The sequence below is a fragment of the Scyliorhinus torazame genome, chromosome 13 (assembly GCF_047496885.1).
Source record: "Scyliorhinus torazame isolate Kashiwa2021f chromosome 13, sScyTor2.1, whole genome shotgun sequence".
Lineage (NCBI taxonomy): Eukaryota > Metazoa > Chordata > Chondrichthyes > Carcharhiniformes > Scyliorhinidae > Scyliorhinus > Scyliorhinus torazame.
The window spans coordinates 227,032,374-227,320,731 of record NC_092719.1 but is presented as its reverse complement, the minus strand read 5'-3'; the positions used below and the strand labels follow the sequence as shown (position 1 = coordinate 227,320,731).

At 48.6% G+C, this 288,358-nt stretch overlaps 3 protein-coding genes and 1 long non-coding RNA gene across 9 annotated transcripts in view; all 4 read right to left on the bottom strand.

Moving 5' to 3' along the window:
- Window positions 1-6,230: 6,230 nt before the first annotated feature.
- Window positions 6,231-96,561, bottom strand: LOC140388652 (transcriptional regulator QRICH1-like). 3 transcript variants are annotated; one of them, XM_072473125.1, is made up of 11 exons: window positions 96,169-96,235; window positions 79,634-79,681; window positions 72,303-72,611; window positions 55,201-56,160; window positions 44,909-45,080; window positions 29,987-30,141; window positions 26,911-27,025; window positions 26,245-26,353; window positions 23,615-23,766; window positions 10,669-10,759; window positions 6,231-9,039 (listed from the first exon to the last, which is right to left on the bottom strand). In XM_072473125.1, the coding sequence occupies exons 3-11, from the start codon at window positions 72,588-72,590 to the stop codon at window positions 8,850-8,852; spliced, it is 2,232 nt and encodes a 743-aa protein (XP_072329226.1). In that variant the 5' UTR covers window positions 72,591-72,611; window positions 79,634-79,681; window positions 96,169-96,235; the 3' UTR covers window positions 6,231-8,849. The 3 variants fall into 3 exon arrangements, with proteins under 3 accessions (XP_072329226.1, XP_072329227.1, XP_072329225.1); XM_072473126.1 differs by lacking the exons at window positions 79,634-79,681; window positions 96,169-96,235 and adding an exon at window positions 96,373-96,561; XM_072473124.1 differs by lacking the exon at window positions 79,634-79,681 and having other exon boundaries at window positions 96,169-96,292.
- A 40,562-nt stretch (window positions 96,562-137,123) lies between these two features.
- On the bottom strand, window positions 137,124-141,360 carry LOC140388651 (uncharacterized). The gene is made up of 2 exons (XR_011934237.1): window positions 137,532-141,360; window positions 137,124-137,471 (listed from the first exon to the last, which is right to left on the bottom strand). It is a non-coding gene; the product is annotated as an uncharacterized lncRNA (long non-coding RNA).
- A 1,419-nt stretch (window positions 141,361-142,779) lies between these two features.
- Window positions 142,780-263,220, bottom strand: qars1 (glutaminyl-tRNA synthetase 1). 4 transcript variants are annotated; one of them, XM_072473119.1, is made up of 24 exons: window positions 263,089-263,220; window positions 259,379-259,526; window positions 256,863-256,972; window positions 253,805-253,880; window positions 252,871-252,935; window positions 251,923-251,976; window positions 233,844-233,904; window positions 217,785-217,856; window positions 213,964-214,049; window positions 212,080-212,166; window positions 208,635-208,734; window positions 191,445-191,523; window positions 189,985-190,093; window positions 186,809-186,939; window positions 185,116-185,208; window positions 181,848-181,985; window positions 175,424-175,511; window positions 165,066-165,209; window positions 162,726-162,830; window positions 162,075-162,167; window positions 161,561-161,688; window positions 151,171-151,237; window positions 144,640-144,765; window positions 142,780-143,157 (listed from the first exon to the last, which is right to left on the bottom strand). In XM_072473119.1, the coding sequence occupies exons 1-24, from the start codon at window positions 263,194-263,196 to the stop codon at window positions 143,107-143,109; spliced, it is 2,319 nt and encodes a 772-aa protein (XP_072329220.1). In that variant the 5' UTR covers window positions 263,197-263,220; the 3' UTR covers window positions 142,780-143,106. The 4 variants fall into 4 exon arrangements, with proteins under 4 accessions (XP_072329220.1, XP_072329222.1, XP_072329221.1 ...); XM_072473121.1 differs by lacking the exon at window positions 263,089-263,220 and adding an exon at window positions 262,003-262,190; XM_072473120.1 differs by lacking the exon at window positions 263,089-263,220 and adding an exon at window positions 261,039-261,985.
- Window positions 263,221-288,244: 25,024 nt separating this feature from the next.
- The window catches only part of LOC140388649 (serine/threonine-protein kinase pim-3-like), an 8,939-nt gene continuing 8,825 nt past the window's right edge, over window positions 288,245-288,358 (bottom strand). The window contains exon 7 of the transcript XR_011934236.1: window positions 288,245-288,358. This exon is cut by the window's right edge and continues 975 nt beyond it. The gene's annotated coding sequence lies outside the window, so the exon portion shown is untranslated.

Sequence of the window (288,358 nt, the reverse complement as noted above, 5' to 3'; positions counted from 1 at the left end):
ACTCCCTCCACCACCGACGCACAGTGGCAGCCGTGTGTACCATCCACAAGATGCACTGCAGTAACTCACTAAGGCTCCTTAGACAGCACCTACCAAACTCCCGACCGTTACCACTCAGGTCAAAGGGCGGCAGGTACGTAGGAACACCCGGCAAGTTTGCCTCCAAGTCACTCACCGTCCTTGGAACTACATGCTGTTTCTTCACTGTCGCAGGATAGAGATCCTGGAACTCCATGCCTAACAGCACTGTGGGTCTACCTACGCCAAATGGGCTGCAGCCATTCAAAAAAGGCGGATCACCACTGCCTTTGGGAGCATTCAGGGTCAATGGCTGGCATTGCCAGCGATTCTAGGAGGGGTGAAGAGAAAAAGCTAAAAACAGGACAACTGGAGCAATGGGTTCAGAACCAGAGCTGCAGCCAAAATGTGCACTTGGACGCAGAGGAATGATCCAGGGCTGGTTGGGTAAAGTTTAGATTATTGCCTGGTTTGGAAAAAAAAGAAAAGAGACAAGAACCAACAGTTGTGAGTTGGGATTTAGAATAGGAAGCCCCACCATGAGTTTTTAAAATTGATTTAAGTACCATGAACTAATCTTCATTTATATCAATGACTTGGATAAAGGGCTGAATGTAGTCACTCAATTTGTTGATGACACAAAGATAGGTAGGAGAAAAAGTTATGAATTGGGCATAAAGAGTTTGCAAAGGGATACAAACAGGTTAGGTGAGTGGGAACAAATTTGGCAGGTGGAGAAAATGTAAACGTGCCCATTTTGGCAGGAAAAATCGAAAGGATGTAGTTTAGGTGGATTGGCCATGCTAAATTGCCCTTTAGTGTCCAAAGATGTGACAGTCAGGTGGAGTTATGAGGATAGGGTGGGGGAGTGGACCTGGGAAGGGTGCTCTTTCAGAGAGTTTGTGCAGATTAGATGGGCCAAATGGCCTCCTTCTGCACTGGAGGAATTCTATAAAATTGTACTCAAAGCAGCAATTATCTAAATGGAGAGAAGTTGCAGTGAGTTACAGAGGGATCTGGGCGTCCTGGTACATGAATCACAAAATATTTATATGCAGGTACAGCAAATGATTAAGTCAAATGGAGTGTTATATTTTACTGTGAGGGAATGGATGGGATGTTTTGCTCGTTGTAGCTGAGGCCACATCTAGAATACAGTACAGTTCCAGTCTCAAAGAAATGATAGCATTGCAGTGGAGAGGTTAACTCAACTGGTATCTGGGATGGGAAGTTATTTCACGAGGGAAGGTTGGAGACTGGGCCACTATATGAAACATAAGATTTCCGGCTCGGAGTGAATCCGGATTTCTGGCTCGGAGAGAATCCGGATTTCAGCCTCGGAGTGAATCCGGATTTCCAGCTCGGAGTGAATCCGGATTTCCAGCTCGGAGTGAATCCGGATTTCCAGCTCGGAGTGAATCCGGATTTCCAGCTCGGAGTGAATCCGGATTTCAGCCTCGGAGTGAATCCGGATTTCAGCCTCGGAGTGAATCCGGATTTCAGTCTCGGAGTGAATCCGGATTTCAGTCTCGGAGTGAATCCGGATTTCAGTCTCGGAGTGAATCCGGATTTCCAGCTCGGAGTGAATCCGGATTTCCAGCTCGGAGTGAATCCGGATTTCCAGCTCGTGGTGAATCCGGATTTCCAGCTCGGAGTGAATCCGGATTTCAGTCTCGGAGTGAATCTGGATTTCAGCCTCGGAGTGAATCCGGGTTTCAGTCTCGGAGTGAATCTGGATTTCCAGCTCGGAGTGAATCCGGATTTCAGTCTCGGAGTGAATCTGGATTTCAGCCTCGGAGTGAATCCGGGTTTCAGTCTCGGAGTGAATCTGGATTTCCAGCTCGGAGTGAATCCGGATTTCAGTCTCGGAGTGAATCCGGATTTCAGCCTCGGAGTGAATCCGGATTTCAGCCTCGGAGTGAATCCGGATTTCAGCCTCGGAGTGAATCTGCAGCCAGGAATCAGGCAGCAATTGAAAAGTATTGTCACAGGCTCAGCAGTTACCTGCAGCAGTGGATGATGGGCCGGAAGCTGCAGTAAGTTATTTACCTTTAAGTGAGGTCCCAGTGGAGAAGCACAGCCTTGGATTCCAGAAATTTGGAAGCCAAATTTAAACAAAGATCCAGTGCTTAGAGGAAATCCAGGGCCCGGTTATGTATTTTCTTTTCTTCCCATGTACTTAATGATCTGTTGAACTGCTCGCAGAAAAATACTTTTCACTGTACCTTGGTACACGTGACAATAAACAAATCCAATCCAAAACAGGAGGCATGATCTTTTTTTTTAAAAAAAATTCTAATTAAGGGGCAATTTAGCGTGGCCAATCCACCTAACCTGCACATCTTTCGATTGTGGGTGCGAAACCCACGCAGACACGGAGAGGAGGCATGATCAAGCATAATTAGTGAGCCCAACTAATTTTAGACCAGCAGTTAACTTATAGTAGGCACTAAAAACTAATCCATTATTTGGGTCAGGAATCTTAGTGGAAGGATACAGGTGGGAAAGGATGCAAGATAGCTAAGGATTAGGATTCAATTCTATAACATTTTAAATAGTCAGGTGGGGGGCAAGAGAAAATAAACATAGGGACATCATCACCAATGAATGAGGCAGATATACTGGATGATGATTATTTTTTATTCCTTCATGGGTGCAGACATCACTGCTGGACCAACATTTCTTGCCCATGAGAAGGTGGTGGTGACCTGCCTTCTTGAACCTCAGCAGTCCATGTGGTGTAGGCACACCCACAGTGCTGAGTTCCAGGATTTTGACCCAGCGACAGTGAAGGAGCATTGAGTCAGGGCGGTGAGTGGGTTGGATAGGAGCCTCCAGGTGATGGGGCTCTCACCATTAGGCAAATGCACTGCCTGAAAATGTGCCGGAAGCGGTTTCCGTAGACTGACAGATGTTATATTAATAAAAGTTATTTCTGTGCATATTGCCACCGCATGGGCCCCACACTATAGTCCACGTCCTTCTCTCGGTGAAGAATGTTTCATAGAATCCCAGTGAAGGAGGCCATTCATCCCATCAAGTCTGCACCGACCCTCGGAAAGAGCACGCTACCCAGGTCCACTTCCTAGTCCACCTGGCTCTATCCACAAAATCTAATCTGCAAATCCCTGGACAAAGGGGCAATTGATCATGGCCAATCCACCTAACCTGCACAGCTTTGGACTGTGGGAGGAAACCGGAGCATCAGGAGGAAACCCATGCAGACACGGGGAGAACTTGCAAACTTCACACAGTCACCCAAAGCTGGAATCGAACCCGGGTCCCCGGAGCTGCGAGGCAGCAGTGCTAACCACTGTGCCACCTTATCGCCCTTCTACTGGTCAGTTGAATTGGCAGTTCACAGGCAGGCTACAACTTTGCCACAATGCTGATGATGGGGAATTATGGACATGACTTTATTTACCAGAGCTGGAGACAGATCCCAAACTATATCGACCCTTAAGAGTTGCAATGGATGGTGATGAACATGGACAACAGGCTAGGTTTCTGCAGTCTGAAATGGGGGGGGGGGGGGGGTGGAGACTAGATTAATAATTTGGGTTGATAAATCTTGGAGACAGTATACTGGTAAGTTTTACCCTAATTCAACATAAATTGGACATTAGCTTTATCAGTAGAAACTATAAAATCTCCCAAAGGTATCCCTCAAATTCCAACAAGTAATTCAACAGGATTATAAACTAATTTGGAATCAGTGGCAGCTGTCATGGGATGTCTCTTTAAGAAAGGTTTTTGTCTTATCACATGGTTTCAGTGGTGTCATTGTGTGTGTGGAGCTGGGCAATGCCTGTGAGTTCTACTTTCGCTTTGAGATTTTGGACTGGTTTGAACTGCACAGGGTGAAAGAAGTGTCTCTCTATCTTCTTTTTAAAAAAAGAAAGGGGACAGAGTATCAATAACAAGTCTTATACCAGTGAGAATGCCGTGTGCTGGGCCACGCCTTTGAAAAGGGGTTTCTGGTTTTATTTGGATTTTGTTATTGAATTGGAACAGTTAAGGGGGAATTCATTAAGGGCTACACATAGATCACTGTAGGTGTGTGGGGTCTTTATGTTCGTAACTGATAAAAATTCTTGCTGTGTGTTTATACAAATGTTAACTAAATTCTTCGAATAAAGCTTGTTTTTTTGATTAAAAGCGCCCAAGAAGTCTGTTGAATAACACCTGACAGGCAGGCTCTTGTGCTCATCCCAGCCAAATTCAACACAAAAAGTTATAGGTCAGGTGGACTTCATAATATACTTTGGAGTTTTTAAACCCTGGTCCATAACACAGCTTGGCCACCGAATCCAGAGAAATTGATGGAAAATAGGATTTTATACAGTTTAATTAAAAGTAGGCGGGGCAGGTGAGTAGGTGGGGCAGGTAGATTTAAATTGACACCAAAAACAGACAATGACAAAGGTTAAATGATGCAACATGGTCTGGAGTCTATTCTAGAGATTTTCTGGGAGAAATACTAACGTACATATAACTTCCTACAAATTTATTGCTTTTTTTTTTAAAAAGCATTTAATCTCATTTAACTTTATTTAAAATGCTTGAAACTGTATCACAAGAGTATAATAAGCAAAAGAACATTGTACAAGTATTAACTTCCCTTTTAGATTTAAAAAATAAACCCATAGAAACCACCTCTACCTGCACCCTTGTCAAGCTAGCTGAAAGACGGTGACACGTTTCCAGAACGAGGGGGGCCTGGGAAAGAGGAATGAGGATGCATATTGGAGAATTAGTCCGAGAAGCAGTGTTCAAGGGACACACAAGTCTGCTTACTGGGGATCCTAATTTGATTGTGTATTCATGGATTTTTTGTTGCAGAAATTAATCATACCACATGGCTTTTGACTGAAAGGACTGAAGCTGTCAAGATCAGCTCACTGGAATCTGGAGGCTTCCTGTTACAAAGAAAGGCGACGGTGGGGGTTGAGCCAAGGGACGGGACAGGGAATAGCCCCAGCGGATTGGCAGAACTTCCCAGAAACTGTTCGGGTGTGGCGGGAGAAGTAGGAGATGGTCCACATGCTTGGATAGGGGTAGTACACGGTCAGCGGGGGAACACCAATCTTCTCAGACATTCTTGAATTTTTACATGTTTCTGACCAGCAATGAAAACACCTCACATCTTGAGAAAAGATAGAAACACCAAAAGGTCAAGAGATATTCTCTCAGTCAGTAATGTATGTAGTGATTTGGTGTGTTTCATAAACTTAGCTATTGTTTTAAAAATTCAACCTTTTTTTTATTGCAACTTTTCTTTCACCCAAAGAGAGGGGTATGAGATTGGGAAAGTGATGGAAATGAGTCTCATTTCTGGTTCTGTGCCCTATGCCAGTCCTCAAGCAGGGTCACTGTCCAAGGTGTTAAGCATGCGGTCTTGTTCCTGACACTCAGTGACACTGCCTCAATTTGTATTATTCGCTCTTGGCGCAGTGTGAGATTTTATTACCGTTGGCACGTGAATCAAAACGAATCCAGTCAGAGAAGGAAAATTATGCTGCAGCCTTTAGAAAGCTCTGATCAATGCCACCTGGAGGATGTTCGGTTCTAGCAATCGCGACACATGGAAGATATATTGTCCTTGGAAAGGGCGCAATGTAGTTCACCAGAATTATACTGGGGCTGAAAAGGGTAAAATTACAAGGACAGGTTGTATAGACTAGGATGATACTCCCTTAACTAGAGAAGATTAGGGGATGGTGTTGATACCTTCAATTTACCTACTCTTTTAAGAGGGATGCCCAAAACAAGGAGGAGGAGGGGGGGGGGGGGGGGGGGGAAAGAGAGAGATTACATTAAAATTAGAGCCAGGCCATTCAGGAGCGATGATAGATACCACTTTGTCACACTGTGAATATCTAAAACTCTCTTTCCCCTACCCCCAAATGATGTGGATGTGCATGCTGGACACCACAGCAATGCAGGAGAATTTCTAAGGAATGTGAAGCAAATACTGTCCAGGTTAACAGCAACTCCATCATGCAAATGTTTTAACTACTTTGTGTAGTTTATGAATTTGGAAAACTTTCAAAAATAATTATCCCAAGAACATTTTGATTCAAACATGCAAAGTTGTGAATACAATGCAAGTATTGAGCACCTGACTTCACAGATCGATAGGCAGAAACTGGGCTTTAAAATATTGAACCTCAAGACTGTTCTCACCGAATACAACACAAATAGCTAAAAACTGAAGAAAAAAAGCCATTTTAGATAAAGTCAGAAAGTTCTTTAGGATCACTATTCTTTTAAATAGACAAGATTAACAACCCGAATATAAGATTACATAGGAGCTGCGAGCATGGCTGGAGCTACTCCAACAAGATGAACAATGTCAATCAGTTGTAGGTCCTGACACTGAACTAATTGAAATATACAGTGGATGTTTCAATTACTGGGCCTCAACATTAAGTACAAACAGAAGATGTATTGAATAAATTGATCAAGTTGCTAATCGACATTAGTATACAACATTCCGAATAATGTGACAATAGAACTGATTGTCGCTGTCTCATTTCCTCGATTCCAAATCCACTTTCATTACAACTGATGTCACTAACTTTAACTCAACCCTTTTAATATCGCACACATCACAATCTCGACAGTGCTATACTTTCCATACAAAGCTGAATAAATTCAGAATAAGAAATTACCTGCAATGCAAACATTTATACAGAAAAGAGTCAGATATATGCAGCCATGCTTTGTTCCTGGTAAGGGCTGATTACTCAGGGAATGTGTTGTCACAGAGCAGTTCCTTTAGTTCCTTTATCAAAAAAACCTCCATTTAAAAATAATTTGAGACGGTTTTCTGTTAACCTCCGGAATCCAGTATGCAAAACCATCATTCTTTTTAAAGCCAAAAGCACCATTTTATAAAAAAAACTTAGATTTGATTTAAAGACTCACTTTCACAACTATGAAAGTTTTACATTGCTGTGAATTAACAGCAATAATTCAGTCAGTGGGGGAGGGGGGGGAAGAAGGAGAGGCAGTTAAAGAAACACAGCTTACATTGAAATAGGTTCCACAGATCACAGCAGGGTGCCAGTCACACCTCTGTGTTCTACCGGGGCAATGTTCACTCTCCTGGTGGCAAGTACACTAGGCTTGTCAATCTCATCACCCACCAGTCTATAATATAGATGCTAAATGTGGGAAGGCACTCAGTTTGCCCCTTTGAGGATGGACCAGCAGGGACACCCAATCTCTGCCCAACCTGATGCGCATACCCAAATTAATTAATAGGTCGAGCTGCTGGACAGGTATTAACTGTGGACGACCAAACTTTATGTTTAAATCTTAACAAGTTCAACAAATTCTCTGCGCTCCCCCCCCCCGTCTAACTAAACAAACCCACTGTCTGCCAGAATCCGAGCATGCAATCAAACCAAGAACAAAACACAACCAAGAGAAACAGATTTCCGCTCTGTACCAAAGCATTCAGTCTAAAGTGTGTTGTTCAGAACACCAACTGTAACATGGACCTTTGAGCATTCTGCCTAAAACTAGATCAGCTAAGCCATGTGTTAATTCAAACCGCTACAGAACATTATGATAGGTTCCTACATTATGTGTTATGTGCATCAAGATCAGTTTCACAGTACTGGCAGCTATAGTTGTGATTTAACTTCTATAACCCTGTACAGAATTGGGAAATACTGCAAACTTTTGGACCATATCACACTCCAAATATTGCAATATAGTAATAACAAATATCATTTCCTAGCAAAAAAAGTATAAAATCAATTTTTTCCCCCAAAATAAAGTTACTGTATCTTTATACCATGACTGTGATATTTAAATATCACAATAAATACAGTACTAGGATTAATGCCAAATTACTAATTTATAATGTTGCAACATCTTCAGATATCAATATAGCCTCAGCATAGCCACGGCAGAAATGGAGGGAAGCAACCTGGGGACTGAAATTGACGATTGGAAAGTAATGGAAATGATTTGACCTGATGGGCAACTTCATTTCAGTTTAAGAGTTTTATCGATTAACATAGGTATTCTAGTGGCATACCACCAGCAACGAGGTGTAAGATGGCCCTTCCCTCTTCACCGAGGTGTATTCTTCAACTTGTCACACAATGAAATCTCTTTGCATAATCCTAGACCGAAAGAGTTGCTTGCTGTGTTGTACAGACTATTAGAACAGAAATACAGAGAAACAGAAAGGTCTCTTTATAATGGTACATGAGTATATTACAATAATTTCTCCGTGCACTTTGCCTGGAGTAGAGTTCACCGGGCAAGGCCGGATGTGTGAAGTCTGCACTTCTAGTCACTGTCTAAAAACATCTTTTTTTTTATTTTTTAAAGTACTGTAAAACTTTTAAATTTTATAAACCTTCATCAGCTTTTCGTTCTCCCTTTCATGTCAAATTTTCTTCAGTGGAGGCCCGGTTTAAGCCAGCAATTGGCAGAAAGGTTACTACAACTCTGTCTCACACCAATCACATGATGAGTTCACCCTGAGGGTTTTGGCAGTCCTTGTGTCGGGAGTTCATAACAGGGGTTTTCAAACGTCAACAGGACTTTCTGCTCCAAAATAAATGCTGCTACAGGTTCAAAACAGAAAATAAAAATCAAATCGCCCACTTGAGAAAAGTAGTTGCCAGACTTCCTGTACCTGGTAGCGAAACCAGATTATACTATATTATCCACAGATATACATCTGATGACACTTTCCTGAAACCTCCAAAGACTTGTTGAAGCTGCACTGATATGTGGCTGAGCAATCTTTGCATTCCGCGTAGTGCACAAGGTGCAAGCCTTTCCCCTGTGTTTCCAGCCGGGCTTTAATGCAGGTTCGCAGCACCTACGGCAAAAGCTTCCTCGATCTCTTGCACTGTCAGGATCCGAGTCAACATTTGTTCCATGTGCTCTTTGCTGATTGGCTGAGTGGAATACCAGATCGGGCTGTTTGGTGCCACCACGGGCTCAGGTGTCAGGTAAAAGGTGTCGTTCCTGCCCTTCACGCTCTGGGGACTAAGCAAATTATTATTGCAGGTTATTTGAGAATAGCAAAGTTCTTCCCTCGTCCTTCAACACACATTCTCCTCACAGGTTTCTGTATCACTGCATTTAATGCAATAGTTTGACCACATGTGAATGGCTATGTGCTCAGAAAATAAAACTACGAATGTCTGGTTTCCAGAATGGGGTGAACATTGTTGCCCCACCCCCTCAAACGGCGTGGGGTATCTTATTCAGTTTGCCAGCAGGCCTCATAATAACTGGCATTAAATTAGTGCCAGGCTGACTAGGACAGTGGAAACCGGGGAGTGGGAAGATTAAGCTGACTGTTTGGTCTCCATATTATTAAAAAAAGGACATAAGCACTAGAGAGTTCAAAACAGAATTACAAATGATACAGGAAAGGTTGAACAGATTGGGGCATCTTTAATTAGAAAAGGAAGACTTAGTAGGTCTTTAAAATAATGAATGTGTTGGACAGGGTAGGTGCGGAGAGAATGTTTCCATTTGTGGGAGAACCCAAAACTAGGCACCATAAATACAAGGCATGTTATTAACAAATCAAATAGGCAAATTACAACTTTCTTCACCAAGTGGTTGGAATGGGCAACTCACGACCGGGAACGCTCAAAGCAAATAGCTTAGAAGCTCTCTAAAGTACATAAGAAAGCGGAATAGTAAAGAAATGCTGGAAGGCTGAGATGGGCTAACTGTCAGAGACACATGGGAGGGTAAACTCCAGTCGACAAGTTGGGTTGAGTTGTCTGTTTCTGTGCTGCATATGGAGATGCCGGCGTTGGACTGGGGTGAGCACAGTAAGAAGTCTTACAACACCAGGTTAAAGTCCAACAGGTTTGTTTAGAATCACTAGCTTTCGGAGCGCTGCTCCTTCCTCAGGTTCCAGAAACATTGACTTTGTCTATATACAGGTTTCTGGAACCTACCTCTTCATTCACCCGAGGAAGGAGCAGTGCTCCAAAAGCTAGTGATTTGAAGCAAACCTGTTGGACTTTAACCTGGTGTTGTTAGACTTCTTACTGTGCTGTATGTTCAATGTAATTTCAGGATATAGTCAGTGGTCACCTTTCTCCCAGTTGGCATGAAGTCAGATGCTAGCAGAGATACAAAACGTAGTGAGAGATTCATTGGGAACATTTTACACACTAGGTGAACAACCATGTTACAAAATCAAGATCATTTTGGGGATTAGGATGGAAGAAACAAATGTTTCAAGTGAGGTTTGCATTAATAAAATCAAACCCCTGCACTTTAAATGAAAAATGTGTCTTTTGCTTCATCACCTGAGCCAATCAGAATCTGGTCACATGGCAGTACTCAACATATTCCAGTAAAATCCAGCAGCAAATGTACCCCCCCCTTGTTCAATGCATGGGTCTCACTACACTTACTCCAGATGTTGGATAGGTGAACGAGCACCTCATAAGGGATAACAGGTTTAAGGAGTGACTAATGATGTTGAACAAGGAAAATCTCTAATGCAAAAGCAAGAAGCATAAAAGGAGATGTTAATAAAGCTGACCTAGTTCAAAGTCACAAGAGGCAATAAGTACTGGACTGTGGCAGCTAACTCCTTACAAACAGGCAGATTTAAAAAGTTACCAAGAATGCAAATATTCTTACCATTTAAAGAGGTAGAAATCATAGAGTTTGATGGGACATCGCAGTGGGTTCTCTGGGTTCTCAGACTGCTCCGCATACATATCATCTGTGACTGTATTCAAAATAAGAGGTTTCAGGTGAAAAATTATGATGGATCATAGAATAGTGCTGCACAGGAAGCCACAGCGACCTCGAACCAGTGCCAGCTCTGTCCAGTAGTCCCACACCCCTGCTCTTTCCCCACATCTCCAGTGTTTTCCTGCAAGTACTGATCCAATTGCTTTGAAGCTACTATTTAAGCTGCCCGCCACCACAGGTAGTATCTAGGCCCTCACCACATAACAAGAAAAGCTTTTACTCGTGTTGCCTCGTGCTCTTTTACAGATTACCCTAAATACCTGTCCCCTGGTTATCAACCCTACAGCCAGTGTTGCAGTTTATTGCAAGGGGGTTGGAATATAAAAATTGGGAAGTTTTACTCCATCTGTAATGGACAAGCTGCCCATCTCACGGATAAGCTGGGCCAAAGGGCCTGTTTCCATGCTGTAAACATCTATGACTCTGTACAGGGTCTTAGTGAGACCACATCTGGAATCCAGTGTTGGTGTCCTTATTTGTAAAAGGACTAACTGCTTAACAGGCCATCAGACATAGGAGCAGAAAAAGGCCACTCGGCCCATCGAGTCTGCTCCGCCATTCAATCAGACCATGACTGATCTGCTAATCCACAACTCCACTTTCCCACCTTATCCCCATAACCCTTGATTCCCATACTGATTAAAACTCTGTCTCCCTCAGCCTTGAACATACTTAATGACCCAGCGTCTACAGCTCTCCGCGGTAACATTTCCACAGATTCACTACCCTCAGGAGAAATTATTCCTCCTCATCGCTGTCTGAAATGGGTGACTCCTTTACTCTGAGATTGTGCCCTCTGGTCCTAGACTCTCCCACAAGTGGAAACATCCTCTCAGCATCGACCCTGTCAAGCCCCCTGAGAATCCAATACGTCTAAACAAGGTCAACTCTCATTCTTCTAAACTCCAATGAGGACAGGCCCAACCTACTCAACTTCTCCTCATAAGAAAATCCCTCCATACCCAGGATAAGCCGAGTGAACCTTCTCTGGACTGCCCCCAATGCCAGTATATCTTTCCTTAGATAAGGGAACCAAAACTGTTCACAGTATTCCAGATGTGGATGACTAGTGCCTTGCAAGGTTTTAGCTATTTTTACACTCCATTCCCTTTGAAGTAAAGGCCAACGTTCCATTTGCCTTTGCAATGACCAACATCACTTCAAAGACAAGGAAGCGAGATATCATCTGTGCGGACAGCACAGGAGTCCCAGGGACCTTGAGATGAGAAATGTCCATGTTGTCTTCACTGCTTCTTGTTCAGTGTATGTAAAATCTTTTTTGAGTAAAATTTCACTTTATTCATAACTACTAGTTTCGTACTCTATCGGTCAAGCGCAACGGAGGACCCTAGCATTAGAAATAAAAAATTCAGACCATAGTTTTGTTTCAAAAAAGTAAATAAATTTTAGAGTACCCAATTCATTTCTTCCAATTAAGGGGCAATTTAGCGTGGCCAATCCACCTACCCTGCACATCTTGGGTTGTGGGGGTGAGACCCACACAAACACCTGAGAATGTGCAAACTCCACACGGACAGTGACCCAGAGCCGGGATCGGACCTGGGACCTTGGCACCGTGAGACCTCAGCGCCGTGGGACCTCAGCGCCGTGGGACAGCTGTGCTAACCACTGTGCCATCGTGCTGCCCTCAACCATAGTTTTTTTTAAATTAGAAGAGTTTTTATACCTCAGAACTCGAAACACTGCACCCGCACAAGTGTCCACCCAATTTCTTTTTGAAATCTTTCATCATGTCCATTTCCAACACCCTCTGACCCAGTGAGAACCAGCAACAGAAAAATATCAAGGGCAGCACGGTGGCGCAGTGGTTAGCACTGCAGTCTCACGGCGCCGAGGTCCCAGGTCCGATCCCGGCTCTGGGTCACTGTCCGTGTGGAGTTTGCACATTCTCCCTGTGTTGCGTGGGTCTCGCCCCCACAACCTAAAGATGTGCAGGGTAGGTGGATTGGCCACGCTAAATTGCCCCTTAATTGGAAAAAAATGAATTGGGTACTCTAAATTTATTTTAGAAAACAGAAAAATATCACAACAAGCACTCGGTGTTCGAACAGGTGGTCAAAGAGGTGGGTTTTAAGGAGTCCCTTAAAGAAGGCCTTGGAGGAAATTCCGTAACCTGTGGCCCAGGCAACTGAAGGCATGGCTGTTTATGGTGGAATTGTTCAATTTGGGAACGACCATGGCGAGAAATGGAGCAGCAGAGAGATCTGGGAGCGTTGGAAAGTTGGAGAAAATTACCGAGGAAAAAAAGAGGGTGGGAATTTTAAAATTAAGACTTAAAGTACTGGAAAGTATGCAAATCAGTACGAATTGAGGGGGGGTTGGGTACAGTATAGGAAGTTGGGAGGCCATTCAGATCATTATGCTAGCTCTTTTAAAGAACACGTTTTGCCATTTCAATTATTTATTAATCTAATTTCCTTTCACAAGTTACTGTTGAACCTGCTTCCACCACTCTTTCAGGGAGCACATTTACACATTCACCACAATGACCACCTCTCCTAGCTCCAACATCCCCCCTCTGCTCCTGAAATCCTAATCCATGACTCTTGATATTCCAGACTTGGCAAATCTGATGTTTCTCTGGCCAACCTCCTGTGGTTCTGGGGAAACTGATGAAAGATCTGAAGGTGGATAAATCACCTGGACCGGATGGACTGCACCCCAGGGTTCTAAAAGAGATAGCTGCGGAAATTGTGGAGGCGTTAGTGAGGATCTTTCAGGACTTCCGGGTGCGGCGATGACCAGCTGAGTCGCACGTTTCGGCAGCTCCCTGTGAAACGGACTTTTGGGCTCTTGATAGGAGCCCCAACGGCAATTTTGACGGCTAAAAACACTGTGCGGTAAACCAGAAGGGAATCCCCCCTGGATACGGATGGAAAAAGGAGGAGAGAGTGGCCAGATTGCAGTGGATCCTTTAGAACAGCGGCAAGGAAGGCAAGCAAAAACCAAGATGGCGTCGGAAGGTGGCAGTTTAACATGGGGCCCTGAACAACAAGAGTTCTTGAAATGCTGTGTGGAAGAGATCAAAAAGGAAATGAAGAAAGAGCTGTTGGCCCCGATACTACAGGCGATCGAAGGGCTAAAGGAGGAACAAAAGACCCAGGAGCGGGAGCTTCGGGTCGTGAAGGCAAAGGCAGCCGAGAATGAGGACGATATACAGGGCCTGGTGGTGAAGACGGAGACGCAGGAGGCACATCAGAAACGATGTGTGGAAAGGTTGGAGGCACTGGAAAACAACGCAAGGAGGAACAACCTGAGGTTTCTTGGTCTTCCTGAAGGTGTGGAGGGAGCGGACGTCGGGGCATATGTGAGCACGATGCTGCACTCGTTAATGGGAGCGGAGGCCCCGGCGGGTCCGTTGGAGGTGGAGGGAGCATACCGAGTGATGGCGCAAGGACCGAGAGCAGGAGAAATTCCCAGAGCCATAGTGGTGAGATTCCTCCGTTTTAAGGATAGAGAAATGGTCCTTAGATGGGCGAAGAAAACTCGGAGCAGTAAATGGGAGAACGCGGTGATCCGCGTTTATCAAGACTGGAGTGCGGAGGTGGCGAGAAGGAGGGCGAGGTTTAATCGGGCCAAGGCGGTGCTTCATAAAAAGAAGATAAAATTTGGAATGCTGCAACCGGCAAGACTGTGGGTCACATATCGAGGGAGGTACCACTACTTTGAGACGGCGGATGAAGCGTGGACTTTTATTGTGGAAGAAAAACTGGAATGAGCGGGTTATTAAAAAGAACGTTCGAACAAAGTGGTGGGGCGAATGTGGGGGGCAAAGAGGGGTTTTATGTACTAATCCTGCGATGTGGTAACTTTTCTCTCTCCCACAGGTGGTGATGGGGGGAGGAGGGGAGGTGGAGGAGATGGGGCGTTGGCCATTGGGGGCGGGGCCAAGGGAGAAACGCGGGCTTGGTTCCCGCGCTATGATAATCATGGCGGGAATAGAGAAGCAGGAAGGAGGGGGCGTCGCACGGTGCGAGCCGAGGTCACCGGGGGAAGCCGAGGTCAGCCAGAGTTTGCTGACTTCTGGGAGCAATATGGGGGGAGTAATTACGCTAGCGGGGATCTAGCGGGGGGGGGTGGGAGGGGGGAATTACTGGGTTGCTGCTGCTGGGGAGAGGGGGGAGCTGGTATGGGAGAGGATGGGCGGGGGGGCACCGCCTGGGGGAGATACAGCTGCGTGGGAACCGGGTGAGGAGCTGGAAAAAGGTGATGGCTAATCGACAAGGGGGGGGGGGGTAGGAAGCCCCACAACTCGGCTGATCACGTGGAACGTGAGAGGGCTGAACGGGCCGATAAAGAGGGCACGGGTACTCGCACACCTTAAGAAACTTAAGGCAGATGTGGTTATGTTACAGGAAACGCACCTGAAACTGATAGACCAGGTTAGGCTACGCAAAGGATGGGTGGGGCAGGTGTTCCATTCGGGGCTAGATGCGAAAAACAGGGGGGTGGCTATATTAGTGGGGAAGCGGGTAATGTTCGAGGCAAAGACTATAGTGGCGGATAACGGGGGCAGATACGTGATGGTGAGTGGCAAACTACAGGGGGAGACGGTGGTTTTGGTAAACGTATATGCCCCGAACTGGGATGATGCCAATTTTATGAGGCGGATGCTAGGACGCATTCCGGACCTAGAGATGGGAAAGCTGATAATGGGGGGAGATTTTAATACGGTGTTGGAACCAGGGCTGGATAGGTCGAAGTCCAGGACTGGAAGGAGGCCGGCAGCAGCCAAGGTACTTAAAGATTTTATGGAGCAGATGGGAGGTGTAGACCCGTGGAGATTTAGCAGACCTAGGAGTAAGGAGTTCTCGTTTTTCTCCTATGTCCATAAAGTCTACTCGCGAATAGACTTTTTTGTGCTGGGTAGGGCATTGATCCCGAAGGTGAGGGGAACGGAGTATACGGCTATAGCCATTTCGGATCACGCTCCACACTGGGTGGACTTGGAGATAGGGGAGGAAACAGGAGGGCGCCCACCCTGGAGAATGGACATGGGACTAATGGCAGATGAGGGGGTGTGTCTAAGGGTGAGGGGGTGCATTGAAAAGTACTTGGAACTCAATGATAATGGGGAGGTCCAGGTGGGAGTGGTCTGGGAGGCGTTGAAGGCGGTGGTTAGAGGGGAGCTGATATCAATAAGGGCACATAAAGGGAAGCAGGAGAGTAAGGAACGGGAGCGGTTGCTGCAAGAACTTTTGAGGGTGGACAGACAATATGCGGAAGCACCGGAGGAGGGACTGTACAGGGAAAGGCAAAGGCTACATGTAGAATTTGACTTGCTGACTACAGACACTGCAGAGGCACAATGGAGGAAGGCACAGGGTGTACAGTACGAATATGGGGAGAAGGCGAGCAGGTTGCTGGCACACCAATTGAGGAAAAGGGGAGCACCGAGGGAAATAGGGGGAGTGAGGGATGAGGAAGGAGAGATGGAGCGGGGAGCGGAGAGAGTGAATGGAGTGTTCAAGACATTTTATAAAAAATTATATGAAGCTCAACCCCCGGATGGGAGGGAGAGAATGATGGGCTTCTTGGATCGGCTGGAATTTCCCAAGGTGGAAGAGCAGGAAAGGGTGGGACTGGGAGCACAGATCGAGGTAGAAGAAGTGGTGAAAGGAATTAGGAGCATGCAGGCGGGAAAGGCCCCGGGACCGGATGGATTCCCAGTCGAATTCTATAGAAAATATGTGGACTTGCTCGCCCCGGTACTGACGAGGACCTTTAATGAGGCAAAGGAAAGGGGACAACTGCCCCCAACTATGTCTGAAGCAACGATATCGCTTCTCTTAAAGAAGGAAAAGGACCCGCTACAATGCGGGTCCTATAGACCTATTTCCCTCCTAAATGTAGATGCCAAGGTCCTGGCCAAGGTAATGGCAATGAGAATAGAGGAATGTGTCCCGGGGGTGGTCCACGAGGACCAAACTGGGTTTGTGAAGGGGAGACAGCTGAACACGAATATACGGAGGTTGTTAGGGGTAATGATGATGGCCCCACCAGAGGGAGAAACGGAGATAGTAGTGGCGATGGATGCCGAGAAAGCATTTGATAGAGTGGAGTGGGATTATCTGTGGGAGGTGTTGAGGAGATTTGGTTTTGGAGAGGGGTATGTTAGATGGGTGCAGCTGTTGTATAGGGCCCCAGTGGCGAGCGTGGTCACGAATGGACGGGGATCTGCATATTTTCGGCTCCATAGAGGGACAAGGCAGGGATGCCCTCTGTCCCCATTATTGTTTGCACTGGCGATTGAGCCCCTGGCGATAGCGTTGAGGGGTTCCAAGAAGTGGAGGGGAGTACTTAGGGGAGGAGAAGAGCACCGGGTATCTTTGTATGCGGACGATTTGCTACTATACGTGGCGGACCCGGCGGAGGGGATGCCAGAAATAATGCGGATACTTGGGGAGTTTGGGGATTTTTCAGGGTATAAATTGAACATGGGGAAAAGTGAGTTGTTTGTGGTGCATCCAGGGGAGCAGAGTAGAGAAATAGAGGACCTACCGTTGAGGAAGGTAACAAGGGACTTTCGTTACCTGGGGATCCAGATAGCTAAGAATTGGGGCACATTGCATAGGTTAAATTTAACGCGGTTGGTGGAACAGATGGAGGAGGATTTCAAGAGATGGGATATGGTATCCCTGTCAATGGCAGGGAGGGTGCAGGCGGTTAAGACGGTGGTCCTCCCGAGATTCCTCTTTGTGTTTCAGTGCCTCCCGGTGGTGATCACGAAGGCTTTTTTAAAAAAAAAGGATTGAAAAGAGCATCATGGGTTTTGTGTGGGCCGGGAAGACCCCGAGAGTGAGGAAGGGATTCTTACAGCGTAGCAGGGGTAGGGGGGGGGCTGGCACTACCGAGCCTAAGTGAGTATTATTGGGCCGCTAATATTTCAATGGTGAGTAAGTGGATGGGAGAGGAGGAGGGAGCGGCGTGGAAGAGATTAGAGAGGGCGTCCTGTAGGGGGACTAGCCTACAGGCTATGGTGACAGCGCCATTGCCGTTCTCACCGAGGAACTACACCACAAGCCCGGTGGTGGTGGCTACACTGAAGATTTGGGGACAGTGGAGACGGCATAGGGGAAAGACTGGAGCCTTGGGGGGGGTCCCCGATAAGAAACAACCATAGGTTTGCCCCGGGGGGAATGGATGGGGGATATGGAATGTGGCAAAGAGCAGGAATAACGCAACTGAAAGATCTGTTTGTGGATGGGAAGTTCGCGAGTCTGGGAGCGCTGACCGAGAAATATGGGTTGCCCCAAGGGAATGCATTCAGGTATATGCAACTGAGGGCTTTTGCGAGGCAACAGGTGAGGGAATTCCCGCAGCTCCCGACACAAGAGGTGCAGGACAGAGTGATCTCAAAGACATGGGTGGGGGGTGGTAAGGTGTCAGATATATATAGGGAAATGAGGGACGAAGGGGAGACTATGGTAGATGAACTAAAAGGGAAATGGGAAGAAGAGCTGGGGGAGGAGATCGAGGAGGGGCTGTGGGCAGATGCCCTAAGCAGGGTAAACTCGTCGTCCTCGTGTGCCAGGCTAAGCCTGATTCAGTTTAAGGTATTACACAGGGCACATATGACTGGAGCACGGCTCAGTAAATTTTTTGGGGTGGAGGATAGGTGTGCGAGGTGCTCGAGAAGCCCAGCGAATCATACCCATATGTTTTGGTCATGCCCGGCACTACAGGGGTTTTGGATGGGGGTGACAAAGGTGCTTTCAAAAGTAGTAGGAGTCCGGGTCGAACCAAGCTGGGGGTTGGCTATATTTGGGGTTGCACAAGAGCCGGGAGTGCAGGAGGCGAGAGAGGCCAATGTTTTGGCCTTTGTGTCCCTAGTAGCCCGGCGCAGGATATTGCTAATGTGGAAAGAAGCCAAGCCACCGGGGGTGGAGACCTGGATAAATGACATGGCGGGGTTTATAAAGCTAGAGCGGATTAAGTTCGTCCTAAGGGGGTCGGCTCAAGGGTTCACCAGGCGGTGGCAACCGTTCGTCGAATACCTCGCAGAAAGATAGACGGAATGGGAAAAAGAAGGCAGCAGCAGCAGCCCAGGATCGGGGGGGGGGGGGGGGGGGGGGGGGGGGGAGAGGAACCAGAAGGACTCTCAGGGTTGTTAATATATACTGTATAGTATGTATAGGTCGTTGCTACAGATAATTATATATTGGACTGTTAAATTATATTTTTGGAGAGTGTTACTTGTGACAAGGCAGTTGCCAATTAGGGCTAGTTTTCATTTTTGTTATTTATTATTTATTCATTTTTTGTTTAGAAAATAGGTCATTGTTATTTGTGTTGTTATAATATTGTGTAAAGGATGCACAATGTACTGTGTTGGTTGACCAAAAATTTTCAATAAAATATTTAATTTTAAAAAAAGTGATGATCTTTCAGGAATCACTGGAGGCAGGAAGGGTCCTCGAGGACTGGAAGGTGGCTAATGTAACACTGCTGTTTAAAAAGGGAGGGAGGCAGAAGATGGGAAATTATAGGCCGGTTAGCCTGACTTCAGTCATTGGTAAGATTTTAGAGTCTATAATTAAAGAGATCGTGGAGTACTTGCAAGTGCATGGTAAAATAGGACTGAGTCAGCAATGCTTTGTCAAAGGGAGGTTGTGTCTGACAAATCTGTTAGAGTTCTTTGAGGAGGTAACAAGGGAGTTAGACAAAGGAGAACCAATGGACGTTATTTATTTAGATTTCCAGAAGGCCTTTGGCAAGGTGCCGCATAGGAGACTGTTAAATAAGTTAAAAGCCCATGGTGTTCAGGGTAAGATCCTGGCATGGATAGAAGAATGGCTGACTAGCAGAAGGTAGAGAGTGGGGATAAAGGCGTCTTTTTCAGGGTGGCAGCTGGTGACTAGTGGTGTGCCTCAGGGGTCTGTGCTGGGACCACAACGTTTCACAATATACATTAACGATTTGGAAGAAGGAATTGAAGGCACTGTTGCTAAGTTTGCAGATGATACAAAGATATGCGGAGCGACAGGTAGTATTGAGGAAGCAGGAGGGCTGCAGAAGGACTTGGACAGGCTAGGAGAGTGGGCAAAGTGGCAAATGAAATACAATGTGGAAAGTGTGAGGTTATGCACTTTGGAAGGAGGAATGGAGGCATAGACTGTTTTCTAAATGGGGAGATGCTTAGGAAATCAGAAGCACAAAGGGACTTGGGAGTCCTTGTTCACGATTCTCTTAAGGTTAACGTGTAGGTTCAGTCGGCAGTTAGGAAGGAAAATGCAATGTTAGCATTCATGTCAAGAGGGCTAGAATACAAGACCAGGGATGTACTTCTGAGGCTGTATAAGGATCTGGTCAGACCCCATTTGGAGTATTGTGAACAGTTTTGGGTCTCGTATCTAAGGAAGGATGTGCTGGCCTTGCAAAGAGTCCAGAGGAGATTCACAAGAATGATCCCTGGAATGAAGAGCTTGTCATATGAGGAACGGTTGAGGACGCTGGGTCTGTACTCGTTCGAGTTTAGAAGGATGAGGGGGGGGATCTTATTGAAACTTACAGGATACTGCGCGTCCTGGATAGAGTGAACGTGGAAAGGATGTTTCCAGTTGTAGGAAAAACTAGAAGCAGAGGACACAATCTCAGACTAAAGGGATGATCCTTTATGAGGAGGAATTTCTTCAGCCAGAGGGTGTTGAATCTGTGGAACTCTTTACCGCAGAAGGGTGTGGAGGCCAAATCACGGAGTGTCTTTAAGACAGAGATAGATAGGTTTTTGACCAATAAGGGGATCAGGGGTTATGGGGAGAAGGCAGGAGAGTGGGGATGAGAAAAATATCAGCCATGATTGAATGGTGGAGCAGACACAAAGGACCGAGTGGCCTAATTCTGTTCCTATGTCTTATGACCTGAAGTTCAATTAGCCCCAAAACTGGTTCCGACTCAATCTCCCTTCAGTACTTACACTTCAGGTAAAAACCTGTTTAGTCAGCCAGTTTGCATGCCTGAACATCGTGAATATGCATGAGGCTGTCCTGGAAAGAAACTTGTCATATTTTTATACTTTAATACAATGTTGCAATGTCTTCAAACCAACTGAGTTGGTGCATATTCATCGAGCATTCAAGATCTAGCCTTGAGCCTTCAAACACACTCTAAAAGGGTGGCGCGGTAGCACAGTGGTTAGCACTGTTGATTCACAGTGCCAGGGTCCCAGGTTCGATTCCCGGCTTGGGTCACTGTCTGTGCGGAGTCTGCACGTTCTCCCCGTGTCTGCGTGGGTTTCCTCCGGGTGCTCCGGTTTCCTCCCACAAGTCGCGAAACATGTGCCGGTTAGGTGAATTGGACAATCCGAATTCTCCCTCCGTGTACCCGAACAGGTGCCGGAATGCTAGGGGACTTTCACAGTCACCTCATTGCACGGTTAATGTCAGCCTACCTTGACATTAATAAAGATTATTATAAAACAGGGGCAGCAGACGTATTTCATGAGATGGAAGGACTTGGACACTTTCCTTTCCAATGTAGTGTAGTAAAACATTTTCAGTCTATGATGCAAAGCACAGAAAAATGTTCTCGTTGAATTTCTTCTCAAATATGAATTGATCACGGCTTGTCCCAGTTCTGTAGCACTCTTAGTAAAACAGGATCCCAGTAACCATGAACATTGCTAAGAATATCAGAGTACTTCCTCCAAATCTAGTATTTTAAAAAAAATATTTTTTTATTCAAACATAATTTTCGTTATAACAAACACCCCAACCCTATCGGATTTCCAGAATGCACCCACCCAGTCCCCTCCATAAACAACACAAAACCTTAAACCCTAAACCCAACTAAAAAGATGACCCCTCTCTCCCCAAACAGCTGATGGTAACCAGTTCGCTGAAAAAGATGAAAAGCTGCCAGCAGGTAGAACCCTTCCACCAGCCTCCTGGATCTTTACTAGTTTTCAGGTCCCCCAACCAGGAACCTCCACCCAAGCAGAACTTGCCTCCGGACTATTGGAGAGGCGAAGGCCAAGACATGCACCTTCGACCCCGCCTGCAGTACCGGCGCGTCCGCTACTCCAAAAATAGCCACCAATGGGCAGAGCTCCAGCTGAACCCTCAAAATCCCCAAGATTGTATCAAAAAAGGGGACCCGGAAACTAAGGAGCTTGGGGCAAGAGCAAAACATGAGTGTGTGATTTGCCAATCCCCTAGAGCACCGCTCACACCTTTCCTCCATCCCCCGAAGAACCCACTCATACGCACCCTAGTCAGGTGTGCTCCGTGCATTACCTTGAACAGGATCAGGCTTAACCTCACACGAGGGAGGATGTGAAGTTGAGTCTGAAGAGCCTCACTCCATACGTCCCTTCAAAGACCAAACGCAGCTCATCCTCCCACTTCCTCTGTACCTCCTCCAACGACCTCTGCTCCGTCGCTAACTATTACCCATAAAACTCCGAAATCTTACCCTTCCTCAACTCAACCTTTGCATAAGTGAAGGAGATGGCACCAGAGGAAATGAAGGTATTTCCTTATGGAAAAAATTGCGTGCCTGAAAGTACCTGATACATGCCCCCTTGGGAGCTTGAACACCTCTAAGAATCCGCCCAGGCCCGTTAAACTATCCCCCCAGAAACATTTCTCTAAACCTCTCCACCCACTCCCTCTCCCATGCCCTGAACAATGCATCTAAGCAGATGGCACAAACCTGTGCTTTCTGCACATTGGAGCCAACAGAGACATGGGGCCCAGCTTAAAATGCTGCCTAAACGGTTTCCAAATCATCAAAGTGTCCCTCACCACTGGATTAGAAGAGAATCTAGCAGAGGAGTGGCACTGTAACCAGGGCGCTCAGATTCGAACCCATGCACGAAACATTCTCCATCCACCTCCATAGGGAGACCATGGGCAGCACGGTAGCACAAGTGGATAGCACTGTGGCTTCACAGCGCCAGGGTCCCAGGTTCGATTCCCCGCTGGGTCACTGTCTGTGCGGAGTCTGCACGTTCTCCCCGTGTCTGCGTGGGTTTCCTCCGGGTGCTCCGGTTTCCTCCCACAGTCCAAAGACGTGCAGGTTAGGTGGATTGGCCATGCTAAAAATTGCCCGTAGTGTCCATAAGGGTTGGGAGGGGTTATTGGGTTGCGGGGATAGGGTGGAAGTGAGGGATTAATGTGGGTCGGTGCAGACTCGATGGGCCGAATGGCCTCCTTCTGCACTGTATGTTCTATGTAATCTATGTAATCCTTGAACCAGCCCCGCACCTCATCAATATTTGTCGCTCAGTAATAGCAAAAAAAAAATAATTGGGAGTATGCTAACCCCCTTCCCCCATATGTCTATCCCTCAGCAAAAACGTCCCACGGACCCGAGAAGTCTTACCAGCCCAAATAAAGTAGAAATCAATTTGTTAACCCAACAAAAGAGAGCCTTGGAAAGAAATACTGGGAGACACTAAAACGAAAACAAAAATCTCAGGAGAATTTTCCATCTTCACCAGCTGTACCCTTCCAACTGGGATCGGAGGAAGAAATCTTTCATATTATGGCAGCAAATAATCTATGATCCTGTGGTAAATGCCTCAGGTAGAGATTGTTTTACAATCCATTTCATGCCAGCAATAAAATTTCTGGAACTGAACAATTTAAAGAAAGGGCAGGTTAATGTTTTGCCAAGAAGGGGTTCATCTGAAATATTCATCTACCTTTCTCAGTGCTGACATACCAAATTGTATGTTCACAAATCAGACCTCCAATATTTAGCCTCTATTTTGATAGAGTAGAGCCAGTCGGGGAAGTACAGGTCTGTTCTTCAATCCACTTTGTTAACTACACATTGCAGCAGTTAAAACTCAAAATACACCAACCTTTCTGTCCTGTTTGATGCAGGCCTAATGCCTTCAGATAGCGAATACTTGTGCTTTTATCCTTGGGGTTTACAGGGCTTTTCTTTGTCTGTCGAACCACTTTCGAAAATGCCAGTTTCATGTGTTGTTCTACACTCTTCAATAGGAAGTACCTGGAGTGGAAAGAAAAGCAATCACAGTGGTGAAGATTTCCTGCCTCAAACAGGCTTGCTGTGCAAGAAACAGACCAGTTTGCTTCCCAATCAAAAGTTTATTATGTTAAATGCTATGGGAGTGTCCCTTTAAGAAAAGTTTTAGTCTTATCACATGGCTTCAGTGATATAGTTTTGTGGGTGGAGCTGGGCTGCGGCTGTGTGAGCTGTTTTTGGTTTCGCTTTCATTTTTGGCTGCTGTGTACTCACACAGAGAACTGTGTTTTGGCCTGTCTTTCTCTATTTTCATTTTATAACTGTTCCAGTAAAAAAACATTGATTATAGCTACCTGCTGTTTAGGTAACTTAAAAGATATAGTTTGCTTTCCCGAAGGGTTTACTCCTGCTGGTGAGACGGGGTCAGATTCTCAGGGAAAGCCAGTCTTATTCAAGTGAGAATGCAGAGTACTGGGCCACGCCCTTAAATAGGGGCTTTTGCTTTATGGGATTTTGTTTTTGAATTAGAACAGTTAAGGGGGAAAGTGTTATACATGGATTACTGTAGCTGGCGGTGTCTTTATGTTTGTAATTGATAAAAATTCTTGTGTGTTTATATAAATGTTAACTAAGTTCTTAGAATAAGGCTTATTTTGATTAGTGTCTAGGAAGACTGTTGAATCACACCTGAAGGGAAGGCTCTTGTGCTCAACCAGCCAAATTTTACATAAAAGATTGTAGGTCAGGTGGACTTCATAATACACTTGAGTTTCTAAACCTTGGCCCATAACAGAAGTCAAGGTTCACTGGCTTCATAGCTACCTGAAGGGGTAGAAAGATATCTACTCAGACTCTGCTGCATTCTGTGCTAAAATTGAGGATGAACGCTTTCAGCTAGTTCAATCCATGCCATCTCATCGTGTGTATGGCACAGAAAACAGGTGTCCACACTTCCTGATTTTAGACATATGTTCCTCAGTTCTAAGCACCAACACTGATTTCAGAAGCCAGGTTTTCTGGTTCACAAGTTGCTATTCTTGCAGTAAGTGTACCTATAAGTGATCGCTGGTTTCACAGTTGGCTGGACAGTTGGTTTGTGATGCAGAGCGAGGCCATTAGCGTGGGTTAATTTCCCATACCGGCTGAGGTTATTCATGAAGGCAAAGAGAAAATGCTGGAAAATCTCAGCAGGTCTGGCTGGCAGTGTCTGTAGGGAGAGTAAAGAGCTAATGTTTCGAATCCAGATGACCCTTTGAAGTCATCGGACTCGATACGTTCGTTCTTTTCTCTCCCTACAGTTGCTGCCGGACCTGCTGAGATTTTCCAGCATTTTCTCTTTTGTTTCAGATTCCAGCATCCGCAGTAATTGCTTTTATCCAGTTATTCATGAAGGCCCCGCCTTCTCAACCTTCCCCCTCACCTGAGGTGTGGTGACCCTCAGGTTAAATCACCACCAGTCAGCTCTCCCTCTCAAAGGGGGACGCAGCCTACGGTCATCTGGGACTGTGGCGACTTTACTATACCCAACTGATCGCCAGCTTGTTCACAACTTTTCAGGAACCTATTACACTGGCAATTCATTTAGAATTCCTCCAACTGGTGATGGTACTCTATGGGATGCAACCTCAAGTTTGTACAATAAGACTTAGTAAGCCCTTCAAAACATCAGTGCATTCTGGTGAAGTTTAAGAGAAATGCACACAAGTCAGAGATAAAGGCTTCATGCTTATGTAAAACATTTGGAACCGTCAAATGACTATACACGCTCAAATCTTTATTTAAATATCAGGAAAGTAGTGTTAACACAGATTAGCCAAAGATTCTATTTGGAGGAGCAGGAATATGTGGACAATGGGGAAAGCATCCAGTTTAAAATTACAGTAAATATTGAACACCCAGGGTAACCGTTGTAATTTAAAAAAAACATAATTTTTAAAATTAAGGACAAGTTTAATCAGGATTGTTTTAGCAAGGGGCGACACAGTGGTTAGCACTGCAGTCTCACGGCGCCCAGGTCCCAGGTTCAATCCCGGCTCTGGACCACTGTCTGTGTGGAGTTTGCACATTCTCCCCGTGTCTGCGTGGGTTTTGCCCCACAACCCAAAGATGTGCAGGGTAGGTGGATTGGCCACACGAAATTGCCCCTTAATTGGAAAAAATTAATTGGGTACTCTTAAAATTTATTTTAAGAAAGAATTGTTGCAGCAACTTTCTGCAGTTGTAAAGACGGAGCCAATATCAGGTGGAAGACGTAGAAAATATCGCACTTCACTTCTGGTGTTCTTTAAAAATAATTCGGATGAAGGTAGAACAGCAAACAGGAAATCTTCAGACACTGCATGTTACTTTGGAATAAAAACGGAACACTAAATCCACTCAAACGTTCATAGCCCTTGAAAGAGAAAAACTGGGAAATGTTTCACATGGCTTCCTTGCACCCAGAATAAGCAAGTATTCAAGCATTAAGAATTTCAGGTTCAAGTAACTTAAAGGGAAACTCACTTGGTGTTGAAGAACATGAGTGTTGTAAGGAGGGTGGAAGGAGAGTGGGCACCGAGTTGTTTACATTCCCACAGCATCTCCTCGGTGATGTGGCTGGGGATTATGTAACCTATTAAACCAAACAGTGCTAGATTTACTTTCAGCCTTGACATTAACTATTTTGCAGGCAGTGCTATATCTTTAATTGGCAAGAAGCCAAGTAGGAGCCTACATGCACATTGAGAATAGCATAATCAATGCAAACTCAATCCCGCAATCTGTGGTGCAGAAATATTCTTACTTGGGTGATAGCATTTGAAAATCTGACAAAGCCCTACAGACAGGTGCACAAGTCTTTTGGTGTCATTGATTTAGCACTAAGCACTGCACTACAACACAAACGTCACTTATAAACCCCATACCCCGGGCAGCACGGTGGCGCAGTGGTTAGCACCGCTGCCTACGGTGCTGAGGACCCAGGTTCGATCCTGGCCCCCGGTCACTGTCTGTGTGAAGTTTGCACATTCTCCCCGTGTCTGTGTGGGTTTTACCCTCACAACCCAAAAGATGTGCAGCTTTAGGTGGATTGGCCGCGCTAAATTACCCCTTAATAAAAATAAATAAATAAACCCCACACCCATCCCATGTGTTACCTGTAGGAAGACACTGACTTAAACATTCACTTACCCAGAGAACTGATCTGAGGTTGCCAATCCTTCAACACCTCCTGTAATCTCTCAGTGAACTTTGTATAGTAGATATCTGAAAATATATCATCTACCCTGCCATTTTCAAATAGGTACTGAAAAATAAAAGAGTTTTCAAAATAAAAAACAAAATATTCTGTAAAATGAAATAAACACAGCAATTAACACCTGTACAATTGGTGTGTGGGCCTGGTTCATACGGAAACCAGCCACGTGTAAAACCTGCGCTGTGCTTCAGATACATGGAGCAGAGTAAACTGATGGAGTGGAAGCAGTTTATGAAACACTACATTGTTATCAGTCAGTTATTTAGAGAGAGTTTGGTTCCATTGCTCTTACACAAGGCTATTGCAAGCAATTTTGTAAATAAATCATTCCTGCTGACAGCAGTTTATGAAGGAGTTCTAAACATTCATGATGATGATTCCATGTGTGAAGAGTCCAAAACGAGGAGCCATAAAATAATTTAGTGACTAATAAATCCAAAAGGAATTCAAGAGGAACTTCTTTACGGAAAGGAGTGATGAGAATGTGGAACTTCTTAATAGAGTGGCTGAGGTAAATAGCGTAAATACATTTCAAATCTTAGAATGATAAAGCACAGGAGGTTATTTTGACTGATTGCACTTCTGCTAGGAAACTGTATAAATGCACGAATGAGAAAGAATTAGAATTATGCGGAAAGGGCAGGTTCAAGTCAATAGTGGTGAAGACTCATTTGGAGCATGAACATGACACAGACCAGTTACTCTGACCCGTTAGCGTGTTGTACGTTGCATGTATCCCTGTTACAACACAAGAGCATAAGAACTAGGAGCAGGAGTCGGCAATTCAGCTCCTTGAGCCTGCTCCACCATTCAATACCATCATGGCTGATCTCATCTCGGCCTCAACGCCACCTTCCTGCCCGTTCTCCGTAACCCTTCAGACTATTACTAATTAAAAATCTGTCTATCTGCTCTTTAAAGGTACTCACTGTTCCAGCATCCCCCGCACTCTGGGATAGCGAATTCCACAGATTCACGACCCTTTGGAGAAGTGGTTTCTCTTCCTCTCTGTTTTAAAGTTGCTGCCACGTATCCTGAGACTGTGACCTCTTGTTCTCAAATCCCCCACAAGAGGAAACACCTGCTGACTATTTTGTCAATACCTTTCATCACCTTGTATACCTCAAATTGATCTTCACTCATTCTTCTAAACTCTAGAGAGTAGAGGCCTAAATGGCTCAACCTCTCTTCAGAAGACAAACCGCACATCTCTGGAATCTCCTCTGAACTGTCTCTAATGCAACTACATCTTTCCTCAAATAAGGGGGCCAAAACTGTGCACAATACTCCAGGTGCAGTCTCACCAATGCATTGTACAGTTGCAGCAACACTACCGTACCATTCTACGCTGTTCCTTTAGCTATAAAATGCCAAAATTCAATTTGCCTTCTATGCTAGTTTTCTGCGATGCATGCACGAGGACGCCCAGATCCCTCTGCACTGAAGCACTCTGAAATCTCTCCATTGAGATAATAAGTTGCCTTTCCATTTTTCCACCCAAAATGGACAACCTCACTTATCCACATTAAATTACATCTGCCACATTTTGGCTCACTCTCCTAACCTATCTGTATCCATTTGTAAGGTTCTTATTTTCTCATTGCAACTTACTGTCCCACCTATTTTAGTGTCTTCTGCAAATCTGCCTGTAGAACCATCTATCCCAGTATCCAAGTCATTAATATACATTGTAAATAATTTGGGCCCCGAGGACCACACCCTGTGGCATCTTGTCAATCAGAAAAAGACCCATTTATCCCGACTCTGCCATATCACCCCAATCTCTAACACATTCAATGAAGTCTCCCTCGAACTTACCCATGCCAATTTGATTAATCCAGTCTATGTGCATATTAAAATCACCCATGATTATTGCCGTACCTTTCTTACAAGCCCCCAGTGTTTCCTGGTTTACACTGTGCCCGCTGTGGAACTACTGTTTGGGGACCGAGAGATTACTCCTACCAGGGATTTCTTCCCTTTGCTATTTCTTATTTCTACCCAGACGGATTCCACATCTCAATCTTCAGTGCTTATATAATTTCTCAATACGACACTTCACCAGCAAAGCTACACCACCTCCTTTTCCTTTCAGTCCATCTTTCCGAAATACTGCGTACCCTTGAATATTCAATTCCCAGACCTGGTCTCCTTGTAACCATGTCTCAGTAATCGCCACAAAATCATATCTTTTGGCCCTATTTGCGCCGTTAACTTCTTAATTTTGTTCCAAAGCTTCGCACATTCAGACACAAAGCCTTTGAAAGTTTGTTCTATTATCAAATTTCCCTCCTCTGGTCTGATTCCTTGGTGCAATATCATGTTCACGCGTTCTGCCCCTTCCTTTTATTTTCTGGTAACAATCTGTCTCATTGCTGATCTGCATTCTTATCTTTTCCTTTAACTTTTGATTTTCTAATTTTCCATGCAAATGAACCCTTCCAATATTTAGTTGAAAGCTCCACTGTCAGCCCAGTTGGCCGTTTAAAAGTTGTCTCAAGAGGGCAGATGGAAGGCAAAGCAGAAAAGACCATTTTGCTTTGCCATTCAGCAACACTTACAGCTGCAGTAACCTGGGCATATCCCTGACGGCAGGGCAAAGTCTCATGTCTGCCAGAGAAATGGATATGCAAAAGAGATGTTTAAAACCAAAATATCTGAATACATATCCAGATCTCTGTCAGGGGGGAGACTGGTGTCCAGAGTATAATACTTTTCAGTAATCTTTTTCTCTTCATGAATATTGACTGGTCTGCTGGGCATATTTACCAATTTGCCATTGATTACTGATTCCTAGCATTAGCATTTTTCTTTACTTTAAAAAGGGAACATTAGTTATGTGAAAATTGCCACTGCAACCTGATAAAGGAAGAAAAGACGTCCATCTTCTTTCTCACTCAAAATATACACGTACCAACTCTCCATTTTGACAATCCATTCCTATCATTGAATGAGGAGTTGTTTGAAAATTCAAGATTGCTCTGGGTATATTTAATCAACAGGTTGTACCTTTTGTATACAGAGACATACATAGTACACCATGTCCGGGCTGTACGCTTCACCCTCTGAATTACGAGCTTCTTTTAGCATGAGACACAGTCCGTAATTTAGTTCTGCCACTGCTGACGATAGGAGGTCTTCCTGGAAGCGCAATGGTTGACGCCCTTAGAGGGGAAGAAAACACCACCATTACCTAGCGTATCTATTAAGCTGCATGTTATAGTCAATATACAAGATTGCTGAAATCACATCTTACAGGAAACTGGAAAAGATTAGCAGGATTTGTTTCTTGAAACAAATTAATAGCAAACAAATGCATTAATCAATTATTTTTTGGATGAGTCAATTTCTCATATCAAATGCTGGGTCAGCTTAATGGAGAAGTGGAACTTACAGCAGATAATGAAGCCAAATTTACAATACAGTATACAATTTTGGTCCTTTTATTTAAGATTTAGCTCAGTTGGTTGGACAGCTGGTCGCTGATGCAGAGCGAGGCCAGCAGTGTGGGTTCAACACAGTAGCATTGTGGATAGCACAATTGCTTCACAGCTCCAGGGTCCCAGGTTCGATTCTGGCTTGGGTCACTGTCTGTGCGGAGTCTGCACATCCTCCCCGTGTGTGCGTGGGTTTCCTCCGGGTGCTCCGGTTTCCTCCCACAGTCCAAAGATGTGCAGGTTAGGTGGATTGGCCATGATAAATTGCCCTTAGTGTCCAAAATTGCCCTTCGTGTTTGGGGGGGGGGGGGTTATTGGGTTATGGGGACAGGGTGGAGGTGTTGACCTTGGGTAGGGTGCTCTTTCCAGGAGCCAGTGCAGACTCGATGGGCCGAATGGCCTCCTTCTGCACTGTAAATTCTATGATAATCTATGAATTCCCGTACCGGCTGAGGTTATTCATGAAGGCCCCGCCTCCTCAACCGTGCCCCTCGCCTGAGGTGTGGTGATTCTCAGGTTAAATCACCAACAGTCAGCTCTCTCCCTCAGAGTGGAATGCAGGCTCTAGTCATTTGAGACTATGGAAACTTTACCGTACCTTTATTTAAGGAACGATAGATCATTGGAGGCAGTACAGAGGAGGTTAAACCAGGATGATCCCAGGTACGGAGGGACTGCCATATGAAGAAAGATTAAATATGTTGGGTCTGTATTCCTTGGAGTTGAGAAGAATGAGTGGTGAATGAGTGGTGATTGATTGAAACATAAGGAACGGGATTCTTCCCCCGGCCATCCGGCCACTGGGGTTTCCCATTTTGTGCACCACCACGCCGTCGGGAAATCTGCGGGCCAGCGAAGCGGAAGAGCCCACCGATGGAGAATCCAGCCCAGGATTCTTGGCAGGTTAGACAGGGTAAATGTTGGGAGAGTGTAGGACCAGAAGCCATAGTTGCAGAAGGGGGAGCTCGCTGAAGATGGATTTAAGGAAGAATTTCTTCTCTCAAAACATGGTGAATCTTTGGAGCCCTTTACCCCAGGAAGCTGTAGAGGCTGGGTTTGAGGGTTACAGAGAAAAGGCAGGAATGTGAACTTAGTGGAGTGTTCGATCAGCCATGATGTTGTTAAATGGAGGAGCAGACTTGAAGGGCTGAATGGCCTCCTCCTGTTCCTATTTATTCTGGTCTGAAGAGAGAAAATAACAGGTCAATGTTTTGACAGGAGGTCTTTCTCCAAAAGTGGTTGCAAAGAAATGGCCCATAGGCACTTCACCTGCATGCTAGCCCTTTCTCCTTGCTGCGTTAGCCCTGTAGAATGAGCCCCCCCCCCCTCCATCTCTATTGATTCCAGTAAAGGTAACAAACACAAGTTGAAGGAACAAAAGTGTTTGTGCAAGTGTCAGTACACACTGGGCAAAACATTGAAAGAGAGTTGGAAGGGCCATCAGGTTTGTAGTTCAGTACTGTACCCAATGTGAGCCTGTAGAAAATTATACTGTTATTCAGAGATGGTGGGGGATAAAAGAGCAGGCCAGTGGATTCCCCAGATAAGTCAGCTCTTCTTTCCCACCCGACTCAGAAAAATGGCTGACTTACAAGCAGCAGTAGACCATTCAGCCCTTCAATCCTGCTCCACCATTCAATAAGATCATGGTTCCCCCCACCCCCTCTCAAACCTGTCGAACTCAGCCTGGGATAAATTCAGTGATCCAGCAGCCTCCGCTGCTCTCTGGGGAAGAGTGTTCCCCAGGCTCACCACCCTCCGAGAAAGAAATTCTCATCATCTCCGTCTTAAAAGGTAGGCCTCTTATTCTTAAATCATGTCCCCTGCTGCTAGTCTTTCCCACAAGTGCAAACATACTCCCAGTATCTATCCAATCAAGTCCCCTCAGGATCTTGAATGCCCTTCAATTGTGCTGCTATAACCTCAATGCTATAACCTCCAGCAAATTCCCTATGACAGATGTTAGGCTAATTGGCCTGTAGTTTCCTGCTTTCGGTCTCCCTCCTTTCTTGAATAAAGGTGTTACATTAGCTATTTTCCAATCCACTGGGACCCTCCCAGAATCTAAGGAATTATGGAAGATTATACCCAATGTATCTATTGTCTCTGCAGCCATTCAATTTAAGACCCTACGATGTAGGCCATCCGGTCCTGGGGATTTGTCAGCCTTTAGGTCTAAAGGTTTTCCCAGCAACAGTTCCTTCGTGACGATGGTGAATTGTTTTAAATTTCTCCCTCCTATTCTCCTTTTGGCTTTCATGTAACATTGGAAAGCTTTCCAGGTCTTTGACGCAAAGACGGACATAAAATACCTGCTGGAAGCCTCTGCCATTTCCTGCTTTTCCATTTTTAATTCCACAAACTCACTCTCTCAAGAAAGTGGGGTTTGAGGCCTGTGGAAGATCAGGCACAATCATATGGAATGGCGGAGTGGAATAGAGGGGCTGAATTTCATAGATTTCATAGAATTTACAGTGCAGAAGGAGGCCATTCGGCCCATCGAGTCTGCACCGGCTCTTGGAAAGAGCGCCCTACCCAAGGTCAACACCTCCACCCTATCCCCATAACCCAGTAACCCCACCCAACACTAAGGGAAATTTTGGACACTAAGGGCAATTTACCATGGCCAATCCACCTAACCTGCACATCTTTGGACTGTGGGAGGAAACCGGAGCACCCGGAGGAAACCCACGCACACACGGGGAGGATGTGCAGACTCCGCACAGACAGAGACCCAAGCCGGAATCGAACTTGGGACCCTGGCGCTGTGAAGCAATTGTGCTATCCACAATGCTACCGTGCTGCCAGCTTCTAGTTCTTAGGTTCAAGGACCAACCCTCGCTTTAATTATTCTTTTCCTATTTAAAAAAGTGAAGTCCTATCTGCTTTATATTACTAGCTTTCTCTCCTTTCTCGTCATTCTTGATGGTCCTTGAAATTTGACCAATCTTCTGACCTACCAGTAATCTTTGCAGATTTGTACAATGTTTCTTTCCATGTGATACCATCCTTAACTTCCTTATTTAGCCATGGATAATACATCCTTTTCAGAGTCTCTCTTGCTCACTCGGATAAATCTTTGCTGCTCCTGCACCTCAACTCTCCCATATCTTAGCCTAGTTCCCCAATTCACTCGAGCTACATCTGCTTTCATGCCCTTATAATTATCTTTATTCAGGTTTAAAACATTTGTCTTACGCCCAACGTTTCCCCTTCAAACTAAATATGAAATCCTATCAGGTTATGAACTCTGTCTAAATTAATTAATCCTGTCTCAATGTTCTTCATCAGGTCCAGAATATCCTGTTACCTGGTTGGCTCCAGAACGTACAGGTGTAAGAAATTGCCCCATAAATTCTATTAACCAATTTTCAAAATAAAATGGATGAATTAGTTGCACAATAGATGTAAAGGGGTATGATACAGTTGGGATTACGGAGACATGGCTTCAAGGTGACCAAGGGTGGAAGCTAACCATTGAGGCTATTCCGAGTTTAGAAAGGACAGACAGAAAGGTAAAGGTGGTGGAGTTGCACTGTTGATTAAAGATGATATTGGTACGATAATGTGGAATCTGTCTGGGTTGAGTTCAGAAACACTAAGGGGCAAAAAGCATTCGTAGGGGTGGTGTGCAGACCACCAAACTGCATTGGTAATGGTGGGAATAGCATTAGACAGGAAGTCAGAGATTCATGTGATAAAGGAACACCTGTGATTATGGGTGACTTTATTCTGCGTATAGATTGTGAGAGTCAAATTAGTCACAGTGCAATAGAGGAGGAATTTCTGGAGTGTGTACAGGATGGTTTTCATATCATAGAATTTACAGTGCAGGAGGCCATTCAGCCCATCGAATCTGTACCAGCCCCTGGAAAGAGCATCCTACCTAAGCCCAGACCTTCCACCCTATCTCCATAACCCCACCTAACCTTTTTGGACACAAAGGCAATTTATCATGGCCAATCCACCTAACCTGTACATCTTTCGACTGTGGGGGGAAACCGGAGCACCCGGAGGAAACCCACGCAGACACGGAGAGAACGTGCAGACTCCGCACAGACAGTGACCCAAGCAGCGAATCGAACCTGGGACCTTGGAGCTATGAAGCAACTGTGCTAACCACTGTGCTACCATGCTGCCCACGTTGCTCCCCACGGTTCTGGACAGTATACTGAGGAGCCAACAAGGGAACAGACCATCTTGGATTGGAACAGACCATCTTGGATTGGGTGGTGTGCAATGAGGAAGGATTAGTTGGCAATCTAGTTGTGAGTGAACCCTTAGGGATGAGTGAGCATCCAAGGAACGAGAGGGTGAACTCCAAAAGTTGTTTATTCCTATTTGGTGCAAGAGTAGAAAGGGAACGGTGAACAAACTATGGCTTACAGGGAAATTAGAGATAGTATTAGATTCAAAGAAGAGGCATTCAAATTAGCAAGAAAAAGCAATCGACCTGAGGATTGCAAACAGTTTAAAATTCAGCAAAGGCAGACCAAGGGATTGATTAAGAAGGGGAAAATACAATTTGAAAGTAAACTAGCGGGGAACATAAAAACTGACTGCAAACATTTCTACAAGTATATAAACAGAAAAAGTTTGATAAAAACTAATGTAGACCCCTCACAGTCAGAAACGGGGAATTCATAACTGGGAACAAAGAAATGGCTGAGGAACTAAATTCTTACTTTGCTTCTGTCTTCACAAAGGAAGACATGAATAATGTACCGGAAGTTCTGGGAAACACAAGTTTCAGTGAGGAGCTGAAGGAAATTAGTATTCGTCGAGGTGGTTTAGGGGCTGGTTTAGCACAGCAGGCTAAGCAGCTGGCTTGTAATGCAGAACAATGCCAGCAGTGCAAGTTCAATTCACGTACCGGCCTCCCCCAACAGGCGCCGGAATGTGGCGACGAGGGGCCTTTCACAGTAACTTCATTGAAGCCTACTTGTGACAATAAGCGATCATTATTATTATTTTACTGGGCTGATTCCTGGGGTGGCGGGACTGTCATATGAGGAGGGACTAAGTCGGTTAGGATTATATTCATTGGAGTTTAGAAGAGTGAGAGGGGATCTCATAGTAACTTTAAAAATTCTAACAGGATTAGACAGGGTAGATTCAGAAAGAATGTTCCCGATGGTGGGCGTGCCCAGAACTAGAGGTCATAGTTTGAGGATACGGGGTAAATCTTTTAGGACTGAGGTGAGGAGAAATTTCTTCACCCAGAGAGTTGTGAATCTGTGGAATTCACTACCACAGAAAGTAGTTGAGGTGAAAACGCTGTGTAATTTAAAGGAGGAATTATATATAGCTTTTGGGGATAAAGTATCAACAGATATGGGGAGAGGCGGGATCAGGATATTGAACTTGATGATCAGCCATGATCATAATGAATGGTGGAGCAGGCTTGAAGGGCCGAATGGCCTCTTCCTGTCTCTATTTACTATGTTTCCAGGCGACCGTTCCAGTCTAATTCTCCTAATCTACATGCATATTAAAGTCACCATGATTACTGCAATATCTTTCTTACATCCACCATTTATTTCTTCCTGTATACTCTGCCTACCCCACGACTACTGTTAGGGAGCCCATAAACGACTCCCACCAGTTATCTCTTACCATTACTATTTCTTCTCTTTCCCAAACAGATTCTACATTTTGCTCTTTCGAGCCAAGGTCACCTCTCACTATTGTACTAATGACACCCTTAATTAACATAGCTAGCCCACCACCTTTTCCAAGTTCCTATCTTTTTACAATGTCAAATACTCTTCAGTATTCAGGTCCAAGCCTTGGTCACCCTGCAACCATGTCACTGTGATGGTTATCAGGTCATATATATTTATTTCTGTGCTAGGTTTGGGGACACAAGGTAGAAGTGGAGGAATCTCCATTTCATTACGGGGACAGGGTGGAGGTGTGGGTTTGAGTAGGGTGCTCTTTCAAGGGCTGGTGTAGACTCGATGGGCCGAATGGCCTCCTTCTGCACTGCAAATTCTATGATCTATGATTATAATATAATAATCGCTTATTGTCACAAGTAAACTTCAATGAAATTACTGTGAAAAGCCCCATGTCGTCACATTCCGGCACCTGTTCGGGGAGGCCAGTACGGGAATTGAACCCGCGCTGCTGGCCTTGTCCTGCATTGCAAACCAGCTATTTAGCCCACATTTCTGGCCTTATCTGCTGGTGCACTCTTGTGTTCTCCGTCCCTTCCTGCCACACTCTGGTTATCTACCGTGCTCTCCGTCCCTTCCTGCCAAACTCTGGTCATCGTTACCCAAACCGTCTGCTCTATTGCCTCATTATTTCCTTTTGATTTATTGCACCTCTTCTCAGTGATCCCTTCCCCCCACTATTTCGTTTAAAGCTCTCTCTATCACCCTAGTTTCTAGCTTGCCAGAACACTGGCCCCAATAGTACAGCTCCCACTTTCTCCAGTACTGGTGCCAGGAATCAAATCCATTTCTCTATGACACTAAACTTTGAGCCATACATCTCTCGAAAACCTATCTGCCCAATGCTAATATGAGCATGGCTCTGATAACAACCCATACAAGACCTGCTTTTAAATTTGGCTCCTAGCCGCTCGTAATCCCCAAGCTGAATCTCTTTCAGTCCTATCTATGTCATTGGTACCCATGTGGACCATGACAATCAGATCCCCCCGCCCGATGTCCTGAACCCTGGCACTGGGCAGGCAGTACAACTGCCTGGACTCACCATCTAGGTTGCAAAGAACAGTGTTTATTGCTTTACCTTTACTGTTCCTGCTACCACAACATTCTTATTAACACCCTACTTGAATGATGTCTTATTAACACCCTACGTGAAAGATGCCACGGATGGTTTGCTCACCCATCTTCAGCTCTCACTTTCATCCAGACTTGTTGGACAATTGCAAGGGTTGAGATTTCTCCACTTCTACCTTGTGTCCCCAAACCTGCTTCACTTGCAATCACACCCTCCTGTCCCTGACCAAATCAGAAGACCCTATTTGAATGGGTGTGACCACCGGCTGGAATGAAATGTCCAGATAACTTTCCCCCTCCCTGTTGCATCATAGTGTCTGCAGCTCATCCTCCAGTTCAATAACTCTGAGCTGAAGCTCCTCAAGCCACAGACACTCACTGCAGACGTGTTTTACTTGGATGATAATAGAAGGATATAATGTTGGAATAGTATAAATTGGAAACCACTGCTCACCAGTGTTCCTCCGGGTGGAGGGAACTGGAGTTGTGTGTGCAGTTCTGGCACCATATTACAGGAAGGACGCAATTGCTCTGGAGAGAGTGCAGAGGAGTTAACAAGAATGTAGCCAAGGCTGGAAGCGTGTAGCTACGAGGAGAGATTGGATATGTTGGGGTTATTCTCTTTGGAACAAAAAGGCAGAGGGGTGACTTGATAAGAGGTTTACAAAATTATATGGGGAAGAGATAGAGTGGACAGGATAAATTGGTTTCCCTTGGCAGAGAATTCTAGAACCAGGAGGCATCATAGAATCCAGACAGGGCAGGAAGCCATTCAGCCCATCAAGTGGAGGGCCGAAGGGCCTGTTCCTGTGCTCTACTTTTCTTTGTTCTTTTTGTTCTTATGTCTGCACTAACCCTCTGAAAGAGCACCCTAGATAGGCTTAATCTCCCCACCCTATCCTCATTACCCCACGTACTCTTTGGGCACTAAGGGGAATTTAGCATGGACAATTCCCTAACCTGCTCATTTTTAGATTGTGGGAGGAACCTGGAGCACCCGGAGGAAACCCACACAGACACTGAGAGAATGTGCAAACTCCACACAGACAGTGACCTGGGGCCGGGAATCAAACCTGGGACCTCGGCACCGTGAGGCACCAATGCCACCATGCTGCCCGTTACCAATTCTAAAGGGCATGAGAGACTCCTTGGATATTAAGGATAATAGTGTCACCATGGAGATCGTGGGAATCTTGAATAAACATTAGTTGTTAGGGAAGGGCTAGGCTACAGAATATTGGGATGAGCAAGGAGTGATAAAACTATCTAAACATTTATACAACCTGTGCTCTTGCGTCTGTAAGCCGAGATAAGTTCTGTCTGACTTTTTGCCTGAAGATTAAGGCAGACCAGCTCCACCAGCCTTTCTACCACCTTCAATAATCGTATCAACCAAATTCAAAACTTGATCCTGGTCTACATTTTTGAGTCTAACAGCAAAATACTCACCAACCAATCACTTGTTTCTTTGTACGGTCATACTTTGTTTGGTCCATAGACTTGACCCAGTCTCTATTTTAACTATTGTCATTCTCTCCCTCTTCAGCCTCACTGCTCTCTCCTCTCTTACAAAACCTAACCTAGGATTGAACTGGAGAACTTCTGGAGAACTTAGCAGAAAGCTGAAGTTTTGCTTGCTCTCGCTATAGATTCAATATTGAAGTAACTTTAAAAAACTGAGACAGGGACTTCCGGGTGCGGCGATGACCAGCTGAGTCGCACGTTTCGGCAGCTCCCGGTGAAACGGACTTTTGGGCTCTTGATAAGAGCCCCAACGGCAATTTTGACGGCTAAAAACACTGTGCGGTAAACCAGAAGGGAATACCCCCTGGATACGGATGAAAAAAGGAGGAGAAAGTGGCCGGATTGCAGTGGATCCTTTAGAACAGCGGCAAGGAAGGCAAGCAAAAACCAAGATGGCGTCGGAAGGTGGCAGTTTAACATGGGGCCCTGAACAACAAGAGTTCTTGAAATGCTGTGTGGAAGAGCTCAAAAAGGAAATGAAGAAAGAGCTGTTGGCCCCGATACTACAGGCGATCGAAGGGCTAAAGGAGGAACAAAAGACCCAGGAGCGGGTCGTGAAGGCAAAGGCAGCCGAGAATGAGGACGACATACAGGGCCTGGTGGTGAAGACGGAGATGCAGGAGGCACATCAGAAACGATGTGTGGAAAGGTTGGAGGCACTGGAGAACAACGCAAGGAGGAACAACCTGAGGATTCTTGGTCTTCCTGAAGGTGCGGAGGGAGCGGACGTCGGGGCATATGTGAGCACGATGCTGCACTCGTTAATGGGAGCGGAGACCCCGGCGGGTCCGTTGGAGGTGGAGGGAGCATACCGAGTGATGGCGCGAGGACTGAGAGCAGGAGAAATTCCCAGAGCCATAGTGGTGAGATTCCTCCGTTTTAAGGTTAGAGAAATGGTCCTTAGATGGGCAAAGAAAACTCGGAGCAGTAAATGGGAGAACGCGGTGATCCGCGTTTATCAAGACTGGAGTGCGGAGGTGGCGAGAAGGAGGGCGAGCTTTAATCGGGCCAAGGCGGTGCTTCATAAAAAGAAGATAAAATTTGGAATGCTGCAACCGGCAAGACTGTGGGTCACATATCGAGGGAGGCACCACTACTTTGAGACGGCGGATGAAGCGTGGACTTTTATCGTGGAAGAAAAACTGGAATGAGCCGGTTATTAAAAAGAACGTTTGAACAAAGTGGTGGGGCGAATGTGGGGGGCGAAGAGGGGGGTTTAAAAGGGGGGGGGAAAGAGGAGTTTTATGTACTAATCCTGCGATGTGGTAACTTTTCTCTCTTCCACAGGTGGTGATGGGGGGAGGAGGGGAGGTGGAGGAGATGGGGCGTTGGCCATTGGGGGCGGGGCCAAGGGAGAAGCGCGGGCTTGGTTCCCGCGCTATGATAATCATGGCGGGAATAGAGAAGCAGGAAGGAGGGGGCGTCGCACGGTGCGAGCCGAGGTCACGGGGGGAAGCCGAGGTCGGCCAGAGTTTGCTGACTTCTGGGAGCAACATGGGGGGAGTAATTACGCTAGCGGGGGATCTAGCGGGGGGGGGGGGGGGGGGGGGGAATTACTGGGTTGCTGCTGCTGTGGAGAGGGGGGAGCTGGTATGGGAGGGGATGGGCGGGGGGGGGGGGGCACCGCCTGGGGGAGATACAGCTGCGTGGGAACCGGGTGAGGAGCTGGAAAAAGGTGATGGCTAATCGACAAGGGGGGGGGGGGGGTAGGAAGCCCCCAACCCGGCTGATCACGTGGAACGTGAGAGGGCTGAACGGGCCGATAAAGAGGGCACGGGTACTCGCACACCTTAAGAAACTTAAGGCAGATGTGGTTATGTTACAGGAAACGCACCTGAAACTGATAGACCAGGTTAGGCTACGCAAAGGATGGGTGGGGCAGGTGTTCCATTCGGGGCTAGATGCGAAAAACAGGGGGGTGGCTATATTAGTGGGGAAGCGGGTAATGTTCGAGGCAAAGACTATAGTGGCGGATAACGGGGGCAGATACGTGATGGTGAGTGGCAAACTACAGGGGGAGACGGTGGTTTTGGTAAACGTATATGCCCCGAACTGGGATGATGCCAATTTTATGAGGCGGATGCTAGGACGCATTCCGGACCTAGAGATGGGAAAGCTGATAATGGGGGGAGATTTTAATACGGTGTTGGAACCAGGGCTGGATAGGTCGAAGTCCAGGACTGGAAGGAGGCCGGCAGCAGCCAAGGTACTTAAAGATTTTATGGAGCAGATGGGAGGTGTAGACCCGTGGAGATTTAGCAGACCTAGGAGTAAGGAGTTCTCGTTTTTCTCCTATGTCCATAAAGTCTACTCGCGAATAGACTTTTTTGTGCTGGGAAGGGCGTTGATCCCGAAGGTGAGGGGAACGGAGTATACGGCTATAGCCATTTCGGATCACGCTCCACACTGGGTAGACTTGGAGATAGGGGAGGAAACAGGAGGGCGCCCACCCTGGAGAATGGACATGGGACTAATGGCAGATGAGGGGGTGTGTCTAAGGGTGAGGGGGTGCATTGAAAAGTATGTGGAACTCAATGATAATGGGGAGGTCCAGGTGGGAGTGGTCTGGGAGGCGTTGAAGGCGGTGGTTAGAGGGGAGCTGATATCAATAAGGGCACATAAAGGGAAGCAGGAGAGTAAGGAACGGGAGCGGTTGCTGCAAGAACTTTTGAGGGTGGACAGACAATATGCGGAAGCACCGGAGGAGGGACTGTACAGGGAAAGGCAAAGGCTACATGTAGAATTTGACTTGCTGACTACGGGCACTGCAGAGGTACAATGGAGGAAGGCACAGGGTGTACAGTACGAATATGGGGAGAAGGCGAGCAGGTTGCTGGCACACCAATTGAGGAAAAGGGGAGCAGCGAGGGAAATAGGGGGAGTGAGGGATGAGGAAGGAGAGATGGAGCGGGGAGCGGAGAGAGTGAATGGAGTGTTCAAGACATTTTATAAAAAATTATATGAAGCTCAACCCCCGGATGGGAGGGAGAGAATGACGGGCTTCTTGGATCGGCTGGAATTTCCCAAGGTGGAAGAGCAGGAAAGGGTGGGACTGGGAGCACAGATCGAGGTAGAAGAAGTGGTGAAAGGAATTAGGAGCATGCAGGCGGGAAAGACCCCGGGACCGGATGGATTCCCAGTCGAATTCTATAGAAAATATGTGGACTTGCTCGCCCCGGTATTGACGAGGACCTTTAATGAGGCAAAGGAAAGGGGACAACTGCCCCCGACTATGTCTGAAGCAACGATATCGCTTCTCTTAAAGAAGGAAAAGGACCCGCTACAATGCGGGTCCTATAGACCTATTTCCCTCCTAAATGTAGATGCCAAGATCCTGGCCAAGGTAATGGCAATGAGAATAGAGGAATGTGTCCCGGGGGTGGTCCACGAGGACCAAACTGGGTTTGTGAAGGGGAGACAGCTGAACACGAATATACGGAGGCTGTTAGGGGTAATGATGATGCCCCCACCAGAGGGGGAAACGGAGATAGTAGTGGCGATGGATGCCGAGAAAGCATTTGATAGAGTGGAGTGGGATTATTTGTGGGAGGTGTTGAGGAGATTTGGTTTTGGAGAGGGGTATGTTAGATGGGTGCAGCTGTTGTATAGGGCCCCGATGGCGAGCGTGGTCACGAATGGACGGGGATCTGCATATTTTCGGCTCCATAGAGGGACAAGGCAGGGATGCCCTCTGTCCCCATTATTGTTTGCACTGGCGATTGAGCCCCTGGCGATAGCGTTGAGGGGTTCCAAGAAGTGGAGGGGAGTACTTAGAGGAGGAGAACAACACCGGGTATCTTTGTATGCGGACGATTTGTTACTATATGTGGCAGACCCGGCGGAGGGGATGCCAGAAATAGTGCGGATACTTGGGGAGTTTTCAGGGTATAAATTGAACATGGGGAAAAGTGAGTTGTTTGTGGTGCATCCAGGGGAGCAGAGTAGAGAAATAGAGGACCTACCGTTGAGGAAGGTAACGAGGGACTTTCGTTACCTGGGGATCCAGATAGCCAAGAATTGGGGCACATTGCATAGGTTAAATTTAACGCGGTTGGTGGAACAAATGGAGGAGGATTTCAAGAGATGGGATATGGTATCCCTGTCACTGGCAGGGAGGGTGCAGGCGGTTAAGATGGTGGTCCTCCCGAGATTCCTCTTTGTGTTTCAGTGCCTCCCGGTGGTGATCACGAAGGCTTTTTTTTTTTTAAAAGGATTGAAAAGAGCATCATGGGTTTTGTGTGGGCCGGGAAGACCCTGAGAGTGAGGAAGGGATTCTTACAGCGTAGCAGGGATAGGGGGGGCTGGCACTACCGAGCCTAAGTGAGTATTATTGGGCCGCTAATATTTCAATGGTGAGTAAGTGGATGGGAGAGGAGGAGGGAGCGGCGTGGAAGAGATTAGAGAGGGCGTCCTGTAGGGGGACTAGCCTACAGGCTATGGTGACAGCCCCATTGCCGTTCTCACCGAGGAACTACACCACAAGCCCGGTGGTGGTGGCTACACTGAAGATTTGGGGACAGTGGAGACAGCATAGGGGAAAGACTGGAGCCTTGGGGGGGTCCCCGATAAGAAACAACCATAGGTTTGCCCCGGGGGGAATGGATGGGGGATATGGAATGTGGCAAAGAGCAGAAATAACGCAACTGAAAGATCTGTTTGTGGATGGGAAGTTCGCGAGTCTGGGAGCGCTGACCGAGAAATATGGGTTGCCCCAAGGGAATGCATTCAGGTATATGCAACTGAGGGCTTTTGCGAGGCAACAGGTGAGGGAATTCCCGCAGCTCCCGATACAAACAAGAGGTGCAGGACAGAGTGATCTCAAAGACATGGGTGGGGGATGGTAAGGTGTCAGATATATATAGGGAAATGAGGGACGAAGGGGAGACTATGGTAGTTGAACTAAAAGGGAAATGGGAAGAAGAGCTGGGGGAGGAGATCGAGGAGGGGCTGTGGGCAGATGCCCTAAGCAGGGTAAACTCGTTGTCCTCGTGTGCCAGGCTAAGCCTGATTCAGTTTAAGGTATTACACAGGGCGCATATGACTGGAGCACGGCTCAGTAAATTTTTTGGGGTGGAGGATAGGTGTGCGAGGTGCTCGAGAAGCCCAGCGAATCATACCCATATGTTTTGGTCATGCCCGGCACTACAGGGGTTTTGGAGGGGGGTGACAAAGGTGCTTTCAAAAGTAGTGGGGGTCCGGGTCGAACCAAGCTGGGGGTTGGCTATATTTGGGGTTGCACAAGAGCCGGGAGTGCAGGAGGCGAGAGAGGCCGATGTTTTGGCCTTTGCGTCCCTAGTAGCCCGGCGCAGGATATTGCTAATGTGGAAAGAAGCCAAGCCCCCGGGGGTGGAGACCTGGATAAACGACATGGCAGGGTTTATAAAGCTAGAGCGGATTAAGTTCGTTCTAAGGGGGTCGGCTCAAGGGTTCACCAGGCGGTGGCAACCGTTCGTCGAATACCTCGCAGAAAGATAGATGGAATGGAAAAAGAAGGCAGCAGCAGCAGCCCAGGATCGGGGGGGGGGGGGGGGGAATTTTCAATAAAATATATTTTTTTAAAAACTGAGACAGCATTATTTTGAAGATGAATAGTTTCCCTAATTGATTATCAACTCCTTTGAAGAAATACCTTCAAAACTGAGCTCTTGAATAACAGCTGCTACAGCTCTGGAAATACACGACCAAATCAAACACTGACTGATACATCCAATCTTTTATTTGTCTCTTTGAGAGATGTCTTCTAGATATTCTGCTCTGATGTAAAATCCCTTATTGATTTCAGAGAATATGCACCCCATCTGTTAGTCCAGTGAACAAATCCAACATTCTCAACAGTGTACCCCAGAGGCAGATAGTCTTCTGACAGGCAGAAAATTAATGTATCTGGGTGCATTCACCAATGTTCAAGTAAAAACTCAATCATCTACTCTCAGCCACATGGTTATCCCATGAGGATTGGCCGGGAAGGGGGGGGGGGCTTGGAGTTGACGCAGCTTGACTGATAGAGGCAGGCAAGATCCTTTACAGTTAGCTACCAGACCACAGCTGGCTCAAACGCAGTGCACAACTGCAACTCTGGTCCAAGTTTCACCGTTTCCCCCTCTTGGGATATTTAGTTCCAAATGTCCGAGGTCACACTCCTCCAGCCCCAAACACTGCTGCATTTAACTGTAGATCAACAACCGTTGGCATCTTACTTCAGCTGTGATAATACTTACGACCAATTGGAGCTGGCCTGTTCTCAGAATCCTTCTCAAACTCTGCATTCTTGGTCTCTGCCCAACTTTTCCAGACACCGAGGCCGTCCTCTGGTTTCAAGGTGTTTGGCAAAAGCACCTCTGGAGGTGGTGGAGGCTGAGATTCCACTTCAGCTACCTGCACAGATTGCGCCTGGAGATGAGAAAGGGACATGTTTTCAGGATGGTTACAATACTGTCAGAAGTTCAGAAAACATTTACTCGCTTTGCACAATACCAATAAAAACAGCACAAAACTGAAAGACTAATCAAATACAGGCTGCCCATTTCAAGCTGCTTACTTTGCTCTGTTAGAATTTGAGGTTTTACATAGAAAATAGGAGTAGGCCATTCGGCCCTCCGAGCCTGTTCCACCATTTAATATGGTCATGGCTGATTCTCCATCTCAACACAATACTCCCACGTTCTCCCCCTGACACCTTTAGTGTCTAGAAATCTATCAATTTCCCGCTTAAATATATTCAGTGATATATTCAGCGTTCGGTGTTGAGAATTTCACAGGTTCACCACCCTCTGAGTGAAGATGTTTCTCCTCAGCTCAGTTCTAAGTGGCCCACCCTGTATTCGGAGACTGTGACCCGTTGCTCTAGACCCCGCAATCAAAGGAAACAACTTCCCTGCACCCATATTTCCAGCTGTGTCAGAATTTTATACCTTTCAATTAGATCCCCATACGTTTCAATCAGAGAAGCTTTTTCTCTCAAGCCTTTATGGAAACAGACCTTCGGCGGGATGCTCTGTCCGCCACACCCCGCCGGCGGGATGCTCCGTTACGCTGGCAGGTCAATGGGGTTTCCCATTGTCGGGCAGCCCCACACCGTCGGGTAAGCCCCGGGCTGCCGGCAAAACAGAGCATCCCGCCGACGGAGAATCCTGTCCCTTATTGATGTAAACGGCCCTTGTGGAGTTGAGAGATCTGGGGTTTAACAGTTAGCTTATTAACACTAAGTGAATGAAATAGTTTCATACTATGCATTACTGTTCAGATTGAAAGGCATTATAATCGTGCCATTAAAATCCACAATTAGAAAGATGAAAAATTATTTGGCAAAATGTCAATATATAGAATCCTTACAATGCATTCGGCCCACGGAATGAGCACTCTATCTGACCCACTCCCGTAACCTCACCTACACAGCTTTGGATTGTGGGAGGAAACTCACGCAGACACTGGAGAATGTGCATGTGCAAATTCCAAACAGTCACCCAAGATCGGAGTTGAACCCTGGTCAATGGCAGTGAGGCAGTAGTCCTAACCACTGTGTTTGTTGCCTATTCATTCATGGGATGTGGAAACAAATAAGAAATGTGTTAATTATATGGAAGATTTGTTTTTGAATACAAGGAATCTTTTTTCCCCAAAAGGATCAAGTTGTTGGCAAGGCTGAGGTCAGAATGTGTGGAAAGCATAGTGCACAGGAAAATCCTGCAAGGGAATGACAAATCAATGGGACATATTTAAAACCTTGTACCTAAATGCCCGCAGTATTGGGAATCAGGTCAATGAGCGGACGGGACAAAGAGACAAATGGGTATGATTTGGTGGGGATTATTGAAACATGGTTGTAGGAGACGGGATGGGACAGGAGGCGGAGTTGCTTTATTGGTTAAAGATGACATTAAGGCTGTATTAAGAAATGACATTGGCACCAAGGACCAAGATGTTGATTCGATCTGGGAGGAAATTAAAAACGTGGGGAAAACTCCTTGGTGGGAATAATTTACAGGCCCCTGAGCAATACTTCCAAAGTGGGGCATAGAAATAATGAGGGCTTGTGAGAAGGGCACAACGGTAATCATGGGTGATTTTTAGGTACATATTTACTGGATTAATCAAATTGACAAAGGTAGCTTCGAGGGAGATTTCATAGAGGGCGTGAGGGATTGTTTCTTAGTTCAAAACATTATGGAGCCAACCAGCGAGCAGGCTATTTTAGATTTAATCTTACGTAATAAAGAAGGGTTTAAATAGTCCTATGATTAAGGATCCCCTTGGAAGGAGTGATCACAGCATGCTAGAATTTCAAATTCAGATTGAGCGAGAGAGGGCAGAGTGCCATATTGGAGTTTTAGCTTGGGCAGAGGTAATTATATAGGCTTGAGGAAAGAGTTGGCCCAAGTAGACTGGGCACAAATCATTGAGGTTAGGACAGTTGAGGAACAATGGCGGATGTCCAGGGAGATATTAAATACCTCTCAATTAAAGTATATTCCTGAGAGGAATTGTAAAAGGGAGAAAAACATTCCATGGCTAAACAAGGAAGTCAAGGAACACATAAAGGCAGAAACTAGGGCATACCATACTGCAAAAGCTAGTGGTAAGTTGGAGGATTGGGAGAGCTTAAGTTCAGCAAAAGGCTACTAAAAATATAATCAAAAGAGCCAAGATAAACTATGACAGGAAACTAGCAGAAAACATAAACACTGATACCAAAAGCTTCTATAAGTATATAAAGAGGATGAAAATATTTAAAGTAAATTTTGGCCTTTTAGAGGACGATACTGGTGAGGTAATAATGGGGAACAGATTGGAGGCACTGAACCAATATTTTGCCTCTGTCTTCAGCTAGAGGATAAAAAGTGCAGTTAGTGCCGAGGAACTTGGTACAATAACCATCACCAGCGAGACGGTATCGAATAAACTGATGGGATTAAAGGCAGATAAGTCTCCGGGACCCGATGGCCTGCATCCTAGGGTATTAAAGGAGGTGACAGCAGAGATAGTGGATGGATTGGTTCTGATATTTCAGAATTCCTTGGATTCTGGAAAGGTTCCGGTGGATTGGAAACACGCTAATGTGACGCCCCATTCAAAAAGGGAGAGGCAGAAAGTAGGAAACTATAGGCTGGTTAGCTTGACCTCTGTGGTGGGGATGTTGCTGGAATCAATCATTAAGGAGGAGTTGACTGAACATTTGGAAAGACAAAGCTCAATCCACCATTGTCAGCATGGTTATATGAAGCGTAAGTCACGCTTGACAAACTTGCTGGAGTTCTATTCAGACGTAACTAGAAAGGTGGATAATGGGGAACGTGCGGATGCGGTATATCTAGACTTCCAGAAGACATTTGACAAGGTGCCGCATAAAAGACTGATCCAGAAGGCGAGATCGCAGGATATTGGGGGTAGAGTACTAGAGTGGATTGAGGATTGGCTGACTGGCAGAAACCAGAGGGTCGGGATAAATGGGTCCTACTCTGGCTGGCGAACTGCAACTAGGGGGTGCCGCGTCAGTCCTCGGACCTCAACGTTCACTATCTTTATAAATGATCTGCAACCCCCACATACCCAAAGATGTGCTGCAGGGTCATGCTAAATTGCCCCTTAATTGGAAAAAATGAATTGGGTACTCTAAATTTTTTTTTCCAAAAATGGTCTGCAAGCAGGAACAGAGTGTAACACAGCAAGATTTGTGGATGATACTAAAATAGGTGGGAAAACAGGCAGTGAAGAGGAGATAAAGATTTTACAGACAGATATAGATAGATAGGCTAGGAAATTGGGCCAAAATTTGTTTAATGTAGATAAGTAAACATAGAAAGGTAAATTATGTAAATGGAAAACAGATTCAAAATGTGTCTGCGCAGAGGGATCTGGGTGTCAGTGTTCATGAATCGCAGAAAGTCAGTTTGCAGGCACAGCGTGTAATTAAAAAGGCCAATGGAATGTTAGCGTTTATTGCAAAAGGACTGGAGTATAAAAGTAGAGAAGTGTTGTTGCAATTTTATAGGGTGTTGGTGAGATCACATCTGGAGTATTGTGTCCAGTTTTGGTCTCCTTATTTGAGGAAGGATGTGGTGGCATTGGAGGCAGTTCAGAGGAGGGTCACCAAATTGATCCTGGGGATGAAAGGGTTGACGGATGAGGAGAGATTAAACAGTTTGAGTTTACACTCGCTGGAGTTTAGAAGGACGAGGGGATCTGATTGAGGTGTATAAAATACTAAAAGGGATTGATAAAGTAAATATAGACCAAATGTTCCCCCTTTTGGGGCATAGATAAGGTAGATAGTCAACATCTTTTCCCAAAGGTAGGAGAGTCTAAAAACAGAGGGCATAGGTTTAAAGTGAGAGGAGAAAGATACAAAAGGTTCAGAGAGGCAATTATTTCACACAGAGGGTGGTGAGTGTCTGGAACGAGCTTCCAGAGGCAGTAGTAGAGGCAGGTACAATTTTGTCTTTTAAAAAGCATTTAGACAGCTATAGAACATAGAACAATACAGCGCAGTACAGGCCCTTCGGCCCACGATGGTGCACCGAAACAAAAGCCATCTAACCTACACTATGCCATTATCATCCATATGTTTATCCAATAAACTTTTAAATGCCCTCAATGTTGGCGAGTTCACCACTGTAGCAGGTAGGGCATTCCACGGCCTCACTACTCTTTGCGTAAAGAACCTACCTCTGACCTCTGTCCTATATCTATTACCCCTCAGTTTAAAGTTATGTCCCCTCGTGCCAGCCATATCCATCCGAGGGAGAAGGCTCTCACTGTCCACCCTATCCAACCCCCTGATCATTTTGTATGCCTCTATTAAGTCTCCTCTTAACCTTCTTCTCTCCAACGAAAACAACCTCAAGTCCATCAGCCTTTCCTCATAAGATTTTCCCTCCATACCAGGCAACATCCTGGTAAATCTCCTCTGCACCCGCTCCAAAGCCTCCACGTCCTTCCTATAATGCGGTGACCAGAACTGTACGCAATACTCCAAATGCGGCCGTACCAGAGTTCTGTACAGCTGCAACATGACCTCCCGACTCCGGAACTCAATCCCTCTACCAATAAAGGCCAACACTCCATAGGCCTTCTTCACAACCCTATCAACCTGGGTGGCAACTTTCAGGGATCTATGTACATGGACACCTAGATCCCTCTGCTCATCCACACTTTCAAGAACTTTACCATTAGCCAAATATTCCGCATTCCTGTTATTCCTTCCAAAGTGAATCACCTCACACTTCTCTACATTAAACTCCATTTGCCACCTCTCAGCCCAGCTCTGCAGCTTATCTATATCCCTCTGTAACCTGCTACATCCTTCCACACTATCGACAACACCACCGACTTTAGTATCGTCTGCAAATTTACTCACCCACCCTTCTGCGCCTTCCTCTAGGTCATTGATAAAAATGACAAACAGCAACGGCCCCAGAACAGATCCTTGTGGTACACAGTCTGAACATTTCCCATCAACCACCACCCTCTGTCTTCTTTCAGCTAGCCAATTTCTGATCCACATCTCTAAATCACCCTCAATCCCCAGCCTCCGTATTTTTTGCAATAGCCTACCGTGGGGAACCTTATCAAACGCTTTGCTGAAATCCATATACACCACATCAACTGCTCTACCCTCGTCTACCTGTTCAGTCACCTTCTCAAAGAACTCAATAAGGTTTGTGAGGCATGACCTACCCTTCACAAAGCCATGCTGACTATCCCTGATCATATTATTCCTATCTAGATGATTATAAATCTTGTCTCTTATAATCCCCTCCAAGACTTTACCCACTACAGACGTGAGGCTCACCGGTCTATAGTTGCCGGGGTTGTCTCGGCTCCCCTTTTTGAACAAAGGGACCACATTTGCTGTCCTCCAGTCCTCTGGCACTATTCCTGTAGCCAATGATGACATAAAAATCAAAGCCAAAGGTCCAGCAATCTCTTTCCTGGCCTCCCAGAGAATCCTAGGATAAATCCCATCAGGTCCCGGGGACTTATCTATTTTCAGCCTGTCCAGAATTGCCAACACCTCTTCCCTATATATGGGTTATATGGGAAAGATGGGTATAGAGGGATATGGGCCAAATGTGGACAATTGGGACAAGCTGGGCGGCATGGACAAGTTGGGCCGAACGGCCTGTTTCCATGCTGTAAACCTCTCTCTATAGGTTGAGAGACGGTAGATTTAGAACTGACGTGAAGAGGAACTACTTCTCGCAGAGGGTGGTGCATTTGCGGAACGTGCTGCCCCACAGCGCGGAGTCTGAATTGTTAAATGTTTTCAAGAAGGAGATAGATGGGGCAGCACGGTGGCACAGTGGGTTAGCCCTGTTGCCTCACGGCGCCGAGGTCCCAGGTTCGAACCCGGCTCTGGGTCACTGTCGGTATAGAGTTTGCACATTCTCCCCGTGTTTGTGCGGGTTTCACCCCCCCCCCCCCCCCCCCCCCCAACACAAAGATGTGCAAGGTCGGTGGATTGAACATGGTAAATTGCCCCTCAATTGGAAAAAAATTAATTGGGTACGCTAAATTTTTAAAAAAAGGAAATAGATATATTTCTGATATAACGGGTTAACGTGGCATGGGGAACAGGTAGGGGGATGGATTTGAGATCAGCCATGATCTGATTGAATGGCGGAGCGGGCTCAAAGGGCTGATTATCGACTTTGGCTCCTAATGCCTATAGTCAGTACTGTTTTCTCTCTCGCTCTCAAACCACTCAATTTCCCTTGTGTTTAGGAATCTAAGTTTCTGATCTACAGGATTTGATGAGTATATTTTCCTCGATGCCCTGGTTTCAAACTTTTGGTTCTACTCTATTACTTTTCAAAAATAGGAAAGCCACAAAAAACAAATCTCATATTTTTGTTATTCACAGGAATACTTGATTCAATAATCTCGGGGAGTGATTGAGTGAGTGAGAGACTGGAAAGTTTCATGATGCACCCAACTCAACAAATCATTAGCTCAAATTCATAGCATCTCACGATTGCCTTCAGCCTGTACAAATTAAAACAAAGTATAGAAGCGCAGGAATTAAACGCTTCAGTTTTGTCTTCATAGAACATGGAACATAGAACAATACAGCGCAGTACAGGCCCTTCGGCCCACGATGTTGCACCGAAACAAAAGCCATCCAACCTACACTTCATCAACAAACAAAATTCATCAAATTGATTATGAAATCTACACAATCCACATACTGGTAACGGATTCTTACATAAAAATGGAGAGGAATTTGTTAGGAACTATTTTAATAGCCACATGCTATTGAGGTAGAATGGGCAAGAATGAGAGGCCATCTTATTGAGGCATACAAGATTCTCAGGGGGCTTGACAGGGTCGATGCGGAGAGGATGTTTCCTCTTGTGGGAGAGTCCAGGACCAGAGGGCAGAATCTCAGAGTGAGGAGTCGCTCATTTAGAACAGAGATGAGGAGGACTTTCTTCTCTCAGAGGGTAGTGACTCAGTGGAAGTCTTTACTGCATAGAGCTGTGGAGGCTGGGCCGTTAACTATGTTCAAGGTGTGGTTAGCACTGCTGCCTCACGGCGCTGAGGTCCCAGGTTTGATCCCGGCTCTGGGTCACTGTCCGTGTGGAGTTTGCACATTCTCCCCGTGTCTGCGTGGGTTTCACCCCCACAACCCAAAGATGTGCAGGCTAGGTGGGTTGGCCACAATAAACTGCCCCTTAATTGGAAAAACAAATGATTGGGTACTTCAAATTTATATTTTGAAAAAGTATCTAGACAGATTTTTTAATCAGTAAGGGAATCAAGGGTGATGGAGATGAGGCAGGAAAGTGGAGTTGAGAATTATCACATCAGATCCACCAGGATCTCACGGAATAGCAGAGCAGACTTGATGGGCCGAATGGCCTACTTCTGCTCCTATGTCTCATACGTACAGAGGCACGGTGTTATATTTATTTCTCTCCATTTTTAAGTTTTGAATTCTTAACAAAACTCCGCTTGAAGGTCATTGTTTAGATTTGAATTCAAGGGGTGGCATGGTGGCGCAGTGGTTAGCACTGCTGTCTCACGGCGCCGAGGTCCCGGCCCCGGGTCACTGTCCGTGTGGAGATTGCACATTTTCCCCATGTCTGCGCCAGTCTTGCCCCCACAACCCAACAAGGTGTCTGCGGGGTAGGCGAATTGGCCACGCTCAATTGCCCCTTAGTTGGAAAAAGAAAAGAATTGGGTACTCTTGATTTATTTTTAAAAATAGATTTGAATTCAATCAATTCTGGAATCTCAAGCTCTACAACTACCATAAAAATGTATTATACAAACTCAACTCTTTAGATGTGGCAGAAACCAGACAAAAGCATTTCCACTGCAGCTCTATATTGGGAGAATGAATATCTGACAGCTCATTGGTTTCAGGATGGTTTGAAATTCGCCGCCTAAACAGTCTCAGAGTTTGAATATATTTTAGGGTTGTGTTTACGTGGTTACCATTCAGACTGTGACAATCAGAGGGTTTTGAGTCATTAATGAATGTACATTCAGTATAACCAATGATCACCTACACTCCATCGGAGAGGAATAAGAAATCAAGTTCCTTATCCATGAGTGTTTAGAAAAAGCAATTTGAGTTTTTAAAACTATACAACGTCATTTCCTACTCCTGTAAAATGTTTTCTAGATATTCATAACAAGTTATAGAACAATTACACTTGTGGATAGCACCTATTGCTATATCGGAGGAATTGGGGAAAAAGAGAGAGGAAGTGATTAGTTGGACACTAAGCTTGTGGTTAAAGTTTTGGATTGTTGAATGTGGGGGGTGGGGGTAAAGAGTAAAAGCAGCCGATTTGCAGGGAGAGGACAGAAGCGACAGAATGTTATACAGAGGAGCTCAGGAGATACAATATAGAGGGCTACAGGAGCAGCCCTAACTGCAGGAGCTTCAGCAAGAGGGAGAAATTATTTTGGAGGTTTATTGAAATAAGATAAAGACAAGGGGCGTCATTCTCCGACCCCCCCCGCCGGGTTGGAGAATCGCCGGGGGCTGCCGTGAATCCTGCCCCCGCCGGTTGCCGAAGTCTCCGGTACCGGATATTCGGCGGGGGCGGGAATCGGGCTGCGCCGGTTGGCGGGCCCCCCCGCTGGATTCTCCGGCCCGGATGGGCCGAAGTCCCGCCGATAAATTGCTTGTCCCGCCGGCGTGGATTAAACCACCTTTTGAACGGCGGGACAAGGCGGCGTGGGCGGGCTCCGGGGTCCTGGGGGGGGGGGGGTGGGGGCGCGCAGGGCGATTTGGCCCAGGGGGGTGCCCCCACGGTGGCCTGGCCTGCGATCGGGGCCCACCGATCCGCGGGCGGGCCTGTGCCGTGGGGGCACTCTTTCCCTTCCGCCTCCGCCACGGTCTCCACCATGGCGGAGGCGGAAGAGACTCCCTCCACTGCGCATGCGCGGGAAACTGTCAGCGGCTGCTGACGCTCCCGCGCATTCGCCGCCCCGACATGTCATCTCCGCGCCAGCTGGCGGGGCAACAAAGGCCGTTTCCGCCAGCTGGCGGGGCGGAAATCCCTCCGGCGTCAGCCTAGCCCCTCAATGTTGGGGCTCGGCCCCCAAAGATGCGGAGGCCCGGGGCGGGGGTGCGGAGGCCCGGTGCTGGGGGGGGGGGGGGGGGGGGGGGGTGCGGAGTCCTGGGGTGGGGGGGGGGGGTGCGGAGGCCTGGGGCAGGGTGGGCGAGGTCCGGGGTGGGGTGGGGGGGGGGGGGGGGGGGCGGCGAGGTCCGGGGCCGGGGGGGAGGTCCGGGGCGGGCGAGATCCGGGGCCCGGGGGGGCAAGGTCCGGGGCGGGGTGGGCTAGATTGCCAGTTATCATAAATCTCATCTCTGCTTACGGGTCCCTGCTGTGCCCGTGGAGATAGTTTCTCCATAGCTCCTCTAACAAAACCCCTCAATTTGCAACATCGATTAAATGAGGGCACAATAGGATCATTGATGTTACCCAGAGGCACAAGTTCAAAACCCACACACAGGATTCGGCCCATCGCTAAAGTACAGGGCAGAAGGAGCCCATTCGGCCCATCGAGTCTTCACCGGCCCTTGCAAAGAGCATCCTACCTAAGGCCACACCTCCGCCCTATCCTGTAACCCAGTAAACCCCCCTAACCTTTTGGACATTATGCGGCAATTTATCATGGTCAATCCACCTAACCTACACTTCTTTGGACTGTGTGAGGAAACCGGAGCACCGGAGGAAACCCATGCACACACGGGGAGAACGTGCAGACTCTGCAGACAGTCAACCGAGGCCGGAATCGAACCCGATCCCTGGAGCTGTGAGGCAGCAGTGCTAATCACTGTGCTACCATGTTGATTACTTGTTCGTAATCAACCGGAGACTGATTTTATTTCTCCCATGCTCTTTAATCCAGGACACATTTAATCGTGGTCTGACCCAGCTGGCTGAGCTCAGCGCAGATTGGAAGCTAGGACTGTCCTCAGTGATGACATAATGCTTGCGGATTATGCTTCTGTGCTTTTCCAAAATTTACATTCTAACTGCTTCTTGCTTACCTGTAGCTGTTGGGGTTGATGCTGCTGCTGGGCATCCCACAGCTGCACCGACTGTGCTTGAGCCTGGTAAGGGCCTCCCACTGCTTGTACTGCCACTGGAATATGGATGTTGCCATTCATGAACTGTGCTGGAAAGATGGTATTGGCTAGCGTATGAACCACCTCCTCATGAGAGTTTTTCATCACAGATCCAGAGGTCACCAATTTATCTTTCTCGTCCTCCAACTTGACAGCTGCCACAGCAGTGGGTGAACCACCGACTTGCACAACATTGTAGGCATCCTGAGGGATGGTGACGTGTGTGGCAGTCTGTTGTTGCATATCAGTACGAGGCTGTGTGGAGTACACAGGGATGGCCCATGTCTCCCCACCTGGGCTGGTGATTGTGCCAGCTGCTGTTGTATAGAGGTGAGCACTGTCCACTGTCAAAAGGTCAGGTCTTAGAGACACGTACCCTTGTTGCTGCCCCTGTGGAATCGCCAGCACTGTAGCTACAGGCTGCCCAGTAATAGTGTATGAAACAGTGATGGGCATGTCCACCTTGCGTTTCTTGACTGGTTGGAGTACATTTGAAGTACTGGATCGCCGTTCCCCTTCACGGGGAGACCCCTGTTGTTGAGTGGGAGAGAGGGTGCTCACTGTTTGAATCTGAATCTGCTGAGTTTGGCCAGAGACGAGCTGAGCTTGGATGTGTTGCTGCTGAATGTGTTCATCGGAGAGTTCTGACGTTTGCATTTGCTGGGAAGGCTGGATGTGTTGCACAGAGATCGGAGTGCCCTGAAGCTGCTGAGCTGTGGCAGGACTGTGCATGGCCTGAATTTGCTGTGAAGACTGTTGTTGCTGGGCAGTAACCGGCTGTGACTGCACCTGTACCTGAATCTGATCAGGTGAGGGATGGAGTTGGGGAGACAGCTGCTGTGTGGAGATGTGCTGTGGAGATTGCTGTACCTGAACCTGAACCTGGAAGAAACGAGAAACATTCATTTTGAAAAATGTACAGAATTATATTCTTTTAACATCCTAGCCATATATCTGTAGCCATTTAAAAACATTAAACAAATGGCGGTGGAGGGGCAATAGTCTAATGCACAGTAAACCTTTACTTAAATGTGGATTTTATAACAACTGTGGGTGACCTTGGAAGCTTTTGTGCAATGGTTGGCTTGTTTGGGTGACTTACATCAATTTTAAAAATTGACAAGTTAATGCATTGCACAAATGATTACAGGAAAATACAAGAATATAATCCTAACCAATCGAACAGCTCAGCTGAACCGGACAAGTATACTCGAAACATCAGCTCCCTTCTCTCCCTCAACGACTATCGTCAGGTGGCCCTGACATCGATCACTATGAAGTGCTTTGCGAGGTTGGTCATGAAGCGCATCACCTCCATACTCCCAGAACGCCTTGATCCATTGCAATTCGCATGCTGCCACAACCGGTCCACAGCAGACGCCATCTCCCTGGTCCTACACTCACCCCTGAAACATCTCGACAACAAAGACTCCTACGTCAGATGCCTATTGGTAGTAAAGTCCAATCCTGCTCTCACCTATAGCCCACAGAAGTGAGCTTCCAGCATACATGCAAAATCGATCGCCCAGTGGGATTGCTGGGTCATTCTGACTAAACACTGCCTATTCCTCCATCAGGGAAATTCCTGGGTAAGAAAAAAAAACTATGGCCGTTAACCAGAAAAGGTATCAGGAAAATTCCTGTCCAAACCGGAGGATTGAAACTTGTCCATGATATACACAGACAAACTGTTGTACGTGAAACCACATAGCCTCACTTGAAGCAATCTGTCCAGCAACCTCCTGAAGGTATGCCAGAGGCTCATTCTCTGGGATAGAACAGTTGAATAATTAATCCATTGCCACTTTTTCGTAAACATATGAAATGAAATGAAAATCGCTTATTGTCACAAGTAGGCTTCAAATGAAGTTACTGTGAAAAGCCCCTAGTCGCCACATTCCAGCGCCTGTTCAGGGAGGCTGGTACGGGAATTGAACCGTGCTGCTGGCCTGCCTTGACCTGCTTTCAAAGACAGCGATTTAGCCCTGTGCTGAACAGCCCCTCCCCAACTTTCTGTTGCCTGGTATGGCAATCTGTTTTTCCCCAACTTAATTTAAAGACTGCATCTAGGTTCCACAACTCCTCCACGAGAATCCTCAATATCGGGGCCCCGCAAGGCTGCGCGCTTGGCCCCCTACTATACTCCCTGTAAACACACGACTGTATAGATAAATTAGGCTCCAGCTCCATCTACAATTTTGGTGATGATACGACCATAGTGCGCCAGATCTCGAATAACGACGAGTCAGAATACAGGAGGGAGATAGAGAACCCAGTGGGATGGTGTAACAACAATAATCTCTCCCTCAATGTCAGCAAAACTAAAGAGCTGATCATTGACTTCAGGAAGCAAAGTATTGTACACACCCGTCAGCATCAACGGGGCGGAGGTGAAGATCATAGAATTTACAGTGCAGGAGGCCATTCGGCCCATCGAGTCTGCACCGGCTCTTGGAAAGAGCACCCTACCCAAGATCCACACCTCCACCCTATCCCCATAACCCAGTAACCCCACCCTACACAAAGGGCAATTTTGGACACTATGGGCAATTTAGCATGGCCAATCCACCTAACCCGCACATCTTTGGACTGTGGGAGGAAACCGGAGCACCCGGAGGAAACCCACGCACACACGGGGAGGATGTGCAGACTCCGCACAGACAGTGACCCAAGCCGGAATCGAACCTGGGACCCTGGAGCTGTGAAGCATTTGTGCTATCCACAATGCTACCGTGCTGCCCTGCATAGTTGACAGCTTCAAATTCCTAGGTGTGCACATCACCAGCAATCTGTCCTGGTCCCCCCAAGTCAACGACACGACCAAGAAAGCACAACAGTGCCTATACTTTCTCAGGAAACTAAGGAAATTCGGCATGTCCATATTGATTCTTACCACCGCACCATAGAAAGCATCCTATCTGGCTGCATCACAGCCTGGTATGGCAACTGCTCGGCCCAAGACCGTAAGAAACTACAGAGAGTCGTGAACACAGCCCAGTCCATCACATGAACCTGCCTCCCATCCATTGGCTCTGTCTACACCCTCTGCTGACTTGGGAAAGTGGGCAGCATAATCAAAGACCCCTCTCACCCAGGTTATTTTCTCTTCCAACCTCTTTCATCAGGCAGTGGATACAAAAGTCTGAGAACATGCACTAATAGATTCAAAAACATCTTCTTCCCTGCTGTTACGACTCCTAAACGACCCTCTTATCAACTGATCTGATCTCTTCACAAATGTTCTGTACTGAGTAGTACTACACTCCTGTATGCTTCACCCGATGTCTATGTATTTACATTGTGTATCTATTGTATGTCCTGGTTTTTTTCATGTATAGAATGATCTGCCTGGACTGTACTGTCATGTGAGAGTACCTTTAAGAAATGGGTGTTTAAGAAATGTACCTTTAAGAAATGGGTGTTTATCAGTGATGTCAGAGTGTGGGTGGAGCTGGGCTGTCTGTCAGCTTTTTACTTTTGTTTTAGGCTGTTTGCTGCAGGGTGTGTTTTAGTTTCGTTTTCAGTGTTGGAGCTGAAGCCAGACAAAGCAGGTGTACTGTTGATCTCTCTGCCATGAAAAGACTATCTCTTGATCATTTGGTGAATTCAGAATTATAAATGTTTTCAGTAGTGACTTTAACCTGATGTGCTTCTGTTAAAGGTTTTGTTTTTAAGTCGTATGGATGTTAAAAGGAAAGCTTGAAGGATTACTTAGTGTTGTAGTCTTTGGGGGTTGTATTTGAATTAATGGTTGCTAAGATGTTCACTGTATGTTTTAAAAGGTTAACTTGAGGTCATAGAGTAAACATTGTTTTGCTTTAAAAAATACCTTTCCATTTCTGCTGTTCCACACCTGTAGAGTGGGCAGTGTGCTCCCCGTACCACAATCTATTAAAAGTTGTGGGTCAGATGAACTGCATGATACACTTTGGCCCATAACAAATTGGGGGCTCGTCCAGGATAAAAGTCGATCCATTGGATTGGCTTAGTGGACTTAAAGAGAGTGAGGGTTGAGCATATTGTGGTTGCTTTTCAGGTGTGGTATTTTAGTTTATGTAGGGAGTGTGTTATGAACAATGGCTCTTTCAGAGGCTCTGAATGTTTTGGGGGTGGATACAGTCACATGCAGTACCTTACAGACAGAAAGTATAAGCAGACTGTTAGATTTGACAAAAACATTGCCGTTAACATTACCTGACAAAATGCGAAAAGACGAGGTAATTATGGCGGTGGCTAAGCATTTAAAGTTTCCGGAGATACAGTTTGACTCATTGGAAATGGCAAAAATTCAGTTGCAACTTAAACAAATGGAACATGAGAAAGAATTAAAGCGGCTTGAATACGAAAGAGATAGAGAGGAAAAAGAAAGAGAGCGAGAAGAAAAAGAATAGCCCTAGCAGAACAAAAAGAGAAAGGGAGATGCAGATCAGGGAAAAAGATAAAGAAAGAGAGTTTGAACTTCAGAAAATGGCCATGAAACATGACAGTCAACTGAAATTGGCAGATGTAAAGGGAAAAGTAAAGTTGGATGATAGTGATGAGGACAGTGAGAAAGAGGGTCATAGTCGAAGGCTTGGTGGGGATCGATTTAAATATGTCCAAGCATTGCCAAGGTTTGATGAGAAGGAGGTAGAAGCCTTTTTCATTTCATTTGAGAAGGTAGCTAAACAAATGAAATGGCCACAGGACATGTGGGTATTACTGATTCAAACAAAGCTGATAAGTAGAGCTAGTGAAGTGTTTGCATCACTACCGGAGGAGGTATCTGGGACGTAAGAGGTGGTGAAAAAATCCATCTTAGGTGCATATGAACTGGTGCCGGAAGCCTACAGACAAAGGTTTAGAAATTTAAGGAAAGAATTTGGTCAAACATACATGGAGTTTGAAAGGCTCAAACAGAGTAATTTTGATAGGTGGATAAGGGCTTTGAAAATAAACCAAACGTATGAAGCTCTCAGAAAAATTATACTTTTGGAGGAGTTTAAAAATTCAATTCCTGATGTAGTGAGAACTCATGTGGCAGAGCAGAGGGTTAAAACTGCGAGATTAGCAGCAGAAATGGCAGATGATTATGAATTAGCTCATAAATCAAAGCTTGGTTTCCGACATCAGTTTCAGCCGGTGAGGGATAGAAACTGGGGCCATGAGAAATACTCAAGTGGTAAAGGTGATCTGATGGGAGATAATAAGGAGAGTGCACCTCAGACTATAAAAGAAATCTAGGAGGGTGGAAGAGACATGAAAAGTTTCAAATGTTTTCACTGTAATAAACTAGGCCATGTAAAGTCACAGTGTTGGTGGTTGAAGAAAAGCACTGGGAAGGCTGATGTGGTAAAACAGGATAAGACAGTGGGGTTTGTTAAAGTGGTAAAGGAAAGCCCAAGTGAAGTGAAGGAGGTACAAAACATTGTACAGCCTAATCAAGAGGTGATTGATAAGAAGGTGCCTCTTTAAAGAATTTACTTGTGTGGGTAAAGTTTACTCATGTGTATCAGGAGGAGCAGGTAAAGAAGTCACAATTTTAAGAGATATGGGAGCTAGTCAATCTTTAATTGTAAGAGATGAGGAGTTATGCAGTTTGGGAAGGATGTTGCCAGAAAAGGTGGTAATATGTGGAATCCAGGGTGAGAGGAGTAGTGTTCAATTATATAAAGTAAGGTTGGAAATTCCAGTGAAGAGTGATGAAGTGGTAGTAGGAGTAATAGAGAAACTATCTTGTCCAGGAATACAGTTTATCTTGGGTAATGATATAACTGGATCGCAGGTGGGAGTGATGCCTATTGTGGTTGATAAGCCAGTGGAAAATCAGACAACTGAAGTGTTAAAGGACGAATATCCTGGGATTTTTCCGGATTATGTAGTAACAAGGTCGCAAAGTCACAGGTTAAGACAAGAGGAGAAATCAAAGAGTGAAGATGAAGTTGAAGTGCAATTATCAGAAACGATTTTTGATCAGATGGTTGAAAAAGAACAAGAACAGGTGGAGGATGAGGCGGATATTTTTAGTTCAGGAAAATTGGCGAGTTACAACAGAGAGATATAGAAATAAAACGGATGTATCAGAAAGCATATACGGAAGAGGAATCGGAGTGTATACCAGAGTGTTATTACCGTAAAAGTAATGTCTTGATGAGAAAATGGAGACCTTTACATATGTAGGCGGATGAAAAGTGGGCAGAAGTTCATCAAGTAGTATTGCCGGTAGGGTATAGAAAGGAGATGTTGCAAGTTGAGGTGCCAGTGGGAGGTCATTTGGGAATGATTGCGTAGGACCGCTTCCTAAAATTAAAAGTGGGAATAAATATCTTTTGACGATAATGGATGTGTCTACTAGGTTTCCAGAGGCCATACCAGTATGTAATATTACAGCTAAAAAGATTGTGGACGAATTACTTAAATTCTTTACTAGATATGGACTACCCACAGAAATACAATCGGAACAAGGAACAAGTTGTACCTCAAGGTTATTCAAAGAAGTTATGGATAGCTTAGGAATAAAACAATTTAAATCAACTGCATACCATCCAGAATCACAGAGAGCGTTAGAAAGTTTGGCATCAGACATTAAAGACAATGTTGAGGGCGTATTGTCAAGATTATCCAGGGGATTGGGATAAAGGAATTCCATTTGTACTGTTTGCAATGAGGGATGCACCGAATGAGTCAACCAAATTCAGTCCTTTTGAACTAATTTTTGGTCAGGAGGTAAGAGGACCACTTAAATTGATTCAGGAAAAATTAGTGAGTGAGAAATCAGAACGTACATTATTGGATTACGTGTCAAATTTTGGGAATGATTAAATAGAGCAGTGAATTGGCTAGACAACATTTAAAAGTTGCACAAAATGTGCTGAAATGGGTAAGGTCAAGAAATCCAAAGTTCGTAGTTTTGCCAGTGGAGATAAAGTTTTAGTGTTGTTACCAGTGGTAGGTGAACCTTTAAAAGCTAGGTTTTGTGGACCGTATCAGATTGAAAGGAAATTACGTGAGGCGAATTATGTGGTAAAAACGCCGGATGGAAGGAAGACTCACCGAGTGTGTCATGTGAATATGCTTAAAATATACTTTGAAAGGGAAGGAGTGAAAAAGGAGGAGGTTTTAATGATTTTAACTCAAAGTGACAAACCAAATCAGATGACTGTGAATTTGACACACCTCAAATTAAATTGGAAAATGAGGATGTCCTTAAAAATTGGGATAAATTGTTGAGTTACCTTCCAGAGGAAAAACGGACTGACCTGAAAAGAGTTATTGATATCACATGGGCAAGTTTGTATATAAATTGGGAAGTACTAAAATGGCTATACATGATGTGGGAAATGCTGTTCCAATCAAACAACATCCATATAGACTTAACCTTTAAAATTGGCACAGGTTAACAAAGAGATTGAGAGAGTGCTTAAAAATGGCATAATTGAAGTGGGTTGCAGCCAATGGAGCTCACCCATACCAAAACCAGACGGTTGTGTGTGGACTATAGAAAGGTGAATGCAGTTACAAGAAAGGACTCTTATCCTATCCCATGTTTGGAGGATTGCATTGAGAAAGTGGGAAAATCAGCTTTTATTTCCAAACTGGATTTACTTACAGGTTACTGGCAGGTAGCTTTATCCGAAAGGGCGAAGGAGATTTCAGCTTTTGTGACTCCAGATGGTATATACCAATTCAAAGTTATGCTATTTGGCATGAAAAACGCCCCAGCCACATTTCAACGGTTAACTAACAAAGTTGTTTCAGGATTACCCAATTGTGCGGTATACATCGACGGTCTGATCGTTTTCAGCCAGACATGGACAGAACATTTAATACATCTGATGGAGTTATTCGATCGACTTCAGGAGATGGGTTTGGTGATAAACCTAACCAAAAGTGAGTTTGGAAAGGCCCAAGTCACTTTCCTTGGCCATACAATCAGACAGGGTCGAATGGTCACACGGGATGTGAAAAAGAAGTTATTGAGGAGTTTTCAATACCCTCAAGACGAAGGGAAATAATGCGATTTCTTGGCATGAGTGGATTTGATCGAACATGTGTGCAAATGTTTTGTAGGGTGATTGCTCCACTGATGGACTTGCTGAAAAAACGTCGAAAATTTCAATGGACAGCAGAGTTTCATCAGGCATTTGACTGCCTGAAAGCTGTGATAACCAATGCTCCTGTGTTGGAGAGTTACAAGGGACTCTGTGATCAGATTGAACTAAAGTATCTAACTTTAAAGAGAAATGCCGAGGCGTAGAGAAATGGATGGATCGCGCAAGGACCTTCTTGTTCAAAGAGACTGTCAATCGAGAAGGATTTCAGTTAGAGGAAGAACAAAAATGGACTATATCATTATATCTGTTTGCGAGTGTTGTTTTTTGAAACAAAAAAGTATATTTACTGTGTGCATTTCTTAAAGAATGTTGAAAAATGAAACCATCTTGAAGTTGATGGTTCATTTATTTTTCTTGGGAGGAGGTGTCATTTGAGAGTACCTTTAAGAAATGGGTGTTTAAGAAATGTACCTTCAAGAAATGTGTGTTTATCAGTGATGTCAGAGTGTGGGTGGAGCTGGGCTGTCTGTCAGTTTTTTACTTTTGTTTTTAGGTTGTTTGCTGCAGGGTGTGTTTTAGTTTTGTTTCCAGTGTTGGAGCTGAAGCCAGACAGAGCAGGTGTACTGCTGTTCTCTCTGCCATGAAAAGCCTATCTCTTGATCATTTGGTAAATTCAGAATTATAAATGTTTTCAGTAGTGGCTTTAACCTGATGTGCTTCTGTTAAAGGTTTTGTTTTTAAGTCGTATGGATGTTAAAAGGAAAGCTTGAAGGATTACTTAGTGTTGTAGTCTTTGGGGGTTGTATTTGAATTAATGGTTGCTAAGATGTTCACTGTATGTTTTAAAAGGTTAACTTGAGTTCATAGAATAAACATTGTTTTGCTTTAAAAAATACTTTTCCATTTCTGCTGTACCACACCTGTAGAGTGGGCCGTGTGCTCCCCGTACCACAATCTATTAAAAGTTGTGGGTCAGGTGAACTCCATGATATACTTTGGGGTTCTCTAAACCCTGGCCCATAACAGTATGCAGAACAATACTTTTCACTGTACCTCGGTACACGTGGCAATCAACAAATCCAAATCATTATTTGATAAAATCATGGTGACGCCAAGTCTCTATAGAGAAAATTAACAGCTGCTTCCCCGAACAGGCGCCGGAATGTGGCGACTAGGGGCACAGTAACTTCATTTGAAGCCTACTTGTGACAACAAGCGATTTTCATTTCATTTCAACGAGAGGAACGGAGATTCTCTCAATATCATCCACCAGTTGAGGGGAGCAAACTAGCTGGAGTCCTCCAGATGTGTCCAAGTAGTAGGCTGTTTAACGAGGGTGATGTGCTTTAATTTGCACTGAAAGATTCAATCAGTACAACCCAATACCAGTAGCTGCAGCTGCTCAGCATAGGCCCTGCTTTCAGAACATCTGTGAATATTTCTCTCAACATCTTCCAGTTTTGTTCCATGTTGGTTGTGTTGATCCAAGCCTGACATACCACCAGGTATGTCAAAGTTAAATGCCATTTGCCAAAGTGTGGCCCCTTCCCCAGACGAAAATTTATTAGATTGCACTCTGCTGTAAATTTACTCCCATTGTCACCAACATGATCATTAATAAAAACAGCAAGTTATTTCATCATTGCTGGGTCAAAATCCTGGAACACTCCATCTACCAGCACCTATTCCATATAGAGTGCAGCATTTCAAGGCTCACTATCACCTCCTCAAGGGCAACGATTGCTGGCCTTGCCAGCAAAGTTCACAACTTTTGAACTAATTGTTTGAGTAGGGCCTCAAACCAATCCCTGGGAGAGCTCCAGTCTCTCCAGGGTGAACCATACATTCTCGGCTTGCTGAACTGGAGCCAACTGTTAATCCAGAGTATCAAATTCCTAAAGAGGTCACTGGATAATAATCACGGCAAAATGTCAGAGTTAATTCTCCTCTCCCCAGCCCATGGACAAATTGTACCAGCCATTGCACTACCCAGCTAATTAATACAGACTACTCAATATTTTCTGGCGTTTACAGTTGCAACAAATCTAAAGCACATAAATTTGGAGAAAGCCACACAATCCTTAACCAATTATTATTCTAAATATTGGAGATATGCTCAGTTCTAAGCATTCACCTGAGGAAGGAGCTGTGCTCCGAAAGCTAGTGATTCAAAACAAACCTGCTGGACTTTAACCTGGTGTTGTAAGACTTCTTACAGTTCTAAGGAAGCATCTCATTACTGCTTTCCATTGATATTTAATATTTGTGAATTTATCGCCTCAAACCCAAGCTCATTTCACATACAGAATATTCTTCCATTAATATCTGTAAAAGAGAAAAGCGTTACTGCTGACACATTATGGCCTGGGGTTATTGCTGGCGAGGCCAGTATTTATTGCCCATTCTTAACTTCCCTCGGGAAGGTGGGGGTGAGTTGCCTTCTTGAAGTGCTGTTAGCGTGAGAATTCCAGGACTTGACCCAGTGACAGTGAACGAACGGCGGTATATTTCCAAGTTGGGATGGTGAGTTGTTTGGAGAGGAAGTTGCAGGTAGTGTTCCCAGGTATCTGCAATCTTTGTTCTTCACAGTGGCAGTGGCCACAGGTTTGGAAAGTGCTGTTGAAGGAGCCTTGGCTAGTTCCTGCAGCGCATCTTATAGATGCTACACACTTCTGCCACTGTGTTGATGGTGGGGACACTGAATGCTTAAGGTGCTGAATGGGGATTGATCAAGCAGGCTTTGTCCTGTAATGATAAAGTTTCTCAAGTGTTGTTGGAGCAGCACCCACCCAGACAAGTGGAGAGTATTCATCACAATCCCGACTTGCGTAGTGTAAGCGATGGGGGAGTCAGGAGGCAAGTCGTTCACCGCAGAATTACCCCCCTGTGTAATGCTGGTGGATGAGACACAGCAGTTAAATATTTTAAGCAGTTTTATATTTAAAATAAAGGGTAGGTCAATAAAAGACTGGAATTAGGTGAATCAAATAAAGCTGTCAATTATTTGCAATCAGTGGCGTCATGGTATTGTCACTGGACTAGTAACCCAGAGAGCCAGACTGCTCTGGGGTCCCAGGTTCAAATCCCGCCACTGCAGTGGTGAAATTTGAATTCAATAAAAATCTGGAATTAAAATTCTAACGATGACTGTGAAACAATTGTGAATTGTTGTAAAAACCCATCTGGTTCACCAATGTTCTTTGGGAAGTAAATTTGCTGTCCTTATCTGGTTTGGCCTTAATGTGACTCCAGACCCACAGCAATGTGAGTGACCCGGTGGGCAGTAAATGCTGGCCTAGCCTGCAACATCCACCTCCCAGTGTTCCGTTTCATTTGTAGCTCTTCAGATAATGAAGCAAGACCTGAACAACATCAAGGACTTGAGTTGATAAGTAGCAAGCAATGTTCTAGCCACACAAGTGCCAGAAAATGACCATATCCCTCTGACATTCACAGGTTTATAGTCGTTGATTCCCTATCAACATCTGGTGCACCATTAGTCAGAAAACAACTAGGCTGGCCACATGAACACTGGGCTACAAGAGCAGGCCAGCAATGTTGTGGAAAGTAACTGATCTGCCGACTCCTCAATGTTTCTCACCACTTACAAGACAAAAGTGATGGAATAACTTGAAGGTGTACCCGAGCAAGAGACCCTAGCTGTTCAAGTGAAGAGAAGGATCCAGCAGAAGGCAGTAGAGCGGAGCTGCTGACTAGCTGTTGGGGAGAAAATTTGCATACGTCCATGTGCTCACCCTAACTTGAAGGTGTACCTGAGCAAGAGACCCTAGCTGTTCAAGTGAAAACAAGCATCCAGCAGAGGGCAATAGAGTGGAGCCACTGACTGGCTGTTGCAGGGAAAATTTGCATACGTCCGTGTGCTCACCCTAACTTGAAGGTGGTTTGTGGAGGAGCCGTTGTCAAGTGACACTTAAACCCGAAACACTTCTTCAGTATTTCCCTCCCTACCCCCTCCTCTAACCAAAAAAAAAACAACCGCTGTAAAGATCAAGAGGAAGGCTCGAGGGCAGGTAGAAGTAGAAAGAAGTTGAACCGTGACGTCACAGCCTGCCGGTAAGGGATTGGCTGGTGACTGGTAAGTAGTTTTTCTTTTATTTTCCCTCAGGTGTTATCGTGCGGGGCGCAGAGGTTGCTGAGTGAGTGCTTGTTGAGAAGGGGAGTGAATAACAGGTAAGCTCTTTCTTTCTTTTTCTTTTTTTTTTATCTAGAGGGGATGGCCGGGAAGGTATTGCAATGTTCCTCCTGTAGAATGTTTTGGTGAGGGACGCCGTCAGTGTCCCTGCTGATTTAATCTGTGGGAAGTGCACCCATCTCCAGCTCCTCAGAAACTGCGTTAGGGAACTGGAGCTGGATGAACTTCAGATCATTCGGGAGGCAGAGGTGGTCATAGATAGAAGCTTCAGGGATGTAGTTACTGCAAAGAATAAAGATAGATGGGTGACGGTGAGGGGGGCTGGGAGGAAGCAGTCAGTACAGAGATCCCCTGTGGCCGTTCCCCTCAGTAACAAGTATACCGCTTTGGATACTGTTGGAGGGGATGACTTACCAGGGGTAAGCCATTGGGTACAGGTCTCTGGCACAGAGTCTGTCCCTGTTGCTCAGAAGGGAAGGGGGGGAGAGGAGTAGAGCATTAGTCATTGGAGACTCCATAGTTAGGGGGATAGATAAGAGATTCTGTGGGAACGAGAGAGACTCGCGGTTGGTGTGTTGCCTCCCAGGTGCCAGGGTGCGTGATGTCTCGGATCGTGTTTTCGGGATCCTTAAGGGGGAGGGGGTGCAGCCCCAAGTCGTGGTCCACATAGGTACCAATGACATAGGTAGGAAAAGGGATAGGGATGTAAGGCAGGAATTCAGGGAGCTAGGGTGGAAACATAGATCTAGGACAAACAGAGTTATTATCTCTGGGTTGTTACCCGTGCCACGTGATAGCGAGACGAGGAACAGGGAGAGAGAGGAGTTGAACACGTGGCTACAGGGATGGTGCAGGAGGGAGGGTTTCAGATTTCTGGATAATTGGGGCTCATTCTGGGGTCGGTGGGACCTCTACAAATGGGATGGTCTACACCTGGACCAGAGGGGTACCAATATCCTGGGGGAGAAATTTGCTAATGCTCTTCGGGAGGGTTTAAACTAGTTCAGCAGGGGCTTGGGAACCTGAATTGTAGCTCCAGTATACAGGAGGCTGAGAGTAGTGAGGTCATGAGTAAGGTTTCAAAGTTGCAGGAGTGCACCGGCAGGCAGGAAGGTGGTTTAAAGTGTGTCTTCTTCAATGCCAGGAGCATCCGGAATAAGGTGGGTGAACTTGCGGCATGGGTTGGTACCTGGGACTTTGATGTTGTGGCCATATCGGAGACATGGATAGAGCAGGGACAGGAATGGTTGTTGCAGGTGCTGGGGTTTAGATATTTCAGTAAGCTCAGGGAAGGTGGTAAAAGAGGGGGAGGCGTGGCATTGTTAGTCAAGGACAGTATTACGGTGGCAGAAAGGACGTTTGATGAGGACTCGTCGATTGAGGTAGTATGGGCTGAGGTTAGAAACAGGAAAGGAGAGGTCACTCTGTTAGGGGTTTTCTATAGGCCTCCGAAAAGTTCCAGAGATGTAGAGGAAAGGATTGCAAAGATGATTCTGGATCGGAGCGAAAGCAACAGGGTAGTTGTTATGGGGGACTTTAACGTTCCAAATATTGACTGGAAACGCTATAGTTCGAGTACATTAGATGGGTCCGTTTTTGTCCAATGTGTGCAGGAGGGTTTCCTGACACAGTATGTAGATAGGCCAACGAGAGGCGAGGCCATATTGGATTTGGTACTGGGTAATGAACCAGGACAGGTGTTAGTAGTAGTATTTGGAGGTAGGTGAGCACTTTGGTGATAGTGACAATTCGATTACGTTTACTTTAGTGATGGAAAGGGATCGGTATATACCGCAGGACAAGTTATATCTGGGGGAAAGGCAATTATGATGCGATGAGGCATGACTTAGGATGCATCGGATGGAGAGGAAAACTGCAGGGGATGGGCACAATAGAAATGTGCAGCTTGTTCAAGGAACAGCTACTGCGTGTCCTTGATAAGTATGTACCTGTCAGGCAGGGAGGAAGTGGTCGAGCAAGTGAACCGTGGTTTACTCAAGCAGTCGAAACACTTGTCAAGAGGAAGGAGGCGGCTTATGTAAAGATGAGACATGAAGGTTCAGTTTGGGCGCTCAAGAGTTACAAGTTAGCTAGGAAGGACCTAAAGAGAGAGCTAAGAAGAGCCAGGAGGGGACATGAGAAGTCTTTGGCAGGTAGGATCAAGGATAACCCTAAAGCTTTCTATAGATATGTCAGGAATAAACGAATGACTAAGGTAAGAGTAGGGCCAGTCAAGGACAGTAGTGGGAAGTTGTGCTTTGGAGTCCGAGGAGATAGAGGTGCTAAATGAATATTTTTCATCAGTATTCACACAGGAAAAAGACAATGTTGTCGAGGAGAATACTGAGATTCAGGCTACTAGACTAGAAGGGCTGGAGGTTCACAAGGTGGTGGTGTTAGCAATTCTGGAAAGTGTGAAAATAGATAAGTCCCCTGGGCCGGATGGGATTTATCCTAGGATTCTCTGGGAAGCTAGGGAGGAGATTGCTGAGCCTTTGGCTTTGATCTTTAAGTCATCTTTGTCTACAGGAATAGTGCCAGAAGACTGGAGGATAGCAAATGTTGTCCCCTTGTTCAATTAGAGTAGTAGAGACAACCCCGGTAACTATAGACCAGTGAGCCTTACTTCTGTTGTGGGCAAAATCTTGGAACGGTTTATAAGACATAGGATGTATAATCATCTGGAAAGGAATAATTTGATTCGAGATAGTCAACACGGTTTTGTGAAGGGTAGGTCGTGCCTCAGAAACCTTATTGAGTTCTTTGAGAAGGTGACCAAACAGGTGGATGAGGGTAAAGCAGTTGATGTGGTGTATATGGATTTCAGTAAAGCATGTGATAAGGTTCCCCACGGTAGGCTACTGCAGAAAATACGGAGGCATGGGATTCAGTGTGATTTAGCAGTTTGGATCAGAAATTGGCTAGCTGGAAGAAGACAAAGGGTGGTGATTGATGGGAAATGTTCAGACTGGAGTCCAGTTACTAGTGGTGTACCACAAGGATCTGTTTTAGGGCCACTGCTGTTTGTCATTTTTATAAATGACCTGGGGGAGGACGTAGAAGGATGGGTGAGGAAATTTGCAGATGACACTAAAGTCAGTAGAGTTGTGGACAGTGCAGAAGGATGTTACAAGTTACAGAGGGACATAGATAAGCTGCAGCGCTGGGCTGAGAGGTGGCAAATGGAGTTTAATGCAGAAAAGTGTGAGGTGATTCATTTTGGAAGGAATAACAAGACAGAATATTGAGCTAATGGTAAGATTCTTGGTAGTGTGGATGAGCAGAGAGATCTCGGTGTCCATGTACATAGATCCCTGAAAGTTGCCACCCAGGTTGAGAGGGTTGTTAAGAAGGCGTACGGTGTGTTAGCTTTTATTGGTAGAGGGATTGAGTTTCAGAGCCATGAGGTCATGTTGCAGCTGTACAAAACTCTGGTGCGGCCGCATTTGGAGTATTGCGTGCAATTCTGGTCGCCGCATTACAGGAAGGATGTGGAAGCATTGGAAAGGGTGCAGAGGAGATTTACCAGAATGTTGCCTGGTATGGAGAGAAGATCTTATGAGGAAAGGCTGAGGGGCTTGAGGCTGTTTTCGTTAGAGAGAAGAAGGTTAAGAGGTGACTTAATTGGGACATACAAGATGATCAGAGGATTGGATAGGGTGGACAGTGAGAGCCTTTTTCCTCGGATGGTGATGTCTGGCACGAGGGGACATAGCTTTAAATTGAGGGGAGTAGATATAAGACAGATGTTAGAGGTAGGTTCTTTACTCAGAGAGTAGTAAGGGTGTGGAATGCCCTGCCTGCAACAGTAGTGGACTCACCAACATCAAGGACATTCAAATGGTCATTGGACAGACATATGGACAATAAGGGAATAGTGTAGATGGGCTTTAGAGTGGTTTCACAGGTCGGCACAACATCGAGGGCCGAAGGGCCTGTACTGCGCTGTAATGTTCTATGTTCTATACTCTCTGTTTGAGTAGTTCCAACACAAGCCCGGCTGAAGTCAAAGCAGGCTGTTCGATTTGCACCCCATCCACCACCAATGCACTGTGTACCCTCTACAAAATCACAAGGGCATCTTTGACAGCACCTTCTAAACCTGCGATCTTTACCATCTCAACGAAAAAGGGCAGCAGGCGCTTGGGAATACCACCTGCAACCTCCCCTCCAGCTCACACCATCCTGCCTGGAGCCAGATCGCTTTCTTTCAGCCAACACCACCTACATACCCTGAACAAATTAAATGAAATGTCCTTATCAAAGTCACAAGTAACACCCTCCTTGAATTTGACATTGCATTACCCCTCCTGCAGCCTTTGATACCATTGTAAGAACAGAAGAACTAAGAGCAGGAGTCGGCCATCTGGCCCTTCGAGCCTGCTCCGCCATTCAATGAGATCATGGCTGATCTTTTGTGGACTCTGCTCCTTCTCTGATACCTTTCCTCTCTCTCCAGTTAAATAGGAATGCCGTTGCTTGGTTCTACTCTCATTTATCCAATCACAGCCAGCAAATCTCCAGTAATTATTTTGGTTCCCATTTCCAGACGTATCTCTGAATATCTCTGTCCCCCCCAATCAGATGTATCCTTAGACGCTCCCACTTCCTCATTGACAAACTGTTGATTGACAGCACCTGCAGATCTGGAACAGCTTCTGCAAGTTTGCGACCATAAGACAGACACACTCAAGCCTGGTTTGCAGCGATTCAGTTTCAAATACGCCCAACCTCCTCTCACTAGAAAATCCCAAATAGAACTGCCATAAAATTCTGGGTGTGCCACTTGAGGATATTACACAGATCTCTGCAGTTACAGATGTACATTGCACTCATACCTGGATTTGCTGTGCCTGTTGCTGGATCTGATGCTCCTGTTGTACGGTTGACGTTACGGGACATGCAAGCTCAAGCAGGGAGCCAGCCACCTCAGTGCTGTCCGTGTAGATGCAGTTTCCACCCTGCTGATACACAGTCATGGTGGCCTGCTGGAATTCTTGTAAGGCTTCAGGTCCTTTCGCAGCTAGTGACTCCAGGAATTCTTTCATTCGATGTTGGGGGATAGTACGTGCTTTCAATCGAATGTACTCCTCAAATGACATAGTGTTATCCAATGCGTTATTCATGGTTACAATTTCCCTGGATTCCTAGACAAAGGTTTAGAAAAAACAAATTGTGGATACTTTTCAGCTCTGGATTCCCTTAAACCACACCTCTGCCAGGAAAGTGGCCTGCTTCCAGCACTGACTAATCACAACTGCAAGGACAATGGGCACAGATATTACACGCTCAAGGCTTTCCCCCCCCCCAATAAATTTCACCAAAAAGAGAAATTTCTCGATTGAAAAGAATTATATATGAAGGTGAACACTATGACTAGAACTTGCATAACCTGTGTCATGGATACAATCAGACCCCATGGCCGGGGACTCGGATTTCCCATGGAGCGACCTCAACTGCATTTTACTCTAGGCTGCACTCAACTCACCAGAGCCTCTGGTCTCCTTCCTCATGGCCATTTAATACAAAGAACAAAACAGCACAGGAACAGGCCCTTCGGCCCTCCAAACCTGCGCCGACCATGGTACTGCTAAAAGTACAGCACAGGAACAGGTCCTTCAGCCCTCCAAGCCTGCACCGACCATGGTACCTGCCTAAACTAAAACCATCTGCACTTATGGAGTCCGTATCCTTCCATTCCCACCCTATTCATATATTTGTCTAGATGCCCCTTAAATGCCTCTATCGTACCTGCTGCCTCCACCTCTCCAGGCAGCGCGTTCCAGATATTTACCACCCTCTGTGTAAAAAAAACTTGCCTCGCACACCTGTTCTAAACTTTTCCCCACGCACTTTAAACCTATGTCCCCTAGTACCTGACTCTCCTACCCTAGGAAAGAGCGTCTGATTATCCACTCTGTCCATGCCACTCATAAATCAGGTCGCCTCTCAACCTCTGTTGTTCCAGTGAGAACAGACCGAGTTTATCTAGCTTCTCCTCCTAGCTAATGCCCGCCATACCAGGCAACATCCTAGACAAACCGCTTCTGTACCCTCTCCAAAGCATCCACATCCTTCTGGTAGTGTGGCGACCAGAATTGAACATAATATTCCAAATGAGGCCTAACTAAGGCCCTGTACAGCTGCACCATGACTTGTCTATTTTTATATTCAATGCCCCAACCAATGAAGGCCAGCATGCCGTATGCCTTCTTGACCACCTTATCCACATGCATTGCCACTTTCAGTGATCGGTGGACATGCGCGCCCAGATATCTCTGCCTGTCAGGACTCGCAAGAGTTCTAGTGAGCCTCACTCCAGGATACTAGGAAGACGGGCATAAATCGCTCAGTCCTTGCAGATGAATGAACGTATTACTGTGAGGCTACTGAATTGGCACGATCAAAGGCGGCAAAAAACGTTACACGGAAATAGGTTATCTGGTGAATCAAAGTGGCACTGGCATTGTTGCCCCCATAAGCTGCATCATCTAATCACTGCCCTACTCACAGTCCATATCTTTTTAATTCTTTTCCAAACAACATTTATTTTTAAAAGTATTATGGGATCTAACACATTACAGAATTTGAACCATATCCTACATGTGAAGATTTTGCTTTATTTGTGATCATCTTAAATTGTTAAGAGTTCAGCACTTGAAGAGCTCCATTAAATCATCCCTATTTACCTCTAAATGACCAGAGCTCCAAACTCTCAACTCTCTTCATAATTGTTTTATTCCTGGTAACCACCTCGGTAATTTTTGTAGCACCTTTTCCAGTATTTAGAAGAGACACTAAAGACGAATAGTACAATGGTGGGCCTATTCGTCTGCAGAAGCTCCTTCATTTGAGAGATGTTCAAAGTTTTAGGATTCTTTGAAACGACAATACAAAGATTGACAGTAGGATGAGCCAAAGGCTGTTCACAGTGAACTGGGCAAATCAGTTAAAGGGATCAGCGAGAAGTGAATTCAACATGACAGAACCAGTTTATTTATTTATTTTAAATTTAGAGTACCTGTGGCGCACAAAGACTCCGTGAGACGAATAGAGTGAAGTCGATGAGGCTTTATTAAGCGTGTCTGTTCCCCAGCAGCCCGATAGTAAACTGGCCTGCGGGGGAAGGCACGGGCTTCTTATACTTCGCCTTCAGGGCGGAGTAGGAGGTCAACAGCCAACCAGGACCCGGGATCTGTCAGCCAATGACATTAGGGCTTCCAGTCCCACATGACCCCCAATACATACTACCACAGTACCCAATTAGATTTTCCAATTAAGGGGCAATTTAGTGTGGCCAATCCACTTAACCTGCACATCATTGGGTTGTGGGGGAGAGACCCACACAGACACGGGGAGAACGTGCAAACTCCACACGGACAGAGATCAGAGGCCGGGATTGAACCCGAACATCGCTGTGAGGCAGGAGTGCTAACCACTGCTTTACCCTGCCCCGCCATCGACAGAACCAGTTTATAACCCCCAAAGGGCAAGACCTTGACGTGCAAAAAAGCAACCGCAGAGCATGAATAGGTAAGGAACAATATAAAAAGGCAGAAAGCACAAAATTCAATATAAAAAGTTTATGGAACACATCCTACTCAGATTGAAGTCTTTTTTTTTTTAAATGTTCAAGAGCCAACTAAAGGTGAACTAAGATGGATGGTTAATAGTGTCACTGGTTACATGATGCCAGATCAGGGCTCATTAGTCACAGAAATGAGGAGGAATTTCTTCAGCCAGACGGTGGTGAATCTGTGGAACTCTTTGCCACAGAAGGGTGTGGAGGTCAAATCACTGAATGTCTTTAAGGCAGAGATAGACAGGTTCTTCATTAATAAGGCACAGTAGCACAGTGGTTAGCACTGTTCCTTCACAATCAAAGGACACAGTTATTGTAAACATAGCACAAGTTGGACAATGCCAAGGAGTTGAATCAGATGATGGATTAGGTTTCCCCTCCAAACGAGACAAGCGAAGGTGCTCCATGTTTCAACAGTTAAATGCCTGGAAAAGTAAACGGCTGGCGTGGGGTGGGGTCACAAACGGAATAGCCTGAAAGTACAATGTGTGGATTCATAAACTGATTACCACCGTAAAAAAATGTTTCCAGCAAGAAATCATTATTTTTAAATAAAAGGAAGGATTCAATAAATTGAAATGAATGAAATGAAAATGGCTTGTCACAAGTAGGCTTCAAATGAAGTTACTGTGAAAAGCCCCTAGTCGCCACATTCCGGCACCTGTTCGGGGAGGCTGGTATGGGAAATTTTACTGGAACGGAGCACGGAGAAAGCAATTTTGTTAGCTACTAGAGTGAAGTAGCATTTCTAAGTGAGTGATGATGTACAGTTTGGCTACCCTGTCGAATGGCTTTGAGTGTGCATCTGCCTCTCAGTGGGACTAAATTATCAGCTCATATGTGCGTGCGTAAAACAATGCACGTAACCAAACAGTTCCCTCCCTCCAGTAACTGAGTTATACTGGGATGTGGACATCAGGCATGCTCCTAAATACAGCTCATGGAAGTTGATTACCTCTGACACACAGCTATAGTCATTGCTTTTTTGAGTATTGCTCTCACTCTCCCCTACATTATAACAAAACACTATTTCAACAGCAGTCTGCTCCTCTCTCACCCATAATAAAAGCCTGCATTCAGCAAGACCTAGGAAATATTCAGGCTTGGGCATAGTGCCAAATAATATTTGTGCCATGAAAGTACCAGGCAACAACCATCTCCAACAAGTCTAACCCCTGTTGCTGGGTCAATGACTCGGAAGTCCCTTACAGCACTGTGGGTGTACGGACACCACAGGGATTGCAGCGGTTCAAGGAACGGGTTCGCCAACACCTTCTCTGGGGAAATTGGGGACGGGAAATAAATGTTGGCTTAGCCTGCAGCACCTACCTCCTGCGAACAAATAAATTAAACCACGTAACTACCAGTCCAATCTATTTCAAGCAGATGAAACTAGCAGCATAAAAGTAAGTGGCAAATAGAAACGGAGAATTTGAAAGCATTGGTAGGTTAGTTTGTTGGGTGTAAGGTTCGGTCTGTTTAATTAACTACATTAATGTTATCTATGCATTATCTATGCAGACACAACTACAGGGTATAACGAGAGGCCATCAATATGAGAGTGTCTCCCAGGAACCCAACAGGGAATGCAAGGAAATTTCTTCATTCAGCGTGGCAGGAACAAGGAACTCGCGACCACAGGGAGTGGTTGAAGCAAATAGGATAGAAGCACTGAAGTGAGACAAGTACCCTTCCGGGTACCCATACCAGCAGACATTGCAAATGGCTTGATTTAAAAAAAAAATCAAACTGCCATCACACTCTTCCCATCCAAAACTCAGCTGCCCCAGCCCCACTCATCCTTCACTGACCTGTAGTCCTCCAACTCAAATTTAACAAAACACTTCATGACCGTCTGCATTTCCGTCTCTAACATTCTCCAGACTTACTGCTGGGGAATGATTTGGCAGGAGTGAAGGTGGTAGCTTCACCCATGATTACAGAGAGTCCAAGGGAAATCCGGTGGATAGCACATGAGATACCAACGGTAGTGCACATGGAGTTGGAACACTGATTGGGCAGTAACTGACTCAAAGAAAGAAACATTGAAAGACAATGATCACATATCAAGTGACAGTGATAATGAGCCAGATTCTGAGAACTCTAAAATTGAAGGTGACCAAAAGGAAGAGGAGTCTGAATCTAATAGTAACGTTAGTGATGAAGAGTCAGACGAGAGATTTGAAATTGATCTTGGCCCTGATGATGAGGTCATGACAGACAGCTGCGACTGAACAGCACTGTCACTAACTAACCTTGCACAATTGGCAAGTCATTCTTCCAAAGCTAGAAAAGACAACAGCAAATTAGAAGAAAGTGACTTGGACTTTTCCAAAAGCAATTGGCTACCGCCTCTTGTAATAAACCCATTGCCATTCCCTTCAGGTACAAATATTTCCCAGAGCATCCTTGGTATGAAGGAGAGTATAGACGGTAACATGGCATCAGTTAGTTAGGACGAGGACAGCAAGGACTGTGAAGTGACACCAAGCAAATTGCTGGTTAACCCACATTCTTTTAAAGGCCCACAGTGCCTCTTCGAGGTAGAGGAAACAAATAGCAACGGTGATGGAGTAATCAGCAATCAATTCCTTTTTAAAATTAAGAGGAAGGTTAGGAAGGTGGATGGAGAGCCATGTAGTGGTTCTACCGCCATATCTGTTAACAACAACCAGAAAGTTAATGGTGCCTATAATGTGCCACTCTCCGATTCTGAAACTAAATAGGAACAGTTGAAATCTGGAAAGTATAAATTGTTTCAGTCAGTTTTACCAAATAGGGATAAAGATGAGGAGGGAAAACCGGTAACACAAAGAATAGTGCACATACATTAAACCAACTCAGAAGATTGAACCATCAGCAGCACAGGTTGTTGAAGGTAGTCATGCAAAGGGCAAGAGAGAATGTAAAGTTAGAGGGGTTGAAGAATGTTCACTGATTATAAATGAAGCAAATATTTCGCTCAGCATTGACAATACTATTTGCAGTTTGGTTGCAGAAGATGCTTGAAATTGGGGCTGGTTTAGCACACTGGGCTAAATAGCTGGCTTTTAAAGCAGACCCAGGCAGGCCAGCAGCGTAGGTTCAATTCCCGTAACAGCCTCCCCGAACAGGCGCCGGAATGTGGCGACTGGGGGCTTTTCACAGTAACTTCATTTGAAGCCTATTTGTGACAATAAGCGATTTTCAAATTTGGGTAAACATTGGGCAAACCGAAAGGACCGACACGAGAGACTGAAAGAGTATAGCGCCAGGGGGCACTCTATTAACCAAACCTAATCTAGACTTATGAAACTCTGAACCACCAAAGCCACACAAGAGAGGCAGTGACATAGTGGTATTGTCACTGGACTAGTAACGCAGACGGCCAGGGTAATGCTCCGGAGACCCTAGCTCGAATCCTGCCTCTGCAGATGAAGTTCGAATTCAATAAAAAAGTCTAATGACGACCATTGCCAATTGTCATAAAAAACACACCTGGATCACTAATGTCTTTTATTATTATTAATTATCATTATTATTGTCACAAGTAGACTTACATTAATGCTGCAATGAAGTTACTGTGAAAATCCTCTAGTTGCCACATTCCAACACCAGTTCGGCTACACTGAGGGAGAATTCAGAATGTCCAATTCACCTAACAGCACGTCTTTTGGGATTTGTGGGAGGAAACCGGAGAACAGGTGGAAACTCACGCAGACACGGGGAGAACGCGCAGACTCCGCACAGACAGTGACCCAAGCCAGGAATCGAACCTGGGACCCTGGCGCTGTGAAGCAACAGTGCTAACCATCGTGCCTTCCTTACCACTCTGGCTTACACATGACTCCAGATTCACAACAATGTGGTTGACTCGGGCAGCTTGCATCTTTAATTCAAATGGAAGGATCCAGGAGGCTGTGCTGTTTTAGACTGATTGACATCAGTGATGACTCGGTTTGATTGATTGGGTGGGTGGTCAATGAATTGGCACAAAAGGTTGTGCGCTGCCTGGTAACAGCTGATGATTGGATCTTATCCCACTGAAATGATTCAGAGACTCAAGGAGCTTTCAGTTTCGTTTTGGCAAAGGGGAGGAGTTCCAGGCAAATCTGTTGCTAACTGTCTCCCAAAAGGTCCAGCTAAATCATCTCCATAAGACCACCGTCAGGGCTGACTTGCTCTCCAACCAGACTGGGTGACATTCTCTTGAGACTGCAAAGACTCGTCATCAAACCACGAGCTGAAAGCCCAATTTGATAAGAAATAAAACATTTCTCCATAAAGCCTGCTGCCAGTAAGTAGCAAATTTTCTAACCTGAATGAATGACTCTGCATATACCAGCTGCAAACCACAGACTTTATCAACCAGTGTGCTGAAGGACTGCCTTTTGAAGCAAAGACTCTTCTGACCTGCTTCATTATTTTTACCCCTTCCCCACCCACCACCCCCTCTGTGTTTGTTTGTCTTGTGATGGGATAGTGAAATGGAGGGTGGGATAGTGAAATGGGGTAGAGGTCAGCTTATTGTTATTCAGTTGTGTTTATTGCACATTTCATGATCATCCTTGTTATAAATAAACAGTAATTGTGTTTCAGCTTACTAACCTGGTGACTGTAATTAGTGGGCAGTTAATGGCCAAAGGTTTCCAGAATCTAAAAAAAGAATTATTGGTTAATTCACTGGTAGTGAGACTCCAGGGCATGTGGGGCTAGAATTCACCTCGCACTTGCCCAAGGTGGCATAAAGTGCTGAAGACTTGTGCTCCAGAACTTGCCGCGCCAACACTGGCATCTATCAGGCAATATGGAAATTGCTCAGGTAAAGAAACAGGACAAATTTAACGCAGCCAATTATTGCGCCATCAGTCTGCTCTCGGTCATCAGTAAAGTGATGGAAGGATTCATCAACTGTGTTATCAAGCAGCACTTACTCAGCAATAACCTGCTCACGGACACTCAGTTTGGGTTCAGCCAGGGTCACTCAGCTCCTGACCTCATTACAGCCTCAGTTCAAACATGGACAAAAGAGCTGAATGCCAGTGGTGAGGGGAGAGACTGCCCTTGACATCAAGGCAGTATTTAATCCAGACAGGCATCAAGGAGCCCTAGCTAAACTGGAGTCAATGGGAATCAGGGGGAAAACTCTCCGCTGGTTGGAGTCATACCCGGCACAAAGGAAGATGGTTGTGGTGGTTGGAGGTCAGTCATCTGAGCTCCAGGACATCACTGTAAGAGTTCCTCATGGTAGTGTCCTCGGCCCAGCCATCTTCAGCTGATTTATCAATGACCTCCCTTCCGTCAGAAGGTCAGAAGTGGGGATGTTTGCTGATGACTGAATAATGTTCAGCACCATTCTCAACTCCTCAGATAATGAAGCAGTCCCTGTCCAAATGCAGCAAGACCTGGACAATATCCAGGCCTGGGCTGACAAATAACATTGGCACCACACAAGTGCCAGGCAATGATAACCTCTAACGAAAAATAATCTAACCACTTGACATTCAATGGCATTCTCATCGCTGAATCCCCCACTATCAACATCCTGGGGAAATTGATTTACTTCCTGTTAAACTACTATTTGCTATGGCTCCTCTTAATATTTAATACAGATTGTTATTGCAAATGAAATTTGCAACCAAAATATGGACTTGCCATATAAATACTGTGGCTACCAGAGAAGGAGGCGGTGGCATAGTGGTATTGTCACGGGACTAGTAAAGCAGACACCCTGGGTACTGCCCTGGAGAAATCCCACCAGGGCAAATGGTGAAATTTGATTTCTATAAAAACAAACCTGAAATTTAAAAAGAGGTATAATGACAACCATGAAACCGTTGTCGTAAAATAACATCTGATTCACTAATATCCTTTCGGGAAGGAGATCTGCCGTCCTTACCTGGTCTGGCTGACATCACTCCAGACCCATAGCAATGTGGTTGAATCTTAAAAGGCCACTCAGTTCGAGGGCAATTAGCTGGACAATAAATGCTGGCCTTGCCCGCGACGCCCACATCCCAAGAACAAAGAAGAAAAAAAGCAGGTCAAAGACTAGGAATCCTACGATGGGGAACTCGCCTCCTGACTCCCCCCAAAGCCTGCGCACCATCTATAAGGCACAAGTCAGGAGGGTAATGGAATACTCTCCACTTGCCTGGATGAGTGCAGCTCCAACAACACACAAGGATAACACAGCCCCGCTTGATAGACAAACATTCACTTCCTCCACCACCAATGCAGTCGTGTGCACCATCTACAAGACGTGCTGCAGAAACTCACCAAGGCTCCTCAGGCAGCACCTTTCAAATCATTACTGTCTCGAAGGACAAAGGCGTTAGACACATGGGAAAACTCATCACTTGGAAGCCACAAACCACCCTGACTTGGAAATATGTCGGCCACGATAGTGACGTCTTGACAAACACATCAATAATAATCGCTTATTGTCACAAGTTGGCTTCAATGAAGTTACTGTGAAAAGTCCCTAGTCGCCACATTCCGGCGCCTGTTCGGGGAGCCCAGTACGGGAATTGAACCCACGCTGCTGCCTTGTTCTGCATTACAAGCCACTTATTTAGCTCACTGTGCTAAACCAGCCACAATAGGATGGGAATAGAGGGATACAGATCCCGTAAATGTAGAAGATTTTAGTTTAGACGGGCAGCACGGTCGGCGCAGGCTTGGAGGGCCGAAGGGCCTGTTCATGTGCTGTACTTTTCTTTGTTCTTTTGTTCCTTCATTATCACTGGGTCAAAATCCTGGAACTCCCTAACACCACATGGACTACAGCGGTTCAAGGCAGCTCACCACCACCTTCTCAAGGGCAATAAATGTTGGTCTAGCAGTGATTCCACATCCTATGAATGAATGGGCACCACGATGGCAGTGGCTCGATTCTGGCCTCGGGTGACTGTGCGGAGTCTGCACGTGCTCCCAGTGTCTACATTGGTTTCCTCCGGGTGCTCCGGTTTCATCCCACAGTCCAAAGATGTGTAGGTTAGGTGGATTGTTAAGTAATGGGTTAACAGACATTCCAATTAGTTGTCTCATTTATGTTAAGTATCCAATAATTGACACTGATATGTAAAGGGACTTCAGGTGGCCTCTGTGTCAGGTGATGTGATGATAGAGTTTTGTGCAGAGTCTGTTGAAGTAAATTAGAGGTTTGTGGAAAAGGAGCAGAACCTTTGACTCTTTATACAACTGCAGCTAAACAAATGGTAGCAGAGGATGGTTGCTGTGCAGATGTGAAGGGTTGAAAGATACAACTTTTCCTGATCAAACTAAGGGGAGTGAGAGAGAAGAAAAAAACCCAAAGATATATGGCTGAACCCAGGTTAAAGATGGCCGGATATTACTACCCTCCACTTATTTTCTGAAAGGAGATCGTACGACCAATGGAGAAGTGCAGTAGTTATGTGGACTAAGGTAACTTGCCTTGGGAAAAGAGAAAGCAAGGTATGGCATTGGCTCTTTCTGTACCTTATGACAGTAAAATCCAGAGCAAAGTGTTTTCGGAGCTGGAATTGGAAGAGTTAGTCTGCAGACCTTCTTCTGAGTCTATTACATTATTATGGATAAGATTTACAAGAAAGATGACTTGTTAAGTGCGTATGAAGCATGGTCGGATTTTGATAAGTTCTGGAAAATGGAGGATATCTCCATGGGAGACTATATAATGGAATGTGGCAGACTATATAAAAGGCTGCAGAAACACAACCTGGAATTTCCACAGTCTGTGTTGGCCTTTAAATTTTTATTTATTTTTTATAAATGTTTTTATTCTCCATTCTCACATTTTCCTTCAAAATTTACACCCCACCCACAAACAGTAAATGGTAACAAATACAAAATCAATCCCCTTAACAATAACAACGATCCCATTCTCCCACCACCCCAAACAACGACCCACCTGTCAATATATGCATCCAATAAAACAAACCCTCCCATGGTGGAAACAAAAAGCAAAGGAGAAAAAGAAAAAGGAGTCCGGGACCGCCCATGGTCACCATTAACCTATAGAGTCCACTCTCTCCACCCCCCCCCCCCCCCCCCCACACACTCAACGCCATCCAACCTCTGAAAGAGTACCGTACATGATACCCAAGAATTGGAACCCCCCCTCTCCACTGCCTCTTGTAAAACTCCTCCCCCCAACCTCTGTTCCTTCCCCCCCCCCAACTTTCCACCCCGGCTCGACCACTCGGACCCTGTTCTGCCAAGCTCCGATGGCCGCAGCCCCTCCCCCCACCTCACTCCCGTTCACTGGCCGGCTTAAACCGGCCAGCGTGGAGGCCCCCGCCCGGGCCCCTTTCCCGGCCCTAGGAAAGCCCAGAAATCCCCTTTTAGCACACAAACCCCGCATATCCACCACAACCCCAAAGAGCCCTCATTTCGAGTGAAAGTCCCAAATATATACATTGGCTCTTTTAGCCCATACACCCGCACGCAGTGAAACAAAAAAGAAAACACAGTCACGAGGTTACATCGGCACATGGCCATTTCTCAGTTCTGCCACAGTCCTTCTGCCTTCGCAAACTCCTCCGCTGCTTCCGCCGTTCCAAAATAAAAGTCCTTGAGCTTGTAAGTCACCCTCAGCTTCGCTGGATATACAATGCCGCACTGCACCTTGCTAATGTACAGTGCCCTCTGCACCCGGTTGAAGGCAGCCCGCCTCCTCGCCGGCTCCACGTATACCAGCTCCAGCCCACTGCACCACCCACTTCTGCTTTTCCTAGCACAGGACCTTCTCCTTCACACTGTACCTATGGAAGCACAGAGTCACTACCCTTGGCGGCTCACTCGCCTTTGGTACAGGCCTCCACGACCAATGAGCCCGATCCAGTTCATAATGGATATCGGGATATCCCCCAATAGTTTCGCCAGCATCGCGGCAAAAGACTCAGTCGGCCTCGGTCCTTCAACTCCTTCGGGCAGCCCCACAATCCTCAAATTCTGTCGCCTGGATCGGTTTTCCATTTTTCCTCGCAGATCCTTGTTAATCTCCATCACCGTCCGCATTTCCTTCCCCAGGTCTTTTGGTACCTCATCTATCTTGGTGTTTTAAAAAAAAAGTCTTATTAGGTTACTCCTCGTTGCTGGCCTCGAACAGGTTTTGGAACAGACCGACAAACTGCCCCCACTTATCCAGGAACCTTCCTCTGACCCTCGGGTGGCGTACTTAATCTTCTCCAGGTGGAGAAATTCCGAAAGGTCAGGGAGCCAGTCTGCAGTTGTGGGTGGTGCTGTCGATCGCCAGCCGAGCAGGATTCTCCGGCGTGCGATTAGGGAAGCGAAAGCAAGGGCATTGGCCCCTTCCCCATGTGTAGCTCTGGCTGCTCCGATACCCCGAAGATTGCCACAATTGGGCATGGCTTCAGACTCACCCCCACAACCTTGGACATTGCCTCGGAGAAGATTGTCCAGAACCCAGCAAGCTTGGGGCAAGCCCAAAACATGTGGGTGTGGTTGGCCGGGCCCCTCTGGCACTGCTCACATTTGTCCTCCACCTCTGGGAAGAACCTGCTCATTCAGGTTCTAGTCATGTGCGCTCTGTGCACCACTTTGAGCTGCATTAGGCTTAGCCGTGCGCAGGAGGAGGTGGAGCTCACCCTGCTCAGTGCTTCGCTCCAGAGTCCCCATCCTACCTCTGTCCCCAGTTCGTGCTCCCATTTTTGTCTGGTCTCGTCCAGTGGAGTCCAGGCTCTGTCCAGTAGCTGTCCGTATATTTTCCCACATAGACCCCCCTTCTCGTTGCTTGTGCCTATCGGGTCCTCTAGTAGTGTGCTTTCTGGAGCCCCGGGGTACCCTACCATCTCTTTGCGGAGGAAGTGTTTTATTTGGAGGCGTCTCATTTCCTGTCCTTTTGCTAGCCTCCACTTCCTCGTCAGTTCGTCCCCGACCGTCAATGTGCCCCCGTCCCCCTTCCATCTTTTGAAGGTGGTACCAGCATGGCTGGGGGAAATCTGTGATTACTGCATATGGGAGCCATGGGGGACATTTTGGCTATCCCGAAGTGTTGTCTCAGCTGGGTCCATGTTCTCAGCGTGGCCTCTACCACTGGGCTCGTTGTGTATCTTGTTGAGGAGGATAGGAGTGCGGTTGTGGCAAGGACCCGGAGGGTAGTTCCTTTAAAGGATGCCTCCTCCATTTGTACCCAATCTGTGTTGGGTTCTTGTACCCATCCCCTCACTCTTTCTGCCGTTGCTGCCCAGTGGTAGTATTGTAGGTTTGGTGAGGCCAAACCCCCTTTGATTTTCCTTCTTTGCAGTGTCTGTTTGGGAATTCTCGGGTTCTTGCCCCCCCACACAAACGCCATGATTAGACTGTCTATGTTTTGGAAAAAGGCCTTGGGGATGAAGATCGGAATGGATCTAAACAGGAAGAGGAACCTTGGCAGTACGTTCATCTTGATCGTCTGCACTCTACCCGCCAGGGAGAGTGGGAGTGAGCCCAACCTTTGAAGGTCTCTTCTTACTTCCTCCACCAGGCTGGTCAGGTTCCACTTGTGGATCTGTGTCCAGTCTCTGGCTATCTGGATCCCCAGGTAGCGGAATCTATTCTGGGCTGTTTTGAACAGGAGCCCCTCCAGCTCTCTCCCTCCCCCGTTTGGGTTCACTGGGAATGCCTCGCTTTTGCCCAGGTTAAGTTTGTAGCCCGAGAAGGTTCCAAACTCTTTCAGTATTTGTAGTATTGCCTTCAGTCCCTCCTGTGGCTTCGAGACATAGAGGAGCAGGTCATCTGCATAGAGTGGGACTCGGTGCTCACTGTCTCCTCTCCGGATTCCCTTCCAGCTTTTTGCGTCCCGCAGGACTATCGCCAGGGGTTCGATCGCTAGCGCGAACAAGAGTGGGGACAGGGGGCAGCCCGGTCTTGTTCCTCTCTGCAGCTGGAAGTATTCAGAGCTGGTGGTGTTAATTCAGACGCTCGCTTTGGGAGCATTGTACAGGAGCCTCACCCAGGCGGTGAACCCTGCTCCTAGCCCAAACCGTTTGGCCAGGGATTTTAACGACATTGTGGCCATGGACCTTAAGATCTGGGATGAAGCCAATAATATATTTATTTTGCATTTTGTAGATTTAGCAACCAGATTTAGTCAATCAACGATTGTACGAAGTAAAGAAAAGAAAGTAATTCTGGATCAAATCGTGGAAATAGGGACAGGAATGGGCCCACCGGCAAAATTCCTTCCGGACAATGGGGGGAATTTGCTAATGATGAGTTTAGGGATATGTGTGAAAACGTAAATATCACAGTTCTGAATACAGCTGCGGAAAGCCCATTTAGTAATGGTGTGTGTGAAAGAAACCATGCGATAATAGATGACATGCTCTGGAAAATTTTGGCAGAGGGACCAAACTGCAAGCTAAATTCAGTTTTAGCATGGGCGGTACATGCAAAGAATTCATTGCAGATGGTTGGGGGCTGTAGTCCCTATCGATTGGTGTTTGGTAAAAATAGTAAAATTCTGTCCATTTTGGATGACCAGTCTCCAGCTTGGGAGGGGACTACAATTAGCTCTGTCTTTGCTGAGCATTTAAATGCATTATATAGCAGTAGAAAAGCTTTTTTGGAAGCAGAAGTCTCTGAAAGAATTCGCAGAGCTTTGAAGCATAATGTACGGCCATCAAATACTGTTTTTCAGCAAGGAGACATAGTATACTATAAGAGAGACAATGTTAATGAATAGAAAGGCCCAGGGAAGATCATAGGCATAGATGGCAAAACAATTATTTTGCAACATGGTAATCAAACTGGGGGCAGCACGGTAGCATGGTGGTTAGCACAATAGCTTCACAGCTCTAGGGTCCCAGGTTCGATTCCCGGCTTGGGTCACTGTCTGTGTGGAGTCTGCACGTTCTCCCCGTGTGTGCGTGGGTTTCCTCCGGGGGCTCCGGTTTCCTCCCACAGTCCAAAGATGTGCAGGTTAGGTGGATTGGCCATGCTAAATTGCCCTTAGTGTCCAAAATTGCCCTTAGTGTTGGGTGGGGTTACTGGGTTATGGGGATAGGGTGGAGGTGTGGACTTAGGTAGGGTGCTCTTTCAAAGAGCCGGTGCAGACTCGATGGGCCGAATGGCCTCCTTCTGCACTGTAAATTCTATCTATGAAACTGTTAGGGTACATTCATCAAGGATAATGGGTACAGCGTACAGATTACAAATTTTCAAATTTAGGTAGAGCAGACAGACATGACGAGGAACCAGGGTCATCTGGTACGCACGTGTTACAGAACTATAGAAAATAGTACACAGAAAATACAGCACAGAACAGGCCCTTCAGCCCACGATGTTGTGCCGAACGTTTCTCCAAGATTAAGGAAAAATTAATCTACACCCCATCATTCTACCGTAATCCATGTACCTATCCAATAGCCGCTTGAAGGTCCCTAATGTTTCCAACTAAACTACTTCCACAGGCACTGCATTCCATGCCCCCACTACTCTCTGGGTAAAGAACCTACCTCTGACATCCCCCCTATATCTTCCACCATTCGCCTTAAATTTATGTTCCCTTGTAAGTAATGGTTTGTTCCACCCGGGGAAAAAGTCTCTGACTGTCTACTCTACCTATTCCCCTGATCATCTTATAAACTTCTATCAAGTCGATTCATTCTTCTCCGTTCTAATGAGAAAAGGCCTAGCACTCTCAACCTTTCCTCGTCAGACCTATTCTCCATTCCAGGCAACATCCTGGTAAATCTCCTTTGTATCTTTTCCAAAGCTTCCACATCCTTCCTAAAATGAGGCGACCAGAACTACACACAGATCTCCAAATGTGGCCGTACCAAGGTTTTGTACAGCTGCATCATCACCTCACGGCTCTTAAATTCAATCCCTCTGTTAATGAACGCTAGCACACCATAGGCCTTCTTCACAGCTCTATCCACTTTAGTGGCAACTTTCAAAGATCTATGAACATAGACCCCAAGATCGCTCTGCTCCTCCACATTGCCAAGAACCCTACCATTAACCCTGTATTCCGCATTCATATTTGAAATTAAATGAAAATCGCTTATTGTCACAAGTAGGCTTCAAATGAAGTTACTGTGAAAAGCCCGCAGTCCGGCGCCTGTTCGGGGAGGCTGGTACGGGAATTGAACCGTGCTGCTGGCCTGCCTTGGTCTGCTTTAAAAGCCAGCGATTTAGCCCAGTTTTCTAAACCAGCCCCAGTCCCCAAAACAGACCTTACACTTTTCAGGGTTAAACGCCAACTGCCACTTCTCAGCCCAGCTCTGCATCCTATCTATGTCTCTTTGCAGCCGACAACAGCCCTCCTCACTATCCACAACTCCACCAATCTTCGTATCGTCTGCAAATTTACTGACCCATCCTTCAACTCCCTCATCCAAGTCATTAATGAAAATCACATACAGCAGAGGACCCAGAACTGATCCCTGCGGTACGCCACTGGTAACTGGGCTCCAGGCTGAATATTTGCCATCCACCACCACTGGCCAAATTTTACACTATCCGTGCCTCCTTACTTTCTGCAGAAGCCTACCATGGGGAACCTTATCAAATGCCTTACTAAAATCCATGTACACTACATCCATTGCTTTACCTTCATCCATGCGCTTGGTCACCTCCTCAAAGAATTCAATAAGACTTGTGAGGCGAGACCTACCCCATACAAATCTGTGCTGACTATCCCTAATCAAGCAGTGTCTTTCCAGATGCTCAGAAATCCTATCCCTCAGTTCCCTTTCCATTACTTTGCCTACCACCGAAGAAAGACTAACTGGCCTGTAATTCCCAGGATTATCCCTATTCCCTTTTTTGAACAGGGGCACGACATTCGCCACTCTCCAATCGACTGGTACCACCCCTGTTGACAGTGAGGACGAAAAGATCATTGCCAACGGCTCTGCAATTTCATCTCTTGCTTCCCATAGAATCCTTGGATATATCCCGTCAGGCCCGGGGGACTTGTCTATCCTCAAGTTTTTCAAAATGCCTAACTATGAGGACTAGTTAACTGATATAGACAGGGTTTCTGTAGAGGAACACAACACTTCTGACGATTTAGAACAGACCATTTTTCCAAAAGGATAACTGCCAAAAGTTGGTACAAAAGTGACATACTTGCCTTAAGGGACTAGTCAATGGAAGGATGCAACTGTTATTAGTAGAGCAGGGAAGGCCACTGGAAAGTATAAACACTGGTTGAATGTACAACATTCAGGGGATGGAGTCAAGACGATGGATTGGGAACATGAAGTTCAAAAATGGAGGGCACAGAAACGCAGTGCCAGTTCAGATAGTACATCGGTTAGTGAACAGGTCCGCATGAAAAGGTCGAAAACTATTGAAAGGACATCCCACAGCAGAAGGGAAAGATCAAGCGGTAGCAGTACAGAACAAGATACCAGGCGGGAGGGGGGACGTAGTTTATCAAGGTCTCCAAATACTAATAGGAGTAGAAGCCCACATGCACATGAGATTTTGGTGGCTTCCAATAAGTTTGATGAAAAAGTTATCAAAGATGCCAAACAGCAAGAACTGAATAGTTGGAGTGAATTTGGGGTATACACGGAAGTACCGGATAGGGGACAAAGAGCTCGATCCCACAGATGGATTTGCATGGAAAAGGTTCTTCCGGATGGAACTTATAAGGCAAAGGCCAGGCTTGTGGTGAGGGGATTTAAAGAAAACTTAGAAGATTAGGATTTAAGGGTAGATTCACCTACTGCAGTAGAGGTTATTTTAAAGATTTTCTTGGCTCTATTAGCCACAAAGGCATGGGAATGCAAATCTATAGATATAGATCATCAGCTCCAGAGACATTTTTCTCCGTCCTCCTAAAGAAGCAGCTAATACAGAAGGGGCACTCTGGAAGTTGAACAAATATGGATATGGATTAAATGATGCATCTAGAGTCTGGTATTTTTTTGGTAAGGTCAGTTTTGTTAAAGTTAGGCTGTGGCCAGTTGAAAGCAGATCCGGCAATGTTTTACTGACACCATAAAGGGAACCTTTCTGGCATCTTTATGATGCATGTCGATGATTTTTTGTGGGGTGGGACTAGTGATTTTGTCATCTCTGGTTTGAGGAAAGAATTCAGGTTGGAAATCAGGCTTCCGGTGCAATTCATAGAATCATAGAATTTACAGTGCAGAAGGAGGCCGTTCGGCCCATCGAGTCTGCACTGGCTCTTGGAAAGAGCACCCTACCCAAGGTCAACAACTCCACCCTATCCCTATAACCCAGTAACCCCACCCAACACTAAGGGCAATTTTGGACACTAAGGGCAATTTATCATGGCCAATCCACCTAACCTGCACATCTTTGGACTGTGGGAGGAAACCGGAGCACCCGGAGGAAACCCACGCACACACGGGGAGAATGTGTAGACTCCGCACAGACAGTGACCCAAGCCAGAATCGAACCTGGGACCCTGGAGCTGTGAAGCAATTGTGCTATCCACAATGCTACCGTGCTGCCCTGTAATATATTGGACTGGAAATCGGACAAACAAAGAAAATAAGGAGAGTGGTCAAAAGCACTTTGGCTGCTGAGATGTTAAGCCTTGTAGAGGCGGTGGATATGGCCTTTTATATATCAGATATTGACAGAAATTTGGGGATATGGGGAATTGGGTAATATACCTATTGACTGTCACATTCACAATAAATCCCTGTGGGAAAATTTGCACTCTACAAAAAGTGTCAATGAAAAAAGGTTAAGAATAGACATCGCAAGTTTGAAGCACATGTTGGACAGAGGGGAGATAGCAAAAATTAAATGGGTTGACAGTAGCTATCAATTGTCAGACTGTTTTACAAAAAGAGGAGCGAGCTCACAAACTTTTGGATATTGAAGTTTCTGTGACCTTTTTTTTCTTCCAAAAATAAAAAAAGGGGAGAAATTGCATGAATAATTAATGAATGAATATCGCTTATTGTCACAAGTAGGCTTCAATGAAGTTACTGTGAAAAGCCCCTAGTCGCCACATTCCAGTGCCTGTTCGGAGAGGCTGGTACAGGAGGTGTTTTTGAGTTTCTTGTAATTTTGTTTTCACCTAATTATTTTTTTCAAGGAAGGGGAGACTGTTAAGTAATGGGTTAAGAGACATTCCAATTAATTGACTCATTTATGTTAAGTATCCAATAATTGACACTGATATGTAAAGGGATTCAGGTGGCCTTTGTGTCAGGTGATGTGATGATAGAGTTTTGTGCAGAGTCTGTTGAAGTAAACTAAAGGTTTGTGGAAAAGGAGCAGAACCGTTGACTCTTTATACAACAGCAGCTAAACGTATAACAGGATTCGCCATGGCAAATGCACAGGGCTACGGGGAATATGGTGGGGGTGTGGGGTTAAGTAGAGTGCTCATTCAGAGGGCCAGTGCAGGCTTGATGGGCCAAATGGCCTCCTTCTGCACTTACGGAAAAAAAACAAATGGGTGACTTTACTCTAACTCAAGAATAGAACAAAGAAATGTACAGCACAGGAACAGGCCCTTCGGCCCTCCAAGCCCGTGCCGACCATGCTGCCCGACTAAATTACAATCTTCTACACTTCCTGGGTCCGTATCCCTCTATTCCCATCCTATTCATGTATTTGTCAAGATGCCCCTTAAATGTCACTATCGTCCCTGCTTCCACCACCTCCTCCGGTAGCGAGTTCCAGGCACCCACTACCCTCTGTGTAAAAAAAACTTGCCTCATACATCTACTCTACACCTTGCCCCTCTCACCTTAAACCTATGCCCCCTAGTATTGACCCCTCTACCCTGGGGAAAAGCGTCTATCCACTCTGTCTATGCCCCTCATAATTTTGTAGACCTCTATCAGGTCTCCCCTCAACCTCCTTCGTTCCAGTGAGAACAAACCGAGTTTATTCAACCGCTCCTCATAGCTAATGCCCTCCATACCAGGCAACCTTCTGGTAAATCTCTTCTGCACCCTCTCTAAAGCCGCCACATCCTTCTGGTAGTGTGGCGACCAGAATTGAACACTATACTCCAAGTGTGGCCTAACTAAGGTTCTATACAGCTGCAACATGACTTGCCAATTCTTATACTCAATGCCCCGGCCAGTGAAGGCAAGCATGCCGTATGCCTTCTTGACTACCTTCTCCACATGTGTTGCCCCTTTCAATGACCTGTGGACCTGTACTTCTAGATCTCTTTGACTTTCAATACTCTTGAGGGTTCTACCATTCACTGTATATTCCCTACCTGCATCAATCATCTTAGTGACCTCCTCGAAAAACTCTAGCAAGTGAGTGAGACACGACCTCCCCTTCACAAAACCATGCTGCCTCTCACTAATACGTCCATTTGCTTCCAAATGGGAGTAGATCCTGTCTCGAAGAATTCTCTCCAGTAATTTCCCTACCACTGAAGTAAGGCTCACCGGCGTGTAGTTCCCTGGATTATCCTTGCTACCCTTCTTAAACAGAGGAACAACATTGGCTATTCTCCAGTCCTCCGGGACATCCCCTAAAGACAGTGAGGATCCAAAGATTTCTGTCAAGGCCCCAGCAATTTCCTCTCCAGCCTCCTTCAGTATTCTGGGATAGATCCCATCAGGCCCTGGGGACTTATCTACCTTAATATTTTTTAAGACACCCAACACCTCGTCTTTTTGGATCTCAATGTGACCCAAGCTATCTACACCCCCTTCTCCAGACTCAACATCTACCAATTCCTTCTCTTTGGTGAATACTGATGCAAAGTATTCATTTAGTACCTCGCCCATTTCCTCTGGCTCCACACATAGATTCCCTTGCCTATCCTTCAGTGGGCCAACCCTTTCCCTGGCTACCCTCTTGCTTTTTATGTACGTGTAAAAAGCCTTGGGATTTTCCTTAACCCTATTTGCCAATGACTTCTCGTGAGCCCTTCTAGCCCTCCTGACTCCTTGCTTAAGTTCCTTCCTTCTTTCCTTATATTCCACGCAGGCTTTGTCTGTTCCCAGCCTTTTAGCCCTGACAAATGCCTCCTTTTTCTTTTTGACGAGGCCTACAATATCTCTCGTTATCCAAGGTTCCCGAAAATTGCCGTATTTATCCTTCTTCCTCACAGGTACATGCCGGTCCTGAATTCCTTTCAACTGACACTTGAAAGCCTCCCACATGTCAGATGTTGATTTGCCCTCAAACATCCGCCCCCAATCTATGTTCTTCAGTTCCTGCCTAATATTGTTATAACTAGCCTTCCCCCAATTTAGCACATTCATCCTAGGACCACTCTTATCCTTGTCCACCAGTACTTTAAAACTTACTGAATTGTGGTCACTGTTACCGAAATGCTCCCCTACTGAAACATCTACCACCTGGCCAGGCTCATTCCCCAATACCAGGTCCAGTACCGCCCCTTCCCTAGTTGGACTGTCTACATATTGTTTTAAGAAGCCCTCCTGGATGCTCCTTACAAACTCCGCCCCGTCTAAGCCCCTGGCACTAAGTGAGTCCCAGTCAATATTGGGGAAGTTGAAGTCTCCCATCAGCACAACCCTGTTGTTTTTACTCTTTTCCAAAATCTGTCTACCTATCTGCTCCTCTATCTCCCGCTGGCTGTTGGGAGGCCTGTAGTAAATCCCCAACATTGTGACTGCACCCTTCTTATTCCGGATCTCTACCCATATAGCCTCACTGCCCTCTGAGGTGTCCTCCCGCAGTACAGCTGTGATATTCTCCCGAACCAGTAGCGCAACTCCGCCTCCCCTTTTACATCCCCCTCTATCCCGCCTGAAACATCTAAATCCTGGAACGTTTAGCTGCCAATCCTGCCCTTTTCTCAACCAGGTCTCTGTAATGGCAACAACATCATAGTTCCAAGTACTAATCCAAGCTCTAAGTTCATCTGCCTTACCTGTAATACTTCTTGCATTAAAACATATGCACTTCAGGCCACCAGACCCGCTGTGTTCAGCAACTTCTCCCTGTCTGCTCTGCCTCAGAGCCCCACTGTCCCTATTCCCTAGTTCTCCCTCAATGCTCTCACCTTCTGATCTATTGCTCCCGTGCCCACCCCCCTGCCATACTAGTTTAAACCCTCCCGTGTGACACTAGCAAACCTCGCGGCCAGGATATTTATGCCTCTCCGGTTTAGATGCAACCCGTCCTTATATAGGTCACACCTGCCCCGGACGAGCTCCCAGTGGTCCAGATAACGGAAATCCTCCCTCCTACACCAGCTGTTTAGCCACGTGTTTAGCTGCTCTATCTTCCTATTTCTAGCCTCACTGGCACGTGGCACAGGGAGTAAGCCCGAGATTACAACCCTAGAGGTCCTGTCTTTTAACTTTCTGCCTAGGTCCCTGAACTCCTGCTACAGGACCTCATGCCCCTTCCTGCCTATGTCGTTAGTACCAATATGTACAACGACCTCTGCCTGTTTGCCCTCCCCCTTCAGGATGCCCTCTACCCATTCGGAGACATCCTGGACCCTGGCACCAGGGAGGCAACATACCATCCTGGAGTCTCTTTCACATCCACAGAAGTGCCTATCTGTGCCCCTGACTATAGAGCCCCCTATTACTATTGCTCTTAAGCGCTTTGACCCTCCCTTCTGAACATCAGAGCCAGCCGTGGTGCCACTGCTCTGGCTGCTGCTGTTTCCCCCTGATAGGCTATCCCCCGACAGTAATAGGTGAATCAGATTGGTAAAGGTAGCCTGGAAAATTAATTGATAAAGTGTTTCAGGACAATTTCCTCGAGCAACACGAGCTAGAGCCAAGCATGGAGCTGGCTATGCTACATCTGGTAATGTTCAGTGAGACAGGATTACATCATAGTGAAGACCAGGATTGGACAGCAGCGATCATAACATGGTTGAATTTCTTATTCAGTTTGAGGGAGATAAGAGTGGCTCTAAGACTTGTTTAATAAGGGCAAATATAACAATAATCGGTATTAGAGCCACATAGGGCTTACATTAACACTGCACCCGGAGGAAACCCACGCAGACACGGGGAGAACGTGCAGACTCCGCACGGACAGTGACCCAAGCCGGGAATCAAACCTGGGACCCTGGAGCTCACGGGGGGGGGGGGGGGGGGTGCGGGCCCCGGGCGGGGGGTGCGGGCCCCGGGCGGGGGGGTGCGGGCCCCGGGGGGGGGGGGGGGTGCGGGCCCCGGGCGGGGGGGGGGGTGCGGGCCCCGGGCGGGGGGGGGGGGGTGCGGGCCCCGGGCGGGGGTGTTGCGGGCCTCGGGGGGGGGGGGCGGGGGTGTTGCGGGCCTCGGGGGGGGGGGGGGGGGTGCGGGCCTCGGCGGGGGGGGGGGGGGGGCGCGCGGGCCCCGGGCGGGGGGGGGGGGCGCGGGCCCCGGGCGGGGGGGGGGGGCGCGGGCCCCCGGGCAGGGGGGGGGGGGGTGCGGGCCCCGGGCGGGGGGGGGGGGGGGTGCGGGCCCTGGGCGGGGGGGGGGGGGGGGGGGGAGTGCGGGCCCCGGGCGGGGGGTGCGGGCCCCGGGGGGGGGGGGTGCGGGGCCCCGGGGGGGGGGGGGGGTGCGGGCCCCGGGCGGGGGGGGGGGGTGCGGGCCCCGGGCGGGGGGGGCGCGGGGCCCCGGGCGGGGGGGGGGGGTGCGGGCCCCGGGCGGGGGGGGGGGGGTGCGGGCCCCGGGCGGGGGGGGGGGGGGGGGTGCGGGCCCTGGGCGGGGGGGGGGGGGGGGGGGAGTGCGGGCCCCGGGCGGGGGGGTGCGGGCCCCGGGGGGGGGGGGGTGCGGGCCCCGGGGGGGGGGGGGGGTGCGGGCCCCGGGCGGGGGGGGGGGGTGCGGGCCCCGGGCGGGGGTGTTGCGGGCCTCGGGGGGGGGGGGCGGGGGTGTTGCGGGCCTCGGGGGGGGGGGGGGGGGTGCGGGCCTGGGGGGGGGGGGGGGTGCGGGCCTCGGGCGGGGGGGGCGCGGGCCCCGGGCGGGGGGGGGGGGGGGCGCGCGGGCCCCGGGCGGGGGGGGGGGGGCGCGGGCCCCGGGCGGGGGGGGGGGGCGCGGGCCCCCGGGCGGGGGGGGGGGGGGGGGGTGCGGGCCCCGGGCGGGGGGGGGGGGGGGGGGGGGGGGGAGTGCGGGCCCCGGGCGGGGGGTGCGGGCCCTGGCGGGGGGGGGGGGGTGCGGGCCCCGGGTGGGGGGGGGGGGGGGGGGTGCGGGCCCCGGGCGGGGGGGGGGGGGGGGGGGTGCGGGCCCCGGGCGGGGTCTCTCCGGGTCTCTCACCTGCCGGGCTCCAGGCTCCGGGCCTAGTCTCTCTCGATTGTCCGGGAGCCACGATCCCGCCCGATCGGCTCTGACGTCAACGCGCGACCTCGGGGGCGAGCCCGCACCGGGTCACGCGCAGAAACGTCCCCCCGCGCGCTCGTCCCCATTCCCCGCGCTCCGCATCCGGGCGCGCGCGCGGCGGCTTCCCGGGGCCCCGCTCACCTCCACCCGCCGGCCTGGCCCCGGCTCCGCTCCCCCGGATCCCCGCTCCGGCCTGGCCCCCGGCTGCCCCTGTCGGCTCCGCTCCCCGGGCTCCGCTCCCCGGGCTCCGCTCTCTCTCTCCTGGGTCCCCGGTTCTGTTTCGTTCTAAATCTCACAGAGCGCCATCTTCCAGCCCGCCCGCCGTAGCCAATCAGCACCGCCCTCCTCGCAACCAATCAGCGCTGCCCCCTTAGCCAACCAGCACCGCCCTCTCCCCCCCAGCCGATCAGCGCCGCCCTCCCCCAACCAATCACCGCCCTCCCCCAACCAATCAGCACCACCCTCTCCCCACAGCCAATTGCTGACCCCGACCCGGAGCCAATCAGCGCCGCTCCCCCCACCCAGCCAATCAGCGCCGGCCCCTCAGCCAATCAGCGCCGCCCCCTTAGCCAATCCGCGGCGTCCTCCCTACCAACCTATCAGCGCCGTCCAGGCTAGCCTGTATTAAAGGGGCCGCTCCCTCAGTGTCAGCCCGGGACATGCAGAGGCCATGCATCCCGTCCAGCCCCGTCTATCATTCATTCAGCGCACACCCCCATTTACCCAGCCTTGCTTCCAGTATCACTGATATCCTGCTGCCCTGCTCTTTATTTACCCCTCAGACAATATCACTGAATAAACACAATTGTCCAAGTCTGACGATGAAAGCAAATTACTGCAGATGCTGGAATCAGAATCAACAACAGAATTGAACCCGCGCTGCTGCCTTGTTCTGCATTACAAGCCAGCTGTTTAGCGCACTGTGCTAAACCAGCCCCTATACCAGACAATCTCAGCCGGTCTGACGGCAGCTGTGCCAATGGTGTCCCTTCTCCACCGATGCTGTCAGACCTGCTGAGATCCGTTGTAACGACACCCGAGGCTAGTGCGCGGTGAATTTCAGCCCCACTTCACCTGAAGTAACAGCACAATTGAAATGGAGAAATAATTCTTAGAAAATATCCAAAGTCTTTGGTCTTTGGCTGCCCAATAACCACAATGCCCAATAACCACAATCACCAAATTCCTGCGTCCTCTGAAAACCATCCCACTCGGGTAGGACCCAATCACTGCTGTCGCCAGGCAGAATGCAGCCTTTTTGCCAATTAATTGGCCACCAGCCAACCAATCAAACCGAGTTCGAGTCCCACTTCCTCTGCTCTACTTAAAGGTATATGTCCATTAAATATCCATTGATACAAGACATAAATCACAAAGACATATCCATCCAATCCATCCCCATTATATATGTTCCCTTCCCAGTCAATACATTGGTAACTAGTCAGCTCTTAAATCCATGACAAAGCATTCACAATCACATTATCGTTTCCGTGGATGTGTACAATTTTAACATTGAACCAAGGTAGTAATAAACTCCAATGGAATAATCTTGTGTTCCAGGTTTTGAACATTTCTAGAAATACAAGTGGATTATGGTCTGTATAAACTAAGCTTTGTTTATTGTCATGCTGGATATATACTTCAAAGTGCTGAAGGGCTAGTAGCAATGCTTCCTTTTCATTTTTTAAATTTAGATTTATTATTGTCACATGTATTAGTATACAGTGAAAAGTGTTGTTTCTTGCATGCTGCACAAACAATACATACCGTACATAGGGAAGGAAGGAGAGACTGCAGATTGTCATGTTACAGTTATATATCTAGGGTGTAGAGAAAAGATCAACTTAATACAAGGTAGGTCCATTCGAAAGTCTGACGGCAGTAGGGAAGAAGCTGTTCTTGAGTCGGTTGGTATGTGACCTCAAACTTTTGTATCTTTTTCCTGACGGGAGAAGGTGGAAGAGAGTATGTCCGGGGTGCGTGGGGTCCTTCATTATGCTGGCTGCCTTTCCGAGGCAGCGGGAATTGTAGACAGTATCAATGGATGGGAGGCTGGTTTGCGTGATGGACTGGGCTACATTCACATCCTTTTGTAGTTTCCTGCAGTCTTGGGTAAAGCAGGAACCATACCAAGCTGTGATACAACCAAAAATGCTTTCTATGGTGCATCTGTAAAAGTTGGTGAGAGTCACAGCCAAAGTTCCTTCGTCTTCTGAGAAAGCAGAGTCGTTGATGGGCTTTCTTTACTATAGTGTTGGCATGGGGGGACAAGGACAGGTTTTTGGTGATCTGGACACGTAAAAACGTGAAGTTGTCGACCCTTTCTACTTCGTTCCCATTGATGTAGACAGGGGCATGTTCTCCATCACGCTTCCTGAAGTTGATGACAATCTTCTTTGTTTTGTTGACATTGAGGGAGAGATTATTGTCTTCGCACCAGTTCACTAGATTCTCTATCTCATTCCTGTACTCTGTCTCGTCATTGTTTGAAATCCGACCCACTACGGTGGTGTCATCAGCAAATTTGAAAATCGAGTTGGAGGGGAATTTGGCCACACAATCATAGAACAAAGAACAAAGAAGTGTACAGCACAAGAACAGGCCCTTCGGCCCTCCAAGCCCGTGCCGACCATGCTGCCCGACTAAACTACAATCTTCTACACTTCCTGGGTCCGTATCTCTCTATTCCCATCCTATTCATGTATTTGTCAAGATGCCCCTTAAATGTCACTATCGTCCCTGCTTCCACCACCTCCTCCGGTAGCGAGCTCCAGGCACCCACTACGTTTTACCCTCGGCGTAAAAAACTTGCCTCGTACATCTACTCTAAACTTTGCCCCTCTCACCTTAAACCTATGCCCCCTAGTAATTGACCCCTCTACCCCGGGGAAAAGCCTCTGACTATCCACTCTGTCTATGCCCCTCATAATTTTGTAGACCTCTATCAGGTCGCCCCTCAACCTCCTTCATTCCAGTGAGAACAAACCGAGTTTATTCAACCGCTCCTCATAGCTAATGCCCTCCATACCAGGCAACATTCTGGTAAATCTCTTCTGCACCCTCTCTAAAGCCTCCACATCCTTCTGGTAGTGTGGCGACCAGAATTGAACACTATACTCCAAGTGTGGCCTAACTAAGGTTCTATACAGCTGCAACATGACTTGCCAATTCTTATACTCAATGCCCTGGCCAATGAAGGCAAGCATGCCGTATGCCTTCTTGACTACCTTCTCCACCTGTGTTGCCCCTTTCAGTGACCTGTGGACCTGTACTCCTAGATCTCTTTGACTTTCAATACTCTTGAGGGTTCTACAATTCACTGTATATTCCCTACCTGCATTAGACCTTCCAAAGTGCATTACCTCACATTTGTCCGGATTAAACTCCATCTGCCATCTCTCCGCCCAAGTCTCCAAACAATCTAAATCCTGCTGTATCCTCTGACAGTCCTCATCGCTATCCGCAATTCCATCAACCTTTGTGTCGTCTGCAAAATTACTAATCAGACCAGTTACATTTTCCTCCAAATCATTTATATATACTACAAACAGCATAGGTCCCAGCACTGATCCCTGTGGAACACCACTGGTCACAGCCCTCCAATTAGAAAAGCATTCTTCCATTGCTACTCTCTGCCTTCTATGACCTAGCCAGTTCTGTATCCACCTTGCCAGCTCACCCCTGATCCCGTGTGACTTCACCTTTTGTACTAGTCTACCATGAGGGACCTTGTCAAAGGCCTTACTGAAGTCCATATAGTCAACATCCACTGCCCTACCTGCATCAATCATCTTAGTGACCTCCTCGAAAAACTCTATCAAGTTAGTGAGACACGACCTCCCTTCACAAAACCATGCTGCCTCTCACTAATACGTCCATTTGCTTCCAAATGGGAGTAGATCCTGTCTCGAAGAATTCTCTCCAGTAATTTCCCTACCACTGAAGTAAGGCTCACCGGCCTGTAGTTCCCTGGATTATCCTTGCTACCCTTCTTAAACAGAGGAACAACATTGGCTATTCTCCAGTCCTCTGGCACATTACCTGAAGACAGTGAGGATCCAAAGATTTCTGTCAAGGCCTCAGCAATTTCCTCTCCAGCCTCCTTCAGTATTCTGGGGTAGATCCCATCAGGCCCTGGGGACTTATCTACCTTAATATTTTTTAAGACACCCAACACCTCGTCTTTTTGGATCTCAATGTGACCCAGGCTATCTACACACCCTTCTCCAGACTCAACATCTACCAATTCCTTCTCTTTGGTGAATACTGATGCAAAGTATTCATTCAGTATCTCGCCCATTTCCTCTGGCTCCACACATAGATTCCCTTGCCTATCCTTCAGTGGGCCAACCCTTTCCCTGGCTACCCTCTTGCTTTTTATGTACGTGTAAAAAGCCTTGGGATTTTCCTTAACCCTATTTGCCAATGACTTTTCGTGAGCCCTTCTAGCCCTCCTGACTCCTTGCTTAAGTTCCTTCCTACTTTCCTTATATTCCACACAGGCTTCGTCTGTTCCCAGCCTTTTAGCTCTGACAAATGCCTCCTTTTTCTTTTTGACGAGGCCTACAATACGTTATCCAAGGTTCCCGAAAATTGCCGTATTTATCCTTCTTCCTCACAGGAACATGCCGGTCCTGAATTCCTGTCAACTGACACTTGAAAGCCTCCCACATGTCAGATGTTGATTTGCCCTCAAACATCCGCCCCCAATCTATGTTCTTCAGTTCCCGCCTAATATTGTTACAATTAGCCTTCCCCCAATTTAGCACATTCATCCTAGGACCACTCTTATCCTTGACCACCAGCACTTTAAAACTTACTGAATTGTGGTCACTGTTCCCGAAATGCTCTCCTACTGAAACATCTACCACCTGGCCGGGCTCATTCCCCAATACCAGGTCCAGTACCGCCCCTTCCCTAGTTGGACTGTCTACTTGTTGTTTTAAGAAGCCCTCCTGGATGCTCCTTACAAACTCCGCCCCGTCTAAGCCCCTGGCACTAAGTGAGTCCCAGTCAATATTGGGGAAGTTGAAGTCTCCCATCACCACAATCCTGTTATTTTTACTCTTTTCCAAAATCTGTCTACCTATCTGCTCCTCTATCTCCCGCTGGCTGTTGGGAGGCCTGTAGTAAACCCCCAACATTGTGACTGCACCCTTCTTATTCCTGATCTCTACCCATATAGCCTCACTGCCCTCTGCGGTGTCCTCCCGCAGTACAGCTGTGATATTCTCCCTAACCAGTAGCGCAACTCCGCCACCCCTTTTACATCCCCCTCTATCCCGCCTGAAACATCTAAATCCTGGAACGTTTAGCTGCCAATCCTGCCCTTCCCTCAACCAGGTCTCTGTAATGGCAACAGCATCATAGTTCCAAGTACTAATCCAAGCTCTAAGTTCATCTGCCTTACCCGTAATACTTCTTGCATTAAAACATATGCACTTCAGGCCACCAGACCCGCTGTGTTCAGCAACTTCTCCCTGTCTGCTCTGCCTCAGAGCCCCACTGTCCCTATTCCCTAGTTCTCCCTCAATGCTCTCACCTTCTGACCTATTGCTCCCATGCCCACCCCCCTGCCATACTAGTTTAAACCCTCCCATGTGACACTAGCAAACCTCGCGGCCAGGATATTTATGCCTCTCCAGTTTAGATGCAACCCGTCCTTATATAGGTCACACCTGCCCCAGAAGAGCTCCCAGTAGTCCAGATAATGGAAACCCTCCCTCCTACACCAGCTGTTTAGCCATGTGTTTAGCTGCTCTATCGTCCTATTTCTAGCCTCACTGGCACGTGGCACAGGGAGTAATCCTGAGATTACAACCCTAGAGGTCCTGTCTTTTAACTTTCTGCCCAGCTCCCTGAACTCCTGCTGCAGGACCTCATGCCCCTTCCTGCCTATGTCGTTAGCACCAATATGTACAACGACCTCTGCCTGTTTGCCCTCCCCCTTCAGGATGCCCTCTACCCGTTCGGAGACATCCTGGACCCTGGCACCAGGGAGGCAACATACCATCCTGGAGTCTCTTTCACGTCCACAGAAGCGCCTATCTGTGCCCCTGAATATAGAGTCCCCTATTACTATTGCTCTTCTGCGCTTTGACCCTCCCTTCTGAACATCAGAGCCAGCCGTGGTGCCACTGCTCTGGCTGCTGCTGTTTTCCCCTGATAGGCTATCCCCCCCGACAGTATCCAAAGGGGTATACCTGTTCGAGAGGGGGACAACCACAGGGGATTCCTGCACTGACTGCCTGCCCTTTCTGGTGGTCACCCATTTCTCTGCCTGCACCTTGGATGTGACCACATTTATATAACTGCGATCTATGACGCTTTCCGCCACCTGCATGCTCCTAAGTGCATCCAATTGCTGCTCCAACCGAACCATGCGGTCTGTGAGGAGATCCAGTTGGGTGCACTTTCTGCAGATGAAGCCATCCGGGACGCTGGAAGCCTCCCGGACCTGCCACATCTCACAGTCAGAGCACTGCACCCCTCTAACTGACATTACGTCAATTAATTAAAATTAAAAGTTTTAAAAACATTTTTATATATTTTTTAAAGTTACTGTTAACTATCTGTTTCCTAGCACTAGATTTCTAATATAAATGCGAAAGCTACATATAGTACTCTCCGACCTCTGGCTTAGATACCCCACTAAATTATAATTAAGTAATTATGTTTAATTAGTTACCAATGCTTAATTTTTTTAATTTAGTGTAGATTCCCAACCAGCCACTCAGGTCACAGCTTTTCTGTGATGTCACTTCAGTTTCCCCCCGACACACACAATTTGAAAAAGGTATAAAAGTAAAAATGAGTAAAAATCACTTACTTAACTTCTTACCTTCTGAGTGTCTTAGATGTTCTCAGGTTCTCTCCCTGACAGAGACTGCTCCTCCTCCTCCGAACGGGTCCCGAAACTAGGCCGCGATCTTTTAAAATCTCCGCTCTGACTCGCAGCTCCTGCGCTTTTTAAATCTCCCGTGCTTTTTAAATCTCCCGGCTTCCTCTCCTCTCGCGCTGTTTTCAATGTCCCGGCTCTCTTTCCTCCCGCGCTTTTCAAATCTCCCGCGCTTTTTAAATCTCCCGGCTCTCTCTCCTCCCGCGCTTTTTAAATCTCCCGGCTCTCTCTCCTCCCGCGCTTTTTAAATCTCCTGGCTTTCTCTCCACTCGCGCTGTTTTCAATGTCCCGGCTCACTCTCCACTCGCGCTGTTTTCAGGAGTTTAAGGAGCATAGTAGGGGGCTGAGGACACAGCCTTGTGGGGCACTGGTGTTGAGGATGATCGTGGAGGAAGTGTTGTTGCCTATCCTTACTGATTGTGGCCTGTGAGTAAGAAAGTTCAGGATCCAGTTGCAGAGGGAGTAGCCGAGGCCAAGGCCACAGAGTTTGGAGATGTGTTTCGTAGGAATAATGGTGTTGAAGGCTGAGCTGTAGTCAATAAATAGGAGTCTGACATAGGTGTCTTTGTTATCTAGGTGTTCCAGGGTAGAGTGCAGGGCCATGGAGATGGTGTCTGCTGTGGACCTGTTGCAGCGGTAGGCGAACTGTAGTGGATCAAGGCAATCCGGGAGGCTGGAGTTGATTTGTGCCATGACCAACCTTTCGAAGCACTTCATGATGATGGATGTCAGAGCTACTGGACGATAGTCATTAAGACACGCTGCTTGGCTTTCTTTGGTACAGGGATAATGGTCATCTTCTTGAAGCAGTTAGAGACCCTAGATTGTTGTAAAGAGAGGTTGAGGATGTCTGCAAATACCCCCACCAGCTGATCCGCGCAAGACCCGTCCGGCTACCCCATCCGGGCCAGTGGCTTTCCGTGGATTGACCTTCGAGAAGGCTGTTCTGACATCTGCGGTGGTGATCCCAGATACAAGTTGATCCAAGGCTTCTGGGGTGGAGGGCTTGCTCTCGCTGACCTCTTGCTCAAAGCGGGCATAGAATGCCTTCATCATGTAGCCCATTCTAAAAGAATATTTTTACTCAAAACATTTTCATTTATAACAATAGAACAACATCAATATTGAAAAGGTGTTAAAAGAGTGGTGCGGGGAGTCAGAGGAGCAGTGGGTCTGGGTGGAAGCAGAGTCTGTGAGGGGGGAGCAAGCCTGGGGGCGTTGGTAACGGCTCTGTAGCACAATCAATCACTCATGAGACGAGATGAGAAGGAGTCGAACAATGGCTTTATTACGGAGACTTGTTCCCCAGCAGCCCAGTTACAGAATGCGGCTGCTGGATGAACTCAGGCTCTTATACTCCTCCTTACTGGGTGGAGCCAGCAGGCGGCTGATCCAGTGTCTATCCACCAATAGCCTCTTGGCATCACAGGGTACCTTAATACCCCTAATACATACCACCACATTCACCCCTTGTTAAAAAGGAACCCGGCGGGGTAGTGGGCCGTATGGTGGTAGGGGTTTCCAGAGTCGGTACCTAGGATGCCACTAACGCGGCAGCTATGCTCCGATATCAACTACTTACAATGCCGCTTTTACTGGGCAACCCAAAAAAAATTATTTGCAGAGGCATTTCTTGCTTCATTGTACTGATTCGATGAGTCGAATGGGTGCCCTGGTCGTCCTCGCCGATCGTCTTAGCCCTGGTGGTGATGCAGGCTCAGGTTCGGGCCCCGTCGTCTCTGGGAGCGTCGCGATGCCTTGTCCCGCTCCAATACCCCTATTCAGGGCCGGGGGAAGGACCGATCCACCCTAGAAGGGGGTGGCTGTGGGGTGCGCCGGTGGGAGGGGGTGATTGGTGTTGGGGGTATCTGTGTTGCTCCAGAGGGGGTCACTGGTGTTGGGTGGGTGTGTGTGGCTCCGGCGGGTGCCAGGTCCCGCAGGGAGACCGTGTCCTGTCAGCCGTCGGGGTATGCCACGTAGGCGTATTGAGGGTTCGCGTGGAGGAGATGAACCCTCTCGACCAATGGGTCCGATTTGTGCGTCCGCACCTGCTTTCGGAGCAGGATGGGTCCCGGGGCTGCCAGCCAGGTCGAAAGTGCCGTTCCGGAGGAGGACTTCCTAGGGAAGACCAGGAGGTGTTCGTGAGGTGTTTGATTCGTTGTTGTTCACTGCAGCGACCGGATGGAGTGGAGGGCGTCCAGGAGGTTCGGTCGCGGCGGGGGTCCACGGTGCCCAAGGGGCTGCCGCGCGGTCGGGGGCGTAGGCGCGGGTGTTCTGTGACGCCACATCAAACGAGGCCGCGAGGGCCCATGCCTCTTTGAGGCCTAGTGTATCTCTTTCCAGCAATCACTGGCGAATTTGGGATGAAAGCATACCTGCCACGAACGCATCTCGGACCAGTAGCTCAGTGTGTTCATTAGCCGAAACCGATGGGCAGTTGCAGTTTCTCCCCAGTATTAACAGCGCACTGTAGAATTCGTCCAGCGATTCCCCGGGGATCAGCCATCTCGTCGCGAGCTGGTGGCGTGTGTAGACCTGGTTGACGGGCCGAACGTAGATTCTTATCAGCATGGCGATCTCCGTCGGGAAATCTTCCGCATCCTCTATGAGCGTATAGATTTCCGGGCTCACCCTGGCATGCAGGACCTGGATTTGCTGTTCTTCTGTCGGTATGCTCGGGGCCGTTCGGAGGTATCCATGAAAACACACTAACCAATGTTTAAAAGTGGCCGCTGAGTTTGCCGCATGGGGGCTGATTCGCAGGCACTCCGGAATGATTCGCAGCTCCATGTCCTTAAAAGTTTGTGTAATAAATGGTAGCACAATCAATCACTCACGAGACGAGATGAGAAGGAGTCGAACAATGGCTTTATTACGCAGACTTGTTCCCAGCAGCACAGTTACAGAATGCGGCTGCTGGGAGAACCTGGGTTCTTATACTCCGCCCTACTGGGTGGAGCCAGCAGGCGGCTGATCCAATCGGCATCCAGTGTCTATCCACCAATAACCTCTCGGCATCACAGGGTACCTTAATACCCCTAATACATACCACCACATGCTCCTCTTCCAGTGGTGAAACATTGGACTAATCCGGTGGTCAAAGCCTCATTAAAATTTGGAGGTAATTCCATCAACATTTCAATTTGAAGGCTGCCTCAAGGCGAGCTCCCATCCGGGCAAACCAGTTATTCGAGCCGGCAAGGTCAGGTGTGAAGTTTAGAGAGTGGAAGAAAAGGGACTGGAGAGGATGAGCGGTTTATTTTTTGATGGTCGGTTCACTAGCCGAGAAAAGGAGGAGAAAAATGGGCTTACGATCGCTGATGGGTTCAGGTATCTTCAGGTGCATAGCTGGGACAAAAGGTACTTTCCAGCCTTCCCGGTGAAGCGGCCTTCCACCTTGCTAGAGCTGATTTTATCCTGCGCAGGATCGAAGGTGAGCAGCAGATAGTGGGGGAGGAGACAGGCTCGGTTGAGGGAGTGAAGGCAAAGGAGCTGGGGCCGGTCTTGGGAGAGGAGGTTTGAAGTGAGGCACTGAGGAGGGTGAACGCAACCTCAGCGAGACTGAGTCTCATCCAGCTAAAGATAGTGTTTCGAGCACACCTCACGAAGGCTAAAATGAGTCAGTATTTTGATGGAGTGGAGGATAGATGTGATCGGTAGTCGAGGGGACAGCACACCATGTTCTGGTCATGCTCAAAGCTTCTCGAAGTCCTTTTTTGACACTATGTCGGCAATCCTGGGCATTGGGTTGGAGCCTTGTCCACTGCTGGCAATTTTTGGGGTTTCAGATGTGCCAAAGCTCCAGATAGGACAGGGCAGATGTCTTGGCCTTTGCCTCGCTTGTGGCAAGGAGGCAGATCCCCTTCGACTGGAGGTCGACTTCACTGCCAAGCGCATCAGCGAGGCTGGGTGACTTGATGGAGTTCTTGCACCTTGAAAATGTGAGGTTTACCGTGAGAGGGTCAGTGGAAGGAATTTACCGTATTTGGCGCCGTTTATAATGCACTTTAAAGAGTTGGTCATTGTTAGCTGTTGGGGTGGATGGGGGTAGGGGGTTTAGTAGTGAGGTTATTGTGTTGCAAGGGGAAGTGGGGGGTGGGCGTTCTTACTGTTTGGTTGTTATTCTGTGTTATTGTTTGCTTTGTATTAAAACAAATTCTAAATTATAATAAGAATATTTCCAAAAAAACCCAACAGAATATAATATAAAAGAGTGCTACAAATTACAATATTTAAGGATCACGCTCAACAGTTAAGAACACATCTAAACCTAACCCCACCCCCCAACATTAAACTAAAACCCCCCTAACAACTGATGGTGACTAACTCTTTGAAAAAGGAAATGAATAGCTGCTATCTCAGGTAGACCCCCTTCACTGACCCCCTAATGCTGGACTTGATCTTATCGAAATGTAAAAACTCCACGAGGTCACCCAATCAGTCTGAGGCACTGGGCAGGGTAGGAGACCTCCACCCAAGCAGGACTTGCCTCCGGGCTATGAACGAGGCAATGACGAGGACATCCGCCTTCATCCCCGTCTGCAGCGCCAACGAGTCTGATACCCCCAAAATGGCCACCAGCGGACATGGCTCCGAATCGGCATTTAATATCTCTGACATGGTGTTGAAGATGAGACCCAAAAACTTACATTTTTGGGACACGACCAGAACACAAGAGTATGATTGGCTGGCCTCCGAGAATACCGCTTACAACTGTCCCCCACTCCCGAAAAAAATCATCCTCGCCTTGGTCAGATGAATCCTGTGCACCACTTTGAACTGGATCAAAGTGAGCTGAGCACAGGACATGGCGTTTACCCTGCAAAAAGCCTCACTCCACACCTCCTCATCCAAAATAGGCCCAATTCACCACCCCCCCCTCCCTCCTAGATATTCGTGGCAATAGGCCCTAACCATGGTTTTGAGAGTCTGATGATATCTCTCCAAATCTCCCTGAGTTAGTGGATGATTTTAATTGTTTGATAGCTAAACTACAAATTATGTCCTGAAAAATCTTAGGCATGAAGTTTGAACCCTGGTCAGATTGTACTCCGAAGGGTAAAATTTGTCCACTACCCCCTTAGTTGTAATTGTTCTTTATCCAGGGCAAGTGATAGATTTGTTAGTGGGGGAGCATTTTGGAGATAGTGACCACAATTCTGTGACTTTCACTTTAGTAATGGAGAGGGATAGGTACGTGCAACAGGGCATGGTTTACAATTGGGGGAAGGGTAAATACGATGTTGTCAGACTAGAATTGAAGTGCATAAGTTGGGAACATAGGCTGGCAGGGAAGGACACATGTGAAATGTGGAACTTGTTCAAGGAACAGGTGCTACGTGTCCTTGATATGTATGTCCCTGTCAGGCAGGGAAGAGATGGTCGAGTGAGGGAACCATGGTTGACAAGAGAGGTTGAATGTCTTGTTAAGAGGAAAAAGGAGACTTATGTAAGGCTGAGGAAACAAGGTTCAGACAGGGCGTTGGAGGGATACAAGATAGCCAGGAGGGAACTGAAGAAAGGGATTAGGAGAGCTAAGAGAGGGCATGAACAATCTTTGGCGGGTAGGATCAAGGAAAACCCCAAGGCCTTTTACACATATGTGAGAAATATGAGAATGACAAGAGCGAGGGTAGGTCCGATCAAGGACAGTAGCGGGAGATTGTGTATTGAGTCTGAAGAGATAGGAGAGGTCTTGAACGAGTACTTTTCTTCTGTATTTACAAATGAGAGGGGCGATATTGTTGGAGAGGACAGTGTGAAACAGATTGGTAAGCTCGAGGAAATACTTTTTTTTTTAATAAATATTTTATTGAAAATTTTTGGTCAACCAACACAGTACATTGTGCATCCTTTACACAACATTATAACAATACAGATAATAATGACCTTTTTTATTTAAACAAAAAAAAAAACAACAACAAATAAATAAATATTAAATAACAAAAATAAAAACTAGCCCTAATTGGCAACTGCCTTGTCTCAGGCCACACCCCCCCCCCCCCACCCACCCCCATCCCTCCCCCCCCCCCCAAAGTCCTGGGCTGCTACTGCTGCCTTCTTTTTTCCCCCATCTATCTTTCCGCAAGATATTCGACGAACGGTTGCCACCGCCTGGTGAACCCTTGAGCCGACCCCCTTAGGACGAACTTAATCCGCTCTAACTTTATGAACCCCGCCATGTCATTTATCCAGGTCTCCACCCCCGGGGGCTTGGCTTCTTTCCACATTAGCAATATCCTGCGCCGGGCTACTAGGGACGCAAAGGCCAAAACATCGGCCTCTCTCGCCTCCTGCACTCCCGGCTCTTGTGCAACCCCAAATATAGCCAGCCCCCAGCTTGGTTCGACCCGGACTCCTACTACTTTCGAAAGCACCTTTGTCACCCCCATCCAAAACCCCTGTAGTGCCGGGCATGACCAAAACATATGGGTATGATTCGCTGGGCTTCTCGAGCACCTCGCACACCTATCCTCCACCCCAAAAAATTTACTGAGCCGTGTTCCAGTCATATGTGCCCTGTGTAATACCTTAAACTGAATCAGGCTTAGCCTGGCGCACGAGGACGACGAGTTTACCCTGTTTAGGGCATCTGCCCACAGCCCCTCCTCGATCTCCTCCCCCAGCTCTTCTTCCCATTTCCCTTTTAGTTCGTCCACCATAGTCTCCCCTTCGTCCCTCATTTCCCTATATATATCCGACACCTTACCATCCCCCACCCATTTCTTTGAGATGACTCTGTCCTGCACCTCTTGTGTCGGGAGCTGCGGGAATTCCCTCACCTGTTGCCTCGCAAAAGCCCTCAATTGCATGTACCTGAATGCATTCCCTTGGGGCAACCCATATTTCTCGGTCAGCGCTCCCAGACTCGCGAACTTCCCATCCACAAACAGATCTTTCAGTTGCGTTATTCCTGCTCTTTGCCACATTCCATATCCCCCATCCATTCCCCCCGGGGCAAACCTATGGTTGTTTCTTATCGGGGACCACCCCAGTGCTCCGGTCTTTCCCCTATGTCGTCTCCACTGTCCCCAAATCTTCAGTATAGCTACCAACACCGGACTCGTGGTATAGTTCCTCGGTGAGATCGGCAATGGGGCTGTCACCATAGCCTGCAGGCTGGTCCCCCTACAGGACGCCCTCTCTAATCTCTTCCACGCCGCTCCTTCCTCCTCTCCCATCCACTTACTCACCATTGAAATATTAGCGGCCCAATAATACTCACTTAGGCTCGGTAGTGCCAGCCCCCCCCTATCCCTACTACGCTGTAAGAATCCCTTCCTCACTCTCGGAGTCTTCCCGGCCCACACAAAACCCATGATGCTCTTTTCTATCCTTTTAAAAAAAGCCTTTGTGATCACCACCGGGAGGCACTGAAACACAAAGAGGAATCTCGGGAGGACCACCATCTTAACCGCCTGCACCCTCCCTGCCATTGACAGTGCTACCATATCCCATCTCTTGAAATCTTCCTCCATCTGTTCCACCAACCGCGTTAAATTTAGCCTGTGCAATGTGCCCCAATTCTTAGCTATCTGGATCCCCAGGTAACGAAAGTCTCTTGTTACCTTCCTCAACGGTAGGTCTTCTATTTCTCTACTCTGCTCCCCTGGATGTACCACAAACAGCTCACTCTTCCCCATGTTCAATTTATACCCTGAAAAATCCCCAAACTCCCCAAGTATCCGCATTATTTCTGGCATCCCCTCCGCCGGATCCGCCACATATAGTAGCAGATCATCCGCATATAAAGATACCCGGTGTTCTTCTCCTCCCCTAAGTATTCCCCTCCATCTCTTGGAACCTCTCAGCGCTATCGCCAGGGGCTCAATCGCCAGTGCAAACAGTAATGGGGACAGAGGACATCCCTGCCTTGTCCCTCTATGGAGCCGAAAATATGCCGATCCCCGTCCATTCGTGACCACACTCGCCACTGGGGCCCTATACAACAGCTGCACCCATCTAACATACCCCTCTCCAAAACCAAATCTCCTCAACACCTCCCACAGATAATCCCATTCCACTCTATCAAATGCTTTCTCGGCATCCATCGCCACTACTATCTCCGTTTCACCCTCTGGTGGGGCCATCATCATTACCCCTAACAGCCTCCGTATATTCGTGTTCAGCTGTCTCCCCTTCACAAACCCAGTTTGGTCCTCATGAACCACCCCCGGGACACATTCCTCTATTCTCATTGCCATTACCTTGGCCAGGACCTTGGCATCCACATTTAGGAGGGAAATTGGTCTGTAGGACCCGCATTGTAGCGGATCCTTTTCCTTCTTTAAGAGAAGCGATATCGTTGCTTCAGACATAGTCGGGGGCAGTTGTCCCCTTTCCTTTGCCTCGTTAAAGGTCCTCGTCAGTAGCGGGGCGAGCAAGTCCAAATATTTTCTGTAAAATTCAACTGGGAATCCGTCCGGTCCCGGGGCCTTTCCCGTCTGCATGTTCCTAATTCCTTTCACCACTTCTTCTACCGTGATCTGTGCTCCCAGTCCCACCCTTTCCTGCTCTTCCACCTTGGGAATTTCCAGCCGATCCAAAAAATCCATCATTCTCTCCCTCCCATCCGGGGGTTGAGCTTCATACAATTTTTTATAAAATGTCTTGAACACTTCATTCACTCTCTCCGCTCCCCGCTCCGTCTCTCCTTCCTCGTCCCTCACTCCCCCTATTTCCCTCGCTGCTCCCCTTTTCCTCAATTGGTGTGCCAGCAATCTACTCGCCTTCTCTCCATATTCATACTGTACACCCTGCGCCTTCCTCCATTGTGCCTCTGCAGTGCCTGTAGTCAGCAAGTCAAATTCCACATGCAGCCTTTGCCTTTCCCTGTACAGTCCCTCCTCCGGTGCTTCCGCATATTGTCTGTCCACCCTCAAATGTTCTTGCAGCAACCGCTCCCGTTCCTTACTCTCCTGCTTCCCTTTATGTGTCCTTATTGATATCAGCTCCCCCCTAACCACCGCCTTCAACGCCTCCCAGACCACTCCCACCTGAACCTCCCCATTGTCATTGAGTTCCAAGTACTTTTCAATACATCCCCTCACCCTTAGGCACACCCCCTCATCCGCCATTAGTCCCATGTCCATTCTCCAGGGTGGGCGCCCTCCTGTTTCCTCCCCTATCTCCAAGTCTACCCAGTGTGGGGCATGATCCGAAATGGCTATAGCCGTATATTCCGTTCCCCTCACCCTCGGGATCAATGCCCTACCCAACACAAAAAAGTCTATGCGCGAATAGACTTTATGGACATAGGAGAAAAACGAGAACTCCTTACTCCTAGGTCTACTGAATCTCCACGGGTCCACCCCTCCCATCTGCTCCATAAAATCCTTAAGCACCTTGGCTGCTGCCGGCCTCCTACCAGTCCTGGACTTCGACCTATCCAGCCTTGGTTCCAACACCGTGTTAAAGTCTCCCCCCATTATCAGCTTTCCCGTCTCTAGGTCCGGGATGCGTCCTAGCATTCGCCTCATAAAGTTGGCATCGTCCCAGTTCGGGGCATACACGTTTACCAAAACCACCATCTCTCCCTGTAATTTGCCACTCACCATCACGTATCTGCCCCCGTTATCCGCCACTATAGTCTTTGCCTCGAACATTACCCGCTTCCCCACTAATATAGCCACCCCCCTGTTTTTCGCATCCAGCCCCGAATGGAACACCTGCCCCACCCATCCTTTGCGCAGCCTGACCTGGTCTATCAGTTTCAGGTGCGTTTCCTGTAACATAACCACATCTGCTTTAAGTTTCTTAAGGTGTGCGAGTACTCGTGCCCTCTTTATCGGCCCGTTAAGCCCCCTCACGTTCCACGTGATCAGCCGAGTTGGGGGGCTTCCCACCCCCCCCCCCCCCCTTGCCGGTTAGCCATCATCTTTTTCCAGCTTCTCACCCAGTTTCCACGCAGCTGTATCTCCCCCAGGCGGTGCCCCCCCGCCCATCCTCTCCCGTACCCACTCCCCCCTTTCCCCAGCAGCAGCAACCCAGTAATTCCCCCCTCCAACCCCCCCGCTAGACCCCCCGCTAGCGTAATTACTCCCCCCATGTTGCTCCCAGAAGTCAGCAAACTCTGGCTGACCTCGGCTTCCCCCCGTGACCACGGCTCGCACCGTGCGACGCCCCCTCCTTCCTGCTTCTCTATTCCCGCCATAATTATCATAGCGCGGGAACCAAGCCCGCGCCTCTCCCTCGGCCCCGCCTCCCATGTCCAACGCCCCATCTCCTCTCCCTCCCCACCTCCCCCCATCACCACCTGTGGGAGAAAGAAAAGTTACCATACCACAGGATTAGAACATAAAACCCCTCTTCGCCCCCCCCCCATTCGCCCCACCACTTTGTCCAAACGTTCTTTTTCATAATCCACTCATTCCAATTTTTCTTCTACAATAAAAGTCCACGCTTCATCCGCCGTCTCAAAGTAGTGGTGCCTCCCTTGATATGTGACCCACAGTCTTGCCGGTTGCAGCATTCCAAATTTTATCTTCCTTTTGTGAAGTACCGCCTTGGCCCGATTAAAGCTCGCCCTCCTTCTCGCCACCTCCGCACTCCAATCTTGATAAACGCGGATCACCGCGTTCTCCCATTTACTGCACCGAGTTTTCTTCGCCCATCTAAGGACCATTTCTCTATCCTTAAAACGGAGGAATCTCACCACTATGGCTCTGGGAGTTTCTCCTGCTCTCGATCCTCGCACCATAACTCGGTATGCTCCCTCCACCTCCAACGGACCCGTCGGGGCCTCCGCTCCCATTAACGAGTGCAGCATCGTGCTCACATATGCCCCGCCGTCCGCCCCCTCCACACCTTCAGGAAGGCCAAGAATCCTCAAGTTGTTCCTCCTTGCGTTATTTTCCAGTGCCTCCAACCTCTCCACAGATCGTTTCTGGTGTGCCTCCTGTATCTCCGACTTCACCACCAGGCCCTGTAAATCGTTCTCATTCTCAGCTGCTTTCGCCTTCACGACCCGAAGCTCCTGCTCCTGGGTCTTTTGTTCCTCTTTCAGCCCTTCGATCGCCTGTAATATCGGGGCCAACAACTCTTTCTTCATTTCCTTTTTAATCTCCTCCACGCAGCATTTCAAGAACTCTTGTTGTTCAGGGCCCCATATGAAACTGCCACCTTCCGACGCCATCTTGGTTTCTGCTTGCCTTCCTTGCCGTTGTTCCAAAGGATCCGCTGCAATCCGGCCACTCTCCTCTCCTTTTTCCATCCGTGTCCAGGGGGAACACCCTTCTGGTTTACCGCACGGTGTTTTTAGCCGTTAAAATTGCCGTTGGGGCTCCTATCAAGAGCCCAAAAGTCCGTTCCACCGGGAGCTGCCGAAACGTGCGACTCAGCTGGTCATCGCCGCACCCGGAAGTCCCCCAGCTCGAGGAAATACTTGTTAGGAAGGAAGATGTGTTGGGCATTTTGAAAAACTTGAGGATAGACAAGTCCCCCGGGCTTGACGGGATATATCCAAGGATTCGATGGGAAGCAAGAGATGAAATTGCAGAGCCGTTGGCAATGATCTTTCCGTCCTCACTGTCAACAGGGGTGATACCAGGGGATTGGAGAGTGGCGAATGTCGTGCCCCTGTTCAAAAAAGGGACTAGGGATAACCCTGGGAATTACAGGCCAGTTAGTCTTACTTCGGTGGTAGGCAAAGTAATGGAAAGGGTACTGAAGGATAGGATTTCTGAGCATCTGGAAAGACACTGCTTGATTAGGGATAGTCAGCACGGATTTGTGAGGGGTAGGTCTTGCCTTACAAGTCTTATTGAATTCTTTGAGGAGGTGACCAAGCATGTGGATGAAGGTAAAGCAGTGGATGTAGTGTACATAGATTTTAGTAAGGCATTTGATAAGGTTCCCCATGGTAGGCTTATGCAGAAAGTAAGGAGGCATGGGATAGTGGGAAATTTGGCCAGTTGGATAACGAACTGGCTAACCGATAGAAGTCAGAGAGTGGTGGTGGATGGTAAATATTCAGCCTGGATCCCAGTTACCAGTGGCGTACCGCAGGGATCAGTTCTGGGTCCTCTGCTGTTTGTGATTTTCATTAATGACTTGGATGAGGGAGTTGAAGGGTGGGTCAGTAAATTTGCAGACGATACAAAGATTGGTGGAGTTGTGGATAGTGAGGAGGGCTGTTGTCGGCTGCAAAGAAACATAGATAGGATGCAGAGCTGGGCTGAGAAGTGGCAGATGGAGTTTAACCCTGAAAAGTGTGAGGTTTTCCACTTTGGAAGGACAAATATGAATGCGGAATACAGGGTTAATGGTAGAGTTCTTGGCAATGTGGAGGAGCAGAGAGATCTTGGGGTCTATGTTCATAGATCTTTGAAAGTTGCCACTCAAGTGGATAGAGCTGTGAAGAAGGCCTATGGTGTGCTCGCGTTCATTAACAGAGGGATTGAATTTAAGAGCCGTGAGGTGATGATGCAGCTGTACAAAACTTTGGTAAGGCCACATTTGGAGTACTGTGTACAGTTCTGGTCGCCTCATTTTAGGAAGGATGTGGAAGCTTTGGAAAAGGTGCAAAGAAGATTTACCAGGATGTTGCCTGGAATGGAGAGTAGGTCTTACGAGGAAAGGTTGAGGGTGCTAGGCCTTTTCTCATTAGAACGGAGAAGGATGAGGGGCGACTTGATAGAGGTTTATAAGATGATCAGGGGAATAGATAGAGTAGACAATCAGAGACTTTTTCCCCGGGTGGAACAAACCATTACAAGGGGATATAAATTTAAGGTGAAAGGAGGAAGATATAGGAGGGATATCAGAGGTAGGTTCTTTACCCAGAGAGTAGTGGGGGCATGGAATGCACTGCCTGTGGAAGTAGTTGAGTCGGAAACATTAGGGACCTTCAAGCAGCTATTGGATAGGTACATGGATTACAGTAAAATGATATAGTGTAGATTTATTTGTTCTTAAGGGCAGCACGATAGCATTGTGGATAGCACAATGCTTCACAGCTCCAGGGTCCCAGGTTCGATTCCAGCTTGGGTCACTGTCTGTGCGGAGTCTGCACGTTCTCCCCGTGTGTGCGTGGGTTTTCTCCGGGTGCTCCGGTTTCCTCCCACAGTCCAAAGATGTGCAGGTTAGGTGGATTGGCCATGATAAATTGCCCTTAGTGTCCAAAATTGCCCTTAGTGTTGGGTGGGGTTACTGGGTTATGGGGATAGGGTGGAGGTGTTGACCTTGGGTAGGGTGCCCTTTCCAAGAGCCGGTGCAAACTTGATGGGCTGAATGGACTCCTTCTGCACTGTAAATTCTATGATGGTAAGACGGCTTCTACAGAATTGCACTGTATCTTTATGCAATCCTGGTCTGTTGACTTATTCCTGAGTTTTCCAAATTCCCACAGTCCTGCCATTGGTATCTCATGTGCTTTCCGTGGTATTTCCTTAGGATATTTGGGCGGTACCACTATCTGATGAACAACCGTCCATCCCTTGTCAATGGGTCTATGAGGATGTCTCCACTTCCTCATCAGAATTCCGTACTTAATGTAATAGCACTCTGGAACCCACTCACCCTTCACCTATGTGAGAGCTGAATCCACTAATCTATGCATCTCTGGATCTGCCTCCTGGGCCTCAATTAATGAAGCCCTACCAAACACTCGTAATTATCCTCATTATCAAGGGTAGTTTCGGCTACTCTACCATCTGATTATGGCGTGACTTTAATTTCTGGTAGTGAATTTTGTTTAGCTATTGCGCTGGCATGATGGAAAAATATCTGGAAATTGTTCCCTAACTGTTGGCTCCTTATCTTCCCTCGGACTCTCTGTAATCATAGGTGAAGCTACAATTTTTACTCCTGCCAAATTATTCCCCAAAAGTAAGTCTACTCCATCCACTGGTAACTTCTTAACCATTCCGACAACTACAGAACCAGACAATAAATCACACTTCAATTGTAATTGGGGCATAATCTCCGTTTAGCCCATTCACCAATAACCTAGTTTTCATTGAGCTCCCTGGAGGGAAAACCTCCAGTAAGAGAGTTTGTGTAGCTCGTGTCCCTTAAAACAGTTATGGGTTTGGCTACATCAGTTGAGGAAAATGGGGATCTTCCCCTTGGACAAAAACCCTGTATATCTCTCATCTTTATTATTATTATTATATACCTCAGTCATCACACCTTCTCCCACAACAGTGTTTACCTCAGCTTTCCCAAGTCCAGTTAGAGCTAATCTGCCCTGTAGTATTCTCCACCTGTGTTCACTTTTCAGGATCCTCCTTATGAACCCCAACAAGTCCCATGGGTTTTCCTCGCAACTTCCAACATGCTGAATGAACGTGTCCCACTTTATTGCAATGGTAACACCTAGGCTTTGGAGTCTGACCTCCACCCTCAGTACCTTCCTTCTTGGTCTGAGGAGGGGATCCCAGAGCATTCCAACTATCCATTCCTTACCTTGGCTAGCAGCCTTCCTTTCACTCTCCCACCTACTAACATTTTCAAAAGTATGGGTGCGAAGGAACAAAGGTTTAAATTTCTGGATCAGCTCAGAATCATCACCATAATTGTTTTTAAAAAAAAGTATTTTTATTAAGGTTTTTGCAAATTTTTCATAATAAAACAGTAGTAACAATAATAACAAAACAAACTAGAGTGAACATTAACATAGTGTAAAAAGAGAATATACAATAACAATTAAATCGACATTACCCCACACGACTCAGTCTTCCCACACCATCCCAATGAAGCACCCCCCCCCCCCCCCCTCCCCAAGGATTGCTGCTGCTGACATTTTAATTTTCCCTGAGAAAGTTGACGAACGGCTGCCACCTCCGAGAGAACCCCAGCGTAGACCCTCTTAAGGCAAACTTTATTTTCTCGAGGCTGAGAAACCCAGCTCTGCCGTTAACCCAAGCCTCTACACTCGGGGGCTTCGAGTCCCTCCACATTAATACAATCCGTCTCCGGGCTACTAGGGAGGGAAAGGCCAAGACGTCGGCCTCTTTCGCCCCCTGAACTCCCGGGTCTTCTGACACTCCAAAGATCGCTATCTCTGGACTCGGCACCACCCGTGTGTTAAGCACCTTGGACATTGCCCTCGCGAACCCTTGCCAGGCGAAGCCTTGCCAGAACTCTAAGCTCTGGGCATGCCCAAAACATGTGGACATGGTTTGCAGGGCTGCCCTTGCACCTCACACAACTGTCTTCTACCCAAAAAAACATGCTCATTCTCACTGCCGTCATGGGTGCCCGGTGGACCACCTTAAATTGAATTAGACGGAGCCTGGCACATGATGAGGAGGAATTAACCCTGCCCAGGACCTCTGCCCACAGACCCGCTTCCAACTCCTCACCGAGCTCCTCTTCCCACTTGCCCTTGAGCTCCTCCACCGGGGTTTCCTCTGCCTCCTGTAGATCCTGGTAGATATCCGACACCTTCCCCTCCCCCACCCAGGTGCCGGAGACCCCCCTGTCCTGTATCCTCAGTGGCGGCAGCGTTGGAAAGGGCACTACCTGTTTTTTCAGGAAGGCTCGTACTTGCAGATATTTAAAGGCGTTTCCTGGCGGCAGATTAAATTTGTCCTCTCGTGCCTTCAAACTGGGAAAGCTTCAGTCTATGAACAGATCTCCCATCCTTCCGATGTCTGCCCTCTGCCAGCTCTGGAACCCACCATCCATCCTACCCGGGACAAACCTGTGGTTGTTACATATCGGGGTCCAGACCGACGCTCCCTCCATCTTCTTGTACCTCCTCCACTGTCCCCAGATCCGCAGTGTCACCACCACCGCCGGACTTGTGGAGTAACGGGTCGGCGAGAACGGCAAAGGAGCCGTTATCAAAGCTCCCAGACACCCCCCCCCCCCCAAACAGCCACTTCCTAATCATAGCTATATTGGCCGCCCAGTAGTAGTTGCGGAAATTCGGCAGTGCCAACCCACCCTCCCCCCGACTGCGCTCCAACAGCGATCTCCTTACTCGCGGGGTCTTATTCACCCACACAAAGCCCAAAATGATCCTACTCACCCACTTAAAAAAGGCCTTAGGGATGAAGATGGGGAGGCACTGAAAGACGAACAAAAATCTGGGAAGGACAGTCATTTTCACGGTCTGCACCCTCCCTGCCAGTGACAGCGGGAGCATGTCCCACCTTTTAAAGGCCCCTTCCATTTGCTCCACCAACCGGGTCAGGTTGAGCCTGTGCAGGGCATCCCATTTCCTGGCCAACTGTATACCCAGGTAACGAAAACTTTTCTCTACCATCCTGAGCGGCAGCTCTTTCAGTCTCTCCTCCTGCCCCTTGGCCTGGATCACAAACAACTCACTCTTTCCCATGTTCAGTTTGTACCCTGAAAAACTACCAAAATCCCTCAGGATCCGCAGAACCCCCTCACCCCTCCACAGGGTCCGAAATGTACAGGAGCAATTCATCCGCGTATAGCGAGACCAGAACCAGTCCCCGCCAGTTCCTCGAGGCTCTCAGCGCCATAGCTAGCGGTTCTATAGATAGGGCAAATAGTAACGGGGAGAGGGGACACCCCTGCCTCGTTCCCCGGTGAAGCTCGAAGTACACCGACCTCAGCCGGTTTGTACATACACTTGCTACAGGCGCCTGGTACAGCAATTTCACCCAGCCAATAAAGCCCTCACCAAACCCGAACCTCCCCAGCGTTTCCCACAGATACTCCCACTCCACCCGGTCAAACGCTTTCTCTGCGTCCATCGCTGTTACCACCTCCGCCTCCCCTCCCTCTGAGGGCATCATAATAATATTCAAAAGTCTCCGGACATTGGTATTGAGTTATCTGCCTTTAACAAACCCAGTCTGGTCTTCTTCTATCACCCCTGGGACGTAATCCTCAATTCTTGTGGCCAGGATCTTAGCTGGCAATTTGGATCCATGTTTAAAAGCGAAATCGGCCTGTATGACTCGCAATGTTCCGGGTCCTTCCCCCGTTTAAGAATGAGAGAGATCAAGGCCTGTGACATTGTTGGGGGGAGGGTTCCTTTCTCTCTATCCTCATCAGGAGTGGGCTCAATATTTCTGAAAATTTCTTATAGAATTCAACCTGGTAACCGTCCGGCCTCGGGGCTTTACCCGATTGCATGCCCTCTATACCCTTGACAATCTCCTCCAATTCAATCGGGGCCCCCAGCCCCTCCACCAGGTCCTCTTCCACCTTTGGAAGCCCCAACTGGTCCAAAGATTGCCTCATCCCTTCCGCTCCAGTCAGGGGCTCCGACTCGTATAGTTTACTACAGAACTCCTTAAAGACTCCGTTCACCCCCCCTGGATCCAAGACCATGTTACCCTCCTTATTCTTTACTCCCCCGATTTCCCTGGCCGCCTCCCTCTTTCGCAGTTGGTGTGCCAGCATTCTACTCGCTTTCTCCCCGTACTCATAGACTGCCCCCCTTGCCTTCCTCAGCTGTGCTACCGCTTTCCCTGTGGTCAGCAGTTCAAACTCCACCTGCAGACTCCACCGCTCCCTCAGTAGCCCCGCGTCGGGGGCCTCCATGTATCTCCTGTCCACTTGGTATCTCCTCCACCAGTCTCTCCCTCTCCGCTCTTTCCCCTATGGGATCGAATTGAGATGAGCTCCCCTCTAACAACTGCCTTCAGAGCCACCCAGACCGTTGCCGCTGCTACCTCGGCCGAATCGTTTGTTTCCAGGTAATCCTGTACGTTCCTGCTAATTCGCCCGCAAACCTCTTCATCCGAGCAGCCCCACATCCAGTCTCCAGAGTGGGCGCTGCCCTCTCTCCTCACTAAGCTGCAGGTCCACCCAGTGCGGGGCATGGTCCGAGACTGTGATTGCTGAGTATTCTGTCCCCGCCACCTTTGGGATTAACGCCCTGCTCAAGACAAAGAAGTCGATGCGGGAATAAACCCGATGAACGTGGGAGAAAAAAAGAGAACTCCTTTGCGCTCGGTCACGCGAACCTCCAGGGATCCACTGCCCCCCATCTGCTCCATAAAACCCTTCAGTTCCTCAGCCACTGCCGGTCAGCCATAATTGTTGCTCATCAATTCCGGCCTCGGGTGACTGTGCAGAGTTTGACGTTCTCATCGTGTCTGCGTGGGTTTCCTCCGGGTGCTCCAGTTTCCTCCCACAGTCCAAAGATGTGCAGGTGAAGTGGATTGGTCATGATAAATTGCCCTTTGTGTCTAATGATGTGTAGGTTATGAGGATAGGGTTAGGGATAGATAGGATGCTCTTTCAGAGTCAGTGCAGTCTCGATGGGCCGAATGGTCTCCTTGTGCACTGTAGCACTTGTAAGATTCTATATGCGCCCAGAATAGCCTTTATTTACCTCAACATAACTCTTCGACTCCCGCTCTGACAAGGAAGCATAAACCTCCTGTGCCTGTCCCCTCAGTTGACTCTGCAGGGGTAATGCCCTCTTTTCTCTTGGCCACTCCATTTGGGTTGCTATTTTTTTAAATGCTCCCAAATATTTTATATTGCCTTTTCTTTAAATTTTGGGGGCCCAGTATAAACTGAAACATAATTGCCACTGGGTTCCGTTCTCGGGTTAAGCTCCCCTCCAGCTCCTGGCAGCTCCCTTTTAATCGCCAATGCCTTAACCTGGAACTCTCTCGTCTGCTTTTTCCTCTTTCTCCAATTCCAACCTCATTTCAATTTCCATTTGAAGCTTTTCTTTTCGCTGTATCTCTAACTGTTTCATTTGTAACTGGATTTCAGATAATTCTACTGATTGTTGTCATGACCCAGGCTGTGTTTCTGGCATTTCTTTCAAATGTAACTGCTGAGAAATCGCTTCAATTATCTCAACCGTCCTTGCTTTAGCCAACACCTCTATTTCTAATTCACTTGAAAATTCAGTGAGCTTGTCTTTTCAAAGCCCTTATAAATAAACCAGAGGCAAGTCATCCACCTGAAGTAAGACGAAGCAGCCTCCAGAGCCATCCTGTTATATTACTACAAACCTGGTGCCTCTTTTTAATTTGTACTGTAACCCAAATGTCGCTGTCTACCGTTCCAAGGATCCCGGACGAGCCCCCAAATTATGTTACGACCCCCTGGGCCAGTGCACGGTCAATTCCAGACCCACTTGATCCAGATCATAACACAATTGAAATGAAGAAATAATTCTTGGAAAATCTCCAGTCTCTGGTCTTTGGCTGCCCAGTAACCACAGTCACAGGTTTGTAAATGTAAACACAATTTTTATCAATTGCTATAATTAAATATGTAACAAATACAACTGATTAACTATTTTCTAACTCCTAATCCCCCCTCTTTAACTCACCCCACCCTCTACACACACACACAAGACAAACAAACACAGAGGGGAAAGAGGGGTGTAAAATAATGATGAAAGTAAAACAATGAGTCTTTGTTTCCGATGGACATCTTCCAGTGCACCTTTCTTCAATCTAGGCCTTCAGTTGGAGGTTTTCTGTTTTCAGCCTGTAAAGGTTTTCACTGTAGATTTATCCCGGTCTCAAACCTCTCTGCAGGTTCAGAGAAACAGCAGATGAATGTGTGTGTGAGTGCGTGTGCGAGAGGCATTGAGGGGGGGGGGGGGGGGAAGAGACAAACACTCACAGCTGCTTCTCCCAGCGTCCAGGCTCCGAGTCTCTTCCTACATCCTCTGAAAACCATCCCACAGGTAAGACCCAATTGCTGCCTGTTACCGGGAAGAGGATGGCCTTTTGCCAATTAAACAGAGTCCCTCTGATCTCTCGGGTCGCAGATAATCTGAGTTTTCCTGTTCAGAAGCTAAACCTCCAGAGCACAGCACTTCATTTTGCAACTTTTGAGTTCTTCACTTCCCCAGCTCAATTTAAATATAAATGTCCATTAAATATCCATGGATCAAAATGATAACCACAAAGAAATGGGAAATAAGGGAATCGACAGGGAGGGCCCTTCCACCAGTATTTACTGTTTCTGTCATTATCCGGTAGCATAGTGGTTAGCACTGCTGCTTCACAGGAGCTTTTCACAGTAACTTCATTGCAGTGTTAGTGTAAGCCTACTTGTGACAATTAAGATTATTATTATAATATTCTGGAAACCCAGGTTCAAATCCCGCCACTGCAGATGGTGAAATTTTAATTCAATAAAAATCTGGAATTAAAGTCTAATAATGACCATGAAACGATAGTCGTAAAAACCCATCTGGTTCACTAATGCTTTTTCTGGAAGGAAATCTGCCGTCCTTACCCGGTCTGGCCTACATGTGACTCCAGACTCAGAGCAATGAGGTTGCATCTTAACTGTGCCCTTGTGGGCAGCACGGTAGGACAGTGGTTAGCACTGTTGCTTCACAGCTCCAGGGTCCCAGGTTCGATTCCCGACTTGGGTCACTGTCTGTGCAGAGTCTGCACATTAGAACATAGAAAAATACAACACAGAACAGGGCCTTCGGCCCACGATGTTGTGCCGAACTTTTGTCCTAGATTAAGAACAAATTAATCTACACCCCATCATTCTACCATAATCCACGTACCTATCCAATAACTGCTTGAAGGTCCCTAATGTTTCCGACTCAACTATTTCCACAGGCAGTGCATTCCATGCCCCCACTACTCTCTGGGTAAAGAACCTACCTCTGACATCCCCCCTATATCTTCCACCATTCACCTTAAATTTATGTCCCCTTGTAATGGTTTGTTCCACCGGGGTAAAAAGTCTCTGACTGTTTACTCTATCTATTCCCCTGATCATCTTATAAACCTCTATCAAGTCGCCCCTCATCCTTCTCCGTTCTAATGAGAAAAGGCCTAGCATCCTCAACCTTTCCTCGTAAGACCTACTCTCCATTCCAGGCAACATCCTGGTAAATCTCCTTTGCACCTTTTCCAAAGCTTCCACATCCTTCCTAAAATGAGGCGACCAGAACTGTACACTCCAAATGTGGCCTTACCAAGGTTTTGTACAGCTGCATCATCACCTCACGGCTCTTAAATTCAATCCCTCTGTTAATGAACGCTAGCACACCATAGGCCTTCTTCACAGCTCTATCCACTTGAATGGCAACTTTCAAAGATCTATGAACATAGACCCCAAGATCTCTCTGCTCCTCCACTTCCTTACCTTGCAGGTCAGCTGTTCGGGAGAGAGGGGGAGCCAGGACCTTGGAAACAGCGCGGGAGTTTCAAAAAGCGCGGGAGCTGCGAGGCAGAGGGGACAGTTTAAAAGGGCGCGCTGTGGGTGAGGTAAGTACTGCTTAACCACTTCCTTACCTTGCAGGTCAGCTGTTCGGGAGAGAGAGGGAGCCAGGACCTTGGAAACAGCGCGGGAGTTTCAAAAAGCGCGGGAGCTGCGAGGCAGAGGGGACAGTTTAAAAGGGCGCGCTGTGGGTGAGGTAAGTACTGCTTAACCACTTCCTTACCTTGCAGGTCAGCTGTTCGGGAGAGAGATCAGTTTTGGGAGCAGGCCTATTGGCTGACTGTAAATCAGGAAGGATACAAAGGGTGTGGCTGAAGTGCCTTTAGAAACAGAGTGCTGAAGGCAAACAGAGTGTATCTGAGTTTGGGTAAGGCTGAGTTCGGTTAAGAGGTGAGTGACAAAAAAAAAAAAAAATCAAGTTAATTAAGTAAAGTAATTAACTAGTTAAGGGAATTTGGTGCTCACCTGAAGGAGGTGCAGAGAAGCAGACCTGTGAGGGAGTCTCTGGAGCAATTACATCACAGCCAGCAGGTAAGTGTTTGGCTTGTAACTGGTAAGTGATTTCTCTCTCTTTGACTTTCTCCTAGCTGTGTAGTGTAGTTCAAATTTAACTTCAGGTTTAAGTCATGGCAGGAGAGCTCAGACCCGTGTCATGCTCCTCTTGTGAGATGTGGCAAGTCAGGGACCCTTCTGGTGTCCCTGACTCCTTCATCTGCAAGAAGTGTGTCCAACTGCAGCTCCTGTTAGACCGCTTGACGGCTCTGGAGCTGCGGATGGACTCACTTTGGAGCATCCGCGATGCTGAGGAAGTTGTGGAAAGCACATTCAGTGAGTTGGTCACACCGCAGATTAAAATTACTGAGGCAGATAGGGAAAGGGTGACCAACAGACAGAGGAAGAGTAGGAAGGCAGTGCAGGGATCCCCTGCGGTCATCTCCCTCCAAAACAGATTTACCGTTTTGGAAACTGTTGGGGGAGATGGCTCACCAGGGGAAGGTGGCAGCAGCCAGGTTCATGGCACCGTGGCTGGCTCTGCTGCACAGAAGGGCGGGAAAAAGAGTGGCAGAGCTATAGTGATAGGGGATTCAATCGTAAGGGGAATAGACAGGCGTTTCTGCGGACGCAAACGAGAATCCAGGTTGGTATGTTGCCTCCCTGGTGCAAGGGTCAAGGATGTCTCGGAGCGGCTGCAGGGCATTCTGGAGGGGGAGGGTGAACAGCCAGCTGTCGTGGTGCATATAGGCACCAACGATATAGGTAAAAAACGGGATGAGGTCCTACAAGCTGAATTTAGGGAGTTAGGAGTTAAACTAAAAAGTAGGACCTCAAAGGTAGTAATCTCAGGATTGCTACCAGTGCCACGTGATAGTCAGAGTAGGAATGACAGGATAGCTAGGATGAATACGTGGCTTGAGAGATGGTGCAAGAGGGAGGGTTTCAAATTCCTGGGACATTGGGACCGATTCTGGGGGAGGTGGAACCTGTACAAATCGGACGGTCTGCATCTGGGTGGGACCGGAACCAATGTTCTCGGGGGGGTGTTTGCTAGTGCAGTTGGGGAGGGTTTAAACTAATGTGCCAGGGGGATGGGAACCGATGTAGGAAGTCAGTGGGGACAGAAACAAAAGGCAGGAAGGGAGAGTGTGTAAAGCATGACCAGAGAAAGCAGGGCAGAGAGCAAGGAAGGTCTACATTAAACTGCATTTATTTCAATGCAAGGGGCCTGACGGGCAAAGCGGATGAACTCAGGGCATGGACGGGCACATGGGACTGGGATATTATAGCTATGACTGAAACATGGCTAAGGGAGGGGCAGGACTGGCAGCTCAATGTTCCGGGCTACAGATGCTATAGAAAGGATAGAACAGGAGGTAAGAGAGGAGGGGGAGTGGCGTTTTTGATTAGGGAGAACATCACGGCAGTACTTAGAGGGGATATATCCGAGGGTTCGCCCACTGAGTCTATATGGGTGGAACTGAAAAATAAGAAGGGAGAGATCACCTTGGTAGGACTGTACTACAGGCCCCCAAATAGTCAGCGGGAAATTGAGGAGCAAATATGTAAGGAGATTACAGATAGCTGCAAGAATAATAGGGTGGTAGTAGTAGGGGACTTTAACTTTCCCAACATTGACTGGGACAGTCATAGCATTAGGGGCTTGGATGGAGGGAAATTTGTTGAGTGTATTCAGGAGGAATTTCTCATTCAGTATGTGGATGGACCGACTAGAGAGGGGGCAAAACTTGACCTCGTCTTGGGAAATAAGGAAGGGCAAGTGATAGAAGTGCTAGTGAGGGATCACTTTGGGACAAGTGACCATAATTCCATTAGTTTTAAGATAGCTATGGAGAATGATAGGTCTGGCCCAAGAGTTAAAATTCTTAATTGGGGCAAGGCCAATTTTGATGGTATCAGACAGGAACTTGCAGAGGTAGATTGGGGGAGACTATTGGCAGACAAAGGGACGGCTGGTAAATGGGAGGCTTTTAAAAATGTGTTAACCAGGGTGCAGGGTAAGCACATTCCCTTTAGAGTGAAGGGCAAGGCTGGTAGAAGTAGGGAACCCTGGATGACTCGAGATATTGAGACTCTGGTCAAAAAGAAGAAGGAGGCATATGACGTACATAAGCAACTGGGATCAAGTAGATCCCTTGAAGAGTATAGAGATTGTCGAAATAGAGTTAAGAGGGAAATCAGGAGGGCAAAAAGGGGACATGAAATTGCTTTGGCAAATAATGCAAGGGAGAATCCAAAGAGATTCTACAGATACATAAAGGGGAAAAGAGTAACTAGGGACAGAGTAGGGCCTCTTAAGGATCAACAAGGGCATCTATGTACAGAGCCACAAGAGTTGGGTGAGATCCTGAATGAATATTTCTCATCAGTATTCACGGTGGAGAAAGGCATGGATGTTAGGAAACTAAGGGAATAAATAGTGATGTCTTGAGAAGTGTGCATATTACAGAGGAGGAGGTGCTGGAAGTCTTAAAGCGCATCAAGGTAGATAAATCCCCGGGACCTGATGAAATGTATCCCAGGATGTTGTGGGAGGCTAGGGAGGAAATTGCGGGTCCCCTAACCGAGATATTTGAATCATCGGCAGCCACAGGTGAGGTGCCTGAAGATTGGAGAGTGGCGAATGTTGTGCCCTTGTTTAAGAAGGGCAGCAGGGAAAAGCCTGGGAACTACAGACCGGTGAGCCTAACGTCTGTAGTAGGTAAGTTGCTAGAAGGTATTCTGAGAGACAGGATCTACAAGCATTTAGAGAGGCAAGGACTGATTCGGGGCAGTCAGCATGGCTTTGTGCGTGGAAAATCATGTCTCACAAATTTGATTGAGTTTTTTGAGGGAGTGACCAAGAAGGTAGATGAGGGTAGTGCAGTAGACGTTGTCTACATGGACTTTAGCAAAGCCTTTGACAAGGTACCGCATGGTAGGTTGTTGCAGAAGGTTAAAGCTCACGGGATCCAGGGTGAGGTTGCCAATTGGATTCAAAATTGGCTGGACGACAGAAGGCAGAGGGTGGTTGTAGAGGGTTGTTTTTCAAACTGGAGGCCTGTGACCAGTGGTGTGCCTCAGGGATCGGTGCTGGGTCCACTGTTATTTGTGATTTATATTAATGATTTGGATGAGAATTTAGGAGGCATGGTTAGTAAGTTTGCAGATGACACCAAGATTGGTGGCATAGTGGATAGTGAAGAAGGTTATCTAGGATTGCAACGGGATCTTGATCAATTAGGCCAGTGGGCCGACGAATGGCAGATGGAGTTTAATTTAGATAAATGTGAGGTGATGCATTTTGGCAGATCGAATCAGGCCAGGACCTACTCAGTTAATGGTATGGCGTTGGGGAGAGTTATAGAACAAAGAGATCTAGGAGTACAGGTTCATAGCTCCTTGAAGGTGGAGTCGCAGGTGGACAGGGTGGTGAAGAAGGCATTCGGCATGCTTGGTTTCATTGGTCAGAACATTGAATATAGGAGTTGGGACGTCTTGTTGAAGTTGTACAAGACATTGGTACGGCCACACTTGGAATACTGTGTGCAGTTCTGGTCACCCTATTATAGAAAGGATATTATTAAACTAGAAAGAGTGCAGAAAAGATTTACTAGGATGTTGCCGGGACTTGATGGTTTGAGTTATAAGGAGAGGCTGGATAGACTGGGACTTTTTTCCCTGGAGCGTAGGAGGCTTAGGGGTGATCTTATAGAGGTCTCTAAAATAATGAGGGGCATAGATAAGGTAGATAGTCAACATCTTTTCCCAAAGGTAGGGGAGTCTAAAACTAGAGGGCATAGGTTTAAGGTGAGAGGGGAGAGATTCAGAAGGGCCCAGAGGGGCAATTTCTTCACTCAGAGGGTAGTGAGTGTCTGGAATGGGCTGCCAGAGGTAGTAGTAGAAGCGGGTACAATTGTGTCTTTCAAAAAGCATTTAGATGGTTACATGGGTAAGATGGGTATAGAGGGTTATGGGCCAAGTGCGGGCAACTGGGACTAGCTTAATGGTAAAAAACTGGGCGGCATGGACTGGTTGGGCCGAAGGGCCTGTTTCCATGCTGTAAACTTCTATGATTCTATGATTCTATTGCCAAGAACCCTACCGTTAACCCTGTATTCCGCATTCATATTTGTCCTTCCAAAATGGACAACCTCACACTTTTCAGGGTTAAACTCCATCTGCCACTTCTCAGCCCAGCTCTGCATCCTATCTATGTCTCTTTGCAGCCGACAACAGCCCTCCTCACGATCTACAACTCCACCAATCTTCGTATCATCTGCAAATTTACTGACCCACCCTTCAACTCCCTCATCCAAGTCATTAATGAAAATCACGAACAGCAGAGGACCCAGAACTAATCCCTGTGGTACGCCACTGGTAACTGGGCTCCAGGCTGAATATTTGCCATCCACCACCACTCTCTGACTTCTATCAGTTAGCCAGTTCGTTATCCAACTGGCCAAATTTCCCACAATCCCATGCCTCCTTACTTTCTGCAGAAGCCTACCATGGGGAACCTTATCAAATGCCTTACTCAAATCCATGTACACTACATCCACGTGCTTGGTCACCTCCTCAAAGAATTCATTAAGACTTGTGAGGCAAGACCTACCCCTCACAAATCCGTGCTGACTATCCCTAATCAAGCAGTGTCTTTCCAGATGCTCAGAAATCCTATCCCTCCGTACCCTTTCCATTACTTTGCCTGCCACCGAAGTAAGACTAACTGGCCTGTAATTCCCAGGGTTATCCCTTGTCCCTTTTTTGAACAGGGGCACGACATTCGCCACTCTCCAATCCCCTGTTGACAGTGAGGATGAAAAGATCATTGCCAACGGCTCTGCAATTTCATCTCTTGCTTCCCATAGAATCCTTGGATATATCCTGTCAGGGGATGTCTATCCTCAAGTTTTTCAAAATGCCCAATGCATCTTCCTTCCTAACAAGTATCTCCTCGAGCTTACCAGTCTGTTTCTCCCCAATTCTACATGGGTTTCCTCTGGGCGCTCCAGTTTCCTCCCACAAGTCCCAAAAGATGTGCTGTTAGGTGAATTAGACATTCTGAATTCTCCCTCTGTGTAGCCGAACAAGTACCGGAATGTGGCGACTAGGGGCTTTTCACAGTAACTTCTTTGCAGTGTTAATGTAAGCCTACTTTTGACAATAAAGATTATTTTTAAAAAAAATTAGGTACAGGCAATAAATACTGGCACAGCCTGCAACGCCCACGTCCCATAAACAAATATAAATAATTGCATTAGCAGTTCAGAGAAGGTTCAGTCGACTGAGAGCTGGGATGAAGGGGTTTAGGCTGAACAGGTTGGTCCTGATTGCGGTGGAGTTTAGAAGAATGAAAGGTGATCTTTAAGAAATATATAAAGTACCTGAGGAGACTCGACGGGGTTGATGCTGAACAAGTCCTTGTAATTCTCGTCTCAAGATAGCAGCAGAGGCAGGCTGGGTCATTGAATAGTTTAAGGTTTAGTTGGATAGATTCTTGTCTGACAAAGCAGTCAGAGGGCAGGATTCTCTTGCCCTGACTGCCCGGTGACCGCAGAATCCCGCCCGAGGGTAGTAGAGTTCTCCAATGTTCACGGCTCGCCCTTGGCGTTCTTGCAGCAGGTGGGGTGGGAGAATTAACCCTAGAGTGTGAGACCTTCTGTTCTTGCTGAAGGTGACACTCTGCGGCGGGCTGCCTGGCAGTGGGATGAGTCAGCCACACAAACTGCTGTAGACATCAGTGGAACCGGAAGATCCCCGAATACTGTAACAGTTTTGGACCCTTTATCCAAGGAAAGATATCCTGGCATTGCCGGCAGTCCAGAGAAGGTTCACTGGGCTGATCCCGGGTATGGAGCGATTTTCTTATGAGGAGAAGTTGGGTAAGTATTTAAAAACAAATAATAAATTTTGTGTATCCAATTCTTTTTTCCAATTAAGGGGCAATTTAGCGCGGCCAATCCACCTACCCAGCACATCTTTGGGTTGTGGGGGCGAAACCCAAGCAAACACGGGGAGAATGTGCAAACTCCACACGGACAGTGACCCAGAGCCAGGATCAAACCTGGGTCCTCGGCACCGTGAGGCAGCAGTGCTAACCCACTGCGCCACCATGCTTCGCCGTTTAGAAGAATGAGGGGTGATCTTATTGAGCAGATAGGATTCTGAGGGGGTTTGACAGGGTAAATGCTTAGGGGTTGTTTTCCCTTGTGGGAGTGTCGAGGACCAGAGGGCATAATCTCAGAGTAAGAGGTCGCCCATTTCAGACAAAAAAAGGAGAAATTTCTTCTCTCAGAGGGTAGTGAATCTGTGGAATTCTTTACCGCAGAGAGCTGTAGAGGCTGGGTCATTAAGTATGTTCAAGGCTGAGAGAGACAGATTTTTCATCAGTGAGGAAACCGAGGGTTATGGTAATAAGGCAGGAAAGTGGAGTTGGGGATTCTCATTTCAGATCAGCCATGATCTCACTGAATGGTGGAGCAGACTCGATGGGCCGAGTGGCCAACTTCTGCTCCTACATCCTATGGTCTTTCAATTTGATACTATCCTTACCTTCCTTATTTAGGCTCAGATGATGTATCCTTCTCAGAGTCTTTCACACTGGGATAAATCTTTGTTGAGAGTTACAAAGCTATGCCGAGGGACAGGTAGTATTGAGGAAGCAGAGCTGAAGTGCTTCATATTATTAGTGGTAGGTCAGAGGGTGGGACCGATTTCAAGAACTATTAAAGAATTACGATAAAGATAATAAAATAGAGAGCAAGAGTACGAGAGAAAGCCAACTATTAATATAAAACAGTAACATTTTCTACAAGTATCTGAAAAGGAGAAAGAGTAACTGAAGCTAGTGTTGGTCCTCCAGAGTGTTTGCGAAATTGATAATGGAAAACAAGGAAATAGCGCAGTACTGAACAGGTGTTTTCTATCTATCTTCATGGTAAAGGATGGAAAACGCTCCAAAGATTCTTGAAAATCAAGATGTGAAAGGGAGGGATGAACTGAAATCAATCACCATTACCAGGAAAAGGGTGCTAGGAAAACGATAGAGTGTCAGATCAGCTGCAAATTTCGAAATTGTGTCCTGTACACCAAGATTTAGGTCATTAATATACATCAGGAAGAGCAAGGGTCACAAAACTGTCCCCTGATGAACTGCCCTACAAACTTTATTCTGTACCGAAAACATGCAGTAGCCACTGTTCTCTTTCCTGTCACTCAGCTAATTTCCATGTTGCCACTGTCCCTTTTATTCAATGAGCTATAACATTTCTCAAAAGTCTGTCGTGCGGCACTGTGTCAAATGCCTTTTGGAAGTCCATGTACACCACATCAACAGCATTACCCTCATCAACATTCTGTCACCTACTCAAAAAATCTCCAGCAAGTTAAACACAATTTTCCCTCAAGAAATCAATGCTGGGATTCCTTAACTAATCCGCATTTGTCCAGGTGACTAGGTTTTTCCCCCAAATTATTGCATCGAGAAGTTTCCCCACCACCGAAAGTAAACGGATTGGTAGCTGCTGAGCTTATCTTCATACCTTTTTTGTACAAGGGTGCAACATTTGCAATTCTCCAGTCCTCTGGCACTATCTCGGAGTCAAAGGAAGACTCTAGTTTCCGCTCTCACTTCCCTCAGTATTTTTGGATGCAACTCATCCGATCATGGATCATTAAAACGTAAAGTGCAGATAGCCAAGAATATATTGGGTAGGCTATCATTTATACCCTCCACCTTAAAGTGTAAATCCTATTTTTGGTCCCTAATTTGCCGTACTCCTCCTGTTACCACCCTTTACATGCTCAGAGAAGAGTTTCCCTTTTACGTTAGCTGCCAGTCTCTTCTCATACTCCTTCTTTGCTTCTCTTATTTTATCTTTTATCTTTTTTATCTTAGGGATTGAGTTTAGGAGCCATGAGGTCATGTTGCAGCTATACAACACTCTGGTGCGGCCGCATTTAGAGTATTGCGTGCAATTCTGGTCGCCGCATTATAGGAAGGATGTGGGAGCGTTGGAAAGGGTGCAGAGGAGATTTACCAGAATGTTGCCTGGTATGGAGGGAAGATCTTATGAGGAAAGGCTGAGGGACTTGAGGCTGTTTTCGTTAGAGAGAAGAAGGTTAAGAGGTGACTTAATTGAGGCATACAAGATGATCAGAGGACTGGGTAGGGTGGACAGTGAGAGCCTTTTTCCTCGGAGCCTTTTTCCTCGGATGGTGATGTCTAGCACGAGGGGACATACCTTTAAATTGAGGGGAGATAGATAGAAGACAGATGTCAGAGGTAGGTTCTTTACTCAGAGAGTAGTAACGGTGTGGAATGCCCTGCCTGCAACAGTAGTGGACTCGCCAACACCAAGGACATTCAAATGGTCATTGGACAGACATATGGACAATAAGGGAATAGTGTAGATGGGCTTGAGTGGTTTCACAGGTCGGCGCAACATAGAGGCCGAAGGGCCTGTACTGTGCTGTAATGTTCTATGTTCTAATTGCCTTTTCACCTCCCTTCTTAACCTCATATATTTAGCCTGTTTTCAGTTGTATTTTCTACCTGACATCTGTCATAAGCACATTTTTTCCTCCTAATTTTAATTACTATCTCTTCTGTCACCCAGAGAGCTCTATGTTTGCTTCCCCGACCTTTCCCTTTCAACAGAATACACCTTGACTCTACCCGAGCTATCTCTTCTTTGAAGGTAACCTCTTGTGCAGCTACCCTTTTTCCTGCCAATCTATTAAAAAAAAAAAAATCCAATTAAGGAGCAATTTACCCTGTACATCTTTTGGGTTGTGGGGGGTGAGACCCACGCAGACAAGGGCAGAATGTGAATTTCCTGACAATCTTTGACGTTAGGCTTACATTAACACTGCAATGAAGTTACTGTGAAAATCCCCTAGTCGCCACATTCTGAGCCTGTTCGGGTACACAGAGAATTCAGAATGTCCAATTCACCTAACAAGCACGTCTTTCGGGACTGTGGGAGGAAACCGGAGCACCCGGAGGAAACCCACGCAGACACGGGGAGAACGTGCAGACTCCGCACAGACAGTGATCCAAACCGGGAATCGAACCTGGGACCCTGGCGCTGTGAAGCCTTGGTGCTAACCACTGTGCTACCGTGCTGTCCCAGCCACTCTATAATTTTAACACCTTTAATTTCCTTGCAAATTTGTTCCTCTACATCTTTCTCACTAGTTGGTGGCCTGTACACTACACTGAGCAATGCAATTGCAGATTTCCTTGGCTCTAGCCAAATGTCTCGTCATTGACCCCTCTGGGACACCCTCTTCCTCCAGCATTGCATTGCAAAGCTCTCCTTAATTCCACCACTCCTTACCCTTTTCTTCCTTCGCTGAACATTTTGTATCCAGGATTATTTAACACTCAGTCCTGCCTTCCTTTCAACCCAATCTGTTATAGCCACATCATCATATTACAACAAGGCAATCTGTGTCTGTAACTCACCAATCATATTTACCATTCTGTGTATCTGTAAAGGTGGGCATTATTACTTTATTTCTCCACTTAATAACTGACTATTCCCTCTTCCAGTGCTATTGACACCTTCTAGTATTCTTGACATTCCTCTTTGACATTATTTCCTGGTTCCCACACCCATTGCATGTTTGTTTGAACCCTCCCCAATTGCAGTAGAAAATTGCCCAAGGAACTCAGGCTCGGCTCAATTAAGGTGCAACCTGTCTGGCGTGTACAGATTTCATCTCTCCCAGAGCCGATCCAAATGTCCCAAGAATCTAAAGCCCTCTCTCCTGCATCATCTTTCCAACAACATCTTCATCTGCTTTATTCTCTTTCTATTCTCACAGCTGTGCGGTACAGGGAGTAATCCAGATATGACTACTTTTTGAGGTCCTGCTTGCTAATATCCTACCTAGCTTCTTAAATTCTGACTGCAGGACCACACCCTTTCTGCTTATGTCATTCGAACCAATGTGGACCACGACTGCCGACTGTTTACCCTCCCTCTTTAGGGTGCTCTACAGCCAGTGACATCCTTGACCCTGGTACCAGGGAGGCAACACGCCATCCTGGATTCCTGCCCGCTGCCACAGAAATGTCTATCTACCCCAATAATTATCAAATCACCCTATCACTATTACTCTTCCAGTCTTCCTCGTACTCCATGTATAGTTGAGCTACCTGTGGTGCCATGGACTTGGCTCTGGCTGCACACCCCAAATAAACTATCTTATCAGCATTCAGAACTGAATACTGGTTGCGGAGTGCAATGCTTTCAGGGGACGCCTGCAGTAGCTGCCTGTTTTGTTCTGTCTGTGATGACCCATTACCTTTCGCTCTGCATATGAAGCTGTGGGGTGACGACATCTATAAATGTGCTATCCACAAAGCTCTCAACCCCTCAGATGTTTCCCCCTTATGAACAAGAACTAGGGGACAGTTTAAAAACAAGGGGCGGGATTCTCCGGTCTCCGAAATCACATTCGCCGATCGGCCGGAGAATCCACGTTGGTGCCGAAATCGGGGGCGGGGTCGCTTTTGTGATGCTCTGCCCCCTCCAAAGCGACGACCTCTGGAGAATGCCATACACCGTATCAACGGCGTCAGGATGCTACGCGAGGCCCTACCCCCGGTGCTCCGCCTCCGATTGGCTGAGTTCCCGCCGCCGTGCGAATGTGCGGCCACGGACCCGGCAGTTCTCTGGCCATATCGCCAGCCAGAGCCGGGTGCTCTACGCTGCCTGCCTGCTAGCCCCCAGCCAAACGGAGGGTCGGTGGCCGATTTGTGCCGATTTTTCGGTGGTAAAAGTCCACTGTCAGGACATAGCCTGAGAGTCGGAGAATCCAGCCCAAGGTGGTCTCACGTTTAAGACGGAGTGGAGCAGGTTTTCCTTTTCACGTAACAGATTAATTAATGAATTATCAGCAGCCACTTTGTGGGCAGCTCTGGGATTGTGCAATCTTTGTGATGGAAAGGATCATGGAGTAGAAGACCGAATGTGGTGAAACAAGACACCACAGTAGAGATGAAGACAGATGAAATGGCAAAGGAGCTGTGTCCATCACAGGGGCTGAGGACAACACAGTGACCATCTCTATGCTGAGCTAGAACAGGTCATCCCTCAACCAGACTGGTTGAGGGGCTGGTTTAGCACAGTGGGTTAAACAGCTGGCTTGTAATACAGAACAATGCCAGCAGCGCGGGTTCAATTCCCGTACCAGCCTCCCCGAAAATGTGGCGACTTGGGGCTTTTCATAGTAACTTCATTGAAGCCTACTCGGGACAATAAGCGATTATTATTATTATTAGACTGCATCTTAGGACAAGTGGTGTGAACAACACAGAGGGAAATGGAAGAAGTGGCTAAGAGGTAGAGTTGGATGTCACTGACACGGACATGGAAGCTGGCCTATAGGTGATGTCAACTACATTTTAGGAAGGGAAGAGATTCTTGGGGAATCTGAAGGTGACAATGTGAGAGGAGGAAATTAAATAATTTTTAAAGGATTGATTTACAGAGGTGTCGCCGGCTAGACCAGCATTTATTACCCAATCCTAATTCCCCTTCAGAAAGTGGTGGCGAGCTGCCTTCTTGAACCGCTGCAGTCCATGAGGGGCTGGTTTAGCACAGGGCTAAATCGCTGGCTTTGAAAGCAGACCAAGGCAGGCCAGCAGCACGGTTCAATTCCCGTAACAGCCTCCCCGAACAGGCGCCGCAATGTGGCAACTAGGGGCTTTTCACAGTAACTTCATTTGAAGCCTACTTGTGACAATAAGCGATTTTCATTTCATTTCATTTGGTGTGGGTGGAACCACAGTACTTTTAGGGAGGGAATTCCAGGATTTTGACCCAGTGACAGAGAAGGATCAGCAATATATTCCCAAATCAGGATGGTGAGTGACTTGGAGGGCAACCTCCAGGTGGCAGTGTTACATAGGAACACGTGTAGACCATTCAGCCCCTCGAACATGTCCTGCCATTTGATCATGGCCGGTGCTGTTCCCAGGTATCTACTGCCCTTGTTCTTCTAGATGGTAGATGCAGGAATGGAACTACAAGGGCAGTTTCCACAAAGCTGGATGACGAGAGATGTTGGGCAAGGAAGTCAGAAAGGATATAGTTTGTGACTTTGGTTTGGTTATTTTGATGGCAGCAAACAGACTTGGGGAATTGAAACCAAGTTAGGGGAGGGATGGTTGAAGTGGGAAAGCAGGCAGTGAAGGGGACATAAAGATTTTACAGACGGATATAGATAGGATAGGAGATTGGGCCGTAATTTGGCAGACTGGGTTTATGTGTGAAGTCATCCATTTTGGCCAAAAAAATAGAAAGACAAATTATCCAAATGGAAAGCAGATTCAAAATGTGTCTGCGCAGAGGGATCTGGGTGTCAGTGTTCATGAATCACAGAAAGTCGGTTTGCAGGCACAGCGTGTAATTAAAAAGGCAAATGGAATGTTAGCATTTATTGCAACAGGACTGGAGTATCGTAAAATTTACAGTGCAGAAGGAAGCCATTCGGCCCATCGAGTCTGCACCAGTTTTTGGAAAGAGCACTCCACTCAAGCATACACCTCCTCCACCCCATCCACTTAACCCAGTAACTCCAATTAACGTTTTTGTTTGTGGCAATTTATCACGGCCAATCCCTCTAACCCGCAAATCTTTGGACTGTGGGAGGAAAACGGAGCACTCGGAGGAAACCCATGCACACACGGGGAGAACGTGCAGACTACATAGACAGTGACCCAAGCTGGGATTCGAACCTGCACACACGGGGAGAACGTGCAGACTACATAGACAGTGACCCAAGCTGGGATTCGAACCTGGGACCCTGGAGCTGTGAAGCAACTGTGCTAACCACTATGCTACCGTGCTGCCCATATAAAAGTAGAGAAGTGTTGTTGCAATTGTATAGGGTGTTGGTGAGACCACATCTGGAGTATTGTGCCCAGTTTTGGTCTCCTTATTTGAGGAAGGATGTGGTGGCATTGGAGGCAGTTCAGGGGAGGGTCACCAGATTGATTCCGGGGATGAAAGGGTTGACGGATGAGGAGAGATTAAACAGTTTGGGTTTATACTCGCTGGAGTTTAGAAGGATGAGAGGGGATCTGATCGAGGTGTATAAAATACTAAATGGGATTGATAAAGTAAACGTTCCCCCTCGTGGGGTAATCTAGAACGAGAGTCACAGATATAGGTTGAGAGGCGGTAGATTTAGAACTGAGATGAGGAGCTACTTCTCGCAGAGGGTGGTGAATTTGTGGAACTTGCTGCCCCATAGTGCGATGGAATCGGAGTCATTAAATGTTTTCAAGAGATAGATATATTTCTGATTTAAATATCAGGTTAAAGGGATTTGGGGAACAGGTGGGGAGGTGGATTTGAGACCAGGAAGAGATCAGCCAGGATCTGATTGAATGGCGGAGCAGGGTCAAAGGGCTGATTGCCGTCTTCTGCTCCTAATTCATAGAATTTACAGTGCAGAAGGAGGCCATTCGGCCCATCGAGTCTGCACCGGCTCTTGGAAAGAGCACCCTACCCAAGGTCAACACCTCCACCCTATCCCCATAACCCCACCCAACACTAAGGCCAATTTTGGACACTAAGGGCAATTTATCATGGCCAATCCACCTAACCTGCACATCTTTGGACAGTGGGAGGAAACCGGAGTGCCCGGAGGAAACCCACACAGACACGGGGAGGACGTGCAGACTCCGCACAGACAGTGACCCAAGCCAGGAATCGAACCTGGGACCCCGGAGCTGTGAAGCAAGTGTGCTATCCACAATGTTACCGTGCTGCCCTTCCTATTAATAATAATAATAATAATAATCACTTATTGTCACAAGTAGGCTGCAATGAAGTTACTGTGAAAAGCCCCTAGTCGCCACATTCCGGCACCTGTTTGGGGAGGCCGGTACGGGTATTGAACCGTGCTGCTGGCCTTGTTCTCCATCACAAGCCAGCTGTTTAGCCCACTGTGCTATTGGAGGTAGGAGTGAAGATGCAGAATTGGGGTTTAGAGTTACAAGGGTTGGGTTACCGAAGGACATGGAGTCAAGAGGGGGAGGTTAGATTGTTGGCAGTTACAAGTCGTGAAACTTGGTTATCGAAGAACATCTCATATTTAGATGACGTCTTTAACGTAATCAAATGTCCCAAATTGCTTCTCAGGAGCATTAGAAAAATATTAGGTTAGATGATCAAAAGTTTGATCAAAGAGAGATGGGAGTGTGTTAATGGAGTGGAGTACAGTGAGGTAGGTGTTGTGAGGGTATTCCAGAGCTTGGGGCCTTGGCCATTGAATGTGCAGCCACAACTGGTGGGGCAACGAAAATGAGGGACGTACAGGAGGGAGAATGCAGGTATCGCAGCTGGAGAAGATTATGGGGTTTTGAAGGGGAAAGGCCATGGGGGGGAATTGAAGGATGAAAATTTTCAAATCAAGATGTTACTTGACCAGGAAACAATGTGGGTACGTGAGCAGAGGGTTATAGGTGGACAGCACTTGCTGCGAGTTGACAGGGGCAGCAAAGTTTTGGATGACCAGGTTTACAGAGACACGAGCCAGGGGTGCATTGGAATAGTGAAGCCAGAGGAACAACAGTGTGATCGAAGGTTTCAGCGGCAGCAGAGCGGAGGCAAGGCTCTCCTAACCGTGGGAGGTTGGTGGTGGGGGTTAGATGATTCTGGAATAATAGGAAGTTTGGAGGAAGCAAGATAGCTCCACAAATACAAAATACTGCAGATGCTGGAAATCTGATCTACAAACAGAAATCTGGAAAAACCCAGTAGGTCAGTTAGCATAATTAACATATCAGGTTGATGAACTGAAAGCTAGGGGAAATATGGACGGCACGGTGGCACAGTGGTTAGCACTGTTGCTTCACAGCGCCAGGGTCCCAGGTTCGATTCCCTGCTGGGTCACTATCTGTGCGGAGTCTGCACGTTCTCCCAGTGTCTGCGTGGGTTTCCTCCGGGTGCTCTGGTTTCCTCCCACAGTGCCCAAAGACTTAGGTGAATTGTTAGGTGAATTGGACACTCTGCATTCTCCCTCAGTGTACCCGAACAGGTGCCGGAATGTGGCGACGAGGGGCTTTTCACAGTAACTTCATTACAGTGTTAATGTAAGCCTACTTGTGACAATAAAGATTATATTATATCTGGAGTTGATTTTATTTAGATAGATGAATCAGCACAATTTGGGGTAGCACGGTGGCGCCGAGATTAGCACTGCTGCCTTACAGCACCAGGGACCCGGGTTCGATTCCAGCCTCGGGCGACTGTCTACATGGAGTTTACACGTTCGTCCCGTGTCTGCGTGGGTTTTCGCCGGATGCTCCGGAGTCCATATCCGGATTGGATATGCTAAAATTGTTCCTCGGTGGAGTCACAGGGACAGGATGGGGCCTAGGTAGGGTCAGTGCAGACTCAATGGGCTGAATGGCCTCCTTCTGCACCGGAGGGATTTTATGAAACTTTCAGTTCAATGTATCCCCGGTCCCACACATCCAGCTTTTGAGTGGGGTTCAATTCCATTTTCGACCTTCTGAGTCGCTATGACTGAAGATCTCAGAGGTTTATCTGCCACTGGTACTTTAGAGAGGTGTAAATATTTGTCTTGCTCGGAGCTGTGGTTTATTATGTTCAATCGCACTTTGATTGCTTGTTTGCTGCTGTCCGGTGTAATATTGCTCAAGGTCAGATTGCAGTGCAGAGAAAATGTCAGCGGAAAGCAGCAGATCAACCAATGATGAAAATGAATTTTCCAGTGATGAACATCAGTGATTGCATTATTGTCCCCTCTAGTTTCTGAGGTGGTTAGCTGCCATGTTGTACTGCTCCAGTATGCATAATGAAGTTGCTGCAATGACACCACTCCAGAGGGAGTGTCAGAATAATGTGCAGTGATGAACGAACAACGTTACTGTCGGGAGAAATCCACAGCAAGTCAATCAGCATCCCAAAGGAAAGCTGCCAATTGTTTGAAAATGCTGCATCATCTCAGTCAGTCTCGGACCGGCTCTGCACCTGTCCATCCACTTGCTGTGAAATTCCAGTTCATTGCTCAGCTTTATCTTCATTATTATTGACAACACAACCAGTTGGGCAGCTTCTTACAGCAGACTCGTCGTAACTGACGCTGTGGCATGTGCAGTGCACCATAAAATGAGCAAGGGAGCAATGGAAGAGTAGCACAGCACAAATCGAGCATCTTAACTACAGCAACACCATAACCAGCGTAACAAAAACATTTTTATTTCAGCAAAGCAGCACTAATTCTCTCATCACTCTGGGAACATGTCATTGAACAGTGGCAGTGATGGTGAGGAGGGGGGGGGGGGCGGAGAAAGAGAGAGAAGGGGAAAAGAGAGAGAGAGAGAAGATAAATAGAGAGAGAAGGGGAAAAGAGAGAGAGAAGGGGAAAAGGGAGAGAGAGAGGAGGAAAGAGAGAGAGAAGGGGGAAGAGAGAGAGAGAAGGGGGAAAGAGAGAGAGGGGGAAGAGAGGGGGAGGGGTGAAAGAGAGAGGGAAGAGAGAGGGTGGGGGAAAGAGAGAAGGGGAGGGGGAAAGAGAGAGGGGGAAAGAGAGCGGGGAGGGGGAAAGAGAGGGGGAGGGGGAAAGAGAGGGGGAGGGGGAAAGAGAGGGGGAGGGGGAAAGAGAGGGGGAGGGGGAAAGAGAGGGGGAGGGGGAAAGAGAGGGGGAGGGGGAAAGAGAGGGGGAGGGGGAAAGAGAGAGGGGGAGGGGGAAAGAGAGAGGGGGAGGGGGAAAGAGAGAGGGGGAGGGGGAAAGAGAGAGGGGGAGGGGGAAAGAGAGAGGGGGAGGGGGAAAGAGAGAGGGGGAGGGGGAAAGAGAGAGGGGGAGGGGGAAAGAGAGAGGGGGAGGGGGAAAGAGAGAGGGGGAGGGGGAAAGAGAGAGGGGGAGGGGGAAAGAGAGAGGGGGAGGGGGAAAGAGAGAGGGGGAGGGGGAAAGAGAGAGGGGGAGGGGGAAAGAGAGAGGGGGAGGGGGAAAGAGAGAGGGGGAGGGGGAAAGAGAGAGGGGGAGGGGGAAAGAGAGAGGGGGAGGGGGAAAGAGAGAGGGGGAGGGGGAAAGAGAGAGGGGGAGGGGGAAAGAGAGAGGGGGAGGGGGAAAGAGAGAGGGGGAGGGGGAAAGAGAGAGGGGGAGGGGGAAAGAGAGAGGGGGAAGAAAGGATGCAAGTTGGAAGAGGGAGATGGGGGAAGGAGCCCGATTACTTGGGTTTTATGGGAACGCTCATTTTACTTTTGAGAAAGCAGTGAACAAGTTTTATTTGGGGCATGGTAGGTAGTTACGGGGGTGGGTTCCCCAAATTGGTGAAACCTGACATAGCCGCACTGTTTACATGAATTAATTGCATTTTTGACAGACAGATTTACACTCCAAAACCTGACAAATCCACTGGTGTCCGTGAACATCAAATCAGAGCCTGCAAGCCCCCTTTCCAGCTTTGCATTTCACAGTGGTCCAAATTATGACCATCAATGATTCACTTATTCGTGTTGTGTTGACGAAAGAATCACTTTTTTGTTTTAAAAGATAAGTGGAGCACTGCTGCGCAGTGTCCTCCTTCAGCTCATACTTAACTGGAGCTGTTAGAGAAATACTGTCTGAAGCACAATCTTGATGCAAATACCTGAGCTGTCCAAACGTTGTACCACAGCAGAAACAGCAACAGCCGATCTCTGTAGTTGCCACGCAAGTCATTGACCTGATTGAATGTTGCCCTCTCCTTGTCCATCCTCTTTTAAGGATCTGCATAGTTAAAATTGGGCAGAGGTAACAACAGGAAGATTCACGGAACACTGCACTTCCACTGCATTCCAACAAACATACAGACTGCTCTTAGTTATAGCCGAACAGGTAATTAATTCACAAGGTCACAGATCAACTCAACCAAAGATCAGTAAATGCTCCAAACACTTGGCCCAGGTCATTAACCAGTTGTCTGTCTGTCTCTCTCAGGCTGACTGATCCGCTGGATTCCAGCACTGTTACTCTTTAATTCTCTACATTTTTGTGGCATTTAAAACTAATCAGAGTACAGCCAATCAACGCAAGTTGCTCCATTTTATTGCAGTATGTTGCCTTTCTGTGGGTTTAAATCTGGTTGAGAGCCAGGATTAAACTTGCTGGTTTAGTGGTATCAGTCAGGGCGGAGTGGGGAAGATTGCCTAAATTTTGTAAAGTGTGGGTATTTTTGAGCAGCAAAGCTCTCACTGCTTCAATGCTTTGATTTTGGGATTTTCTGGGCAGGGAGCTATGAGCAAGTTTCTCCCCACACCTTTCAGCAGGAAGCTCAGGAAAATGCTGCGTCTTTTGGTGAATTTAAAGATTTGAGCATCTGGAGTTTTGGACACGGAGTCACGTGGACCTGTAGCATTTTAGATCTTCCCAGGATCTTCTTTCAACATCACGGTCCTGTTAAACACCAACTGCAGAGGAAGAAACAGTCACAAGTCAGCTCGAGGCAGAAATTTGTACAATCCGGCAGAAGCTGGCTGATCAATAATGTGAGCACTATCTTCAACATTCACTCCCTCCACCACCGACGCACAGTGGCAGCCGTGTGTACCATCTACAAAATGCACCGCAGTAACTCACCAAGGTTCTTTAGGCAGCACCTTCCAAACACACAACTTCTACCATCTAGAAGGACAAGGGCAGCAGACCATAGAATCCCGACAGTGCAGGAGGCCATTCGGCCCATCGAGTCCGCGCTGACTCTCCAAAAGATCACTCCACCCAGGCCCACTCCCCCACCCTATCTCCGTAACCTCACCTAACCTTTGGACACTAAGGGCAATTTATCATGGCCAATCCACCTAACCTGCACATCTTTGGGCTGTGGGAGGAAACGAGAGCACCCGGAGGAAACCCACGGAGACACTGGGAGGATGTGTAAACTCCATGCAGACAGTCACCAGGGGTCGGAATCGAACCAAGGTCCCAGGCGCGGTGAGGCCGCAGTGCTAACCACTGTGCCACCAGATACCTGGGAACACCACCACCTGGAGGTTCCCCTCCAAAGTAACTCGCCATTATTATTATTATCCTGACCTGGAAGTATATTACCATTCCTTCACCGACGCTGGGTCAAAATCCTGGAACGTCTTCCCTAACAGTACTGACTGTATCTGCATCACATACGACTGCAGCAGTTCAATGGGCAGCGCGGCAGCACAGTGGTTAGCACTATCGCTTCACAGCGCCAGGGTCCCAGATTCGATTCCCGGCTTGGGTCACTGTCTGTGCAGAGTCTGCATGTTCTCCCCGTGTCTACGTGGGTTTCCTCCGGGTGCTCCGGTTTCCTCCCACAAGTCCCGAAAGACGTGCTTGTTAGGTGAATTGAACATTCTGAATTCTCCCTGTGTACCCGAACAGGCGCCGGAATGTGGCGACTAGGGGATTTTCACAGTAACTTCATTGTAGTGTTAATGTAAGCCTTCTTAAGACACTAATAAATATTATTATTATAGGGCAGCTCACCACCACCGTCTCTTGGGCAAGTAAGGCTGGCCTAGCCAGGAATGTCCACCCCCAAGAATGATTAAAAAGTCGCAGTGAATATGCCACTGGGCTGATTCCTGGGACTGCTCCTCACAAGAAGCTGAGATTGTGCTCATGAGGCGGACAGCAGACGGTCATTTTAAAATCACTGCTGAATATATAACTCCCAGTCCTACATGAAGCACTTAATTAAATAAAAGGATAGTTGTGGAGTTGCTCCTATGGGCATCTGAGCCCAGGCTGGTTTCACATGAGGTTGGGTTGTGGAGGGTGGGGAGGGAGGTGACTGCGAGGCTAGTGGTTACACTGGAATAAATACACTGTCATTTTCACCAGGCACCATGAGAGTTGAAGCTCTCCAGGTGAGCAGCATATCTGATTGGCATACAAGCTAACACTGTACCAACCTTCTGGTCAGTGCTGTCCAAATCCACGGAGTAATAGCCAATGCGCTCAAACTGAAACTTGTCAAATGGTTTGGCATTTTTGACAGATACATCCAGCATCGCATCTCCAATCACCTTCAGGGAGTCCTGGAGAGATAGAAATTACACTGAGCTAGTTTGCAATAGGTATTAAAATCAGGAAGACCTGTTTGAGAAGTAGTTTCAAAATGCATTCAAAGTATTCAGGAACAGATATGTCATCAGCTTTTACCTGGAAAGAAAATAAAGACTTGCATTTATATAGCACCGTCCCACATTCTCAGGATATCCCAAAGCACTTTATGGCCAATTAAGTATCTCTTGAAGTTTACTGTTCGAATACAGGAAATGTAGGAGCCAGTTTGTGCACAGTAAGCTCCCACAAGTGGTAATGATCTGACAATCTGCTCTGGTGCTGATTTAAGAGCCACTAAGGAGGACTCTTCAAAATAATGGCTGTGGAATCTTTGACATCCACCTGAGGGGGCACACTGGGCCACTAGTTTGCAGGCGACACAAAGGTTGGTGGAATTGCGGAGAGCGATGAGGACTGTCAGAGGATACAGCAGGATTTAGATTGTTTGGAGACTTGGGTGGAGAGATGGCAGATGGAGTTTAATCCGGACAAATGTGAGGTAATGTATTTTGGAAGGTCTAATGCAGGTAGGGAATATACAGTGAATGGTAGAACCCTCAAGAGTATTGAAAGTCAAAGAGATCTAGGAGTACAGGTCCACAGGTCACTGAAAGGGGCAACACAGGTGGAGAAGGTAGTCAAGAAGGCATACGGCATGCTTGCCTTCATTGGCCAGGGCATTGAGTATAAGAATTGGCAAGTCATGTTGCAGCTGTATAGAACCTTAGTTAGGCCACACTTGGAGTATAGTGTTCAATTCTGGTCGCCACACTACCAGAAGGATGTGGAGGCTTTAGAGAGGGTGCAGAAGAGATTTACCAGAATGTTGCCTGGTATAGAGGGCATTAGCTATGAGGAGCAGTTGAATAAACTCGGTTTGTTCTCACTGGAACGAAGGAGATTGAGGGGCGACCTGATAGACGTCTACAAAATTATGAGGGGCATAGACAGAGTGGATAGTCAGGGGCTTTTCCCCGGGGTAGTGGGGTCAATTACTAGGGGGCATAGGTTTAAGGTGAGGGAGGCAAGGTTTCGAGTAGATGTACGAGGCAAGTTTTTTTACGCAGAGGGTAGTGGGTGCCTGGAACACGCTACCGGAGGTGGTGGTGGAAGCAGGGACGATAGTGACATTTAAGGGGCATCTTGACAAATACATGAAAAGGATGGGAATAGAGGGATACGGACCCAGGAAGTGTAGAAGATTGTAGTTTAGTCGGGCAGCATGGTCGGCACGGGCTTGGAGGGCCGAAGGGCCTGTTCCTGTGCTGTACATTTCTTTGTTCTAGTTAATGTCTCACCCAAAAGACAAGTACTTGGAGATGTGTTGGTTTTTGGTGGGTGTTGGGTGGGGTTACTGGGTTATGGGGATAGGGTGGAGGTGTGGACCTTGGGTGGGGTGCTCTTTCCAGGAGCCGGTGCAGACTCGATGGGCCGAATGGCCTCCTTCTGCACTGTAAATTCTATGATTCTATGATTCTATGTGGACAAAGCACGTACAAAGGAACATGGCTTTCAACAGTTCTCGGGATAGGTCTTGAAAGAACTTGAGGGGTGATGTACGAAATGAAGCATGAAATGGGGCCTTATGGGTTGAGGTCAGGAATAAACTCGGGGCAGCCACACTGCTAGGAGTGAACTATAGACCCCCAAATAGTGGGAGTTAGAACAGCAAATAAATAGGCAGATTTCGGAGTGCACAAAACAATAGGGCAGCAAATGTTCGAGATGTCAATTACCCCAATATCAATTGGGGTATGAAGAGTGTGAAGGGCACAACATTCTGGAACTCTAACAAGCCCAAAGAGAGGGAGCACAATTCTAGACTGAGTCTTCCAGATTGAGTCTCAGGAAATGAAGCTGGGCAAGTTCATGAAGGAACAGTGGGGAACTATTTTGGAGATAGTGACCATAATACAATTAGATTGAGCATAATTATGGAAAAGGACAAAAGAGAACAGGAGTAACATTTCTAAAATGGGCGAAAGGAAAACATATTTTACAAATCTGAGAGATGAACTGGCCGAAAGGACTGGAGGCATTAGCTATGAGGGGAGGTTGGAGAAACTCTATTTGTTCTCACTGGAACGACGGAAGTTGAGGGGCGACCTGACAGAGGTCTACAAGATTATGAAGGACATGGACAGAGTGGATACTCGGAAGCTATTTCCCAGGGTGGTCTAGTCGATTACTAGGGGGCATAGGTTTAAGGTGTGAGGGGCAAAGTTTAGAGGAGATGTGCGAGGGAAGTTTTCTTTTACACCGAGGAAAGCTTAGGATTGCCACAAAACACTAAATACTGTAAAAAGCCGAGAGGTGTACAGAAAGTACAGGAGTGAAGTGAAAAAAGAAATTAGGAAAGCAAAGAGGATACGAAAAAATATTAGCAGGCAAATCAAAGAAAATCCGAAGATGTTTTATCAGTACATTAAAATCAAAATAGTAACTAAGGGTGGGGCCTCAGACGTACATGGTAACTTGTATGTTGATGTTGAAGGGCGGCACAGTGGTTAGCACCGCTGCCTCACAGCGCTAAGGACCTGGGTTCGATGCCGGCCCCGGGTCACTGTCCATGTGGAGTTTGCACATTCGCCCCGTGTCTGCGTGGGTCTCACGCCCACAACCCAAAGATGTGCAGGGTAGGTGGATTGGCCACGCTACATTGCCAGTTTCCAGTGGTGTTCCACAGGGGTCAGTGTTGATGCTCTTGCTGTTTGTTGCATATACTAATTTAGACTTAATGTGGGAGGCATGATTGGGGAATCTGAAGATGACACCAAAATTGGCCGTGTAGTTGAAATGAAATGAAATGATAGTGAGGAGGACAGCTGCTGTCAATGACTTGGTGGAGTGGACGGAAAGGTGGCTGTATAGAGTGTTATTATTATGCATCTTCTTATTTAAATCCATTGCTGATGTCATTAGCAAGTGCTGCGAAGTGATTAGTTGTTTATGTTACCTGTGTAAATTCATATCTAACTGCTGTTAGTTATAATTGTTACTGTTTTTCCGATGTTTAACTAGCTGCTCCCGTTTGAGTCCATATTGCATTTTAAACTTGCTTATTTTTATATATTAAAGATAAACTTTCACAATGCTTTTCAACAACCTTCAAGTTATCAGTGGCAAATGGAATACAATCCAGAAAGGTACGAGGTAATGCATTTGGAGAAGGCAAACAAGGAAGGGAATATGGAATAAACAGGAGGATATTGAGAGGGGTTGAAGTAGGAACACTTGGGAGTGTATGTCCACAGGACCTGAAGGACCATATGGAATGCTTTCCTTTATTGGGCAAGGTATTGAATACAAAAGCAGGGATGTAATGATGGAACTAAAATATATAAAATGATGGATAGGCCACAGCTGGGGTTTTGTGTACGGTTCTGGTCACATTACAGGAGGGACATAATTGCTCTGGAGTGTGTACAGGGGAGATTCACAAGAATGTAGCCAGGGCTTGAAAATTGCAGCTATGAGGAGAGATTGGATAGGCTGGGGTTGTTTTCCTTAGAACAGAGGTGGTGAGAGGGTGACCTAATCGAGGTGTACACAATTATGAGGGTTCGAGACAAGGTGGACAGGAATGACCTGTTTCCCCCCTAGCTGAGGGTCAGTTACCAGGAGGCAGAGATTGGAAAGTGATCGGTAAAAGGATTAGAGGGGACCCGAGGAAAACCTGTTAATCCAGTAGGTGTCTCTCATCTGATGCCGAATTGGTGGCTGAGGCAGAAATGCTCAACTCACTCAAAAGGTATCTGGATCTGCACAGGAGTGCGGTAACCTGCAAGAATGCAGGTCAGCTGCTGGAAAGTGGGATTAAAACGAGCAGCTGTTTTTCCCTCTTTCTTGGCTGCCGCAGATGGGCTTAATAGCCTCTTTCTGTACCGTAACCTTCCTATGGGTCGAAATGGAAAGTCAATCTCGGTGAAGATCATTTTCAAATACTAGATTTCAATGTAGTCTGTTCTGTGTCTCGCGCTCACTAAAATCATATCTCACTGAATCAGAGGTTGATTAAAGGTTGAATGTTAACAAATATCACCAAAACATATCAATTGATCATTCATCCCATAACTGTTTCTGGGATTCCGGTGTGAAAATGCCTTTCATGTTTTCTATGGCGTTATGATGATGGAAGAGAAGCCGTGGAATTGTACTCAGAAATATTAAGACTTTTAAACAACCGGATTTTATATTTCAAAATGGACACAATCCCGAAAATGGCTGACAATGTGCAGTTAGCCACTGACAGGAATGTCTGCAGGGGTTTCCTAATGGACAATGGAACCCCTCCCTGTTTCCAGGCAAGGTAATTCTGAAAACACCCGGACACCGATTACCATCTCCAGTGAAGACAAAGGAACATAGCGAGTATCTCAGCTCAAAGAGCCTGGGTGGAATTGCCTTGATGGGTGGCTGGATTCCAGCTTTCCTCTTGGAATACACAAAGAAGGGGTTAAGAGCTAACTGAGAAAGCTGCCCGGTGCCTGCTTGCTACCGGTCTGCCTGTGCGTGCACGTGCGTGTGTGTGTGTGCACGGTGAGGAAAAGGAACTGGATGTTTTTCCCACACTGAAGGTGTGATACGTACTGGAAACAGGCCATTTTCTGCAGGAATATCTAAAACTCTCTCTCTCTGACTGGAAATCAACCAGCCAGCAAAAAGGGATCGCAGCTGGAAACAACTGAAATCTCTCTGGCTGAAGAAACTCCTCCTCAGCTCTGTTTTAAAGGATCATCACTTCAGTCTGAGGCTGTGTCCTCTGGTTCTAGTTACTCCTACTAGTGAAAACATCCTCTTCATGTTCACTCTATCCAGCCCTCTGAATATTCTGTAAATTTCAATTAGATCCACCTCATCCTTCTAAACTCCAACGAGTACAGACCCAGAGTCCTCAGCCGCTCTTCATATCACAAGTTCTTCATTCCAGGGATCATTCTTGTCAACCTCCTCTGGACCCTTTCCAAGGCCAGCACATCCTTCCTTAGATACGGGGCCCAAAACTGCTCACAATACTCCAAATGGGGTCTGACCAGAGCCTTATACAGCCTCAGAAGTACCTTCCTGCTCTTGTATTCTGGCCCTCTAGACATGAATGCTAACATTGCATTTGCCTTCCTAACTACCGACTGAACCTGCACATTAACCTTATGAGAATCCTGAACTCGGACTCCGAAGTCAGCCTTTAGGTCTAAAGGTTTTCCCAGCACCTTTTCTCTTGTGATGGTGAATTATTTGAAGCTCCTTCCTGCTGTTCCCATCTTGACTTTCAGGTATTTCCATTATCAATTCCCCAAACTCTCTCTAGGGGATCAACAATAGCTACTCTTTACTATTTCAACACCTGTAGAAATCCTATTTATATTTTCCTAGCTAGCTTTCTCTCATACTCTTCTTTCTCCATTTCAAAACAAAAAGTCATTCTTGCTGCTTTTTAAAATTTGAGCAATCCTGTGACCAACCACAAATCCTTGCGGATTTGTAAAATATTTCCATCCATTTGATATTGTCCTGAACTTCCTTATTTAGACATAGATGATCCATCTTTCTCAGTCTTTCTTTCTCACTGGGATAAATCTTTAGAACATAGAGCAGTGCAGCACAGAACAGGCCCTCCGGCCCTCAATGTTGTGCCGAGCTTTGTCCGAAACCAAGATCAAGCTATCCCACTCCCTCTCATTCTGGTGTGCTCCATGTGCCTATCCAATAACCGCTTGAAAGTTCCTAAAGTGTCCGACTCCACTATCACAGCAGGCAGTCCATTCCACACCCTAACCACTCTCTGAGTAAAGAACCTACCTCGGACATCCCTCCTATATCTCCCACCCCGAACCTTATAGTTATGCCCCCTTGTAACAGCTCCATCCACCTGAGGAAATTGTCTCTGAACGTCCACTCTATCTATCTCCCTCAATATCTTATAAACCTCTATTAAGTCGCCTCTCATCCTCCTCCGCTCCAAAGAGAAAAGCCCTAGCTCCCTCAACCGTACTGCTTAACCACTTCCTTACCTTGCAGGTCAGCTGTTCGGGAGAGAGAGGGAGCCGGGACCTTGGAAACAGCGCGGGAGTTTGAAAAAGCGCGGGAGCTGCGAGGCAGAGGGGACAGATTAAAAGGTTGCGGCGTGGGTGAGGTAAGTATTGCTTAACCACTTCCAGTCCAGAGATGTGCAGGTTGGGTGGGGTTACAAGAATAGGACAGGGCAGTGGGGCTTGGGTAGAGGGCTCTTTGACAGTGTTGGTGCAAACTCGATGGGCTGAATGGCCTCCTTCTGCACTGTAGGGATTCTATGATTCAATAACTTCATCCTGTCTGAACCTTACATTATTTGAACAGGACAATAGCCATGGTCCACAGGTCAGTTGTTAGATACTCACTGGGTTAATATCACTCAGGAAGCCTCCGGGAACCTCACTGGGATCCTCTGGACATTTATGGAAGAAGCTACAAAACACAAAATAAAGAGAGATCAAAATTTCAGCTCCCATAGCCACCCCACCCCGAATCTGCAGCTGCCCGAAACACTCCCTGGAAAAACAGCTCCTAATGCTGCAAAAAGATTTTTCCCTACAACCCTGGAGAATCAGACTCCACCCATAATAAAAACTCAATCTTCCCTGACCCAAGACAGCCCTGGCCCAAGATTAGGGATGGTAGCTTAGTGGTAATGTTACTGTAAGAAGTCTTACAACACCAGATTGAAGTCCAACAGGTTTGTTTCGATGTCACTAGCTTTCGGAGCGCTGCTCCTTCCTCAGGTGAATGAAGGAGCAGCGCTCCGAAAACTAGTGTTTGAAACAAACCTGTTGGACTTTAACCTGGTGTTGTAAGACTTCTTACTGTGCTCACCCCAGTCCAACGCCGGCATCTCCACATTCCGAAATAAGGGCAGCGCGCGGCGCAGTGGTTAGCACTGGGACTACGGTGCTGAGGACCCGGGTTCAAACCCGGCCCCGGCTCACTGTCCGTGTGGAGTTTGCACATTCTCCCCGTGTCTGTGTGGGTTCCACCCCCACAACCCAAAGATTGTGCAGGGTAGGTGGATTGGCCACGCTGAATTGCCACTTAATTGGAAAAAATAATAATAATTGGGTACTCTAAATTTATTTTTCAAAAAACTGTCTTCTGAAATGGCCGAGTTTGGTTGTATCAAACAGTTTTGGAAAGTTTAATTAAGAACAAAACTGGAGAGACCACCTGGAAAATACCTGGGCTCAACAAAAACACACCCTACACAAGCCAAACACACCCTACACAAGCCAAACACACCCTACACAAGCCAAACACACCCTACACAAGCCGAACACACCCTACACAAGCCAAACACACCCTACACAAGCCAAACACACCCTACACAAGCCAAACACACCCTACACAAGCCAAACACACCCTACACAAGCCAAACACACCCTACACAAGCCAAACACACCCTACACAAGCCAAACACACCCTACACAAGCCAAACACACCCTACACAAGCCAAACACACCCTACACAAGCCAAACACACCCTACACAAGCCAAACACACCCTACACAAGCCAAACACACCCTACACAAGCCAAACACACCCTACACAAGCCAAACACACCCTACACAAGCCAAACACACCCTACACAAGCCAAACACACCCTACACAAGCCAAACACACCCTACACAAGCCAAACACACCCTACACAAGCCAAACACACCCTACACAAGCCAAACACACCCTACACAAGCCAAACACACCCTACACAAGCCAAACACACCCTACACAAGCCAAACACACCCTACACAAGCCAAACACACCCTACACAAGCCAAACACACCCTACACAAGCCAAACACACCCTACACAAGCCAAACACACCCTACACAAGCCAAACACACCCTACACAAGCCAAACACACCCTACACAAGCCAAACACACCCTACACAAGCCAAACACACCCTACACAAGCCAAACACACCCTACACAAGCCAAACACACCCTACACAAGCCAAACACACCCTACACAAGCCAAACACACCCTACACAAGCCAAACACACCCTACACAAGCCAAACACACCCTACACAAGCCAAACACACCCTACACAAGCCAAACACACCCTACACAAGCCAAACACACCCTACACAAGCCAATCAGGTACTTCTATTAAGAACTGGGTGCCAAAGTTGCGAGAGCTATTCAACAGTCTAGTCAGCAATAGCCTAACAGTCAATACTCACAGAATCATCCCATACCAGGGGTTGGTTTATCACACTGGGCTAAATTGCTGGCTTTTAAAGCAGACCAAGGCAGGCCAGCAGCACGGTTCAATTCCCGTACCAGCCTCCCTGAACAGGCGCCGGAATGTGGCGACTAGGGGCTTTTCACAGTAACTTCATTTGAAGCCTACTTGTGACAATAAGCGATTTTCATTTCATATCCCAGACCCCTCCATCACCACTGTGCTGTCCTATAGGCAGGACAGACCCACCAGGGGTGGCGGCACAGTGGTATACAATTGGGAGTTGCCCTGGGGATCCTCAACATTGACCTCTGACCTCAGTCATATGGCATCAGGTCAAACATGGACAAGGAAACCTCTGGCTGAATACCATCCATCCTCAAATGAATCCGTATTCCCCTATGCTGAAGACCACTTGGAAGAAGCACTGAGGGTAGCAAGGACAGAGAATATCCTCTGGGTTGGGGGTGGGGACTTCAATGTTTATCACCAAGAATGGCTCAGTACACTGCTGTTGATCAAGCTGAAGGGCACAGCTGTCAGGCTCAGCTTGCAGAAGGCAGTGAGGTAATCTACGCGAGAGAGAGAAACCGACTTGACCTTACCCTCAATAATTTACCCAATCTAGACGCATCAATTCATGACATTGATAGGAGTGACTTTCGCAGAGTCCTTATGATGATCAAGATCCACTTTCATACCCACCGTGTGCCCTGCCCAGCAGTTTACTCTCACTCATTAAAGTGAGAAAGGTTTTAGCAACAGTGCTATAACCTGCTCACCAATGTTCAGTTTGGATTCTGCAAGGAACACTCAGCTCCAGACCGTACTACAGGAAGGATGTGATTGCAGTGGAGAGGGTGCAGAGGAGATTCACCAGTATGTTGCTTGGGAAGGAGCATTTGAGCAAGGAGGAGAGGCTGGATAAACTCGGGTTGTAGAAGGTTCAGAGGGGGCCGGATTGAAGTGTGTGTGATTATAAGGAGTATGGAAATCGTAGACAGGAAGCAGCTGTCCTTAGTGGCAGGGTCAATAACAGGGGGGCATCATTTTAAGGTGAGGGGCAGGACATTTAGAAGGGATTTGAGGAAAAATGTTTTCTTCCAGAGGGTAGTGGGCGTCTGGAATGCACTGCGGTGGTGGCGGCTTGTGGGGGGGGGGGGGGGGGGGGGTCCACTGGCCATTTTTTTTGCCATTCCCTTTGGCCTAGAGATTGAGGTGATGAGCTTCCTTCTTGAACCACTGCAGTCTTCAGCTGCTCCTTCAATGACCTCCATTTCATCAGGTCAGAAATGGGAAGCTCGCAGATGACTGATTCATGATCAGCCTGTACCTGCGTACAGCAAGACCTGGACAACATCATTATTGCTAAATCCCCCATCAACATCAAGGAGTCTTGATGTCAGCAAAAGCTTCGAGAGTACATCGCGGCCACAGGCCTTGTTGTTTGATTGCTTGTTGCAGCTCTCTCAATGATGGTGGTTCATTGTGGAATCTACCACACAGGTATAGGCTGGAGAATATCAGCTGCCATTGTGGATTCCTGCTGGAGCAGTTGTTGGAAATGTTCTTTCTAGTGTTGACGAATGGCATTGTCATCTTTTGGGGGAGATGCACCACCCTGTGAGGGAAGGGGCCTGCGCAAGGGGGGGGGGGGGGGCAGCATTTATTGCCCATTCATTTGACCTTGGTCTATAGATGCTTTCAGAAAAGCTTAGCATGTCGTGATGGTCGGCAGACTGTTGGATCGTTCAGGCTCTCTCTTCCTACCCCTTGTTCTTTATCTTCCAGATTGGTTTTTGGGTTGTTGGATGCTGCCTCTTGACTTGCTACCTTGGGCTCTTCCATCAGCCAATGGAGGCGGCTTGTGTTTGCTCCAGGGGGGGGAGAATATATTTCTGCATCATTTTTGTTGATGGTCTTCGATGAAGACCATTGTCAAACCCAATGGTCTGGATACCCGAGTCCCATACAGCTGACTTTGTTTAATCCCAATGTTCTAGAATTGGCCTGAATGTGAAGATTTTTCAGACAGTTTGCGAGCTGCACTTGGAATTCCTCTCTTCGGACGGGCTGCTTTAGGATGGAGACATTGACCCTCTCCTTTTCAGACCGTGGGATGTTTGGATGCTGGGGTCACAGACATCATTTCGGTATTTTGACCTGAAAAATGGCCTAAGCCAAGAGGCACCTCGATGTAGTTTGGTATTTATCCCTCCGGCAGGGGAGGGTGTGTGTTATATTGAGGCCATGCTGAGCTCACTGTCAGCAGGAGGCACCATTTCCACTGGCTTTTCCCAGACCGGTTTCCCAATGTTTCTTCTCCAGACATTGGAGTCAGGCCAACTCTGCCAATAAAGGTCCCCAGAAGGGGCGGCACGATGGCACAGTGGTTAGCACTGCTGCCTCACAGCACCAGGGACCCAGGATCAATGCCGTCCTTGGGTCACTGTCTGTGCGGAGTCTGCACGTTCCCCCCGTGTCTGCGTGGGTTTCCTCCGGGTGCTCCGGTTTCCTCCCACAGTCCAAAGATGTGCAGGTTAGGTGGATTGGCCATGATAAATTCCCCTTGGTATCGAGGGATGTGCAGGTTAGGTTCCAGGGATAGGGTTGGGTGGATGTGGGAGGGGACATGGGTAGAGTGCTCATTCAAAGGGTCGGTGCAGACTCGATTGGCTGAATGTCCTCCTGCATTGTTGGGAGTCTATGACTCGAAGGACGATTTTTTCTTCTTTTGGGATGGTAGTGAGAACGTCATCAAGGTCACTGTCGAGCCTTTCCTCTGGAGTCCAGGATGGGGGAGTAAGTGATGACGGTGACATAGCTGTGGGTGAAGAGTCACCAGTCTTTATTTATACAGCTGGGGAGCTCTGACAGTGCGTCCAAGATCCGACTCTCGATGGCAAAACCAGCTTCTTGAGCACGAGGGTCACTGTCAGCCTTTCCTTTCCAGTAGAAGGTGTAGCCCAAGCTTGTTCCTTCTTCTGCAGGAAGGCTGGACTCACTGGGGATGGAGATGTCAATTTGGAGTCTTGGTAACTGAGGCAATACGACAGCAGTTCTTCTTTCTGGATGGTCACTCACGAGATTATCAGTGTTCGAACATTTCAAGTTTCAAAGTCTAAAGTACTCGGTCTTTGGCCACGAAGATGGTAATCCTGCAGGATGTGGCTCTCTAGCCAGGAGTGGGACCGCCTACATTTCGGGTCCTTTTCCAGCCCCCTCCCCATTTGGAGTGAGCAGCGGTTATCCTGAAGTGGACTGCTCAGTCACAGGGGCAGCTGCCCAAAGACACCGCTGTTCCTAAACAGGTGCCCAATGAGCTTCATCCACCTGTCGCTAGCATGCATATACTTGAGCAGGGACGCTGAGGTTCACAGCCTTGTTCCCGTCATCAACTCCCCAACGCCACAAGACTTGGCAAATGGATCCTGGTAGAATTGTGTGTGCGGCTTTATTTAATGTTGGGGGCGTTGCCCACGCAATCCAGGCAGGTGCTGGTCAGACTTTGTTGATGTGCTAACCACGATGACTCGGGACACCTTGCTGTGCAACTTTCTTCCACCGTTGCTGCCAGTGAGACGCCGAGCATTCCTTCGCCTGTTCAGCTGTTCAGGAGTTTTTGTATCGTACATTGTCTGGCACCTCCCCATCTTGGCTTGCCCTTCTAGGAGCAAGAACGGCATCACTCAAGGGATCATCAGAGTACATAAGCCTCTCCACCACATCAAGGTGACGATCCACAAAGGAACTTTTAGGGGTACAGAAATAAAAAAGGTAATGGAATGCTAGTCTGTATTTCAATGGAATAGGGAGTGATGCAATTGTACAGAGCCTTGTTCACACATCACCCAGAAAGCTATGTTCAAGTTTTGATACTGCACCTTACGAGGGAGGGGCACATTGGCCCTGGAGGGGGAGGTGGGTGAAGCCAGATCTTTCACTGAAGAGTCTTTATAGAGTCATAGAATCAGAAATATGCAGTACAAGGTCAGTCAGGTGCATATCCAAGTCGTTTTTAAAGAGTCATTATGGCACAGAAGTCCATTCTGCCTCTGTACAACAATCCAGTGTCCATTCTGCCTCTGTACAGCAATCCAGTGACCATTCTGCCTCTGTACAGCAATCCAGTGTCCATTCTGCCCCTCTGTACAGCAATCCAGTGTCCATTCTGCCTCTGTACACCAATCCAGTGTCCATTCAGCCCCTCGGTACAGCAATCCAGTGTCCATTCTGCCTCTGTACACCAATCCAGTGTCCATTCAGCCCCTCTGTACATCAATCCAGTGTCCATTCAGCCCCTCGGTACAGCAATCCAGTGTCCATTCTGCCTCTGTACAGCAATCCAGTGACCATTCTGCCTCGGTACAGCAATCCAGTGTCCATTCTGCCCCTCGGTACAGCAATCCAGTGTCCATTCTGCCTCGGTACAGCAATCCAGTGTCCATTCTGCCCCTCAGTACAGCAATCCAGTGACCATTCTGCCTCGGTACAGCAATCCAGTGTCCATTCTGCCCCTCGGTACAGCAATCCAGTGTCCATTCTGCCCCTCGGTACAGCAACCCAGTGTCCATTCTGCCTCTGTACAGCAATCCAGTGTCCATTCTGCCTCTGTACAGCAATCCAGTGTCCATTCTGCCTCTGTACAGCAATCCAGTGTCCATTCTGCCTCTGTACAGCAATCCAGTGTCCATTCTGCCTCTGTACACCAATCCAGTGTCCATTCTGCCTCTGTACAGCAATCCAGTGTCCATTCTGCCTCTGTACAGCAATCCAGTGTCCATTCTGCCTCTGTACACCAATCCAGTGTCCATTCTGCCCCTCTGTACAACAATCCAGTGACCATTCTGCCTCGGTACAGCAATCCAGTGTCCATTCTGCCTCTGTACAGCAATCCAGTGTCCATTCTGCCTCTGTACAGCAATCCAGTGTCCATTCTGCCTCTGTACACCAATCCAGTGTCCATTCTGCCTCTGTACAGCAATCCAGTGTCCATTCTGCCTCTGTACAGCAATCCAGTGTCCATTCTGCCTCTGTACAGCAATCCAGTGTCCATTCTGCCTCTGTACAGCAATCCAGTGTCCATTCTGCCCCTCGGTACAGCAATCCAGTGACCATTCTGCCTCGGTACAGCAATCCAGTGTCCATTCTGCCCCTCGGTACAGCAATCCAGTGTCCATTCTGCCTCGGTACAGCAATCCAGTGTCCATTCTGCCCCTCGGTACAGCAATCCAGTGTCCATTCTGCCTCTGTACACCAATCCAGTGTCCATTCTGCCCCTTTGTACAGCAATCCAGTGTCCATTCTGCCCCTCTGTACAACAATCCAGTGTCCTTTCTGCCTCTGTACAGCAATCCAGTGTCCATTCTGCCCCTCGGTACAGCAATCCAGTGACCGTTCTGCCTCGGTACAGCAATCCAGTGGCCATTCTGCCCCTCGGTACAGCAATCCAGTGACCATTCTGCCTCGGTACAGCAATCCAGTGTCCATTCTGCCTCGGTACAGCAATCCAGTGTCCATTCTGCCCCTCGGTACAGCAACCCAGTGTCCATTCTGCCCCTCGGTACAACAATCCAGTGTCCATTCTGCCCCTCGGTACAGCAATCCAGTAACCATACTGCCTCTGTACAACAATCCAGTGACCATTCTGCCCCTCTGTACAGCAATCCAGTGACCATTCTGCCAATGTACAACAATCCAGTGACCATTCTGCCCCTCGGTACAGCAATCCAGTGTCCATTCTGCCCCTCGGTACAGCAATCCAGTGACCATTCTGCCTCTGTACAGCAATCCAGTGACCATTCTGCCTCTGTACAGCAATCCAGTGTCCATTCTGCCCCTCTGTACAGCAATCCAGTGACCATTCTGCCTCTGTACAGCAATCCAGTGACCATTCTGCCTCTGTACAACAATCCAGTGACCATTCTGCCTCTGTACAGCAATCCAGTGTCCATTCTGCCCCTCTGTACAGCAATCCAGTGTCCATTCTGCCCCTCGGTACAGCAATCCAGTGACCATTCTGCCTCTGTACAACAATCCAGTGTCCATTCTGCCCCTCTGTACAGCAATCCAGTGTCCATTCTGCCCCTTCAATTTCCTTCTGAAAGCGATTGAGTACTCTAGGTCTGTACTCGTTGGGAGTTTAATAATAACAATAATAATAATAATCGCTTATTGTCACAAGTAGGCTTCAATGAAGTTACTGTGAAAAGCCCCTAGTCGCCACATTCCAGCACCTGTTTGGGGAGGCTGGTACGGGATGAGGGGGATCTTATTGAAACTTACAGGATACTGCGAGGCCTGGTAGAGTGGACATGGAGAGGATGTTTCCACTTGTAGGAAAAACTAGAAGCAGAGGACACCATCTCAGACTAAAGGGACGATCCTTTAAAACAGAGATGAGGAGGAATTTCTTCAGCCAGAGGGTGGTGAATCTGTGGAACTCTTTGCCACAGAAGGCTGTGGAGGCCAAATCACTGAGTGTCTTTAAGACAGAGATAGATAGGTTCTTGATCAATAAGGGGATCAGGGGTTACGGGGAGAAGGCAGGAGAATGGGGATGAGAAAATATCAGCCATGATTGAATGGCGGAGCAGACTCGATGGGCCGAGTGGCCTAATTCTGCTCCTATGTCTTATGGAAATCTCGGATTGTCTCCTTCCCTCACCCTCGTGGGCAGCAGGTTGTGAGCCAGTGCCATTCGCTGCATTGAAAAATTCTTCCTCACATCCCCCCTGCCTCTTGCCCAAAACAAGGGTGCACAAACTTAAAATTAGAGTCAGGCCGTTCAAGGGTGATGTTGCAGAGAGTCGTGGAGATCTGGAACAATCTCCCCCAAAAGCACCTGGATGCATCCATCATTATTGTTGGATATGTGCATCGAGAGATCCGGAGCAAAGAAGGCTGGACAGAGCAGAGGTGCAAACGAGACAGGAAGGTGTGAATGGTGGAGCAAGCTTGAAAAGCTGGATGGCCTCCCTCTCTTCCTGTGTTTCTATATTTTATAGTATTTGCCAACACTGGCAAATTACCACCGTACTCCATTTGCTATCCTCCAGAAGACTGGAGGATAGCAAATGTTGTCCCCTTGTTCAAGAAGGGGAGTAGAGATAACCCCGGTAACTATAGACCAGTGAGCCTTACTTCTGTTGTGGGAAAAATCTTGGAAAGGTTTATAAGAGATAGGGTGTATAATCATCTGGAAAGGAATAATTTGATTAGAGATAGTCAACACAGTTTTGTGAAGGGTAGGTCGTGCCTCACAAACCTTACAGAGTTCTTTGAGAAGGTGACCAAACAGATGGATGAGGGTAAAGCAGTTGATGTGGTGTATATGGATTTCAGTAAAGCGTTTGATAAGGTTCCCCAAGGTAGGCTACTGCAGAAAATACAGAGGCATGGGATTCAGGGTGATTTAACAGTTTGGATCAGAAATTGGCTAGCTGGAAGAAGACAAAGGGTGGTGGTTGATGGGAAATGTTCAGACTGGAGTCCAGTTACTAGTGGTGTACCACAAGGATCTGTTTTGGGGCCACTGCTGTTTGTCATTTTTATAAATGACCTGGAGGAGGGCGTAGGATGGGTGAGTATATTTGCAGATGACACTAAAGTCGGTGGAATAGTGGACATGCGGAAGGACGTTACAAGTTACAGAGGGACATAAATAAGCTGCAGCGCTGGGCTGAGAGGTGGCAAATGGAGTTTAATGATGAAAAGTGTGAGGTGATTCATTTTGGAAGGAATAACAGGAAGACAGAGTACTGGGCTAATGATAAGATTCTTGGCAGTGTGGATGACCAGAGAGATCTCGGTGTCCATGTACATAGATCCCTGAAAGTTGCCACCCAGGTTGAGAGGGTTGTTAAGAAGGTGTATGGTGTGTTAGCTTTTATTGGTAGAGGGATTGAGTTTCGGAGCCATGAGGTCATGTTGCAGCTGTACAAAACTCTGGTACGGCCGCATTTGGAGTATTGCGTGCAATTCTGGTCGCCGCATTATAGGAAGGATGTGGGAGCATTGGAAAGGGTGCAGAGGAGATTTACCAGAATGTTGCCTGGTATGGAGGGAAGATCTTATGAGGAAAGGCTGAGGGACTTGAGGCTGTTTTCGTTAGAGAGAAGAAGGTTAAGAGGCGACTTAATTGAGGCATACAAGATGATCAGAGGATTGGATAGGGTGGACAGTGAGAGTCCTTTTTCCTCGGATGGTGATGTCGAGCACGGGGGGGACATAGCTTTAAATTGAGGGGAGATAGATATAAGGCAGATGTCAGAGGTAGGTTCTTTACTCAGAGAGTAGTAAGGGCGTGGAATGCCCTGCCTGCAACAGTAGTGGACTCGCCAACACCAAGGACATTCAAATGGTCATTGGACAGACATATGGACGATAAGGGAATAGTGTAGATGGGCTTTAGAGTGGTTTCACAGGTCGGCGCAACATCGAGGGCCGAAGGGCCTGTACTGCGCTGTAATGTTCTATATATCGGACTTACAGGCTTTTGTGAGCAAAGTACATGCCCTCGGCCCGCAGCGCACACGCCCTCGGCCACAACTTACAGTCTCTCGTAAAGCCGTAGTTCACAAATTAGAGGATTCGATACCCAGTGAATAAAAGCCTTTGGTTTCTCAGCCGTGTCCGATTTCCTACAAGTTGCTTCCAACTCGACTAATTTCCCGTTCTTATTCTGAAAAGTGAAAAAGAATGAAGTGAAACATTTTCTGTTGATTGGATCCACCAGTTTGAGGCTGTCCTGAAGGGTAAGACAGCCATGTCTAATAGCTTTAATTCTGAATGTTGGACTAACCCTTTTATGTAATTTATAACTAGCCTCAGGGCCAGCCAAGCTCCAATCTCACACAGTCTGGTTCTCCCACAGCAGTCACTGCACAGGAAGCCTGTGTGTGAGAGATGTGGATAAGATGCAGCATAAATATAGCTGATTACTGCACAGCCCATTGAGGCTGCAACATGGGAGCTAACAAAGCAGCAATAATAGGTTTCAGGATGAGTCTTGGCTCCTGGTTGGGAAATTGTGTTTTCAGATACTGCCTGTTGGTAGCGAATACTGACCTTGATAAGCTTCTGCACCGAGATGACAAAGCCAGCATGTCGAAGTCCAACTGACTGGTCAGGGGTCAGCCGTTTGTAACCTTTCTCCATCACCTGCACATTAAGCAAATGTATGTCAGCATCAATGGAAGCAGCAAAGAGGAGTCAGAACAACAAAGAGTAGTGAGGCCGTGGAATGCCCTACCTGCTACAGTAGTGAACTCGCCAACATTGAGGGCATTTAAAAGTTTATTGGATAAACATATGGATGATAATGGCATAGTGTAGGTTAGATGGCTTTTGTTTCGGTGCAACATCGTGGGCCGAAGGGCCTGTACTGCGCTGTATTGTTCTATGTTCTATGTTCTAACAGTAACACTGAGAACAGGGCCGGGAGAACCAGGGGTGCAGGGGACACAGGTCCCAAGAGTGCCGCTAACACAGGTTGCTGCTTGTAAAGTGCAATTAAAAGGAATGTTTGGCATGTGGAATACTGACTGGGGCACTCCCTCCTGCAGCACCGGAGAAGGAAATGCAACTTCACCAGGAGTCTTAGTAATTCACATATCTACGCCCAAGCTAGCTCCCTGTTCCGGTCACCAGAAGATCCGGAGGCTGGGTCAGGAAGCAGTAAAGGACCAATAAAATGAAAGGCTGTGAAGAAAGTCTTACCTCTCGGAAATCGGATTGTTCGATGTAGATGGTGGAAGTGATGGGCACCGTGTGGAATCCCTTACTTTCATCCGCTGGGAAGTTTGCAACAGAGACGTCAAGTGGCTGAGGGAAACAGACAACTTCATCAGGATAAGTGGCACAATGTTCACAAATGCACTGCCCAATGCACACACTCACCGCACCACCCGCGTAAAGACACACCGCCCCGCGTAAAGGCACACCGCCCCGCGTAAAGGCACACCGCCCCGCGTAAAGGCACACCGCCCCGCGTAAAGGCACACCGCCCCGCGTAAAGGCACACCGCCCCGCGTAAAGACACACCGCCCCGCGTAAAGACACACCGCCCCGCGTAAAGACACACCGCCCCGCGTAAAGACACACCGCCCCGCGTAAAGACACACCGCCCCGCGTAAAGACACACCGCCCCGCGTAAAGACACACCGCCCCGCGTAAAGACACACCGCCCCGCGTAAAGACACACCGCCCCGCGTAAAGACACACCGCCCCGCGTAAAGACACACCGCCCCGCGTAAAGACACACCGCCCCGCGTAAAGACACACCGCCCCGCGTAAAGACACCCCACCCCGCGTAAAGGCACCCCCCCCGCGTAAAGGCACACCGCCCCGCGTAAAGGCACACCGCCCCGCGTAAAGACACACCGCCCCGCGTAAAGAGACACCGCCCCGCGTAAAGACACACCCCCCGCGTAGACAGCCCCCCGCGCGTAGACACACCGACCCGTGGAAAGACACACCGACCCGCGGAAAGACACACCGCCCCGCGGAAAGACACACCGCCCCGCGGAAAGACACACCGCCCCGCGGAAAGACACACCGCCCCGCGGAAAGACACACCGCCCCGCGTAAAGACACACCGCCCCGCGTAAAGACACACCGCCCCGCGTAAAGACACACCGTTCCACGTAAAGACACACCGCCCCGCGTAAAGACACACCGCCCTGCGTAAAAACACACCGCCCCCGCGTAGAAACACACCGCCCCCACGAAAAACACACCACCCTGTTCCACGTGCATAAACTCACTGCACCTTCCTACATGGCACACACACCACTACCTACATAACTCACTGCCCCATGTACACACTCACCAACCTGGGCAGAAGCAACCACACTGCCCACACGCCTCATCGCCATGTGCAGAAAATCACTGCACCAACCCTCGCTTGGACTTACCAGACCGCCCAGTACACACTCACTGTCTCGCGTGCACGCTCACCGCCAGTATACACTATCACTGGCCCACGTGCACGCTCACCGCCCCATCTCTCGGGAGGTCCTACTCTGATGTTCAAGTTGCCAAGGAGGATCAACTAATTGCCTTTTGGGACTTATACCAAGGGTTACTCGAAGCTGTAGTAAAATTTCTCTCTGGACACGTCTGCAGCTTCCAGTTTTGGGGCCTACGCACAGAGGACTGCAGCGCATTGGTTCTGGGCTAGGATGAGTGAACGTTGTGAAGTGTTCGATTATCCCGCAAGGAGAGTCCAGAGACGGCCTATGGAGGTGGCCATTTTCTTCTGGTTTACCTTTCCAGAAGACAGTGTAAACGTCACTTTGATCCTTGAGATGGCCTTCCCCTGCCCACCAGGTCTTGCCGAGGGTGGCCAAGTCAAACATCTCGGGCTCCCGGGCAGCGATCGCAGAACACCGTTCCGGTCTGTCACTTTTGGGGTCGTCAATGAGGGTCCTGACATTCCAGATCCTAAACTTCACTCTGAGGGGAGGAAGATGCCTCTGCCGGAGCTCTGTGGGGTGGCTGTTGCACAGTGGCGACCACACGGGCTCGATGGAGCACGGCCTTGGTCCGGTGATAACAGGGTAAAGGTGACTGGAGAGCAGGCTCTGCTGTATGGACCTTGGACAAACAGGCACACAAACTCTGACCGTCCTCCTCTCTCCTTCTGAAAGTGCCTCTCTCCCTGTGATTCACAAAGTGCAGTGCAGCCACACGAGGCACAGGCCTCTCGTTGTTAATGGCCGCGTTGCTCCTTGAACATCATAAGATGTAGGATGAGTAGGCCATTCGGCCCATCACATCGGCTCCGACATTCAATGAGATCAGGGATGATCCACTTTCCCACTTTATCTCCAAAATCCGTGATTCCCGAGCTGAATAAAAATCCATCTATAAGATCAGTGCATAAGACAAGCTACGCACACACGCACACAACATTCTGGTTCTTGGCACAATTACTGTAACTGCAAAAGTGAAAATGGAGGAAACGCTGATTGAAATTTCCATTGTTTACAACCACTGCGGACAAAAATGCATTATTGTAACAACTTTTAATACTGAGGGTGTGACAGAGGGTGTTACCTGGTCAGGTGGGAAGTTTGTTATGGTAACTTTGAGTGGCTCGAGAACAGCCATTGCCCGGGGTGCTGTGTCGTTGAGAACATCTCGCACACACGACTCCAGCAGGTGTGGCTCCATCGTTGTCTGGGCAACCGTCACGCCAACCTGTGGGAGCGAGAGAGAAAATAACTGGAACCACCCAGGGAGACATCATTGCAGTGAGCTGGAGAGACAGATAGCACTCTGCTAAAAGATAGTTGAGGTATTACGTGCGATCAAAGTAAGAAGGAACGCAGCAAGGTCTAAACTAGATTTACTGTGTACATACGTGCTGGCATGGAATGTGGTAAATAGGGTTTGGGAGTTGCTGGTGCAGGGAGCCACTTGAGAATCTGATGTGTGGTGATGGGACGGCACTGTGGCACAGTGGCTAGCACTACTGCCTCACAACTCCAGGGCCCCAGGTTCGATTCCCCGCTGGGTCACTGTCTGTGCAGAGTCTGCACATTCTCCCATTGTCTGCGTGGGTTTACATAGATACTTAGATGATAGGAGCAGGAGGAGGCCTTTTGTCCCTTCGAGCTGCTCCGCCATTCATCACCATCATGGCTGATCATCCAACTCAATAGCCTAATCCTGCTTTCTCCCCCTAGCCTTTGATCCCATTCTCCCCAAGTGCGATATCCAGCCGCCTCTTGAATATATTCAAAGTTTTAGCATCAACTACTTCCTGTGGGAATGAATTCCACAGGCTCACCACTCTTTGTGTGAAGAAATGTCTCCTTATCTCTGTCCGAAATGGTTTACCCTGAATCCTCAGGCTGTGACCCCTGGTTCTGGACACACCCATCATTGGTAACATCTTCCCTGCATCTACCTTGTCCAGTCCTGTTATAATTTTATAAGTCTCTATGAGATCCCCCCTCATTCTTCTGAACTCCAGCGAGAACAATCCCAACCTGGTCAATCTCTCCTCATATGACAGTCCCGCCATCCCTGGAATCAGTCTGGTAAACCTTCGCTGCTCTCCCTCGAGAGCAAGAACATCCTTCCTCAGAGAAGGAGACCCAAACTGCCCACAATACTCCAGGTGTGGCCTCACCAAGGCCCTGTACAATTGCAGCAACACATCCCTGCTTCTATACTTGAAACCTCTCGCAATGAAGGCCAACATACCATTAGCCTTCTTTACCGCCTGCTGCACCTGCATGCTTACCTTCAGCGACTGGTGTACGAGGACACCCAGGTCCCGCTGCACACTCCCTTCTCCCAATTTACAACCCTCTTACCCCCTTTGCTTTTGTGCCAGACAGGAATGAACAGTTGCTGTAGTTCCTCCATGCGTTCCTTGAATGTTTGCCGTTGTCTATCCACTGTCATCCCTTTAAGTAACTCTCCCCAATCTATCAAGGCCAACTCAAGCCTCATATCCTCAGTTTCCTTTATTAGGATTCAGCACCCGAGTCTCCAAATCAACGACTTCACTCTCCATCTTGATAAAAGATTCTATCATGTTATGGTCGCTCATCCCCAAGGGGTCTCGTACAGCCAGATTGGCAATGATTCCCCTCTCATTACACAGTACCCAGTCTAAGATGGCCTGCTCTCTAGTTGGTTCCTCCACATATTGGTCAAGAAAATCATCCCGTATACATTCCAGGAATTCCTCCTCTACGGCATTGTGGCTAATTTGATTTGCCCAATCTCTGTGAAGATTAAAATCACCCATGATCACTGATATTCCCTTATTACATTGCAGACGGGGAGCACGGTAGCATTGTGGAGAGCACAATTGCTTCACAGCTCCAGGGTCCCAGGTTCGATTCCGGCTTGGATCACTGTCTGTGAGGAGTCTGCACATCCTCCCCGTGTGTGCGTGGGTTTCCTCCGGGTGCTCCGGTTTCCTCCCACAGTCCAAAGATGTGCAGGTTAGGTGGATTGGCCATGATAAATTGCCCTTAGTGTCCAAAATTGCCCTTAGTGTTGGGTGGGGTTGCTGGGTTGTGGGGATAGGGTGGAGGTGTTGACCTTGGGTAGGGTGCTCTTTCCAAGAGCCGGTGCAGACTCGACGGGCCGAATGGCCTCCTTCTACACTGTAAATTCTATGATCTATGATCACTAATTTCTTGTTTAATGCCATTCCCAACCTCACCACTGCAGTTTGGGGTCTGTATATGACACCCACTAATGTTTTTTGTCCCTTGGTATTTCTCAACTCTACCCAAACAGATTCCACATTTCTCACTACTGTGTTAATTTCCTCTTTAACCAGCAGTGCCACACCACCACCTTTTCTTTTATGCCTGTCCTTCCTAAATAAAGAGAACCCTGGGACATTCAGTTCCCATCCCTGTTCACCCTGCAGCCATGTCTCTGTAATCCCAATGATATCATACCTATTTATATCTATCTGCGCGATTATCATCCACTTTATTGCAAATGCACAGAGCCTTTAAAAGTTTGTCTTTTTCACAATGTTTGTCTTGCTCCCAATATTTTTCTCCACTGCCCTGTTTGAATTTTCCCCTTGGTTTCTCCACCTATCACTTTTCTTATTCACTTTTCTACCTTTTGCATTTGTCCTTGCTCCCTCTTTCTCTGACTCCTTTCCGGGTGCTCCGGTTTCCTCCCACAAGTCCAAAGATGTGAAGAATAGGTGGGGTTACGGGAATAGAGGGGGGGGGGGGGGGCAGGCGTGGTCTTTCAGAGCTTCATACTGCACTGTGGGGCTTCTATGATAAATATTCCTGTACTGGGTGTGCAGGAAAGACAGGGCAGAAAAGAAAGACGGACGGGTTGCAAAATTATGGGGAACATTACATTGCTGGACAGAGAGGATGACTTCAAGGATAGAATATATTTGGCGACAGAAAATAAACAATAGATGTACCATCACATTGCTGGGTGCATTTTATATAACACCAACTGGAGCGAAAGATACAGAGTAATACATTTTCAAGAAAATTATAGAGAGGCAGAAAAACTATAGTAGAGTTGTAATAAAAGTGGGGTATGCTGGATAAACTCAACAATCTCAGGCTAAAGGGACGATCCTTTAAAACAGAGATGAGGAGGAATTTCTTCAGCCAGAGGTGGTGAATCTGTGGAACTCTTTGCCGCAGATCAGGGGCTGTTTAGCACAGGGCTAAATCGCTGGATTTGAAAGCAAACCAAGGCAGGCCAGCAGCACGGTTCGATTCCCGTAACAGCCTCCCCGAACAGGCGCCGGAATGTGGCGACTAGGGGCTTTTCACAGTAACTTCATTGAAGCCTACTTGTGACAATAAGCGATTTTCATTCAGAAGGCGGTGGAGGCCAAATCACTGAGTGTCGTTAAGACAGAGATAGATAGATTCTTGATTAATAAGGGTATCAGGGACTTCCGGGTGTGGCGATGACCAGCTGAGTCGCACGTTTCGGCAGCTCCCGGTGGAACGGACTTTTGGGCTCTTAATAAGAGCCCCAACGGCAATTTTAACGGCTAAAAGTACTGTGCGGTGAACAAGAAGGGAATCCCCCTGGATACGGATGAAAAAAGGAGAGGAAGGTGGCCGGATTGCGGTGGATCCTTTAGAGCAGCGGCAAGGAAGGCAAGCAAAAACCAAGATGGCATCAGAAGGTGGCAGTTTAATATGGGGCCCTGAGCAACACGAGTTTTTGAAACGCTGCGTGGAAGAGCTCAAAAAGGAAATGAAGAAGGAGCTGTTGGCCCCGATATTACAGGCGATCGAAGGGATAAAGGAGGAGCAAAAGACCCAGGAGCGGGAGCTTCGGGTCGTGAAGGCAAAGGCTGCCGAGAATGAGGACGACATACAGGGCCTGGTGGTGAAGACGGAGATGCACGAGGCACACCATAAACGATGTGTGGAAAGGCTGGAGGCGCTGGAGAACAACGCGAGGAGGAACAACCTAAGGATTCTTGGTCTTCCTGAAGGTGCGGAGGGAGCGGACGTCGGGGCATATGTGAGCACGATGCTGCACTCGTTAATGGGAGTGGAGGCCCCGGCGGGTCCGCTGGAGGTGGAGGGAGCATACCGAGTGATGGCGCGAGGCCCGAGAGCAGGAGAAATTCCTAGAGCCATGGTGGTGAGATTCCTCCGTTTTAAGGATAGAGAGATGGTCCTTAGATGGGCAAAGAAAACTCGGAGCAGTAAGTGGGAGAACGCGGTGATGCGCGTATACCAAGACTGGAGTGCGGAGGTGGCGAGAAGGAGGGCGAGCTTTAATCGGGCCAAGGCGGTGCTTCACAAAAAGAAGATAAAATTCGGAATGCTGCAACCGGCAAGACTGTGGGTCACATATCAAGGGAGGCACCACGACTTAGAGACGGCGGATGAGGCGTGGACTTTTATCGTGGAAGAAAAATTGGAATGAGCGGGTTATTAAAAAAAGAACGTTTGAAACAAAGTGGTGGGGCGAGTATGGGGGGCGAAGAGGGGGGTAAAAAGGGGGGAAAGAGGAGTTTTATGTTATTAATCCTGCGATGTGGTAACTTTTCTCTCTTCCACAGGAGGTGATGGGGGGAGGAAAGGAGTGGAGGAGATGGGGCGTTGGCCATAGGGGGCGGGGCCAAGGGGGAAGCGCGGGCTCGGTTCCTGCGCTATGATAATCATGGCGGGAATAGGGAAGCAGGAAGGAGGGGGCGAGCCGAGGTCACGGGGGGAAGCCGAGGTCGGCCAGAGTTTGCTGACTTCTGGGAGCAACATGGGGGGTGTAACTACGCTAGTGGGGGATCTAGCGGGGGGGGGGGGGGGGGTGGGAGGGGGGAATTATTGGGCTGCTGCTGCTGGGGAGAGGGGGGAGCTGGCATGGGGTGGGATGGGCGGGGGGGCACCGCCTGGGGGGGACACAGCTGCGTGGGAACCGGGTGAGGAGCTGGAAAAAGGGGATGGCTAATCGACAAGGGGGGGGGGTAAAAAGCCCCCCAACCCGGCTGATCACGTGGAACGTGAGAGGGCTGAACGGGCCGATAAAGAGGGCACGGGTACTCGCACACCTTAAGAAACTTAAGGCAGACGTGGTTATGTTACAGGAAACGCACTTGAAACTGATAGACCAGGTGAGACTACGCAAAGGTTGGGTGGGGCAGGTGTTCCATTCGGGGCTAGATGCGAAAAACAGGGGGGTGGCTATATTAGTGGGGAAGCGGGTAATGTTTGAGGCAAAGACTATAGTGGAGGATAACGGGGGCAGATACGTGATGGTGAGTGGCAAACTACAGGGGGAGACGGTGGTTTTGGTAAACGTATATGCCCCGAACTGGGATGATGCCAATTTTATGAGGCGTATGCTAGGACGCATCCCGGACCTAGAGGTGGGAAAGTTGATAATGGGGGGAGATTTCAATACGGTGTTGGAACCAGGGCTGGACAGGTCGAGGTCCAGGACTGGAAGGAGGCCGGCAGCAGCCAAGGTGCTTAAAGATTTTATGGAGCAGATGGGAGGAGTAGACCCGTGGAGATTTAGCAGACCTAGGAGTAAGGAGTTTTCGTTTTTCTCCTATGTCCACAAAGTCTATTCGCAAATAGACTTTTTTGTTTTGGGAAGGGCGTTGATCCCGAAGGTGAGGGGAACGGAGTATACGGCTATAGCCATTTCGGATCACGCTCCACATTGGGTGGACTTGGAGATAGGGGAGGAAACAGAAGGGCGCCCACCCTGGAGAATGGACATGGGACTAATGGCAGATGAGGGGGTGTGTCTACGGGTGAGGGGGTGCATTGAAAAGTACTTGGAACTCAATGATAATGGGGAGGTCCAGGTGGGAGTGGTCTGGGAGGCGCTGAAGGCAGTGGTTAGAGGGGAGCTGATATCAATAAGGGCACATAAAGGAAAGCAGGAGAGTAGGGAACGGGAGCGGTTGCTGCAAGAACTTCGGAGGGTGGACAGGCAATATGTGGAGGCACCGGAGGAGGGACTGTACAGGGAAAGGCAAAGGCGACACGTAGAATTTGACTTGCTGACAACGGGTACTGCAGAGGCACAGTGGAGGAAGGCACAGGGTGTACAGTACGAATATGGGGAGAAGGCGAGCAGGTTGCTGGCCCACCAATTGAGGAAAAGGGGAGCAGCGAGGGAAATAGGGGGAGTGAGGGATGAGGAAGGAGAGATGGAGCGGGGAGCGGAGAGAGTGAATGGAGTGTTCAAGGCATTTTATAAAAAATTATACGAAGCTCAAACCCCGGATGGGAGGGAGAGAATGATGGGCTTTCTGGACCGGCTGGAATTTCCCAAGGTGGAGGAGCAGGAAAGGGTGGGACTGGGAGCACAGATTGAAATAGAGGAAGTAGTGAAAGGAATTAGGAGCATGCAGGCGGGGAAGGCTCCGGGACCGGATGGATTCCCAGTTGAATTTTACAGGAAATATGTGGACTTGCTCGCCCCGCTACTGATGAGGACCTTTAATGAGGCAAAGGAAAGGGGACAGCTGCCCCCGACTATGTCTGAGGCAACGATATCGCTTCTCCTAAAGAAGGAAAAGGACCCGCTACAATGCGGGTCCTATCGACCTATTTCCCTCCTAAATGTAGACGCTAAGATTCTGGCCAACGTAATGGCAATGAGAATAGAGGATTGTGTCCCGAGGGTGGTCCATGAGGACCAAACTGGGTTTGTGAAGGGGAGACAGCTGAATACGAATATACGGAGGCTGCTAGGGGTAATGATGATGCCCCCACCAGAGGGGGAAGCGGAGATAGTGGTGGCGATTGATGCCGAGAAAGCATTTGATAGAGTGGAGTGGGATTATCTGTGGGAGGTGCTGAGGAGATTTGGTTTTGGAGATGAGTATGTTGGATGGGTGCAGCTGTTGTATAGGGCCCCAGTGGCGAGTGTGGTCACGAATGGACGGGGATCTGCATACTTTCGGCTCCATAGAGGGACAAGGCAGGGATGCCCTCTGTCCCCATTATTGTTTGCACTGGCGATCGAGCCCCTGGCAATAGCATTGAGGGGTTCCAAGAAGTGGAGGGGAGTACTTAGAGGAGGAGAAGAACACCGGGTATCTCTGTATGCGGATGATTTGTTGTTATATGTAGCGGACCCGGCGGAGGGGATGCCAGAGATAATGTGGACACTTCGGGAGTTTGGAGAATTCTCAGGATATAAACTGAACATGGGGAAAAGTGAGTTGTTTGTGGTGCATCCAGGGGAGCAGAGCAGAGAAATAGAGGACCTACCGTTGAGGAAGGTAACAAGGGACCTTCGTTACTTGGGGCTCCAGATAGCCAAGAATTGGGGTACATTGCATAGGTTAAATTTAACGCGATTGGTGGAACAAATGGAGGAGGACTTCAAGAGATGGGACATGGTATCCCTGTCATTGGCAGGGAGGGTGCAGGCGGTTAAAATGGTAGTCCTCCCGAGATTCCTCTTTGTGTTTCAGTGTCTCCCAGTGGTGATCACGAAGGCTTTTTTCAAAAGGATCGAAAAGAGTATCATGAGTTTTGTGTGGGCCGGGAAGACCCCGAGAGTGAGGAAGGGATTCTTACAGCGTAGTAGGGATAGGGGGGGCTGGCACTACCGAGCCTAAGTGAGTACTACTCGGCCGCCAATATCTCAATGGTGAGTAAGTGGATGGGAGAAGAGGAGGGAGCGGCGTGGAAGAGATTGGAGAGGGCGTCCTGTAGGGGGACTAGCCTACAAGCTATGGTGACGGCCCCATTGCCGTTCTCACTGAAGAAATACACCACAAGCCCGGTGGTGGTGGCGACTTTGAAAATTTGGGGACAGTGGAGACGGCATAGGGGAAAGGCGGGAGCCTTGGTGGGGTCCCCGATAAGAAATAACCATAGGTTTGCCCCGGGGAGAATGGATGGGGGATTTGGAATATGGCAAAGAGCAGGAGTAACGCAACTGAAAGATCTGTTTGTGGATGGGAAGTTCGCAAGTCTGGGAGCGCTGACCGAGAAATATGGGTTGCCCCAAGGGAATGCATTCCGGTATATGCAACTGGGGGCTTTTGCGAGACAACAGGTGAGGGAATTCCCGCAGCTCCCGACGCATGAGGTGCAGGACAGAGCGATCTCAAAGACATGGGTGGGGGACGGTAAGGTGTCAGATATATATATAGGGAAATGAGGGACGAGGGGGAGATTATGGTAGATGAGCTGAAAGGGAAATGGGAAGAGCTGGGGGAGGAGATTGAGGAGGGGCTGTGGGCGGATGCCCTAAGTAGGGTAAACTCATCGTCCTCGTGTGCCAGGCTAAGCCTGATTCAATTTAAGGTGTTACACAGGGCGCATATGACTGGAGCACGGCTCAGTAAATTTTTTGGGGTAGAGGATAGGTGTGCGAGATGCTAGAGAAGCCCAGCGAATCACACCCACATGTTCTGGTCATGTCCGGCACTACAGGGGTTCTGGGTGGGGGTGACAAAGGTGCTTTCGAAAGTAGTGGGGGTCCAGGTCGGACCAAGCTGGGGGTTGGCTATATTTGGGGTTGCAGAAGAGCCGGGAGTGCAGGAGGCGAGAGAGGCCGATGTTTTGGCCTTTGCGTCCCTAGTAGCCCGGCGCAGGATACTGTTGATGTGGAAGGAAGCCAAGCCCCCGGGGGTGGAGACCTGGATAAATGACATGGCAGGGTTCATAAAGCTGGAACGGATTAAGTTCGTCCTAAGGGGATCGGCTCAAGGGTTCACCAGGCGGTGGCAACCGTTCGTCGAATACCTCACAGAAAGATAGAGGGAATGGAAAAGAAGACGGCAGCAGCAGCAGCCCAGGGGGTGTGGGGGGGGGGGGGGGGGGGGGGAGAGGGGGGGAGGAACCAGAAGGACTCTCAGGGTTGTTAATATATATGTATAATATGTATAGGTCGTTGCTATAAATAATTGTATATTGGACTGTTAAATCATATTTTTGGAGAGTGTTTATCTGAGACAAGGCAGTTGCCATTTAGTTTTAGTTTTCGTTATATATTATTTATTCTTTGTTTATAAAACAGGTCATTGTTATTTATACTGTTATATTATTGTGTAAAGGATACACAATGTACTGTGATGGTTGACCAAAAATTTTCAATAAAATATTTTTTAAAAAAAAATAAGGGTATCAGGGGTTATAGGGAGAAGGCAGGAGAATGGGGATGCGAAAAATATCAGCCATGAATGAATGGAGGAGCAGACACCATGGGCCGAGTGGCCTAATTTTGCTCCTATGTCTTATGGTCTGGCAGCATCTGTGCAGAGAGAAACAGGGTTAACATGGAGTCCATATGACTTCTTCAGAGTTGAAGAGGCGAAGTAATGCGATGGATTATATCGTCGGAGAGGGGGTGGTGAAGATGGGGCAGAATAGAAGATCAGGGATAAGTAAGGAGCGATTGACAAAGATGTTATGGACACAAGGCAAAGGTACTGTTAATGGTGGCATTAAAGACTAAAGAAAGTGCTAATAGCAGCATAAAGATAGCGGAATGTGTTAATAGGAGAACAAAGGCCAATGCTTAGTGAAAGTAAAACTAAAGAACAAGTGACAGATGAGATGGCTGTGTGAGGGAGGGGGAACGTGATTTACACTGGCGCAAACAAAGAAAACAAAAAACGAAACGGGGGTCAAGATGTAGGGGAACGGTCAGTCTAAAGTCGATGAATTGAATGCCAAGTCCAGATGGCTGTAACGTGTCTAATCGAAAGATGAGATGCTGCTGCTCCTGTTTACGTTGGGCTTCAGTGGAGCACTGCAGCAGGCCAAGGACGGATATGAGGGCACGAGAGCAAGATGATGAGTTGAAGTAGCAAGTGTCCGGAAGGTTGGGGTCATGCTTGCAGACTGGGTAACGGTGTTCCACAAAGCAGTCACCCAGTCTGTGTGCGCTCTCCCCAATGTTATCTAACCTGCTGACAAGCACAGTGCGTAGTGACCTCCACTTCCGCTTGCCTCCCCCTGAACCATGACCCCAACACGGAGCATGAAGCCATTGTTTCCAGGACGGTCACTGACCTCACGCCTCTAGAGATCTTTCCTCCACAACTTCTGATCTGACAGTCCCCCACCCCCACACAGCCCGTTTCGACCTTCTCCCCAAAATCCACAAACAGGGCTGTCTAGGTAGAGCCATCGTATCAGTCTGCTCTTGTCCCACTGAACTCATTTCTTTATATCTCGACTCAATTCTCACTCCCCTTCACCAATCCCTTCCCACCTCCATTCAGATTCCCTACGCCACACAAACAATTTCCAGTTTCCCGCCCCTAATCTAGGGCAAAACTAACAGAGCTCCTCCCAAGAGCTGCAGACTGTACCCGTAACAATTTCCCCAGGGTAGCACAGTCTGTGATTCTCAACAATATTCAGCCTTCTGTGCATAAAACCAGGTGAAGTAATCCATTGTTATAAAGGGATACGTAGGCAGAGTATTCAATGTCACATGGAGCATCTCACCTTAGCACAAAAGTTGTTGATTGCCTCTGGGGGGAATCCTCTCCTGCGAAGGGCAGTAAGTGTAAACAGACGGGGATCATCCCAGTCCCTGCAGGCAGAGAGAGAAAAAAATCAACTAACAGGAATCGAGAAAACAAAGACGCAAAAAGCATGGATGTGACCGGAACAGCGGTACACTAATCATCTCTGCAAACTGGCTCTTCCACCACTCAATTAGACCATGTGTTGTTTGTTCAGAGGATGTGAGGGTCAGAAGGCCAGTATCTGTGAGGGTCAGAAGGCCAGTATCTGAGGGTCAGAAGGCCAGTATCTGTGAGGGTCAGAAGGCCAGTATCTGTGAGGGTCAGAAGGCCAGCATTTGTTTATCCCCAATTCCCTCGAGAGGATGGTAGTGAGCCACCTGCTTAAACTGCTGCAGTCCATGTTGTGTAGGTACACCCACTGTGCTGTTAGGGAGATTTTTATTTATTTTTAAAAATAATTTTTATTAAAGGTTTTCATAAAATATCAATAACAAAATGAGAAAGAAAAAAGAACCCAACAGGGTTAAGTATAAAACACAATCTAAAAAAGCAACCCCCCAAACCGCTCCCCCGTACCTAAATAATAAATTAACATTAACATCCCGACTTAACACAACAGGTGTATACACCCCCTCAGACCCTCCAGTGTAAATAACATAAACAAAAATAAAGTAAACCTCCCCACCCCCCCAGCTGCTGCTGCCATTGACCAATGTCTATCGTTCTGCCAGAAAGTCTAAGAACAGTTGCCACCGCCTAAAGAACCCTTGTACCGACCCTCTCAAGGCAAATTTCACCCTCTCCAATTTAATGAACCCTGCCATATCGCTGATCCAGGATTCCACACTTGGGGGCCTCGCATCTTTCCACTGAAGGAGAATCCTTCGCCGGGCTACCAGGGATGCAAAGGCCAGAATTCCTGCCTCTTTCGCCTCCTGCACACCCGGCTCCTCTGCCACCCCAAATATTGCGAGCCCCCAGCCGGTCTGACCCTGGATCCTACCACCCTCGACACCGTCCTCACTACGCCCTTCCAAAACTCCTCCAGCGTTGGGCATGCCCAGAACATATGGGTGTGATTTGCTGGGCTCCCTGAGCACCTAACACACCTGTCCTCACCCCCAAAGAACCGGCTCATCCTTGTCCTGGTCATGTGTGCCCTGTGCAGCACCTTAAACTGTATGAGGCTGAGCCTTGCGCACGAAGAGGAAGAATTCACCCTCCCTAGGGCATCTGCCCACATCCCCTCTTCGATCTCCGAAATGGCTATTGCCGAATACTCAGTATCCTCTACTCTCGCCATCGATTCGAGAATAAGCGTTATGGACATGTGAGAAGAATGAAAATTCCCTAGCCCCCGGCCTTGCAAATCTCCAAGGGTCCACCCCTCCCATTTGGTCCATAAATCCCCTCAACACTCTAGCCGCCGCCGGCTTCCTGCCAGTCCTAACCTGGAGCGATCCAGTGCCGGATCCAACACCGTGTTAAAGTCTCCCCCCATTATCAGGCCTCCCACTTCCAAGTCTGGGATCCGACCCAACATACGCCGCATAAAACCCGCATCGTCCCAGTTCGGAGCATACACAGTGACCAGTACCACCCTCTCTCCCTGCATCTTACCACTTACCATTATGTACCTACCGCCATTATCTGCCACAATGCTCGACGCCTCGAATGACACCTTCTTTCCCACCAAGATCGCCACCCCTCGATTTTTGACATCTAGCCCCGAGTGAAACACCTGACCTACCCACCCTTTCCTCAGTCTTACCTGGTCTGCCACCTTCAGGTGTGTCTCCTGGAGCATAACCACATCCGCCTTAAGCCCCTTCAGGTGCGCGAACACGCGGGCCCGCTTAACCGGTCCATTCAGTCCCCTTACACTCCCAGGTGATCAGCCGGATCAGGGGGCTACCCGCCCCCCTCCCCCGCCGACTAGCCATGACCCCCCCTCGGCCAACCACGCGCCCACACCCGGCCCGTTCCCCACAGCAGCATACCCCCGTCTCGACCCCCCCACTCGCTCCAGCTCCTCCTTGACCTTAGCAGCAGCAACTCAATTCCCCCCCCCCCCCCCCCCACCCAGGACCCATCCTAGCTGGTTTACTCCCCCCATTGCACTCCCGCAAGTCAGCTGACTCCTGCTGACCCCGGCCACTCCCGCCTCCCCTTCGACTCCCCCCATTGTGTGGCACACCCTCCTCTCCCGCTCCCCCTCCCCCCTCCGTTCTAAGAGCGGGAAACAATCCTCGCTTCCCCGCCCCGCACCCCCCCCCCCCCCCAGTCTTCGGCGCGGGGAAAAAAGCCCGTGCTCTCCACCTACCAGGCCTCACCACCAACCAAAATAGTGCCCAACCCGCCCCAACCACCCTCCCCAACCCGAAAGAGAAAAACAGAGAAAAAGAAACCCAAAACAATGCAAAGGCCCCCCCCCCCCCCCCCGCGAACCAAAAATAGGCATAACATATCCACGCAGTCCCCAATTGCCCATCTCGACCCTCAGTCTGTGTCCAGCTTCTCGGCCTGAACAAAGGCCCACGCCTCCTCCGGAGACTCAAAATAATGGTGCAGGTCCTTGTAGGTGACCCACAGTCGCGCCGGCTGCAACATGCCAAACTTCACCCCCTTCCTGTGCAGCACCGCCTTCGCTCGATTGTACCCGGCCCTCCTCTTCGCCACCTCCGCACTCCAGTCCTGATATATCCGAACCTCCGCGTTCTCCCACCTGCTGCTCCTCTCCTTCTTGGCCCACCTGAGCACACACTCCCGATCGGCAAACCGATGGAACCGCACCAGCACCGCCCGCGGAGGCCCATTAGCCTTGGGCCTCCTCGCCAACACTCTATGGGCCCCTTCCAGCTCCAGGGGCCCCTGGAAGGACCCCGGTCCCATCAGCGAGTTCAACATGGTGACCACATAGGCCCCCATGTCCGGCCCCTCCGGGAGGCCCAGAATCTGCAGATTCTTCCGCCTCGACCGATTCTCCATCTCCTCGAACCGCTCCTGCCATTTCTTGTGGAGCGCCTCGTGCGCCTCCACCTTTACTGCCAGGCCTAAGATCTCGTCCTCATTGTCAGAGATCTTTTGTCGAGCCTCTCGGATCGCCACCCCCTGGGCCGTCTGTGTCTCCAGCAGCCTATCAATAGAAGCCTTCATCGGCTCTAGCAGGTCCGTTTTAATCTCTCTGAGGCAGCGCTGGATACCCTCCTGTTGCTCCTCCGCCCACTGCCTCCACGCTGCCTGGTCTCCGCCCGCCGCCATTTTGTCCTTCTTCCCTCCCTTCTTCTGTTCCACCACCACCTTTTTTGTCGCCCCGCTCTTAGTTAAAGCCATATACTGACGGGGAGCTATTATTAACTCCTTCCCACACTGGGAAACGTCGAAAAAGTGCCCTTGGGGGCCCTGAAAAGAGCCCAAAAGTCCGTTTTTGCAGGAGCCGCCGAATGTGCGACTTAGCTCCGCATAGCCGCAACCGGAAGTCTCGAGAGGGAATCCTTTTCGCAGTGTTCGCTTCACCAATCTGCCCCAAAACGTCTGTGAAAACTCCTGAAAAAGGTCTGAGAGTAAGTTCCAGACGAGAGCTGCCGAACACGCGACCTACTCCTCCATGGCCGCCACCGGAAGCCTCGTCCCCGCTTCTTCAATGGCCTTGGTAGATCTCTTCACAGTTGTTCCCTCTGCTGCTAGAATTCACCTTTATTAGAGGCCCTCAAGTCAGGTTGCAGCTTTAAGCTTGCCCTTCCCCCGCCTGCATGCTGGAAGAGGCTCCTCTTTCCCCTGCAGTTACAGACAAATCTTTTACTGTTTCTGCCGGGTCTGGTAACCAAAAGACGTAACATTCCTGGGGGACACTGTCAGAGGAATGTTACAGTCTTCTTCCCACACCGGGAAATGTCAAACAAATGCCGTGGGGGCCCTGTAAAAGAGCCCAAAAGTCCATTCCAAGCGGGAGCTACCGAATATGCGACCTAGCTCTGCATAGCCGCACCCGGAAGTCCGTTAGGGAGATTTATAACAATGTCAGAAGCTGGGTGGCCCTGGTAGCCCCCAAACTGAGCATTGGTGAGTAGCTATCGCTGAGTAAGTACCATTTGATGACACCTTTATGAAACCTTCCATCACTAAGCTGATTGAGATGGCAGTGTGCTAATTGGCTGGGTTGGACTACCTGGGCAATTTTCCATATAGTATCAGTATTGTTGCTGCACTGGAGCAGTTCAGCTGGTGGTGCAGTTAGTTCTGGAGACAAGGCTTTAATACTACACCCATAATGCTGGCCTATAACCTTTGTTGTATCCAAAACCTACAATCGATTTTTGATATCACTTGGGAGAGAATTGTGATGAATGGGACCTCTGGAGGAGGTGGATCATTGATGTGGCATTTCTGGCTGAAGATTGTTGCAAATGCTTCATTCTTGTCTCATGCTGGGCTTTCCCGCAGCATGGAGGATCGGGATATTTGTGAAGCTTCGTCCTCTGGTTAGTTGTTTGATTGTCCACCACTATTCATCACTGGATGTGGCAGGACTGCAGGGCATTGACCTGACCTATTGGTTGTGGGATCACTTAGCTCTGTCTACCGCATGCTGCTTATGCTGTTTAGCACACAAGTACTTCCATGTTGTAGCTTCATCAAGTCAACACCTCATTTTTAGGTGTGCCTGATGCTACTCCTGGTATACCCTCCTGCATTCTCCATTGAACCAGGATTGATAGTAATGTTAGAGTGTGGGATATGGCAGGCCATGGGGGTACTGAATGTGGTTGAATACAATGCTGCTGTTGTTGATGGCCTACAGCCCCTCATGGATGCCCAGCTTCGAGTTGCTGGATCTGTTCCGAATCTGCTCATTTAGCACATGGTCATGCCACACAGCACGGTGCGGTAACCTGAACCCAAAGACAGGACTGTATCTCCACAATGTCTGTGCTACAATCATTTTAACCAATCCGGTCATGGGTATATTCCTCTGTAATAGGTTGACAGGTAGATTGGCGAAGGACGCAATGGTGTTCTCATCACCTGCTGCAGTCCCAGTCTGGATACATTTTGTCCACTGTCCATGTTACCCTCCGTGCGTCTTCCAAGCGGTTACTGATATGGTGGAGTGCTGATTCATCAGTTGAAGGGGGGGGTGGAAGGCCCAAGTTTCTTTGCTTATGTTTGACCGAATGCAGTGAGCTTCAGAATAATAATAATCTTCATTACTGTCACAAGTAGGCTTACATTAACACTGCAATGAAGTTACTGTGAAAATCCCCTAGTCACCACATTCCGGTGCCTGTTCGGGTACACTGAAGGAGAATTCAGAATGTCCAATTCACCTAACAAGCATGTCTTTCGGGACTTGTGGGAGGAAACCGGAGCACCCGGAGGAAACCCACGCAGACACGGGGAGAACGTGCAGACTCCGCACAGTGACCCAAGCCGGGAATTGAACCCACGTCCATGGTGCTGTGAAGCAACAGTGCTAACCATTGTACTACCGTGTCCACAGTCAATATTGAAGATTCCCAGAGCAACTTCCTGCTGATTGTAAACAACTGTTCTGACCCCGGATTGGTGTGTCCTGTCAGTGGGACAGGACACTCAGGGATGGAGATAGGAGCCTGGGGCATTATTAGGTACGATTCTGTGAGCTTGATTGTCAGGCATTGCAAATAACACAAATGTAATTGGAAATGGTGGAAATACTCAGGTCAGGCTGTGGGGCAGGTCTCCTAGTTTTGGCACAAGCCCCTATGTATGAGTGAATAGACTGCAGTGTTCACTGGGCTGGTTTGCCTTTTGTCTGGTGCTTAGGTCCTTGCCTGTCGCCCATTGGGTTTTATTCTCATTACAGTTTTGTGTGTGGCTTTGCTACAACTGAGTAGCTTGTTATTTCAGAGCCAGTTAAGAGTCAACCACATTGCTCTGGGTCTGGAGTCACATGTAGGCCAGGCCGGGTAAGGACGGCAGATTTCCTTCCCTAAAGGACATTAGTGAACCAGATGGGTTTTTAAACAACAATTGATTAATTGTGTCAGAGACTCGCTTTTAATTCCAGACTTATTTAATTAATTTAATTTTCCCAGCTGCCATGGTCCAATTTAAACTCGTGTCTCAGAGTATCAGTCCCGGTCTCTGGATCACGTGTCCATTATGTTACCACGCTGTTACCCCAGATCCCTCAAAACCTCCGGTTAACACAAATCTATCAATCTCAGATTTTAAATCAATTTACCGAGGATCAGCTGCCCCACGGAGACCCACATATTAATGCACCAATGATCTGTTCATTAAACATCATTCTCGGAGGTTTAATTGTAGACAGTGCCTGGTTTCAAGGTTTCAGTTTTGCAATAAGAATATTCAACCACAGAGAACAAAGAACCAAATGATGCAATACAATCCTTTACCTCACGACACCAGTCTCCACCAGCTTGATAATCTTTCTCTTTGACACCACTGTATAGTGTAGATTCAGCCGTCCATACTCCCATTGCACAGGGCAGTACAGGTCCAGGGCATTACACAGCCAGTAGTAGGATGAACGCCTGAAGGAAATATATGGCATCAAGTCAGCACCTTAAACCCACTCAGACATCTTCCTCCCCCTTCCACAGGGTTCACTTACCTGTACCGGAGATTAGCTAACTCAGCACTAACCAGGTTTCAAACCAGGGGCTGTTCTGGTCAGCACAGCTTAGCACCAAATGAGAGACAGCCAAACAGCAGATTCGGGACACAAGAAATGTCACCTAGAAAAATCCTTTCCAAACTATTTTGAAAGAACTGTTTCCGGCCACAGACCTCACCCCTCTGCTCGGGGTGGGGATGCAGAACTGTTTCCGGCCACAGACCTCACCCCTCTGCTCGGGGTGGGGATGCAGAACTGTTTCCGGCCACAGACCTCACCCCTCTGCTCGGGGTGGGGATGCAGAACTGTTTCCGGCCACAGACCTCACCCCTCTGCTCGGGGTGGGGACGCTTTCTCATCAATTCAACCGGTCTAAAAACGTTTGTTTTATTTTTCATGAGATGTGTGTGGGTCACTGGCTGAGGCTTTATTCTTTGCCCTTGAACGGAGTGGCTTGCACAGCCATTTCAGAGGGCATTTTAAGAGTTGACCACATCACTGTGGCACTGTTGCATGTGGGCCAGACCAAGCAAGGATGGCAGATTTCCTTCCCTGAAGAACATTAGTGAAGCAGATAGATTTTTACGACAATTGACAAGGTTTCATAGTCTTCATTAGGTTTTTAATTCCACTTCTTTATTGAATTCAATTGCCCCTTGACATTCAATGACATTTCCACAGTTGAATCCCTCACTGCCAACATCCTAGGGGTTACCATTGACCAGAAATTAAACTGGACTAGCCATATAAATACTGTAACCGGTGCAGGCATAGTGGGCCGAATGGCCTCCTTCTGCACCGTAATAATTCTGAGAAGTCAGAGGCTGGGAATCCTGCAGTGAGTAACTCACCTCCTGACACCCCAAAGCACATCCACCATCTACAAGGCAAAGTCAGGAATGTGGTGGAATAATCTCCATTTACCTGGATGAGTCCAACTCCAAGCAGATGTTGGACACCATCCTGGACAAAGCCGCTATTTTTGGTATTCTTGCATGGGTTGTGGGCATCGTTGGCAAAGTCAGCTTTGATGCCCATCCCTAAGTACCCTCGAACGGAGTGTCCGGCTCGGCCACCTCAGAGGTCAATTAAGAGTCAACCACATTGCTGTGGGTCTGGAGTCACATGTAGGCCAGACCAGGTAAGGACGGCAGATTTCCTTCCCTAAAGGACATTAGTGACCCAGGTGGGTTTATATAATAATCGACGATAATTTCATGGTCATTATTACTGAGACCAGCTTTCAGCATAGCCTGGGCCTCTGATTTGTTGTTATGTGACATCACCACCCTGCACTATCTCCAGCTATTGCTCGATTGGAACCCATCCACCGATTTAAACATTCAATCCCTCCACCACCGACACATAGCAGCAGCCGTGCACACCACCCACAAGATGTACCACAACAACTTGGCAAGCCTCCAATGGCCACGACCATCTAGAAGGACAAGAGCAGCATATAGAACATACAGTGCAGGAGGCCATTCGGCACATCGAGTTTGCACCGAGCCACTTAAGCCCTCACTTATCATAGATTATCATAGATCATAGAATTTACAGTGCAGAAGGAGGACATTCGGCCCATCGAGTCTGCACTGGCTCTTGGAAAGAGCACCCTACCCAAGGTCAACACCTCCACCCTATCCCCACAACCCAGTAACCCCACACAACACTAAGGGCAATTTTGGACACTAAAGGCAATTTATCATGGCCAATCCACCTAACCTGCACATCTTTGGACTGTGGGAGGAAACCGGAGCACCCGGAGGAAACCCACGCACACACGGGGAGAACGTGCAGACTCCGCAGAGAGTGACCCAGCGGGGAATCAAACCTAATATAAATGGGAACCCCACCACCTGGAGGTTCCCCTCCAAGTCACTCACCGTCCTGACTTGGAAATATATCGGCCGTCCCTTCACTGTCGTGGGGCGCCACCCTGGAACTCCCTCCCTAACAGCACAGTGAGTGTACCTACACCATATGGACTGCAGCGGTTCAAGAAGGCAGCTCATCACCACCATCTCGAGGCAAATAAATGCTGGTCTAGCCAGTGACGGCCACTTACCATGAACCAATTAAAAGCATATTCTATCAAAGCTTTTTTCTTGAACTCATCAGGCTAGCTCGCAGGAAATGACCAACGGTAATGGGGAACAATTTACGCTGCAAGAGAAGAGTGCTGATTCGTTGGCAAGTGGATTCTGATTGGTCAAGGCACTGCTCTGGGAAATGAACCAGGGATTGGCTGTCCCCTAAACTTTTAAACCTACTCACTGCTTTGCGCTCTCCCGATAGCCCTGTATCAATCCCAAACTAATCCCACTGCCCCACTCTCTCCCCATTGCCCTGCATCAAACCCCAAACTAATCCCACTGCCCCACTCTCTCACTGTAGCCCTGTGTCAATCCCAAACTAATCCCACTGCCCTGCTCTCCCCATAGCCTTGTATCAATCCCCAAACTAATCCCACAGCTCCACTCTCTCCCCATAGCCCTGTATCAATCCCAAACTAATCCCACTGCCCCGCTCTCCCCATAGCCCTGTATCAATCCCCACACTAATCCCACTGCCCCGTTCTCCCCATAGCCTTGTATCAATCCCCAAACTAATCCCACAGCTCCACTCTCTCCCCATAGCCCTGTATCAATCCCAAACTAATCCCACTGCCCCGCTCTCCCCATAGCCCTGTATCAATCCCCACACTAATCCCACTGCCCCATTCTCCCCGTGGCCCTGTGTCAATCCGAAATCAATATAGATTTATAGATCTCAACCCAAAATCAATATAGGTTTACAGATCTAAATCCAAAATCAATATAGATTTACAGATCTTAATATCTGATATCAACATAGATTTATAGATCTCAATCCGAAATATCGATTTACAGATCTCAATCCGATATAAATATAGGTTTACAGATATCAAGCCAATGTCTAATCAATACCAAGCAACACCCTTTAAAGAGGCCCCAACTCCGGCACATTTCTGAGACACCAATGACCCATGAGAGGAAGGTTTTCTCTAATCTCTATCTCTGACTTACCGAGCCTGGAATTCTTTGGTGCAGAGCGAGTGTGTGATGTGTTCAATGGAGTCGCATAAACAGTGAGTGTAGTCATAGGTGGGGTAGATGCACCTTCAAAACACAGGTAAAAACAGTGAATTCAGATTGCGGAGAGCACTGGCATAGAGCACAGCAAACTACACGGGGCCGGCACAAGCTTCAGTCTGCAAACTGGCAACCAGAAAGCAACAATTGACAGTTCTACCATGTCACAGCAGCAAGGTGCCTCAATGTTCTTTATGTCAGAACAGAAGGCAGAGCAGTGATTGCTGACCAGGAAGCAAAAGTGAAGGGTGTCAGGTTAGGACAGACTTGTCTAACATGGGCTGATGTGGCTTGCAAATGACCCAAAGTGGTCCCCAGAAGTAGTTTTAAAAATGCCGTTAATTGTAGTGGAATATTCTGAAACTGCTCCGCCATTAATAGGCAAACCTCCCTGTCTTACTCATCAGGAAATGTGGGAGGGAAGCAGTCTTTATTTGCAAGAGCAGTAACACTGGCGACAGGAGGGGTCTCTGCTGAATAGGGGTAGTGGGGAGAGAGAGAGTGCGAGCGCGAGCCTGCGAGGGCGGGTGCGCGCGAGAGCGAGAGATTCTGTCTCTCACTCTCATGGTGATCTTTGTTCCTTACTCTTCAATATTATCGATTTAGAGCTACATTGCTCAATTGCTCGAAAAGTTGTTCCTTTTTTCATTCAGCTTTATTTTGAAATTCACATTTAATGTAGCAATAAACCTTGGACGGGATTCTTCGTAGCCCGATGCTGAAAACGGAATTGGCGATCGGGCGGAGAACGGCTTCCGACATGGGAATTGGGGCAGGTGCCATATTGACGCGGGTTCGCAATGCTCTGCCCCCTCCAAATCGGCTTCATCGGGAGGCGCACCGCACGCAGCCGCAACTCCGGTAGCGCGTCATCAGCCGCCCACTTGTCTTGCTCTCCCCCTGATGGGCCGAGTTCCCGGGCCACGTGCGCTGCCAGCGGTCGGGAACCTGGCGTGCTGGCTGCGGACAGTGACTCGGGCGGGATCAGTGCCGCTGGCCGGGGGGCGGCTTCTGCTAGAGCTGGGGAGGGGGGGGGGGGGCTTCTGCTAGAGCTGGGGAGGGGGGGGGGCGGCTTCTGCTAGAGCTGGGGAGGGGGGGGGCGGCTTCTGCGAGAGCTGGGGAGGGGGGGGGGGGGCGGCTTCTGCTAGAGCTGGGGGACGGCGGGGAGCAGCTTCTGCTAGGGCTGGGGGGGGGGGGGGGGCTTCTGCTAGAGCTGGTGTACAGTACATGGGGCTCAGCAGCGTTGGGACAGGGATGCGGGATTTTAGCTTTCTGGAGGCTGGAATTTTAACCTCAGTAACCGGCAGCCAATCGGCCTCTCTCTCTAGTTCCTGCTGGTGGCCAGGCAAGGGCTGCTTTTCAGCAATTCAGTCAGAGTGGAGATTGGCTGGAGGGGAGGCTTAAACTTTCCTGTGGGCCTCAGGAATACTCTGTGTTCCTTTCAAAACCTGAATGGTCCATTCTGGTGCTGAGCTTTGCACTTTGCTTTTCTCAAGTCAGAGTTAGAATAGCTCAGTGTGAGCCCTCTCTGCCTCGGGAGTCGTGCTAGAGGCTGACTCCAGACACTAGATTTACTGTTTATTATTTAACACCCCTACACATTACAGAGTAAACGCGCCCTGCTTACCAGCTGTCCCCGGTGCGATGGTGTGGTGTGTATTTGATTCTGTAAGCCACTGGATCCATCTTGCCATCCTCCATAATCAGCTTCATACGAAGTGTCACCTCTCCCTCTGCAAACATCCCTTTCCGCATTTCCTGACAGACAGGCAGAGAAAGAAAGGAGCTTAGTCCGAGGCAGGCCCAACCCAGCTTAACCCAGCAAATTAGAGCCCCTGTAATACGGAAAAACCGCAACCTCGGGGAGAAGACCAGTTATGGATGAGCATTCTCAGGCAATGGGGTATTCATGGTTCGAGCAGAATGGTGCAAAGTGCAGCACTCTCACTAGATGGAGCAGTCTGCAACTACATGCAGAGCTCTGTGTACACATTATTGTTGACTCTGAAATGAATTATCAAAATTCTCCCACTTGATCCATACAACAGCCACCCCCTCCCCAAGATGTTAGCTGTCAATCTAGATTCAGATTTATTGTCCCGTGTCCCACGGTTCGGTGCAAAGTATTGTTCTGCGTACAATCAACTCAGATCGTTACATATATGAAAAACATAGGGCATATATTTTAGTACCCAATTATTTTTTCCAATTAAGGGGCAATTTAGCATGGCCAATCCACCTACCCAGCACATCTTTGGGTCGTAGGGGTGAAACCCATGCAGACACGGGGAGAACGTGCAAACTCCACACGGACAGTGACCCAGAGCCGGGATTCAAACCCGGGTCCTCAGCGTCGTGAGGCAGCAATGCTAACCACTGTGCCACCGTGCTGCCACAACATAGGGCATATGTAAATACGTAATGTAAATGCATAGACACAGACATCGGGTGGAGCATACGGAGTGTGGTACTGCTCAGTAGAGAAGAGATGTGAAGAGATCAGTTCAGTCCATAAGAGGATCATTTAGGAGTCTGGTGACAGTGGGGAAGAAGCTGTTTTTGAGTCTGTTAGTGCGTGTTCTCAGACTTCTGTATCTCCTGCCCGATGGAAGAAGTTGGAAGAGTGAGTAAGGCGGGTGGGAGGGATCTTTGATTATGCTGCCCGCTTTCCCCAGGCAGCGGGAGGTGTAGATGGAGTCAATGGATGGGAGGGGGGTTTGTGTGATGGACTGGGCGGTGTTCACGACTCTCTGAAGTTTCTTGTGGTCCTGGGCCGAGCAGTTGCCATACCAGGCTGTGATGCAGCCCGATAGGATGCTTTCTATGGTGCACCTGTAAAAGTTGGTAAGAGTTAATGTGAACATGCCAAATTTCCTTAGTTTCCTGAAGATGTATAGGTGCTGTTGTGCTTTCTTGGTGGTAGCTTCGATGTGGGTGGACGAGGACAGATTGTTGGTGATGTTTACACCTAGGAATTTGAAGCGGTCAACCATCTCCACCTCGGCCCCGTTCTTGCTGACAGAGGTGTGTACAGTACTTTGCTTCCTGAAGTCAATGACCAGCTCTTTAGTTTTGCTGACATTGAGGGATAGATTGTTGTCGCTGCACCACTCCACTAGGTTCTCTATCTCCTTCCTTTATTCTGACTCGTCGTTTGAGTTCCGACCCACTATGGTCGTATCGTCAGTAAATTTGTAGATTAAGTTTGAGCCGAATTTTGCCACAGTCGTGTGTGTACAAGGAGTAGAGTAGGGGGCTAAGTAAGCAGCCTTGCGGGGCCCCGGTATTCAGGACTATTGTGGAGGAGGTGTTGTTGTTTATTCTTACTGATTGTGGTCCGTGGGTCAGAAAGTCGAGGATCGTGCTCAATGTGGGAGTTCAGGGACGCGGCCGATGTCCCTGACTCCTTCATGTGCGGGAAGTGTGTCCAGCTGCAGCTCCTGTTAGACCGCATGACGGCTCTGGGGCTGCGGATGGACTCACTTTGGAGCATCCGCGATGCTGAGGAGGTCGTGGATAGCACGTTCAGTGAGTTGGTCACACCGCAGATTAGGATTGGTGAGGGAGACAGGGACACCAACAAGGGAAGTAGATCCTTGGAAAATAGAAGACAGGTTTAGATAAAGGATCTGGATCGGCGCAGGCTGGGAGGGCCGAAGGGCCTGTTCCTGTGCTGTAATTTTCTTTGTTCAGTTGCAGAGTGAGGAGCCAAGTCCTAGATTTTGGAGCTTCGACGTGAGCTTGGCTGGGATTATGGTGTAGAAGGCGGAGCTGTAGTCAATAAATAGGAGTCTGACATAGGAGTCCTTGTTGTCGAGATGCTCCAGGGATGAGTGTAGGGCCAGGGAAATGGGGTCTGCTGTGTGCCGGTTGTGGCGGTAAGCGAATTGGAGTGCATCTAGGTATTCTGGGAGTATGGAGTTGATGCGCCTCATGACCAACCTCTCGAAACACTTCATAATGATCGATGTCAAGGCCACCGGACGGTAGTTGTTGAGGCACTCTGGAACAGAGTAGGGAGAGGTTGAAGATGTCCGCGAACACATCTGCCAGCTGGTCCATGTAGGATCGGAGTGCACGGCCAGGGACTCCTTCAGGACCATTGCTTTCCGAGGGTTCACTTTCACGAAGGCTGTGACGGTGGGTATGGGTGTGTCCATGGCTGCTGGACAGTTGATTACTTTGGTTTGAAATCCATTCCCAGGACTCCCTGTAAATGCTGACATTCCCAAAAACCCTTCTGCTGAGGGATCCTTTGACCCTGCAATTATTGGTAGTCTATTGGGAAGCTGCCAGGTTTGTTTTATTTTGATGGTGGGGGACATTATCCATTCCTTTGCCAGTGGGGGCCTTGGGCCAGTGTTTAGACGACCCACCAACAATGCCCCATGGTCGCCACAAGCTGAATAATTGTTTATTGTCTTTTAAAACATTATTTCATGTGATGTGGGGGCTGCTGGCAACACCAGCATTTGTTGCCTGTCCCCGGAGCGATTCGTGTGGCTGATTCATAGAGCAGATAAGAGTCAATCGCATTGCTGGGGTGGAGCCACATGTAGGGCAGACCGGGTAAGGATGGCAGATTTCCTTCCATTGAAACATTGAACCAGGATGGGCTTTTATAACAACTGTGATAATTTCATCACCATTACTGAGACCAGCTTTTAATTCCAGATATTTCATTAACTGGTTGAATTTATTACACAATTAAACTTAAATCCCACCAGTTGCGGAGTTGAACTCGTGACCCCCGAGCTCTAGTCTAAACCTCTGGATTACGGCTATGACACCGTTTCTCCTTACCTCAAAGAGAACGAGAGACTCCTCGATAGGCCGATCTCTCCAGGGGGATGGGGGTGGATTGTGTCCTTTGATCTCATCCACTTTCTGGTGACATGCGTACGCCTTATCCCTGCAGGACCGTGAAAACAACAAGATTTTCAAAACTCAGCAGTTCAATAAAATCTCAGAATATTTCCCTGATCGAATTTTCCTGCTTAATAGATATAGAACATAGAAAAATACAGCACAGAACAGTCCCTTCGGCCCACGATGTTGTGCCGAACCTTTGTCCTAGATTAATCATAGATTATCATAGAATTTACAGTGCAGAAGGAGGCCATTCGGCCCATCGAGTCTGCACCGGCTCTTGGAAAGAGCACCCTGCCCAAGGTCAACACCTCCGCCCTATCCCCATAACCCAGTAACCCCACCCAACACTAAGGGCAATTTTGGACACTAAAGGCAATTTATCACGGCCAATCCACCTCACCTGCACATCTTTGGACTGTGGGAGGAAACCGGAGCACCCGGAGGAAACCCACGCACACACGGGGAGGATGTGCAGACTCCGCACAGACAGTGACCCAAGCCGGGAATCGAACCTGGGACCCTGGAGCTGTGAAGCAATTGTGCTATCCACAATGCTACCGCGCTGCCCTTGGTGGTAGCGTCGACGTGGGTGGACCAGGACAGATTTTTGGAGATGTGCACCCCTAGGAATTTGAAACTGCTAACCATCTCCACCTCGGCCCCGTTGATGCTGACAGGGGTGTGTACAGTACTTTGCTTCCTGAAGTCAATTACCAGCTCTTTAGTTTTGCTGGCATTGGCGTGGCCAATCCACCTACCCTGCACATCTTTGGGTTGTGGAGGCGAAACCCATGTAAACACGGGGAGAATCTACAAACTCCACACGGACAGTGACCCAGAGTCGGGATTTGAACCTGGGACCTCGGCACCATGAGGCAGCAGTGCTAAAAACTGCGCACCCGTGTTTCCGCCTATACCGTATTTTTGTCAGCATATTCACTTCTCTTACTTTTTCATCGGTTAGTTTGATGAGTAAACTCCAAGCAAATTCCAGCACTAAATGTTTATTTTTATTAATTCTCTAACTTGTGGAGCGTCCAAGACTCTGGGTCCTAAACATAAGATAGTCAGTAATAACTCACTGACTGTTATGGCTTCACGACGGTTATGTTACTGGCCTTGTAATTCAAGTGCTTAATGATTCAGACAGGAGCTCAAATCCCACCATGGCAGCTGGGAGTTTGAATTAAATAAATCGGCAATAAAAACTCGTATCCGTAATGGTGACTGTGAAACTATTGGATTTAAACAAGAAAACACACAAAGGAGAAAGGCTGGGAATGTTATGCTGATCCGGTTAGATGGGAGAGCGGTGGGAGGAGGTACATGTGAGGCATAAACACCAATATCAGTCTGACGGGTAGATTGGTGCAATTGCGAATTTGACTCACCTTTTAATGAGTTCCACCGCCCATTCGTACAGCTGGTCAAAATAGTCAGAAGCGTGAGTCACTGCATACGGCTTGTAACCTTGAAAAAATAACTGCAGTTAGCAGCAGCCCAACACTGCTCTGTCCTCAAGCTACTCAGTCAGTGCGCAGCTGGCACACATCATTTTAAGTGAAGGGTCCTAAAGGTGAAGATTTTTCTATTACATTTTATCCAAAAGTAGAATAGGCCTGGATCAAGATCTATCAGGACAAACCCCATGTGCCCGAGTTACCAGAGGGAATGTCAGCAGCATACTGACCAGCTTCTCATCCCTTCTGGGTCAGTCAGGCTGGAGCACAGCCAAGTGTCGAAAGGCCTCTTTCTGTAGAAGTCACCAGCTGCCCCTCGCCGGGGACACGTTAAAAAGAGCAGTGCAGCGAGGGCCGAGGCACGGGGAACCGGGGTGGGAGCCTGGAGGGGAGCCGCTGCTCGGAACGCCGGAACACGTTAAAAAGAGCAGTGCAGCAAACCTTCACCAAATCCAGAGGCGGAGCCCCTGAGGTGACACCAGGGTTGAGAAAGTGACGCGGGGCAAAAGGAAGCAGTGAGGGTGGTGGCGGTGGGGGTAGAGCTGGAGAATATGTTGCAGTAGCACTAGTGTAGAGCGAACACGTCTGTGTGATATCACAGGTAAGTGATTGGTAGGGGAATCTTTCCCTCTTCTACCTGACTTTGGAGGATACGTAGGGAACAGAATGTGGGAAGTAAAGATTAGTGGTGCAAGCGAAAACAAACAAATTCCAAATTCAAGCAATTCTAAATAAATAAAATAGGGATGCAGGGCCAGGTGATGTGTTGTAGCTGCAACATGTGGGAGCTGCTGCACCAAATTGTGGTTCATAGTGACCATGTCTGGAACAACTGTTGGCTGCTCGAGGAACTTTGGCTCAGAGTTAGTGAGCTGGAATCTGAGCTTCAGACATTGCGACACATCAGGGAGGGGGAGAGTTACCTGGCCATCACACCCCTTAGACTAACTGCCTTAAATTCTGTCAATGGTCAGGGACAGCAGGGTGAGACGGCAAGATATGGGCAGCACGATAGCACAAGTGGATAGCACTGTGGCTTCGCAGCGCCAGGATCCCAGGTTCGATTCCCCGCTGGGTCACTGTCTGTGCGGAGTCTGCACGTTCTCCCCGTGTCTGCGTGGGTTTCCTCCGGGTGCTCCGGTTTCCACAAACAATGCAAAGACGTGCAGGGTAGGTGGATTGGCCGTGATAAACTGTCCTTTGGGTCCAAAAAGGTTAGGAAGGGTTACTTGGATAGGGTGGAACTGAGGGCTTGAGTAGGTCGGTGCAGGCTCGATGGGTCGAATGGCCTCCTTCTGCACTGTATGTTCAAAGCAAGGCAGGTAGAGGGATCCAAGGGAACGAAAGAGAAAATGCTGGAAAATCCCAGCAAGTCTGGCAGCATCTGTAGGGAGAGAAAAGAGCTAACGTTTCGAGTCCAATGACTCTTTGTCAAAGCTAACAGAGAATGTGGGGAATATTTATTCTGTGGAGTGAAAATCTGGGGCTGTTTAGCACAGGGCTAAATCGCTGGCTTTGAAAGCAGACCAAGGCAGGCCAACAGCACGGTTCAATTCCCGTAGCAGCCTCCCCGAACAGGCGCCGGAATGTGGCGACTAGGGGCTTTTCACAGTAACTTCATTTGAAGCCTACTTGTGACAATAAATGATTTTCATTTTCATTTCATTTCAAATGAAAGATGAGTCATAGCCACAGAAACCCAGGAAAACCGGGTGCTAATGGCCACAGAAACCCAGGGGAAAGAGCGCTAATGGCAGTCCCCAGAGAGAACAAAAGATGTGAAAGGCCAAACAGCAGAGAAAGTAACATCAGAGGATGAACTGCAGATGTGGGGGGAGGGGAAGGGGGAAGCAAAGAGGAGAAAGGTGCAGGAAAGGTGGATAAGATTGGGGGGGGGAAATTAAATGTATATTAAGAAAGAAAGAAATGGTAAAAGACAGTTAAAATGAAATTAAAACAAATGGGTCGAGATGTCATAACAAAGAACAAAGAACAAAGAAATGTACAGCACAGGAACAGGCCCTTCGGCCCTCCAAGCCCGTGCCGACCATACTGCCCGACTAAACTACAATCTTCTACACTTCCTGGGTCCGTATCCTTCTATTCCCATCCTATTCATATATTTGTCAAGATGCCCCTTAAATGTCCCTATCGTCCCTGCTTCCACTACCTCCTCCGGTAGTGAGTTCCAGGCACCCACTACCCTCTGCGTAAAAAACTTGCCTCGTACATCTACTCTAAACCTTGCCCCTCTCACCTTAAACCTATGCCCCCTAGTAATTGACCCCTCTACCCTGGGGAAAAGCCTCTGACTATCCACTCTGTCTATGCCCCTCATAATTTTGTATACCTCTATCAGGTCGCCCCTCAACCTCCTTCGTTCCAGTGAGAACAAACCGAGTTTATTCAATCGCTCCTCATAGCTTATGCCCTCCATACCAGGCAACATTCTGGTAAATCTCTTCTGCACCCTCTCTAAAGCCTCCACATCCTTCTGGTAGTGTGGCGACCAGAATTGAACACTATACTCCAAGTGTGGCCTAACTAAGGTTCTATACAGCTGCAACATGGCTTGCCAATTCTTATACTCAATGCCCCGGCCAATGAAGGCAAGCATGCCGTATGCCTTCTTGACTACCTTCTCCACCTGTGTTGCCCCTTTCAATGACCTGTGGACCTGTACTCCTAGATCTCTTTGACTTTCAATACTCTTGAGGGTTCTACCATTCACTGTATATTCCCTACCTGCATTAGCCCTTCCAAAATGCATTACCTCACATTTGTCCGGATTAAACTCCATCTGCCATCTCTCCGCCCAAGTCTCCAGACAATCTAAATCCTGCTGTATCCTCAGACAGTCCCCATCGCTATCCGCAATTCCACCAACCTTTGTGTCGTCTGCAAACTTACTAATGAGACCAGTTACATTTTCCTACAAATCATTTATATATACTACAAAGAGCAAAGGTCCCAGCACTGATCCCTGTGGAACACCACTGGTCACAGCCCTCCAATTAGAAAAGCATCCCTCCATTGCTACCCTCTGCCTTCTATGGCCTAGCCAGTTCTGTATCCACCTTGCCAGTTCACCCCTGATCCCGTGTGACTTCACCTTTTGTACTAGTCTACCATGAGGGACCTTGTCAAAGGCCTTACATAAATTGTCTCTTAGGACTTCCGGGTGCGGCGATGACCAGCTGAGTCGCACGTTTCGGCAGCTCACGGTGAAACGGACTTTTGGGCTCTTGAAGGATCCCCAACGGCAATTTTGACGGCTAAAAACACTGTGCGGTAAACCAGAAGGGAATCCCCCCTGGATACGGATGAAAAAAGGAGGAGAAAGTGGCCGGATTGCAGTGGATCCTTTAGAACAGCGGCAAGGAAGGCAAGCAAAAACCAAGATGGCGTCGGAAGGTGGCAGTTTAACATGGGGCCCTGAACAACAAGAGTTCTTGAAATGCCGTGTGGAAGAGCTCAAAAAGGAAATGAAGAAAGAGCTGTTGGCCCTGATACTACAGGCGATCGAAGGGCTAAAGGAGGAACAAAAGACCCAGGAGCGGGAGCTTCGGGTCGTGAAGGCAAAGGCAGCCGAGAATGAGGACGACATACAGGGCCTGGTGGTGAAGACGGAGACGCATGAGGCACATCAGAAACGATGTGTGGAAAGGTTAGAGGCACTGGAGAACAACGCAAGGAGGAACAACCTGAGGATTCTTGGTCTTCCTGAAGGTGCGGAGGGAGCGGACGTCGGGGCATATGTGAGCACGATGCTGCACTCGTTAATGGGAGCGGAGGCCCTGGCGGGTCCGTTGGAGGTGGAGGGAGCATACCGAGTGATGGCGCGAGGACCGAGAGCAGGAGAAATTCCCAGAACCAATCGTGGTGAGATTCCTCCGTTTTAAGGACAGAGAAATGGTCCTTAGATGGGCAAAGAAAACTCGGAGCAGTAAATGGGAGAACGCGGTGATCCGCGTTTATCAAGACTGGAGTGCGGAGGTGGCGAGAAGGAGGGCGAGCTTTAATCGGGCCAAGGCGGTGCTTCATAAAAAGAAGATAAAATTTGGAATGCTGCAACCGGCAAGACTGTGGGTCACATATCGAGGGAGGCACCACTACTTTGAGACGGCGGATGAAGCGTGGACTTTTATCGTGGAAGAAAAACTGGAATGAGCGGGTTATTAAAAAGAACGTTTGAACAAAGTGGTGGGGCGAATGTGGGGGGCGAAGAGGGGGGTTTAAAAGGGGGGGAAAGAGGAGTTTTATGTACTAATCCTGCGATGTGGTAACTTTTCTCTCTTCCACAGGTGGTGATGGGGGGAGGAGGGGAGGTGGAGGAGATGGGGCGTTGGCCATTGGGGGCGGGGTCAAGGGAGAAGCGCGGGCTTGGCTCCCGCGCTATGATAATCATGGCGGGAATAGAGAAGCAGGAAGGAGGGGGCGTCGCACGGTGCGAGCCGAGGTCACGGGGGGAAGCCGAGGTCGGCCAGAGTTTGCTGACTTCTGGGAGCAACATGGGGGGAGTAATTACGCTAGCGGGGGATCTAGCGGGGGGGGGGGGGGGGGTGGGAGGGGGGAATTACTGGGTTGCTGCTGCTGTGGAGAGGGGGGAGCTGGTATGGAAGGGGATGGGCGGGGGGGGGGGCACCGCCTGGGGGAGATACAGCTGCGTGGGAACCGGGTGAGGAGCTGGAAAAAGGGGATGGCTAATCGATAAGGGGGGGGGGGGGGGGGGTAGGAAGCCCCCCAACCCGGCTGATCACGTGGAACGTGAGAGGGCTGAACGGGCCGATAAAGAGGGCACGGGTACTCGCACACCTTAAGAAACTTAAGGCAGATGTGGTTATGTTACAGGAAACGCACCTGAAACTGATAGACCAGGTTAGGCTACGCAAAGGATGGGTGGGGCAGGTGTTCCATTCGGGGCTAGATGCGAAAAACAGGGGGGTGGCTATATTAGTGGGGAAGCGGGTAATGTTCGAGGCAAAGACTATAGTGGCGGATAACGGGGGCAGATACGTGATGGTGAGTGGCAAACTACAGGGGGAGACGGTGGTTTTGGTAAACGTATATGCCCCGAACTGGGATGATGCCAATTTTATGAGGCGGATGCTAGGACGCATTCCGGACCTAGAGATGGGAAAGCTGTTAATGGGGGGAGATTTTAATACGGTGTTGGAACCAGGGCTGGATAGGTCGAAGTCCAGGACTGGAAGGAGGCCGGCAGCAGATGAAAGATTTTATGGAGCAGATGGGAGGTGTAGACCCGTGGAGATTTAGCAGACCTAGGAGTAAGGAGTTCTCGTTTTTCTCCTATGTCCATAAAGTCTACTCGCGAATAGACTTTTTTGTGCTGGGAAGGGCGTTGATCCCGAAGGTGAGGGGAACGGAGTATACGGCTATAGCCATTTCAGATCACGCTCCACACTGGGTAGACTTGGAGATAGGGGAGGAAACAGGAGGGCGCCCACCCTGGAGAATGGACATGGGACTAATGGCAGATGAGGGGGTGTGTCTAAGGGTGAGGGGGTGCATTGAAAAGTATTTGGAACTCAATGATAATGGGGAGGTCCAGGTGGGAGTGGTCTGGGAGGCGTTGAAGGCGGTGGTTAGAGGGGAGCTGATATCAATAAGGGCACATAAAGGGAAGCAGGAGAGTAAGGAACGGGAGCGGTTGCTGCAAGAACTTTTGAGGGTGGACAGACAATATGCGGAAGCACCGGAGGAGGGACTGTACAGGGAAAGGCAAAGGCTACATGTAGAATTTGACTTGCTGACTACGGGCACTGCAGAGGCACAATGGAGGAAGGCACAGGGTGTACAGTACGAATATGGGGAGAAGGCGAGCAGGTTGCTGGCACACCAATTGAGGAAAAGGGGAGCAGCGAGGGAAATAGGGGGAGTGAGGGATGAGGAAGGAGAGATGGAGCGGGGAGCGGAGAGAGTGAATGGAGTGTTCAAGACATTTTATAAAAAATTATATGAAGCTCAACCCCCGGATGGGAGGGAGAGAATGACGGGCTTCTTGGATCGGCTGGAATTTCACAAGGTGGAAGAGCAGGAAAGGGTGGGACTGGGAGCACAGATCGAGGTAGAAGAAGTGGTGAAAGGAATTATGAGCATGCAGGCGGGAAAGGCCCCGGGACCGGATGGATTCCCAGTCGAATTCTATAGAAAATATGTGGACTTGCTCGCCCCGGTATTGACGAGGACCTTTAATGAGGCAAAGGAAAGGGGACAACTGCCCCCGACTATGTCTGAAGCAACGATATCGCTTCTCTTAAAGAAGGAAAAGGACCAGCTACAATGCGGGTCCTATAGACCTATTTCCCTCCTCAATGTAGATGCCAAGATCCTGGCCAAGGTAATGGCAATGAGAATAGAGGAATGTGTCCCGGGGGTGGTCCACGAGGACCAAACTGGGTTTGTGAAGGGGAGACAGCTGAACACGAATATACGGAGGCTGTTAGGGGTAATGATGATGGCCCACCAGAAAGCATTTGATAGAGTGGAGTGGGATTATTTGTGGGAGGTGTTGAGGAGATTTGGTTTTGGAGAGGGGTATGTTAGATGGGTGCAGCTGTTGTATAGGTCCCCGATGGCGAGCGTGGTCACGAATGGACAGGGATCTGCATATTTTCGGCTCCATAGAGGGACAAGGCAGGGATGCCCTCTGTCCCCATTATTGTTTGCACTGGCGATTGAGCCCCTGGCGATAGCGTTGAGGGGTTCCAAGAAGTGGAGGGGAGGACTTAGAGGAGAAGAACACCGGGTATCTTTGTATGCGGACGATTTGCTACTATACGTGGCAGACCCGGCGGAGGGGATGCCAGAAATAATGCGGATACTTGGGGAGTTTGGGGATTTTTCAGGGTATAAATTGAACATGGGGAAAAGTGAGTTGTTTGTGGTGCATCCAGGGGAGCAGAGTAGAGAAATAGAGGACCTACCGTTGAGGAAGGTAACGAGGGACTTTCGTTACCTGGGGATCCAGATAGCCAAGAATTGGGGCACATTGCATAGGTTAAATTTAACGCGGTTGGTGGAACAAATGGAGGAGGATTTCAAGAGATGGGATATGGTATCCCTGTCACTGGCAGGGAGGGTGCAGGCGGTTAAGATGGTGGTCCTCCCGAGATTCCTCTTTGTGTTTCAGTGCCTCCCAGTGGTGATCACGAAGGCTTTTTTTAAAAAGGATTGAAAAGAGCATCATGGGTTTTGTGTGGGCCGGGAAGACCCCGAGAGTGAGGAAGGGATTCTTACAGCGTAGCAGGGATAGGGGGGGGCTGGCACTACCGAGCCTAAGTGAGTATTATTGGGCCGCTAATATTTCAATGGTGAGTAAGTGGATGGGAGAGGAGGAGGGAGCGGCGTGGAAGAGATTAGAGAGGGCGTCCTGTAGGGGGACTAGCCTACAGGCTATGGTGACAGCCCCATTGCCGTTCTCACCGAGGAACTACACCACAAGCCCGGTGGTGGTGGCTACACTGAAGATTTGGGGACAGTGGAGACGGCATAGGAGAAAGACTGGAGCCTTGGGGGGGTCCCCGATAAGAAACAACCATAGGTTTGCCCTGGGGGGAATGGATGGGGGATATGGAATGTGGCAAAGAGCAGGAATAATGCAACTGAAAGATCTGTTTGTGGATGGGAAGTTCGCGAGTCTGGGGGCGCTGACCGAGAAATATGGGTTGCCCCAAGGGAATGCATTCAGGTATATGCAACTGAGGGCTTTTGCGAGGCAACAGGTGAGGGAATTCCCGCAGCTCCCGATACAAACAAGAGGTGCAGGACAGAGTGATCTCAAAGACATGGGTGGGGGATGGTAAGGTGTCAGATATATATAGGGAAATGAGGGACGAAGGGGAGACTATGGTAGATTAACTAAAAGGGAAATGGGAAGAAGAGCTGGGGGAGGAGATCGAGGAGGGGCTGTGGGCAGATGCCCTAAGCAGGGTAAACTCGTCGTCCTCGTGTGCCCTAACCCTAACCCTAAGCCTGATTCAGTTTAAGGTATTACACAGGGCGCATATGACTGGAGCACGGCTCAGTAAATTTTTTGGGGTGGAGGATAGGTGTGCGAGGTGCTCGAGTAGCCCAGCGAATCATACCCATATGTTTTGGTCATGCCCGGCACTACAGGGGTTTTGGATGGGGGTGACAAAGGTGCTTTCAAAAGTAGTGGGGGTCCGAGTCGAACCAAGCTGGGGGTTGGCTATATTTGGGGTTGCACAAGAGCCGGAAGTGCAGGAGGCGAGAGAGGCCGATGTTTTGGCCTTTGCGTTTCTAGTAGCCCGGCGCAGGATATTGTTAATGTAGAAAGAAGCCAAGCCCCCGGGGGTGGAGACCTGGATAAATGACATGGCAGGGTTTATAAAGCTAGAGCGGATTAAGTTCGTTCTAAGGGGGTCGGCTCAAGGGTTCACCAGGCGGTGGCAACCGTTCGTCGAATACCTCGCAGAAAGATAGATGGAATGGAAAAAAGAAGGCAGCAGCAGCAGCCCAGGATCGGGGGGGGGAGGAAGGAACCAGAAGGATTCTCAGGGTTGTTAATATATACTGTATAATATGTATAGGTCGTTGCTACACATAATTATATATTGGACTGTTAAATTATATTTTTGGAGAGTGTTACTTGTGATAAGGCAGTTGCCAATTAGGGTTAGTTTTCATTTTTGTTATTTATTATTTATTCATTTTTTGTTTATAAAATAGGTCATTGTTATTTGTGTTGTTATAATATTGTGTAAAGGATGCACAATGTACTGTGTTGGTTGACCAAAAATTTTCAATAAAATATTTATATAAAAAAAAAAATTGTCTCTTAGTGTCTTAAGATTCGGTGGGGTTCCTGAATTACGGGGATAGGGCGGAGGTGTGGTCTTAAGTGTGGGTCGGTGCACACTTGATGGGCTGAATGGCCTCCTTCTGTACTGTAAATTCTCTGACTATCAGGAGCCCTTGTTCTTGCCTAACAGATACGAAGATTCTTGCTCCTTGTCTGGACAAGAGGGGGGACTGGAGGGAGGATGAGTAAACTGACCCCGGCATCGTTCAAGTGGCGGGAGAAAAGACAAATGTAGCCATGGTTGGGGAAAGTATCGTCAAGGGAATCGGCGCCGTTCCCTATAGTCAGGACCGAGAGTCTCTAAGGTTGTGTTGCCTGCCCAGTGCCAGGGTTCGGGACATTTGCTCTGGGCTGAGGAACTTGCGGTGGGCAGGTGGATCCAGTGGACATGGCCCACGTAGGCACCAATGACATTGGTTAAACAAGGAAGGAGGTTCTGTGTTGGCAGTTTGAGGAATTAGGCAATCAATTAAAGAACAGAGCGTCCACGGTTATATATTAATCGAGATAAATAGGTTCTTGATTAATAAGGGGATCAGGAGTTGGGGAGAAGGCAGGAGAATGGGGGATGAGAAACATATTCAGCCATGATTGAATTCTGCTCCTATAGCTTGTAGCACAGTGGTTAGCACTGTTGCTTCACAGCTCCACTGTCCCAGGTTTGATTCACGGCTTGGGTCACTGTCTGTGCGGAGTCTGCGCGTTCTCCCCGTGTCGGCGTGGGTTTCCTCCGGGTGCTCTGGTTTCCTCCCAGAAGTCCCGAAAGACGTGCTGTTAGGTGAATTGGACATTCTGAATTCTCCCTCCGTGTACCCGAACAGGTGCCGGAGTGTGGCAACTAGGGGCTTTTCACAGTAACTTCATTGCAGTGTTAATGTAAGCCTACTTGTGACAATAATAAAGATTATTATTATGGTCTACTCGGCTCATGTGACAGAACAGCCCTGATTCCCAACCCACAGATCTTTGGGATACGGGGCAGGATGTCGGTGAGGTGGCGGGATCCGGAGAGCAGGATTTGTTTCCTCTTCTTTCCCTCTCCACTCCGGCTCTGCCTCATCATTAAGACATTGGGACTCGGGGTGATGCACAAGTTGTCGCCATTTTGCAAGCTTCCCCCAAGTCATTAATGTCAATGCTGCTGTGCTTTACAGAGAGATTTAGGTTGTATTTGAAGCATTTTCATTGCCCTCTCATTGATGGCCATTTGGGAATTGAGAAAACAGGATCTGGTGGGGGAAATATTTTCCAGCCATCGTGCCCAGTGCACTCAGGTTGATTTTGGCGGAGTTATGCCGGAAGGCTGGCGGAGCGGACTTCAGAAGGACATTGTTTGATGGCCCTCCCATTGAATCTGGAAATCATGATTAGTGGGGTTTTTTTTTTGGGGGGGGTACGCCAGTGGTCTGAAATCCCCGAGAAAGAGCGAGACTGAGAGCGGAATGCTGGACTGGAGTTCCTGAGGTGACGGGAGGATTCAAAAGTGACGCGGGGCGAGTATGATCAGGTAAGTATTTACTACCTTTATCACTTATAGTTTGTAAGGTCTATATTTGTGGTCTATAGTTTGTAACGGCTATAATCTGTCGTGATGAGGATCAGGGAAGAAGGACTTGAGATAGATTGAGATTATTTGACTTTCTGTATCTTCCAAAAGGTTTAATTTAAAGAGCTAAGTCATGGCAGGAGGGTTCACAGTAGGGTGCTCCTCCTGCTCCACGGGGGAAGCCAGGAACATTTCCAGTACCCAGGGACAGCAGGTGCACTGGACATGTCTCCAGCTGTAGCTCCTGGAAGCCTGGGGTTTGGAGCGGGAGCGGCGGCTAGGGGCTTTGGGGTATCTGAGTGTATCGTGGATAATACGCATACAGAGGTGGGTCACACTGCAGGCTAAGAGTCAACAGGCAGGAAGGGAATGGGTGACCACCAGGCAGAGCAAGAGGGCGAGGCAGGCAGTGCAGGAATCTCCTCTGGCCATTCCCCTCCAAAACAGATTTACCGTTTTGGATACTATTGGGGGGAACGACCTCTCAGGGGAAAGCAGCAACAGCCAAATCCATTGTACCACAGTTGGCTCTGCTATGGGAATGCACTAGTTGTTAGAACAAAGAACAAAGAACAAAGAAATGTACAGCACAGGAACAGGCCCTTCGGCCCTCCAAGCCCGTGCCGACCATACTGCCCGACTAAACTACAATCTTCTACACTTCCTGGGTCCGTATCCTTCTATTCCCATCCTATTCATATATTTGTCAAGATGCCCCTTAAATGTCCCTATCGTCCCTGCCTCCACTACCTCCTCCGGTAGTGAGTTCCAGGCACCCACTACCCTCTGCGTAAAAAACTTGCCTCGTACATCTACTCTAAACTTTGCCCCTCTCACCTTAAACCTATGCCCCCTAGTAATTGACCCCTCTACCCTGGGGAAAAGCCTCTGACTATCCACTCTGTCTATGCCCCTCATAATTTTGTATACCTCTATCAGGTCGCCCCTCAACCTCCTTCGTTCCAGTGAGAACAAACCGAGTTTATTCAATCGCTCCTCATAGCTTATGCCCTCCATACCAGGCAACATTCTGGTAAATCTCTTCTGCACCCTCTCTAAAGCCTCCACATCCTTCTGGTAGTGTGGCGACCAGAATTGAACACTATACTCCAAGTGTGGCCTAACTAAGGTTCTATACAGCTGCACCATGACTTGCCAATTCTTATACTCAATGCCCCGGCCAATGAAGGCAAGCATGCCGTATGCCTTCTTGACTACCTTCTCCACCTGTGTAGCCCCTTTCAGTGATCTGTGGACCTGTACTCCTAGATCTCTTTGACTTTCAATACTCTTGAGGGTTCTACCATTCACTGTATATTCCCTACCTGCATTAGCCCTTCCAAAATGCATTACCTCACATTTGTCCAGGTTAAACTCCATCTGCCATCTCTCCGCCCAAGTCTCCAGACAATCTAAATCCTGCTGTATCCTCAGACAGTCCTCATCGCTATCCGCAATTCCACCAACCTTTGTGTCGTCTGCAAACTTACTAATCAGACCAGTTACATTTTCCTCCAAATCATTTATATATACTACAAAGAGCAAAGGTCCCAGCACTGATCCCTGTGGAACACCACTGGTCACAGCCCTCCAATTAGAAAAGCATCCCTCCATTGCTACCCTCTGCCTTCTATGGCCTAGCCAGTTCTGTATCCACCTTGCCAGTTCACCCCTGATCCCGTGTGACTTCACCTTTTGTACTAGTCTACCATGAGGGACCTTGTCAAAGGCCTTACTGAAGTCCATATAGACAACATCTACTGCCCTACCTGCATCAATCATCTTAGTGACCTCCTCGAAAAACTCTATCAAGTTAGTGAGACACGACCTCCCCTTCACAAAACCGTGCTGCCTCTCACTAATACGTCCATTTGCTTCCAAATGGGAGTAGATCCTGTCTCGAAGAATTCTCTCCAGTAATTTCCCTACCACTGAAGTAAGGCTCACCGGCCTGTAGTTCCCGGGATTATCCCTGCCACCCTTCTTAAACAGAGGAACAACATTGGCTATTCTCCAGTCCTCCGGGACATCCCCTGAAGACAGCGAGGATCCAAAGATTTCTGTCAAGGCCTCAGCAATTTCCTCTCCAGCCTCCTTCAGTATTCTGGGGTAGATCCCATCCGGCCCTGGGGACTTATCTACCTTAATATTTTTTAAGACACCCAACACCTCGTCTTTTTGGATCACAATGTGACCCAGGCTATCTACACCCCCTTCTCCAGACTCAACATCTACCAATTCCTTCTCTTTGGTGAATACTGATGCAAAGTATTCATTTAGTACCTCGCCCATTTCCTCTGGCTCCACACATAGATTCCCTTGCCTATCCTTCAGTGGGCCAACCCTTTCCCTGGCTACCCTCTTACTTTTTATGTAAGTGTAAAAAGCCTTGGGATTTTCCTTAACCCTATTTGCCAATGCCTTTTCATGACCCCTTCTAGCCCTCCTGACTCCTTGCTTAAGTTCCTTCCTACTTTCCTTATATGCCACACAGGCTTCGTCTGTTCCCAGCCTTTTAGCCCTGACAAATGCCTCCTTTTTCTTTTTGACGAGGCCTACAATATCACTCGTCATCCAAGGTTCCCGAAAATTGCCGTATTTATCTTTCTTCCTCACAGGAACATGCCTGTCCTGTATTCCTTTCAACTGACACTTGAAAGCCTCCCACATGTCAGATGTTGATTTGCCCTCAAACATCCGCCCCCAATCTATGTTCTTCAGTTCCCGCCTAATATTGTTATAATTAGCCTTCCCCCAATTTAGCACATTCATCCTCGGACCACTCTTATCCTTGTCCACCAGTACTTTAAAACTTACTGAATTGTGGTCACTGTTACCGAAATGCTCCCCTACTGAAACATCTACCACCTGGCCGGGCTCATTCCCCAATACCAGGTCCAGTACCGCCCCTTCCCTAGTTGAACTGTTTACATATTGTTTTAAGAAGCCCTCCTGGATGCTCCTTACAAACTCTGCCCCGTCTAAGCCCCTGGCACTAAGTGAGTCCCAGTCAATATTGGGGAAGTTGAAGTCTCCCATCACCACAACCCTGTTGTTTTTACTCTTTTCCAAAATCTGTCTACCTATCTGCTCCTCTATCTCCCGCTGGCTGTTGGGAGGCCTGTAGTATACCCCCAACATTGTGACTGCACCCTTCTTATTCCTGATCTCTACCCATATAGCCTCACTGCCCTCTGAGGTGTCCTCTCGCTGTATAGCTGTGATACTCTCCTGAACAAGTAGCGCAACTCCGCCTCCCCTTTTACATCCCCCTCTATCCCGCCTGAAACATCTAAATCCTGGAACGTTTAGCTGCCAATCCTGCCCTTCCCTCAACCAGGTCTCTGTAATGGCAACAACATCATAGTTCCAAGTAGTAATCCAAGCTCTAAGTTCATCTGCCTTACCCGTAATGCTCCTTGCATTAAAACATATGCACTTCAGGCCACCAGACCCGCTGTGTTCAGCAACTTCTCCCCGTCTGCGCTGCCTCAGAGCCACACTGTCCCTATTCCCTAGTTCTCCCTCAATGCTCTCACCTTCTGACCTATTGCTCCCGTGCCCACCCCCCTGCCATACTAGTTTAAACCCTCCCGTGTGACACTAGCAAACCTCGCGGCCAGGATATTTATGCCTCTCCGGTTTAGATGCAACCCGTCCATCTTATACAGGTCACACCTGCCCCGGAAGAGCTCCCAGTGGTCCAGATAACAGAAACCCTCCCTCCTACACCAGCTGTTTAGCCACGTGTTTGTCTGCTCTATCTTCCTATTTCTAGCCTCACTGGCACGTGGCACAGGGAGTAATCCCGAGATTACAACCCTCGAGGTCCTGTCTTTTAACTTTCTGCCTAGCTCCCTGAACTCCTGCTGCAGGACCTCATGCCCCTTCCTGCCTATGTCGTTAGTACCAATATGTACAACGACCTCTGCCTGTTTGCCCTCCCCCTTCAGGATTCCCTCTACCCGTTCGGAGACATCCTGGACCCTGGCACCAGGGAGGCAACATACCATCCTGGAGTCTCTTTCACGTCCACAGAAGCGCCTATCTGTGCCCCTGACTATAGAGTCCCCTATAACTATTACTCTTCTGCGCTTTGACCCTCCCTTCTGAACATCAGAGCCAGCCGTGGTGCCACTGCTCTGGCTGCTGCTGTTTTCCCCTGATAGGCTATCCCCCCCGACAGTATCCAAAGGGGTATATCTGTTCGAGAGGTGGACAACCACAGGGGATTCCTGCACTGACTGCCTGCCCTTTCTGGTGGTCACCCATTTCTCTGCCTGCACCTTGGGTGTGACCACACTTACATAACTGCGATCTATGACGCTTTCCGCCACCTGCATGCTCCTAAGTGCATCCAATTGCTGCTCCAACCGAACCATGCGGTCTGTGAGGAGCTGCAGTTGGGTGCACTTTCTGCAGATGAAGCCATCCGGGACACTGGAAGCCTCCCGGACCTGCCACATCTCACAGTCAGAGCACAGCACCCCTCTAACTGACATTGCGTCAATTAATTAAAATTAAAATTTGTCTTTTTTTTTTTTTAATACTTTTTTTAAATTTCAAAGTTACTGTCAACTATCTGTTTCCTAGCACTAGATTTCTAATAGAAATGCGATAGCTAACTATAATATTCTCCGATCTCTGGCTTAGATATCCTCTAAATTATAATTAAGTTATTATGTTTAGTTAGATCCCAAATACTCAAAAAAATTTAGGTTAGAATCCCAACCAGCCACTCAGGTCACAGCTTTTCTGTGATGTCACTTCAGTTTCCCCCCGACACACAATTTGAAAAACAGGTATAAAAGTAAAAATCACTTGCTTACCTTCTGAGATGTTCTCAGGTTCCCTCGCTGACAGAGACTGCTCTGTTGGGGATTCAATTGTAAGGGGAATAGATAGGTGTTTCTATGGCCGCAAACAAGACTCCAGGATGGTATGTTGCCTCTCGTGCTAGGGTCAAAAATGTCCGAGTGGCTACAGGACATGGAGGGGGAGGGTGAACAGCCAGTGGTATGAACATAGCTACATAAAGAGATGAGATCCTAAAAGCAGAATATAGGTAGCTGGGAAGAAAGTTGAGAAATCAGATCTCAAAAGTAACGATCTCAAGATTAGTCCCAGTGCCATGTGCTAGTCAGAATAGAAAGAGCAGGATATATATATGGGGGCTGGTTTAACACAGTGGGCTAAACCCCTGGCTTTTAAAGCAGATCAAGGCAGGCCAGCAGCACGGTTCAATTCCCGTACCAGCTTCCCCGAACAGGCGCCGGAATGTGGCGACTAGGGGCTTTTCACAGTAACTTCATTTGAAGCCTACTTGTGACAATAAGCGATTTCCATTTTGGATGAATACATGGCTGAAGAGATAGAACATATAGAACATTACAGCGCAGTACAAGCCCTTCGGCCTCGATGTTGCGCCGACCAGTGAAACCACTCTAAAGCCCATCTATACTATTCCCTTATCGTCCATATGTCTATCCAATGACAATTTGAATGCCCTTAGTGTTGGCAAGTCCACTACTGTTGCAGGCAGGGCATCCACGCCCTTACTACTCTCTGAGTAAAGAACCTACCTCTGACATCTGTCTTATATCTAGGGGGAGGGTTTCAGATTCCTGGGGGGCATTGGGACCAGTTCTGGGAGGTGTGACCTGTACAAACGGGACAGGTTACACCTGGGCAGGACCGGGACTGATGCCCTAGGGAGGCTTTTTGCTAGAGTGGTTGGGTAGGGTTTAAACTAATATGCCAGGGGAATGGGAACCTATGCAATGAGTCAGAGGAGGAGAAAACATGGACAAGGACAAAAGACTGAAAGAGGAATATTAAAAGTAATAGGCAGAGAAATCAAAAGCCAGAATCAAACAGGGCTCAGTGAATAATAATGGGAACAGGACAAGTAATGTTAAAAAAAGACAAGCCTCAAGGCTTTGTGACTTAACGCACCCAGTATTCGCGTGAAGTGGATTAACTAGTCAGTGCAAATAGATGTAAACGGGTATGATATAATCAAGATTACGGAGATATGGCTGCAGGGTGACCAGGGAAGGGAACGGAATGTCCAGGGATATTCAGTATTTAGGAAAGACAGACAAAAAGGAAACAGTGGTGGGATTGTATTGAGAGTTGAAGAGGAAATTAACAATAGTTTTTTTTTTAAATTTAGAGTGCCCGATTCATTTTCATTTCCCCAATTAAGGGGCAATTTAGCGCGGCCAATCCACCTAACCTCCACATCTTTTGGGTTGTGGGGGCGAAACCCACGCAAACATGGGGAGAATGTGCAAACTCCACACGGACAGTGGCCTTGAGCCGGGATCTGTTACAAAGCAATACATTAGACAAAGGGTTCCTGACATTCAATAATAATAATAATCTTTATTGTCACCAGTAGGCTTACATTAACACTGCAATGAAGTTACTGTGAAAAGCCCCTAGTCGCCACATTCCGGCGCCTGTTCGGGTACACTGAGGGAGAATTCAGAATGTCCAAATTACCTAACAGCACATCTTTCGGGACTTGTGGGAGGAAACCGGAGCACCCGGAGGAAACCCACGCAGGCACGGGGAGAACGTGCAGACTCCGCACAGACAGTGACCCAGCGGGGAATCGAACCTCAGACCCTGGCACTGTGAAGTGACAGTGCTAACCCGTGCTACCATGCCGCAATATGAAGACATGACTGGATCAGCCTGGATCTGTGCCCATTCAGTTACATACCTAACCATTCCACCATGTTCCTAATGCCCCGGAAATATTTCTCCTCCTCTTTTTCTGGGTTTGTATCATCATAGCGAAGGAAGCAGATTCCATCATTTGCCTGTAATTAATGGTAAACTCAGTAAATATAACTTGGAATTACAGAGCAACATACAAACATACAAATTAGGAACAGGAGGAGGAGGCTATTCTGCCCCTCCAGCCTGTTCCACCATTCAATAATTCTAACCGTAACTTCGCATTACTGCCTATTCCTGATAGACTTTCACCCCCTTGCTTATCAGGAATCTATCCAGATCTGCCAAAATAAGAGTTTCAGAGATGCAGAGCCCTCAAGAGGAAATTTGAACAGTGGGAGGAAACGGGAGCACCCAGAGGAAACCCACGCAGATACGGACGAGCAAACTCCACACAGACAGTGACCAGGGTCGGAATCGAACCTGGGTCCCTGGCGCTGTGAGGAGGCAGCACTAACACTGCCACAGTGCTGTCCCAATAAAGTCCCCACAGTCCCAGATAACCATAGGCTGCTTTCCCCTTTTTTTTGGGGGGGGGGGCGCAAGATCATGAATAACCTCAGCTGGTACGGGAATTGAACCCACTCTGTTCACTCTGCATCACGGACCAGTGGTCCAGCCAACTGAGCTAAACCGACCCCCAATAATGAACGGAAACCTAACTTCTCCAAACTTTCCTCGGAAGACATCCTGCCCATTCCTGGAATGAGTCCAGGAAACCTTAGATCAGGAGACCAATTGGACCATAAGACACCGACAGGGGCAGAAGTGGGCTATTTGCCCCATCCAGTCTGCTCCACCATTCAATGAGATCATGGCTGATCTGATAAAATAATCCTCACAGTGGTTAGCACTGCTGCCTCACAGCGCCAGGTCCCGGGTTAGCACTGCTGCCTCACAGTGCCAGGGCCCGGGTTAGCACTGCTGCCTCACGGTGCCAGGGCCCGGGTTAGCACTGCTGTCTCACAGTGCCAGGGACCCGGGTTAACACTGCTGTCTCACAGTGCCAGGGCCCGGGTTAGCACTGCTGTCTCACAGTGCCAGGGCCCGGGTTAACACTGCTGTCTCACAGTGCCAGGGACCCGGGTTAACACTGCTGTCTCACAGTGCCAGGGACCCGGGTTAACACTGCTGTCTCACAGTGCCAGGGACCCGGGTTAGCACTGCTGCCTCACGGTGCCAGGGACCCGGGTTAACTCTGCGGCCTCACAGTGCCAGGGCCCGGGTTAGCACTGCTGCCTCACAGTGCCAGGGACCCGGGTTAACACTGCTGTCTCACAGTGCCAGGGCCCGGGTTAGCACTGCTGTCTCACAGTGCCAGGGACCCAGGTTAGCACTGCTGTCTCACAGTGCCAGGGACCTGGGTTAACACTGCTGTCTCACAGTGCCAGGGACCCGGGTTAACACTGCTGCCTCACAGTGCCAGGGACCCGGGTTAACACTGCTGTCTCACAGTGCCAGGGCCCGGGTTAGCACTACTGTCTCACAGTGCCAGGGACCCGGGTTAACTCTGCGGCCTCACAGTGCCAGGGCCCGGGTTAGCACTGCTGTCTCACGGTGCCAGGGCCCGGGTTAGCACTGCTGCCTCACATCGCCAGGGCCCGGGTTAGCACTGCTGCCTCACGGTGCCAGGGCCCGGGTTAGCACTGCTACCTCACGGTGCCAGGGCCCGGGTTAGCACTGCTGCCTCACATCGCCAGGGCCCGGGTTAGCACTGCTACCTCACGGTGCCAGGGCCCGGGTTAACACTGCTGCCTCACATCGCCAGGGCCCGGGTTAGCACTGCTGCCTCACATCGCTAGGGTCCCGGGTTCAATTCCAACCTCTGGTCACTGTCTGTGTGGAGTTTGCATTTTCTCCCAGTGTGTGCGTGGGTTTCCTCCAGGTGCTCCGGTTTCCTCCCACAGTCCAAAGATGTTCAGGTTAAGTGTATTGGCCATGATAAATTGGCCTTAGGTGGGGTTACAGGGATGGTGTGGGGTTTGGGCCTACCTAGGATGCTCTTTCAGAGGGCCGCTGCAGACTCGATGGGCTGAATTGCCTCCTTCTGCACTGTGGGGATTCGATGGATAACTCCACTTTTCTACCTTATCTCCATAATGCTCGATTCCCTTACTGATTAAAAATCTTTCTATCTTAACTTTGAATATACTTAACGACCCAGCCACTACAGCTCTCTGCGGTAAAGAATTCCACAGATTCACGGCCCTCTCAAGAGAGGAAATTCCTCCTCATTTCTGTCTTAAATGGGAGATTCTGCCCTCTGGTCCTAGACTCATCCACAAGAACATCCTCGCAGCATCGACACTGTCAACCCTGAGAATCCGATATGTCTCACTAAGGTCGCCTCTCAGTCTTCCAAAGTCCAATGAGTTCAGGCCCAACCCACAACCTCTCCTCATAAGAAAATCCCTCCATACCCGGGATCAGCCCAGTGAACCTTCTCTGGACGGCCTCCTATTAGTTTATCTTTCCTTCGATAAGGGGACCAAAACTGTTCACAGTGTTCCAGGTGTGGGTAACTACTGCCTTGTATCGGTTTAGCGGGACTTCCCTATTTGTAAACTCCATTCCCTTTGAAATAAAGGCCAACATTCCATGTGACTTCCCGATAACCTGCTGAACTTGCATGTTAGCTTTTTGTGATTTATGCGCGAGACCCCCAGATCCCTCCCTGCAGCAGCTTTCTGCAATCTCTCTCCATTTAAACAACATTCAGCTCCTTCATTCTTCCCAACAAAGTGCAGAACTCCACGTTTTTGCCCACTCACCTAACCTGTCTCTATCCCTCTGTAGAATCTTTGTGTTATCCACACCACTTGACTTTCCATCCATTTGTGTGTCATCCACAAACTTGGCAATAGTAAATTCACTTCCCTGGACCAGGTCATTAATATATATTGTGAATAATTGTGGCCCCAGCACTGATCCCTGTGGGACTCCACTCGTAAGAGGTTCCCATCCTGAAAATGCTCCGCTTATCCCAACTCTGTTGTCTATCAGTTAGCCAATCCTCTATCCATGCTAATTTACTAACGCAACACCAGGGCCTTCTGTACTGTAGGGATTATATGATTAGGAATCACTTCACCACACAAAGGGTGGTCGAGGTTCGGTACTCTCTCCCTCAAACAGCAATTGAAGCGGGATCAGTTGTTAAATTTAAATCTGAGATAGACATATTTTTATTAAGTAAAAATATTAAGGGATATGGGACAAAAGCGGGTATATGGAATTAGCCCACAGGTCAGCCACAATCTCATAGAATGGCGTGTCAGACTTGAGGGGCTGAATGGACAGCTCTTTTTCTTCTGAACATTACGGTAGGGGGGGGGGGGGGGGGGGGGACGACGGGGGGGGGGGGGGGGGGGGGGAGACGAGACACAACACATTGCTGAGCAGAATAACACCTCCTGGGGAAAGCTCACCTTAGCATAGCCGAAGTTGAAGTTGATGGCCTTCGCATGGCCAATGTGGAGAATACCGTTGGGTTCTGGTGGGAACCTTGTTCGCACCTGAGCAAAGAACAGGGAATTTAAAGGAACAATAACTAACCGGTGGAATCAAATGTCATAACCACAATTCTGAACATCTTACTGTGTTTGTGATCCCATCGGATGACACAGAGAGTGGTCAAACCTTCGCCCTGCTGTGTATATGGGAGGACGGATCTCTCAGCTGGGCCGGCGCCAAGGGCCAGGGCCTCTCTATGGCAGGGGGCGGGCAAGCGCCAAGGGCCAGGGCCCCTCTGTGGCAGGGGGCGGGCCAGTGCCAAGGGGCGGGCCGGTGCTCAGCGCCGGGGTGGGGGGGCTCAGCACCATGGGGGTGGGACGGGGACCCCAACCAATCCGCATGCTTTTCCCCTGCAATGTAAAGTTTGCTGTTGTGTTTGTTCTCAGTATCTCTATTTCAGCAATAACCAAGTTCTGTTGGACAAGACAACTGAACCTATTTTTGTTGAAGATTCTGAATTATTTCTTCAACTGTTTCCCACTGTTTATAGCCAGAACCTTTAGTCTAGTTACCCAGGCTACCATAGCCAGTTCTCTCCCGTACCTAGGGGGGGGGGGGGGGCACAGACAGACTCGGGGGGGGGGGGGGGGGTCACAGACAGACTCGGGGGGGGGGGGGGGGGGGAGAAATGGCAGAGACAGAATCGGGGGGGGGGGGGGGCTGAGTGGCACAGACAGACTCAGGGGGGGGGTGGCACAGACAGACTCGGGGGGGGGGGTGAGTGGCACAGACAGACTCTGGGGGGGGGGCATAGACAGACTCTTGGGGGGGGGGTGAGTGGCACAGACAGACTCTGGGGGTGGGGGGTGAGTGGCACAGACAGACTCGGGGGTGAATGGCACAGACAGACTCTCGGGGGGGGGGTGAGTGGCAGACAGACTCGGGGGTGGGGGTGAGGGGCACAGACAGACTCGGGGGTGGGGGTGAGGGGCACAGACAGACTCGGGGGGGGGGTGAGGGGCACAGACAGACTCGGGGGGGAGGGGTTAGTGGCACAGACAGACTCTCGGGGGAGGGGCACAGACAGACTCGGTTGGGGGGGGGTTGAGGGGCACAAACAGACTCGGGGTGGGGGTGAGGGGCACAGACAGACTCAGGGGTTGGGGTGAGGGGCACAGACAGACTCGGTTGGGGGGGGTGAGGGGCACAAACAGACTCGGGGGTGGGGGTGAGGGGCACAGACAGACTCGGGAGGGGTGAGTGGCACAGACAGACTCTCCGGGGGGGGTGGGGGGGGGGGGTGAGTGGCACAGACAGACTTGAGGGGGAGGGGCACAGACAGACTCGGGGGGGGGGGGGGGGGGAGAGAGAGGGGCACAGACAGACTCGGGGGGCGGGGGGTGAGGGGCACAGACAGACTCTGGGGGGGGGGGGGGTGAGTGGCACAGACAGACTCGGGGGTGAATGGCACAGATAGACTCATAGGGGAGGGGGTAGTGGCACAGACAGACTCTCGGGGGAGGGGCACAGACAGACTCGGTTGGGGGGGGGGTGAGGGGCACAAACAGACTCGGGGGTGGGGGTGAGGGGCACAGACAGGCTCAGGGGTGGGGGTGAGGGGCACAGACAGACTCAAAGGGGAGTGGGAGGGGGAGGGTGAGGGGCACAGACAGACTCGGGGGGGGGGTGAGGGGCACAGACAGACTCGGGGGGGGGGGGGGAGAGAGGGGCACAGACAGACTCGGGGCTCGGGGGGGGGGGGGGGGGGAGTGAGGGGCACAGACAGACTCGGGGAGGGGGGGGTGAAATGAGGGGAACTAACATGGGCCACCTCAGGTGGTTGAGTGGCAGCAACATACCTGCCCTCCTGTAATTTCCAGATGTTTCTGCAACAGGTCCATGGTGTTCGCAGTGACAGTGTAACCATCAGTTTTAAAATTTTCACCTATAATTGAAAGAAAAACAAATCACATTAAAAAAAAATTAATTTAGGGGATGTGGGCGTGGCTGGTTAGGCACAGCATTTATTGTCCATCCCTAGCTGCCCTTCAGAAGGTGGTGGTGAGCTGCCTTTTTGAACCGCTGCAGTCCGAGGAGTAGGTACACCCAGTGCTGTTAGGGATGGAAGGGAGGGAGTTCCAGGATGTTGCCCCAGCGACGGTGAAGTAATGACGATATATTTTCAAGTCAGGGTGGGGAGTGACTTGGAGGGGAACCTCCAGGTGTTGGGGTCCCAGGTACCTGCTGCTCTTGTCCTTCTAGATGGTAGTGGTCGTGGGTTTGGAAGTTGCTGTCGAAGGAATCTTGGTGAGTTACTGCAGTGCATCTTGTAGACAGTACACACGATTAAATTCTAACCCTATAACTTTTTGACCTCCCTAAATGCATGACCTCACACTTCTTGGTGTTAAAGTGGCAGATGGAATTTATCACCCACTCCACCAATCCATCGATATCGTTATGGAGATTATCGCTATCCTCTACACTGTCCACCACTTGGCCAATCTTTATGTCATTGGCATATTTCACAATTGTGCTCCCCACGTTCACGTCCAAATTGTTAATATTTACACAAACAGTCAGGTTCCCGAAACTGTGGAACACCACTTGAAACAACTTTCCAATTCCAAGGGCAGCCATCGACCATTACCCTTTGTTTCCTGTTACTGAGCCAACTTTTTATCCAGTTTGCCACATTTACTTTTTTCACCAATCATGTGGGACTTTGTCAAACGCCTTGCTAAAATCTACGTACACCCACATCCACTGCACTACCACCATCAACCCTTCTTATCACTTCCTCAAAGAATTCGATCAAATTTGTGAGGCAAGACCTTCCTTTAACAAATCCATTCTGACTATCCCTGACTAGTCCATGCCTTTCTATGTGATAGTTAATCCCATCTCTCAATTGATTCTACGAATTTACCCACCACTGATGCAAGACTAACTGGCCTATAATTGTTCGGCTAGTCCTTCGATCTCTTTTTAAACAATGGAACCACGTTTGGATTTCTCCAGTCCTCCGGTACCCCCCCGGTGTCCAGTGAAGATTGGAAAATCATCCTCGGAGCATCTGCTATCTCCTCCCTGACCTCCTTCAGTAGCCTCGGAAACAATCCCTCTGGCCCTGGAGACTTATCAAATTTCAAGGACTCCGAGTACTTTCTCTCCCTTTATGATAATCCCATCCAATATCGGAGCGTTTCTCCTGGATTGTTATATCTGCATCATCCGTTTCCTTTGTAAACATGGAGACAAAAACATTCATTCAAAACCATTCCCAAAGCCTCTGCAGCTGGACACAAGTTCCCCTCGGTCCCACCTTTTCCTTTACTAACTTGTGACCATTGATATATTGGTAAAATATCTTTGGGTTTTCTTTAATTTTACTTGCTGATCTTTTTTCATGGTCTCTCTTTGATTTCCTTTTTGACTTTGTCGCTGCATTACCTACACTGGTCTTAGCCACCTGTACTGCTTAGTTCTTTGTGTCTATTGTACATTTTCTTTTTTATTTGTGCTTCATTGTTGTGCGGGTGTTAGGTATTAACCGGAATTCACTGGCGTTCCGATAATAGACTAGAAAACATCTCGAGGACATATAGCACATTAAGAAAATTAAATCTGGGTAAATGCATACTTAAGTTTCTCTGCTTCAGTGACCCACAATGCTAAAATTCCTCACCAATGCCTTGTATAACTGCCATGGTGTGGAGATAGACATAGAATTTACAGTGCAGGAGGCCATTCGGCCCATCGAGACTGCACCGGCTCTTGGAAAGAGCACCCTACCCATGGTCAACACCTCCACCCGATCCCCATAACCCAGTAACCCCACCCAACACTAAGGGCAATTTTGAACACTAAGGGCAATTTATCATGGCCAATCCACCTAACCTGCACATCCTTGGACTGTGGGAGGAACCCGGAGCACCCGGAGGAAACCCACGCAGACACGGGGAGAACGTGCAGACTCCACACAGACAGTGACCCAAGCCGGAATTGAACCTGGGACCCTGGAGCTGTGAAGCAATTGTGCGATCCACAATGCTACCGTGCTGCCCCCTCATGGGTATTCGAGTGCAGCTGGTATATTTCTGATGGGTAAGGGGAAATGTCATCAAACAAAGAACAAATCCTTTAACTTGGGAAGCTAAGAAAGTAAAAAGGGCTGTTAAACATACTTTGGCTGCTCAAACACTGGCTTTGAGGAGGCAGAGGATATGGGATTCGGTTTGTCAAATACTTTGCAAAGTGGGTTTTAGATTGTATGATGAATGTTACGTAAATAATCACTCCTTGAAGAATACACACTGTGTGAGAAGAGCAGCAGGGGATGGCGGTATTGTCGCTGGTTAGCCAGAGACCCAGGGTAATGTTCTGGGGACCAGGGTCAGAATCCCAGCAGATGGTGGGATTTGAATTCAATAAAAGTCAGGAATTGAAGTATAATGATGACATTGTCATAAAATCCCATCTGGCTCACTCATGCCCTTCAGGGAAGGAAATCTGCCGTCCTTACCCGGTCTGGCCTACACGTGACTCCAGACCCACAGCAATGTGGTTGACTCTTAAAACGCCCTGTGAAATGGCAAGCTACTCAATTCAAGGGTAATGAGGATGGACAATAAAAGCCCAGAGCCCATGAACGAACACAGACTGACCCCGGTTGAAACAGATGCTGGAGAGCATTTAAATCTCTAAAATTTAAATCCTAACTGTTGGGAGTGTTTTACAAAAAGAAATACATTTACAAACTGTTCGGGATCTAAGAGGGGGCGGGGGCATCTCGCAATGCTTTGCACAGAACGAAGCAGTTCATTTCCAAATACAGCAAGACCTGGACAATATTCAGGCTCGGGGCTGACAAGTGGCAAGTTACATTCACACCACACAAGTGCCAGGCAATGACCATCTCCTACAAGAGAGGATCTAACCACCGACCCCTGACACTCAATGGCATTACCATCGCTGAATCCTCACAATCAACATCCTGGGGGTTACCGTTGATCAGAAACTGAACTGGACCCAGCCACATTAATACTGTGGCTACCAGGGCAGGTCAAAGGCTGGGAATCCTACGGTGAGTAACTCACCTCCTGACCCCCCAAAGTGTATCCACCATCCACAAGGCACAAGTCAGGAGTGTGATGGAATAATAGAAGGACAAAGGTAGCATATACCTGGGAACCCGGGTTCGAATCCTGGCCCTGGGCCACTGTCCGTGTGGAGTTTGCACATTCTCCCCGTGTCTGCGTGGGTCTCACCCCCACAACTCAAAGATGTGCAGGTTAGGTGGATTGGCCACGCTAAATTGCCCCTTAAGTGGAAAAATAAAAATAATTGGGTACTCGAAATTAAAATAAATAAATAAATAAATGCTGGCCTCACCAGCAATGTCCACATCCCATAAATGAATTGAAAAAAGAATATGGATCTTTGAAACTTTTGTTTTATGTATAAACTTAAATTTTTATTTAAAGAGGGAGAACGGAATGATAATTGTATGTAGGCGATAGGCATTAACTGGAGATTCACGTATTTCTACCAATAAGAACAGACTGAAACCAAGGCTGTTAGGTGTTTGTAACATGTAGAAGTGACCAGTGTACAGATAGGTTCCAGCTCGGTCCGTCACCGCCTGGCTTTCTGGAGTAGAATAGGCACCATCACTCACCAGGCTTATGAAACGTAATTGCCTCGCCACGCAGCTGATCCATGAGAGAGGCCGATTCCACCTTCAGCTCACCTGCAAGTAGCAGAAGAGGAAAAACAAATATTTACACTTCAGGCCAGTTTCGCCTGGAATAAAGTTACTAACTGCAAGAGGCCATCCAGTCCCTCAAGCCTGTTCAACGTATTAACTAGATCAGGGCCGATCTGTATCCTAACTCCATCTATTCATCTTGGTTCCGTAACCTTTCAGCTCTGTACCCAATAAAAATCCATCAACCCGAGTTTAGGAATTGTCATTTGACCCTCCCTAGCCTCAGCAGTATTTTTTGGGGGAGGGGGGGTGGTGGAGATGTTGGGGATAGAGTTCCAGAATTCCAGTGCCCTTTGTGTGAAGGAGTGCTTCCGGACATCACCCCTGACCGGCTCAGTCTCATTTTAGATCGCATTCCCCCTTGTTCTGGACACCCCCATCAGAAGCAATAATCTTGCCATCTACCCTATTGAGTAATTTAATCATCTGAGATCACGGACACTGCACTCGTTCCATTAATAAGATGAAGCGTTTCTATTTCTGTTGATTATTCACTGATACTGTTCAGTAAAATCACATTTCTGGTTTCCTTCCAGTAGCTGATGAGGTTTTTCAGAAGGGACAGGAGTTTCTAGATTTTCACAGAACCCCAACTGTGCAGGAGGCCATTCGGCCCATCAGGTTCACACCAACGCGCCGAAAGAGCAGCCTCTCCGAGACCTACTCTCCACTCTATCCCCACATAACCTTTGGACACTAAGGGGCAATTTACAATGGCCAATCGACCAAATCTGTGCATTTTTGTGACACAATTGGCCACAACATCAATTCTTGCAGCAGGTACCAGTACAAGACTGGGGATGGGCAATAAACTCCGGACTAGCCAGCGACACCCACACCCAGTAAATACCGGCCTAGCCAGAGACACCCACACCCAGTAAATACGGGCCGAGCCAGAGACACCCACACCCAGTAAATACCGGCCTAGTCAGCGACACGCACACCCAGTAAATACCGGCCTAGCCAGAGACACCCACACCCAGTAAATAACGGCCTAGCCAGCCACACACACACCCCGTAAATACCGGCCTAGCCAGAGACACCCACACCCAGTAAATCCAGCCTAGCCAGAGACACCCACACCCAGTAAATACCGGCCTAGCCAGAGACACCCACACCCAGTAAATACCGGCCTAGCCAGCGACACCCACACCCCGTAAACACCGGACTAGCCAGCGACACCCACACCCCGTAAATTCCGGCCTAGTCAGCGACACCCACACCCAGTAAATACCGGCCTATCCAGAGACACCCACACCCCGTAAACACCGGACTAGCCAGCGACACCCACACCCCGTAAATAACGGCCTAGTCAGCGACACCCACACCCAGTAAATACCGGCCTAGCCAGAGACACCCACACCCAGTAAATACCGGCCTAGCCAGCCACACACACACCCCGTAAATACCGGCCTAGCCAGAGACACCCACACCCAGTAAATACCAGCCTAGCCAGAGACACCCACACCCAGTAAATACCGGCCTAGTCAGCGACACCCACACCCAGTAAATACCAGCCTAGTCAGCGACACCCACACCCCGTAAACACCGGACTAGCCAGCGACACCCACACCCCGTAAATTCCGGCCTAGTCAGCGACACCCACACCCAGTAAATACCGGCCTATCCAGAGACACCCACACCCCGTAAACACCGGACTAGCCAGCGACACCCACACCCCGTAAATACCGGCCTAGTCAGCGACACCCACACCCAGTAAATACCGGCCTAGTCAGCGACACCCACACCCCGTAAACACCGGACTAGCCAGCGACACCCACACCCCGTAAATTCCGGCCTAGTCAGCGACACCCACACCCAGTAAATACCGGCCTATCCAGAGACACCCACACCCCGTAAACACCGGACTAGCCAGCGACACCCACACCCCGTAAATACCGGCCTAGTCAGCGACACCCACACCCAGTAAATACCGGCCTAGCCAGAGACACCCACACCCAGTAAATACCGGCCTAGCCAGCCACACACACACCCCGTAAATACCGGCCTAGCCAGAGACACCCACACCCAGTAAATACCAGCCTAGCCAGAGACACCCACACCCAGTAAATACCGGCATAGTCAGCAACACCCACACCCAGTAAATACCGGCCTAGCCAGCGACACCCACACCCCGTAAACACCGGACTAGCCAGCGACACCCACACCCCGTAAATACCGGCCTAGTCAGCGACACCCACACCCAGTAAATACCGGCCTAGTCAGCGACACCCACACCCAGTAAATACCGGCCTAGCCAGAGACACCCACACCCAGTAAATACCGGCCTAGCCAGCCACACACACACCCCGTAAATACCGGCCTAGCCAGAGACACCCACACCCAGTAAATCCAGCCTAGCCAGAGACACCCACACCCAGTAAATACCGGCCTAGCCAGAGACACCCACACCCAGTAAATATCGGCCTAGCCAGCGACACCCACACCCCGTAAACACCGGACTAGCCAGCGACACCCACACCCCGTAAATACCGGCCTAGTTAGCGACACCCACACCCAGTAAATACCGGCCTAGCCAGAGACACCCACACCCAGTAAATACCGACCTAGTCAGCGACACCCACACCCCGTAAACACCGGACTAGCCAGAGACACCCACACCCTGTAAATACCGGCCTAGCCAGCCACACCCAATAAATACCGGCCTAGCCAGACACCCACACCCAATAAATACCGGCCTAGCCAGCCACACCCACACCCTGTAAATACCGGCCTAGCCAGTGAAACCCACACCCCGTGAATACCGGCCTAGCCAGCCACACCCACACCCTGTAAATCCGGCCTAGCCAGAGGCACCCACACCCCGTAAATACCGACCTAGCCAGAGACACCTACACGCCGTGAATACCGGCCTAGCGAGCGACACCCACACCCTGTAAATACCGGCCTAGCCAGCGACACACACACCCCGTAAATACCGGCCTAGCCAAAGACACCCACACCTCCTAAATACCGGCCTAGCCAGAGACACCCACACCTCCTAAATACCGGCCTAGCCAGCCACACCCACACCCCGTAAATACCGGCCTAGCCGGCCACACCCACACCCCGTAAATACCGGCCTAGCCAGAGACACCCACACCCCATAAATACCAGCCTAGCCAGCCACACCCACACCCCGTAAATACCGGCCTAGCCAGCCACACCCACACCCCGTAAATACCGGCATAGCCAGCCACACCCATACCCTGTAAATACCGGCCTAGCCAGTGAAACCCACACCCCGTGAATACCGGCCTAGCCAGCCACACCCACACCATGTAAATCCGGCCTAGCCAGAGACACCTACACCCCGTGAATACCGGCCTAGCGAGCGACACCCACACCCTGTAAATACCGGCCTAGCCAGCGACACCCACACCCCGTAAATACCAGCCTAGCCAAAGACACCCACACCCCATAAATACCGGCCTAGCCAGAGACACCCACACCTCCTAAATACCGGCCTAGCCAGCCACACCCACACCCCGTAAATACCGGCCTAGCCAGCCACACCCACACCCCGTAAATACCGGCCTAGCCAGAGACACCCACACCCCGTAATACCGGCCTAGCCAGCCACACCCTCACCCCGTAAATACTGGTCTAGCCAGCCACACCCACACCCCGTAAATACCGGCCTAGCCAGAGACACCCACACCCCGTAAATACCGGACTAGCCAGAGTCACCCACACCCAGTAAATACTGACCTAGCCAGAGACACCCACACCCAGTAAATACCGGCCTAGCCAGAGATACCCACACCCAGTAAATACCGGCCTAACCAGAGACACTCACACCCTGTAAATACCAGCCCCGTAAACACCAGACTAGCCAGCCACACCCACACCCAGTAAATACCGGCCGAGCCAGAGACACCCACACCCAGTAAATACCGGACTAGCCAGAGACACCCACACCCAGTAAATACTGACCTAGCCAGAGACACCCACACCCAGTAAATACTGACCTAGCCAGAGACACCCACACCCAGTAAATACCGACCTAGCCAGAGACACCTACACCCCGTGAATACCGGCCTAGCGAGCGACACCCACACCCTGTAAATACCGGCCTATCCAGCGACACCCACACCCCGTAAATACCGGCCTAGCCAAAGACATCCACACCCCCTAAATACCGACCTAGCCAGAGACACCCACACCTCCTAAATACCGGCCTAGCCAGCCACACCCACACCCCGTAAATACCGGCCTAGCCAGCCACACCCACACCCCGCAAATACTGGCCTAGCCAGCCACACCCACACCCCGTAAATACCGGCCTAGCCAGCCACACCCACACCCCGTAAATACCGGCCTAGCCAGAGACACCCACACCCCATAAATACCAGCCTAGCCAGCCACACCCACACCCCGTAAATACTGGCCTAGCCAGCCACACCCACACCCCGTAAATACCGGCCTAGCCAGAGACACCCACACCAAGTAAATACTGACCTAGCCAGAGACACCCACACCCAGTAAATACCGGCCTAGCCAGAGACACCCACACCCAGGAAATACTGACCTAGCCAGAGACACCCACACCCCGTAAATACCGGCCTAGCCAGCCACACACACACCCCATAAATACCGATCGAGCCAGACACCCACACCCAGTAGTTACCGGCCTAGCCAGAGACACCCACACCCCGTAAATACCGGCCTAGCCAGAGACACCCACACCCCGTAAATACCGGCCTAGCCAGCCACACCCAGTAAATACCGGCCTAGCCAGCCACACCCACACCCAGTAAATACCAGCCTAGCCAGCCACACCCACACCCAGTAAATACCAGCCTAGCCAGCCACACCCACACCCAGTAAATACCAGCCTAGCCAGTGAAACCCACAGCCCCTAAATACCAGCCTAGCCAGAAAGCCCAGCCTATAAATGAATTGATAAAAAGCACCAATGAAGGGGTGGATATTAAAGATCAATTGGAGAGTTGCCAATCAATCCCACTATGTTGCCCTGGTTAAATAGGGTTAAGGAAAATCCCAAGGCTTTTTACACGTACATAAAAAGCAAGAGGGTAGCCAGGGAAAGGGTTGGCCCACTGAAGGATAGGCAAGGGAATCTATGTGTGGAGCCAGAGGAAATGGGCGAGGTACTAAATGAATACTTTGCATCAGTATTCACCAAAGAGAAGGAATTGGTAGATGTTGAGTCTGGAGAAGGGGGTGTAGATAGCCTGGGTCACATTGTGATCCAAAAAGACGAGGTGTTGGGTGTCTTAAAAAATATTAAGGTAGATAAGTCCCCAGGGCCTGATGGGATCTACCCCAGAATACTGAAGGAGGCTGGAGAGGAAATTGCTGAGGCCTTGACAGAAATCTTTGGATCCTCGCTGTCTTCAGGGGATGTCCCGGAGGACTGGAGAATAGCCAATGTTGTTCCTCTGTTTAAGAAGGGTAGCAAGGATAATCCCGGGAACTACAGGCCGGTGAGCCTTACTTCAGTGGTAGGGAAATTACTGGAGAGAATTCTTCGAGACAGGATCTACTCCCATTTGGAAGCAAATGGACGTATTAGTGAGAGGCAGCACGGTTTTGTGAAGGGGAGGTCGTGTCTCACTAACTTGATAGAGTTTTTCGAGGAGGTCACTAAGATGATTGATGCAGGTAGGGCAGTAGATGTTGTCTATATGGACTTCAGTAAGGCCTTTGACAAGGTCCCTCATGGTAGACTAGTACAAAAGGTGAAGCCACACGGGATCAGGGGTGAACTGGCAAGGTGGATACAGAACTGGCTAGGCCATAGAAGGCAGAGGGTAGCAATGGAGGGATGCTTTTCTAATTGGAGGGCTGTGACCAGTGGTGTTCCACAGGGATCAGTGCTGGGACCTTTGCTCTTTGTAGTATATATAAATGATTTGGAGGAAAATGTAACTGGTCTGATTAGTAAGTTTGCAGACGACACAAAGGTTGGTGGAATTGCGGATAGCGATGAGGACTGTCTGAGGATACAGCAGGATTTAGATTGTCTGGAGACTTGGGCGGAGAGACGGCAGATGGAGTTTAATCCGGACAAATGTGAGGTAATGCATTTTGAAAGGTCTAATGCAGGTAGGGAATATACAGTGAATGGTAGAACCCTCAAGAGTATTGAAAGTCAAAGAGATCTAGGAGTACAGGTCCACAGGTCATTGAAAGGGGCAACACAGGTGGAGAAGGTAGTCAAGAAGGCATACGGCATGCTTGCCTTCATTGGCCGGGGCATTGAGTATAAGAATTGGCAAGTCATGTTGCAGCTGTATAGAACCTTAGTTAGGCCACACTTGGAGTATAGTGTTCAATTCTGGTCACCACACTACCAGAAGGATGTGGAGGCTTTAGAGAGGGTGCAGAAGAGATTTACCAGAATGTTGCCTGGTATGGAGGGCATAAGCTATGAGGAGCGATTGAATAAACTCGGTTTGTTCTCACTGGAACGAAGGAGGTTGAGGGGCGACCTGATAGAGGTATACAAAATTATGAGGGGCATAGACAGAGTGGATAGTCAGAGGCTTTTCCCCAGGGTAGAGGGGTCAATTACTAGGGGGCATAGGTTTAAGGTGAGAGGGGCAAGGTTTAGAGTAGATGTACGAGGCAAGTTTTTTACGCAGTGGGTAGTGGGTGCCTGGAACTCGCTACCGGAGGAGGTGGTGGAAGCAGGGACGATAGGGACATTTAAGGGGCATCGTGACAAATACATGAATAGGATGGGAATAGAAGGATACGGACCCAGGAGGTGTAGAAGATTGTAGTTTAGTCGGGCAGTATGGTCGGCACGGGCTTGGAGGGCCGAAGGGCCTGTTCCTGTGCTGTACATTTCTTTGTTCTTTGTTTGTTGGTTAGATTTCTCTTCATTTGCACCCTGCTTTCTTCGGACACTGTTTGTCCCATTTCTTCCGAGGGGAATGTGGACTCCAACTGGCGTGAGCTCGAATCCTCTTTTTCCGTGGTTTGTTGCTTCACAAATTGAACCTTCAATTCCTTTGTTACACAATTTTAGCCAAACATTTGTTTGCTGTTTTCCTTTTCAATTGTTTCACAAGCTGATGAATCTTTCCATTCAGTTCAATGGTTCTCAGCATGTCTCAGACATCCAGTGCTTTTCCTTCTTGTAGTTCCTTGCAGTCCAGTGTTAGAGTTACATTTCCAGTCTGATCTCTGCCTTTTCTTTCCCTGCAGCAGAACGGAGTCCTGTCCTTCACTTTGGTTTCATTCTTGGATAGATCTGTTGTCTCCGGCGAAGTCTGTTCTGTAATTGTGTTACGTATGGCTTCATTCCCTGCTCAGTGTTTGGAAAGTTCTACGGCTTTTCCTTTCTCTGCCTGTTTTCATTCAACGGATTCTTCAGCCTGTTCCTTGCAGCTTCTACCCGAGTCTTCTATGACAACTGGTTCTTCACTTGTTCATGCTGATGTTAAAATAATTTTGCATCTCCACGTAATTTTCCAGAAGAATAATCTTCGTCCTGAGGAATTTTTGTAACACAAAGAACTTTCAACAGATTTTCCTTTTCTCTGTGAAGCGCCTCAAGTTTCTGCTGTTCGAGACGGTCTTCATTTGCTGAATGTTTACAAATCCCTTTTGCATTTGGTCTTGAAAAACAGTCAACTGTCCTTACGACCGTTTTCTTGCTTACTGACCTCTTGTTAATTCCCTGAGCTTCATTAAGTGCATCTTTCTGGTGCCACTGATACTGAGGAAATTGTGCCAGAATTAACATTCAACATTCTTTTTAGCTCATGTTTTTCCATGGCTACATAACGATTCTTCACAGGGTCTTTCAGGATCACAACTTCTCAGAGTGCCTTTGTCTGCCTGGCCGTACATCTGGCTGAGTTTCCCCAGCGTCTGCTTTGATTTGCCAAATGTGGAATTGAGGGTCGTTGTTTCCGTTTTGCTACCTTTGTGCCATCTCTGAAATTTGTTTTCTCCGATCTCGAACAGCTTAGCTCGTTGAAGACTTCAGTTTGTTGTGCGATTTCAAAAGTATATACTCAGCTTGAATCTTTTTCAGTTCTGATGCGATCGTTCCCTTCCGTGGAGACCCCCAGCCGTCCCAGCACCTTATTGGGGGGAGTACCTAGACCTTCTTCTAGGATCTGTGCACTCCATAACTTGGGAGCTCGTGGGTCTTTTTAAAACAGATTGAGCCAGTTAACTCTGCAGAAGCTCTTTTTCTTTAACAAGAAGCCTGGGGAAACCAACTGAAAAGAGATTAATTTTCTAAACACTGCAGGTTTCTTTCTTTTTTTGCTCTCAACGCCGTTTCAAAAAAATATTTTGCAATTTTTAGCAGCAATTCATTTTTAGAAAAATGTTACTTTTCTTGACTGAAATGGGCTCCCTTTCTCCTCACCCAATTATCTTTTCCCTCAATTAAGGGGCAATTTTAGCACGCCCAATCCACCTATCCTGCACATCTTTTCGGGTTGTGGGGGTGAGACCCAAGCAGACACAGGGAGAATGTACAAACTCCACACAGACAGTGACCCCAGGCCGTGCTGCCCTTCCCTGCCTGTCAATACTCCCAAGGGTTCTGACATTTACCGTACAATTCCCACCTGTATTAGACCTTCCAAAATGCATTAGCTCACATTTCCCGGATAAACTCCATCTGCCATTACTCCGCCCACGTCTCTGTAGGATCGGATTCAAGACCTGTGTATTGAGTCAGCTTCCACGTGGGGTTATTCCCTGTAGCTCAGTACAGAGCGGAACAAACACGACAAACACAACAACCTGGACAAAGATGGCTTATTTAATTAAGCTTGTTACGTGTACACGGAGAACAGACTGGATATCGGCCAAGACCTGTTCTGCCGAACAAAGACCCGAACACAGTAATTATACAACGTTCAAAAATCAATAGACCACCCCAGTTGAACGCGATCCAATCCCTGAAGCCGCTTCTTTTAAACTTATCCAATAGAATTGCAAGCAGTGTTTAAACTTCTCCCAATAGAGTCGCAAGCAGCACATGGTTGATCCTCACCCTGACAGCTGTGTACAATCCCAGCAGCTTGCTGACTGTTTATGAGAAGCAGAACAACAGAACCAGCACCCTGAATTGTTTCACAAAGACAAGATGTCAGAAGTAATGTCCTTTTGGTCAAGTTAGCTATCCTAAACCCCATTTGATTACTTATTACTGCTACGTCCTAAAAATACATGTTTAATAATGATTACTCAGTCCTATAATTCATCTCAATCCTGAATAAAACTTATGTAAAAGTACTCTAGTGGCATGCTAATGATTCAGTTTTAAGAGGTATCATCTCCACAACCAATCTATATCCTGCTGTATCCTCTAACAATCCTCTTCACTATCCGCAACTCCACCAATCTTTGTGTCATCCGCAAACTTACTGATCAGACCAGCGACATTTTCCTTCAAATCATTTATATATACTGCTGCTTATGTTATTTGGTATGCAAGTAATCCGGTGTTGTAGCTTCGCAGGTTGACATCTCATTTTTAAGGTATGTAAGGAACCTCTTTGAAATCCTTGTCTGACCCTTAGTTCCCTTTTTATATCCTGTTATGCTAGATTGCACAATTCTGCAGACTTTGGTTATAAACTGGTACAAAGTGCTGTTTGAACTGGTCCAAGGACTCCCCTCACTGCAGTGTGCTGTGTGGCATAGTCCAGTGATGTCACATTTTGATGACTTGGCTAGCAGCCAATCGGCTCTGCTGGATTTTCGATTCCAATTGGTTGAAGTAGTTCCAGAACATTCTGGCAAAGGCAGACTCCATTTTGCATTCAGTTCTACTTAGACTCGGTAGAAGGCAGGGCCGCAGGTTTTGGGCTCTCTCTTTCTCAGCTCTCTGCCTGGCGATTTAAATGCTTCCATCCAACCTTTGAAAGTTTAATTTCCGATTAAAAGGCTGCAAGCTGTCTATCTAGCCAACCTGATCAAGAGGCTGGGGAACTAAATCAGATCTCTCTCATCTGATGACTTGTGCCTAAATACCTCTTTCTGCGTAAATTGTGAGCTGTCGGCAGGTAGTCATTTCCATTCTGATTAGGCAACTGTGAAGCCAGAGCTCCAAATTCTCTCATCTGATGGATTCTTTCTGAAGGTTCAGGATAAAGACTTTTCTCTCTGCAGTCAGTTTAACCTGCAAGAGGATCCAGTCCAGCGCCACAGGCAGGCAAAGGGGCTATTTGAAAACCCATTCTAAATTCTCATGTTGAGAATCCTTGATTTAACTGGAGGCTGATAGTCCACCTGGTGGACGCAAGTTAGAATTGAACAGACCTGAGGGTGCTCTTCTGCGTGAAAGCCCAGGACAGTAAAAGTGAAAGCGCCTCCCCAGAGAAAATTCCACCGCCTGCGGATTCTAATTGAAAGCACAATCTTGAAGGTCCAATCTAAGCGGTGAGTTTCAACACATCGCATCCTAAGAAGATCGCTAACTATTATAAAGACTATAACCTCAGCAGCGAAGATACTTATCTCTCATTCCCATTTTAATTGATTGATATTTATTGTCACATGCACCGAAGTACAGTGAAGAGTATTTTTCTGCGGCCAAGGGAACGTACACAGTATGTACATAGTAGACAAAAGAATAATCGACAGAGCACATTGACAAATAGTACACCAACAAATAGTGATTGGTTACAGTGCGGAACAAGGGCCAAACAAGAGCAGCATAGGGCGCCGTGAATAGTGTCCTTACAGGGAACAGATCAGTCTGAGGGAGTCGTTGAGGAGTCTAGAAGCTCTGGGGAAGAAGCTGTTCCTCTGTCTGGATGTGCGGGTCTTCAGACTTCTGTACCTTCTGCCTGACGGAAGGGTCTGGAAGAGGGCAAAGCCTAGGTAAGGGGTATCTGACAATACTGTCTGCGTTCCTGAGGCAGCGGGAGCAGGGGCTGGTTTAGCACAGTGGTCTAAACAGCTGGTTTAGCACAGTGGTCTAAACAGCTGGTTTGTAATGCAGAACAAGGCCAGCAGCGTGGGTTCAATTCCCGTACCAGCCTCCCTGAACAGGCGCCGGAATGTGGAGACTAGGGGCTTTTAACAGTAACTTCATTGAAGCCTACTTGTGACAATAAGCGATTATTATCAGGTGTAGGCAGAATCAATGGGAGGTTGTCAAGCTTGTGTGAAACGTTGGGCTGAGTTCACCACATTCTGCAGTGCCGGGCAGTTGCCATGCCAGCTGTAATGCAGCCGGTTAGGATGCTCTCTATGGCACATCTGTAGAAGTTTGAGAGAGTCGATGCAGACATGCTTTATTTCTTTAGCTTCCGTAGGAAGTAGAGATGCTGTTAGGCTTTCTTGACTGTTGCATCAACGCGAGTGGACCAGCACAGACTGTTGGTGATGGTGACCCCCAGGAACTTAAAAGCTATCGACCATCTCCGCTTCGGAGCCACTGATGCAGATGGGAGTGTGTGTCGTGCTGCGCTTCCTGAAGTTGATGATCAGTTCCTTGGTCTTTCCAACATTTAGAGAGAGGTTGTTTTCAGTACACCGTGCAACCAAGTGATTTATCTCCCTTCTGTAGTCTGACTCGTCGTTGTTTGAGATATGACCCACCACAGTCGTATCATCTGCAAACTTATAGATTGAATTGGAGTTGAATCTCGCCACAGTCGTGTGTGTACAGGGAGTACAGTAGAGGACTGAGCACACATCCTTGTGGGCCCCGGTGTTGAGGACGATTGTGGAGGAGGTGCTGTTGCCGATCCTGACAGATTGCAGTTTGTTGGTGAGGAAGTCGAGGATCCAGCTGCACAGGGAGGGGGTCAAGCCCAAGGTTGCAGAGTTTGGTTCTTAGTCTTGTTGGGATAATGGTGTTGAAGGCGGAGCTGTAATCTATGTAGTCTGACGTAGGTGTTCTTGTTGTCGAGATGTTCGAGTGTTGATTGTTCGGGCCAGAGAGGTGGCATCTGCTGTGGATCGGTTGCCGTGGTAGGCGAACTGAAATGGATCGAGACCGTCTTGGAGGCTGGTGTTGATATCTCATGACTAGTCGCTCGAAGCATTTCATGATAACAGACATCAGGGCCACCGGTCGATAGCCGTTGAGGCATGCTACCCCCGTTATTTTGATTCTGCCCTTCCCCACTTTGTCTATCTTGTGTGTGTGTGGATAGAGGTGAGGAGGGGGGGAGGCGAATAATTAGTTTAGCAGACCATTGTTCCATTATCGCCATTACATGTTTATCTCTTTTCTTGTTAAAACAACAGTTATTAAGTTTTACTTACAAATCTGGTGCCTGTAGGTCAGTGGAGCAGTCAAAGATCTCAGGAAGATATACATATTATTGGTTAATTCACTCGTGTTGGGACTCCAGGTCTGGAGTTCACCGTGCACTAGCCCAGGGTGTCATAACGGGTAAAACTGGTGTTGCTCCTGGCACGCTCTCCTGCACTCTTCATTGAACAAGGGTTGATCTCCTGGCTTGGGGTAATGGTAGAGTGGGGGATATCATCATCATAGAATTTACAGTGCAGAAGGAGGCCATTCGGCCCATCGAGTCTGCACCGGCTCTTGGAAAGAGCACCCTACCCAAGGTCAACACCGCCACCCTATCCCCATAACCCAGTAATCCCACCCAACACTAAGGGCAACTCTGGACACTAAGGGCAATTTATCATGGCCAATCCACCTAACCTGCACATCTTTGGACTGTGGGAGGAAACCGGAGCACCCGGAGGAAACCCACGCACACACGGGGAGGATGTGCAGACTCCGCACAGACAGTGACCCAAGCCAGAATCGAACCTGGGACCCTGGAGCAGTGAAATAATTGTGCTATCCACAAGGCTACCGTGCTGCCCCTATGCCGGGCCATGAGGTTACAGACTGTCGAGGATTCTGCTGCTGCTGATAGACCACAGCGTCTCATAGATGCCTAGTCTCTAGATTTGTTTGACGTCTATCCCATTTCGCATTGTTGTAATACCACACAATGTGATGAAATGTATTCTCAATGTGAAGACGGGACTTTGTCTCCACAAGGACTGTGCGGTGGTCACTGCTACCGATACTGTCAGGGACAGATACATCTGCAGCAGGCAGATTGGAGAGGATGAGGTCAAGTATGTTTTCCCTCTTGTTGGTTCCCTCACCACCTGCTGCAGTCCCAGTCTAGCAGCTCTGTCCTTTAGGACCCGGCCAGCTCGGTCTGTGGTGGCACTACCGAGCCTCTCTTGGTGATGGACATTGAAGTCCCCACCCAGAGTACATTCTACACCACTGCTTCTTCCAAGTAGAGGAGTACTGATTCATCAGCTGAAGGGGGGGGGGGGGGGGGGCTGTGTTGTACTCACAGGAGGGCTCCTTGCCCACCTTTGACCATGGGACTTCATGGGATCCAGAGTCATTGTTGAGGACTCCCAAGGCAACTCCCTCTCTACTGCGTACCACTGTGCCGCCACCTCTGCTGGCTCTGTCCAGCCAATGTAGCTTCCGGTGCCAGGGGTGGTCCATCCAATTTCATTCCTTGGTGTTTCTTTGTAGCGGTTTAATACAAGTGAGTGGTTTGCTAGGCGGTATCAGAGGGCATTTAAGAGTCAACTACATTGATGTGAATCTGGAGTCACATGTGGGGAAAAACAGGCAAGCAGGCAGATTACTTTCCCTAAAAGACATTCGACAATCAACAATGGTTTCATGGTCTTTTAATTGCCATGGTGGGATTCGAGCCCAGATCCCCAAGGATTACCTTGGGTCTCTGGATTACTAGTCCCTACATAGAAACATACATAGAAAATAGAAGGAGAAAGAGGCCATTTGTCTCTTCGAGTCAGCCCTGCCATTCGTTAACATGGCTGATCATCAAGTTCAATATTCTGATCCTGCCTTCCACCCCCCCATATACCTTGATCCCTTTAGCCATAAGAGCTATATCTAATTTTCTGGCTTGGGTCGCTGTCTGTGTGGAGTCTGCACGTTCTCCCCGTGTCTGCGTGGGTTTCCTCCGGGTGCTCCGGTTTCCTCCCACAAGTCCCGAAAGACGTGCTGTTAGGTGAATTGGACATTCTGAATTCTCCCTCTGCGTACCCGAACAGGCACCGGAATGTGGCGACTAGGGGCTTTTCACAGTAACTTCATTGCAGTGTTAATGTAAGCCTACTTGTGACAATAATAAAGATTATTATTATAATTCTTTCTTGAAATTACTTTCTGTGGGAGTGAATTCCACAGATTCACCGCTCTCTGGGTGAAGAAATCTCTCCTCACCTCAGTCCTAAAATATTTACCCCTTATTCCCAAACTATGACCCCTAGTTCGGGACTCCCCCACCATTGGGAACATTCTTTCTGAATCTACCCTATCTAATCCTGTTAGAATTTTATAAGTTTCTCTGAGATCCCCTCTCACTCTTCTAAACTCCAATGAATATAATCTTAACCAACTTAGTCTCTCCTCATATGACAGTCCCGCCATCCCAGGAATCAGCCGGGTAAACCTTCGCTGCACTCCCTCCACAGCAAGAACATCCTTCCTCAGATAGGGACACCAAAACTGCACACAATACTCCAGGTGTGGCCTCAAGGCCCTGTGCAATTGTAGTAAAATATCTCTATTCCTATACTCAAATCCTCTCGCTATGAAGGCCAACATACCATTTGCCTTCTTTCCTGCCTGCTGTACCTGCGCGCTTACTTTCAGCGACTGATGGGCAAGAGGACACCAAGGTCTCGCTGAGTATCCACCTCTCTGTTTACACCCATTCAAATAACAATCTGTCTTCCTATTTTTGCTACCGAAGTGGATAATCTCACATTTATCCACATTATACTGCATCTGCCCACTCACTCAGCCTGTCCAAATCCCACTGAAGCATCTCTGCATCCTCCTCACAGCTCACCCTCCCACCCAACTTTATATCATCTGCAAATTTGGAAATATCACATTTAGTTCCTTCATCCAAATCATTAATATATAATGTGAACAGATGAGGTCCTAGCACAAATCCCTGCGATACCCCACTAGTCACTGCCTGCAAATCGAAAAGCCCATTCATTCCAATTCTTTTCTTCCTGTCTGCTAACCAGCTTTCTATCCATCTCGAGAACTACCCGCGATCCCATGTGCTTTTTTACATAGTAATCTGTTCTGTGGGACCTTGTCCAGCGCTAATACCACTACACCACCACCTTCCCTTATTGCCATCTTGCTACCCACTCACTTAACCGCACTATATCGCTTTGTAGCCTCTGGGATGGGCAGCACGGTAGCACAATGGTTAGCACTGTTGCTTCACAGCTCCAAGGTTCCAGGTTCGATTCCCGGCACTGTTTGTGCAGAGTCTGCAAGTTCTCCCCGTGTCTGCGTGGGTTTCCTCCGGGCGCTCCGGTTTCCTCCCACAAGTCCCGAAAGACGTGCTGTTAGGTGAATTGGACATTCTGAATTCACCCTCTGTGTACCCGAACAGGCACCGGAATGTGGCGACTAGGGGCTTTTCACAGTAACTTCATTGCAGTGTTAATGTAAGCCTACTTGCGACAGTAAAAATTATGTGTCTTGTCCAGAGTTTCTCTCTCCAAACTTGTATCATCAGTTTGTTCCATTTCAGTAACGTTTATTGAGTACAATATTCAATAATCATTACAGTCGAACTAGAAACTCCAGAAACAACAGCCATCATTCTTACGGTAAGAAAACCTTCATTTTTACAGACTTGTCCAGTAAATTGAAAGATGTACAGCTCAAACCACTCATCAGCAAAAAAAAAACTAACATAATGCAATAGTAACTCTATGGCTAAAGCAATTGATGCTGAGTTACAGAGTAACACAGCTCCAATACAGACTCTATCGCTCATTGTTTGAATATATTATTTTGGCGATCAGGCTAGCAGGTACTCCAGGGTGTAGGCAGAGTATCTAATTGGACATGGTTATGCTCTGCTTTATATACAAGACTCGCAAACCCACAGAGGTCTGCAAGACTAAAGTGAAATGTATAAAGTTGATTAAATGCTGAAACACAGACTAACTCACCATTATTTGCAGATTTGTCCTTGCTCTCGGTTGTCACTCTTGGTGCCTTCTGTTTTGGGGTCTACAATGAATGAAAAATGTTCTGAGTGAGACACCAATCTCGCTGTTGATGTGGCTGCGGTTTAAGACTGAGGAAGCCACAGGCAGCTCTGTGAAGTTAGCGGTTAGTCAGCCACGCGTGTACACGCCGGACAGCGGGCTGAGCAGTGCAGGTACCGATAAGGAGACAGCTTCGGGGCAGAGCCCAGAATAGACAAAGGTTTCTGGCTTCTAATTACCCGTCTCCTGAGGTGCTCATTCTCGCTGGCCTGTGGGCGCCAGGGGTGCTAATCTCCCTCTGTCACCTCATCAGGCCCAAGTCATAGACAGTGACCAGCAATTCAAGTAATTTCTTAACCTGAAGTCATGGAAGGCAGCATGAAAACCTCGAGATTATACAGTGCCGATAATAACCTCCCAACGCTCTTTAGAGACAATGGCTCAGATTTTGCAGCTGTAGCTGATGGCCAAACCATCAGTATTCATTGCAATTACTCTGCTGAAACCAACAGCAACTTCTGGGGTCTGCACATGTACTTTACTGCAGAATTCCAGAAGCTTCTGTGAATTCCTGCTCCTCCACCAGCTGCACTGTGCAGATGGCTGACAGATGGAAATCAGTTTGAAATGACTAATTCGACCCCGATCTTCACTTTTTACCAAGTCTTGCTGTAAAAATCCTGGAAAAACTTACATCTTGCTAAATGAGGCACAACCAGATTTCTAACAGTATACCAAGGTCAGAATTACTGCTCAATCACCACTTTGGCCCTGAAAAATTAAATTAGTATTTGTAAAATGTTAAATATCTCCATTCCATGCGAAAAAAATTACATCAATTTTTAAAATAAAGTTTTAATTGAGGCTCATTGTTAACTTCTACCTTAATCCCAGAGTGTGTCCCAAACAAGCTGGTTTTCGATCAAATTATAAAAAGTGAATTAAAAAACCCGTTTGCTATTTCCTGGTTTGCTGTCTGAGAATTTTTGCTGGTTGCTTCGCTGACTTGCTGGAATCACTGCTATAGATCCTCTACAGCTGGCACCGCAGTGAAACTGCTATTGGGAAAACCAAATCCTTGCCTCAGAGATTGGTCAGATTGTTGTGGGAAGTTTTCTGTGCGTTCAGTGCAGAACAGAGTCAGTACTGGGGCTGTTTAGCACAGGGCTAAATTGCTGGCTTTGAAAGCAGACCAAGGCAGGCCAGCAGCATGGTTCAATTCTCGTAATAGCCTCCCCGAACAGGCGCCGGAATGTGGCGACTAGTGGCTTTTCACAGTAACTTAATTGAAGCCTACTTGTGACAATAAGCGATTTTCATTTCATTTTGATTGACTGATTGGTGTTGCAAGGGAAATTTGCATACCTCCGTCGTGGTCACCCTAACTTGAAGGTGTACCTGAGCTAAAGACCCTAGCTGTTTGAGTGAAGACAAGCATCCAGCAGAGGGCAGTAGAGCGGAGCTGCTGATTGGTGTTGCAAGGGAAATTTGCAAACCTCCGTCGTGATCACCCTAATTTGAAGGTAGTTTGTGGAGGAGCAGTTGGCAAGTGACACTTGAACCCGAAACACTTCTTCAGTGTTTCCCTCCCTACCCCCTCCTCTAACCAAAAAAAAACAACCGCTGTAAAGATCAAGAGGAAGGCTCGAGGTCAGGAAGAAGTTGAACCGTGACGCCACAGCCTGCAGGTAAGGGATTGGCTGGTGACTGGTAAGTAGTTTTTCTTTCATATTCCCTCAGGTGTTATCGTGCGGGGCGCAGAGGTTGCTGAGTGAGTGCTTGCTGAGAAGGGGAGTGAATAACAGGTAAGCTCTTTCTTTCTTTTTCTTTTTTTATCTAGAGGGGTGGCAGGGAAGGCAGTGCAATGTTCCTCCTGCAGAATGTTTGAGGTGAGGAATGCCGACAGTGTCCCTGCTGATTTCATCTGTGGGAAGTGCACCCATCTCCAGCTCCTCAGAAACCGCGTTAGGGAACTGGAGCTGGATGAACATCGGATCATTCGGGAGGCAGAGGTGGTCATAGATAGAAGCTTCAGGGATGTAGTTACTCCGAAGAATAAAGATAAATGGGTGTCGGTGAGAGGGGCTGGGAGGAAGCAGTCAGTACAGGGATCCCCTGTGGCCGTTCCCCTTAGTAACAAGTATACCGCTTTGGATACTGTTGGGGGGGGGCGCGACTTACCAGGGGTAAGCCATGGGGTGCAGGTCTCTGGCACAGAGTCTGTCCCTGTTGCTCAGAAGGGAAGGGGGGAGAGGAGTAGAGCATTAGTCATTGGAGACTCCATAGTTAGGGGGATAGATAAGAGATTCTGTGGGGACGAGAGAGACTCGCGGTTGGTGTGTTGCCTCCCAGGTGCCAGGGTGCGTGATGTCTCGGATTGTGGTTTCGGGATCCTTAAGGGGGAGGGGGAGCAGCCCCAAGTCGTGGTCCACAACGTGGTACCAACGACAAAGGTAGGAAAAGGGATAGGGATGTAAGGCAGGAATTCAGGGAGCTAGGGTGGAAACTTAGATCTAGGACAAACAGAGTTATTATCTCTGGGTTGTTACCCGTGCCACGTGACAGCGAGATGAGGAATAGGGAAAGAGAGGAGTTGAACGCGTGGCTACAGGGATAGTGCAGGAGGGAGGGTTTCAGATTTCTGGATAACTGGGGCTCATTCTGGGGTCGGTGGGACCTCTACAAACGGGATGGTCGACACCTGGACCAGAGGGGTACCAATATCCTGGGGGGGAAATTTGCTAATGCTCTTCGGGAGGGTTTAAACTTGTTCAGCAGGGGCTTGGGAACCTGAATTGTAGCTCCAGTATACAGGAGGTTGAGAGTAGTGAGGTCATGAGTAAGGTTTTAAAGTTGCAGGAGTGTACCGGCAGGCAGGAAGGTGGTTTAAAGTGTGTCTTCTTCAATGCCAGGAGCTGAACTTGCGGCATGGGTTGGTACCTGGGACTTCGATGTTGTGGCCATTTCAGAGACATGGATAGAGCAGGGACAGGAATGGTTGTTGCAGGTGCCGGGGTTTAGATATATCAGTAAGCTCAGGGAAGGTGGTAAAGGATGGGGAGGCGTGGCATTGTTAGTCAAGGACAGTATTACGGTGGCAGAAAGGACGTTTGATGAGGACACGTCAATTGAGGTAGTATGGGCTGAGGTTAGAAACAGGAAAGGAGAGGTCACTCTGTTAGGGGTTTTCTATAGGCCTCCGAAAAGTTCCAGAGATGTAGAGGAAAGGATTGCAAAGATGATTCTGGATAGGAGCGAAAGCAACAGGGTAGTTGTTATGGGGACTTTAACTTTCCAAATATTGACTGGAAACGCTGTAGTTCGAGTACTTTAGATGGGTCCGTTTTTGTCCAATGTGTGCAGGAGGGTTTCCTGACACAGTATGTAGATAGGCCAACGAGTGGCGAGGCTTTTGGTACTGGGTAATGAACCAGGACAGGTGTTAGATTTGGAGGCAGGTGAGCACATTGTGATAGTGACCACAATTCGATTACGTTTACTTTAGTGATGGAAAGGGATAGGTATATACCGCAGGGCAAGAGTTATATCTGGGGGAAAGGCAATTATGATGCAATAAGGCAAGTCTTAGGATGCATCGGATGGAGAGGAAAACTGCAGGGGATGGGCACAATGGAAATGTGGAGCTTGTTCAAGGAACAGCTACTGCGTGTCCTTGATAAGTATGTGCCTGTCAGGGAGGGAGGAAGTGGTCGAACAAGGGAACCATGGTTTACTAAGGCAGTCAAAACACTTGTCAGGAGGAAGAAGGAGACTTATGTAAAGATGAGATATGATGGTTCAGGAAGGGCGTTCGAGTGTTACAAGTTAGCTAGGAAGGACCTAAAGAGAGAGCTAAGAAGAGCCAGGAGAGGACATGAGAAGTCTTTGGCAGGTAGGATCAAGGATAACCCTAAAGCTTTCTATAGATATGTCAGGAATAAAAGAATGACTAGGGTAAGTGTAGGGCCAGTCAAGGACAGTAGTGGGAAGTTGTGCTTGGAGTCCGAGGATATAGGAGAGGTGCTAAATGAATATTTTTCGTCAGTATTCACACAGGAAAAAGACAATGTTGTCGAGGAGAATACTGAGATTCAGGCTACTAGACTAGAAGGGCTTGAGGTTCATAAGGAGGAGGTGTTAACAATTCTGGAAAGGGTGAAAATAGATAAGTCCCCTGAGACGGATGGGATTTATCCTAGGATTCTTTGGGAAGCTAGGGACGAGATTGCTGAGCCTTTGATCTTTAAGTCATCTTTGTCAACAGGAATAGTGCCAGAAGACTGGAGGATAGCAAATGTTGTCCCCTTGTTCAAGAAGGGGAGTAGAGACAACCCCGGTAACTAGACCTTCTGTTGTGGGCAAAATCTTGGAAAGGTTTATAAGAGATAGTGTGTATAATCATCTGGAAAGGAATAATTTGATTAGACATAGTCAACACGGTTTCGTGAAGGGTAGGTCGTGCCTCAGAAACCTTATTGAGTTCTTTGAGAAGGTGACCAAACAGGTGGATGAGGGTAAAGCAGTTGATGTGGTGTATATGGATTTCAGTAAAGCGTTTGATAAGGTTCCCCACGGTAGGCTACTGCAGAAAATACGGAAGCATGGGATTCAGCGAGATTTAGCAGTTTGGATCAGAAATTGGCTAGCTGGAAGAAGAGAAAGGGTGGTGGTTGATGGGAAGTGTTCAGACTGGAGTCCAGTTACTAGTGGTGAACCACAAGGATCTGTTTTGTGGCCACTGCTGTTTGCCATTTTTACAAATGACCTGGAGGAGGGCGTGGAAGGATGGGTGAGTACATTTGCAGATGACACTAAAGTCGGTGGAGTTGTGGACAGTGCGGAAGGATGTTACAAGTTACAGAGGGACATAGATAAGCAGCGCTGGGCTGAGGTGGCAAATGGAGTTTAATGCAGAAAAGTGTGAGGTGTTTCATTTTGGAAGGAATAACAGGAAGACAGAGTGCTGGGCTAATGGTCAGATTCTTGGCAGCGTGGATGAGCAGAGAGATCCATGTGTCCATGTACATAGATCCCTGAAAGTTGCCACTCAGGTTGAGAGGGTTGTTAAGAAGGCTTACGGTGTGTTAGCTTTTATTGGTAGAGGGATTGAGTTTCGGAGCCATGAGGTCATGTTGCAGCTGTACAAAACTCTGGTACGGCCGCATTTGGAGTATTGCGTGCAATTCTGGTCACCGCATTATAGGAAGGATGTGGAAGCATTGGAAAGGGTGCAGAGGAGATTTACCAGAATGTTGCCTGGTATGGAGAGAAGATCTTATGAGGAAAGGCTGAGGGACTTGAGGCTGTTTTCGTTAGAGAGAAGGTTAAGAGGTGACTTAATTGAGGCATACAAGATGATCAGAGGATTGGATAGGGTGGACAGTGAGAGCCTTTTTCCTTGGATGGTGATGTCTAGCACGAGGGGACATAGCTTTAAATTGAGGGGAGATAGATATAAGACAGACATCAGAGGTAGGTTCTTTAATCAGAGAGTAGTAAGGGTGTAGAATGCCCAGCCTGCAACAGTAGTGGACTCGCCAACACTAAGGGCATTCAAATGGTCATTGGATAGACATATGGACAATAAGGGAATGGTGTAGATGGGCTTTAGAGTGGTTTCACAGGTCGGCGCAACATCGAGGCCGAAGGGGCTGTACTGCGCTGTAATGTTCTATGTTTTCATTTCATTTCATGCTGCTGACTCGAAAACCGGGGCCAAAAAATTACTTGGTAAATGTAGGAGATTCGAAGCTAATTTTCACACAGGAAATACCAGAAACAGCAAAGTGATCAGTGATGATCTGTTTTTTGGACATTGATCGAGGGATAAATTTTGGCCTACGGCACAAGAGCAAACCTTTTTTTTGTCTTCAAAAAGCACCATGAGTTCTATTACATACGCTTCAAAACACAACCTCTCCGAGATCGCCATGCTCCCCCTGCACTAACCCCTCTGACAGCAGCTTCCTCCTCTGGGAGTGACCCTCTGACAGTGCAGCCCTCCCACAGTACTGACCCTCTGACAGTGCAGCACTCCCTCAGTACTGACCCTCTGACAGTGCAGCACTCCCTCAATACTGACCCTCTGACAGTGCAGCCCTACCTTGTTTGGAGACTTGGGCGGAGAGATGGCAGATGGAGTTTAATCCGGACAAATGTGAGGAAATGCATTTTGGAAGGTCTAACGCAGGTAGGGAATATACAGTGAATGGTAGAACCCTCAAGAGTATTGAAAGTCAAAGAGATCGAGGAGTACAGGTCCACAGGTCATTGAAAGGGGCAACACAGGTGGAGAAGGTAGTCAAGAAGGCATACGGCATGCTTGCCTTCATTGGCCGGGGCATTGAGTATAAGAATTGGCATGTCATGTTGCAGCTGTATAGAATCTTAGTTAGGCCACACTTGGAGTATCGTGTTCAATTCTGGTCGCCACACTACCAGAAGGATGTGGAGGCTTTAGAGAGGGTGCAGAAGAGATTTACCAGAATGTTGCCTGGTATGGAGGGCATTAGCTATGAGGAGCGGTTGAATAAACTCGGTTTGTTCTCACTGGAATGAAGGAGGTTGAGGGGAGACCTGATAGAGGTCTACAAAATTATGAGGGGCATAGACAGAGTGGATAGTCAGAGGCTTTTCCCCAGGGTAGAGGGGTCAATTATTAGGGGGCATAGGTTTAAGGTGAGAGGGGCAAGGTTTAGAGTAGATGTACGAGGCAAGTTTTTTTACGCAGAGGGTAGTGGGTGCCTGGAACTCGCTACCGGAGGAGGTGGTGGAAGCAGGGACGACAGTGACATTTAAGGGGCATCTTAACAAATACATGAATAGGATGGGAATAGAGGGATACGGACCCAGGAAGTGTAGAAGATTGTAGTTTAGTCGGGCAGCATGGTCGGCACGGGCTTGGACGGCCGAAGGGCCTGTTCCTGTGCTGTACATTTCTTTGTTCTTTGTACCTCAGTACTGACCCTCTGGCAGTGCAGCACTCCCTCAGTACTGACCCTCTGACAGTGCAGCACTCCCTCAGTACTGACCCTCTGACAGCGCGGCACTCCCTCAGTCCTGACCCTCTGACAGTTCAGCACTCCCTCAGTACTGACCCTCTGACAGTGCAGCACTCCCTCAGTACTGACCGTCTGACAGTGCTGCACTCCCTCAGTACTGACCCTCTGACAGTGCAGCACTCCCTCAGTACTGACCCTCTGACAACGTAGCACTCCCTCAGCCCTGACCCTCTGACAGTGCAGCACTCCCTCAGTACGGACCTTCTGACAGTGCAGCACTCCCTCAGTACTGACCGTCTGACAGTGCTGCACTCCCTCAGTACTGACCCTCTGACCGTGCAGCTCTCCTTCGGTTCCTGACCGTCTGACAGTGCAGCACTCCCTCAGTACTGACCCTGACAGTGCAGCACTCCCTCAGTACTGACCCTCTGACAGCGCAGCACTCCCTCAGTCTGACCCTGTGATAGTGCAGCACTCCCTCAGTACTGACCCTCTGACAGTGCAGCACTCCCTCAGTACTGACCCTCAGACAGTGCAGCACTCACTCAGTACTGGCCCTCTGACAGTGCGGCACTCTCTCAGTACTGACCCTCTGACAGTGCAGCACTCCCTCAGTACTGACCCTCTGACAGTGCAGCACTCTCTCAGTACGGACTCTCTGACAGTGCAGCACTCCCTCAGTACTGACCCTCTGACAGTGCAGCACTCCCTCAGTACTGACTCTCTGACAGTGCAGCACTCCCTCAGTACTGACCCTCTGACAGCGCAGCACTCCCTCAGTACTGACCCTCTGACAGTGCAGCACTCCCTCAGTCCTGACCCTCTGACAGTGCAGCACTCCCTCAGTCCTGACCCTCTGACAGTTCAGCACTCCCTCAGTACTGACCCTCTGACAGTGCAGCACCCCCTCAGTACTGACCCTCTGACAACGTAGCACTCCCTCAGCCCTGACCCTCTGACAGTGCAGCACTCCCTCAGTACGGACCTTTTGACAGTGCAGCACTCCCTCAGTACTGACCGTCTGACAGTGCTGCACTCCCTCAGTACTGACCCTCTGGCCGTGCAGCTCTCCTTCGGTACTGACCGTCTGACAGTGCAGCACTCCCTCAGTACTGACCCTGACAGTGCAGCACTCCCTCAGTACTGACCCTCTGACAGTGCAGCACTCCCTCAGTACTGACCATCTGACAGTGCAGCACTCCCTCAGTACTGACCCTCAGACAGTGCAGCACTCCCTCAGTACTGACCCTCAGACAGTGCAGAACTCCCTCAGTACTGACCCTCTGACAGCGCAGCACTCCCTCAGTACTGACCCTCTGACAGCGCAGCACTCCCTCAGTACTGACCCTCTGACAGCGCAGCACTCCCTCAGTCTCACCCTGTGACAGTGCAGCACTCCCTCAGTACTGACCCTCTGACAGCGCAGCACTCCCTCAGTACTGACCCTCAGACAGTGCAGCACTCCCTCAGTCTCACCCTGTGACAGTGCAGCACTCCCTCAGTACTGACCCTCTGACAGCGCAGCACTCCCTCAGTACTGACCCTCTGACAGCGCAGCACTCCCTCAGTACTGACCCTCAGACAGTGCAGCACTCCCTCAGTACTGACCCTCTCACAATGAGATATGAAACCTAAACAAGTTGAATAACAGCAACACTGCTGTACAATTAAAAAGGCTCTTTCCTCCCAACAGTTGCATCTAATTGATGTCCACCACGAGTGTAAGAACTCGTCAGACCTCTCTCTCCTGACCAAGGAGAGATGTTCGCACCATGTTGGATCAGCCAAATTGACTGAAAATTGTTTTTATTTTTTCTTGGAACGTGGGTGGCACTGGCAAAGCTGTAACTACTGTCCCCCCCCTACTCTCAATCACCCCCCTTACTGTGTCCATTCCCAGTCTCAATCACCCCCCTTACTGTGTCCATTCCCAGTCTCAATCACCCCTTTACTGTGTCCATTCTGGCAAAGCTGTAACTACTGTCCATTCCCAGTCTCAATCCCCCCCTTACTGTGTCCATTCCCAGTCTCAGTCACCCCTTTACTGTGTCCATTCTGGCAAAGCTGTAACTACTGTCCATTCCCAGTCTCAATCCCCTCCTTACTGTGTCCATTCCCAGTCTCAAACCCCCCCTTACTGCGTCCATTCTGGCAAAGCTGTAACTACTGTCCCCACCCTATTCTCAAACTCCCCCCTTACTGTGTCCATTCTGGCAAAGCTGTAACTTACTGTCCACCTCTAGTCTCATCCCCCCCCCCCCTTACTGTGTTCACTCTGGCGCGCACCACGTCCTTCTTAAAGGAAATTAAGAAAGGGTAACAGATGTTCAGTGACATCCACCACCCACGTTTTATGCACCTTTGCCACGTGGACTGCAGCAGTTCCAGGCAGTGGCTGTCATCACCTTGTCAAAGACAATGAGGGCTGGACTATAAATCCTGGCTGAGCCACTGACATCCCCCACCCAGAAATCCTGGCTGAGCCACTGACACCCCCCCCCCCCCCCCCACCCCACCCAGAAATCCTGGCTGAGCCACTGATACCCACCCCAACCCAGAAAAGAAAGTAAAACTCTTTCCCATCTGGAGATACAAAATTACACCCACAGACTTATTCCACTCAGCAGCTTCACCATGATCCTGCAGAGCTGCTGACACATCTCACAAACCCCTGAAACAATGGAGCGGAGCAGAGGCAGTAGCAATGGAGCAGCGGAGAGGCAGTAGCAATGGAGCGGAGCAGAGACAGTAGCAATGGAGCAGCGGAGAGGCAGTAGCAATGGAGCAGCGGAGAGACAGTAGCAATGGAGCAGCGGAGAGACAGTAGCAATGGAGCAGCGGAGAGACAGTAGCAATGGAGCAGCGGAGAGACAGTAGCAATGGAGCAGCGGAGAGACAGTAGCAATGGAGCAGCGGAGAGACAGTAGCAATGGAGCAGCGGAGAGACAGTAGCAATGGAGCAGCGGAGAGACAGTAGCAAAGGAGCAGCGGATAGGCAGTAGCAATGGAGCGGAGCAGAGGCAGTAGCAATGGAGCAGCGGAGAGACAGTAGCAAAGGAGCAGCGGAGAGGCAGTAGCAATGGAGCAGCGGAGAGGCAGTAGCGAAGGAGCAGCGGAGAGGCAGTAGCAATGGAGCAGCGGAGAGGCAGTAGCAATGGAGCAGCGGAGAGGCAGTAGCAATGGAGCAGAGCAGAGGCAGTAGCAATGGAGCAGAGCAGAGGCAGTAGCAATGGAGCAGAGGAGAGGCAGTAGCAATGGAGCAGAGGAGAGGCAGTAGCAATGGAGCAGAGCAGAGGCAGTAGCAATGGAGCAGAGCAGAGGCAGTAGCAATGGAGCAGAGGAGAGGCAGTAGCAATGGAGCAGAGCAGAGGCAGTAGCAATGGAGCAGAGCAGAGGCAGTAGCAATGGAGCAGAGCAGAGGCAGTAGCAATGGAGCAGAGCAGAGGCAGTAGCAATGGAGCAGAGGAGAGGCAGTAGCAATGGAGCAGAGGAGAGGCAGTAGCAAAGGAGCAGCGGAGAGGCAGTAGCAATGGAGCAGCTGAGAGGCAGTAGCAATGGAGCAGCGGAGAGGCAGTAGCAATGGAGCAGCGGAGAGGCAGTAGCAATGGAGCAGAGGAGAGGCAGTAGCAATGGAGCAGAGGAGAGGCAGTAGCAATGGAGCAGCGGAGAGGCAGTAGCAATGGAGCAGCGGAGAGGCAGTAGCAATGGAGCAGCGGAGAGGCAGTAGCAAAGGAGCAGCGGAGAGGCAGTAGCAATGGGGCAGCGGAGAGACAGTAGCAATGGAGCAGCGGAGAGGCAGTAGCAAAGGAGCAGCGGAGAGGCAGTAGCAAAGGAGCAGCGGAGAGACAGTAGCAAAGGAGCAGCGGAGAGGCAGTAGCAATGGAGCAGCGGAGAGACAGTAGCAATGGAGCAGCGGAGAGGCAGTAGCAAAGGAGCAGCGGAGAGGCAGTAGCAAAGGAGCAGCGGAGAGGCAGTAGCAATGGGGCAGCGGAGAGACAGTAGCAATGGAGCAGCGGAGAGGCAGTAGCAAAGGAGCAGCGGAGAGACAGTAGCAAAGGAGCAGCGGAGAGACAGTAGCAAAGGAGCAGCGGAGAGGCAGTAGCAATGGGGCAGCGGAGAGACAGTAGCAATGGAGCAGCGGAGAGGCAGTAGCAAAGGAGCAGCGGAGAGACAGTAGCAAAGGAGCAGCGGAGAGACAGTAGCAAAGGAGCAGCGGAGAGACAGTAGCAAAGGAGCAGCGGAGAGACAGTAGCAAAGGAGCAGCGGAGAGGCAGTAGCAATGGAGCAGAGGAGAGGCAGTAGCAATGGAGCAGAGGAGAGGCAGTAGCAATGGAGCGGAGCAGAGGCAGTAGCAATGGAGCAGCGGAGAGGCAGTAGCAATGGAGCAGCGGAGAGGCAGTAGCAATGGAGCAGCGGAGAGGCAGTAGCAATGGAGCAGCGGAGAGGCTGTAGCAATGGAGCAGCGGAGAGGCAGTAGCAATGGAGCAGCGGAGAGGCAGTAGCAATGGAGCAGCGGAGAGGCAGTAGCAATGGAGCAGAGGAGAGGCAGTAGCAATGGAGCAGCGGAGAGGCAGTAGCAATGGAGCAGAGGAGAGGCAGTAGCAATGGAGCAGCGGAGAGGCAGTAGCAATGGAGCAGAGGAGAGGCAGTAGCAATGGAGCAGCGGAGAGGCAGTAGCAATGGAGCAGCGGAGAGGCAGTAGCAATGGAGCAGCGGAGAGGCAGTAGCAATGGAGCAGCGGAGAGGCAGTAGCAATGGAGCAGCGGAGAGGCAGTAGCAATGGAGCAGCGGAGAGGCAGTAGCAATGGAGCAGAGGAGAGGCAGTAGCAATGGAGCAGCGGAGAGGCAGTAGCAATGGAGCAGCGGAGAGGCAGTAGCAATGGAGCAGCGGAGAGGCAGTAGCAATGGAGCAGCGGAGAGGCAGTAGCAATGGAGCAGAGGAGAGGCAGTAGCAATGGAGCAGCGGAGAGGCAGTAGCAATGGAGCAGCGGAGAGGCAGTAGCAATGGAGCAGCGGAGAGGCAGTAGCAATGGAGCAGAGGAGAGGCAGTAGCAATGGAGCAGCGGAGAGGCAGTAGCAATGGAGCAGCGGAGAGGCAGTAGCAATGGAGCAGCGGAGAGGCAGTAGCAATGGAGCAGAGGAGAGGCAGTAGCAATGGAGCAGCGGAGAGGCAGTAGCAATGGAGCAGCGGAGAGGCAGTAGCAATGGAGCAGAGGAGAGGCAGTAGCAATGGAGCAGCGGAGAGGCAGTAGCAATGGAGCAGCGGAGAGACAGTAGCAATGGAGCAGCGGAGAGGCAGTAGCAATGGAGCAGAGCAGAGGCAGTAGCAATGGAGCAGCGGAGAGGCAGTAGCAATGGAGCAGCGGAGAGGCAGTAGCAATGGAGCAGCGGAGAGGCAGTAGCAATGGAGCAGAGCAGAGGCAGTAGCAATGGAGCAGAGCAGAGGCAGTAGAAATGGAGCAGAGGAGAGGCAGTAGCAATGGAGCAGCGGAGAGGCAGTAGCAATGGAGCAGCGGAGAGGCAGTAGCAATGGAGCAGCGGAGAGGCAGTAGCAATGGAGCAGAGCAGAGGCAGTAGCAATGGAGCAGAGCAGAGGCAGTAGCAATGGAGCAGCGGAGAGGCAGTAGCAATGGAGCAGAGCAGAGGCAGTAGCAATGGAGCAGAGGAGAGACAGTAGCAATGGAGCAGAGGAGAGACAGTAGCAATGGAGCGGGGCAGGGACAGTAGCAATGGAGCAGCGGAGAGGCAGTAGCAATGGAGCAGAGCAGAGGCAGTAGCAATGGAGCGGGGCAGAGGCAGTAGCAATGGAGCGGGGCAGGGACAGTAGCAATGGAGCAGCGGAGAGGCAGTAGCAATGGAGCGGGGCAGAGGCAGTAGCAATGGAGCGGGGCAGAGGCAGTAGCAATGGAGCGGGGCAGAGGCAGTAGCAATGGAGCGGGGCAGGGACAGTAGCAATGGAGCGGGGCAGGGACAGTAGCAATGGAGCGGGGCAGGGACAGTAGCAATGGAGCGGGGCAGGGACAGTAGCAATGGAGCGGGGCAGGGACAGTAGCAATGGAGCGGGGCAGGGACAGTAGCAATGGAGCGGGGCAGAGGCAGTAGCAATGGAGCGGGGCAGAGGCAGTAGCAATGGAGCGGGGCAGAGGCAGTAGCAATGGAGCGGGGCAGGGACAGTAGCAATGGAGCGGGGCAGGGACAGTAGCAATGGAGCGGGGCAGGGACAGTAGCAATGGAGCGGGGCAGAGGCAGTAGCAATGGAGCGGGGCAGAGGCAGTAGCAATGGAGCGGGGCAGAGGCAGTAGCAATGGAGCGGGGCAGAGACAGTAGCAATGGAGCAGCGGAGAGGCAGTAGCAATGGAGCGGAGCAGAGGCAGGGGCAATGGAGCGGAGCAGAGGCAGTAGCAATGGAGCGGGGCAGAGGCAGTAGCAATGGAGCGGGGCAGAGGCAGTAGCAATGGAGCGGGGCAGGGGCAGTAGCAATGGAGCGGGGCAGAGGCAGTAGCAATGGAGCGGGGCAGAGGCAGTAGCAATGGAGCGGGGCAGAGGCAGTAGCAATGGAGCGGGGCAGGGACAGTAGCAATGGAGCGGGGCAGAGGCAGTAGCAATGGAGCGGGGCAGAGGCAGTAGCAATGGAGCGGAGCAGAGACAGTAGCAATGGAGCAGCGGAGAGGCAGTAGCAATGGAGCGGAGCAGAGGCAGTAGCAATGGAGCAGCGGAGAGGCAGTAGCAATGGAGCAGCGGAGAGGCAGTAGCAATGGAGCGGGGCAGAGACAGTAGCAATGGAGCGGGGCAGGGACAGTAGCAATGGAGCGGGGCAGGGGCAGTAGCAATGGAGCAGCGGAGAGGCAGTAGCAATGTAGCGGAGCAGAGGCAGTAGCAATGGAGCAGCGGAGAGGCAGTAGCAATGGAGCAGCGGAGAGGCAGTAGCAATGGAGCGGGGCAGAGACAGTAGCAATGGAGCGGAGCAGAGGCAGTAGCAATGGAGCGGAGCAGGGACAGTAGCAATGGAGCGGGGCAGGGGCAGTAGCAATGGAGCGGGGCAGAGGCAGTAGCAATGGAGCGGAGCAGGGACAGTAGCAATGGAGCGGGGCAGAGGCAGTAGCAATGGAGCGGGGCAGGGACAGTAGCAATGGAGCGGGGCAGAGGCAGTAGCAATGGAGCGGGGCAGAGGCAGTAGCAATGGAGCGGAGCAGAGACAGTAGCAATGGAGCAGCGGAGAGGCAGTAGCAATGGAGCGGAGCAGAGGCAGTAGCAATGGAGCAGCGGAGACGCAGTAGCAATGGAGCAGCGGAGAGGCAGTAGCAATGGAGCGGGGCAGAGACAGTAGCAATGGAGCGGGGCAGGGACAGTAGCAATGGAGCGGGGCAGGGGCAGTAGCAATGGAGCAGCGGAGAGGCAGTAGCAATGGAGCGGAGCAGAGGCAGTAGCAATGGAGCAGCGGAGAGGCAGTAGCAATGGAGCAGCGGAGAGGCAGTAGCAATGGAGCGGGGCAGAGACAGTAGCAATGGAGCGGAGCAGAGGCAGTAGCAATGGAGCGGAGCAGGGACAGTAGCAATGGAGCGGAGCAGAGGCAGTAGCAATGGAGCAGCGGAGAGGCAGTAGCAATGGAGCGGGGCAGAGACAGTAGCAATGGAGCGGAGCAGAGGCAGTAGCAATGGAGCGGGGCAGAGACAGTAGCAATGGAGCGGGGCAGGGACAGTAGCAATGGAGCGGAGCAGAGGCAGTAGCAATGGAGCGGGGCAGGGACAGTAGCAATGGAGCAGCGGAGAGGCAGTAGCAATGGAGCAGCGGAGAGGCAGTAGCAATGGAGCGGGGCAGAGACAGTAGCAATGGAGCGGGGCAGGGACAGTAGCAATGGAGCGGGGCAGGGGCAGTAGCAATGGAGCAGCGGAGAGGCAGTAGCAATGGAGCGGAGCAGAGGCAGTAGCAATGGAGCAGCGGAGAGGCAGTAGCAATGGAGCAGCGGAGAGGCAGTAGCAATGGAGCGGGGCAGAGACAGTAGCAATGGAGCGGAGCAGAGGCAGTAGCAATGGAGCGGAGCAGGGACAGTAGCAATGGAGCGGAGCAGAGGCAGTAGCAATGGAGCAGCGGAGAGGCAGTAGCAATGGAGCGGGGCAGAGACAGTAGCAATGGAGCGGAGCAGAGGCAGTAGCAATGGAGCGGAGCAGGGACAGTAGCAATGGAGCGGGGCAGAGGCAGTAGCAATGGAGCGGGGCAGAGACAGTAGCAATGGAGCGGGGCAGAGACAGTAGCAATGGAGCGGAGCAGAGGCAGTAGCAATGGAGCGGGGCAGAGACAGTAGCAATGGAGCGGAGCAGAGGCAGTAGCAATGGAGCGGGGCAGAGACAGTAGCAATGGAGCGGGGCAGAGACAGTAGCAATGGAGCGGGGCATAGGCAGTAGCAATGGAGCAGCGGAGAGGCAGTAGCAATGGAGCGGAGCAGAGGCAGTAGCAATGGAGCAGCGGAGAGGCAGTAGCAATGGAGCAGCGGAGAGGCAGTAGCAATGGAGCGGGGCAGAGACAGTAGCAATGGAGCGGAGCAGAGGCAGTAGCAATGGAGCGGAGCAGGGACAGTAGCAATGGAGCGGAGCAGAGGCAGTAGCAATGGAGCAGCGGAGAGGCAGTAGCAATGGAGCGGGGCAGAGACAGTAGCAATGGAGCGGAGCAGAGGCAGTAGCAATGGAGCGGAGCAGAGGCAGTAGCAATGGAGCGGAGCAGGGACAGTAGCAATGGAGCGGGGCAGAGGCAGTAGCAATGGAGCGGGGCAGAGACAGTAGCAATGGAGCGGGGCAGAGGCAGTAGCAATGGAGCGGAGCAGGGACAGTAGCAATGGAGCGGGGCAGAGGCAGTAGCAATGGAGCGGGGCAGAGACAGTAGCAATGGTGCGGGGCAGAGACAGTAGCAATGGAGCGGAGCAGAGGCAGTAGCAATGGAGCGGGGCAGAGACAGTAGCAATGGAGCGGAGCAGAGGCAGTAGCAATGGAGCGGGGCAGAGACAGTAGCAATGGAGCGGGGCATAGGCAGTAGCAATGGAGCGGAGCAGAGGCAGTAGCAATGGAGCGGGGCAGAGACAGTAGCAATGGAGCGGAGCAGAGGCAGTAGCAATGGAGCGGGGCAGAGACAGTAGCAATGGAGCGGGGCAGAGACAGTAGCAATGGAGCGGAGCAGAGGCAGTAGCAATGGAGCGGAGCAGGGACAGTAGCAATGGAGCGGGGCAGAGACAGTAGCAATGGAGCGGGGCAGAGACAGTAGCAATGGAGCGGGGCAGAGACAGTAGCAATGGAGCGGGGCAGGGACAGTAGCAATGGAGCGGGGCATAGGCAGTAGCAATGGAGCGGGGCAGGGACAGTAGCAATGGAGCGGGGCAGAGGCAGTAGCAATGGAGCGGAGCAGAGACAGTAGCAATGGAGCGGGGCAGAGGCAGTAGCAATGGAGCGGGGCAGAGACAGTAGCAATGGAGCGGGGCAGGGACAGTAGCAATGGAGCGGGGCAGGGGCAGTAGCAATGGAGCGGGGCAGGGGCAGTAGCAATGGAGCGGGGCAGGGACAGTAGCAATGGAGCGGGGCATAGGCAGGGGCAATGGAGCGGGGCAGAGACAGTAGCAATGGAGCGGGGCATAGGCAGTAGCAATGGAGCGGGGCAGGGACAGTAGCAATGGAGCGGGGCAGAGGCAGTAGCAATGGAGCGGAGCAGAGACAGTAGCAATGGAGCGGGGCAGAGGCAGTAGCAATGGAGCGGGGCAGAGACAGTAGCAATGGAGCGGGGCAGAGACAGTAGCAATGGAGCGGGGCAGGGACAGTAGCAATGGAGCGGGGCATAGGCAGTAGCAATGGAGCGGGGCAGGGACAGTAGCAATGGAGCGGGGCAGAGGCAGTAGCAATGGAGCGGAGCAGAGACAGTAGCAATGGAGCGGGGCAGAGGCAGTAGCAATGGAGCGGGGCAGAGACAGTAGCAATGGAGCGGGGCAGGGACAGTAGCAATGGAGCGGGGCAGGGGCAGTAGCAATGGAGCGGGGCAGGGGCAGTAGCAATGGAGCGGGGCAGGGACAGTAGCAATGGAGCGGGGCAGAGACAGTAGCAATGGAGCGGGGCAGGGACAGTAGCAATGGAGCGGAGCAGGGACAGTAGCAATGGAGCGGGGCAGGGACAGTAGCAATGGAGCGGGGCAGGGACAGTAGCAATGGAGCGGGGCAGAGACAGTAGCAATGGAGCGGGGCAGGGACAGTAGCAATGGAGCGGGGCAGAGACAGTAGCAATGGAGCGGAGCAGGGACAGTAGCAATGGAGCGGGGCAGGGACAGTAGCAATGGAGCGGGGCAGGGACAGTAGCAATGGAGCGGGGCAGGGACAGTAGCAATGGAGCGGGGCAGAGACAGTAGCAATGGAGCGGGGCAGGGACAGTAGCAATGGAGCGGGGCAGAGACAGTAGCAATGGAGCGGGGCAGGGACAGTAGCAATGGAGCGGAGCAGGGACAGTAGCAATGGAGCGGGGCAGGGACAGTAGCAATGGAGCGGGGCAGGGACAGTAGCAATGGAGCGGGGCAGAGACAGTAGCAATGGAGCGGGGCAGGGACAGTAGCAATGGAGCGGGGCAGAGGCAGTAGCAATGGAGCGGAGCAGGGACAGTAGCAATGGAGCGGGGCAGGGACAGTAGCAATGGAGCGGGGCAGGGACAGTAGCAATGGAGCGGGGCATAGGCAGTAGCAATGGAGCGGGGCAGAGACAGTAGCAATGGAGCGGGGCAGGGACAGTAGCAATGGAGCGGAGCAGGGACAGTAGCAATGGAGCGGGGCAGGGACAGTAGCAATGGAGCGGGGCAGGGACAGTAGCAATGGAGCGGGGCATAGGCAGTAGCAATGGAGCGGGGCAGGGACAGTAGCAATGGAGCGGGGCATAGGCAGTAGCAATGGAGCGGGGCAGGGACAGTAGCAATGGAGCGGGGCATAGGCAGTAGCAATGGAGCGGGGCATAGGCAGTAGCAATGGAGCGGGGCAGGGACAGTAGCAATGGAGCGGGGCAGAGGCAGGGGCAATGGGTTTACCTTTGTTTTCTTTTCTAGGTCGTCTTCAGTCTTCGGACCCAGTAAATTGAGAACCTGGAGAAACGCAGACATTAAAAATGATCGGCACAATTTAAACCACTAATTCAGGATACCGACCCCAAGACACACTGTTAACATATTTAAACTGAGGTTTGGAACAAACAGCTGGGAGGTAATATATTTGGAAAAAGGTGCAGAGTCCGAGTTTGAAATGAGGATTTACAAGATTTCTATCTGTTTGGAGCAGATGGCAAATTATTCACTTCCTCGCGAACTCCCTGTGTCTTATTCAATTTAATTATTACGTGATGGCTCGGATTTCTGCTGGGTAGCAGAGACTGTTTTTAGCAAGTTAAAACCTAGAGGTATGTCAGTATTTGCAGACGGTCCACGAGAGGACTGACATTTCCAGCAGGTACTTGCCGTCTGCCCCTACTTTGTACAAGATCCTTCACACAGCAGAGGCTGAAACCTACTCATGATCAGTTATGGTGCATTTTGGAAATGTATTTACCTGAACATCTAGCCAATAGCTCACAGTAATTAGAAGTCCATTACTGGCTCTGCAAGTCACAGCAAGATTCTATCATAACCAATATATTAAAATATATTGAGCGTACACTGTCTTTCTCTGCTTGCGAAAGTTGATGTTGACAAGAGTTCTGAATTATTGGGCAGGCAGCGAAAGCAGAATCAAGTTGCTTTCACCGTCACTCTCTCTGTTATCAGCTGCTGCTCAGCAGGAAGCGCTCGGCCTCCTGAGTCAGAGGGTTGTGGCTTCAAAACCCACTCCAGCAACACATTGCAGACTGTCACAAGTCTCACTTCAGTGCACCGTGGGAGCGTTGTGCTGTCGGGGGTGCCACCTCCCAGATGAGACATTAAACCCATTTCAACGTAAGATAAATAGTTCCAAGGTATCACGAACTCGAACATTGCTGCACTTGCCTGTAGATCCACTTCATTCCTGATAATCTTCCCATCTGCCCACTTCAGTTTATTTCTCACTTCACCTGGGAGAGACAGAAGTGACATTAAAAATCCCCAAACATTAGTCCCATCTCACAAAACCAACATCAATTCAAATCTCTAGCGAACGGTCTACTCAATTCTCATTCAGTTAGAATCATACAATTTATCATAGGAGGAAGCCATTCAGTCCTACGTGCCTGTACGAGCTCTTTGCAACAGTTATTCATTGGAGCAGCACAGTGGTTAGCACTGCCGTCACACAGCTCCAGGGACCCGGGTGCGATTCCGGCCTCGGGTGACTGACTGTGTGGAGTCTGCACTTTCTCCCTGTGTCTGCATGCTCCGGTTTCCTCCAACAGTCCAAATATGTGTAGGGAAGTTGCATTGGCCATGCTAAATTGCCCAATAGAGTCCAAGGATGTGCAGGTTAGGTGGAGTCACGGGGATAGGGCGGGAGGGTGGGCCTGGGTAGGGTGCTCTTTCAGCGGGTCGGTGCAGACTCGGTGGGCCGAATGACTTCCTTCGTCACTGTCGGCATTCTATTCCTAAAATAAGCTATGATGTGGAGATGCCAGCGTTGGACTGGGGTGAGCACAGTAAGAAGTCTTACAACACCAGGTTAAAGTCCAACAGGTTTGTTTCAAATCACTAGCTTTCGGAGCGCAGCTCCTTCCTCAGGTGACCTGAGGAAGGAGCATTCACCTGAGGAAGGAGCAGTGCTCCAAAAGCTAGTGATTTGAAACAAACCTGTTGGACTTTAACTTGGTGTTGCAAGACTTCTTACTGTAAAATAAGCTGGCAGATTCCCGACTTGGAGTAATGGTTATATACTGGACATGGGGGCATGCAGACGGATCGGGTCAGAAAGGGGCTGGCGGGCTGAATGGACTTTCCTCCTCCTTACACTTACCCATCAATATCCCCATGTTAAAGTGGTAACGGGCCAGCATGATCTGGTTCCTGTGCTTGCAGACTGCTGCTTCAACCTAGGGAGGGCACAATGAGAATATTCTGAGATACTCCTGTTGGCTGAAAGGAATTTCCTTCCTGTAAATACTGCAAGTATTATTTACTAAAATCCTCAGAACCATAAAGACTTTTCCTTAAAGGAGAAAGAAATTCCTTACTGGGGTGGCCTGAAACGCAACACTGTGCATCTGGAAAGACTCTGCTTGATTAGGGATAGTCAGCATGGATTTGTGAGGGGTAGGTCTTGCCTTACAAGTCTTATTGAATTCTTTGAGGTGACCAAGCACGTGGATGAAGGTAAAGCAATGGATGTAGTGTACATGGACTTTAGTAAGGCATTTGATAAGGTTCCCCATGGTAGGCTTATGCAAAAAGTAAGGAGGCATGGGATAGTGGGAAATTTGGCCAGTTGGATAACGAACTGGCTAACCAATAGAAGTCAGAGAGTGGTGGTGGATGGCAAATATTCAGCCTGGATCCCAGTTACCAGTGGCGTACCGCAGGGATCAGTTCTGGGTCCTCTGCTGTTTGTGATTTTCATTAATGACTTGGATGAGGGAGTTGAAGGGTGGGTCATTAAATTTGCAGATGATACGAAGATTGGTGGAGTTGTGGATAGTGAGGAGGGCTGTTGTCGGCTGCAAAGAGACATAGATAGGATGCAGAGCTGGGCTGAGAAGTGGCAGATGGAGTTTAACCCTGAAAACTGCGAGGTTGTCCATTTTGGAAGGGCAAATATGAATGCGGAAAAAGGGTTAACGGTAGAGTTCTTGGCAATGTGGAGGAGCAGAGAGATCTTGGGGTCTATGTTCATACATCTTTGAAAGTTGCCACTCAAGTGGATAGAGCTGTGAAGAAGGCCTATGGTGTGCTAGCGTTCATTAACAGAGGGATTGAATTTAAGAGCTGTGAGGTGATGATGCAGCTGTACAAAACCTTGGTATGGCCACATTTGGAGTGGTGTGTGCAGTTCTGGCCGCCTCATTTTAGGAAGGATGTGAAAGCTTTGGAAAAGGTGCAAAGGAGATTTACCAGGATGTTGCCTGGAATGGAGAGTAGGCCTTACGAGGAAAGGTTGAGGGTGCTAGGCCTTTTCTCATTAGGACGGAGAAGGACGAGGGGAGACTTGATAGAGGTTTATAAGATGATCAGGGGAATAGATAGAGTAGACAGTCAGAGACTTTTCCCCGGGTGGAACAAACCATTACAAGGGGACATAAATTTAAGGTGAATGGTGGAAGATATAGGGGGGATGTCAGAGGTAGGTTCTTTAAACAGAGAGTAGTGGGGGCATCAAATGCACTGCCTGTGGAAGTAGTTGAGTCGGAAACATTAGGGACCTGCAAGCGGCTATTGGATAGGTACATGGATTACGGTAAAATGATGGGGTGTAGATTAATTTGTTCTTAATCTAGGACAACGGTTCGGCACAACATCGTGGGCCGAAGGGCCTGTTCTGTGCTGTATTTTTCTATGTTCTCTATGTGCAACGCATATAACCCAAACCCTGGCAACTGAGGTGCCCTTTGACCTGCTTGACTTTTAATAACTCTGCAGTATTTGGAAAGGGCCGTTGCTGACACGACCCAATCACTGCCAGAGGAACTCAATCAGAACTGCAAGCTATGTTATAATCAGAAGCTTGAGGAGTATATTTTTATTCTTGGTGGTGGTGAGGTGCCTTCTTGAACCACTGCATTCACGGAGGTGTAGGTTCACCCACTGTGCTGTTAGGGAGGGAGTTCCAGGATGTTGCCCCAGCGACAGTGAAGGAACGGCGGTACATTTCCAAGTCAGGGTGGTGAGTGACTTGGAGGGGAACCTCCAGGTGGTGGGGTTCCCAGGAATCTGCTGCTCTTGTCCTTCGAGATGGTGGTGGCCGTGGGTTTGGAAGGTGCTGTCTGAGGAACCTTGCAGTGCATCGTGTTGAGTGCGCACTGATAGTGAGCCAATGAATGTTTAAGTTGGAGCAATCAAGCAGCTGCTTTTGTCCTGGATGGTGTTGAGCTTCTTGAGTGTTGTTGGAGCTGCACTCATCCAGGCAAGTGGAGAGTATTCCATTACACTCCTGACTTGTGCCTTGTAGATGGTGGACAGGCTTTGGGGGGGTCAGGAGGTGAGTTATTCGCTGTAGCATTCCCAGCCTTTGACCTGCCCTGGTGGCCACAGTATTAATGTGGCTGGGTCCAGTTCAGTTTCTGATCAATGGTAACCCCCAGGATGTTGATTGTGGCAGATTCAGCGATGGTAATGCCATTGAGTGTCAAGGGGAGATGGTTAGATTCTCTTTTGTCGGAGATGGGCATTGCCTGGCACTTGTGTGGCGCGAATGTAACTTGTCACTTGTCAGCCCAATCCTGGATATTGTGCAGGTTTGGCTGCATTTGGACAGGGACGGCTTCATTATCTGAGGATCGCAAATGGTGAACATTGTGTAATCGTTAGTGAACATCCCCACATCTGACCTCGTGTTGGAGGGAAGGTCATTGATGAAGCAGCTGAAGATGGTTGGGCCTAGGACACTACCCTGAGGAACTCCTGCAGTGATGTCCTGGAGCTGAGATGATTGACCTCCGACCACCACAACCACCTTGCTTTGTGCCGGGTATGACTCCACATTTCTTTGCAGATGATCAAGAGAAGTCTGATGGGACAGTAATTGGCTGGGTTCAATTTGTCCTGCTCTCTGTGGGCAGGACATCCCGGGCATTTTCCCACATTGTCAGTAGGTGCCAGTGTTGTAGCTGTACTGGAATAACTTGGCAATTAATATTCTCTAGTGTCAGTCCTTAGCTGCCCAGTGACTGTCAGAAGGTGCCCTGTCATTCGCACCAGCTCCATTAGATCAGTTTAGGATCTAATACAAACAAAGCAGTCACGCATCGAGCTGTGGTGGCAAGAAGCTGATTATAGTCAGGGTGAAGGAGTTCATTTCCTGGCATTTAAATCTGATTCAGTAAGTTTATTTGGAGCAGCATTAAGAAGCTGAATGCACTCACCTCTTCCTCAATCTGTTCTGGCGTAACCACAACACCAATCCCACATTCTCTCTCAAAGTCTGGGCTGTCGATTGGATCCGTCTGATGGTTTTTAAGGTAATCTAGAGAAGCTAATTGAAGAAACAAAATAAGATTAATTTTTCTTTCTCCTAAATGAAGTCAACCCACTTTTTGATTGTTCATATGTTTTGGATTGGTGCGTACAAAAGGGGATCAGAGAGAGTAGGGATTGAGGGGAAACCGAGGAAGAGACAGAAAGCAAAGTGTCAATGGAGCTGTTTCAAAAACCCTGATCAGTGTAATAGAAGTTGGATGCAAGGGAAGTTGGATGCATGGGAAGTCGGAGCAAGGCCAAAAGGAAGTGCATTCAATGTAAACTTGTATGTGAAGCTTAATCTCATGGGCTACGCACAGAGCTTTCATCCTATGCAATTACATTTTAGTAGAAAACACAAGTGTTCGCCATGGTTTAGTGGGTAGCACGCTCGCCTTAGAGTTAAAAGGTTCTGGATTCAAGCCTCACTCCAGCCGGAGCACAAAAATCAAGGACAACAGTCCAGTGCAGTACCGAGGGAGTGCCGCACTGCTGATGATGCTGAGTTACAGATAAGCCAATAAACCGAAAGAGGCTCCCCCATCATCCGCTCTGGTGATGTCAATGATACCATGTCACCATTTGGAAGAAGGGAGTATGGGGTGCTGTCCTGGCCTATATTTCAGCCCGCAAACAACATTATCGCATTGCTGTGTGTGGGAGCTTGCTGTGCGCAATTGGCTGCTGCGTTTCCTACATGACAACAGTGGCTACACATCAAGAAGTACTTCATTGGCTGTAAAACAATGTGAGACACCTGGTGGTTGCGGGAAGTGCTATATAAACGCAAGTCCCTTTCGCGATGGTGAAAACAATGATGTGGAGATGCCGGCGTTGGACTGGGGTGAGCACAGTAAGAAGTCTTACAACACCAGGTTAAAGTCCAACAGGTTTGTTTCGATATCACTAGCTTTCGGAGCGCTGCTCCTTCCTCAGGTGAATGAAGAGGGATGTTCCAGAAACATATATATATATATATATATATATATATAGACAGATTCAAAGATGCCAGACAATGCTTGGAATGCGAGCATTAGCAGGTGATTAAATCTTTACAGATCCAGAGATGGGGTAACCCCAGGTTAAAGAGGTGTGAATTGTCTCAAGCCAGGACAGTTGGTAGGATTTCGCAGGCCAGATGGTGGGGGATGAATGTAATGCGACATGAATCCCAGGTCCCGGTTGAGGCCGCACTCATGTGTGTGGAACTTGGCTATAAGTTTCTGCTCGGCGATTCTGCGTTGAGGCTTGGGCGGAGAGATGGCAGATGGAGTTTAATCCGGACAAATGTGAGGTAATGCATTTTGGAAGGTCTAATGCAGGTAGGGAATATACAGTGAATGGTAGAACCCTCAAGAGTATTGAAAGTCAAAGAGATCTAGGAGTCCAGGTCCACAGGTCACTGAAAGGGGCAACACAGGTGGAGAAGGTAGTCAAGAAGGCATACGGCATGCTTGCCTTCATTGGCCGGGGCATTGAGTATAAGAATTGGCAACTCATGTTGCAGCTGTATAGAACCTTAGTTAGGCCACACTTGGAGTATAGTGTTCAATTCTGGTCGCCACACTACCAGAAGGAAATGAAATGAAATGAAAATCGCTTATTGTCACAAGTAGGCTTCAAATGAAGTTACTGTGAAAAGCCCCTAGTCGCCACATTCCGGCGCCTGTTCGCGGAGGCTGTTATGGGAATTGAACCGTGCTGCTGGCCTGCCTGGGTCTGTTTTCAAAGCCAGCGATTTAGCCCAGTGCTAAACAGCCCCGTGTGGAGGCTTTAGAGAGGGTGCAGAAGAGATTTACCAGAATGTTGCCTGGTATGGAGGGCATTAGCTATGAGGAGAGGTTGAATAAACTCAGTTTGTTCTCACTGGAACGACGGAGGTTGAGGGGCGACCTGATAGAGGTCTACAAAATTATGAGGGGCATAGACAGAGTGGATAGTCAGAGGCTTTTCCCCATGGTAGAGGGGTCAATTACTAGGGGGCATAGGCTTAAGGTGAGAGAGGCAAGGTTTAGAGTAGATGTATGAAGCAAGTTTTTTTACACAGAGGGTTGTGGGTGCCTGGAACTCGCTACCGGAGGTAGTGGTGGAAGCAGGGACGATAGTGACATTTAAGGGACATCTTGACAAATACATGAATAGGATGGGAATAGAAGGATACGGACCCAGGAAGTGTAGAAGATTGTAGTTTAGTCGGGCAGCATGGTCGGCACGTGCTTGGAGGGCCGAAGGGCCTGTTCCTGTGCTGTACATTTCTTTGTTCTTTGTTAATCTGTCTACAACACCTGGGAGATAAACGATCCATTGCTTGTCATGATATTCGAGGGAGGAACGTGACCTGTACAGTTAACTGTCACGACACCCATCAGCTTTCTGACAGCCAATCTTATTAAGCCAATTGCCAGCCCAGTGCAGTGCTTACCATTGAGCTGCAAGTCCGAGTTTATGTCCTTCTTTGCAATGTAGTTGACCAGGAAGGCCAGGTGTTTCTGGTCTTTGAGCCGAGTGGCTGCATTGTACAGGAGTGTGCCGGTCGCCTTGTCCACAGGAGAACCCAAAATCCCTTGTGCCTGGTGTGTTTGGGGACAAAGAGAGGGAGAGTTAGGATGAGTTGGCAGGAGGACTGGCAGATAAATGGAGGTGCCACCCTCAGTCAATTTACACCAGTGATGGCAAATTGTTCCAATGATACAAAACCAGAAGTGGTATTCCTGGAAAATATAGAAATTCAGCTCCTCATTCGCTGCCCTTTGGCTTCAACCCACACAGAGAGCACTGTAGCTAGCCTGCTTTTCCTGATGATTAGGCTGGTTGTGCCTTTATAACCCTCATCCCAATATTTCTGTTATTCTTTTGCCATTCCATACGCACCATTATCGGACAGATGGCCAATCATTCATCACTCCCACTAACCCACATTTGCCTTTCTTTTCTATCCTGTGAACATGAAATGTCACTTTACCCCTCAGCTTGCAGCTGATAAAGTTCCATGCCCAAAACACCACAACCTACCCATCAAACACTCCCAGGACAGGTACAGCACGGGGTTAGATACAGAGTAAAGCTCCCTCTACACTGTCCCCATCAAACACTCCCAGGACAGGTACAGCACGGGGTTAGATACAGGGTAAATCTCCCTCGACACTGTCCCCATCAAACACTCCCAGGACAGGTACAGCACGGGGTTAGATACACGTAAAGTTGATTTAAATATATAAATATCGTACATTATTTTCACATTAATTTGGTTTTACTCTTCCAGCGATGTGGGTTTCGCTGGCTGAGCCATCATTTCTTGCCCATCCCCAACTACCCCTCCACTGAGTGGCTTATTTTCTATTCACGACGCCCAATGCTGCTCTTGCTCATGTATTTGCTTTGCTTGGCCTCTTGTGCCACACTGTAGCCAATCACTGTTTGTTGATGTACCATTTGTCAATACACTGTCGGTTATTCTTTTTGTCTACTATGTGCGTTCCCTTGGCCGCACTTTCACTGTATTTCGGTACACGTGACAATAAATCAAATCAAATCAGGAAAAACAAGCAAGCCACAGTGCTCGGTGTTGGTGTAAGCCAAAGGGCAGTAGCAAGGAGGAGCAGTTAAGAGTCACCCACATTGCTGTGAGTCTGGAGTCACATGTAGGCCAGACCGGGTAAGGATGTCAGATTTCCTTCCCGAAAGGACATTAGTGAATCAGACGGGTTTTTATGATGATCGACAATGGCCTCATGGTCATCATTAGACTTTTTACTGAATTCAATGTTCACTATCTGCCACGATGGGATTTGAACCCAGATCCCCAGAGCATTACCCTAGACCCCTATTCCAGTGACAATACCACTACACCACCCAATTCTCTCATAAAATCAGAATTATATAAATGTTTTCAAAGTTATGCTAGCCTTAAAACTAATAATAACATTGCCCCACATTGCCCATTGAAACTGGCTCCTTTCACCAGACTAACTACTGAAAGCACCAATCCCCAAAGCCAATCCCACTAACAGGTTATTGCTTGTTTTGTGTTTTTTTTTTGCAGTTTCAGGCAGCACCACCCATCCTCTCAGCAAAGAACAAACCTGCACCAATCACAACCTAAAACCTTCTCCAGATCCAATACTCTTATATTCCTCGATATCCAGGGTTCCCTGGATTTGTAGGTCCCACACTTTTTCTTGATAGGAACATCTTGGCCTTGCCCGCTCCCTGTTAAACTGTTGGGCTTATACTTGCTGGAGTTTAGAGGGGATCTGATTGATGAATATACAGCATTGCATCAGGAGGTAAAGGATGCTTATGACAGATATCAAGGGCTAATAATAGCAGAAGCCCGAGGGGGGTGTGGAATATGCAAGAGGTAATTTAAAAAGGAAATTAGGAGAGCAAAATAGGGGACATGAAAGGATACTGGCAGGTAAAATAAAGGAAAATCCCAAGTTATTTTAGAAGTACATTAAGGGTAAAAGGATAACTCGGGAAAGAGTCGGGCCCATTGAGGACCACAGTGGAAATTGTGTGGAGTCAGAGGATGGAGGTAGGGTTCTAAATGAATACCTTGTGTCGGTGTTCACTTGGGAGAGGGACGGTGTGGGTATAGAAATCAGGGAGAAGGACTGTATTAAATTAACGAGATAATAATGATCTTTCTTCATGTCACAAGTAGACTTGCATTAACACTTCAATGAAGTTACTGTGAAAAGCCCCAAATCGCCACATTCCGGCGCCTGTTCGGGTACACAGAGGGAGAATTCAGAATGTCCAATTCACCTAGCAGCACATCTTTTGGGACTTGTGGGAGGAAACCGGAGTTCCCGGAGGAAACCCACGCAGACACGGGGAGAACATGAAGACTCCGCACAGACAGTGACGCAAGCCGGGAATCGAACCTGGGACCCTGAAGCTGTGAAGCAACAATGCTAACCACTGGGCTACCATGGTGCCCCAGTCGTCTCTTTTTCCATGCATATTTTCTACTCAATATCCTTAGTCATCCAGCGTACTCTAGCTTTGGATAACCCATATTTCTTTCTCATGGGTACATACCTAGCTTGCCCCTATTAATCTCTCCTTTGAAAGTCTCTCATTTTTCATCCACCAAAATGTGTTTCCAAACAACCTGCTGCAGCTCAACTTTTAGACCCTAAAATGTGACCTTTTGCAGCCTGGGATATTAATCCGGGACAGTGGGTGTGCCTACCGCGCTGACAGCACAGTGGGTGTACCTACCATGCTGACAGCACAGTGGGTGTGCCTACCGCGCTGACAGCACAGTGGGTGTACCTACCATGCTGACAGCACAGTGGGTGTGCCTACCGCGCTGACAGCACAGTGGGTGTACCTACCGCTCTGACAGCACAGTGGGTGTACCTACTTCTCTGACAGCACAGTGGGTGTGCCTACCGCCCTGACAGCAGACTTTTCCCCAGGGTAGAGGGGTCAATTACTAGGGGGCATAGGTTTAAGGTGAGAGGGGCAAAGTTTAGAGTAGATGTACGAGGCAAGTTTTTTACGCAGAGGGTAGTGGGTGCCTGGAACTCACTACCGGAGGAGGTGGTGGAAACAGGGACGATAGGGACATTTAAGGGGCAACTTGACCAATACATGAATAGGATGGGAATAGAGGGATACGGACCCAGGAAGTGTAGAAGATTGTAGTTTAGTCGGGCAGCATGGTCGGCACGGGCTTGGAGGGCCGAAGGGCCTGTTCTTGTTCTCTCTCCCCCTCCCCCAGCCAGTGGCAGCTTCCTCCCCGGGGAGAGGCCCCGGGCTGTCTGCCCACTGACAGGGGGGGGGGGGACTGAGAACAGGAACAGGCCCTTCGGCCCTCACAGCCCGTGCCGACCATGCTGCCCGTCTGAGCTTCCGGCAGCCCGGGGCCGGGCGGAGGTCGGGGGGCCCCGGGGCCGGGCGGAGGTCGGGGGGGCCCCGGGGCCGGGCGGAGGTCGGGGGGCCCCGGGGCCGGGCGGAGGTCGGGGGGCCCCGGGGCCGGGCGGAGGTCGGGGGGCCCCGGGGCCGGGCGGAGGTCGGGGGGCCCCGGGGCCGGGCGGAGGTCGGGGGGCCCCGGGGCCGGGCGGAGGTCGGGGGGCCGGGCGGAGGTCGGGGCCCCGCTTCATTCCCGCGCCCCCGCACCTGTCGGGCGGCCCGGGCCAGCAGGCCGCTGAGCCCCGGGTTCCGCAGGGTTTGCTCCGCTCTCTCCTCACTCAGCCCCAAACCCCTCAGCAGCTCCAGGCCCGACATCGCTGCCCGCGTCCCGCTCAGCCAATCAGAACGGCCGGAGCCCGGCCCCGCCCCGTCCCGATTGGCCAATGAAAATGGCCGGAACCGAGACCCCGCCCCCTCAGGTCCCGCCCCATCCCGCTCAGCCAATCACAGGGCCCGGTTCCCCACGGACCCGCCCCATCCCGCTCAGCCAATCAGAGGGCCCGAAGCCCGGCCTCGACCCCCAACACGCTCAGCCAATCAGTCAGGACGATTTAGATCACGTGGGACAGTTGTGTTGCATCAGCCTCAATGTGTGGGGGGCCACTCGGCCGGTTGTGTCGGTGTTGGCCCCGCCTGGCTGCTCGTCACCAACATTGTGACTCTGGTCAGAACCCCCCCCCCCCCCCCCGGGCCTCCCCCCTGCCTGGGCCTCCCCCTCCCCCCCCCCGGGCCTCCCCCTCCCCCCCCCCCCCCCCCGGGCCTCCCCCCCCCCCCCCCCCCCGCCTCCCCTCCCTCCCCTGGCCCTCTGCCCCTGCCTCCCTCCCCTGTCCTGTACACAGACACACTCTGGCCGTTCAATACCCCTGTCTGCCCTCCCACAGCCGGCTCTGTACCTGGGTATCTCCAGACACAAACATGCGGCCATCACCGGCATGCCTTGGGCCTTTCCGTCACCACGGGACATCACCGGGCTGGAGCGCGTTGTCTGGCCACAAAATATTTGAATTTAATTTATTAAGTTTCCTTTAAAGTTTTGTTTTGGTTGCAGTGGCCCTTTATTGCTTTACATCTCTCTGCATTAAACTGAATCCATGACTACCCATTCCACCAGCCTGGCCACCTCGCTCTGAATTCCATCACTAGCCTCAAAACATGGAACTGTAAGGAGGATAGGTCAAGACCTCAAGAGGACATGAATAAGCTAGTGCAGTAACTTCATTGAAGCCTACTTGTGACAAGCGATTTTCATTTCACTTTTCATTTTCAATGGGGACATGAAATCTAAAGCCATGTTTTGAGCTCAAATGATTATCTTAAATCGGTTGTTAGTGTAGCTATTAGCACACTCAAAATTGTTCAGCCAGTGTTTTCCAAACACACAATCACACCTATTAACAGATGCTTTGGTTGTAGATTTTGGAAGCTTGGCTGGCTGAGTACGGTCTGAATGGGGCAGCACGGTAGCCTTGTGGATAGTACAATTGCTTCACAGCTCCAGGGTCCCAGGTTCGATTCCGGCTTGTGTCACTGTCTGTGTGGAGTCTGCACAAAATCCCCGTGTGTGCGTCGGTTCCTCTGGGTGCTCTGGTTTCCTCCCACAGTGCAAAGATGTGCAGGTTAGGTGGATTGGCCATGATAAATTGCCCTTAGTGTCCAAAATTATCCTTAGTGTTGGGTGGGGTTACTGGGTAATGGGGATAGGGTGGCGGTGTTGACCTTGGGTGGGGTGCTCTTTCCAAGAGCTGGTGCAGACTCGATGGGCCGAATGGCCTCCTGCACTGTAAATTCTATGATAATCTATGATCTGCTTATTACAAACAATTGAAGGAAAATGCCGTTTGATTCATCAGCCAATTGCTGGGAGGTACAGCCCACACACGCAACATCGCACCAGCACTGACATACATGACATTTAGTCTTAAATGGCCTGACCAACACCCTACCTGAATGGGCTAAAAATTGGCAGATGGAATATAATGTAGGAAATGTCAGGGATTGAGGATTGGCTATCAGACAGAAAACAAAGAGTAAGAATAAACAATGCCATTCTTGCATTGGCAGGGTGTGGTTAGTGGAGTACTGCAAGAATCAGAACTTGGGCCCCATATTATATCAGTGATTTGAATGTGGGGACCATATGTAATATTTCCAAGACATTATTGCCACAGAGGGAGTGCCACGAAGGCTCACCAGACTTGTTAGGGGGTGGTGGGACTGTCTTATGAAGGAAAGATTGGGAAAACTGGTCTTATATTCTCCAGACTTTCAAACAATGAGAGGTGATCTCATTGAACCCTACAAAATACTTAAAGGAATAGACAGGGTAGAAGGAGGTAAGATGTTTCCCTTTGTTGGGGAAGTCCAGAATCAGGGGGCACAATTTCAAATTAAGTACAATGTTATCAAGGACCGAGGTGAGGAGAAATTTCTTTATACATAGTATTGTGAATCTTTGTAATTCTCTACCTCAGAGGACTGCGGGAGGTCAGTCATTGAGGATGTTTAAAGCAGAGATTGATAGATTTCTGATTGACAATAACATCAAGAGTCATGGGAATAGTGGGGTCAAAGGGAATGATGTGTCCAATCAGCCGTGATCATATTAAATGACGGAGCAGGGCGATGGGCTGAATGACCTACACCTGTTCCTCTGTTACCATGCTCTTAAAATGTGAAGTTTTGCACTTTGGTAGAGAGAATGAAGGAGCTGAATATTATTTAAATGGAGAGAGATTGCAGAAAGCTGCAGCACAGAGGGACCTGGGAGTCTCGTGCATAACTCTCAAAACGCTAGCACGCAGGTAATTGGGAAGGCAAGTGGAATGTTGGCCTTTATTTCAAAGGGATTGGAGTTTACAAATAGGGAAGTCCCGCTAAAACTATACAAGGCACGAGTTATCCACATCTGGAATACTGTGAACAGTTTGGGTCCCCTTATATTAGGAAAGATATACTGGCATTGGAGGCCGTCCAGAGAAGGTTCACTGGGCTGATCCTGGGTATGGAGGGATTTTCTTATGCGGAGAGGCTGAGTAGGTTGTGCCTGTCCTTGTTTATTACAATCCCAGACCAGACCCAGCAGTGGCTAGGATACTGGACAGAATCCCCAATATTTTATTTTAATTTTGTAAGATTGTGAGGAAAGGATACCTCGCTCCAGGAGTAATTTCACCAAGAAATAGGGATGTGAGATATTAAACAAACTTTATTACGAACACAGTATTAAAATATCTTTAACATCACACAAATAAAACTTCAATTACCCCTTAAACGATTCTAATCGTGACTTCAGGTGGCGTAATGTGGGGGGAGGACTGGCAGGAAGCAGCTCCCGCTGAAGAACTGGATTTTCTGACCGTTTTCTTTAGAATCAAGGGGCATTTTCTTTTGAAAACCCACATAGTTAATGGAATAAGGATCCTGTATGACTGAAATGCCCCAAAATGTATTGCAATCAGAGTCCTTGGTACTGTATCAAATCAGAACCCGAGACACCGTATCGAATCATAGCCTGAGACACCGTATCCATTGTTATGATATCCTGGGCAGCTGCGCGGTCAATTCCAGCCCCTCAGGTACCGGAGTCACAACACAAGTGAATTAACCAATAATTCTTATAAAAATTCCCAAACTCTTTGGCCCCTGGCTGCCCAATGATTACAGGCACCAGGTTTGTAAGTTGAAACATAATTACTGTTTACTTATAACAAGAATGATGATGAAATATGCAGTAAATACAATAGAATAACAAACCACCTGACTACCGCCCCCCTTTAACAGTCCCACCCTCTACCCAAACACTTAAGACAGACAAACGGAGCGGGGCGGAAGAGGTAAAAATAATAAGGATTAAGGTCAAAAGATAAGAACCCTTGCTTCAGATGATGAGTTCTTTAGTGCATTTTCTTCACAGCATGGGTTTGGATTAAAGCCTCTGGTTTACAGCCTGTAATGGTCTTCCTTGCAGTTAGCAATGTCTTACTCAGAGATTTTCCAGGGGAGGCCTCTGGCTTCACGTCAGCCTGCCCTGCAGAGAGGGTGTAGCGCACAAAGACTCCATGAGACGAATAGAGTGAAGTCGATGAGGCTTTATTAAGCGTGTCTGTTCCCCCGCAGCTCGATAGTAAACTGGCCTGCGGGGGAAGACTCCGGCTTCTTATACTCCGCCTTCAGGGCGGAGCTTGAGGTCAACGGCCAACCAGGACCCGGGATCTGTCAGCCAATGACATTAGGGCTTCCAGTCCCACATGACCCCCAATACATACTACCACATTCACCCCTTGTCAAAAATGAACCCGGCGGGGTGATGCTTCGTATGGTGGTAAGGGTTTACAGGGCTGGTCCTGGGAGGATAAAACATTCACATGGCAATACAGTATTGGACAATTTCGTCCTGTTGCAACTATTTACAGAGGGTATAGGAAGAAAAGCAAAATGTTCTTGTGAACAGTCCATATTTGTGTTACATCGACGCCACGAGTCGGTCGGGCGGTCTGGTCGTCCGTGTCGATCGCCTCGGCCCCGGCGGTGGTGGTGGTGCTTGTACCAGTGTTGTCGCCTCCAGGAGCCGTACGGTTTCAGCTGTCGGTGCAAAAGGGAGGGGGACCGATCCTCCTGGGAAGGGGGCGGTCGCGGGGTGCGGCGGTGGCAGGAAGGGGGGGGGGGTTGGGTTGATGGTGTCGGGGGGGTGTGTGTGTTGCCGGCGGGCGCCAGATCTCGCAGGGAGACCGTGTCCTGTCGGCCGTCGGGGTACTCCACGTAGGCGTACTGGGGGTTTGCGTGGAGGAGGTGAACCCTTTTGACCAACGGGTCCGCCTTATGTGCCCGCACATGCTTTCGGAGCAGGATGGGTCCTGGGGCCGCCAGCCAGGTCGGCAGCGATGTTCCAGAGGAGGACCTCCTAGGGAAGACAAGGAGACGCTCGTGAGGCGTTTGATTAGTGCTCGTACATAATAACGACCGGATGGAATGGAGAGCATCCGGGAGGACCTCCTGCCACCGTGAAACTGGGAGATCCCTGGACCGTAGGGCCAGTAGGACGGCCTTCCAGACCGTGCCGTTCTCCCTTTCTACTTGCCCATTCCCCCGGGGGTTGTAGCTGGTCGTCCTGCTTGAGGCTATGCCCTTGCTGAGCAGGAACTGGCGCAGCTCGTCACTCATGAAAGAGGACCCCCTGTCGCTGTGGACGTATGCGGGGTAACCGAACAGTGTGAAGATGCTGTTCAGGGCTTTAATGACTGTGGCCGCGGTCATGTCAGAGCAGGAAATGGCAAAAGGGAAGCGGGAGTATTCGTCCACTACATTAAGAAAATATGCGTTGCGGTCGGTGGAGGGGAGGGGCCCTTTGAAATCGAGACTGAGGCGTTCAAAGGGGCGGGAAGCCTTAATCAGGTGCGCTCCATCTGGCCTGAAAAAATGCGGCTTGCATTCCGCGCAGATGTGGCAGTCCCTTGTGACTGTACGGACCTCCTCTAAAGAGTATGGGAGATTGCGGGACTTTATGAAGTGGTAAAACCGAGTGACCCCCGGGTGACACAGGTCCTCGTGGAGGGTTTGGAGGCGGTTAATTTGTGCGTTGGCACATGTGCCGCAGGATAGGGCATCGGACGGCTCGTTCAGCTTTCCGGGACGGTACAAGATCTCATAGTTGAAGGTGGAGAGCTCGATCCTCCACCTTAAGATCTTGTCATTTTTAATTTTGCCCCGCTGTGCATTAACGAACATGAAAGCTACCGACCGTTGGTCAGTGAGGAGAGTGAATCTCCTGCCGGCCAGGTAATGCCTCCAATGTCGCACAGCTTCCACTATGGCTTGGGCTTCCTTTTCCGCTGAGGAGTGGCAGATTTCTGAGGCGTGGAGGGTTCGGGAGAAAAAGGCCACGGGTCTGCCCGCTTGGTTAAGGGTGGCCGCTAGAGCTACGTCGGAGGCGTCGCTCTCGACCTGGAAGGGGAGGGACTCGTCGATGGCGCGCATCGTGGCCTTTGCGATATCCGCTTTGATGCGGCTGAAGGCCTGGCAAGCCTCTGTCGACAGAGGGAAGGTTGTGGTCTGTATTAGGGGGCAGGCCTTGTCTGCGTACTGGGGGACCCACTGGGCGTAGTACGAAAAGAACCCCAAGCAGCGTTTCAGGGCTTTTGGGCAGTGCGGGAGGGGAAATTCCATGAGTGCGCGCATACGTTCGGGGTCGGGGCCTATTATCCCATTGCGTACTATGTAGCCCAGAATGGCTAGCCGGTCGGTGCTAAAAACGCACTTGTCCTCGTTGTACGTGAGGTTCAAGGCTTTGGCGGTCTGGAGGAATTTCTGGAGGTTGGCGTCGTGGTCCTGCTGATCGTGGCCGCAGATGGTTACATTGTCGAGACACGGGAACGTGGCCCGCAATCCATGTTGATCAACCATTCGGTCCATCTCCCGTTGGAAGACCGAGACCCCGTTTGTGACGCCAAAAGGGACCTGTAGGAAATGGTATAATCGCCCGTCTGCCTCGAAGGCTGTGTACTTGCGGTCACTTGGGCGGATGGGGAGCTGATGGTAGGCGGACTTGAGGTCCACGGTGGAGAAGACTTTATATTGGGCAATCCGATTGACCATGTCGGATATGCGGGGGAGAGGGTACGCGTCTAGTTGTGTGTACCTGTTGATGGTCTGGCCGTAGTCAATGACCATCCTTTGTTTCTCCCCTGTCTTCACTACTACCACCTGCGCTCTCCAGGGACTATTGCTGGCCTGTATTATGCCCTCCTTTAGTAGCCGCTGGACTTTGGACCGAATGAAGGTCCGGTCCTGGGCGCTGTACCGTCTGCTCCTAGTGGCGACGGGTTTGCAATCCGGGGTGAGGTTCGCAAACAAGGACGGGGGTTGCACTTTGAGGGTTGCGAGGCCGCAGATAGTGAGTGGGGGTATGGGGCCGCCGAATTTGAACGTAAGGCTCTGTAGATTACATTGGAAATCTAATCCCAGCAAGGTGGGGGCACAGAGTTGGGGAAGGACGTTTAGTTTGTAGTTTTTGAACTCCCTCCCCTGCACCGTAAGGGTAACTATGCAGAATCCCTGGATCTGTACAGAGTGGGATCCTGCAGCTAGGCAAATCTTTTGTGCGCTGGGATAGGTGGTCAAGGAACAGCGTCTTACCGTGTCGGGGTGTATAAAGCTTTCCGTGCTCCCGGAGTCGACTAGGCATGGCGTCTCGTGGCCGTTTATTAGGACCGTTGTCGTCGTCGTCTGGAGTGTCCGGGGCCGAGCCTGATCGAGCGTAATCGAAGCGAGCCGTGGTTGTAGTAGTGGAGTGGGGTCCGTTGTTGCCGTCCAAGATGGCGGCGGGGGTGGACAAAATGGCCGCCCCCATGCGTCGTACAGGTCTGGGGCGGTCCAAGATGGCGGCGCCCCTCCTCCCCTCGTGGTGGTCGGGACCCAAAATGGCGGCGTCTGCGGGTCGCACATCGGCGCCCCTCCTCCCCTCGTGGTGGTCGGGACCCAAAATGGCGGCATCTGCGGGTCGCCCATGGTGTGCTGGGGGGGCTGGGGAGCGCTAGGACCGCGAGCGCTAGGACCGCGCGGAGCTCCCTCACCGCGAGCGCTAGGACCGCGGGCGCTAGGACCGCGCGGAGCTCCCTCACCGGGGACAGCGGTGGTCGGGGCCCAAGTCGGCAGCGCCGGCGGGTCAGGCGTGGGGCCGCGAGCGCAAGGACCGCGCGGAGCTCCCTCACCGGGGACAGCGGTGGTCGGGGTCCAAGTAGGTGGCGCCGGCGGGTCAGGCGTGGGGCGCGGGACGGGGGTTAGGGTGGCGTTAGGGACGCAAAAAACTCCCTCCTCTCCGTGGAGAGTGTTGGCCGGGACCCAAAGCGGTAGCGCCGGCGGCGGGTCATACATGGGCTGCGGGGAGGGGGGTTGGGGAGCGTAGGCGGCGTGCAGGGCTCCCAGTTCTCCCGGGACCGCGGTGGTCGGGACCCAGAGCGGCTGCGCCTGCGGGTCGTTGTAAGGTTTTCGGGCAATTCGGCCCTTTTTGGACTGCCCAAGAATAAAACTCAGAGACTGTAAACTGACTTTTCAGCCAAGAGAACGTAACCAGATTTCCCAGCAGGCTTGGTCCGCTGAGCTGAGTAGGGGCATAAGTATTTACAAACCCCCCCCCTAGGAGCTACAAGGAAGAAGGAGCCAGACAACGAGATAAGATCAAAACACAGACAAAGGGGCACGGGAATACACAGGGGGCCTGCCTGCAAGCAGGACAATGGGATGGTCATAGCCCCATGCAGATGTAAATGACCTGGCCTCCACCAGAGCAGAATCCAATTAACACCCCATCAACATAGCAAGGTGAGAATAGCAGCCATCTCCGGAGCAGCTGGAAGTCCTTTTGAAAATCTTCACAAGAGAGCCTAACCTTGTTATCCTAAAAAGCAGACTGTCTGGGCTCAGTATATTGCGCTGGAAAAGCCCCTTGAAGATAAGCGGTAGAAAAAACCAAGTTGGAGGCGGACCTGGGGGAGGTACTCCAATCTTGACAGAAGCCACCGGCAGGAACTCACTGGAAGGAGGGGGCGGAGTCGGCGCCAAATTCAAATCGCGGCAGGTCTGCCTGGCTGGAAGGAGCGGACCTGCGAGGAAAACCCGGAAGCAAACAGCTCTGACCGGCTCAAAGGGGGCGGGACCAGCGGGAACTTTAAACTTGGACTGATACAACGCAAAGGAGGAGGAAAACCCGGAAGTCGACAGCTCTGACCGGCTCAAAGGGGGCGGGACCAGCGGGAACTTTAAACCTTACCAATTCAATGCAAAAGGGGCTGGCCGAACACAGGAAAAGCCTGGTAAAACGGGTATAAAAGGGGCTGTGTTTCGATTGAGGGTTGCTTGGCTCGACCTCTCCACCTTTGACTTGACCTCTGCAGCCTGTGACCGTAAGTACCCTGCAGCAGCTTACGAAACTCCCTTGACTTTGATAGTGGTTGAGGCTTTGGGGAAGGGGACTTGATTTGTGTTCTGTGTCATTGCTAAACCTGTGTAACAATAAGATTTTTCGTTGTGTCCGTTATAGTACTTTCTGAATAGACTTAGTTTGTGTTAGATTTTAAGATTTTATTATAATTTCTTCTGTTTGATGATTTTGACCTGGGTTTTGCAATAAACCTTGATTTGCTGATAATTGGAGTCGTTTAAATTCTTCAATCTCTCACCAGCGATCTCTGACCAAGTCATTGTTAAAATATTCCTCACCTTAATTCCGGGTTCAAGAATCTAGGGTCATCTTGAGCGATTCACTCAGGACAGGCTGCTGGTTAGGTAATAAACAGCAGTGTCCTATTCTCTCTCTTGGGAAAGCTACTCCAGCGAAGTAGGAACCGGGTGGGTGTTGCACCACCGGCAAGAGAGAGAATCACCTGGGCATTGGTAGGGGTCTGGAGATCTGTGTGATATAAGCCTCAGGCTTCCGGTTAGGGATAAACGGCAGGCTTGATTCAGTGCTCTCTTCCGTGGAGGTGTCCCAGTGCGGCATCCCCTGGCCTCTGAAGTTTCAGTGCCAGCTGGAGAGAGACACACACAGATACTCAAACCCCAGATATCGGCCCAGTAGTGGAGTAGCAGAGATGGCACCCTCTACAATTTGCCATCTCTGCTACTCCACTACTGGGCCGATATCTGGGGTTTGAGTATCTGTGTGTGTCTCTCTCCAGCTGGCACTGAAACTTCAGAGGCCAGGGGATGCCGCACTGGGACACCTCCACGGAAGAGAGCACTGAATCAAGCCTGCCGTTTATCCCTAACCGGAAGCCTGAGGCTTATATCACACAGATCTCCAGACCCCTACCAATGCCCAGGTGATTCTCTCTCTTGCCGGTGGTGCAACACCCACCCGGTTCCTACTTCGCTGGAGTAGCTTTCCCAAGAGAGAGAATAGGACACTGCTGTTTATTACCTAACCAGCAGCCTGTCCTGAGTGAATCGCTCAAGATGACCCTAGATTCTTGAACCCGGAATTAAGGTGAGGAATATTTTAACAATGACTTGGTCAGAGATCGCTGGTGAGAGATTGAAGAATTTAAACGACTCCAATTATCAGCAAATCAAGGTTTATTGCAAAACCCAGGTCAAAATCATCAAACAGAAGAAATTATAATAAAATCTTAAACTCTAACACAAACTAAGTCTATTCAGAAAGTACTATAACGGACACAACGAAAAATCTTATTGTTACACAGGTTTAGCAATGACACAGAACACAAATCAAGTCCCCTTCCCCAAAGCCTCAACCACTATCAAAGTCAAGGGAGTTTCGCAAGCTGCTGCAGGGTACTTACGGTCACAGGCTGCAGAGGTCAAGTCAAAGGTGGAGAGGTCGAGCCAAGCAACCCTCAATCGAAACACAGCCCCTTTTATACCCGTTTTACCAGGCTTTTCCTGTGTTCGGCCAGCCCCTTTTGCATTGAATTGGTAAGGTTCAAAGTTCCCGCTGGTCCCGCCCCCTTTGAGCCGGTCAGAGCTGTCGACTTCCGGGTTTTCCTCCTCCTTTGCGTTGTATCAGTCCAAGTTTAAAGTTCCCGCTGGTCCCGCCCCCTTTGAGCCGGTCAGAGCTGTTTGCTTCCGGGTTTTCCTCGCAGGTCCGCTCCTTCCAGCCAGGCAGACCTGCCGCGATTTGAATTTGGTGCCGACTCCGCCCCCTCCTTCCAGTGAGTTCCTGCCGGTGGCTTCTGTCAAGATTGGAGTACCTCCCCCAGGTCCGCCTCCAACTTGGTTTTTTCTACCGCTTATCTTCAAGGGGCTTTTCCAGCGCAATATACTGAGCCCAGACAGTCTGCTTTTTAGGATAACAAGGTTAGGCTCTCTTGTGAAGATTTTCAAAAGGTCTTCCAGCTGCTCCGGAGATGGCTGCTATTCTCACCTTGCTATGTTGATGGGGTGTTAATTGGATTCTGCTCTGGTGGAGGCCAGGTCATTTACATCTGCATGGGGCTATGACCATCCCATTGTCCTGCTTGCAGGCAGGCCCCCTGTGTATTCCCGTGCCCCTTTGTCTGTGTTTTGATCTTATCTCGTTGTCTGGCTCCTTCTTCCTTGTAGCTCCTAGGGGGGGGGTTTGTAAATACTTATGCCCCTACTCAGCTCAGCGGACCAAGCCTGCTGGGAAATCTGGTTACGTTCTCTTGGCTGAAAAGTCAGTTTACAGTCTCTGAGTTTTATTCTTGGGCAGTCCAAAAAGGGCCGAATTGCCCGAAAACAAAAAAGAACAAAGAACAAAGAAATGTACAGCACAGGAACAGGCCCTTCGGCCCTCCAAGCCCGTGCCGACCATACTGCCCGACTAAACTACAATCTTCTACACTTCCTGGGTCCGTATCCTTCTATTCCCATCCTATTCATATATTTGTCAAGATGCCCCTTAAATGTCCCTATCGTCCCTGCCTCCACTACCTCCTCCGGTAGTGAGTTCCAGGCACCCACTACCCTCTGCGTAAAAAACTTGCCTCGTACATCTACTCTAAACTTTGCCCCTCTCACCTTAAACCTATGCCCCCTAGTAATTGACCCCTCTACCCTGGGGAAAAGCCTCTGACTATCCACTCTGTCTATGCCCCTCATAATTTTGTATACCTCTATCAGGTCGCCCCTCAACCTCCTTCGTTCCAGTGAGAACAAACCGAGTTTATTCAATCGCTCCTCATAGCTTATGCCCTCCATACCAGGCAACATTCTGGTAAATCTCTTCTGCACCCTCTCTAAAGCCTCCACATCCTTCTGGTAGTGTGGCGACCAGAATTGAACACTATACTCCAAGTGTGGCCTAACTAAGGTTCTATACAGCTGCAACATGACTTGCCAATTCTTATACTCAATGCCCCGGCCAATGAAGGCAAGCATGCCGTATGCCTTCTTGACTACCTTCTCCACCTGTGTAGCCCCTTTCAGTGATCTGTGGACCTGTACTCCTAGATCTCTTTGACTTTCAATACTCTTGAGGGTTCTACCATTCACTGTATATTCCCTACCTGCATTAGCCCTTCCAAAATGCATTACCTCACATTTGTCCAGGTTAAACTCCATCTGCCATCTCTCCGCCCAAGTCTCCAGACAATCTAAATCCTGCTGTATCCTCAGACAGTCCTCATCGCTATCCGCAATTCCACCAACCTTTGTGTCGTCTGCAAACAAATGTTAAATATCTGACTGAACTCGATTCAAACCGTTCATTTACAAACATGCCAAGTCAGCGGCTTGTGCGGGGAGTTGAACAAACATTTCGAATCACAGTCGCTGAGAGCAGGGCCTTACATCGTACATGGCGTGCTGGGGGGGTTGGGGCGCATAGACTGCTTGCAGGGCTCCCTGCGCTCCCGGGACGGTGGCGACCTCGCGGGACCGGCACACAACCGCATAATGGCCCTTTTTCCCGCAGCTTTTGCAGATGGCTGCGCGGGCCGGGCAGCGCTGTCGGGGGTGTTTCGCCTGGCCGCAGAAATAACAGTGGGCGCCCCCGGTGCGACTCGGCGTTTGGACCGTGCACGCCTGTGGGGTGTCCGGGGGGGGGGTAGGGGGTTTGCCGCGACGGGTACGTACGGGGCCCAATGGCCTGCCGCGCGGTCGGGGCCGTAGGCGCGGGTATTACGCGCGGCCACGTCTAGGGAGGCTGCTAGGGCCCGTGCCTCTGAGAGTCCTAGCGACTCTTTTTCTAGAAGTCTTTGGCGGATTTGGGAGGATTGCATACCTGCCACAAAAGCATCGCACATTAACATGTCCGTGTGTTCGTTTGCGTTCACCGAGGGGCAGCTGCAGGCTCGTCCCAAAATCAGCAGCGCGGCGTAGAATTCGTCCATCGATTCTCCGGGAGCTTGCCGTCTCGTCGCGAGCTGGTAGCGAGCGTAGATTTGGTTAACTGGGCGAACGTAGAGACTTCTGAGTGCTGTGAACGCCGTCTGGAAATCGTCGGTGTCTTCAATGAGGGTGAAAATCTCCGTGCTCACCCTCGAGTGCAGGACCTGCAGTTTTTGTTCGTCTGAGAGCCGGCCAGTGGTCGTTCTGAGGTAGGCCTCGAAGCAAGTCTGCCAGTGTTTGAAGGCTGCTGCCGCGTTCACTGCGTGGGGGCTGATCCTCAGGCATTCGGAAATGATCCTGAGCTCCATAGTCCTTTTTAGGCACGCTTAATAAATTGTAGCGCACAAAGACTCCGTGAGACGAATAGAGTGAAGTCGATGAGGCTTTATTAAGCGTGTCTGTTCCCCCGCAGCTCGATAGTAAACTGGCCTGCGGGGGAAGACTCCGGCTTCTTATACTCCGCCTTCAGGGCGGAGCTTGAGGTCAACGGCCAACCAGGACCCGGGATCTGTCAGCCAATGACATTAGGGCTTCCAGTCCCACATGACCCCCAATACATACTACCACAGAGGGTTATCAGATTCTGCATTCTGCTTACACCAGCCTTTTCTTAGGAGAGAGTGTTGGTTCCCACAGTAGCCTTTTGGTGAGACTTTGCTGGCTATTTCTGGAGGAACAGAGTGGGAAAGAGAGAGGTTTTCTCTCTCAGCTGTCAAAGCAAAATTGAAAGCTCCTTCGGCCTCTGAACCATTTCCGTGGCACCAATCACCACCTGTTACCGGGCAAAACATCGCCTTTCGGACCAATTCATTGGTGGGTGAGGGTGGATTCAGGTCCCCTCCGAGGATGGACCGAGCCCGCCGTACACTCCGGCAGAGGCCTCGTCCTGAGGATCCACCACGTGCGGTAATAGTGAAGTTCCATAGCTTCAAGGAGAAAGACCCGGTTTTGAGATGAGCAAAGGAGTATCGGGACTTTAAATGGGAAGGCCACCCCATCAGGTTCGACCAAGATGTGAGAGCAAAGCTGGCAAAGAAGATGTCTGCGTTCAATAGAGCCAAGACCACTGGTCAGACCCCGTTTGGAGTATTGCCAGCAGTTTTGGGCCCCGTATCTAAGGAAGGATGTACTGGCCTTGGAAAGGGTCCAGAGGAGGTTCACAAGAATGAAATGAAATGAAATGAAAATGAAATGAAAATCGCTTATTGTCACAAGTAGGCTTCAAATGAAGTTACTAGTCGCCACATTCCGGCACCTGTCCGGGGAGGCTGGTACAGGAATTGAACCATGCTGCTGGCCTGCCTTGGGCTGGTTTAAAAGCCAGCTAATTAGCCCTGTGCTAAACCAGCCCCTAGGTGAATGATCCCTGGAATGAAGAACTTGTCGTATGAGGAACGGTTGAGGACTCTGGGTCTGTACTCGTTGGAGTTTAGAAGGATGAGTGGGGATCTTATTGAAACTTACAGGAACGTGGAGAGGATGTTTCCACTGGTAGGAAAAACTAGAAGCAGAGGACGCCATCTCAGACTATAGGGATGATTCTTTAAAACAGAGATAAGGAGGAATTTCTTCAGCCAGAGGGTGGTGAATCTGTGGAACTCTTTACCGCACTGAGTATCTTTATGACGGAGATAGATAGGTTTTTGATTAATCAGGGGTTATGGGGAGAAGGCAGGAGAATGGGGACGAGAAAAATATCAGCCATGATTGAATGGCAGAGCAGACTCGATGGGCCGAGTGGCCTAATTCTGCTCCTATGTCTTATGTTCTTACAGTCTATTCGGGTCGGGTCATGTGACAGAACAGGCCAATTCTTGATCCGCAGATCTTTAGGAAGATGGGGCAGGATGTCGGTGAGGTAGTGGGATCTGGAGTGCAGGATTTCTTTCCTTCTGGCCCAATTCTGCTCCTATATCTTCGGGCCTTATGTTAGCAACTTAAAATGGCTACTGGTCTCCGATGGATGTCCATCAGGTGAGTCTGATCAGAACTCCCCCTGAAATCTCACGGTCTTTGTGTAGTCCTCAGAGAATGAAAACTGGTATTTCTCAACACAATCCCTCTATTGTCTGGTATTCTAATCTGAGCCGTGAACTATCTCTGGGATGGAGAGGTTGCACGGAATTAGAGTGGATTGTGGCGACTGGGTGTCAAGTTTCCTTCTCTGAACCAATAAAACGGTTTAAGGGGCGGGGAGAGAATTCAGAGTTTGCAAAGTTGCCTTTCTTTGTCCCTCTTTCTTTCTCCTTTTCAATTTCCTCTCTCTCTCCTTGTATATCCTGCCACTCTCCCACACCTCTCCACCAATTTCTGCCTCTGGCACTTGAACTGTTTGATTCAAATATCTTCTCGAAGCAACATTAGAAAAGATTCAGAAACCCAGAACTGATTTACCACAAACAAATGAGGCAACATATGTAACTTTTAAATGTCTATTTGTGTGTTTTAATTCAGTCTCAGGGTCCAGGTGTCCCTGGTAATTTTGGCACATATATTGTCCGTCCCCAGTTAACTGGGCCACTGGTGGGGAGTCACTTGCTTTTCTCAATCAATCCGAGAATGGTTAAGTCACCCACATTGCTTTAGGTCTGGAGTCACATCTAGGCCAGACCAGGTACGGGCGGAGAACGAGTGAAGCGAATGGGTTTCAACAACATTCTGACAGTTTAATGGACACTTGTAAAGATCCCAGCATTTAAAGGGAATTCAAATTCTGAAAGTGTCCATTGTGGGATTTAAACATTTATTAGTGATTATTACCTCAGTAAGATACACTGCATCGCAGTAGTGTCATGTGAAAGTACCTTCAGGAAATGGATGTTTAAGCAATGTACCTTTAAGAAGTGGAGCTGATCATATTACTGAAGTGATGTCAGAGGGTGGGGGAACATGAGCTCACTTTTGCTTTTTGAGTTTGAGTTTGAGAGAGCAGCTTGGGTGTGTCTGTGTGTTTCCAGTGAGCTGCATGAAGAAAACAAAGGGGCTGTAGCTGAAGTAACCAAAAGCAGCAGCTCGGTTGAACCCTTTCTCACTAAATATATTGAACGTAATGTAATGTGCTCCTGTTTGAAGGTTGGTTAAGTCTTTTGGATGTTAAAAGGACAGCTGAAACGATTACTTAGTCTTTGGGGGTTATCTTTGAATTAATGGGTGTTAAGATATTCAATGGTTGTTTTAAAAAGGTTAACTTGAGTTGATAGAATAAACATTGTTTTGTTTTAAAAAACACTTGTCCATTTACGCTGTATCACACCTGTAGAGTGCGCCGTGTGCTCCCCATACCACAATCTAGTTAAAGCTGTGGGTCAGTTGAACTCCATGCTACTCTTTGGGGTTCTCTAAACTCTGACCCACAACAATTGGGGCTCGTCCAGGATCAAAGCCTATCTATTGGATTGGCTTAGTGAACTTAAAGGCAGTGAGGGGTGAGCATATAGTGTGGTTGCTTTTCAGGTGTGGTATTCTAGTTTAAGTGGGGAGTGTATTGTGGACAATGGCTGTTTCAGAGGCTCAGAGGTTTTTGGGGGTGGACACGGTAACACGCAGTACCTTATGGACAGAGACTAAAAGCAGGCTGTTAGATTTGGCAAAAGCATTGCAGTTAACATTGCCTGGCAAAATGCGAAAAGGTGAGGCAAGTACCGCGGTAGCTGAGCATTTACATTTGCCTGAGATACATTCTGACTCATTAGAAATGGCAAAGCTCCAGTTGCAGATTAAGCAACTTAAACATGAAAAAGAATTAAAGCAACTTGAACATGAAAAAGAATTAAAGCAGCTTGAATATGCAATGAGAGAAAAAGAAAGAATAGCCCTGGCGGAACAAAAGGAAAGAGAAAGGGAGATACAGATCAGGGAAAAAGATAAAGAGAGAGAGTTTGTACTTCGGAAAATGGCCATGAAACATGACAGTCAGTTAAAATTGGCAGACACAAAGGGACAGGTACAGTTGGATGTGATGGATGAGGATAGTGAGAAAGAGCGACATAGTCAAAGACGTGGTGGAGATCTATTTAAATATGTCCAAGCATTGTCAAGGTTTGACGAGAAGGAGGTAGAAGCCTTTTTCATTTCATTTGAGAAGGTAGCTAAACAAATGAAATGGCCACAGGACATGTGGGATTACTGATTCAACAAAGCTGGTAGGTAGAGCTAGTGAAGTGTTTGCATCACTACTGGAGGTATCTGAAATGTATGAAGAGGTGAAAAAATCCATCTTAGGTGCATATGAATTAGTGCATGAAGCCTCCAGACAAAGGTTTAGAAATTTAAGGAAAGAATTTGGTCAAACATACATGGAGTTTGAAAGGCTCAAACAGAGTAAATTTGATAGGTGGATAAGGGCTTTGAAAATAGATCAAACCTATGAAGCTCTCAGAAAAATTATACTTTTGGAGGAGTTTAAAAATTCAATTCCTGATGTAGTGAGAACTCATGTGGAAGAGCAGAGGGTTAAAACTGCGAAATTAGCAGCAGAAATGGCAGGATGAGGCGGATATTAGTTCCTAAATCAAAACTTGGTTCCCAACATCAGTTTCCACCTGTGTGGGATAGAAACTGGGGACATGAGAAATATTCAAGTGGTAAAGGTAAAGGTGATCTGATGGGAGACAATAAAGAGAGTGTACCTCAGAGTCGCGTTCCATTATATAAGGTAAGGTTGGAAAGTCCAGTGAAGAGTGGTGAAATGGTAGTAGGTGTAATAGAGAAACTATCTTGTCTAGGAATACAGTTTATCTTGGGTAATGATACAACTGGATCGCAGGTGGGAGTGATGCCTACTGTGGTTGATAAGCCAATGGAAAATCAGACAACTGAAGTGTTGAAGGATGAATATCCTGGGATTTTTCCGGATTGTGTAGTAACAAGGTCGCAAAGTCACAGGTTAAGACACGAGGAGAAATCAAAGGGTGAAGATGAAGTTGAAGTGCAATTATCAGAAACGATTTTTGATCAGGTGGTTGAAAAAGAACAAGAACAGGTGGAGGATGAGGCGGATATTTTTAGTTCAGGAAAATTGGCGGAGTTACAACAGAAAGGTGTAGAAATAAAACGGATGTATCAGAAAGCATATACGGAAGAGGAATCTGAGTGTATACCAGTGTGTTATTACCGTAAAAATGATGTCTTGATGAGAAAATGGAGACCTGTACATATGCAGGCGGATGACAAGTGGGCAGATGTTCATCAAGTAGTATTGCCAGTAGGGTATAGAAAGGAGATGTTGCCAGTTGCACATGAGGTACCAGTGGGAGGTCATTTGGGAATGAGGAATAAGGAAAACTCAAGCTAAAATCCAGAAACATTTTTTTTGGCCTGGAGTAAATAAAGATGTAGTTAAATTTTGTCAATCATGTCACACATGTCAAGTGATAGGGAAACCTCAAGCAGTGATAAAACCAGCACCCTTAATACCCATTCCAGCATTTGACGAACCTTTTACAAGGGTCATAATTTATTGCGTTGGACCGATTCCTAAAGCAATAAGTGGGAATCAATATCTTTTGACTATAATGGATGTGTCTACAGGGTTTCCAGAGGCCATTCCAGTACGTAATATTACAGCTAAAAAGATTGTGGAGGAGTTACTTAAATTCTTTACTAGATATGGACTACTCACAGAAATTCAATCGGATCAAGGATCAAATTTTACCTCAAAGTTATTCAAAGAAGTTATGGATAGCTTAGGAATAAAACAATTTAAATCAACTGCGTACCATCCAGAATCGCCGGGAGCGTTAGAAAGGTGGCATCAGACATTAAAGACAATGTTAAGGACTTATTGTCAAGATTATCCAGAGGATTGGGATTTAAAAATTCCACTCGTACTGTTTGCAATTAGGGATGCACATAATGAGTCAACCAAATTTTGTCCCTTTGAACTAATTTTTGGTCATGAGGTAAGAGGACCACTTAAATTGATGAAGGAAAAATTGGTGGGTGAGAAATCGGAAATTACATTACTGGATTACGTGTCAAATTTTAGGGAACGATTAAATAGAGCAGGTGAATTGGCTAGACAACATTTGAAGGTGCACAAAATGTGATGAAACGGGTAGCGGACAAGAAATCTAAAATTCGTAGTTTTGCCTGTGGAGATAAAGTTTTAGTGTTGTTACCAGTGGTAGGTGAACCTTTAAAAGCTAGGTTTTGTGGACCTTATCAGATTGAAAGGAAGTTAAGTGAGGTGATTTATGTGGTAAAAACACCAGATAGAAGGAAGACTCACCGAGTGTGACATGTGAATATGCTTAAAAGGTACTTTGAAAGGAAAGGAGAGAAAAAGGAGGTTTTAATGATTCTAACTCAAAGTGACAAACCAAATCCAGATGACTGTGAATTTGACACACCTCAAATTGAATTGGAAAATGAGGATGTTCTTAAAAATTGGGATATGTTGTTGTTACCTTCCAGAGGAAAAACTAACTGACCTGAAAGAGTTTTTGATATCACATGGGAAAGTTTGTAGAGATAAATTGGGAAGTACTAAAATGGCTATACATGATGTAGATGTGGGCGTAGGTGCAGTGCTTCTACAAGACAACGACGAAGGGCTAGAGCGGCCTGTTGGTTATTTTTCAAAGAAATTGAATTCTCACCAGAAAAAGTATTCGACGATTGAGAAGGAGACTTTGAGTTTGGTGCTGGCTTTGCACCATTTTCACATTTATGTGACCAGCAATCCATCTGACACCATTATATATACGGATCATAATCCGTTGAAGATTTTGGAACGGTTCCGGAATAACAATGCAAGGCTGTTTCGCTGGAGTTTATTGTTACAGCCATTTCATTTAAAAATAATACATGTGGCAGGACAGGAAAACGTGATCGCCTTTTGGTTGGAGGAAGAAGGAAGGAATAAAATGGACTATATTATTATACCGGTTTGCGTGTGTTGTTTTTTTGAACCGGTAAAGTGTTTTTACTGTGTGCATTTCTTAATTGATGGTGCAAAGGTGAAAAATGAAACCATCTTGAAGTTGATGGTTTATTTTTTTTCTTGGGGAGAGGTGTCATGTGAGAGTACCTTAAAGAAATGGATGTTTAAGCAATGTACCTTTTAGAAATGGAGCTGATCATATTACTGAAGTGATGTCAGAGGGTAGGTGGAGCTGAGCTCACATCTGCTTTTGAGTTTGAGTTTGAGAGAGCAGTTTGGGTGTGTCTGTGTGTTTCCAGTGAGCTGCATGAAGAAAAAAAAGGGCTGTAGCTGAAGTAACCAAAAGCAGCAGCTCGGTTGAACCCTTTCTCACTAAATATATTGAACGTAATGTAATGTGCTCCTGTTTGAAGGTTGGTTAAGTCTTTTGGATGTTAAAAGGACAGCTGAAACGATTACTTAGTCTTTGGGGGTTATCTTTGAATTAATGGGTGTTAAGATATTCAATGGTTGTTTTAAAAAGGTTAACTTGAGTTGATAAAATAAACATTGTTTTGTTTTAAAAAACACTTGTCCATTTATGCTGTATCACACCTGTAGAGTGTGCCCTGTGCTCCCCACACCACAATCTATTAAAAGTTGTGGGTTAGTTGAACTCCGTGGGAACGAGAGATACTCACGGTTGGTGTGTTGCCTCCCAGGTGCCAGGGTGCGTGATGTCTTGGATCGTGTTTTCAGGATCCTTAAGGGGGAGGGGTAGCAGCCCCAAGTCGTGGTCCACATACGTACCAACGACATAGGTAGGAAAAGGGGTGGGGATGTAAGGCAGAAATTCAGGGAGCTAGGGTGGAAACTTAGATCTAGGACAAACAGAGTTATTATCTCTGGGTTGTTACCCGTGCCACGTGATGGCGAGACGAGGAATAGGGAGAGAGAGGAGTTGAACACGTGGCTACAGGGATGGTGCAGGAGGGAGGGTTTCAGATTTCTGGATAATTGGGGCTCATTCTGGAATCGGTGGGACCTCTACAAACGGGATGGTCTACACCTGGACCAGAGGGGTACCAATATTCTGGGGGGGGAAATTTGCTAATGCTCTTCGGGAGGGTTTAAACTATTTCAGCAGGGGCTTGGGAACCTGAATTGTAGCTCCAGTATACAGGAGGTTGAGAGTAGTGAGGTCATGAGTAGGGTTTCAAAGTTGCAGAAGTGTACCGGCAGGCAGGAAGGTGGTTTAAAGTGTGTCTTCTTCAGTGCCAGGAGCATCCGGAATAAGGTGGGTGAACTTGCGGCATGGGTTGGTACCTGGGACTTCGATGCTGTGGCCATTTCGGAGACATGGATAGAGCAGGGACAGGAATGGTTGTTGCAGGTGCCGGGGTTTAGATATTTCAGTAAGCTCAGGGAAGGTGGTAAAAGAGGGGGAGGGGTGGCATTGTTAGTCAAGGACAGTATTAAGGTGGCAGAAAGGACGTTTGATGAGGACTCGTCTACTGAGGTAGTATGGGCTGAGGTTAGAAACAGGAAAGGAGAGGTCACCCTGTTAGGGGTTTTCTATAGGTCTCCGAAAAGTTCCAGAGATGTAGAGGGGAGGATTGCAAAGATGATTCTGGATAGGAGCGAAAGCAACAGGGTAGTTGTTATGGGGGACTTTAACTTTCCAAATATTGACTGGAAACGCTATAGTTCGAATACATTAGATGGGTCCGTTTTTGTCCAATGTGTGCAGGAGGGTTTCCTGACACAGTATGTAGATAGGCCAACGAGAGGCGAGGCCATATTGGATTTGGTACTGGGTAATGAACCAGGACAGGTGTTAGATTTGGAGGTAGGTGAGCACTTTGGTGATAGTGACCACAATTCGATTGCGTTTACTTTAGTGATGGAAAGGGATAGGTATATACCGCAGGGCAAGAGTTATATCTGGGGGAAAGGCAATTATGATGCGATGAGGCAAGACTTGGGTTACATCGGATGGAGAGGAAAACTGCAGGGGTTGGGCACAATGGAAATGTGGAGCTTGTTCAAGGAACAACTACTGCGTGTCCTTGATAAGTATGTACCTGTCAGGCAGGGAGGAAGTGGTCGAGTAAGGGAACCGTGGTTTACTAAAGCAGTTGAAACACTTGTCAAGAGGAAGAAGGAGACTTATGTAAAGATGAGACATGAAGGTTCAGTTAGGGCGCTCGAGAGTTACAAGTTAGCTAGGAAGGACCTAAAGAGAGAGCTAAGAAGAGCCAGGAGGGGACATGAGAAGTCTTTGGCAGGGAGGATCAAGGATAACCCTAAAGCTTTCTATAGATATGTCAGGAATAAAAGAATGACTAGGATAAGAGTAGGGCCAGTCAAGGACAGTAGTGGGAAGTTGTGCTTGAAGTCCGAGGAGATAGGAGAGGTGCTAAATGAATATTTTTCGTCAGTATTCACAGGAAAAAGACAATGTTGTCGAGGAGAATACTGAGATTCAGGCTACTAGATTAGAAGGGCTTGAGGTTCATAAGGAGGAGGTGTTAACAATTCTGGAAAGTGTGAAAATAGGTAAGTCACCTGGGCTGGATGGGATTTATCCTAGGATTCTCTGGGAAGTTAGGGAGGAGATTGCTGAGCCTTTGGCCTTGATCTTTAAGTCATCTTTGTCTACAGGAATAGTGCCAGATGACTGGAGGATAGCAAATGTTGTCCCCTTGTTCAAGAAGGGGAGTAGAGATAACCCCGGTAACTATAGACCAGTGAGCCTTACTTCTGTTGTGGGAAAAATCTTGGAAAGGTTTATAAGAGATAGGATGTATAATCATCTGGAAAAGAATAATTTGATTAGAGATAGTCAACACGGTTTTGTGAAGGGTAGGTCGTGCCTCGCAAACCTTACAGAGTTCTTTGAGAAGGTGACCAAACAGGTGGATGAGGGTAAAGCAGTTGATGTGGTGTATATGGATTTCAGTAAAGCGTTTGATAAGGTTCCCCATGGTAGGCTACTGCAGAAAATACGGAGGCATGGGATTCAGGGTCATTTAGCAGTTTGGATCAGAAATTGGCTAGCTGGAAGAAGACAAAGGGTGGTGGTTGATGGGAAATGTTCAGACTGGAGTCCAGTTACTAGTGGTGTACCACAAGGATCTGTTTTAGGGCCACTGCTGTTTTTCATTTTTATAAATGACCTGGAGGGCGTCGAAGGATGGGTGAGTAAATTGCAGATGACACTAAAGTCGGTGGAGTTGTGGACAGTACGGAAGGATGTTATAAGTTACAGAAGGACATAGATAAGCTTAGATAAGAGCGCTGGGCTGAGAGGTGGCAAATGGAGTTTAATGCATAAAAGTGTGAGGTGATTCATTTTGGAAGGAATAACAGGAAGACAGAGTACTGGGCTAATGGCAAGATTCTTGGCAGTGTGGATGAGCAGAGAGATCTCGTTGTCCATGTACCTAGACTCCTAAATGACCCTCTTATGGACTGACCTCATTAACACTACACCCTGTATGCTTCATCCGATGCCAGTGCTTATGTAGTTACATTGTATATGTTGTGTTGCCTTATTATGTATTTTCTTTTATTCCCTTTTCTTCTCATGTACTTAATGATCTGTTGAGCTGCTCCTGGAAAATACTTTTCACTGTACCTCGGTACACGTGACAATAAACAAATCCAATCCAATCCAATCCCAGGTTGAGAGGTTGTTAAGAAGGTGTACGGTGTGTTAGCTTTTATTGGTAGAGGGATTGGGTTTAGGAGCTATACAACACTCTGGTGCGGCCGCATTTGGAGTATTGCGTGCAATTCTGGTCGCCGCATTATAGGAAGGATGTGGAAGCATTGGAAAGGGTGCAGAGGAGATTTACCAGAATGTTGCCTGGTAAGGAGGGAAGATCTTATGAGGAAAGGCTGAGGGACTTGAGGCTGTTTTTGTTAGAGAGAAGGTTAAGAGGTGACTTAATTGAGGCATACAAGATGATCAGAGGATTGGATAGGGTGGACAGTGAGAGCCTTTTTCCTCGGATGGCGATGTCTAGCACGAGGGGACATAGCTTTAAATTGAGGGGAGATAGATATAAGACAGATGTCAGAGGTAGTTTCTTTACTCAGAGTAGTAAGGGTGTGGAATGCCCTGCCTGCAACAGTAGTGGACTCGCCAACACTAAGGGCACTCAAATGGTCATTGGATAGACATATGGACGATAAGGGAATAGTGTAGATGGGCTTTAGAGTGGTTTCACAGGTCGGCGCAACATCGAGGGCCGAAGGGCCTGTACTGCGCTGTAATGTTCTATGTTCTATGCTACACTTTGTGGTTCTCTAATCTCTGACCCATAACAGTAGCCAGTGTGAATGTGTGGGCAATGCGGAGTGGAACGTGTGAATCAACTGAACAGTGGAATATTGATTTCCAACACATAATAGTCTCCATCCAGTCTCCACCTCTCCTGGCCCCCAGTCCCACTGCTGTTCCCACTGGGAGGTGAAACTGTATTGGGGAAAATTCAGCTTCCACACCGAGAACCCCGTGTTGTACCTGTCCTGGGAGTGTTTGATGGGGACAGTGTAGAGGGAGCTTTACTCTGTATCTAACCCCGTGCTGTACCTGTCCTGGGAGTGTTTGATGGGGACAGTGTAGAGGGAGCTTTACTCTGTATCTAACCCCGTGCTGTACCTGTCCTGGGAATGTTTGATGGGGACAGTGTAGAGGGAGCTTTACTCTGTATCTAACCCCGTGCTGTACCTGTCCCAGGAGTGTTTGATGGGGACAGTGTAGAGGGAGCTTTACTCTGTATCTAACCCCGTGCTGTACCTGTCCTGGGAGTGTTTGATGGGGACAGTGTAGAGGGAGCTTTACTCTGTATCTAACCCCGTGCTGTACCTGTCCTGGGAATGTTTGATGGGGACAGTGTAGAGGGAGCTTTACTCTGTATCTAACCCCGTGCTGTACCTGTCCCAGGAGTGTTTGATGGGGACAGTGTAGAGGGAGCTTACTCTGTATCTAACCCCGTGCTGTACCTGTCCCGAGAGTGTTTGATGGGGACAGTGTAGAGGGAGCTTCTCTAACCCCGTGCTGTACCTGTCCTGGGAGTGTTTGATGGGGACAGTGCAGAGGGAGCTTTACTCTGTATCTCACGCTGTGCTGTACCTGTCCTGGGAGTGTTTGATGGGGACAGTGTAGAGGGAGCTTTACTCGGTATCTAACCCCGTGCTGTACCTGTCCTGGGAGTGTTTGACGGGGACAGTACCTGTTTTATGTGGGATTTCCTGAATGTGATTGCTGCTGTTCTAATCATGGGACAGATATTTCCGAACCGCAACTTTCTGCTCGATGTTGTGTCCTGCGGCAAGCTCAGAACCTGGTGACATGCTGCCTGCGGAAGTCCCCGGCCTGGGCTGAGAGTTCAATTTACCTCCCCGCGTGGGAGTTCTGATTTGTAGATAGTGTTATAATCTGCTCGTACAGCTGTACATTGTACCTGCAAATACTGTGGAGCATGTAGGGGACATGAATCACAGATCCATTATTGGCAGATTGAGGTTGAGGGAGCTGTGAAAAGCTGATGTTCAGATGAGAGAGAGAGAGAGAGAGAGAGAGAGAGAGAGAGAGAGAGAGAGAGAGAGAGAGAGAGAGACTCAAAATGCAACGGTAGAAACAAATTTAATTTTAAATTAACAATTTTTCAAAATAAATAAACCAGTGAAAATATTAATTTCTTTGCTGCTAGGCAGCTCTAAACAGATTAATGTGCGAGCTTTTAGTAGTCAAGCACTGTGCAAAATACCACCATGATGCTCTGAAGCAGACACTCATTG

Excerpts from the sequence above, each read along its gene's own strand:
- LOC140388652 (XM_072473126.1), bottom strand. The coding sequence starts at position 72,590 with ATGAATAACGCATTGGATAACACTATGTCATTTGAGGAGTACATTCGA. Across the intron at positions 27,026-29,986 it reads TATGTCTCTGTATACAAAAG|TACCTATTTGAAAATGGCAG; the intron begins GTACAACCTGTT and ends TTTATTTTTCAG. Across the intron at positions 10,760-23,614 it reads GCATCAAACAGGACAGAAAG|TCACAGATGATATGTATGCG; the intron begins GTTGGTGTATTT and ends TTTTGAATACAG.
- qars1 (XM_072473119.1), bottom strand. The coding sequence starts at position 263,196 with ATGTCGGGCCTGGAGCTGCTGAGGGGTTTGGGGCTGAGTGAGGAGAGA. Across the intron at positions 233,905-251,922 it reads ACCTAGAAAAGAAAACAAAG|ACCCCAAAACAGAAGGCACC; the intron begins GTAAACCCATTG and ends CATTCATTGTAG. Across the intron at positions 212,167-213,963 it reads TGGAAATTACAGGAGGGCAG|GTGCGAACAAGGTTCCCACC; the intron begins GTATGTTGCTGC and ends TTCTTTGCTCAG.